General features: G+C 41.9%; 1 protein-coding gene and 1 long non-coding RNA gene across 6 annotated transcripts; one reads left to right on the top strand and one right to left on the bottom strand.

The window, feature by feature from the left end:
• Positions 1-31,101: 31,101 nt before the first annotated feature.
• LOC111953578 (uncharacterized) lies at positions 31,102-85,642 on the bottom strand. 3 transcript variants are annotated; one of them, XR_011474249.1, is made up of 3 exons: positions 85,549-85,642; positions 32,803-32,903; positions 31,102-32,533 (listed from the first exon to the last, which is right to left on the bottom strand). It is a non-coding gene; the product is annotated as an uncharacterized lncRNA (long non-coding RNA). The 3 variants fall into 3 exon arrangements; XR_002875882.2 differs by lacking the exon at positions 85,549-85,642 and adding an exon at positions 36,896-37,143; XR_002875883.2 differs by lacking the exon at positions 85,549-85,642 and adding an exon at positions 37,190-37,264 and having other exon boundaries at positions 31,137-32,533.
• Positions 37,285-201,031, top strand: sugct (succinyl-CoA:glutarate-CoA transferase). 3 transcript variants are annotated; one of them, XM_023972951.2, is made up of 14 exons: positions 37,285-37,420; positions 41,570-41,618; positions 41,792-41,865; positions 43,712-43,797; positions 47,152-47,202; positions 52,961-53,081; positions 57,224-57,315; positions 58,516-58,659; positions 69,560-69,655; positions 85,089-85,160; positions 85,365-85,462; positions 86,679-86,781; positions 164,021-164,084; positions 200,036-201,031. In XM_023972951.2, the coding sequence occupies exons 1-14, from the start codon at positions 37,285-37,287 to the stop codon at positions 200,197-200,199; spliced, it is 1,350 nt and encodes a 449-aa protein (XP_023828719.1). In that variant the 3' UTR covers positions 200,200-201,031. The 3 variants fall into 3 exon arrangements, with proteins under 3 accessions (XP_023828719.1, XP_023828720.1, XP_023828721.1); XM_023972953.2 differs by lacking the exon at positions 41,570-41,618 and having other exon boundaries at positions 37,333-37,420; XM_023972952.2 differs by lacking the exons at positions 43,712-43,797; positions 52,961-53,081.
• Positions 201,032-243,750: the final 42,719 nt, after the last annotated feature.

Raw genomic sequence — 243,750 nt, 5'->3', positions numbered from 1 at the left:
TGTATTGCTCCTGTTGCTGCTTGACACGCTGCTTGGTCCGGTTTTGGTGGGTAATTCTGTCACGATCGTCTTGATAAGAGAGAGAGGACCAAGGCGCAGCGCGTGAAAAATACATCTCCTTTTATTAAAGAGACAAAAATGAACGAAACAAAACAACAAACTGACGAACGTGAAGCTATCTTAACAAATAAGTGCTGACACTAAACACTTAGACATAGACAATTACCCACAAATGCATGATGCCCATGGCTGCCTTAAATATGGCTCCCAACTCAGAGATAAATGAAAGACATCTGTCTCTGATTGAGAACCACTCAGGCAACCATAGACATACCTAGAAACATTCACTCAACCATAGACATACCTAGAAACATTCACTCAACACAAACTCATACACTAAACCCAACACCCCCTTTACCATATAACCACCCAAAACGACAAAACACAAACATTCCCCATGTCACACCCTGACCTAACTAAAATAATAAAGAAAACAAAGAATACTAAGGCCAGGGCGTGACAGCTAATGATGATTAGCATAAGGTTGTAAGTCACAACAACAACAAAAATCCCAGGACATAAACATATCTGATATGGGCAGAAACCTTAAATTCGTGTTAATCTCACTGCACTGTCCAATTTACAGTAGCTATTACAGTGAAATAATACCATGCTATTGTTTGACAAGGGTGCACTATTATGAACTTGAAAATGTATTATTAAACCAATTAGGCACATTTGGGCACTCTTGAAACAACATTTTCAGTCTAGAACTTTGCACATACACTGCTTTGCACAAAATCTAAATTGCGCCTAGGCTGGAATAATACATTATGGCCTTTCTCTTGCATTTCAAAGATGGTACAAAAATAAAATAAAGAAACACATGTTTTTTTCTTTGTATTATCTTTTACCAGATCTAATGTGTTATATTCTCCTACATTCATTTCACATTTCCACAAACTTCAAAGTGTTTCCTTTCAAATGGTAATAAAAATATGCATATCCTTGCTTCAAGTCCTGAGCTACAGGCAGTTCGATTTGGGTATGTTATTTTAGACGGAAGCTGGTTTTGCTCTAGGATTTTGCCTGTGCTTAGCCCTATCCCGTTTCTTTTATCCTGAAAATCTCCCTATTATATGCTGATGTCAAGCATACCCATACTATGATGCAGCCACCACCATGCTTGAAAATAAGGAGGCAGTTACCTGCATTTAGGCCAAAAGGTATATTCCTTTGCCATGTTTCGTTTTTTGTACTACTTTATTACTTTAGTGCCTTGTTGCATACAAGTTGCATGTTTTTGGAATATTTTGTATATGTGTTCTTTTCACTCTGTCATTTAGGTCATTATTATGGAGTCACTACAATGTTCATCCATCCTCAGTTTTCTCCCACACCACAGCCATTGAACTCTGTAGCAGTTTTAAAATCACCAATGGCCTCATGTTAACATTCCTGAGCAGTTTCATTCCTTCCCTGCAACTCAGTTCAGAAGGATGACTTTATCTTTGCGGTGTCTGGTGGTTTAATTTATCATGCACAGTATAATTTTAATTAGACCATGCTTAAAGAGATATTCAGTGTCTGATTTGTTATTATTACCCATCTACCAATCACTGCTCTACCAATCGGTCCCCAGCCCGGGGTCTCCAGCGAGCCCGCAACGAGGGTGCCCTGTCCGGGGCCCGCAGCGAGGGTGCCCAGTCCGGGGCCCGCAACGAGGGTCCCCAGTCCAGGGTCGGCGACGAGGGTCCCCGCACCAGAGGTGCCAAAGTGGGGTGAGCCAGTGGTGGAGCGGGGTCTGCGTCCAGAACCTGAGCCGCCACCGAGGGTAGATGCCCACCCGGACATGCCCATTGAGTAGATGCCCACTCCGCACCTTTGGGGGGGGGGGGGGGGGGGTACTGTCACGCCCTGACCTTAGTTATCTATGTTTTCTTTATTATTTTGGTTAGGTCAGGGTGTGACCAGGGTGGGTATGCTTGTTTTGTTTTGTCTAGGGTTTTGTATATCTAGGGGTTTTCTAGGTCTAGGTTTATGTAAGTCTATGGTGGCCTGAATTGGTTCCCAATCAGAGGCAGCTGTTTATCGTTGTCTCTGATTGGGGTTCATATTTAGGTTGCCATTTTCACTTTTGGTTTTGTGGGTTCTTGTCTATGTGTAGTTGCCTGTCAGCACTCATTTGTATAGCTTCACGGTTCGTTTTGTTATTTTGTTAGTTTTGTTCAGTGTTCATTCGGTTAAATAAATAGAATGTACTCATACCACGCTGCGCCTTGGTCTCCTCCCTACGACGGCCGTGACATTGTCTTTATGTTGGTCATTGTTCGTGATGACTTTGAACCTATCTGAACATAATATCTGGACATTCAGTCAGGCTTATGATTTTATGTAAGCAACTCATGTGGATGAGAGATGAGGACATCTGATTGACAAATGCATGAGGACGTTACATCTTGACATATCCTCTTACCAGACAGAAAGATGATATGGAGAGAGCGAGAGAGATGGAGAGAGGGAGAGGAAAACAACTGTAGACTTGCTGAGTTCCCTGTGAAACCTCTGAAGTAGGCTACACATGAATTTGTGAGGATGCGGGTTGGTTGGTTGTCAGTGCATGATCCAGACTGTACAATAGAACAATAGAACAAATAGAACAGAACAATAGGCAATTAGAAAGCAGTGGAACCAGAAAGAGAGAGAGAGATGAGACAGAAGCTGGTGGATTAACGTCTTTTTGATAGACTCAGAGGTCTGGCTGACTATTTCTAGGGTGGAGAGTTTTAAGATTCAAACGGTATCTGATTCAGTTAAAAAATAACACTGTTTCAATCATTGGAACAGTGTTGTTGTGATGGTGGCTGCTATTGTACATTATGCGATTAAAAAAAAAAGAAAAACAATTAAACAAAGAAAAAGAGATCTACTCCTCCAGTATCGCTACTAGTTTCCAGAAAAGTAAATGTTAATCTTGTAGTCGCATTTCCTCCAATTACGTCTCAGGGTTTGTCCCACTGGCAGCCTAAGGGTCTGAGTCTGTGGTCTTCATTCATCCATGCCTAGATGATGAGAAGAAGAGTCCCTTGTAACTCAGTTGGTAGAGCATGGGGAACACCCATATATAAAATATATGCACGCAAGACTGTAAGTCGCTTAGGATAAAAGCGTCTGCTAAATGGCATATATTATAAAAGGGAAAAAGCCCATCGGCTATCTGTCACTTCCTAGTATCCCCTAGGAAGTGACAGATATGGACTGTAGACGACCTTGGCCCTGGCCTGAGTGACAATGCACACTGACAGACGTCAGCTCCGTGTGGAGACGCAAGCTGCCGCTCACTGATCTTTGTCAGTTCACAGAGAAAATGTACAACACATCAACTGACTTATCACCGTCATCACCCCAACTGACCAGCCTTTTCACCTGCGTCCCAAATGGCACCATCTTCCCTATACTGCGCTTCTTTTGGCCAGGGCCAACAGGGCTCTTTTCAAAAGCAGTGCACTGTAGGAGTAGGGAGCCATTTGGGACACATGTTTCTTCTCACCTGAATCAACCCTCCCCTCTTTCCCCAGTTTGTCCCTTCCAGCATTCCTTTAATAAAAGAGAGTTAATGAAAAGAAAAAGTCTACCCTCCACTCCTTTCCCGCCCCACCCAAACTCCCAATTGAACAAGTCCAATCTCCCCTAGATGAGGCCGAGATAAGATCCAAGGTGACCCTGTTCTGAATCATCCTGCTGGCACAGCTGTATAATTGGTGACGCATTGTGACATGGGCCGCATCCAAAATGGCACATATTCCCTAGATAGGGTATTACTTTTGACCAAAGTCCTCTGGGCCCTGGTCAAAGGTAGTGAACTATGTAGGGAATAGGGTTGGGACTGAACCATGAAGATTGGGTTTATTCCAGGTGAAAATCCCCAGCTCACCTCTGAGTGGTGGTCCGGCAGAGCTCTGCTCTCAAATGGATGTTTGTGAATGAGAGGTAATTGGGTTAAGGAGGGAGCCTTCCCTCAGTTACAGAGCTGAACGGAGAGCCTCAAATCAGGTTACAGGCTATACTAGCCTCTGTGGATGGAAGTTGATGTACTTATCTAGCTATATGGAGGTGCTTCCCAAATGACACCACATCCCCTATATACACTGGGGAAAAAAGTTTCTTAAATGATTCTTCCTCAGCTCTTGCAGGTAGATTTTTTATGTTTGTTTCAATATCTATGTTTTTGCATGTAAATTGATTGATTGATTAATTCATTCATCTTATGCTACTCAGGCCACTGTATTATAATAAAACTAGGCCCTTAAAATAAGGCCTTATGGAAAATCTATTGTATTGAAAAATTACTTTTGATTGACAACATATTCCCTTAGGATCTCACATGATGAAGGCCACAGGACTGCGAACGAATTTATGCAACAACCCTGTCTCTGTCACTAGCAAACACGGTCATGGGTGGTACTGGTAACTGTGCGGCAGGTAGCCTAGCGGTTAAGAGCGTTGGGCCAGTAAACACAAGGTTGCTGGTTTGAATCCTAGAGCTGGCAAGGTGGAAAAATGTTCCTTTCTGCCCCTGAGCAAGGCAGTTAAACCCCAACAACAACTGCTCTGTGGATATTTCACTTCAAAAGGCAGCCTGGGAAATGTGCAAATACAACTTTAAACCCTACAGCAAGGCCACAATTCTGGTCCTATAGGGCCAAAACATTTCTGGTTTTGGAAAAAAACCATCCCATTTATAAACATCAGAGACCCTAAAATGGTTCCCCTATGGCATCGCTCTCAAGAACCTTACAGTATTTGGTTCCAACTTGCACCTTTATTTTTAAGAGTGTATGGAATAGACTGACCAAGTGAATCCAGGTAAAAGCTATGATCCCTTATTGATGTCGCTTACTAAATCTGCTTCAATCAGTGTAGGTGAAGGGGAGGAGACAGGTTAAATAAGGATTTTTAAGCCTTGAGACAATTGAGACATGGATTGTGTGTGTGTGCCATTAAAAAAAATATTTAAGTGCCTTTGAACAGGGTATGGTGGTAGCTGCCAGCGCAGCACTTTGTGTCAAGAACTACAATGCTGCTGGGTTTTTCGCACTGAACAGTTTCCCATGTGTATCAAGAATGGTCCACCACCCTAAGGACATCCAGCCAACTTGACACAACTGTGGGAAGCAGTGGAGCATCTCTGTGGAACACTTGACACCCTGTAGAGTCCATGACCTGATGAATTGAGGCTGTTCTGAGAGCAAAACGGGGGGGGGGGTGCAACTCAATATTAGGAAGGTTTGTTTTAATGTTTTGTACAATCAGTGTAGATATACTGTATTTACGGAAGTAACTTGTACTCACAGGTCCTTTGTTTTCCTCTAGCTACCCCATCCATTGGTCTTTCAATGTTATATAACTGTGATTACATCATTACTCCATCATAACACACACACACACCACCAGCTCCCTACATTAGCCTATCTCATAACATTTTAGGCAATCCACAACAACGATGTTATGTTTCTGCACAAATCGCACTCTGGTACAATACATCTGGTTCAAGTTTCTAGCAATTTACAGGGGAAAAAGGCAGTTTTTATACCTTTTGAAGCCCCTCCATTACATGGGAGTTTGTAATCTCTCCCTTCCTGAATTTGGTAATAATTGACATTCCTCCCTGCTGTGTTTGTTTGGGTACAAAGCCCTGTGCCCTGCATCCCAAATGACACCCTACGTAGCAGAGCCCTATGGGCCCTGGTGAAAAGTAGTGCACTATATAGGGTATAAGGTGCCATTTGGGACGCACACCTAACCATCGGCTTAGCTCAAGCTGGAAAACCTCAGCTAGGCTGATTACCTCTGGGTGGTTTGTGTGTGTGTGTGTGTGTGGTCTCAGGTTTAGACGTAACTTAGTAAACTAAAATCCGGGACACTCAAATTAGTATGGTATTTTACGTATGGTATGTATTCTTTTGTGGATATCCATGATATGTTATGAAGTACAAATGTCATGAAGTACAATTCTTATGATATGTTACGAATTGCAATTCGTACAATATGTTACAAATTGCAATTCATATTATATGTTACAGAGGGGTTAAGTCTCAGGTTTATGTTAGGAGTCAGGGGAAGGGTTAGCTAACATACTAAGTTGTTTCAAAGTAGCTAAAAGTAGGCCTACCCATGTGTCTCCGCTCACTAGGGAAAACATGCTCACTGATGTCAATACCAAAGCTGAAATTGTGACTTGATTGAATTGTAATGATGTAAATAATGATGGTGAGATCCCAGTATAGCCTAACCTTATGGTTACTTTGCGTCTCTAAAATCACAATGTTTCCATTTCTGTAGTCATGTGACCAATAATGTTTTAATTGAAATGTCGGCTTTTTACTAGATTCATTTCCCCCCACATGAAATGTTCTATTTTCATAAACAGATAAAAATCCGGTATGCTATAGCCTATAGCTAATATTCTGCCCATATTAACACATTTATTTTAGGCCAAATAAAGAACAGTTATGCATTAATTAATTAAAAGCAGCATACAGACATTGAGCCTTTTATTAAAGAAATGTGAAACAAAAACCGGCAATAGGCTATAGAGCTGGCTTCACAGTTTCCCCGCCAAATAGGCCTACAAGGAAACTCAACATATCTCGACGAATGCTGACTTAGAATTCCTCACAATCAAATGTCGACCGTATTATCTACCAAGAGAATTATCTTTGATTATAATCACAGCCGCATATGTTACCCCCCAAGCAGACACATCGATGGCCCAGAACAAACTTTATTTGACTCTATGTAAACTGGAAACCACATATCCTGAGGCTGCATTCATTGTAGCTGGGGATTTTAACAAGGCCAATCTGAAAACAAGACTCCCTAAATTCTATCAGCATATCGATTGTATTATATCCTCCTGATTCCTGCTTACAAGCAAAAACTAAAACAGGAAGTACCAGTGACTCGCTCAATACGGAAGTGGTCAGATGACATGGATGCTACACTACAGGACTGTTTTGCTAGCACGGATTGGAATATGTTACAGGATTCATCCAATGGCATTGAGGAATACACCACCTCAGTCATCGGCTTCATATATAAGTGCATCGATGACGTCATCCCCACTGTGACTGTACATACCTATTCCAATCAGATGGCATGGATGACAGGCAACATCCGCATCGAGCTAAAGGCTAGAGCTGCCGCTTTTAAGGAGCGGGAGACTAATCCGGACACTTATCAGAAATCCCGCTATGCCCTCAGACGAACCATGAAACAAGCAAAGTGTCAATACAGGATTAAGATTGAATCCTACTACACCAGGCTCTGACGCTCGTCGGATGTGGCAGGGCTTGAAAACTATTACGGACTACAAAGGGAAACCCAGACGCGAGCTGCCCAGTGACGCGAGCCTACCAGACAAGCTAATTGCCATTTATGCTTGCTTCGAGGCAAGCAACACTGAAGCATGCACGAGAACACCAGCTGTTCTGGATGACTGTTTGATAACACTCTCGGTAGCCAATGTGAACAAATCCTTTTAACAGGTCAACATTCACAAAGCTGCTTGGTCAGACGGATTACCAGTACATATACTCAAAGCATGCGTGGACCAACTGTCAAGTGTCTTCACTGACATGTTCAACCACTCCCTGACCGAGTCTATAATACCTACACGTTTCAAGCAGACCACCATAGTCCCTGTGCCCAAGAAAGTGAAGGTAACCTGCCTAAATGATTACTGCCCCGTGGCATTCACGTCAGTAGCCATTAACTTCTCTAGGATAGGGGGCAGCATTTTCACGTTTGGATGAAAAGCATACCCAAATTCAACTGCCAGCTACTCATCCCCAGAAGATAAGATATGCATATTGTTAGTAGATTTGGATAGAAAACACTCTGAAGTTTCTAAAACTGTTTGAATCATGTCTGTGAATATAACAGAACTTATTTAGCAGGCAAAACCCCGAGGACAAACCATTCAGATTTTTGGTTTTGAGGTCACTCTCTTTTCAATGAGATTTCATTGGGAAACCAGATTTCTAATTGACTTGCTTGCAGTTCCTACCGCTTCCACTGGATGTCAACAGTCTAGAGAAATTGGTTGAGGTTATTCCTTTGTGTAATGAATAAGTACGGCCATCTTGAACGAAAGTCACATTAAGTGTCCTTTTAGATAGAAGCACGTAACCTTTTAGATAGAAGCACGTAGAAGCACGTAACCAGAAAGCTGGCTATAGTTGGTTTTAATCCTGTATTGAACACAGATCATCCCGTCTTCAATTTTATCGATTATTAACGTAAAAAAATACCTAAAGTTGTATTACAAAAGTAGTTTGAATTTTTTGGCAAAGTTTAACCTTTGAGATAGTTTGTAGTCACGTTTGAGCAATTTGGAAGCGGTGTTTTTCTGAATCAAACGCGCCAAATAAATGGACATTTTGGATATATATCGACGAAATTAATCGAACAAAAGGACCATTTGTGATGTTTATGGGACATATTGGAGTGCCAACAACAGAAGCTCGTCAAAGGTAAGGCATGAATTATATTTTTATTTCTGCGTTTTGTGTCGCGCCTGCAGGCTTGAAATATGCTTATCTCTCTTTGTTTACAATGGTGCTAACTCAGATAATAGCATCGTATGCTTTCGCCGAAAAGCCTATTTGAATTCTGACATGTTGGCTGGATTCACAACCAGTGTAGCTTTAATTTGGTAACTTTCATGTGTGATTTAATGAAAGTTAGATTTTTAYWGTAATTTTCAWAGTAATTAATTTGAATTTGGCGCTCTGCATTATCTCTGGCTTTTTGCCAAGTGAGACAGTAGCGTCCCGCCTAAACTCAGATTTTTGGATATAAATATGAACTTTACCGAACAAAACATACATGTATTGTGTAACATGAAGTCCTATGAGTGTCATCTGATGAAGATCATCAAACGTTAGTGATGAATTTGATCTCTATTTCTGCTTTTTGTTACTCCTCTCTTTGGCTGGAAAAATGGCTGTGTTTTTCTGTGGATATGTACTGACCTAACATAATCGTTTGGTGTGCTTTCGCCGTAAATCCTTTTTGAAATCAGACATGTTGGCTGGATTCACAACATGTGTAGCTTTAATTTGGTGTCTTTCATGTGTGATTTCATGAAAGTTCGATTTTTATAGTAATATATTTGAATTTGGCGCTCTGCATTTTTGTCAGGTTTTGGCCAGGACTGTTCAGGTTTTGTTCACTAGATGTCCCCCTTGCACCTTTTTTGTACCTTTTGTTTTTCTTGCCCTAATTATTGTTTGCACCTGTAAGTCATTCCCTTGTTAGTATTTAAACCCTGTGTGTTCCTCAGTTCCTTGCTCAGTGTTTGTATGTTAGCACCCAGCCCCAGCCTTTGTGATCATTTTTCTCTTGTTGGATTTTCCAGAGGTTCTCTGGTTTTGTTCTCGTGTATTTTTGGATTGGTCTTTTGAGGTTTGTTTTTTCCCTTGCTGTTTTTACCACTTTGTGGATTTTCTTTGTATTTTGGAAGATATCTATTTTTTATTAAACCACCATCTCTAGTACTGCTGTGTCTGCCTCATCTTCTGGGTTCTGCCCATTATTAGTGACTGTTTCTCGCACCGGGTCCTGACAATTTTTACTGGCTTTTGGCCAATCCTAGGGAAGTTAAGTGCTTTGAAAGGCTGGTCATGGCTCACATCAACACATCCTCCTGGACACCCTAGACACACTCCAATTCGCATACCGCCCCAACAGATCCACAGATGAGGCAATCTCAATAGCACTCCGCACAGCCCTTTCTCACCTGGACAAAAGGAACACCTATGTGAGAATGCTGTTCATTGACTACAGCTCAGAGTTCAACACCATAGTGCCCACGAAGCTCATCACTAAGCTAAGGACTCTGGGACTAACCACCGCCCTCTGCAACTGGATCCTGGACTTCCTGACGGGCCGCCCCAGGTGGTAAGAGTAGGCAACAACACGTCTGCCATGCTGATCCTTAACACTGAAGCCCCTCAGGGGTGTGTACTTAGTCCCGTCCTGTATTCCCTGTTCACCCACGACTGTGTGACCAAACACGACTCCAACACCATTATTAAGTTTGCCAATGACAACAGTGGTAAGCCTGATCACCGACAACGATGAGACGGCCTATAGGAAGGTCAGAGAACTGGCAGTGTGATGCCAGGACAACAACCTCTCCCTCAACGTGATCAAGACAAATGAGCTGATCGTGTACTACAGGAAAAGGCAGGCCGAACAGGGCCCCGTTACCATCGACAGGGCTGTAGTGGAGCGGTTCGAGATTTTCAAGTTCCTTGGTGTCCACATCACCAACAAACTATCATAGTCCAAACATACCAAGACAGTCGTGAAGAGGGCATGACAAAACATTTTCCCCCTCAGGAGACTGAAAATGGGTCTCCAGATCCTCAAAAGGTTCTACAACTGCACCATCGAGAGCATCCTGACCGTTTGTATCACCGCCTGGTATGGCAAATGCTCGGCATCTGACCGTAAGGTGCTACAGAGGGTAGTGTGAATGGCCCAATACGTCACCGGGGCCAAGCTTCCTGCCATCCAGGACCTATATAATAGGCGGTGTCAGAGGAAAGCCCATAAGATTGTCAAAGACTCCAGTCACCCAAGTTATAGACTGTTCTCTCTGCTACCGCACGGCAAGCGGTACCGGAGCGCCAAGTCTAGGACTAAAAGGCTCCTCAACAGCTTCTACCCCCAAGCCACAAGATTGCTGAACAATTCATAAAATTGTTACCGGACAATTTCCAATCTCCTTTTGTACATTTGCTGTTTTTTTTGTAGTTTTTTATTTATTTATTGAATATTCGAAACATACAATATACTTGCAGTGAAGCCGCTCAACAACTACATCATACCAGTCATCCGACAGATTCCCAATCAGAGCGAAAAAATAAAAATAAAAATACAATTATTCCATTCCCCAAGAACCTCCCCAATGCACCAACAACCAAGAGAATGAACTAAAGAGAAAAAAGGAAAAGACAGAAGAAAACAGCAAACAACAATGCAAAAAAAGAAAAAAGAAATGAAAATAATAATTTGAAAACAAACAACATCAAGGACAACTAAAATAATAACAGCAATGCCAACTCTATATGTTTGTGTGCATGTCTAGCAGTATTACATGTATATGTGTGTTCTTGTATGTGTTTATTTGAATGAGAGTGCGTGTATATGCATGTGTACAAACACCTGCATGGCATCAACCTCAGGCAAACCGGCATTAGTTGTAAAAACACTGCCACTTAGTGTCATTCATATTATGTTTATTTTGACTTTAAAAAATAAAGTTTTACTTTTATCTTTGACCATCATTCTATCTCCCACACAGCAACTCCACTCCCACTTGTCTCCAATTCCACATACCAACCCTCAGCTTCACTCGCTGTTTGTTTTACCTATGCATAGTCATATGTCACATAACAACAATAACAACCTATCCCTCAACGTAACCAAGACTAAAGAGATCATTGTGGACTACAGGAAAAGGAGGACCGAGCACACCCCCATTCTCATCGACGGGGCTGTAGTTGAGCAGGTTGAGAGCTTCAAGTTCCTTGGTGTCCACATCAACAAAAAACTAGAATGGTCCAAACACACCAAGACAGTCGTGAAGAGGGCACGACAAAGCCTAATTTCCAAAGACCCCAGCCACCTCAGTCATAGACTGTTCTCTCTACTGCCGCATGGCAAGCAGTACCGGAATGCCAAGTCTAGGACAAAAAGGCTTCTCAACAGTTTTTACCCCCAGGCCATAAGACTCCTGAACAGGTAATCAAATGGCTACCCGGACTATTTGCATTGTGTGCCCTCCCCCAACCCCTCTTTTTATGCTGCTGCTACTCTCTGTTTATCATATATGTATAGTCACTTTAACTATACATTCATGTACATACTACCTCAATTGGGCCGACCAACCAGTGCTCCCGCACAGTGGCTAACCGGGCTATCTGCATTGTGTCCCACCCACCACCCGCCAACCCCTCTTTTACGCTACTGCTACTCTCTGTTCATCATATATGCATAGTCACTTTAACCATATCTACATATACATACTACCTCAATCAGCCTGATTAACCTGTGTCTGTATGTAGCCTCGCTACTTTTATAGCCTCGCTACTGTATATAGCCTGTCTTTTTACTGTTGTTTTATTTCTTTACCTATCTATTGTTCACCTAATACCTTTTTTGCACTATTGGTTAGAGCCTTTAAGTAAGGTCTACACCTGTTGTATTCAGCGCATGTGACATAAACTTTGATTTGATTTGCCCCCACCTACATGTACAGATTACCTCAACTAGCCTGTACCCCCACACACTGACTCGGTACCAGTGCCCCTTGTATATAGCCTCGTTATTCTTATTGTGTTACTTTTATTATAATTTTTTATTTTAGCCTACTTGGTAAATATTTTCTTCTTCTTGAACTGCACTGTTGGTTAAGGGCTTGTAAGTAAGCATTTCACGGTAAAGTCTACACTTGTTGTATTCGGTGCATGTGACAAATACAATTTAATTTGATTTTGATTTGAATTAAGCATCCGAGCACATCTCCACACTTTAGCATGATATTGCCCGAACAAAAGGGGTCTAACTGCACAATGTTGCCCTGAGGCAACAAACCAAAAAACACAGGTTTAGTATATAAATGAAACCAAAATAAGTATTTAAACAATCAAACATACTTCTTTGCATACTCATGCATATATTTTCTTATATAAAGTGATTTCAATTTAAACATGTTAAAAAGTGATTTTATCTTACCAATTGGTGGCACTGTGACCCATGCGGCTTTGCTTCCTGAAAGGACTGCTCCACCACCAGACAAAAAGCCACACTCACTTCAGCCCCTCATTTCATTGGACACAGACATGTCAGGGGATATTATATATATATATATATATATATATCTTTTTATTTTTTTATTAAAGAGGCGGTGTGAGGTCCAAAAAGGTAGTTTTGGATTAAGCTAAAGTGTACTGTTAGCTAGCTAGCTAGCTAGTTAGCTGGCTGGCTCCCTAGCTGACGTTATTATTCGTATCCCAGAGCCATTTGCTTTTCTAGTTAGAGCCTAATGTTAGCTAGGTAACATTGAACATGGTTGGTTAACTCCCAGCACTGTGGCATTGTTGGCACTGTGTTCATTGTTGTTTAACTAGCTAACGTTAGCTGGCTGACTCGTTAGCTAACGTTACGTGATGTGTGTACAACACCCGTTGAATATGGCGTGTCAGTAAACGTCTGCAAAAAAGCGTAATGAAGTTGTTGCCAGCAGAGCTGGTTAGGCTGTTTTCATGTTATCCAGAGGTAAACAAATCATCGGCCAGTGTCAAGTGTGCGCTCCGAGAGCAAAACGAGATGGGTGGGGCTAAAGCTTAAGAGAGTGTGAACGATGGTGAATGGGTGTAGGCCAAGAAGAGCTCTTCACTAGATACCAAAACATTCAAAGGTCATTTTCTCAAAAGTGAGTTTACAAATTGATCAACTTTCAAAGCAGAATTACTTTTCCATTGTTCCTCAAATGCAGTGTATGATATACCATTTTGTAGCTCTGAGTCTCTACTTTTATCCAATGTAAAAAACACAATTTCAAATTTTGCTACAGAAGACTGAATCCAGGTGGTACAGTATATGTACGTACTGATACATGAATCTCTGTATCCTGTACTGAAAGCAGGTTATACAGTATAACATGATCGGTAGGTCCTCCATACTAAATACTGTGCAGTTCTCAAAATGGATTCTTTTAAATCCCTCTAAAAACCCAGCAGTCTCTCTCGATCCCCCCCTCTATTTCTTTCTCTTTGTCTGTCTGTCTCTCCCGCTTCTCTCCATTACTAACCAATCCTGACTGCCCTATACGTTATATGTCTACAGGTCTGAGAGGAACAGAGGGACACTTCAGACAAACAAGGGTCATTTGTCAAACGAAAGACCGTAAAGTCTAAAAGCCCCAGGTATTAAAGACAGAACAACCGCCAAGCGAGGGAAGGAAGGAAGGACTGAATTATCTGCTATGCGATCACCACAGCACTAGAGAAATGCTCAGCCTGCAGCTATACAGAGTGTGCGTCCAAAATGGCACCCTATTCCCTATATTGTGCACTACTTTGGACAGGGCTCTGGTCAAAAGTAGTACACTATGTAGGGAATAGGGTGCTATTTGGGACGCATGCTCTGTATAGCTGCAGGCTGAGCATTTCTCGAGTGCTTTCTCCACCCCCATTGAGGATTGTACAGCCCTGGCCTGGCTACCCTGCGGGATCGTCTGAGACCAGCCACCAGGACAGCTGATGAAACTGTGGGTTTGCACAACCAAAGAATTTCTGCACAAACTGTCAGAAACCATGTCAGGGAAGCTCATCTGCTTGGCCGAAAAATTACTGAGGATAAAATCGAACGATATTGCCACTCCTATTTGCTATAACTTCAATTTAAGCCTACTAGAAAGTGTGTGCCGTCAGGCCTGGAGGGTAGCAAAAGTCATTCCGCTACCTAAGAATAGTAAAGCCCCCTTTATTGGCTCAAATAGCCGACCAATCAGCCTGTTACCAACCCTTAGGAAAGTTTTGGAAAAAAATGTGTTTGACCAGGTACTGCTGTTTTACAGTAAACAACTTGACCACAGACTTTCAGCACGCTTATAGGGAAGGACCTTAAACAAGCACGTCACTTACACAAATGACGGATGATTGGCTGAGTGAAATTTGTGAGGAAAAGATTGTGGGGGCTGTTTTGTTAGACTTCAGTGCGGCTTTTGACATTATTGATCATAGTCTGCTGATAGGTGTTAAAACTTAGGTGTTATGGCTTTACACCCCCTGCTATATTGTGGATAAAGAGTTACCTGTCTAACAGAACAGAGGGTGTTCTTTAATGGAAGCCTCTCCAACATAATCCAGGTAGAATTAGGAATTCCTTAGGGCAGCTGCCAAGGCCCCTTACTTTTCTAATCTTTACTAATGAAATGCCACTGGCCTTGAGTAAAGCCAGTTTGTCTATGTATGCAGATGACTCAACACTATACACGTCAGCTACTACAGCCAGTGAATTCACCTAAAAGAGATGCAGTTAGTTTCAGAATGGGTGGCAAGGAATAAGTTAGTCCTAAATATTTCAAAATCTAAAAGCATTGTATTTGGAATAAATCATTCACTAAACCCTAAACCTCAACTAAATCTTGTAATGAATAATGTGGAAATTGAACAAGTTGAGGTGACTAAACTGCTTGGAGTAACCCTGGACTGTAAACTGTCATGGTCAAAACATATTGATACAACAGTAGCTCAGATGGGGAGAGGACTGTCCATAATAAAGCGCTGCTCTGCCTTCTTGACAGCACTATCAACAATGTAGGTCCTACAGGCTCTAGTTTTGTTGCACCTGGACTACTGTTCAGTCATGTGGTCAGGTGCCACAAAGGACTTAGGAAAATTGCAATTGGCTCAGAACAGGGCAGCACGGCTGGCCCTTGGATATACACAGAGAGCTGACAATGCATGCCAATCTCTCTTGGCTCAAAGTGGAGGAGAGATTGTCTTAATCACAACTTGTATTTGAAAGGTATTGACATGGTGAATGCACCGAGCTGTCTGTTTGAACTACTGGCACACAGCTCGGACACCCATGCATACCCCACAAGACATGCCACCAGACGTTTCCTCACAGTCCCCAAGTCGAGAACAGACTATGGGAGGCGTGCAGTACTACATAGACCCATGACTACACGGAACTCTATTCCACATCAAGTAACTCATGCAAGCAGTAAAATTAGATGTAAAAAACAGATAAAAATACACTTTATGGAACAGCGGGGACTGTGAAGAGACACACACATGCACGTGCATACACACACACACACACGATAACATATGCACTATACACACACACACACATACACATTGATTTTGTGTTGTAGATATGTGGTAGTAGACTAGTGGCCTGAGGGCACACACTTAATATTTTGTGAATGTATTTTAATGTTAAAAAACATTTATAACTGTGTTAATTTTGCTGGACCCCAGGAAGTGTAGCTGCTGCCTTGGCAATACAAATATAAATCTGTGTGCTCGTCGTCCTCACCCGGGTCTTGACCTGACTGCGGTTCGGCGTCGTTCCAATTTTTGACAATTGCTTACACATGATTTCTGAAACTATGTCTTTTTCTCTAGACTCTACACACAAAACCCCAAAACATCACACATCTCTTGCAAAACCAAACACTTCATTCAAAACTATTTTAACTCTTGTCAAAATGGTGTTTTTGCATCAAAACGCGACACACAAACCATCAAATGATTAGCTCTTATACACGCCAACTACACACGGATGTGACAAATGTAAAACACTACTATCTTGTGTCTTTTGCATGTTCAGTGTGCAGTGGAGTCCACGGCAGTTTGTCATAGCACTCACACGTGCACAAATATATACAGTATGTATGCATATTCAGTATATATTTACACTATAAACAGAAATGTAAGGGTGGAAAAATCAAATGTATTTCTTTCTCAAAACGTATTTTCATCCAGTTTTCAGGATGAACAGTAACAGACGAAACAAATACAGTAGAAGATAAACAAATAGGCTTGTCCTTGTCCTTGTCCTCCTCCTTGTCCTCGTCCCCCTCTAACTCTCACTGCTCTTCCTCTAACTCTCTCTCTTCAAAATTGGCCTCCATTGTTGTCCAAACCAAGAAAGCCAACCTGAAGCCTATTTATAGTGCTCAAGCTCTGATATATAAGTGAAGAAATTAGCTATATGTGTTTTCACACGTCAGCACTGGGTGTAGGTAATCGGTAAATGAGTGAGGCATTTGGAATGGCAGTGTTTTCCAAACGAAACACAAGACCTGTTCGTTTTGAATGATGTGTCTAAAGTAGAGAACTGTGTTTAGTGTTTTGCAAAAAGTGTGTTTTACAATTACAAACTGAGTGTAAAGCAGATAATATGCTTGCAGTTTTGCAGACCTGGTCTGAAAATTAGGTACATGAGTTAATGGTTTCACTGAGTGTGCCTCAAGTACCACTTTTAGTGTGTAAGCGATTGTAAAAAAACTGTAAATGATTTCAGTGGGCAAATGCTCATCTTTGATGGCCACTGGCACGCTGGCGAAGTGTGCTCTTCATGGATGAATCTCGCTTTCAACTGTACCAGCTAGATGGCATTGTGTGGGCGAGTGGTTTGCCGATGTAAACGTTGGGGCCGTGCATTATCATGCTGAAGCACGACGATGATAAAATGCAATTGTGTTCATTGTCCATAGTTCATGCCTGCCCATACCATAATCCCGCCTCCACCATGGGGCACTCTGACGAGATCCTGAGGCCCGTTGTCGTGCCATTCATCTGCCGCCATCCCTTCACATTTCAGCATGATAATGCACAGCCCCATGTCGCAAGGATCTGTACAAAATTCCTGGAAGCTGAAAATGTTCCAGTTCTTCCATGGCCTGCACACCTCACCAGACATGTCACTCATTGAGCATGTTTGGGACAACAACCCTACCTTTTCTTTAAAGGTATCTGTGACCAACATATGCATATCTGTAATACCTGTCATGTGAATTTCATAGATTAGAGACTGATTTCCTGGTTTGAATGTTTTAAAAATAAAAACCTGTTTAAAATTGGGATGATTGTCTCTTTTTCCTTCTTTCTATCTGTTAAACGTGTGAAGACCTTGAGGTTTTCCTGAGGGTGGTAAATCATTGAACGTTTACAGCCTGAAGCTACAGAATAAGTAATTTTTGAATATAAAGCCAAAGTAAGATTCATGTCCTACTGGCTGAGTTACAACCTTAGCATTTCCTGAAGCCTTTCTGGCAGAGGAAGGCCCTTTTGAGTGACTGAATACATGTAGTCATTTATCGCATGGAATGTATGGCTCAAGTTGTCACGCAGACACACACATGCATGTGCGCACACACCTAGTAATTTATCAACATCATACACGAAGTTGTCACATTGCATGTAGTACAAACTGGGTTTCTGAAAGTCACCCTGACTCATCAACCAAGTCCTAACTTGTCAACACACACACAGACACACACAGTCTTGTACAGCTAACCTTGTGGGGACATACAATTCAGTCCCATTCAAAATCCTATTTTCCCTAACCCCTAACCCTAATCCTAACCCGTACTCTTACCCTAACCCTAACCCTAACCTTAACCCTAACCCTAACCCAAAAACCTAAACTTTATCCTAACCCTAAACCTAACCCTAGCTCCTAACCCTAACCCTACAACTAACCCTAGCTCCTAACCTTAATATTTAACTTAATTTTAACCCTAACACTAATTTTAACCTTAACCCTAAACCCCCTAGAAATAGCATTTGACCTTGTGGGGACTAACAAAATGTCCCCAGCTGGTCAACTTTTTGTTCGTTTACTATTCTTGTAGGGACTTCTGGTCCCCACAAGAATAGTTAAACACGTCCACACACACACACACACACACACACTTACCGTTTTTAGCTTTCTAGTGACGTTCGGTACATCCACTCTAAAAAATGCTGGGTTGTTTGGATGACCCAATCCTGGATTGCAGGCATTGGGTTACTTAGTTGGTTTGTTTTCTTTAAAAAAGCAAGGTTGGGTTGTTGAGGCTGGGTTATGGATGCTGGGTTACTGAGATATGACCCAGCAGGTCAGATCAGAAGATTGGAGGTGTGGCTTAGTAGGGGCGTGTTTTTCTGATAATTCTTATTGGCTCCCCTTGAGAGTAAATGTCATTCCAGTTAACTTGTTAAGGTTGAACACTGACATATGTAGCTTTCCTGAGGCTTACACAAGTGTATGAGTTTAAGATCCAATGCAAATACAAATGTTGGGCTAGTTATCGCTGATACAATATGCAAATACTATTTTTAATATTATATTAGAATTTTGTAATGTTATAAAATATTAAAGGAAAATGTCCATTTGCGGTGTACAAAGTTAAAGGTCCTGAACAGTCAATCTGAAAAGGAGTTTTTCTCGTGGCTAACTACCAGGAAGTTTGAAAAGACAGACTGAGTGGGCGGGGAGCTTTTATTCATGAGCTCACATTGACTGACAGCACTTTGAAACATGCCAATTAATGTGGATGCAGTGTTGCAGTAACAAAGCAACTCAAACATTGAAATTGCATCAGTTATATCTTTTTTTATATCTCCCATTTGGATTGTGGTTCACAGCAGCACTGACGAATGTGTTGACTTAACAACTGCGTCGGAGTTTCTGTTCTATGTTGGCTGAAGACCTAGCTAGCCAGTAACCAGCTAACAACAGACACAGATGAAAGGGGAAACGTTATTATATTTGCTGACATGAGTAGAGGAGCTATGTATCGAGCTACATAAACCATGCCCCTCTGCAAACATGCCTTTTCCGATGTTAGTTACAAGGTGGTACTTATTGACATTAGGTAAGAGAATATCATGTTACCATGGGGTGTATTAAAATGAAGGTTAAGGTGATGTCACCTTGTCCCATTATTAATGAATCTAATTGTTTGACCAGGGGGAGGGGAACAGTAACTTTATGATCAAACTTTACCAGCGTAAAAGCAACAGTCATTTTTCATACTTTGATAGATCATCTAATTTCATGAAAAACATGATTGACTGAACAGGAATGACATTTACTCTCACGGATAGCCAAAAATAACTAGCCCATAATAAGCCAAGCCTCCTGAAAATAACCGAAGGATTCCATAAAAAAAAAAAAACAGCTGCTGGGTCAACTCGGCATGAAATCCAACTAATGGTTAAATTAACCCACGTTGGGTTATTCAAGCAACCCAACTGCCTGGGTCAAAATAACCCAGTGTGTGTTCTGTCCAATATTTACCCAGCACTGGGCTACTAAAAAACACTAATTATTTTGTTTTAGTGTGGTACCATAACCAGTGTAACATAGCCAGAGCACTTGCAATTCTCAAAACCCTTTCCTGCAGTCAAATGACCCAGTGGCCTATTGGGTGAAATGTTAATATTGTTCATAATGAATAAAAACACAGAAAATGTGGTGTTTCTATGTCAAACAGTTTTGCTTTATTTCAGTCTTCTGTGATTTTTATCAAGTGTAATATCGCAACGCAAACTCAAAATTGAATACATTTCAACTATATCTGACATGGTACATACAGGTGTCCTTTTTTTTCAGCCCATAACCATGTGTGTGAGATATATATTATTTTGTTTCAAAGTAGATTTAAGACTACCAAGAAACACTGTGACCCTGATTTAGCCCACTACAGTAGAAGGTTAAAGAGAGAGTTCACTCAAATTACAAAATGACATTGTTTCCTTAACCTGTAACCAGTCTATGGACAAGGTGTGACTGCAATCCACTAATGTGTTATTGTGTAATTTTGGTGAACTATCCCTTTAACACAAGCAATCTTCTATTCAGATCCCACTTCGTCATCTCTGAGTGAGGGAGCACGCACGCACACGCACACTCAAACTCACACTCACCACTTTCGTCATCTCCGAACAGCAGGAGTTGATGAGCGTCTAGAAACACTTGAACCGTGTGACACTCCACTCTGCCACTCTTGTGAGAAACGTCCCGACCGACAGCTTGACAGAATCACTCTAAAAATGTATGGATCAAGGATAGCTGTTCTTAAAACTCCTATGGGTTTTACACGCATCACTGCCCACAACACATGCCTGCATAAACATAGAATGGGCCAAATGGCATCCTATTTCCTATTTAGTGCACTAAATTTGACCAGGGTGCATAGGGCTCTATGCTGGGGAATGGGGTGCCATTTTGGATGAAAGCACTGCACACAGTGAAGGGAAATTATTTAAAGCAAGACACTCACCCAAAGGTTCCCAATCAGGGTTGGCACTAGCTGTTTTTTTGGTACCCTGCTATGTGAAATCATGTGTGGCACGCATGCACACATTAGTGTGACCCAAATGGCACCATATTGGCACCATATTCCCCATTTAGTGGACAACTTTTGACCTGAACCCTCCACTATATAGGGGATAGGGAGCCATTTGGGACACAACCAGTACCTCTGTTATACCACCAGGAGCATCAGACAGAAATAGCAATTATTTCTAGCCACCCTTGAGAGCCAAACCCCCTTGAGAGCCAATCATATTCAAATTCACCCATCATGTACACTTCATAAAAATGAGAAAGGTAGCCCGAGTGAGAATGCAGTCCGTCTGTTTGTGAGATATGAGGTTTGAGACCATTGAGGAACTCGATCACTCTCTCCGCCTCTTTTCCCAACATCCCAACTCTGAGGGGAAATCATTCCGTTCCACTGAAGAAGCCCAAACTTCCTCCCTGCCTGCACTGGGTTATGTTGTCAGATTTGTCAAAATAAACTTTCGACTCACCAGTCCCCAGACATAATTTGAAACTTTTTTAAAATATATTTTTTATATAAACGCTTTTTGTCTATGATTCCATTTCAAAGAATGAACACAAGTTGCTCTTTCTTCTGTCTGAAGATGGGACATTGTGTGGCTGTTCTGGGCGGAAGACTCCATAAGGGGGCGATGAAGAGAAAATAAGAATCTGAGACTTGAGAAAAGAAATGAGAAGTTGGACTTTTGCAAATTTGATTCCCTCATTTTAAGAACAGGTGACTCCAGGTGAAAGCTATAATCCCTTATTGATCAATTTTTTTTCAATCCAATTCAATCAGTGTAGATGAAGGGGAGGAGACAGGTTACAGAAGGATTTTTAAACCTTGAGACAATTGAGACATGGATTGTGTGTGTGTACCATTCAGAGGGTGAATGGACAAGACAAAAGACTGAAGTGCACTCTCGAACCTAAAGTGCTATCTAGAACCTAAAACCGTTAAACATGCACCAACCAATAATTAATTCAATTAACTGCAACTCTTCCAGCTATGGACTTTTTTCACAACTGCCACCAAAACATTCACAACAAAGATGAATAAATAAATGTGTAAAAAAATATAAAGGATATTTAAAGCTGAAATCCTCAACTTCTTTGGGGTAGGGGGCAGTATTTTCACGTCCGGATGAAAAGCATGCCCAGAGTAAACGGCCTGCTACAAAACCATAAAAGCTAGAATATGCATATTATTAGTAGATTTGGATAGAAAACACTCTGAAGTTTCTAAAACTGTTTGAATGATGTCTGTGAGTATAACAGAGCTCATATGGGCAGGCAAAAACCTGAGAAATAATCCAACCAGGAAGTGGGAAATCTGAGGTTGGTCGATTTTCAACTCAGCTCCTATTGAAGATACAGTGGGATATTGGTAATGTTGCACATCCTAAGGCTTCCACTAGAAGTCAACAGTCTTTAGAACCTTGTCCGATGCTTCTACTGTGAGGTGGGGGCGAATGAGTCAGAGGTCTGCCAGCAGCCACGAGCTGACCATGCGCGTTCACATGAGAGTTAGCTCCCGTTCCATTTGCTTTTCCGAAGACAAAGGAATTCTCCGGTTGGAACATTATTGAAGAATTATGTTAAAAACAACCTAAAGATTGATTCAATACTTCGTTTGTCATGTTTTTACGGACTGTAATATAACTTTTTTTACTTTTCGTCCTTACTTTCCGCTGGACTTGCCCGCGCGTCGTGAGTTTGGAAAGTGTACTGAACGCTAGAACAACAAGGAGGAATTTGGACATAAATGATGGACATCATCGAACAAAACAAACATTTATTGTGGAACTGGGATTCCTGGGAGTGCATTCTGATGAAGATCATCAAAGATAAGTGAATGTTTATAATGTTTTTTCTGACTTCTGTTGACTGCGCAATATGGCGGATATATTTTTGTCTTGATTGGGCTCTGAGCGCCGACCTCAGATTATTGCATGGTTTGCTTTTTCTGTAAAGCTTTTTTGAAATCTGACACAGCGGTTGCATTAAGGAAAAGTGCAACTAAAATTCCATGCATAACACTTGTATTTTCATCAACATTTATAATGAGTATTTCTGTAAATTGATGTGGCTCTCTGCAAAATCACCAGATGTTTTGGAACTTCTGAATGTAACGCGCCAATGTAAACTCAGATTTCTGGATATAAATATGAACTTTACCGAACAAAACATACCTGTATTGTGTAACATGAAGTCCTATGAGTGTCATCTGATGAAGATCATCAAAGGTTAGTGATGAATTTTATCTCTATTTCTGCTTTTTGTGACTCCTCTCTTTGGCTGGAAAAATGGCTGTGTTATTCTATGAATAGGCACTCACCTAACATAATCGTTTGGTTTACTTTCGTTGTAAAGCCTTTTTGAAATCGGACACTGTGGCTGGATTTACAACAAGTGTATCTTTAAAATGGTGTAAAATACATGTATGTTTGAGGAATTCTAATTATGGGATTTCTGTTGTTTTGAATTTGGCGCCCTGCACTTTCACTGGCTGTTGTCATATAATCCCGTTAACGGGATTGCAGCCATAAGAAGTTTAAGTGACTCAGTCTGTATAAGTGACAGCCAATGTTAAAATAATACCTTCAAGTCATATGGCCAAGGTACGTCTCCATGGCTTTGATGCAGAATGAAATATGGTCGTTTACTGACATCTAGTGCTGGTGATACACAACTGCAGGTAATTTGGGTCAATATTCTGCAGGATTCAGTGCTGTTTAATTTTTTCTGTGGTGCATGCAGTTATTTTAAATCAACAAAATGGTAGTAACTTAAATTCTGGTTATTAAATGGTATTATATCATAGGACATATCATATGCGTCATATACACTCCACAGAGCTAGGACCCTCAAGTGATACAGTTTTGTCAGGGAGGAGTGTGGAAGTGGAGGAAGAGGTGAAAGACAGTGTCGGTAGTATCAATGCAGGTGATGAGGATGGAGAAAATGAGAGAAGGTGCACAGAAAGAGACAGACAAAGTGAGTATTTTGAAAAACAAGCTGATCAGTGACTTTGCTAGCAAGAACGCTCGGTGCTGGGCTCTTGGTGAGTAAGGTTGAGCAAGGGCTAGTGATAACTGTTAAATGGCATGGCTATGGATATTGGATCACTGCACACATGATGCCCACAGGCTGAGAACAAGACTGAGAGCAGACTGAGGACAAGATATATCATATTTTTCCGTCATTGTCTTTTGATGAACGAAAACATGTTATATCATAGTAGCTAAAAATGTACCAGAAATTACTACTCTGCTTTGCTCTTTGCAATTTTGTTTTTTGTTCTTCCTCCTCCTTGTACCCCTATTTTTACAGTACTGTACCCTGCATCTCACAAACTTGTCCTTTGTCTCTGTGATACTGTAATTCTTGTTCTTTGTTGATATGAACCTGCAACCAGTCAAAATCTATTGAGCAGTCAGTACTGTTACTAAATGGAAAGCACAATGTCCAGGGCCATACAATTTGTCCATTGTACAGTATACAGCCTACAATGCACTGTACTACAGTATACAATACTAAAAGGGACAAAAATCAAAGGAGTCTTTGGGCTGGGTCAGGCCAGAGCACTTCGTCGACATCACAAGCAATATTGTCCCTCCTGAGGCAACGGGGGAAGAAGCCTCGTGTGCCGTATCCAGCCCTGACATGATTCCTCACCTATATCACCACAGGCTAAATCCATGGCTTGCAGCAGATTTACTCTGGAGTAGGGTTGTCTATCATACACTTTCCATCTCCAAGAGGAGAAAAACTCCTCAATCGGATTCAGGAAAGGTGAGTATGGAGGGAGGTACAAGTTCATAAACTGCCCATTGATGTTAAACCATTCCCTTACCTGAGCAGCTTGGTGGAAACTGACATTGTCCCACACTATCACATAGGTGGGAATGGGATTCTCATTTAGCTCTTGACCCTGCTGCTCTTGAACCTGCTGCTCAAATAAAATATCTCTTAGATTGGCAATAAATCTTAGAAGGTGCTGGGTGTTATATGGCCCGAGTGTAACATGGTGATGTAGAACACCATGGTTGCTGATAGCAGCACAGATTGTGACATTGCCACCTCGTTGACCGGGGACTTCAACAATGGCCCACTGTCCAATCATGTTTCGGCCTCTCCTTCTCCTCTTTGTTAGATTGAAGCCTGCTTCATCGACAAAGATGAACTCATGGGGTCTGTCCAAGGATTCCAAGTCAAATATTGTCTGTGTAGAAATACAATATACTGTATGTAGGATTTTGTAAGTCGTACAGAGACAGTGCTATAGAGTACAATTAGGCTTCTGATTCACATACATTGTATGTACTGAAGAGTAATGTCATTCACATAGTATGTGTTAGTACTGTAGACAATCTGGATTACAGTAAATGTTTCTGAATGTACACTTACTTGCACATACTGAGCTTGCAGTTCTTTCACCCTTGGTGAGTTGCGCTCAAAAGGTACTCTGTATACTTGTTTCATTCGCATCCTGTTACGATGGAGGACACGGTCAATTGTGAAAATGCTCACACTGTCGATTCCCTGGAAGTGTGTGTTGTCTTGTATCACTCGTTCCTGGATTTCTCTGAGTCGTATTGCATTATCTTGAAGGACCATGCTAACTATAACGGCCTCTTGCTCCCGAGTGAATATAGCTSTCCTTCCACCTGCATGTGGCAGCCYTGCAATTCTACAAAARGTAGTTGTGCAGTTACAAAACATATTCATGCAGTACAATACATACAGTGATTAACTTTACAAATGTCTATTGAAACAGCTGCATATAGTGTAGTACAGTAAATTTGCAATTACAAAAATACAGTAGTATAATGTACCTGTTCTCTTCTCTGAATGTCCTTACTATGGTGGACACAGAAAATCGGCTCAAATTGGGTTGCACTCTAAGTCCTGCTTCCCTCATTGTCAGTCCATGGACAAGAACATGGTCTATAACTGTTGCTCGAATTTCATCAGATATTTCCACTCTTTGTCTACCTCTTCCTCTTTCTTGCCCTCCTCCTCCTCGTCGCCAACGTCGCATACGCACTCGTCCTCGTCCTCGTCCTCTCACATTGTTTCTTCTATCCATTCTCAGACTTTTTCCTTCCCACCTTCAACAACCTGTTTGCTCTCTGAACTGGCTTATATTGGTTGTGTCGCATCATTTGAAACAGGTTAAATCAATTTTGAGTGGTTGTGTTCTATCAATGACATGTGTTCTCTATTTGTATTTTATTGTTGCCACTTGTGTTTACCAGTATGGATTACATGTGCATTAGAGTGCAGAATGTGTTTTGAGAATGAGAATGTGTTTAGAGTTTTGCTAAAACGTCTAAGTGAGATCTGCAAATTGTGTTTTACCATGTGAAATGGTTTAAGGTATTGACAACAGACTACATAATTAGCTAAATGAGTCCAGGCAACTGAGAAATTTGTTCAGCCAATGGGTTTTAGTGTTTTAGCAATTGAGAAAAACTGTAATATTTCAGAGGGAGACACTTTTGTAAAACAAAAATCACTGGGCTAGCCGCCATATCCATCAGAGTACATGCTATTTAAGATATTATTAACATGGACCATCAAGCTATTTGATTATCTGATTCTCTATTTTTGGACACTTGGGGGTATCAGAAACAAACATGTAAAATCATTTGATGAATCTTTAGAATCTGACCTTATAAGCATTATCTCAATAAAAGTTATAGCACAAGATATGTGAAATCAGCTAAGAAACAGAACAGAAACAGACATATATACGTGTTCCTGAGAGTCTTTGCTATTACGGATGGGGTAAAGAAGCGTTTTTTCTAAATGCGACAGAAGCACTAGAAATCGTTTGTCCCAGCCACTTAAAAGGTTACTCACATAACCACAGTTCTATGAACTAAGTGGTTATTCAACTGACTGGGAAAAACACATTCTTTCAGATTATTGCTGCGAGCTGCCAATTAAGTCACTGAGATGCATTGATCTCGCGAGCCTGGCCTAGGTGGTAGTTGTGACGGCCCAGGTGCTAGTTGTGAAAGCCCAGGTGGAAGTTGTGACAACCCAGATGGTAGTTGTGACAGCCAAGGTGACGGCCTAGGTGGTAGTTGCGACGGCCAAGAGGTAGTTGTGATAGCCCAGGTGGTAGTTGTGACGGCTCAGGCCCAGGAGGAAGTTGTGACAGTCAAGGGGACGGTCTAGGGCAGTGGTCGTCAACCAAGGTATTCCTAGTCGATCACCAAATATTTCTGTAGAAAAGCCAACGAACGATAAAGGCTTGCGCTCATTTTTTAAAATCGTGTTGAGCTGTTGCTGTTAGGTGCACTTTATTCAAAAGTCCTGCGCACCGGGTCAGCAAAGTGCTCCCATGAGGCAATCTCCGCCTACCCGGCGGACCAGCAAATCTGTGACTAAATTGAGTGCACCAACTGCGCTGCCCAATCGGATAGCTCAAATCACCGTGGCTACAGAGCTTCCATGACCCTGGCCACAGCCAAGTTTAATAAGCTACTAGCCTACGTAAGATTTAATCACTTTTAAAGCCATGACCACAGAGAGACCGTCAACGAATACACCAAAGAGCTGCTGTTTTTATGAGTGAGATCATGTTTAAGTTTATATTCAGCACTGTCACTGTTTTTATTCAACACTATTACAAAACGCGCTTCTCCATACTTCCGCTCGGGCTGCAGCTGCAATGAATCGTAAAACTGACTATCCTACTGATCCTTGACTTCGGAGATGTCATTTACAAATTAGCCTCCAACACTCTACTCAGCAAATTGGATGTAGTCTATCACCGTGCCATCCATTTAGTCACCAAAGCCCCATATACTACCCACCACTGCAACCTGTATACTCTCGTTGGCTGGACCTTGCTACATATTCGTCGCCAGACCCACTGGCTCCAGGTCATCTATAAGTCTTTGCTAGGTATAGCTCCGCCTTATCTCAGCTCACTGGTCATCATAGCAACACCCACCCGTAGCACATGCTCCAGCAGGTATATTTCACTGGTCATCCCCAAAACCAACACCTCCTTTGGCCGCCTTTCCTTCCAGTTCTATGCTGCCAATGACTGGAACAAATTGTAAGAATCACTGAAGTTGGTAGACTTATATCCTCCATCTCCCTCCCTCATGACTGGAACGGAGCCAATGGAATGGCATCAAACACATGAAAAACCTGTGTTTGATATATTTTATACCATTCAAACTTTTCCACTCCAGCAATTACCACAAGCCCATTCTCCCCAATTAAGGTGCCACCAACTTCCTGTGACATACAGTATGTTTAGGATCATTGTCCTGCTGAAAAGTGAACCTCTTGCCGACTGAAGCAGGTTTTCCTCTAAGATTTCCCTATAATTGGCTCATCCATCTTGCACTCAATCCTGGCAAGTTTCTCAGTTCCTGCCGATGAAAAGCATCCCCATAAGATGATGCTGCCACCACCATGTTTCACCATGATATACAGTGTCGGCTTTGCACCACCCCATATTGTTTTGCATTCAGGCCAAAAAATTATATTTTGGTCTCATCAGACCAGATAACCTTTTGCCACATCTTTGCTGTGTATCCCACATGCCTTTTGGCAAAATCAAAACCGGATTTAATATGTTTTTTTCCCAGCATAGACTTTCTCCTCATCACACTTCCATAAAGCCCAGCTTTATGGAGCTCCTAGGCCCATGGACGGTTTCTCCCATCTAGGCAGTGGAACTCTGTAGCTCCTTCAGAGTTACCATTGGCCTCTTGGTGACTTCTCTGACCAATGCCCTCCTTGCCCGGCCACTTAGTTCCAGTGGTCGGCCTTCTCTAGGCAGAGTCTTCGTGATGTTGTTTGTTTGGATATGCTCTCTAACAAACTCTTGTGCTTTCTTCTTCTTCTTCTTTTGTGGGGTTTTAGGGCCTACAACATCCTGAAAAGTTTAACTGCTGCCCACATTTCCAATAAGGAAATGTGTAAAACTAAAACTAACGCCCGCTAACGTCCGAAAACAACATACAAAACAAAAAAGTATCCTCAATAAATCAACTTTACTCAGAGCCCTACATATATCCGGGGACCTGAGAGGACGCCACTGCTCCCCCCGGTACTTCATGCAGCCCTTATCCCATTATGTCCCTCACTCCCAAGAATCGTTCAACAACAAAGATAGTAATCCTTCCTGAGCTCTGATCCACTCCTGTAGTGCAGTTTATCACTGTAGCAATAAATGCCATAAAAGTCAAATGGCACTCACAGCGCTGGACTGCGATGTTTCCATGGCAGCCGAAACCACTGCTGTTTTCTTTTTTTGCATAAGAGACACACTGAACAGCTCTTATCCTAGCAATCACTGCTTTTGTACCCTCCAAAAGTATTTGAAGTGTCTGTGCTATGTCTAGGAGATACAAGAAAGCTCAGGAAATATTTAAGTTTTTTGGACATGTATTTAACTCCTTTTTTTTGTTGGAACAAAACTACCTCCATAATTCAATATTTTTTTTTAACCAGTACCGAGTTACCTACAGATGAGTCCAGTAACTATTGTGCAAAACTGAGAACACCATAGTGTTCGTGAGAGTCTCCTCTTTCCATAGAGTGCTCATATTAGTTAGCAGACAAAACTGTTCAGACGTTTTCGTGAGAAACCGATTTTCGGGATGTCTCCTGATCTAACAAACAGGCTGTAGCTCTGCCACTTTCCACCGCAGATGAAGATACGGAAGGCTGACATACAGTAGGCGGATGTGGTGGATTGAGACGCAGCCCATGCAAAAAAAAATGCAGATATCTCTAGCTTAAACTGACAGATTTTGATGGGGATATTTGTTATTATGTTAATCTTGTGACAGAAAATGCACAAATGGACTCCGTTCAACCAACTATGTGACGTCTGAAGGCAATTGAGCCTTGTTCGCATTGGCAGTTTGAAGTGACTCAAACCTTATTTTTTGGCATATCCAATTCAAATCTGTTCTTTTTCCTGCAGCGTGAACAACCAAAAAGCACATGGAATCAGATATTTCAAGCCACATTTCAAACCACCTTCGTAGGTGAAAAATTTGAAAAATTTGTCGACATGGAATATTTTGTGTAGATCAGTAACAAAAAAAATATCTAAAATAAGTCCATTTTAATTTCAGTTTGTCTGTCAAGAAAATGTGGAAAAGTGAATAACATCACCATTTTCTACTAAGTGGAGCCATTTCCTTTATGGAAGAATTCAATGCATTAAGTTGTTAAAAATTGTAGCAGTGCAGAGCCTTTAATCTGCAAGTAATCATCACCACATGAACATGCAAATGTATAATTCTTACTTGGAAAAGAAGCCACAGTATTTAGTGACTCAACAGCTGGATCACAGTTAGGGTAATAGGGGGTAACTATCCCCCTGGGGTAGCCCCCATGACGTCACCAAATTATTTCCCCAACACTTTCCCTGCCTGCACAGCTCTTGCTCAACAAAAAATGTCCCGTGTCATACAAACTTTGAGGTATTACAGCAAAACGATTTTGTGGTAAGTTGATAAAAAAATGTAAATGATCAACTTAGATATATTCCAATGAAGTTAGATCAATAATAGTTTTTTAAATAGACAAGTAGGAAAGCCTTAAGATAAATAGTCTCCTGTTTAGAGAGAAAAATGTTGATAATTTTTTAGTAAAGTAGTAATACAGTGCCTTGCACAAGTATTCATATCCCCCTTGGCGTTTTTCCTATTTTAGTGCATTACAACCTGTAATTTAAATGGATTTTTATTTGGATTTAATGTAATGGACATACACAAAATAGTCCAAATTTGTGAAGTGAAATTAAAAAAATAACATTAAAAAAAAAAAAAAAAAGTGGTGCATGCATAAGTATTCACCCCCATTGCTATGAAGCCCCAAAATAAGATCTGGTGCAACCAATTACCTTCAGAAGTCACATAATTTGTTAAATAAAGTCCACCTGTGTGCAAAATAAGTGTCACATGATCTCAGTAAACATTTGAAGTTGGAAGTTTACATACACCTTAGCCAAATACATTTAAACTCAGTTTCACAATTCCAGACATTTAATCCTAGTAAAAATTCCCTGTCTTAGGTCATTTAGGATCACCACTTTATTTTAAGAATGTGAAATGTTAGAATAATAGAGAGGGATTTATTTCAGCTTTTATTTCTTTCATCACAATCCCAGTGGGTCAGAAATTTACATACACTCAATTAGTATTTGGTAGCAAAAAGAAAGGAGGACCAAGGCACTCTTCATATAATTAATTAAAATGCCTTTATTTGTATGGCATGTTCAATAGAAACAAGGTTTTAAAAATCAGACGCGTTTCGGCTGCATGGCCTTTGTCAGGGAGTACAAAGAAATAATACAATATCCTCTTTTGAACAGCTTTTCCAATTAGCCCTAATTTGAAGAGGGAGTGGTTACAAAATTGATTGGACACACCTAGTAAGCAATACTATACACATTAAGAAGTGAAATACTGTAGCTATGTTATCATAAAAATACAACTCCAAGTTAGAAGTATCAGAACACTTAGAAAGGTAGTTCTAACCTTAAATATGACTGGGAGAAGTGTCAAGATTAAGAAAGCAATATATTCCATAGTACACTAGAACACAGCAAAACATGAACAACAGTCTAAACATAGCTGAGGGCAATTGAGCAAAATGTCCACTAGATGACAGCAAATGGACCCATCACGACCCTACAGGAAGGGTGAGAAATCCATATCTTCATTTAAACCAGGGTATTTAGTGGCCTGTAGTTTGTAAATCCAAAAACGTTCCCTTTGGTTTAACTGTTTAAGACCCACATCCTTTGACTTGCAATTAACTACTTCACTAGCTAGCACAAAAAAATCCAATGTGGTGCATCATGTGGTGTTTTCAGAATGAGCCGAATCAGCACATCATGATACCACAGGATGTAGTGTCGTCATCACCAGCACGAGGTGTGTTTTGATTTAGAAAATTACTGTTCTAAGGAAAATCTATTTTTGTAGGCCTAAAAATTTTGTGTGATTAACACCATCCACTTATGTGAGACACCCTTGATAACAGTTGTTTTGAGTTCCTCATAGAGAATGTGGGGAGTTTTAGCTTTAGCTCAAGACAATGTCAGTGAGTGCAAAGATCAACGGAAAGTAAAACTTTTTCGTAACTAGGTATTATGTCTGTCACAAGCCCTGTTAACCTTTGCTCTGATCGAAGTGCAGTGAATGTAAAACAGTCCCAACTGGCTTTTATGAGTGTTTCAACAACGTACATGTGATGACTTGACTTTCTTGGGCTAACATTTATTACCAAACCATCACTTCCGAACATTTTTTTGGACTAAATCTTACAGCAATACAAATACATTGAATATTAGAGGCCTAAATATATTATATAATTGCAAAATTATATCAATCTCTTGCTGCAAAATGACAATAAGTGATTAAAGAAGTGTGGGGCATCAAAGTAATGTAGGCGAGTGTTGTTGCCAAAGCTGCACTGCTGTGGCCCTAGAGGCCACCCGTCACACACCTGTGCCCCTGTCAGAGTGGCCATATCCAGGATGATGTCAGCAGAGGTCCTTGCTGGCATACACCACACCATCAGAGAGCACTAGGCTGCCTTCAGCATCAGTGTTGTTGATCTCCACTGTACTCTGAGAAAGTTAGCAAAACAAGAGAAAAAAACAAATCAGAAAGGCAGCAAAAAGAGAACAAAAGGCAATTGAAACCATAAATTAACCAAACAACAAACTAAATGTAAGCCAATAATGAATCTTTGCTCAAATGCCAGCTAATTGTTTCTTTCCCACACAAAAGCCCATCAGAAGGAAAAACGACTTACCTCCATCAGGTTGCCATCATATTAGCCCAGTTCCCATTACCTTGCCTAACTGGTTTACATGCTCCCCCAACGGCTACTCACTTTCCAGAGTAGAGCTTGTGGATGTCATCTGTCTGTGTGGCAGTGGGTCCAACTGCATTCCCCACCAGGCAGAATATGGCATGGAGATTGTCCTTGAAGCCCTGAAATAAAGACACATTTCAAAAGGTTTGCAGAAAACTTTTCAACAGCTCTAACCAAACTTTCAATACGTGTTCCAATAGGGTGTCTCCTAACAGGACCTTATGTTTCAAATAAGAAGTTGAGTTGAAAGAGTAAGCAGGGCTAGTAGGTACAGTAGGCCTCACTGTTAGTATTTGGTAGCATTGCCTTTAAATTGTTTAACTTGGGTCAAACATTTCGGGTAGCCTTTCACAAGCTTCCCACAATAAGTTGGGTGAATATTGGCCCATTTCTCCAGACAGAGCTGGTGTAACTGAGTCAGGTTTGTAGGCCTCCTTTGCTCGCAAACGCTTTTTCAGTTCTGCCCACACATTTTCTATGGGATTGAGGTCAGGGCTTTGTGATGGCCACTCCAATACCTTGACTTTGTTGTCCTTAAGCCATTTTGACACAACTTTGGAAGTATGTTTGGGGTCATTGTCCATTTGGAAAACCCATTTGTGACCAAGCTTTAACTTCCTGACTGATGTCTTGAGATGTTGCTTCAATATATCCACATACTTTTCCTACCTCATGATGCCATCAATTTTGTGAAGTGCACCAGTCCCTCTTGCAGCAAAGCACCCCCACAACATGATGCTGCCACCCCCATGCTTCGCGGTTGGGATGGTGTTCTTCGGCTTGCAAGCCTGCCGATTTTTCCTCCAAACATAACGATGGTCATTATGGCCAAACAGTTCAATTTTTGTTTCATCAGACCAGAGTACATTTCTCCAAAAAGTACGATCTTTGTCCCCATGTGCAGTTGCAAACCGTAGTCTGGGTTTTTTATGGCGGTTTGGAGCAGTGGTTTCTTCCTTGCTGAGCTGCCTTTCAGGTTATGTCGATATATGACTCGTTTTATCGTGGATATAGATACTTTTGTACCTGTTTCCTCCAGCATCTTCACAAGGTCCTTTGCTGTTGTTCTGGGATTGATTTGCACTTTTTGCACAAAAGTATGTTCATTTCTAGGAGACAGAACGCGTCTCCTTCCTGAACAGAATGATGACTGCGTGGTCCCATGGTGTTTATACTCACGTACTATTGTTTGTACAGATGAAGGTGGAGCAATCAGGCATTTGGAAATTGCTCCCAAGGATGAACCAGAGGTCTACAATTTTTTTCTGAGGTCTTCGTTTCATTTTCCCATGATGTCAAGCAAAGAGGCACTGAGTTTGAAGGTATGCCTCGAAATACATCCATAGGTACACCTCCAATTGAATCAAATTATGTCAATTAGCCTTTCAGAAGCTTCTAAAGCCATGACATAATTTTCTGGAATTTTCCAAGCTGTTTAAAGGCACAGTCAACTTAGTGTATGTAAACTTCTGACCCACAGGAATTGTGATACAGTGAATTATAAGTGAAATAATCTGTCTGTAAACAATTGTTGGAAAAATTACTTGTGTCATGCACAAAGTAGATGTCCTAACCGACTTGCAAAACTATAGCTTGTTAACAAGACATTTGTGGAGTGGTTGAAAAACGAGTTTTAATGACTCCAACCTAAGTGTATGTAAACTTCAGACTTCAACTGTATATACACCTGTTCTGAAAGGACCCAGAGTCTGCAACACCACTAAGCAAGGGGCACCACCAAGCAAGCGACACCATGAAGACCAAGGAGCTCTCCAAACAGGTCAGGGACAAAGTTGTGGATCAGGGTTGGGTTAAAAAAAAGTATCAGAAATGTTGAACATCCCATGGAGCACCATTAAATCATTATAAAAAATTTGAAAGAATGTGGCACAACAAACCTGCCAAGAGAGGGCCGCTCCCCAAAACAGACCAGGCAAGGAGGGCATTAATCAGAGGCAACAAAGAGACAAAAGATAAACCCGAAGGAGCTGCAAAGCTCCGCAGCGGAGATTGGAGTATCTGTTCATAGGACCACTTTAAGCGGTACACTCCACAGAGCTGGGCTTTACGGAAGAGTGGCCAGAAAAAAACATTGCTTAACGAAAAAAATAAGCACACATATTTGGTCTTCGCCAAAGGCATGTGGGAGACTCCCAAAACATATGGAAAAAGCTACTCTGGTCAGATGAGACTTAAATGTAGCATTTGGCCAACAAGGAAAACGCAATGTCTGGCGCAATCCCAACACCTCCCATCACCCCAAGAACACCATCCCCACAGTGAAGCATGGTGGTTTTTCATCGGCAAGGACTGGGAAACTGGTCAGAATTGAAGGAATGATGGATGGCGCTAAATACAGGGACATTCTTGAGGGAAACCTGTTTCAGTCTTCCAGAGATTTGAGACTGGGACGGAGGTTCACCTTCCAGCAGGACAATGACCCTAAGCATACTGATAAAGCAACACTCAAGTGGTTTAAGGGGAAACATTTAAATGTCTTGGAATGGCCTAGTCAAAGCCCAGACCTCAATCTAATTGAGAATCTGTGGTATGACTTAAAGATTGCTGTACACCAGCGGAACCCATCCAACTTGAAGGAGCTGGAGCAGTTTTGCCTTGAAGAATGGGCAAAAATCTCAGTGGTTAGATGTGCCAAGCTTATAGAGACATACCCCAAGAGACTTGCAGCTGTAATTGCTGCAAAAGGTGTCTCTACAAAGTATTGACTTTGGATTGGTGAATAGTTATGCACGCTCAAGTTTTCTGTTTTTTTTGTCTGATTTCTTGTTTGTTTTACAATTTAAAATATTTTGCATCTTCAAAGTGGTAGGCATGTTGTGTAAATCAAATGATACATACCCCCCCCAAAAATCCATTTTAATTCCAGGTTGTAAGGCAACAACACAGGAAAAATGCAAAGGGGGATGAATACTTTTGCAAGCCACTGTTGGATGTTGGATGAGTGTGTTGGGGGCAACTCGCCCCCGCCCCCCTACTACGGGGGCTAGTTATCCCTTTATGGTTATGAATGTGTTTCTACCTGGCATTTAGACAATTTTAAACCCAGCTAGCGCTAGTTTATGCTAGCAAGTTAGCATAACCCGCTTGGAGTGCTAGCTAGCAACCTTACTGCCAGATCATCTGAGGTAAAATACATAAAAAAGATAATGTAACTCAATTGCATTAGTAAATGTTTTCACTAGTGATGGATAGCTTTAATGTTACTTTAAAGCCTTTTAGCTATTTTACACAGCAATTTATGTCATATAGCTAGATAGCTAGCTATGTTTTTAAGAGAGAGCTTTTCAATCGGCATCTCTCCCCCTGTTTTCAGTCACAGGTGGGGACTAGATTAGGTGTGAGCAGTGCAGAAGGTAGGCTCATGAGTTGTGCTCTAATTTTACTGGGGATAGCTTATTGTATTGGTGACCTATGCACAAATTACAATCGTGCAATAGCAGAGCATAAGAGAGTTGCCACATCAATGTTACACTGAATTAATTACTTAAGTTATTGTTATTAAGTGTTATATTCCAATTTTATTTAATGTTATTAGTTATATTCCATTCCAATATTATATTCCAATTCATTTTTTTTTTAATGAATTAAAAACAACTATAGAAAACCTTTTGCTCCTGAATGTAATTTTAAAGACTGCTGGGATTTAAAATCGTGCATTATTGAAATACTATTTAGTGCATTTGTACATAATGGATGGTATGGAAAAGGATCAACAAAGAAAGAACAAAGAGCATGTGAGTTAAAGAGGGACTTTAACATCAAATCTCCTCATAGTGCAGATATTAATGGTGACATGTGCGACACCATTTCCGACAACTATTTTATTTAAATAATTAAAATAAGACAACTATACTTAGCTTTTAAGTATTACTTACTAAATAATTTCTTAATAGAACGGATATAATTGATTTTTAACACACCTGTGTGAAACCCTATGCCATAGTCTTCTACCGGGTACCTGGCACCCCCATACTTAAAATAACCTGCCCCTTTTCTAAAAACAACAGTTCATGAAAAAAAAAAGTGTAAACTGTAGCCATTTATTTCCCTTTATAGTTTATTCGCCTATGCATGACCTTCATCCACCTACCATTTTTTTTCTCCAAACGTTGCTTTTGTGTCAGCAATTAGACATTGTTCTTAGCTGGTTCTGGATACCAGTATTACCCTATCCATGTGGGGGAAGTAGAACCAAGGCGTGGACCCCGACCTTTTCTTGCTGTCTGTGATTGTCTTCTATCTACAGCACTAGACATCACCAAAAATGACTTAATTAAGAAATTAGACAATCATTTTTTAAACTGTCTGTTCACACCACCACTTCAATAATGCAATGGTATTGTGCCGGTAAGAGTAGAATGTGTATAGTGTGTCTTGAACGTACCCAAGAGGAGGCAGGGCTTTTCAATGCCTTCCGATAGGCTAGTGTAGGCCTACCACTCCGACACGGAAATCGCTCTAAATAAAGACTCCAAAAACATGTCGACGATACCAACACGCGTCAAGTGCGGTGCATTTGTTCGACTCTTGGCCAGCGGGATTCAACCCTGTATTTTTCGACAACATCAAAGTATTCGCACTAATCTCAGGCGGCTGCTTTCCAACATACAGCCAGGTATTTGAGCTGAAGTGTCGTTTTCTTGTCCTTTACTTGCCTACAAGTACGATAGCGAATTAATGTATCATTAAACTTCTCGCCGATAGTATGCTGCTATTCAGCAATTATCAAATTGTTGTATATCCTTATCTAAGTAGGGTCTAAACACCATGAACAAATATTTGATATTGTGTAGTGGACAATACTGGTCGACTTTTCACTCATCAACATGTTGATGATCTAGGACTATGCATGGTTTTAATCAACACTACGACGTTTCAACAACCTAGCGTTTCTATTGGACTGGTTTAGTAAATAGGGCGGGATTTACCTGAATCTGTCAAATGGAAAATTGTTTGGAGTAACCATTACACCCCATGCCAAGAAAGTTAGTTACCCACAAAACCGACCATGCTCAACTATGGTTGGATTGCTGATGCTATGTATTGGCCATTGAGAGGCTTTGAAGCCACTGGTCGGACATATTGGCCCACCCTAGTAGGCGCAGTCCTCCATAAGAATGATTGTAATTCTACAGTATTACTATTACATGTTTTAACGACAAAATGTATTAAAGTATTTTGTAGTATTGGGGACAGTAACATTAGTACTCAACAAAAAAAAACTTGAAGGAAAATGTTTTTATATATATTTTTATGTTTAGCTCACATATTATATTTTAGTATACATTAAGATGTCTGTAATATAATACATGTGTCAAATGAATTTAGACATTAATAAATGCATTTCTATAGCTTCCCAAATCTTTTTTACAATTGAGGAGTACCAAGATGGTTGTGTGGTGGCTTCAATACAGAGCTCACTGTCAGTCATTCAGAGTTTATAGACATATGAGTAGGATCTATCTGCAGACCAAGTTTACTACACTACCATTGAGGCTGCTAGCAAGCTACAGTAGGACACAGTGTCCTTCGCCCCAGCCCTCCGAGCACTGCTTTCTCGCAGTTATTTTAATGGTGCTACACAGGGTTTTTGGTTGTAATTTCAGAAAATGTACCTAAATATATATATGGTGCAAACAGTGGAATGATAGTGTTTCACAGTATTACTTACCCGCCAGTGTTGTGGTTGGCTGTGATATTTGCCTAATGATTTCTCCCGCCGGAGCGGCATCTGTTGTCAAACTGTGAAAGCTGTTCGGACTTTCTCTGTGTTATCTAGTGGCTGGGCTGATGAGACAGTGGATTGCACAGTCAGATGGAACAGAGTAAATATTAATTTTAACGTCATCGATTTAGCCGGTGATAACTTGTGGAATAGACACTGGCTGGAACCACCTGTTGTATAAATTTAAAACAAAAATTGATGCAGTCAGTTTCTCCTTAGCTGTGTTTGAATACTCATACTAACAGTACTATTTGTGATGTAAATTGGGTATTTAGTATGCTTATTGGTCATAGTATGGATATAGTTAGTATTCCAAAAGTTCACGGATGTTGTACTACATTTGCCAAAATACGAAGTATGCAAGCAGTGGACACTACTTCCGGGCTTTTAGGGCCCATAATGCAATTCTTCATAAAATGGGCGTGGCTTCATATCATTAGAGCAGTATGTACCGGTATGTTAGCTAGCTACCTAATGTTAGTTGGCTACTCTTACATCGAACTTGCCAGTATATTAACTATATGCTATCTAACTACTCAACGTTTATTGACTTGATTATTCACGTCATTCTTAGCTAAGTGGTATAGTTGTTGTGTGTTCTCAATGGACATTGTTCATTCGGGTGCGTTTGTAAAAATTTGCTCTGGCTATCTACTCCGATTTCAGAGCACTCTTGTCTGAGTGTGCCAAAGCGCAGAATAGCTGTTGAATTTACAAACACACGTTAGCAAAAAAGCATAATTAAATTGTTGCCAGCAGCACAGTCACCAACGCTCTCTGCTAGGGCGAGTAAAATGGTCAGAGTGTGGTGTTCTCTTATGTGTCGTGAAGTAGCTAGCCAACTTTAGCCAATTAGCTTGGGTGCTTGACTGCTGTTGTGAGGGAGGTCAGAAGGCTCGGATCAACCCTACTCCTCGGCCAGAGCGGGCAGTGTGCGCTTTGAACGGTCTGAATTTATGAACACCTATGCACACTCTGGCACTCCAGATTGAATTTACGAACACACCTAAAGTCGTAAAATGTCTAGCTAGTAATTTCTTATGCTAACAAGCTAGCAAAAGGTTGCGTAGCAACAGCATCAACTTCTGGTAGACAGGCAAAGCTCTAGTACGCTCAACTGAAGGGACACCATTTGTTTACAGTATACTAAAATGAACTCAGTATTTACTTTTAGCCAAAAGAGAGACTGGCATGCATAGTATTGAATTTGATATTAGCCCTGTGAGCCTGAAGAGCAAGACAACTGCTCAAACGTCCTGTTTTGAATGGTTAATGCCGAAATAACTTAATCAAATCAATTTGTATTTGTCACATGCTCCAAATACAATTGGTGTAGACTTTACCGTGAAATGCATGCTTACGAGTAATTTCTAACGATTGTTTAACACGAGGTATAAAATACACAAGAAAGGAGCTATGGACTACCATAGAGCCTAGTCCCGATTATCCAACCATTTGGTTCAGTTATGGGTCTATTCTCGACAGTTTACAAGGTCCAGAAAGGTACATTAGCAGGCTACTCATAGGGTGTATTTTGATCTGTCTCTCTCTCAAAATTCAAGGGCTTTATTGGCATGGGAAACATATGTTAACATTGCCAAAGCAAGTGAAGTAGATAATAAACAAAAGTGAAATAAACATTAACAGTAAACATTACACTCACACAAGTTCCAAAAGAATAAAGACATTTATATAGTCATACATTTGGCAGGAGGTTGGGAAGTGCAGTTCAGTTTCCACCTCATTTTGTTGGCAGTGTGCATATAGCCTGTCTTCTCTTGAGAGCCAGGTTTGCCTACGGCAGTCTTTCTCAATAGCAAGGCTATGCTCACTGAGTCTGTACGTGGTCAGATCTTTCCTTAAGTTTGGGTCATTCACAGTGGTCAGGTATTCTGCCACTGTGTACTCTCTGTTTAGGGCCAAATAGCATTCTAGTTTGCTCAGTTTTTTTTGTTAATTCTTTCCAATGTGTGAAGTAATGATCTTTTTGTTTTTTATGATTTGGTGGGGACTAATTGTGTTGCTGTCCTGGGGCTCTGTGGGGTCTGTTTGTGCTTGTGAACAGCGCCCCAGGACCAGCTTGCTTAGGGGACTCTTCTCCAGGTTCATCTCTCTGTAGGTGATGGCTTTGTTATGGAAGGTTTGGGAATTGATTCCTTTTAGGAGGTTGTAGAACTTAACGGCTCTCACACTCCTCCAACATCCGATTTTTAATCCATAAATTTTTTCCCGCATTGAGGAACCATCTCCTTTTGACTCCAATTCCAATGAACTTTTTTCTCTTCAGCGGACAGACTGCAAGAAACTCTTAAATTATTGTGAAGATGACTTTTCACGAGCTGTGGTCCTTGTGTAATTGTTCGACGTTATGACTGTTGTGATAAACTAAGACAACTGTGAACTCGAGGAAAAAAACTAAACAGGTCTGACAGTTCAAAATAAATAAAAATCTCCAGTCGGAGTTCGTTTGATTTCCGAGTTCTTAGTTGTCTTCAATGCACTGAAGTCTTAAGTCTGACATTTCAGAGTTCCCAGCTGTTTTAAATGGCAGTGTTTCTGTTGTGTGCTAGCTTCCTACGTTGAGCGCAAGCTCTCTGTCAGCACTACAGTAACTATTTTATTCGACAGATACTCTACATGCCCATGTTCTGGATATGCCAACCGCTAGGCAGGTAGCCTAGTGGTTAAGAGTGTTGGACCAGTAACCGAAAGGTCGCTGGTTCGAATCCCTGAGCCAACTAGGTGAAAAATCTGTTGACGTGCCCTTGAGCAAGGCACTTAACCTTAATTGCTCCTGTAAGTCGGTCTTGATAAGAGCGTCTACTAAAAAGCACAAAGAGGGACTGATCGAACTGCCAATGGAAAGGCAAATACGTAAATTCCAAAATGCTGACATTTTGAATCCCGGCCTAAGTCTCTGGCCTACTTTGATGTTCTTTATGCTCGTCAAGGCATATAGCCCACCAACAGGCTCTATTGTTGCAAGTTATTATTCACCCGGTGCTGTACTAGTCTAACCATCCTATTTGTCTGACGCAGGAGAGAATGTTCGACCACTGGAGGGTGTTAAAGTCCTAGACCTCACAAGGTATATTCACATAGCCTACTCTTTTTTAATACATTTTTTTCTTCTTTTTTTTCTTCTCATTCAATCATTTTTTGTTCTAAGCTTGTTATCCGTCAGCCTAGAGGTTAGAGAGGTGGGCCAGAAATTGGTTGTCTTTGTGTGTGTGTGCATGATCTATTTGCTTTATTTTTCAGGGTCCTGGCTGGCCCATTTGCCACAATGATACTGGGGGACCTGGGTGCTGAGATTATCAAAGTCGAGAGACCAGGCAAGTGATGAGACAAATTCTGTGTTACATTCTGTAAGGTTTTGGAAAAATATTGATTGTTGTTGGTGGAAAATCTAAACGTGCAGTGCTCACTTGCAACTTTGACACTATACTAGACTAGAGTATTTGTTGACGTTCTGTTGTCAGTGGCTCTGACAATCAGCAGCCACATGGTGTCACTGCTGTGTAAGACTAAGGTGAACCTATTTCATGAAGGTTTGTGAATATTTAAGGCTCTGTTGGATTTCATCCTTCCTCGAAGTAATCACTGCTGTAACATAATTTGATAGGCGTAAGCAAGGCTTCCACTGCGTTGTTTTCACCAATCATGAGTAGCCCTTTAAACTAACTCCACGTAATAAAGCATTTATAATGGATTAGTAAATCGATTATTAAGAATTTCTTAATAATTTCTCTCACATATGTAAATGTTGGTAGCCTAGTTATTCACACATTTATAAACTACTTTTTAAAGTATTTAATAATGATTCATAAGATGTTTAATAACAGTACACAGTTACAGTCGCTCGCCCATCTAGATAACTTGAAACAGACTAACCAGATCTTGTGTCTTGAAGTCGCCTAGGCTAGCTAGTGCTAGCGAACTTCTTTCACCAACTAGCTTCAACCAGCTGGTGTGGAATCAATGCAAAGTTGGTGTGGCATTAGATATCCCTTCTCTGGGGCTAGTTGGGGACCGTCAATTAATTGCACTGTAAATGGGACAATATTTCAATATTACATTTTTTTGTGGTCTCATTAAATGCTTTCAATATTTGTATATGCATTTCTACAATTTATAGTCGGTTTGAGGTTTTTAAGGCATTGACATTTGTAACTATTGAATAATTTTTATTTTTTTTGTCCGATGTACATTGTGTCATTTGCCCCTTAGGGATATCGAATGTCCAACCAAATTGACTGGGCGTTACGATGGTGTCACATGCAGCTGCACTCCGGATTTATGATTACTTGGGTGCTGCCAGATGTGGGATGGATTAAAATAAACCCAACACAAGGAAAACTGTTACAGTACCCTTCATTCTGTAACATACCATTTTTTTCCCTTTCTCACAAATCTCAGTTTTGGACGAGACTGACTTCTGACTTCTATTTACACTTTGTAGTACATTTTGACCATAGAATAAATGTTTCTGACTCATATCGATGCCACATACAGCTGGCCATTTTCAAAACGAGAAGTTGCTTTGTATGGGCAGTCGTTCTAACATCCTATGTTGCGTGCCTATTATTTTACCATTGAGGCTATTTTGAGACATTAAAGGGCATCAGGTACTGCTGGAATGTCTATCAATGGCACGTCCATCTTTTTGTGAGAAATTACACTCAAAACATTTATAAAGTGTAAATGGCCCACACTTTAGACGAGGCCACTTTAGACGCAGAAAGACTTAACACATGATTAGTAAATTGTTTACAAGGACCTATATTAAACATATTATGAATTCAGTAATGATGAATAAATTATGAATAAACGGTTTACTATTAAATCCATGAAATGCTTTATTACTTGGAGTTATTATAAAGTGCTACCCAATCATGTCAGATCAGCGACAACCTAAAAGAATGGTGGAAGGATGCAATTTAAGTTTTAAGAAGGATTTTGAACTTTCCTCAGCACAGGCAAAGGTGACCATTGGCCAATGTTTCACTTGCATCTTATTAATGTTATGAAATGTAATCATAGTGAAATCCATCAGACCTGGGCTCAATTCAGTTTTGAAGCAATTATTATATTGGTTCCATTGCACCAGGAAACCTCGATCAAGCTGAAGTATTTGAAATGATTAGAAAAACAATTCTGATTAGTGATAATTTCTGACAGGTGCTGGGGACGACACCAGATCATGGGGACCTCCGTTTGTTGGTGATGAGAGTGCTTATTTTCTCAGTGTCAACAGAAACAAAAAGGTACATACAGTTGGTATCAACCCTTGAATTTGATCACATTTTGTTGTGTGACAAAGTTGCATTTTAATGGATTTAGTTGTCATTTTATGTAATTGATCTATACACAATACTCCATAATGTCATAGTGAAAAGACAATTCTACAAATGTTAATAAATTAAATAACAAATGTTGTTGCAAAAGTATTCACCACTTTTTTCTTTTTGGCAAGCCTAAATCAGTTCAGGAGTGAAATGGAGGTCCCCCATGATTTGGCATAACAAATCATATTTTATTTATAGCCTTTTATTTGACTAGGCAAGTCAGTTAAGAGCAAATTCGTATTTACAATGACGGCCTACCAAAAGGCCTCCTGCAGGGACGGGATAAAATAAATAAATATATATATAGGACAAAACACACATCAGGACAAGAGAGACAACACTACATAAAGAGAGACCCAAGACAACAAAATAGCAAGGCAGCAACACATGACAACACAACATGGTAGCAGCAAAAAAAATGGTACAAGCATTATTGGGCACAGACAACAGCACAAAGGGCAAGACGGTTGAGACAACAATACATCACGCAAAGCAGACACAACTGTCAGTAAGAGTGTCCATGATTGATCTCTGAATGAAGAGATAAAACTGTCCAGTTTGAGTGTTTGTTACAGCTCGTTCCAGTCGCTAGCTGAAGCGAACTGAAAAGAGGAGTGACCCAGGGATGTGTGTGCTTTGGGGATCTTTAACAGAATGTGTCTGGCAGAACGGGTGTTGTATGTGGAGGATGAGGGCTGCAGTAGATATCTCAGATCAGGGGGAGTGAGGCCTAAGAGGGTTTTATAAATAAGCATCAACCAGTGGGTCTTACGACGGGTATACAGAGATGACCAGTTTACAGAGGAGTATAGAGTGCAGTGTCCTATAAGGTGCATTGGTGGCAAATCTGATGGCCGAATGGTAAAGAACATCTAGCCGCTCAAGAGCATCCTTACCTGCCGATTATATAAATTACTTTGTAATCTAGCATAGGTAGGATGGTCATCTGAATCAGGGTTAGTTTGGCAGCTGGGGTGAAAGAGGAGCGATTACAATAGAGCAAACCAAGTCTAGATTTAACTTTAGCCTGCAGCTTTGATGTGTTGAGAGAAGGACAGTGTACCGTCTAGCCATACTCCCAAGTACTTGTATGAGGTGACTACCTCAAGCTCTAAACCCTCAAAGGTAGTTATCACATCGGTGGGGAGAGGGCCATTCTTCTTACCAAACCACATGACCTTTGTTTTGGAGGTGTTCAGAACAAGGTTAAGGGCAGAGAAAGCTAGTTGGACACTGAGAATGATTTGTTGTAGAGTGTTTAACACAAAATCCAGGGAGGGGCCAGCTGAGTATAAGACTGTATCATCTGCATATAAATGGTTGAGAGAGCTTCCTTCTGCCTGAGCTATGTTGTTGATGTACATTTAGCAGAGCATGGGGCCTAGGACCGAGCCACAATAATGGAATGGTCTACCGTTTTGAAAAGCTTTGGCCAAGTCGATACAAATAGCACCACAACATTGCTTAGAATCAAGGGCAGTGGTGACATCATTTAGGACCTTTCATTTAGGACCAGTCACTTTGTAACTGTCTCCTTATTTTCAAGCATGGTGGTGGCTGCATCATGGTATGGGTATGCTTGACATCAGCAAATCCTAGAGGAAAACCTGCTTCAGTCTGCTTTTACACCAGACACTGGTAAAATAATTCACTATTTAGCAGGACAATAACCTATAACACAATGCCAAATCTACACTGAAGTTGCTTACCAAGAAGTGTGAATGTTCCTGAGTGGCCAAGTTACAGTTTTGACTGAAACCTGCTTGAAAGTCTATGGCAAGAGTTGAAAATTGCTGTCTTGTCATGATCCCCAACACCTTGACAGGGCTTGAATACTTTAGAAAAGAATAATGGAAAAATATTGCACAATCCAGGTGTGCAAAGCTCTTACAGACTTATGCAAGAAGACTCACAACTAATCACTGCCAAAGGTGTTTCTAACATGTACAGTGAGCTCCAAAAGTGTTGGGACAGTTTTGTTGTTTTGGCTCTGTACTCCAGCACTTTGGATTCTAAATTATACAATGACTGTGGTTAAAGTGCAGACTGTCAGCTTTAATTTGAGGGTATTTCCATCCATACTGGGTGAACCATATAGAAATTTGATCACTTTTTGTACATAGTCAAAGAGTGAAATTAACACTCAGTGGTGTAAATAACCACAGTGTTTGTGTTAATAACCAGAGTTATTGTTTTACTCTGTGGAGAGTAAAACATTCCCATCAAAACCACACCCATCATTATCCTATTTCCCAGCATGCTCTACTACAGGAAGATTTTTTTCTCGGCGGGGATTGTTTTTAATATCTGTTTTTATATCTGCATGTACATTGATTGTTTAGTTAATCTTAAAAGCCCAGTGCACAGGAGTTGTAGTAATACTGTGAAAATTATGATAATGCCCTTTTAGTGTAATAGGTGTTTGAAAATACCTGTTTTAGCAAAATTCTTGCCAGTCCTAGCAGAATTCTTGCATGAGAAATGTATCTTTGCTGGGAAGCTATTTTTGTTTATTTTTGACCATTTGTAATTGCAAATAATCACAGTAAGGTACTTAATTGTTACCCAAAAATGATTTGATATTGAGATAAAAACGGCTGCATTGGACCTTTTCTTAAGCTACACAAAGATCAATAACATACCTTTTTCTAAACTAATCCAATCAGTTAGATTTATTGCACCTGTTACTGAAATGGTTGTTCCAGTTTAAATGGTTTATGTAGTCTCCTTTTTCAATTGTCCTAACCTTGACAGTCATTCTGAATGCAGGTTGCAGGTGAATACAATTCCAAATGTTGGATGTCCTAACTCTGAATTCCAATGGAAATCACTTTGCAAGCCAGCTTCATGTGACTTGCAGGCCTAATGTAGCCTGTAAACCAGGAAATTCCTAACACCACTGTGTTAGGGTAAAACTAGTAAGGCCTTATGATGTACTGTATTGTCAAAGTTACATTTTAATGATAGCTTTCGCCTAGGAACTCACTCGGTGAAGGCCACAGGACTTAAAATGGATCAAATTCATCAACCATGTCTCTGTCACTAACAAATACAGTCATGGGTGGTAACTCTACTAACTATACTACTACTAGTGTACACAGCTCACTAGATCACATCAGTTACATGTACAAGTAGCAGTGTCTATCCTGTATTATCACATTGAAAGTTGCTATTGTTTGCTTTACTTCACCATTTGCTTTATCTGATGTATTTGAATTTTGCCTGAAAAAATATTTTATGTTTGTTTTAACAATGTATTGATTTTGTTTGTAGAGCGTTGCTGTAAATCTCAAAGACCCAAGAGGAGCCAAGATAATCTTAGAGGTAGGAAGATGATTGGGAATGTGCTATTTCTCAGAATGGTACATTCCATTTTAATTCCACACACATTGAATGGGCCAGAACAGGCTGCTGTTCTAAAGGTCGTTATCGATAACATTTTACTAAGGTGCAGAGCATTCCATTTGCCTCTTGGGGTGCAAGGAGACCCGGGGTAGCTCCACCACTGCGTGCCGTTTTCAAGGGATTGTTGAATAAATGATTGTAACAGTGTTGTGTTCGAGACCACCTAAAGTGAGACCGATTCAAGACCATTATTGCAATTTTGTCAAGTCACCACAATAATAAGAGTTCAAAATGTCCAGTATTTCTGTGTTCATATTTCAAAACAACATATGGATTCTTTGGACATTCAAAATAGTGAAGAAATGCATGCCGAGGGAAAATAAAGCCAATCTACAAATATTACTAACCCAAACACAGTGGGGAACAATCGGCCTTCTATGCTTTTTAAAAATAAAATAATGATTATAATGATGATGATAATTATATTATGTTCTGATTTAATCTTTAGTTTTTGTTAGAAAGGAAAGGGTTAACACTGAAGAGAAACATTTTCTTCTTTGTTGGTCTCTGGGAGATAAATCTAGCTAAGTCAGCTATTGGCTAGGCCATCAGAAGATATATAAAGGCATCTGTCATTTAACTGTATTAGGGCAACATTTTGGAGTGACAGTGGAATCAACCAATCACATTTTGACTTCATGGGTGGGACCGTTTTTCCTAAATTTATGGAAACGTCTGCCTTCTTGAAGGCCAATAGGTCACTGCGCAATAGCGAGCAGTAGTTTTCTCACAGTCTAGCTAGATAGCTTTTGTTGTTGACTAGTTTGCAGGGGCTTTTTCAGCTAGTTGGCAGTCAAAATTGCACTGTTAAGCAATGGGGAATTGTAGCCTCCTCGTCCTTCTGCAGCTTGCCTGTCAATGCATTCCTCTCCCAACCAAGCACCCAAGCTAAGTAGTTAAAGTTGACTAGCTTGCTAGCGAGCTACTTCCAGACACAAATGAGAGAACACCTCACTCTGACCATTTTACTCACCGTAGCAGAGCTGGTAAGGCTGTTTACATTTTATCTAGAGCGTTCTTGACTAACTTACTTTTTCTGTCTATGTTTACTGACACTTGTCATATTCAGCGGGTGTTACGCGTTCGTAAAATTCACCAGTTGTTCTGCGCCGTGGCATACTCAGACGAGAAGGCTCTGAAATTTGAGTTGATCGCCAGAGTGAATTTGCAAACAAAAGGGATATGCGAACTGGATAAGTCATTCAAGTTCTTGTTAGCTAACCAAATGACACCTGCATCTCTAGTTGTGTATAACCACCGGAAAACGATATGAGGGGAAAAAGGCAGTCACTCACCCACTACTCCAATGGCATGACATCCTCCTAGCAGCTAGCTAGCTAACGTTTTCAGCTTGCTACATTAATAGATACTCCAGCCTATTAGCCACGTTATGACTGACTTTTGATCATTGCCCTTGCTAGTTTGATTGTATTGCCATTCCCAGCCTTAGTTACATTCGTCTGTTTTTTTGTCCAGAATATTGAGTCATTTAAATTGAAACAGTGTATCCCGAATGGAGGCAGCAAACAATGTACCAGGCCAGCTGTGATTTACAACCTGATGGCAATATTTTTTGGGCTACCAAGAAATGTATTGGTGAATTAAATGAATCATGCATTGAAATGCATCTATCTATTCTGCCGAAAATGCCTTAGTGTACGTCACGGAACATTGAGTCAAATACAAACTTATTTTTAAAACCTCTTTATTAAAGTTGTTTTTGTAGCACAAAGTGGGAATTTGATATTTTTTACTAATATTATGATTGTCTGTTTGTTTCATATCTGCAAATTAGTTCAAACGCAGTCAGTTCCACATTAAACTTTAGGTCACCGGTTACTTTGTGTGCTAATCGTGTAATGTTTTTTGGAATGGGAAGTAATAGTTATATATTTCTATTGGGAAATGCTTAATGGCTGTGTTTTTGTATTCTTATGATTGGGACCTACTGGCGTATTATGTCTGAGTTTATGGACTGCTTATCCTTTAACATCATGCTGTGTGTGACTGCTGTCTTTCCATTGGCCCTATGCAGTAGTGTAGTGGTTCCTGGAGAAGTGCGTGTACAAACATTTTGCCAAAAAGTTCCCAAATGGCACGCCCATCAAAGGAAAGGCACCCTTCGAAGGAAAGGAACGCATACGTTTAAAAAAAAATATATAGTTTTCCTATAGATTTGACAGATTTTCACTCTCAAAATCACACAGTACCTTTTTTTTTTACATAGTATTTTTTTCTAAGATTTGATGGTTTAAGACTTAAACCATCAAATCTTAGAAAAAAATACTATGTAAAAAAAAATGTTAAACATTAAGTCCACAACACTACTTAAACCACACAACTGATTTGATCGACCTCAGGACCTGGCTCCCCAGTGGGTGGTCCTCTGACCACCCTGGCCCATGTCTATCCATGTCTATGCCCCTGATGCGAACAGTGCAAGATGACATTTGCGCATCACAAGTAACCTACGAACCAACACTTCAGACTAAACTTTTTCAATACCTGGTTTGCATACCCTTTGTTGCCTGAGTTAGCATTACATTTTACTGGTAGACACTGCTTTCCTACCCTACCGGCTACTGATGTCATTCGTCTGTGAGCTACTTCATGCCAAAACCAGTTGAGAGCTGCACACTTTTGCTGCCTGCAGATGATATTCCGATGAAACTAGGCTATGTGTGCTGCACTCATGTGAATATATTTAACGGGCTTTGCGATTGTAAATCAAATCAAATTTTATTGGTCATATACACATGGTTAGAAGATGTTAATGCAAGCGTAGCGAAATGCTTGTGCTTCTAGTTCCGACCATGCAGTGATATTTAACAAGTAATACAACAATTTCACAACAACTACCTCATACTCACAAGTGTAAAGGAATGAATAAGAATATGCACATATAAATATATGGATGAGCGATGACCGTGCGGCATAGGCAAGATGCAGTAGATGGTATAGAGTACAGTATATACATATAAGATGAGTAATATAGGGTATGTAAACATTATATAAAGTGGCATTGTTTAAAGTGGCTAGTGATACATTTTTCCATACATTTTTCCATTGTTAAAGTGGCTGGAGTTGAGTCAATATGTTGGCAGCAGCCACTCAATGTTAGTGGTGGCTGTTTAACAATCTGACGGCCTTGAGATAGAAGCTGTTTTTCAGTCTCTCGGTCCCAGCTTTGATGAACCGGTCTGACCTGGCCTTCTGGATAGTAGCGGGGTGAACAGGCAGTGGCTCAGGTGGTTGTTGTCCTTGATTATCTTTTTGGCCTTCCTGTGATATCGGGTGGTGTAGGTGTCCTGGAGGGCAGGTAGTTTGCCCCCGGTGATTCCGTTGTGCAGACCTCACTACCATCTGGAGAGCCTTACGGTTGTGGGCGGAGCAGTTGCCGTACCAGGCGGTGATACAGCCCGACAGTATGCTCTCGATTGTGCATCTATAAAAGTTTGTGAGTGTTTTTGGTGACGAGCCAAAAAGCGCCTCCTTCACCATGCTGTCTGTGTGGCTGGACCATTTCAGTTTGTCACTGATGTGTACGCGAGGAACTTAAAACTTTCCACCTTCTCCATTACTGTCCCGTCGATGTGGATAGGGGGGTGCTCCCTCTGCTGTTTCCTGAAGTCCACGATCATCTCCTTTGTTTTGTTGACGTTGAGTGTGAGGTTATTTTCCTGACATCAGGATACTTTGAGCATTATTTCTCTATTGTACTACATAATTAATAAGTCGTATAACTACACTACTTTGATACACATCAGTAGGGATTAAGAAGTGAGTATAGGCAATGCTCACTGGAAAAACAAGTGTGTATACGGTTTATACCTCCGCTACACCACTTGCCCTTTGTGTTTTACAATGTTTTACAGTGCGCTAGTATTACAGTTGCTGTTCTTTCATAATAAGGAACCTGTTACACACTGAAGGCCTATAGGTTCACCATTGCGCGAACATGTCTATAATAGATATAAAGGCTGTTATAATGTATTACTGTTTCAAGAAAGGAGTGTTTTGGCCTGGCGAAGCGGTTTTATGCGCTGACTGAATGGAAGCGGATGATTTAGTTTTTTTTACTCGGCTTGTCTCCAAGAAATAACAAATACTCACTGTCCAAGACCGAGTACAAATGTATCCGACACCGAGACAAGACTGAGACACTCAATGTGGTCTTGAGACCGGACTCCGGTGGTCTCTAGTACTACAACACTGGGTTGTACTATCCTCACCTCCTTGAAGACTATAGTCTGAACAATTGCGCACATTTAGCTCGATCATGAGAGTTACAGTAAGTAACTGCATGCTTTTCAAGACCAGTAAGCATCAATTGTGTCATTTCAGATATGTTGGGGTAGCTACACAATATCTCTCAATATTTGCCACCATTAATTTGATATTTGAGTGATATAAAAGCGAACTATACCTGACAAGTAAGAGTGGTTTAGGTTTGGTTTCCCATCCTTTGTGGGCTCTGCCTGTCGAGCAGAAGGGTGCATTTGCCGATATATTGTTAGCCTATAATGTTTACTTTGTAATCTACCAGTTTAAACTTTGTACAGTTGACTAAACATATAGTGGAAAGTAGACCTAATGTACTTTTTTTCTTCAACCAATGTAGCCCTACCTAGCGAACATCGCCTTTTCAACATGTTTGTTAATGAGTGTTTCACCGTTGCTGCTGACAGACATGATAGGCTACATTGATTGATGGACCATGTCAGTATTGCTAGTTATTAACAAGCTAACAGCCATCTAGTTTATCCCTGAAAATCTAAATATTGTTTGATTTGCTTGCCTATAGTGGTGATGACGGTAGTCCGACTGACTATTTCTACCAGGACGACGTCAAGCTCTTTCGATGCCAATGTAGCTCTTTGAGATACATTGGCATCGAGCATGTTAAGACTCCCAGGAAGTGGGGGAGATACCGATGATCTATAATTGAGAAGAGAATTGTATTGGATTCAGCGTTTGTGTACCATGTCTCCTAGAGGTCTGATATCAGACCATTTCTTACATGAATATGTCAATTTGATTTGTCTTGCCTTTCATGGTTACCCACTTGGTCATTTTGTAAATATATATGTTATTTTCTGGAACTACAACATGTGCCTATCTCATTGTCGTAAAACTATTAGAGATACACAATTTGTTTTTGCACCTGACCATGCGTCATGTCCGCCGCAATGGTCAGGTGAGATGAAACGTGTATATTTTCCAATGTGCATTGGGAGCCTTAACCATGTGCGGGCATTCTTGTTCTATACCAATACATGTTTACGATCATGAAAATGCAGTTACTTGCTGTATGACTCTTATAGTTCAGACTATCACCTTCTTCAAGAGGTGACTATATATAAAACCAGAGTTATAGCGGTCGTTCATTTAACAATCCCTTGAAAACGAAACGTAGTTGTCAATGGTTTAGCGCAGCTGGGGGTGTCCTTGCCCCCCAGCAGCCAAATCGAATGCTCTGCACCGCATTGTGACGTTTTATTGATAACGACCTATTCTCCACATGACGTTCTTATACATGGAATCATAGAATGACCATCGCATTCCATTCCAATCTTTCTCCCGATGATTATATGTGGGTGCGTTGACATTTCGAATGACGATCTGGGTGACAATATACAGCACAGTAGAAACAGACGTAATGGGCTGTGTTCCTCAGCTTGCAGGGATGTGTGATGTCCTTGTGGAAAACTATCTACCTGGGAAGCTTGATCAGATGGGCCTTGGCTACGACGACGTACACAAAGCAGCCCCAAGACTGGTGTATTGCTCTATTTCAGGTACCTGCCTCTGGCTCTGTGCTCACTTCCTCTACACCCAGCTTTCAAATCATTCCAACATTATATTGTACACAACATACACCTTTCTGTAACTCCATTTCTGTGATCAACATGCATGAAATACTTAGCATCAGGAAACCTAATAAAGTCTCTGAATCGTTTTGATTGGAATTCCATTTCCACACCCTGAATGTAATGTATGGAAAGGGAATTGACCCCAATTCTGGGTTTTAGCTAGTCAAAGTGCATGTGTATGGTGTGGGAGAGCTCTAGTTTATGGCTTGCAGATCCTTAATTAAGGAAATGTAATGACTCGGTGACAATTTCTACTCAGTTATGTTGATGCCTCTAAAGAATGCTCTTTTTTTGTTTTGTATGCTGTCAATCTTCACTATCCATGTTTTCAATTCATTTTGGGACCTTGTGAAAAGGCCCATTTCAGTTTACTGTCTGCATTATCCACTCGTAAAGCAAGTTGAGGCTTTTTGCGAAAATTGCTCTGTTGCCACAGTAATCTGTAACTGATGGCGTAATGTCCCCACGCTAGAGATTGGTTTCGCGTGTGGGGAAGCTGTAAATCCTGGAATCTTGTCACACTCTGTTCAAAAGCCCACGTCACCGTCTCCTGTGCAGTGATGCCGTGTCACCTTGGCATACCCTTCTGTGTTGAAGTGGTATTGCTATATGTTATCATGGGCCTTTTGTGTCAAATCAGATCAAAGTAAATCCCTGAAGTTCTCATTAATGGTCACTAGAGGGAGCCTAACACCCTAGTAAACATGTATTCCCCTGGATTTCTAGTTCCTTCAAACACCACAGTGTCAAGATAAAGTGTCGAAATAAAGTGTCAACCATTAGTTCATACCTCCTGTCTTAGTACCCAGATACGTCAGATGTGGCGAGTTGGTTTAAGATTTGCCATTTTATTCCCTGTGGCAAGGAAAGCAATGATTTGCAGATAGTTTTAATTTCCCCAAGTCTTGTTGGAAGATGACTTATGTTGCCAAATTTCCAAGCCCCCTTTCTTGTTAAATGCTGGAGACATTACCCACGAGGCCTTAGTAAATTGTGGATGGTAAACACTACGGTGAAATTGGAAAGATTTACAATGCTCATGTTGAAATGTTTAATTTAGCTGGATTTAGACAAATTCCTTTTGTGAATCTGTAACTAATGTGTTTTGATTAGCTTGATGTGGCCTTTGCCTCATAAACCATTTGAGTTTTTTGATGTCTCCAGATATTTATAGAATAGATTTTTCAAACTTATTTATATCCATACAGTTTTCAATTTCAAAGTTGTTTTAAGTGTTCTGATCTTTAGTTTGAGCAGACCACCTAGCTCTTTTTTCAGTATTAAGCTATTTAAGTTCCAGGATAAGACACACTTTTAGGAAAACATACATTTTATCCACCCCTATTTTTGATTTACCTTAGCTGTATGCTGCGATCAAGTGAAAAGGAAACCATTTATGCCTGTGACAGTTTAAAATAGATTTTAGTTCACTTAATGAGCGTGCTTGCTTTATGTGCAGTGAGCCTCTTGCAATGATGTCATCATTTGATGTATTTTTGCTTATTGGTTGATTGCCTTGGACTTGCGGGCAAATTTTGTGACCTTGTGGCAATTTTGAGTAGCCATATTTTATTAGGATTTTTTTTTTTAACTAAGCAATAATACATGGAGTATAATTGCTTATGTAATCTTTCAGATCCCAGTGATGGCGCATATCGGCAGTCCCACTCATGGAAACGACTTAAGACAGAGTGCCCACTTTGCAAAAGACTCGGCAGTTTTAGTGTCCGAAGTGGTTGAAATCTTCCAATATATTTTGCCTGCTGTTTCTAAAAACGACAAACTGTAGCCTTGCATGTTATGTCCTTGCCAGTGACTTCAATGGCATTGTCAGCCAAAAATATACACTGCATAATAGAATATTGTGTATTTCTTTCTCTGTTTCTTAAAAGGGTTATGCAGACACACATAGTCAAGCTATGTTGTGACCTCTGTACAGGATGCTTAGCTCCTTACAAAACATGGCTTAAACACTTTGTGGCCACACGTCTGCCCAGTTTTTTTTTCCAATAATCTAATTCGAAGACCGTGAAATATGGTTAGATTTTTTTTTTCTCCCCCTGGAGTGCTTATTTTGATTGGGCTGCAGTGGCTATAGCTTAGTACACGTAAACACTCCTAATTTTCTTCTGCAATGTCTGTTTTTTGGGCTCAATCAAACAAGACCAGTATTCCTTTTCCCTGTTTTAGTTAGTTCGTGCTATGCAACATACTGTATGTTTTCAATTTATTCTTTAAAACACATCTATGTCTGCATAAGGTGGGACATTGTAAGCTAAAAGTTACTTGCTATTATTGAATTAATTACGTCTTGAGCTGACACATCTTAGTCCCTGAAATCGGATAGTAGGCTGTTTATAGAACTTGTACTATATAAAACTGTCCGAAATATAAGTATGACATATGGCTGGTTTCAGCGAGCCGCTGTGCTTCAAATGATGTGCATTATACTGCAGTACAGTGGATGTCAGCGATACTACATAACCTAGTTTCATAAGAATCCCTGCTAAATGTCTGAAGCTCATGTGATTTCCACAGTTCTGTGTCAGGTAGAGAGAACTGCAAGATAATGTTCTACTCGTCTGTTCGGGGAGAATACAAAAACATTCATATAGTTTCTGTAGGAATTTATATTTGCCCACCAGACTTCTTGAAGGTAGACTCCACTATATGACGTCTCTACTGTATCCATCTTTTTTTTTTTCTTACAAGGATTTATAATTTCATAATACATTTTAAAGGTATAAGACAAATAATCCGTCATGTCATGAACCCTCTGTTTGAAACCATATTTGTAAAGGATTCAAAGGGTGAAAATACTTTTTCATTCACATGAATAATTCATATAATTTTTTATTTGATTATCAAGATTTGTATAGAAAAAAAATAAAACATTGTATCATGTATTTGAGCCTGTGCTGTGCCAATTCAGTAAGTCTTATACAAATATGGACTACAGCTCCCAAGCTTTCTGTGGATATAAGGGTTTACTCGTCTATTCTTTATGGCCCTCTCTATACTTCCTTATATCCCGGAATAGCAAATATTGGTTAAAATCACTCCAAGGCTGTCAGCTCAAGATTACATTTGCCCAGTGTTGACACGGGACAAGAGTTGCAATTGTGTTTACTTTGTGTAAAGGGGTTAATTATTTAGTGTGACTTTTCATAGGGGTAAATACCATGCTGCTGTTGTATAGTACAGAGGGGTTAGATGGTTTGTGTGTGTTTCACATTGGGGTAAAACATTTCTGCCATGGTATAGAGGGGGATAGGTTTCGTGCTGAGGCTACAGAGTTAATGCTATGATGTGACCTTTTTGGGGGCGACCCAACCAAATTCACATAGACATGTGAGTTATAGATCTGTCCTTATCATTGAAAGCAAGTCTAAGAAGCGGTAGATCTGTTCTATGTGTGCTATTTCTATGCTTTTAGGTCTTAGTGGCAATATGTAACTTTTTGGGAGATGCTGACCAAATGCACATAGAAATGTAAGTTATAGATTTACCACTCTACTTGAAACCAAGTCTAAGAAATGGTAGAGCTGTTCTATATGCACTATTTCTATGCTTCCCATTCTTAAGTTTTGTTTTCGCTTCCTTTTATTTTCGGTTTGGTACACCAGCTTCAAACAACAATATTTTTGGTTATGGAAAATATATATTTCACAGCGGTTTAGATGGTACAATGATTATCTACACTTTACTTGCTTATTTTGTCACAAACTGAAATTAGGTGAACTATTAAAAGTTTTGGCAACCACGAAATGGGAGAGCGATTTCTGCATAGCATACTTTAATAACCCATCACTTGTTCGTGTGGTTCTGGCTTAATCTATGAACATGATCAGTCGGCTCGGGGATTCGAACCAGCGCCCTTTTGGTTACTGGCCCAACGCTCTTAACCGCTAGGCTACCTGCCACCCTAATATTTGTGGAATAAAGCAATAAGGCTTGAGGGGGTATGATTTATTGTAAATATACCATGGCCTAGGGGTGTTCTTAGGCATGAAGCCAAAGTCCTGCTATGGGAAAGTCATAAAGTGTGTGTGTGTGTTGGTTCCAAGGCTATGGACAAACTGGGCCGCTGTCCCAGCGACCAGGGTATGACTCAATCRCCTCTGCTGTCTCTGGCATGATGCACATCACTGGCCCTGAGGTGAGTATGTTTCTCTCCCCAAGATATACACAGTGTACAAAACATTAGGAATACCTTCCTAATATTGAGTTGCTCCCCCTTTTGCCCTTAGAACAGCCTCAATTTGTTGGGGCATGGACTCTACAAGGTGTCAAAAGCGTTCCACAGGGATGCTGGCCCATGTTGACTCCAATGCTTCCCACAGTTGTGTCAAGTTGGCTGGATGTCCTTTGGGTGGTGGACCAATCTTGATACACACGGTAAACTGTTGAGCATTAAAAACACAGTAGCGTTGCCGTTCTTGACACAAACCGGTGCGCCTGGCACCAACTACCATATCCCATTCAAAGGCATATGTGTTGTTTTGACCGTTCACCATCTGAATGGCACACATACACAATCCATGTATGAATTGTTTCAAGGCTTCAAAATTATTCTTTAACCTGTCTCCTCTTCATCTACACTGATTTAAAGTGGATTTAACAAGTGACATCAGTAATACTGACCTGGTCAGTCTATGTCATGGAAAGAACAGGTGTTCTTTTTTTTTCATTACATTTTTTATTTTATTCCCTTTTTCTCACCAATTTCGTGGTATCCAATTGTTAGTAGTTACTATCTTGTCTCATCGCTACAACTCCCGTACGGGCTCGGGAGAGACGAAGGTCGAAAGCCATGCGTCCCCCGAAACACAACCCAACCAAGCCGTACTGCTTCTTAACACAGCGCGCATCCAACCCGGATGCCAGCCGCACCAATGTGTCGGAGGAAACACCGTGCACCTGGCGACCTTGGTTAGCGTGCACTGCGCCCGGCCCGCCACAGGAGTCGCTGGTGCGCGATGAGACAATGATATCCCTACCGGCCAAACCCTCCCTAACCCGGACGACGCTAGGCCAATTGTGCGTTGCCCCACGGTCCTCCCGGTCGCGGCCGGTTGCGACAGAGCCTTGGCGCGAACCCAGAGTCTGGTGGCACAGCTAGAACAGGTGTTCTTAATGTTTTGTATACTCGCTATACATTGTTTTCAACATACATATTTTACTTTTTACTTTGACATACATGAATACATTGTCTAATTATAACTCAGCGTGTCCTCACCTGGGATTTTAACTCACAACTCATCCATACGAGATTTATACATTCACATAAGTTGCTTTGGAAGGAAGTCGGCTTAATGGTTTCTCAATATATATTTTTTTTACTTGCTCTGTTGCGTAGGATGGGGACCCAGTTAGGCCGGGTGTCGCAATGACTGACCTGGCCACAGGACTCTACGCTCACGGAGCCATCATGGCCGCCCTGCTGCAGTGTCACAGGACAGGAAGGGGTGTTCACATTGACTGCAATCTGCTTTCCACCCAGGTAACTCACGTTTACCACCAGTCTGGTTGAATCCAGTCCCTTAATAATATAATACTCTTGAAAGATATGGCAAAATGAAGATTTCTGCCTAAATAGACATACCCAAAAGTAATATCTGGTAATGCTGCATAGTTTTAGAAAGGTCTGGAACTCACCTGTCTGGTAAAAATAGTTATAAATTGCTGAGGTCTACTCACTTTTGAAGACTAGCTCAAGGACATAGTAGAAATATGAAAAAAATATGAAAAATCACATGATTTCCCTCCCCTATTCAGTCAGTTGGGCAATAGAGCTTGAAATGACTGAAATGCTTTCTAAATATAGTAACAATAAAATTATAAATGATTTACTATAATATGTCACCTTTCGTATAACTGTAAAATAAATATGATCATATTTAGTGACAGTACAATATTGGCACTTTCATTTATCTTGACGACAGAGACTGTAATGCCAAACGTCTTCTGAGCGGCACTGAGACGCCATTCAAATGTGTGCAGACTCGTTACAACTTAAGCTTTAAGAACAAAGTGATTTCATCCATCTGTGACCAAGAGACGGATGATGTGCAAGTATCTCTACTTGCACATCACCATCTGCACATCTATCACGCCAGTGTTAATGCTAAATTGTAATTATTTCGCCACTATGGCCTATTTATTGCCTTACCTTCCTAATCTTACTACATTTGCACACACTGTATATATATTTTTCGATTGTGTTATTGACTGTACGATTGTTTATTCTATGTGTAACTCTGTGTTGTTTTTTGTCGCACTGCTTCGCTTTCTTGGCCAGGTCGCAGTTGTAAATGAGAACTTGTTCTCAACTAGCCTACGTGGTTATATAAAGGTGGAATAAAATAACTGAAAGTTACAGAAGCCCTGAAGCCCAATGCAAAAAAAAAAATAAACTTACTCTTGGAATTATCTTTTTTGAACGACTTAGTATCTCGCTTGAACGGCTTAGTATCTGGTTCGAATGACTATCTGGTTCTAATGAAATACTAAGTCATTTGAACAACTTAATTGTTCTTTTGTCTAATTAGGTCTAATTTGTTATTCAGGTGTTTTTTAATTTATTTTTTAATCTGTTCGAATTATGCTCTGCTCCACTTTCCCACTTACAAACTCTGCCATTCAAAGGAGCCTTGCTTTAGGCTATCAAAGAACTGTCGATGAATAATCATATCAGTGTATGGAATATGTTAATTGATGGCTGCAGCAATCATTACATGGTTTGACAAGCTGCATAACAAAATTATTATTAGACAAAACAACAATTAAGTCGTTCAAACGAGATGACTTAGTATCTTTTATATATTATAATTATATATTCTATTTTTAACTAAGTTGTTCAAACGAGATACTAAGTTATTCAAACGAGATACCAAGTCGTTCAAATGAGAATTCCAAGAGTACATTTGTATTTCCTTTTTGGCTTTTGGTTTCAGGGCTTCTGTGGAAGTGATCTTGTTTCAATTCTACAAAATTATTTAGTGTGCTTTCTCTTTGAGAGCTATAAATCTGCCTGAGAACATTCCAGCAAAATGAAACTACTATTGTTACATCCGCTACACTCTTCCGTTTCATATGCATTATTGCAAGCACAGCTGTGAGTTTCGCAGGCATGATCCCTGAAAATAGCACATTTGAATCGTGACAACCAGCGCTTTTAAGGAAAAACACAACAGTAGAGGTAGTATGCATGGAAATAATCAACTGTATTTACAGTGCCTTCAGAAAATATTCACACCCCTTGACATTTTCCAAATTTTGTGTTACAGCCTGAATTTAAAATGGTTTAAATTTAGATTTTTTTTGCATGGACTTACTCTGTGTGCAATAAGTGTTTTTAACATGATTTTTGAATGACTACCTCATCTCTGTACCCCACACATATACAATAATCTTTAAGATTCTCAGTCGAGCAGTGAATTTCAAACACAGATTCTTCCACAAAGACCAGGGAGGTTTTCCAATTCCTCGCAAATAAGGGCACCTATTGGTACTACAAATATACAGGCGTATTTCCTAACTTAGTTGCCGGAGAGGAAGGAAACCACTCAGGGATTTCACCATGAGGCCAATGGTGACTTTAAAACAGTTGCAGAGTGTAATGGCTGTGATAGGAGAAAACTGAGTATCGATCAACAACACTGTAGTTACTCCACAATACTAACCTGATTGACAGAGAATAAAAACAATTCTAAACATCCAACAAGGCACTAAAGTAATACTGCAAACAATTTGGCAAGGCAATTTAACTTAACTCTGCTTGAAAATCTATGTCAAGACCTGAAAAATGGTTGTTTAGCAATGATCAATAACCAATTGGACGGCGCTTGAAGAATTCTTTAAAGAATAATGGGAAAATGTTGCACAATACAGGTGTGGAAAGCTCTTAGACATACCCAGAAAGACTCACAGCTGTATTCGCTGCCAAAGGTGATTCTAACATGTATTGACTCGGGGTTGAATACTTATCTAATTATTATAATTTTTTTGACAGATAGTGCAGATAGTCTCTAAGGTGCAGGTCTCTGCAGGGAGACAGCTAGGATTAGCTGTTCAGCAGTCTGATGGCCTGGTGATAGAAGTTGTCTTGGAGCCTGTTGGTCCGAGACCCAATGCACCGATACAGTCCGTGGCTCGGGAGTCCTTGTCGATCTTTTGGGCCTTCCTCGCCTGGTGTAGATGTCCTGGAAGCCAGACAGCTCACCCTCACTGATGTATTAGGCCGTCCGCACCACCCTCTGTAGAGCCTTCCAGTTGAGGGCGGTGCAGTTGCCGTACCAGGAATTGATGCAGTCGGTCGAGATGATCTCGATTGTGCATCTGTAGAACTTCTTGAGGATCCGAGGGCCCATGCTGAATTTCTTCAGTCTCTGTTGCACCTTCACCACAGAGAAGCATTTATCTTGGCACCACTCTGCCAGGGCTCTAACCTCCTTCGGAGGGCATAGCGGGATGTCTTATAAGCTTCCGGGTTAGAGTCCTGCTCCTTGAAAGCGGCAGCTCTACCCTTTAGCTCAGTGCGGATGTTGCCTGTAATCCATGGCTACTGGTTGAAGTATGTACGTACAGTCACGACGTCATCGATGCACTTAGTGATGAAGCCAATGACTGATGTGGTGTACTCCTCAATGCCATCGGAAGAATCCCGGAACATTTTCCAGTCTGTGCTAGCAAAATAGTCCTGTAGCTTAGCATCTGCTTCATCTGACCACTTTTTTATTGACCGAGTCACTGGTGCTTCCTGCTTGTAAGCAGGAATCAGGAGGATAGAATTATGGTCAGATTTGCCAAATGGATGGCGAGGGAGAGCTTTGTATGCGTCTCTGTGTGTGGAGTAAAGGTGGTTTAGAATTATTTCCCCTCTGGTTGTACATTTAACATGCTGGTAGAAGTTATGTAAAATTGATTTAATTTTCCCTGCATTCAAGTCCCTGGCCACTAGGAGCGCCGCCTCTGGATGAGCGTTTTCCTGTTTGCTTATGGTCATATACAGCCCCTTGAGTGCGGTCTTAGTGCCAGCATCAGTTTGTGGTGGTAAATAGATCGCTATGAAGAATATAGATGAGTACTCTCTAGGTAGATAGTGTGGTCTACAGCTTATTATTCAGCGATTGTACGTTGGCCAATAGTACTGATGGCAACGGCAGATTAGCTACTCATCGCCAGATCCTCACAAGGCACCCCAATCTCCTTCCGCGATACCTTCATCTCTTTCTCCTGCGAATGACGGGGATGAGGGCCTGTTCGGGTGTCTGTTGTAAATCCCTCTTGTCGACTCATTAAAGAAAAATTATTCGTCCAATTCAAGGTGAGTAATTGCTGTTCTGATGTCCAGAAGCTATTTTCGGTCATAAGAGACAGTAGCAGCAACATAATGTACAAAATAAGTTATAAACATTGTGAAAAACCAAACAAAATAGCACGGTTGGTTAAAAGCCCATAAAACGACAGCCATCCCCTCCGGCTTCATCTTCAGTCTGACCTAACACTTTCTATTTTCTGAACTGTGTCGGATGTCCTCAAGGTGCTACACATAGCGATTTTGATGGTACCTACACTATTCAGTGCTTGTTTTCTCACAAACTGAAATTGAGCGAACTGTGCAAATTTTTAACAACCAGGAAATGAGCCATTTCCACTAGATAACACAGCCACAAAGTCGGAATGCTTTCTCAGTTTTACAACCAATGCTGCTCCGGCTGGAGAAATTAATAGGCGAATATCACAGCTAACCACAACACTGGCGGATAAGTAACACTGTGAAACACTGTCATTCCACTGTTAGTGAAATAATGTTATGGACATTTTCTGTAATTACAATGCAAAAAAAAAAAAATGTGTTGGTGCTTTTAACTTTTAGTTTGTTAACTGTTCAGTTAGGAAATGTGCTATGATGTATTTTTTGAAGAAACAAATATTTTGTAGTAAATAAATCCATAATATTTTATGAATATTTTTATACAAAATACATGGTATGTTTCTCCCCACAGCCAGCAGCAACATTAAGCAACATTAAGCTGCTCTTAAGCAGCTACACAATAAGATTTGGCCATGCACAACCTTTGTTCCACCGTATTATTAGTGCCCACAAGCTTTCTGGTCCTATAGTTTCTGAGCAAAACTTTGGTTTTGCTGTTCGGATGACTGTCCATTTGACCCAGTCGCCACAATGCCTGAGATCTGAAAACACTCAGCATACACTAGACCTGATTCAGTGACTATCAATAGAGATTCTGTCTCCTGTTGAGAGCGGAGACCAGACCATTCCGGCGCCAAGAACGTAATTCCATTTAAATCAATGGAGTGTGAAGAACGTCCGCGTTTACATGTCGGCCCAGCGCTTGTGTCTCTCCTGACAGCATGTTGCCGTGTTCTCTCAGACAGGACGAGTTCAAAGCTGGATCATGTTAGGCTCCTTGGCTGCGTATTAATCTGAGGGATGACACTGTTGCTTTAGGAGAATGGTTTATGTCGTGCTCTCGTTTCTCTCACATCGTAACATGGGACCCATGTGACAATTAAGCTCCACTCGGGTACATTGATAAGGCATGCAGAGTAAGCGGTCTAAGAAGCAGGCCTTGTTTAAATAGAACTTGGTGCTTTTTAAAATTTCACTAGATGGATCGATTTAATGTAGGCTTAACTGACAGGCAATCAGTGAACTAATTATTCAACTGTCTTGACATTGCTGCAGGGTATCGGTAGATATTCGTTTTGTAGCAGTCTTTACACATTTTGATGGCTATGGTTACTGTACCCTGGAGGCCCCACTGAAGTTAAAGATCCCCATCCTTCGAATGCCAGTGGTGTCACTTGCACTACGAGGCGAAGAGGACATTTGAGATTTACTGAAGCCTTTACAAATATATGTCCTCCTGTAACAGTACGAGAGCACATCGTATCATCTTTGTGAAAAATGTCTATTTTCCTCCCACCAACACCTGAAACATTCCAGTGTAACCTTTTCTATTGTCTTATCGTGGCAGGTCGAGTGAAAAGTAAAGCTCAACAAATATTTGCGAGGCTGTTTTCTGCAGATTGCGGTTGGATTGAACCAAAATACACAAATTTAAGGGGTCCTTAGGGAACTAACCCAAATTCACCCCTTTCTCACAGCAGATCTGATGTCCTTGTTCTGTACCATACATCACTTGGCCAGGGACTGTTAAGTCATACAATGCCTTCAAAGTATTCACACCCCTTTACTTTTTCTACATTTTGTTGTGTTACAGACTGGAATGGATTAAAAACATATTAAATTGATAGGTTGTCATTGGCCTACATGCAATACCCCATAATGTCAAAGTGGAATTATGCTTTTAGAAATTATTACATATTAATTACAAATGAAACTCTGAAATGTCTTGAGTCAAGCATTCAACCCCTTTGTTATGGCAAGCCTAAATAAGTTCAGCTGTAAACATGTGCTAGTCGCATAATAAGTTGCATGGACTCAATCTCTGTTCAATAATAGTGTTTAACATTATTTTAGAATGACTACTTCATCTCTGTACCACACACATACGATTAACCTAAAGGTCCCTCAGTCAAGCACTGAATTTCAAACACAGATTCAACCATAAAGACCAGGGAGGTTTTCCAATGTTCGCCAATGGGTAAAAATAAAAATACATTAAATATCCCTTTGAGCATGGTGAAGTTATTAATTACACTTTGGATGCTGTATCAATACACCCAGTCACTACAGGCCACCTTCCTAACTCAGTTGCCAGAGAGGAAGGAAACAGCTCATGGATTTCGCCATGAGACCAGTTACAGAGTTGAATGGCTGTTATAAAACTGAGGATGGATCAACATTGTAGTTACTCCACAATACTAACCTAAATGACAGAGTGAAAATGAAGCCTGTACATAATACAAATATTCCAAAACATGGATCCTGTTTTGAAACAAGGCACTAAAGTAAAACTGCAAAAAAATGTGGCAAAGAAATTGACTTTGAGGCCTGAATACAAAGCGTTATGTTTGGGGGAAACACAACACTCTGAGTACCACTCTTAATATTTTCTAGTATGGTGGTGGCTGCATCATGTTATGGGTATGCTTGTCATCAGGAAGCACTAGGGAGTTTTTTGGGGGGTGAAAAGAAACGGAATAGAGCTAAGCACAGGCAAAATCGTAGAGGAAAACCTTGTTGTTTGTTTTCCAATAGACACTGGGAGACATTCACCTTTCAGCAGGACAGTAACCTAAAAAAATCCAAATCTAGACTGGATTCGCTTAGCAAGACGACATTGAATGTTCCTGAGTGGCTTAGTTACAGTTTTGACTTAAATTGGCTTGAAAATCTATGGCAATACTTTAAAATGGCGGTCTACAACAACTTGACAGAGCTTGAAGAATTATTTAAAATAATAATGTGCAAATATTGTACAATCCAGATGTGTACAGCTCTTAGAGACTTACCCAGAAAGACTCACAGCTCTAATCACTGCCAAATGTGATTCTAACATGTATTGACTCAGGGGTGTGATTTACTTATGTAAAATTAGATATTTCTGTATTTCATTTTCAATACATTTGCAAAGAAAATATAAAAACATTCTTTCACTTCGTAATTTATGGGGTATTGTGTGTAGATGGGTGAGAAAAAGTATACATTTAATACATTTTGAATTCAGGCTGTAACAACAATGTGGAATAAGTGAAGGGGTGTGAATACTTTCTGAAGGCCCTGTACATCTCTACATCAACGGTAGGTTTTCCACGTGATACACTTCTGAGGTACAAGATAAGGAGGTACATATACATCAAAGGCAAGTATCAGATTAAGTTCATGTATGTGCGCTAGAGAGGGCAGCTTTCACGCAATCAGATGTCATAGAATCATAAATTGGCTATCTACCCACAGTATAAAAACTGCAATATGCCTCATCTGCATAAAAGGTAATAAAAATGGATGGTATTGTTTTATAAACAGCTTTATATTATTAAAAAAATATTTCGTTTTGAACTATTACATTTCAGCAGTGTACATTTCAACTTTCAAAGCTGCATTTAGATTTAAACAATTTCTTCCTGCTGAAGAACATTTAGATTTTGACTCTGATTGTTGAATCCCGCAATTTGGTTATAGTTCAGTAGGGGCTTTGATTATTTCCAGGAATCTATGTTAGAGAGTTGACTTGTATTGCCAATTCTCACTCGTGAGCCTTTATATTGTATCAGACCATGTTGCAGAAATAACCGATCAGACTCTGTGTCCTTGGATGATACAAATTCACACAAAGGATGTGGTTTTGGGAGGTAGCTCCAATAATACAATTGTTTGTATCCCTATGTTTTGGGTCAGGGAGTTCTTCCTTGGAAGTTTTTTTCCCACCCTTCATACATTTCTAAATGCACCCACTAATCAAACAAGGCAGTCCTCTGATATCTGGAGTGGTGTTGTGTGTATGTGGATTGTGGTCGATGCATAACGTCACATCTGAGGCTTTTAGGTCATGGTTGCTGTGGTCGACCCCTGGGCTGCCAGAGATAGATATATTACCCCTCCCCTCCATGTCCAAGTGTGCATTCCTACTGATGTCTTGTGGCCACAGTAATCTAACCTCTGAGCAATTTGATGGTGGCTGGACACAAACGAGCATAAAGGGATGGCCAATCCAGATGACCTTTTATTCCCAATCCTTTGGCTCAAAGGGTTGCCAGATGCATAATTATCAAACCTATTTGTTGTAACTTTTTTTTAGTCACATTTGAAGTTTGTCTTTTCTGTGGTGATGGGTTGCCTGATGTAGAACATCCAATATGGTCATTAGCTGACAGTGAGTTAAAGGTTATACATGTAACATTTCCACCTGCATGTAGCGCCAATTGTCAATTACATACCAGTAGTAGCAAAGGAATAGAAATCCATGAGAGAACGTTTTAGAACGCATACTGCAAATTACTTTTTTTTTCCTGTGACTAGTCTTTTTCTGTGACTATGATTGGTTCCCATTCTTGATAGCAAAAATGTTAGCAATACAATTTTGGATCATTATGTGAAGGTAAGAAGCAGTACTAAGACATTTCAGGTTGTTCTAAGCAGTGTCTTAAAAAATGATTTAAGTTATGGCTAAAATATTACTTAAAGCTCCTTTTAATATATATGCATTATATAACTTTTGCATTTACATATAGTATATTTCCAAATTGAAATGAGAAACTTCTGCAATTGGCTATCAGAGTTTGGTGCATATTAACCAGCGGGTTAAATTTGGCATATAACATCTTTTAATTATGTGATTTTCTGTTTGTTAACTGATTTTGTGGTTGAGAAGAAGACGTTTTCCTAAAAATAAAAAACAAATAATATGCAACCATTGTTCAACCTGAGCATGACGTCATTGCAACCAGTTTACCACTGTTTGTCACAATATCAAGTGGTTCTTTAAACTCAGAAACACATCCTTTTGAAATAACATCTGTTAATACTCTGGGGTTAATGTAAGGATGAGCCTTTTACAATCATGGTTTGGAATAAAGACACACACATTAAATGTGTAACCATGATTGCAGGATTGGCTTTTGAGTGCAAACAGTTCTCATGATATGGAGATGTCAGTGCCAAGGCAATGCAGCCTACAATCTGTTCACAATATGGATATTTCATTCTAAGAATCATTTGAACACACATCTGAGCATATTCTTAAGGTTACAGAATCGAGACTTATTTGATATTGTTCTCCAACCATGTTTTTTTGATTTCTATAGATGGATGCATCAAATAATCCAACTCCAAGATAAAGTAGGAACATGTCATGCAGGATGCTGAACTATGTGGATGCAATGTGAGCAGAGGGACAGTTGGCTCTGGAAGAGCTCTCGTGCGATCTCCCTGACAGGCCTAAGTGGCGGGGAGAGTGACTGCTGTTCTGGGACCACATTTCTGTTTCACCCAGTGAGGGTGAACTCTTTATGGCTTACACTTTATGGGACAATTACAGGACTCGAACCACACCAGCGGATAGTGGAATCGGCCCAAAATTGGAACCAGTGGAGGACTAAGACTGACCTATCAGAATGGAGCGCAGGCACACAGAGGGACACAAGCTCAGCTTTTTAAAGGCTTGTTTCTGTTGTCCTCATTGCCAGTTTACCTACTTGACTTTAGTAATCCCTTTAGACCATTTTTTAAATTTGGTATCGTCATCATGGCCCGCTTGTGGTTTCTGTCAGGGAAATTCATACCCTTCCAATCTAAATTAGGATAGCTCCTGGCAGGCAAGTAGCTCAAATAAATACGAGTTAGAATGAATGGCTTGGAGAAGTAGAAAATTAACCAAGCCGAAGTCATGGATGTCTGAAAAGCATACAGTAATTTATTCTTCTGCCTAAAAGCAACAGTGTGGAGCAAATGATAGGCATTGGAATTGCTACTTGGTTCTTGTCCTGTGGAGTAGTCTTGCGGTACTTGGCATGAATGACCACCCCCCTCCATCCGAACGAAGTCCCGACACAAGACACAGTATAAAGAATGACTTGAGACATTCTTAAATAGAAGTTGGGATTGAATTGTCATGCAATGCTATTCATATGGCATCCACTATTGTCATCATCAATCTTGCTATTATTACCAATTTACACAGATGTTTACACACTTTCAGGTGTGATTGTTTGACTTTGTTGAGAGTCCGTTAATAAAGAACAAACTATAGAGGTCAAGAAGTTGACCGGTGTTATTTAAACACGAAGAGAGACAGTATGTTCCAAAATTGTGCAAACAGTGGACAATTACCTGAATGTAGAAGCTGTTGGAGATGGATAGGCCCGACGCATGGCTGTGTGCCAGGCCAGGCTTGCTGTGGAAGTTGGAATGGGGCTTAGAGGAAGAATGCAGATGCTGTGTGGAGACCCTCCATCCCATTTCTGATATTAAATCATCACTACAGGGCTTTGATCTTGGCAAACTCGCTGAATGTTCCTTTAAACATTTGCGTCAACAGCTTCTAAAAGCATCAGTGTTTACATAGCTAAATATTGTCTCAGCTAAAGAGCCGCTCATATGAGGTTTCATCTGGGCATTGTCAACTCACCCCGGGAGTCTGCCATTGACACAACAGGAGATGCTGAAATGCTACTCTTAGTGCTTAAAACCTTCAAAACATCTAATATATATCAGCTGGCAATAGACAGTTGCTATTTAGTGAATGATAACTCGATAAGGAAAAATAGAGGTGAAGCATGTTGCAAGACGTGGTGGAGCTGTTGCTTGTTTTCACAACAAAGTGCTGTGAATGTTTAAAGTTAACTTGACTCACTAAGCAGCGGGGTGTAATGAGCTTGCTGACAGGTCATAGATTTAAAGCTTGGCTCTCACTGTCCCCTTCTCTTGCTCTCTCTCTCTCTCTCTCTCGCTCTCGCTCTCTCTCTCTCAGGTGGCTTGTCTCACACACATTGCTGCCAATTACCTCAATGCTGGGAAGGAAGCCAGGAGATGGGGAACAGCCCATGAGAGCATCGTTCCATATCAGGTGCAGTGCAACTAGCGTGCTTTCCACTTAACCAGGTTTCCTTCATTTATTCCCTTCAGTCGGATACAGTAGCTTTACCTGTGTCTTGGAGACCGGTGGCTTGATCGGTTGCAACGGTTTCCAATATGCATAGAAAGTGGATATGCATGGCCTCGTGACACAATGGTCACATGTCAACACAACTGGATACACCCGTCATCTTTGACAGGTTCTATTTGATACGGCAGCGCTACAGTACCAAGCAAAAGAGTGTAGAAACGATTGCTAACTAACTGTAAACAATTTTAGCTAATTGTGAGGCTAAACAATTCACTTATTTAGCATTAATTATCCACTGCAAATATCAGTGCTAGCTAGCGCGACGGTGTCTCCAAAACATACTTTTTTTAACGTTCTATGAGGTCTCCACTTTCCATGCGCATTAGATACTGGAGGACCGGTCTTGGTCTCAGACCAAAATGTTAACAATTCGTTTTCAGAGGTAAAATCAGGTGTGCAGAATATTTGTTTTCACATTTCTACAATTTCAATTGTTTGATATCTGCCGTGGAAGAACGTTTTAATTGCATAATTGTTCAATTTGATAACCGTTCAGTGAAAATTGCTCAGTAGTTCGGCTGGGAGAAAGTGCTTATGAGGAGATTTGAAGAATGAGCTCACCAGCCTTCCAAACAGGACACAACAAAGTATTTACTGTGATTTACAGTAGATTCTGTTATTGAAGTAGATAATGTGGTTAGGAACCCAACTGAAGTTTATGATGTGTCATGCCACTAAACCAGACTGCCCCCAAGCTGGTTTCAACTGTCACTCCCAGTTGGATTCTAACCACCATTACTTTTCAGTAGAGCAGAGGGCCCTGCTCAACCCACATTTTCGTTACTGTGCACTGCAATAATATCCGTTTTGGATTTGTTTGCCACAGTTAACATTGTTTTCAATGTGGCTCAGGGAGTTCAACAACATCACACTTTGAACATTGTACTAACTTATGTTTCTCCTTTCACTTAAGCCAATTCCTTCTTCACCACTTAGTGCATTCATTAATCTGTTCCTGTTTGGACCCTGTTCATGCGACCATCATTCATACCAAATAAAATGTATTGGTCACATACACGTGTTTAGCAGATGTTATTGCAGGTGTAGCGAAATGCTTGTGTTTCGACCTCCAACAATGCAGTAATATCGAACAATTTCACAACAATACACACACGTCTAAAGTAAAGGAATCGAATTAAGAATATATACAGTTGAAGTCGGAAGTTTACATACACTGAAGTTGGAGTCATTAAAACTAGTTTTTCAACCACTCCACACATTTCTTGTTAACAAACTATAGTTTTGGCAAGTCGGTTAGGACATCTACTTTGTGCATGACACAAGTCATTTCTCCAACAATTGTTTACAGACAGATTATTTCACTTATAATTCACTGTATCACAATTCCAGTGGGCAGAAGTTTACATACACTAAGTTGACTGTGCCTTTTAAACAGCTTGGAAAATTCCAGAAAATGATGTCATGGCTTTAGAAGCTTCTGATGGGTTAATTGACATAATGTAAGTCAATTGGAGGTGTACCTGTGGATGTATTTCAAGGCCTACCTTCAAACTCAGTGCCTCTTTGCTTGACATCATGGGAAAATCAAAAGAAATCAGCCAAGACCTCAGAAAAAAATGGTAGACCTCCACAAGTCTGGTTCATCCTTGGGAGTAATGTCCAAACTCCTGAATGTACCATTTTCATCTGTACAAACAATAGTACGCAAGCATAAACACCATGGGACCAGGAAAGAGACTAGTTCTGTCTCCTAGAGATGAACGTCCTTTGGTGGAAATCAATCCCAGAAAAACAGCAAAGGACCTTGAGAAGATGCTGGGGGAAACAGGTACAAAAGTATCTATATCCACAGTAAAACGAGTCCTATATCGACATAACCTGAAAGGCCGCTCAGCAAGGAAGAAGCATCTGCTCCAAAACTGCCATAAAAAAGCCAGACTATGGTTTGCAACTGCACATTGCGACAAAGATCGTACTTTTTGGAGAAATGTCCTCTGGTCTGATGAAACAAAAATAGAATGGTTTGGCCATAATGACCATCGTTATGTTTGGAGGAAAAAGGGGGAGCTTGCAAGCCGAGGAACACCATCCCAACCGTGAAGCACGGGGGTTGCAGCATCATGTTTTGGTGGTGCTTTGCTGCAAGAGGGACTGGTGCACTTCACAAAATAGATGGCATCATGAGGAAAATTATGTGAAGATATTAAAGCAACATCTCAAGACATCATTCAGGAAGTTAAAGCTTGGTCGCAAATGGTTCTTCCAAATGGACAATGACCCCAAGCATACTTCCAAAGTTGTGGCAAAATAGCTCAAGGACAACAAAGTCAAGGTATTGGAGTTGCCATCTCAAAGCCCTGACCTCAATCCTATAGAACATTTGTGGGCAGATCTGAAAAGCGTGTGCAAGCAAGGAGGACTACAAACCTGACTCAGTTACACCAGCTCTGTCTGGAGGAATGGGCCAGAATTCACCCAACTTATTGTGGGAAGCTACCCAAAACGTTTGACCCAAGTTAAACAATTTAAAGGCAATGCTACGAAATAATAATTGAAGTATGTAAACTTCTGACCCCCTGGGAATGTGATGAAAGAAATAAAAGCTGAAATAAATAATTCTCTCTACTATTATTCTGACATTTCACATTCTTAAAATAAAGTGGTGATCCTAACTGACCCAAGACAAGGATTTTTTACTAGGATTAAATGTCAGGAATTGTGAAAAACTGAGTTTAAATGTATTTGGCTAAGGTGTATGTAAACCTCCGACTTCAAATGTAAATATTTGGTTGAGCAATGTCATAGACTAAGATACAGTATATACATATGAGATGGGTAATGCAAAATATGTAAACATTATTAAAGTGACTAGTGTTCCATAGTTAGTGGCCAGTGATTTCAAGTCCATGTATATTGGGCAGCAGCCTCGAATGTGCTAGTGATGGCTATTTAACAGTTGGATGGCCTTGAGATAGAAGCTGTTTTTCAGTCTCTCTGTCCCAGCTTTGATGCACCTGTACTGACCTGGCCTTCTGGATGATAGCTGGGTGAACAGGCAGTGGCTCGGTTGGTTGTTGCCCTTGATGATCTTTTTGGCCTTCTTGTGACTTCGGGTGCTGTATATGTCCAGGAGGGCAGGTAGTTTCCCCATGTGATGCGTTGTGCAGACCGCACCACCTTCTGGAGAGCCCTCCAGTTGCGGGCGGTGCAGTTGCCGTACCAGGCGGTGATACAGCCCGACAGGATGCTCTCGATTGTGCATCTGTAGAAGTTTTAGGTGACAAGTCACATTTCTTCAGCCTCCTGAGGTTGAAGAGGCGCTGTTGCACCTTCTTCACCACCCTGTCTGTGTGGGTGGGTGGACCATTTCAGTTTGTCAGTGATGTGTACACCAAGGAACTTGAATCTTTCCACCTTCTCCACTGCGGTACTGTCTATGTAGATAGGGGGGTGCTCCCTCTGCTGTTTCCTGAAGTCCACGATGAGCTCCTTTGTTTTGTTGACGTTGAGTGAGAGGTTATTTTCCTGGCACCACACTCCCTGGGCCCTCACCTCCTCCCTGTAGGCTGTCTCGTCATTTTTGGTAATCAGGTCTACTACTGTTGAGTCTTTTGCAAACTTGATGATTTGAGTTGGAGGCGTGCATGGCCACGCAGTCATGGGTGAACAGGGAGTACAGGAGGGGGCTCAGCACGCACCCTTGTTTGGTCCCAGTGTTGAGGATCAGCGAAGTGGAGGTGTTATTTCCTACCTTCACCACCTAGGGGTGGCCCGTCAGGATGTCCAGGACCCAGTTGCACAGGGCGTGGTTCAGACCCAGAGCCTCAAGCTGATGAGCTTGGAGGTGTTATGGTGTTGAATGCTGAGCTATAGTCAATGAACAGCATTCTTACATAGGTATTCCTCTTGTCCAGATGGGATAGGGCAGTGTGCAGTGCGATGGCAATTGGATCGTCTGTGGATCTATTGGCGCGGTAAGCAAATTGAAGTGAGTCTAGGGTGGTGGGTAAGGTAGAGATTGTATGATCCTTGACTAGTCTGTCAAAGCACTTCATGATGATAGAAGTAAGTGCTATGTAATTTTGTTCAGTTACCTTAGCTTTCTTGGGTACAGGAACAATGGTGGCCATCTTGAAGCATTTGGGGACAGCAGACTGGGATAGGGTGAGATTGAATATGTCCGTAAACACTCCAGCCAGCTGGTCTGTGCATGCTCAGAGGACACGGCTAGGGATGTCGTATGGGCTGGCAGCCTTACGAGGGTTAACATGCTTAAATTACTTACTCACGTCGGCCACGGAGAAGAAGGCCACGTTGGTGGCAATGTGTGTTAAGCTTGTCCGGAAGCAAGACGTCAGTGTCCACGACGTGGCTGGTTTTCCCTTTATAGTCCGTGATTGACCCTGCCACATACGTCTCGTGTCTGAGCCGTTAAATTGCAACTCCACTTTGTCTCTATACTGTTTTATAGCCTTACGGAGGGAATAACTAATCTTTTTGGATTCTGACATATTCCCAGTCACCTTGCCATGGTTGAATGCGGTGGTTCGCGATTTCCGTTTTATTCTAATGCTGCCATCTATCCACGTTTTCTGTTTAGGGTAGGTTTTAATAATCACAGAGGGTACAACATCTCCTATTCACTTCCAGATAAACTCAGTCACCGTATCAGTGTATTCGTCAATGTTATTCTCGTAGGCTACCCGGAACATATCCCAGTCCGTGTGATCAAAACAATCTTGGAAGCGTGGATTCCGATTGGTCAGGTATAATTTATCTACAGTGAGCTCCAAAAGTATTGGGACAGTGACACATTTGTTGTTGTTTTGGCTCTGTACTCCATGAAGTGACGATCCATTCAGACCAGCCTTACTGCTTGAACTTTCATACCTACATTAAATGGAGACATGTATACCTCTAATAATGCCACTTAGTTTTACATTCCATGCACTTACTTAAATGTTAATATGAAGTTGCAAACGCTTGGCCTTGCAGGCTCAACAGTGGTTTCAAAGTCTGTTGGCAGCATGTGCTGGTTTGCTAACCCACTGAATGCAAAGTTAAGTGCCAAGCAGTGATGCATCGGGTCCCATTTTTACAGTCTTTGGTATGACTTGGCCAGGGATCAAACTCCCAACCTTCTAATCTCATGGCAGACACTAACCACAAGGCCACTGAGTTTGTACTGATAAAGGCCCACTCATTAATTTGAGAACCAACAAAATGGCAGACTCGGCACTTGGTTAGTATTAGTATACTATTAGGCCTACCTCCTACTATCACTTGTTTTGATTCTCATACAAAAATACACCTGAAAGAAGAAGCTTCACCATCCTATTTTGATATTGGCCTTATTTATTTTCTATTCATATTTCACCTTTATTTTAGCAGGGGAAGGCCCATTGAGACCAAAGTCGCACCTAGTCTTTTTGTCTCACTAAATCAAGATGCATTATTTGTTTTGTTGCACTAGAAAACAGCCCCACCACCTCTTGAACCCATTCGAAAAGCATTTGAATGGGTTCAAGAGGGAGCTTGAGTGAGCACAAGTCTCTCATACTGCTCTTTTTAGTAAGCGAAGACACTGGGAGGAACGGCGCACTCCATTTTGATCTCAATAAAGATTTTTTTACACTGCACCTCATAGAGATTTATGCAATCGGCAAAGTCATTTTTTAAAATGTTGTTCCATTTTGATTATAGTGTTTTATGTTAGAGTGCGATTTAGACAATTATCATAAAACCTACGTAATTAGTCAACCAATCAGAGACTACCATTGGATAGATAAATGAGGTAGATGTGTCATGTAAAAAACGGTTGAACATTGAGGATAGATTTCAATCACAAAATATTAGTGTGAATTACTTTTGTCCTTGCATTATTTTTGTGGTAAAAATGGCTATTTTGCTTGAGGTGTAGTTTTTCCCCTGATTTCCTGTACTTAGCCGTTACTGTACTTACAATTTGGATTACATTTAGAATGGGGGCAATAAATAGGTGTTTTGTTCCTCATCCAAATCAATGTTGTCATTTCTATTATACATTGAGCTGAGCGGCGTATTTATATTATTCTGTCCCATCTGCTTTTTGAGCACTCTGGGTTACACTGTGTGTTGTCACTGTGTGAGTGTCCCTGTCAAAAGTTTGGACACACCTACTCATTCAAGGGTTTTAATTTATTTTTACTATTTTCTACATTGTAGAATAATAGTGAAGACATAAAAAAATATGAAATAACACATTTGGAATCATGTAGTAACCAAAAAAGTATATTTGAGATTCTTCAAAGTAGCCACCCTTTGCCTTGATGACAGCTTTGCACACTCTTAGCATTCTCTCAACCAGCGTCACCTGGAATGCTTTTCCAACAGTCTTGAAGGAGTTCCCACATATGCTGAGCACTTGTTGGCTTTGTGTGTGCAAAAAAAAAAAAAAGTGTGCAAAACTGTCATCAAGGCAAAGGGTGGCTACTTTGAAGAATCTCAAATATATTTTGATTTGTTTAATACCTTTTTGGTTACTCCATGATTACATATGTGTTATTTCATAGTTTTGATATCTTCACTATTATTCTACAATGTAGAAAATAGTAAAAATAAAACCCAAACTTTTGACTGATATTGTATAATGTTCTTATAATGACCGATATGTTGGAGATACATCAATGTATTCATATAAATGCCAGCCAGCCAGGCCAGTTCAGCTTTGATTTCTGTTTCTTTTGGTTTCCTTTTTGCTGTTGTGATTACTCTTGGGGAGATTAACTGCAGATAGATGGGCGGAGAGTTTGTCCAAACATTGCCACTTGTCTGGTACATTTTTCTGGATTTTGAGCCTTTAGTGATAATACATGTATACCGGCACTATAGGTCAGGTCTTGCCCAAACACAGCAAATAATCGATGCCTCTTTTTGAAACATATCTCATGTGTTTGACTATGAAGGACTGAAGGAATGATATTTTATCGATGTAGAAAAAAAATGTTTATGCATTTTCAGACTAAAATGAAGTTATTCATTTTTGTGGTGTACATAAACCCACATAGGCATGCAAAATGTGCTAAAAATTACACCATTGCGGTGCATTTTATGAAGTTGTGGTCAGGTGCTGTCTTTCCCCTAATGTCTTCATCTTGTCATGAAAAATACATCTTTACCTGCTTGTAACAGACCAGTTGGTTGTAATATGCTTATATGAGGTCTTCTCAACTAGAACACCCATTTACAAACAGAAAAGGACGTTGTGCCAAATTTAGTCAGCCGTTTTATTATGGCACAAGAGGGATCATACGGTTTGTTTTAATGCTGGTATTGGAGTTAGATTAAGTGCCTGTGCCCACAAAATAATGCATATCTGTGGACAGAAAGATTTTTGGTTTATCAGAAAATGAATCATGTGGGTTTTCCATCTGACATTTACATGTAATTCGATAGCTGCGTTTTACTCGCCGCGAGTAGGCCTATTGTGGGATTGGCCATGATTTATATTTTTCCTATAACCGTTTGGTCTCCGTATTGGAATAGAATAATAAAAGAAGGAAAATCTATATCAATGTGGTGTGTTAGTGTGTGGGAATATGCATGATTGTTGTGATTCTGTATGTTTAAATAAGTAAATGTTATGGATTTGTTTCAGTGTGCGTATTTTCAAATGCTTCTGTGCATGTCTTACATGCGTATATTGCCAAGTTTGAGAATTGAATTGAACTATATTTTTTTCTCTGAATGTCAGTGTTGATATACAGTACATGTTTAGTTTATGTCCCCGCACATCTGTTTTTAGTAGGAGGGAGAATGTACATACATTGGGTTGGGTCTTATTGTGTGAACATGATATTAAGGCCAGTATCTTTGGTCCAATGAGTGGCACTTGTAGCGGCACTCCCTAAGTGTACACTCTACCCACAATGCCATTCTCCCTTGGGCCTGGGATGAAACAGTGGCTTTGGTTTGGGTTATGGTTGGGCTGTGTTATGTGCAGTGCGGCCAGTTCCGGTCCACACATGAGAGGGGATGCGGCCTGCTTAACAGGGTATCCGGTTTTAGGATCAAGGAGACGGGTTCTCCTCTTGTTTTTAACTATTTGCCCCGTAGCTGTGTGTAGCATTGACTAGTGACTTTTATGGAGGAGGAGGAGAGACATTAAACTCGTTCCACAGAAGTGGGAGACTTCAGAAGGGAACGTCATAGGAAACAGTTTCTGCAGCCTTCTCTTTCATCTGGTGCTCTTTGTCTGCACACAGTTCACAATCTGATGTAAAGTGATGACCTCTTCTGCTTTACTTCCGTTTTCAGTCCCATACTGTTATGAATTGGCTTCAAGATTATATCATTAAGATTATATCATCATTATAGTTTGGATTTGCATCTTAACCCAGATAATTAATGCAGTGGATGATTTGACAGTCCATTGTTGTACTAGTGAAAACAGAATATTGTCAAATTCGATTACATGGTAAGTGGCAGGCTGTGGCACATATTGTCCTGGAAAAACCTTGTATCTAAATTGCAGTTATTTTCAATTCATTACAATAATGTGTCATGACTCTAATGCCAATCAAAGTAATTTAGGTCTTACATAGCGGTTTCACATATCGTCAGCATCCTGGAACAACCTATTTTCCCAAAAATGTTCAGGTGTAAAGAAAACGGAAAAACTAATTTCGCCCCAGCCTTTGCCAGAGACTGAGCTTGCCTCAGACTGCTCATGAGTCATTTGAGAAGACCACCTGGAATCAAAGCAAGCAGGGTGATGTTCCCAAGCCATGTGGCCTTCTCGTCCCAGCTCAGCTCCAAACCTTAATGGTTAAGATACTGTTACCTCCATATCTAGTCACAGCTGCAATAGTCTCTCAGTTTCAAATAACCAGACTACTAGACTCACTTAAGCCCTGATGCCCAAGGAATTAAAAAAATAATAAGCATAGACTCTTGAATTACCTCATTTAAAAAAAAAAACGTATCTTGTTGGAACAACTTTGTATCTCAGTCGAACGACTTTGTATCTCAGTCGAACGACTTTGTATCTCAGTCGAACGACTTTGTATCTCAGTCGAACGACTTTGTATCGCAGTCGAACGACTTTGTATCTCGTTTGAATAACTTTTTACTTAGTCCTTCAAAGAAGATACTAAGTTTTTCAAACAAAATACTAAGTTGTTTGAACAACTTATTATCTAATTTGAACGACTTAATTTGTATTTTGTCTAATAGGCCTCATTTGCAGCTTGTCAGACCGTGTAATGGTTGCATCAGCCATTTAATTTGTAGAGCACATTTCCCACACTCAATGCACATGTGAAGCTTGTTGGTGCTTGCTTCTGTGCGCAAATCATTTGACCGCTGCAGTTTGAGTTTATTTATTCCCTTTTATTTATGAAAATAAATTAATACTGGCCTTTTATCATTTACAATTTATTTAAGATGTTTTAGCTTAATTGATTTATATTATGGTGTTAGTATTCCAAGATTTATATATATATATATATATATATATATATATATATATATATATATTACAGTAGCCTATGTATTGCATACCTAAAACCTCTGTTAATACGTTTGAAGTCCTTCAAAATAGAAACTACATATCCTAATGTTAGAAAGTAGAATATAAATTAGATATAGATACTGTGGGTGGGGTAGGCTAAATAATTACAAACGAATAGGCTTAATTAAAATAATGGTGATTAAAGGAAATGAGAAATCCTAGACAAAGCATTCCCAGAGCTTGTTGCTGAGCAGTACCAGAGCACAATTGGAATGGGAGAGAAGGCCAACACCATATTTTAAATCTGCTCGAATTATTCTCAATTACATGCTCTGGCATACAAAATAAGCCCTGCTTTAGGCTATCAAAGAACTGTCACTGAATATTCATATCAATGGATGGAATCAGTAAATTAATGGCTGCAACTATCATTACACGGTTTGACAAGCTGCATAACAAATGAGACCTAATTTGACAAAATAACAATTAAGTCATTCAAACGAGATACTAAGTCATTCGAATGAGATAATACCAAAGTAAAAAAAAAAAATTTGGGGGGGGGGGGGGGGGGGGTGGGGGGGGGGGGGGGCTTGGGCTTCAGGTTACTTAGCAAAATTGACAACATCAAACACTCTGGTAATTAAATGTTTCACCTATTATATATGATGTAGCATGGGGATTATGGGACTGGAGGATTATTTTGTGTTGTCGCCCATTCAGAGGGATAGTACATTTTGTCAAGGAAACTAGTTGTTGGTATGTGAAAGGTTATCCAGGTTTGTAATTGAGTTCATATTCCATATTTTGTCCGTTTTTTTTATTAAATATTTCATGCTTGTTTTTTTAAATAAAATATTTCATAATTCATTATTATCATGAAAACCAAACCATTGCGCTGTTCTGTGAGTGAAGTGAGTTTAGCCTATTGTCCAATGAGCCAACCACGGAAACTGACGACTCCATTTTAACACTGTTGTTCCTCGCTGTCCATTCCCGTTCAGGATTCATGCCAGCATGTGAGGTGCCCTGGTGGGAGGACAATCGAGGGAACTTGCATTAGGTCAGAGAGGCATCAAACTGGGCCTGTCTGTCTACAGAGCTGTCTGAGTCTAAAGTGTTGCAGAGCAGTTTAAAGGGCGATTGTCTGGGCCCAGTGGGAAACTGGTTTTCTCCCCTCTCTTTTCTGCCACAGTCCTCCACCATCGCTCCCCTTCCTTAATTTGAAATAATTTGATCTGATGGCTAAAAGTTTGTCAAAACAAAATCTCATTAACCACTGTCTGTGCACTTTGTTCCCTAGTTCCCTTTGTCCCACTGGCTGGCAAGGAAGATGAGCTGCGAAAATGTGGGGGCTAAAAGGGGATAGCAACATGAATCAAAGCTTTGTTTTAAGGTGTATCACCCCAGACAAACAATGAAGCATGTCTTGATTTACTCCAGAGTGAGGGTGGGTGGAAAAAACTTCAGGGGTAGCCGGGTGGTTGCAAGGTTATGCCTTTTAAATCACTCCCCGTCGAGACAGCACTGTCAACAAATGCAAGCCTGAAAGCGGGAAGTTGATGACTGTTTTGTCTCTTGAAGTAGTGTATGGGAATTGGGAAAGAAACTACTGGATCTCCACCGAACTCTCAAGGAAGTTTCAGTTCAAGGGTCAGAGGTTCCTTGTTGTTTGGTCCTCCATACCTGTTACCATATCATTGAGTGTCTCTGTGATTTAGCAAATCAAGTAATGTCCAGATCAGTAGCCTGATTGGTTCCCCCGAGAACATCTGGATGGTGAACTCATGGTCTCTTGCTCTGGATCTGTATGGAACTTTTAGAGGGGTTACTAAACCTTAAAGGGGTGTTCCACTCAAAATACAACATAACTATATAACTACACGAAACAAAAATATAAATGCAACATGTAAAGTGTTGGCTCCATGTTTCAGTAGTTGAAATTAAAGATACCAGAAATGTTCCATATGCACAAAAGGCATATTTCTCTAAAATGTTGTGCACAAATTTGTTTACAGCTCTGTTAGTGAGCATTTCTTCTTTGCTAAGATAATCCATCCACCTGGCAGGTGTGGCATATCAAGAAGCTGATTTAACAACATGATCATTACACAGGTGCACCTTGTGCTGGGGACAATAAAATGCTGCTCTAGAATGTGCATTTCTGTCACCCAACACAATGCCACAGATGTCTCAAGTTTTGAGGGAGCCTGCAATTGGCTGCTGACTGCAGGAATGTCCACCAGAGCTGTTGCCAGAGAATTGAATGTTATTTTCTCTGCCATAAGCCGCCTCCAACGTCATTTTAGAGAATTTGTCAGTATATTCCAACCAGCCTCACAACCGCCAACCACGTGTATGGTGTCGTTTGGGCGAGCTGTTTGCTGATTTCAACATTGTGAACAGAGTGCCGCATGGTGGGTTATGGTATGGGCAGGCATGAGCTACGGACAATGAACACAATTGCATTTTATCGCTGGCAATTTAAATGCAAAGAGATACCGTGACGAGATCCTGAGGTCCATTGTTATGCCATTCATCCGCCGCCATCACCTAATGTTTCAGCATGATAATGCTCTAGTTAAATAATCATCTCCTTACAACCAACATTGTTGCATAAAATAAATGTTGCCCTTAGTCAATGACTGAACAAACCGGGATTTAAACAGAGCAATAATTTTAAAACAAAATAACCACTCTCTCTGCTTCTCTGCCATCATTTATTTGTCTATTACAGATCAGTCTCTCCAAAGTGTTGCTCCTTAAACTACACTACATGACCAAAAGTATGAGGACACCTGCTCGTCGAACATCTTATTCCAAAATCATGGGCATTAATATGGGTTTGGTCCCCCTTTGCTTCTATAACAGCCTCCAATCTTCTGGGAAGGCTTTTCACTAGATGTTGGAACATTGCAGCGGGGACTTGCTTTTATTCAGCTACAAGCATTATTGAGGTCGGGCACTGATGTTGGGCGATTAGGCCTGGCTCGCAGTCGGCGTTCCAATTCATCCCAAGGGTGTTTGATGGGGTTGAGGTCAGTGCTCTGTGCAGGCCAGTCAAGTTCTTGCACACAGATCTCATCAAACCATTTCTATATGGACCTCGCTTTGTGCATGGGGGCATTGTCATTCTGAAACGGGAAAGGGCCTTCCGCAAACTGTTGCTACAAAGTTGGAAGCACAGGATCGTCTAGAACATCATTGTGTTCGGCAGCATTAAAATGTCCCTTTACTGAAACTAAGGGACCTAGCCCGAACCATGAAAAACAGACCCAGACCATTATTTCTCCTCCACCTAACTTTACAGTTGCGCTGTACATAGGGGTAGGTAGCGTTCTCCTGGCACCCGCCAAACCAAGATTTGTCCGTTGGACTGCCAGATGGTGAAGTGTGATTCATCACTCAAGAGAAGGCTTTTCCACTGCTCCTGACGAACAGTTCTTGTGCTGACGTTGCTTCCAGAGGCACTTTGGAACTGCAACCGAGGACAGGCGATTTGTACGCACTTTCAGCACTCAACGGTCCCATTCTGTGAGCTTGTGTGGCCTACCACTTTGCTGCTGAGCCGTTGTTGCTCCTAGACGTTTCCACTTCACAATAACTGCACTTAAAAAAAAAAAAAAATAATGATATTTTTTTATTTAACCTTTATTTAGCTAGGCAAGTCAGTTAAGAACAAATTCTTATTTACAATGACGGCCTACCGGGGAACAGTGGGTTAATTGCCTTGTTAAGGGGAAGAACGACAGATTTTTACCTTGTCAGCTCAGGGATTCGATCCAGCAACCTTTTGGTTACTGGCCTAACGCTCTAACCACTAGGCTACTTGCCACCCCACTTACAGTTGACTGGGGCAGCTCTAGCAGGGCAGAAATTTGATGAACTGACTTGTTGGAAAGGTGGCATCCAATTAAAATTTTCTGAGCTCTTCATAAGGCCATTCTAATGCCAATGTTTGCATGGCTGTGTGCACGATTTTATACACCTGTCAGCAACAGGTGTGCCGGAAATAGCGAAATTCACTAATTTGAAGGGGTGTCCACATACTTTTGTATATACCGTGATTTCGAAAAGTATTCAGACCCTTGACTTTTTCCACATTTTGTTACGTTACACCCTAATTCTAAAATGGATTAAATAAATAAACATCCTCAGCAATCTACACACAATTCCCCAAAAAGAAAAAGCATCAACAGGGTTTTTAGAATTTTTTGCAAATGTATAAAAATGAAAAACTATGCTATGAGACTTGAAATTGGTGCATCCTGTTTCCATTGATCATCCTTGATGTTTCTACAACTTGGAAGAGTGGCCAGACGGAAGCCACTCCTCAGTAAAAGGCACATGCCAGCCCGCTTGGAGTTTGCCAAAAGGCTCCTTAAACTCTCAGACCATGAGAAACAAGTTTCTCTGGTCGATTGAAACCAAGATTGAACTCTTTGGCCTGAATGCCAAGCGTCACTTCTGGAGGAAACCTGGAACCATCCCTACGGTGAAGCATGGTGGTGGCAGCATCATGCTGTGGGGATGTTTTTCATTGACTGGGACTGAACATCTCTGGAGAGACCTGAAAATAGCAACGCTCCCCGTCCAACCTGACAGAGCTTGTGAGGTTCTGCAGAGAAGAATGGGAGAAACTCCCCATGTACAGCTGTGCCAAGCTTGTAGCATCATACCCAAGAACACTCGATACCAAAGGTGCTTCAACAAAGTACTGAGTAAAGGGTCTGAATACTTATGGAAATTTGATATTTCAGTTTTTATTTATAAATTAGCAAACATGTCAAAAATAGTTTATGGGTTTATGGGTTATTGTGTGTAGATTGATGAGGGGAAAGAAACAATTTAATACGTTTTAGAATAAGGCTTTAACCTAAGAAAATGTGGGAAAAGTCAAGGGGTCTGAATACTTTCTGAAGGCACTGTGTGTGTGATAGATATATACGCTACCGTTCAAAAGTTGGGGGTCACTTAGAAATGTCCTTGTTTTTGTCCATTAAAATAACATCAAATTGATCAGAAATACAGTGTAGACTTTGTTAATGTTGTAAATGACTATTGCAGTTGGAAACGGCAGATTTGTATTTTTTATGGAATATCAGCATTTGTGGGTTCAATTACAGGCCCAAAATGGCCAGAAACAAAGACCTTTCTTCTGAAACTCGTCAGTCTATTCTTGTTCTGAGAAATGAAGGCTATTCCATGCGAGAAATTGTCAAGAAACTGAAGATCTCATACAACGCTGTGTACTCCCTTCACAGAACAGTGCAAACTGGCTCTAACCAGAATAGAAAGAGTGTGAGGCCCGGTGCATAACTGAGCAAGAGGACAAGCACATTAGAGTGTGTAGTTTGAGAAACCGACGCCTCACAAGTTCTCAACTGGTAGCTTCATTAAATAGTACCTGCAAAACACCAGTCTCAACGTCAACAGTGAAGAGGCTTTTTAGGCATGATGGTCTGTCGTTTCTCTTTGCTTATTTGAGCTGTTCTTGCCATAATATAGACTTGGTCTTTTACCAAATAGGGCTATCTTCTGTGTACCCCCCCTATCTTGTCACAACACAACTGATTGGCTCAAACGCATTAAGAAGCAAAGAGAATTCCACAATTTAACTTTTAATTAGGTACACCTGTTAATTGAAATCATTCCAGGTCACTACCTCATGAAGCTGGTTGAGAGAATGCCAAGAGTGTGCAAAGCTGTCATCAAGGCAAAGGGTGGCCGTTTGAAGAATCTTAAATATAAAATACATTTTGGTTTGTTTAACACTTGATTACACACACATGATTACATATATGTGTTATTTCATAGTTTTGTCTTCACTATTCTACAATGTAAAAAATTGTAAAAATAATGAAAAGCCTTGAATCTTGTTTTCAGGGTTTCAGAACCAAAGATGGATACCTGGTTGTGGCTGCGGGCAACGACAAGCAGTTTGTCAAAGTGTGCAAAGTAAGTAGCATGACCCCTCATGCATTATCAAACAGCATAAAATACATCATCTTGCAATTTCATATTGGGCTTAAATGTTACTTTTAGTTCATCTTTCCTGTCAAAGTTTGCTATTAGGGTTAGTATTTCACAGTGCTACTAGTATCACTGAACTGTCACCCAGAATCCCTCCCAAGTGACTTAGTATTGACTTTGTGTTTCCAGATGCTAGGCCTGAATCATCTGTCTGACGAGCCCAAGTACAAAAGCAACACACTCAGAGTGCAGCATCGCCAAGAGCTGCTTCACATCCTCTCCCAGAGGTAAAGCCTCCTCCTTCACAGTAAACAAAGTTTTTAAAATATCGGACTTATGGCAAACATTTAAAAAAAAATAGCTGGAGGCTTACCTCATCTATATTCATGTGTTGTTCGGTAAGTCTGCAAGTTCTCAGTTTGGCCAGAGAGCCTGTAACGGATGTGGCGTAGAGAAAAGGCAACAGGACACGGAGACCACTCACACAGATGTTTTCATCTGCCCTCCCTTCCAGTCGCTTTGTCATGAAAAGCACTCGTTGGGCCCCAGGCCCAGTCGGCTGTTTCCTCTCTAAGGGGTCAAGGGGCGTGATGGGATCGGAGGCATTTAGCAATGAGACGTTATCTAACACCACCGGTGGAGGGTGGCTCGTTACGTGACACTGGCCGTGTCTGAAGTCTGGCTTGTCTACTACTTATTTAAACTGCGTACTGTGTACTCATTTTACTGCATAGTATGTAGAATGTACTGTTAAGTAAAAACAAATGACGTAAGCAACAAATAACATTCTAGTCTCATGCTACTTGGAATGTCAGCTGATGCACAATTGTGTTGATTCCCGCCAATCGTTCATTTTGGTACAGTGCGTCCCCAGAGCTGATTGTCTGCTGTGGTCAGACCCACATGGGTCTCAAAATATGATTCTCTTCCTCAATATGTCCAGCGAACTGTACTAGATCAAAAGCAGAAATTAGTATGACATCCTGGCATTTAAAGCGTACAATTTTTTTTCAATTTCACTTACTATAAAAATAAAAAAAAAGGCGAAAATGACTGCTATTTAGAACGCTAGTACGGGTATTCGGACATGGCCTTATCGGACAGCAGTGTATTGTTTTGGGGTGCATATTTTTCTTTCTGGCTGCACAAAAGGCAAATCAGGCAAGTGTTTCTTTATCCCGAAGTCCATGTGTGTAGGCGAGTATGCACGCCTGTGTGTGTGTGGTGAGTGAAAAGCTGCTGGGGATTGTGGATGAAGAGAGAGCGAGTGCGAGAGAGAGTGCCTCACTCTTGCCATCTTAGGATATTCTGCGATCGAGGGCAAGGAAGGAAGCTGAGTGCAGGGTCTACATATGACCACATACACCTGCTGGAGATGTTGTGTCTCTGGAACAGCTCCAGCTGTGGCCTCCTACTCCTCGTCCCCTGCTGTAATTTTGAAAGCTTCACTTTGCGGTCTCTTCAAACTACAACCCCCCTTTCTTCTTCCTCCCCGGCTCCCAGGTTCTTGGAAGAGGTGACAGGCGAGTGGCTGAGGAGGTTTGAGGGGACAGGCGTGCCCTGTGGCCCCATCAACAACATCCAGCAGGTTTTCTCCGAGCCACAGGTCAGTCCCCACAGTGCTTTGGCTCACACGGCCTCCGAGTCAGTTTCATCTGAAACTCACCCCCTCCACTTTGTTATTTTAATTGTATTAAATGTTAATCAATACAGGTAAGTGAATTAAGAACAGATATATTTTTTTGCAATGATGACCTGTCCGACATTACCCCCGACATCTTTAAATGGATCTCTATGCTAAATAAGGGTGGGAAAGAATATGTGATTGAAAGAGTTTACTACGGACAGTGTTTCTATGATGACAGAAAACATGTATTTGATCTGTCACAGACATTAATTAAAAGCTTGAATGCTTAAAAGAGTGTAGAAAACTAATGACAAACAAGGTATTGTTGTGGATCTTCTGTCCAGGCTGTCATTGTAAATGTAAAATGTGTTCTTAATTGACTTGCCTGGTTAAATAAAGGTCCAAAAAATATATACACACTACCGTTTGGGGTCAAAGTTTGGGGTCACTTAGAATTTATTTTTTTGTCCATTTTAAAATAACATCAAATTGATCAGAAATACAGTGTAGACATTGTTAATGTTATAAATGACTATTGTAGCTGGAAATGGCAGATATATTTTTTTATGGAATATCTACGTAGGCGTACCATTATCAGCAACCATCACTCCTGTGGTCCAATGGCACGTTGTGTTAGCTAATCCAAGTTTATCATTTTAAAAGGCTAATTGATCATTAGAAAAACTTTTTGCAATTATGTTAGCACAGCTGAAAACTTGTGCTGATTTAAATAAGCAATAAAACTGGCCTTCTTTAGACTAGTTGAGTATCTGGAGCATCAGCATTTGTGGGTTCGATTACAGGCTCAAAATAGCCAGAAACAAAGACCTTTCTTCTGAAACTCATCAGTCTATTCTTGTTCTGAGAAATGAAGGCTATTCCATGCGAGAAATTGTCATGAAACTGAAGCTCTCGTACAACGCTGTGTACTACTCCCTTCACAGAACAGCGCAAACTGACTCTAACCAGAATAGAAAGAGTGGGAGGCCCCGGTGCACAACTGAGCAAGAGGACAAGTACATTAGAGTGTCTATTTTGAGAAAGAAGACGCCTCACAAGTCCTCAACTGGCAGCTTCATTAAATAGTACCTGCAAAACACCAGTCTCAACGTCAACAGTGAAGAGGCGACTCCGGGATGCTGGCCTTCTAGGCAGAGTTGCAAAGACAAAGGCATCTCAGACTAGCCAATAAAAATAAAATATAAAGATGGGCAAAAGAACACAGAGATATTTTTCTTTGCAACAGAAGACGCCGCTATGCAAGTAATCATTTCGGTTGTGTTCGTAAATTCAGTCTGGCCATCTACTCTGATTTCAGAGCACTCTTGTCTGAGCATGCCAGAGCTCAGAATAACTGACGAATTTATGAACGCCCAACACCCATTGAATATGGCCGGTGTCAGTAAACGTTGGCAAAAAAGCGTAATTAAATTGTTGCCAGCAGCACAGTTACAGTCACCTACGCTTTGGATAACATGAGAACAGCCTAAGCAGCTCTGCTAGGGCGAACAAAATGGTCAGAGTGGGATGTTCTCTCATTTGTGTCTGGAAATAGCTAGCAAGCTAGCCAATGTTAGCCAGTTAGCTTGGATGCTTGACTGCCGCTGTGAGGTCAGAATGTTCGGATCAACCTTACTCATCGGCCAGAGCGTCCAGTGTGCGCTCTGAACGCGAAATTCTCAGAATTTACGAACTGACAATCTGACAACACAGTCACAGTCACCATTGCTCTGGATAACATAACAGCCTAACCAGCTCTGCTAGGGCGAGTAATGTTCAGCGAGCCTTTCTCTCATTTGTGTCTGGAAGTAGCGAGCAAGTTAGCTTGGGTGCTTGCCTGCTGTTTGTACAGAACGCTCGGATCAACCCTTAAAGAGATGGGTGGGGCTAAAGCTTAAGAGGGTGTGAATGATGCTGAATGGGTGTAGACAAAGAAGGGCTCTCCAGTAGTAGTACCAAAACTGTCAAATAACATTTTCTCAGTAGTGAGTTTACAAGTTTATCAACTTTCAAAGCAGTATTACTTTCAAATTGTTACTCAGTTGTAGTGTGTGAAATACCAATTTGTCTACTTTTATCCAATGTAAAAAATATAATTAATAATTTTGCTACATAACACCGATTTGAGCAGCTCGGTCACACACAGTACCAGTCAAAAGTTTGGACACACCTAGTCATTCAAGGGTTTTTTATTTTTACTATTTTCTACATTGTAGAATAATAATGAAGACGTCAACTTTGAAATAAGACACATGGAATCATGTACTAACCAAAAAAGTGTTAAACAAATCAAAATATATTTTAGATTCTTCAAAGTAGCCACCCTTTGTCTTGATGACTGCTTTGCACACTCTTGGCATTCTCTCAACCAGCTTCATGAGGTAGTCACCTGGAATGCATTTCAATTAACAGGAGTGCCTTCTTAAAGTTTAATAGTTGAATTCAAATTTTATTTTATTTGTCACATGCGCCGAATACAACAGGTGTAGACCTTATAGTGAAATGCTTACTTACAAGCCCTTAACGAACAATACAGTTAAACAGTTAAGAACCCCCCCCCCCCAAAAAAAGTAAGAGATAAGAATAACAAATAATTAAAGAGCAGCAGTAAATAACAATAGCGGGGCTATATACAGAGGGTACCGGTACAGACTCAATGTGCACCGGCGTCGATAATATGTACATGTAGGTAGAGTTATTAAAGTGACTATACATAGATAATAATAGAGAGTAGCAGCAGTGTAAGGGGGGGGGCAATTCAAAAGTATTGGTAGCCATTTGATTAACTGTTCAGGAGTCTTATGACTTGGGGGTAGAAGCTGTTTAGAAGCATCTTGGTGCGGTATGCAAATTGTAGTGGGTCTAGGGTTTCTGGGATAATGGTGTTGATGTGAGCCATGACCAGCCTTACACTAGCGTCGGAGCCGGTGTAGAACGATTCGATCTTAGTCCTGTATTGAAGCTTTGCCTGTTTGACGGTTCGTCGGAGGGCATAGTGGGATTTCTTGTAAGCTTCCGGGTTAGAGTCCTGCTCCTTGAAAGTGGCAGCTCTACCCTTTAGCTCAGTGCGAATTCTGCCTGTAATCCATGGCTTCTGGTTGGGGAATGTGTGTACAGTGACTGTGGGGACGACGTCATCGATGCACTTATTGATGAAGCCAGTGACTGATGTGATGTACTCCTCAATGCTATCGGAAGAATCCCGGAACATATTCCAGTCTGTGCTAGCAATACAGTCCTGTAGTTTTCCATCTGCTTCATCTGACCACTTTTTTATAGACTTAGTCACTGTTGCTTTCTGCTTGAATTTTTGCTTGTGAGCACGAATCAGGAGGATAGATTTTCCGAAAGGATGACGAGGGAGAGCTTTATATGTGTCTCTGTGTGTGGAGTAAAGGTGGTCTAGAATTATTTTCCCTCTGGTTGCACATTTAACATGTTGATAGAAATTTGGTAAAACTGATTTAAGTTTCCCTGCATTCAAGTCCCCGACCACTAAGAGCGCTGCCTCCGGATGAGCGTTTTTCTATTTGCATTTGGCAGTATAATGCTCATTGAGATCGGTTTTAGTGTCAGCATCTGTCTGTGGTGGTATGTGAACAGCTATGTAAAATACAGATGTAAACTTTCTAGGTTGATAGTGTGGTCTACAGCTTATCATGAGATACTCGACCTCAGCCGTGCAAAACCTCGGGACTTCCTTAGATATTGTGCACCAGCTGTTGTTTACATATATGCATAGGCCCCCGCCCCGTGTCTTACCTGAGGCTGCTGTTCTATCCTGCCGATTTATAGTGTGTAACCCGCAAGCTGTATGTTCTTTAAAAAAATAAAAATAAATTATTTCACCACTATTTAACCAGGTAAGCTAGTTGAGAACAAGTTCTCATTTACAACTGTGACCTGGCCAAGATAAAGCAAAGCAGTGCAACAAAAACAACACAGAGTTACACATGGAATAAACAAGCGTACATTCAATAACACAACAGAAAAAAAGAAAGTCTATATACATTGTGTGCAAATGGCATGAGGAGGTAGGCAATAAATAGGCCATGGTAGCGAAGTAATTACAATTTAGCAGATTAACACTGGAGTGATAAATGAGCAGATGATGATGTGCAAGTAGAGATACTGGTGATTGGGTGGGTTATTTTCAGATGGACTATGTACAGCTGCAGCGATCGGTTAGCTGCTCAGATAGCTGATGTTTAAAGTTAGTGAGGGAAATATAAGTCTCCAGCTTCAGCGATTTTTGCAATTCGTTCCAGTCATTGGCAGCGGAGAACTGGAAGGAGAGGCGGCCAAAGGAGGATTTGGCTTTGGGGGTGACCAGAGAGATATACCTGCTGGAGCGCGTGCTACAAGTGGGTGCTGCTATGGTGACTAGCGAGCTGAGATAAGGGGGGACTTTACCTAGCAGGGTCTTGTAGATGACCTGGAGCCAGTGGGTTTGGCGACGAGTATGAAGCGAGGGCCAGCCAACGAGAGCATACAGGTCGCAGTGGTGGATAGTATATGGGGCTTTGGTGACAAACGGATGGCACTGTGATAGACTGCATGAAATTTATTGAGTAGGGTATTGGAAGCTATTTTGTAAATGACATCGCCGAAGTCGAGGATCGGTAGGATGGTTAGTTTTATGTATGTTTGGCAGCATGAGTGAAGGATGCTTTGTTTGCGAAATAGGAAGCCAATTCTAGATTTAACTTTGGATTGGAGATGTTTGATGTGAGTCTGGAAGGAGAGTTTACAGTCTAACCAGACACCTAGGTATTTGTAGTTGTCCACATATTCTAAGTCAGAACTGTCCAGAGTAGTGATGCTGGACGGGCGGGCAGGTGCAGGAAGCGATCGGTTGAAGAGCATGCATTTAGTTGTATTTAAGAGCAGTTGGAGGCCACGGAAGGAGAGTTGTATGGCATTGAAGCTCGTCTGGAGGGTTGTTAACACAGTGTCCAAAGAAGGGCCAGAAGTATACAGAATGGTGTCGTCTGCGTAGAGGTGGATCAGAGACTCACCAGCAGCAAGAGCGACATCATTGATGTWTACAGAGAAGAGAGTCGGYCCAARAATTGAACCCTGTGGCATCCCCATAGAGACTGCCAGAGGCCCGGACAACAGGCCCTCCGATTTGACACACTGAACTCTATCAGAGAAGTAGTTGGTGAACCAGGCGAGGCAATCATTTGGGAAACCAAGGCTATCGAGTCTGCCGATGAGAATGTGGTGATTGACAGAGTCGAAAGCCTTGATCAGGTCAATGAATACGGCTGCACAGTATTGTTTCTTATTGATGGCGGTTAAGATATCGTTTAGGACCTTGAGCGTGGCTGAGGTGCACCCATGCCCAGCTCTGAAACCAGATTGCATAGCGGAGAAGGTGCGGTGGGATTCGAAATGGTCGGTAATCTGTTTGTTGACCTTAGAAAGGCAGGGTAGGATAGATATAGGTCTGTAGCGGTTTGGGTCAAGAGTGTCCCCTCCTTTGAAGAGGGGGATGACCGCAGCTGCTTTCCAATCTTTGGGAATCTCAGACAACACGAAAGAGAGGTTGAACAGGCTAGTAATAGGGGTTGAAACAATTTCGGCAGATAATTTTAGAAAGAAAGGGTCCAGATTGTCTAGCCCAGCTGATTTGTAGGGGTCCAGATTTTGCAGCTCTTTCAGAACATCAGCTGACTGGATTTGGGAGAAGGAGAAATGGGGAAGGCTTAGGCGAGTTGCTGTGGGGGGTGTAGTGCTGTTGACCGGGGTAGGGGTAGCCAGGTGGAAAGCATGGCCAGCCGTAGAAAAATGCTTATTGAAATTCTCAATTATAGTGGATTTATCGGAGGTGACAGAGTTTTGCTATCCTCAGTGCAGTGGGCAGCTGGGAGGAGGTGTTCTTATTCTCCATGGACTTTACAGTGTCCCAGAACTTTTTTGAGTTTGTGTTGCAGGAAGCACATTTCTGCTTGAAAAAGCTAGCCTTGGCTTTTCTAACTGCCTGTGTATATTGGTTTCTAACTTCCCTGAAAAGTTGCATATCACGGGGGCTGTTCGATGCTAATGCAGAACGCCACAGGATGTTTTTGTGTTGGTTAAGGGCAGTCAGGTCTGGAGAGAACCATGGGCTATATCTGTTCCTGGTTCTAAATTTCTTGAATGGGGCATGCTTATTTAAGATGGTGAGGAAGGCATTTAAAAAAAAATAACCAGGCATCCTCTACTGACGGGATGAGGTCAATATCCTTCCAGGATACCCSGGCCAGGTCGATTAGAAAGGCCTGCTCGCTGAAGTGTTTCAGGGAGCGTTTGACAGTGATGAGAGGAGGTTGTTTGACCGCTGACCCATTACGGATGCAGGCAATGAGGCAGTGATCGCTGAGATCTTGGTTGAAAACAGCAGAGGTGTATTTAGAGGGCAAGTTGGTTAGGATGATATCTATGAGGGTGCCCGTGTTACGCGCTTGGGGTCGGTACTGGTAGGTTCATTGATCATTTGTGTGATTGAGGGCATCAAGCTTAGTTGTAGGATGGCTGGGGTGGTTAAGCATGTTCCAGTTTAGGTCACCTAGCAGCACAAGCTCTGAAGATAGATGGGGTTAATCAGTTCACATATGGTGTCCAGAGCACAGCTGGGGGCAGAGGGTGGTCTATAGAGGCGGCAACGGTGAGAGACTTGTTTTTTAGAGAGGTGGATTTTAAAAAGTAGAAGTTCAAATTGTTGGGGTACAGACCTGGATAGTACAGAAACTCTGCAGGCTATCTCTGCAGTAGATTGCAACTACTGGTGAGGACCTGCCTTACAACAGACCTACAAGCCTCAGTCCAGCCTCTCCTCAGCCTATTGCGGACAGTCTGAGCACTGATGGAGGGATTGTGGTTCCTGGTTTAACTCGGAGTTGTTGTTGCCACCTGTACCTGTCTCGCAGGTGTGATGTTGGATTTCCGATTCTGTGCAGGTGTTGTTACACGTGGTCTGCCACTGTGAGGACGATCAGCTGTCCGTCCTGTCTCCCTGTAGTGCTGTCTTAGACGTCTCACAGTACGGACATTGCAATGTATTGCCCTGGCCACATCTGCAGTCCTCATGCCCTCTTGCAGCATGCCTAAGGCACGTTCAGGCCTTAGATGAGGGAACCTTGGGCAACTTTCTTTTGGTGTTTTTCATAGTCAGTAGAAAGGAATCTTTAGTGTCCTAATTCCATAACTGGTGACTTAATTACCTACCGTCTGGAAGCTGTTAGTGTCTTACTTCATTCCACAGGTGCATGTATTAATTGTTTATGGTTCATTGAACAACATGGGAAACAGTGTTTAAACCTTTACAATAAAGATCTGTGAAGTTATTTGGATTTTTACGAATTATCTTTGAAAGACAGGGTCCTGAAAAGGGTACATTATTTTTTTTGCTCTGTGGTGTGTGTGTGTGTGGTGTGGTGTGTGTGTGTGTGTGTGGTGTGTGTGTGTGTGTTGGTTGTGTGTGGTGTGTGTGGTGTGGTGTGTGTGTGTGGTGTGTTTATTATATATATATATATATATATATAGATATATAGAGAGAGAATTTTCATAATAATATATTGGGGATTGGAATTACATTAATGGAAGCTATAATCTATCTGCAATATTAAGGCTGATCTACCCCCCTACACTTTTTCTTTTTTATAATAATAAAAAAATCTAAACAGTATTAATCATTTTGTAATGGCATAAGCAAAGCCTGTTCAATAACATTGTCTCTTCTTTCGAGGACTACATTCCCAATTATGACAAAGCACCAAGACGAAGAGCATTTGTGAGAACTGGATTGAGCAAAACACACATGAAAACATTCACACTGGAACATTGCAATATATCTCTGTCCTCCTACTTCTTCTTTTTCTCAAACAAAAGCAAACACGCCTGATTAACATGGTAACAAACCAGCCTGGCGGAGATGGCAAACCTGCTCCTCATCCAGTTCAGTCAGCTGACATGATAGATTAATCTCCTCACTTTTCCCAGCCTATAACACTGAAGTGGTATGTTTTTCCCCTGCCCTCCAAGTGTAGCGGTTAAGATGTTCCGCGATTCATCTGTTTTCATTTGCTTTCTGTGCCAACTGTTAGATAGATCCAGTTTGGATTGGATCAAAGAGTGACTTAGGGTTTGGGAGCAACAGCTTTTTCACCACCTGGCCCACAATGAAATGTCATATTCAGAAGACGTCCATTATATGACTCATTGACATGTTTCTCAGAGGGCTGTGCGTGCTGTGAACCATCTGAGCAAGTCATATTGCCTTGTGCTTTGAGTCACAATGTTACCTAAGCTGCTCGTTGACCGGCCTGGGTCTCCATCTAGTTGTTCTTTGAAACGTCCATAGAGAGCAAATCGGGCTGTGGCTTTCCCCGGCTGCCGCAACGCCTCTTTGTCGCGGCGCGGAGACCACATCCCCCAGACAATGCCCCAGAACATTCACCACCACAACAAAGACGACTTTGAAATGCTGCTTCGCCGAATTGTCTCTGGAACCGAGCCTCCGGGGGAAAGGCTGCATCGGTTTCACAGACTGTCGTGTAATACCACGCCTTGCGTGTGCCGGAAACCCAGGCTAGAGGCCAAGAGAGAACAATACAGCGTGTGTCTCTGTGGCTAAATGTATAGACACGGAACCACAGCACCATAACAAAGTGGCACACCGCCGTGCATACATCTGCTGATTGACCGTTGACACCAAATAGTGCATCTGGACCATATAACTGCCAGAGAGAGGTACAGTGTATCTCTCTATTACTGTCTCCCCCTGCAGAGAAACCTCCAACATCCTAATTCACTTTTGAGTGAATCAGTGGTAGCCGTCTGCTCAGACTAAGAAAAGACCCGGTCAGAGGGCGAAGCGTGAGGAAGAGTGATTAGCTGACAGGAGAGGGGATTGTTTAAGGGAGAGTGCAATTGAATAAAAGAGACTGCAAAAACATAAGAAAACAGATGGAATGGAAGAGAGGGAATGCAAAGAGAAGACACAGAGAGAGTGGATGGAATGAGTGGGAGAGGTTAGTATGAGGGAAGCAGATTTGGGGCGGGGGCGACCTGATGAAAGTGGTGCAAATCCCTTCAGGTTGATGAATGGACAGACACAAAACAAGTCCTGATCTGTACACAGAAATGTAGGCCAACATAGTGCCTACATAATCAAACAATCAATCAATCCCTCATGGAAAAACCACATGAATTTCACGTGATAACGTGACAACATATGAAGCAAAATGTGATAGCATGTGAAGCAACATGTGATAACATAAAACTACACACGTGACAACATGTGAGAACATGATCTCATGAAATGAATGTGAAATAAATGTGTAAACTCGGGGATTCAACATTTCAACTTGTGATACCGTGAAATTACACGTGACAACAGTTGAGCACATGTGAAAGCCCAGGTGTCAAATGTAATTTCTAATATTTTACTTTAAAAGGCATAATTGACATGAATTCAATTTAAACAGTCATGGTTCCATGCAGGTATTGTCTAGTTCCCTGTTTGTTCCAGGGATGTCCCCAAAGGTGTTTTTAGGATGTTCTCAGAATGTTGTGTCATGGTCCCATGGAGGTTTTTGTCTAGTTGCGTTGAAAATATGGTAAATTTACAACAAGTTACTCTAATTTTACAGCTAAATTAAGGTGTTAATGTGAAAGGACAGTATACTACCATATGCTGATTACCTAGGACTCAACCTCACTTGGAGTTTGAGCTCACAACCTCTGTTGCTAGCTACCTAAAGTTCCTGCAGGACCACCAGGTCTGTGGACATAATGGAGATTGGCTATATATTTATTGACAAAAATACATTTCTGCACTTTGTCTAAAGTTGCAGTAAAAATAAAGTAAACATATACAACTTGGTGTTATTTCTATAAAATGACAGTATGCTGCCTTATTCTGATTTCAATTACTTTAAAATATTGTAGAATTTTGTAGAATTTTGCCACAATTGGGACTCTGCTTTAAATGGGATTTGAACTCATAACCCCTGGGTTGCTAGCAACCTGAAATGTCCTGCTACAGTGCAGCTACACCACCAGAGTGAGAGCATAAATGAGAGATGGCTACAGACTTATTGGCAATAACACATGTCTGCACTTTGCAAAAAAGCAGCCCACGATCGAGTAAATAATTGTCCAATTATCACCACCAACATTACATCAACGTAAAACTAGCAGTGCTCAAGGACACTTGACGTAGAGTATACAATACTGACTCTCTTGCACTGTCTCCATGCACACTCAATATACTCTACCCACACACTCACACATACTACACTGACTCTACAACGCACGCACTACATATGCTCACACACACAAACGTATTGACGCAACACACACACACACACACACACACACACACACACACACACACACACACACACACACACACACAACACACACACACACACACACACACACACACACACACACACACACACACACACACAAGAACATACACATACACATAGACAGACTTTCACACTTCACATATGCTGCTGCTACTCGATTTATTATATATCCTGATTGCCTACTTACTTTTACCCCTTCCTACATGTACAGTGCATTCGGAAACTATTCAGACCCCCTTGACTTTTCCATATTTTGTTACGTTACGCCTTATTCTAAAATGTATGAGTAAAACAACAATTGAATAAATCTACACACACACCCCATAATGACAAAGCAAAAGCTATTTTAAATGTATAAAAAAAAAACAGATGTGACATTTGCGTAAGTATTCAGACCCTTTACTCAGTACTTTGTTTAAGCACCTTAGGCAGCGATTACAGCCTCGAGTCTTCTTGAGTATGACGCTACAAGATTGGCACACCTGTATTTGAGGAGTTTCTCCCATTCTTCTCTGCAGATCCTCTTAAGCTTTGTCACGTTGGATGGGAACAACTATTTTCAGTTCTCTCTGGAGATGTTGATTGGGTTCAAGTTCAGGATCTGGCTGGGCCACTCAAGGACATTGTCCAATCCTGCATTGTCTTGGCTGTGTGCTTAGGTTCATTGTCCTGTTGGAAGGTGAACCTTTGCCCCAGCCTGAGGTCCTGAGCACTCTGGAGTAGGTTTTCATCAAGGATCTCTCTGTACTTTGCTCCGTTCATCTTTCCCTTGATCCTGACTAGTCTTCCTGACCCTGCCACTGAAAATGCTGCCACCACCATGCTTCACTGTAGGGATGGAGCTTGGCATTCAGGCCAAAGAGTTCATTTCTCGTTTCATCAGACCAGAGATCGTGTTTCTCATGGTCTGAGTCATTTAGGTTGCTTTTGGAAAACTCCAAGCGGGCTGTTTATGTGCCTTTTACTGAGGAGTGGCATCCGTCTGGCCACTCTTCCGTAAAGGCATGATTTGGTGGAGTGCTGCAGAGATGGTTGTCCTTCTGGAAGGTTCTCTCATCTCCACAGAGGAAGTCTGTAGCACTGTCAGAATGACCATCGGGTGCTTAGTCACCTCCCTGACAAAGACCCTTCGCCCCCAATTGCTTAGTTTGTCCAGGCAGCCAGCTCTCAGAAGAGTCTTGGTGGTTCCAAACTTCTTCCATTTAAGAATGATGTAGGCCACTGTATTCTTGGGGACCTTAAATGCTGCAGAATTTTTTGGTACCCTTCCCCAGATGTGTGCATCGACACGATCCTGTCTCAGAGCTCTACAGACAATTCCTTTTGAACTCATGGCTTTGTTTTTTCTCTGACATGCACTGTCAACGGTGGGACCTTTTATATAGACAGGTGTGTGCCTTTCCAAATCATGTCCAATGAATTAAATTTACCACAGGTGGACTCCAATCAAGTTGTAGAAACATCTCAAGGATGATCAATGGAAACAGGATCCATCTGAGCTCAATTTCGACTCTAATAGCAAAGGTTCTGAATAGTAATGTAAATAAGGTATTTCTGTTTTATATTTTCAATACATTTGAAAAATATTCTAAACTTGTTTTTGCTTTGTCATTATGGGGTATTGTGTGTGGATTGATGAGGAAAAAAACATCTGTCTATCCATTTGAGAAAAAGGCTGTAATATAACAAAATGTGGATAAAGTGAAGGGGTCTGAATGAATACTTTCTGAATGCTCTGTAGTCCCATGATGCTTGTGGGGGTCATCAATCAAAACGGATTACACCATCTTGTTCGTGAGAGTCATCTTTCCATAGTTTGTTTGCAAAACCATTCGGAATCTACAGACGTTTTTGTGAGAAGACCGATTTTCGGGATGTCTCATGGTTTGACAAACACCGCTCTGCCACCTTTCACCGCAGATGSGGGACGGCGACAATGGCGGATGCAGTGGATTGAGACGCAGCCCATGCAAACAATATCTCTAGCTTAAACTTACAGATTTCAATTATTTAAATTATTACGCTAATTAGATTTATAGAGGCTAAGATAAGTACATGTGATACCAGAGCGCCATACAATATTTAATTTATATCTGTCACCATGTTATTGTAGTACAACTTTTCTTCCTAGACCATCAGTTCAGTGAGTATGACGGATTGGCAACAGTAAGTTACTGTGAATTGTACAATAACCCACCTGCAACTACTTCACAGTAAGCTATTGAAAATTAAACATTTTACTTCCTGTGAACCGGCTACCATTAAGCTACTGGAAAATGCACAGTAACATCTTAACATTGCAGTTCTTACAAAGCGATTGCAGAGCTGACAGTGTCAAAAGAGGTGCTCAACCTTCATCAACATAATGATAAAACAACTTAAATTGGTACAACATTTCCACTGATGGTTGGCACAAATATAACATATTTTAAACCATACTGCAAATACAACATATTCCAGCACATTGCCCCTGACAGCTGTAGAAATACATTCAAAGTTGTTTCTATTTTCATCACTACTCAGTAGCTTGTAGTTTCCTATAAAATTATATGATCTTTTTTTTTTTATCCTAAGACTTTTTATGCAATATCAAGTGAGGCATGCCAAGCTAATTTGCAGACATTACACATACAGCACCAGTCAAAGGTTTGGACACACCTACTCATTCAAGCGTTTTTCTTTATTTGCACTATTTTCTACATTGTAGAATAATAGTGAAGACATCAAAACTGTGAACACATATGGAATCATGTAGTAACCAAAAAAGTGTTAAAGTAGCCACCCTTGCCTTTGACAGCTTTGCACAGACTTGGCATTCTCTCAACCAGCTTCACCTGGAATGCTTTTCCAACAGTCTTGAAGGAATTCCTACATATGTGACCGACCACCTTGATTTGGTCTTATGTAGCAACATTTTAAATTATGTTTTTTACAATTGATAAAAGCAAAGATACAGAGCTACAACATGGTATATCATACACTGTATTTGAGGATCAATGGGAAAGTAATTCTGCTTTGAAAGTTGATAAACTTGTAACCTCACTTTTAAGAAAATGGCCTTTGAATGTTTTGGTACCTACTGGAAAGCTATTCTTTGTCTACACCCATTCAGCATTGTTCACACCCTCTTAAGCTTTAGCCCCACCCATCTGTTTAAGGGTTGATCTGCACGTTCTGTCACAACAACAACAGTAAAGCTCCCAAGCTAACGTTGGCTAGCTTGCTAGCTACTTCCAGACACAAATGAGAGAACAGCTAACTGACCATTTTACTTGCCTTAGCTGAGCTGGTTAGGCTGTTTTTATGGTATCCAGAGCGTTGGTGACTGCAACTGTGCTGCTGGCAACAATTTATTATTTTTTGCCAACGTTTACTGACACCGGCCATATTCAATGTGTGTTGATTATTTGTAAATGTGTCAGTTATTCTGCGCTCTCGCTCACTCAGACGAGAGTGCTCTGAAATCTGAGTAGATAGAGCAAATTTACCAGCTACGTCTATCAACAGCTTTCGCGGTGACATTCTATTGAAATACTTACTTGCATAGTGGAGTCTTTTGTTAAGACATGTAGCTAGCTAGCTAGGTAAACAATGAACCATAATCCCAACTCATGACGTTACCTCCCTGCATGAATCTGCAGGTAGCTAACCAACCAGGCTCGATGTTAGCTATCTAACATTAGGCTATAACTGCAAATGACTCTGAGATAAAAAATAACAACATCATACATGTAACGTTAGCTAGCGAGCCAGACAGCTAACGTTAGCTAGCTAACAGTACACTTTAACTTGAAATTAAAATGACTTTCTGTCAAAATTAGAAATGTGTAATATCTGAAAATGTAGCTAGCTAGAATATCTTTCCCGAATATACCATGGATGGACGCCTTTCCCTGTCATGGATTCCATGGTTGCCCTTAGTTTGAAGATGCAATCTGGAGACCAGTGTTTTCTCCACCTCCTTAGCTGTCATACTCTAATTCCACTGATTTTCAAACCGCGGTTCTCTAGAAAGTGGAGAGGAACACTTATGCAGTTCTACTGCGCTATACATTTTTTTTAAAGACGCGAGAGACAGGATTACCTACACATACTGGCCAGCTCAAATAGACAGAAGCGTGCTATATGGCAGACCAATCCAAACTCATCTCTCGGCATGTCCAGCCCACTCATTATCTTAGCCAGTCATGGCTAGTGGCAAGGTTGCTTTTTCTGTAGCTAAACCAACTAGGCTCGTAATTTAAACAATTGTATTTGTATTTGTGACCGATCACCTTGATTCGGTCTTAATTAGCAAAATTTGAAATTGTGTTTTTTACGTTGGATAAAAGCAGACACACAGAGCTACAAAATGGTATCTCACACATTGCATTTTTGAGGACCAATGGGAGTAATTCTGCTTTGAAAGTTGATAAACTTGTAACCTCAATTTTGATAAAATGTCCTTGTTTTGGTTCTAGTACTGGAGAGCTTTCCTTTGTCTACATCCATTCAGCATCGTTCACACCTTCTTAAGCCAGTCCCACCCATCTCTAAGGATTCACATGTGAGGTCATGTGCTAAACAGTGGGTAGTGTAGTAAAGGTTAAGATTAAAAGTGGTAAAAGTAGTAGCCTGCAATAAGGAAAAATTCCAGGTAAACAAAGTGTCCAGATGAAAATGTTATAAATATTAGTTGACGCTTACCCAGACACACTTGTCTAAATTGATGGGTCATGTGAAAGAAATACTATAACCCCCAGCCACATCTTGCTAAGTGGATGGGTCTCTACAGAAGGTGTATACAATACAGCCAAATGTTTACTTGCATAGTAGCATAATCAGAAATAGATTGTGTCAGTATAAATACAATAATATACAGTATGTACAAGAACAATATCAATAACAATATCAGTAATAGATGAGGTAGTTATATGCATACAATCAGGGGTAAAGTGGCTGAGCATCGGGATAAATAACAAACAATAGTAGCAGCAATGTATGGGGTGTGTGTTACGAGAGAGTCATGTGAATAGAGGCACTGCAGATAGTGCTGATGACTGGTCCGTCCTAACCATGCATGAACAAGGGAATCTATATTTGGAGAGCCTGTTTCTGTCCGGCTCTTGACTTTGGTGCAGGGCATGTGGTGTCCATATCCTCTTCGTTGCAAAACTTCCTGATCTTCTCAAAAATATTAGTTGGTCTGGCTGTGTCCAGTCCAGGTGGTGCTTCCACAGGCAGACCATCTATGGGAGGAAGGATGCCAGCATTGCGTAGCAGATGTAAAAACCTGGTCCCGACTGAGTCCGAATGCTCCTTGGCGACAACAAACACCAAGCTCCAGCGCATCAAAGCTGTAAAATTACCAAATATATTGAGAAGACATTACAACCTTGCACAACATCAATTCACCTCCCAAGTTTAGATAAGAAGAATAACCTCATACAGTGCAATGAAAATTAAATTATATTCACCTGAAGTGATGGTACTGCTTGATCTGTAGCAGTGGCCTGAAGTACGGAGTCAGGTGTTGTTGCCAGCCATAGCTTTCCACCAGCACCGTACCATCCTCCAGTTCAACCAGCTGTGGGATGTTGACCCCCGTCAGTGCTTTCTTTCACAACACCAGCAATCTCAGACAAAGTGCCAATCATGTTGGAGGTCAATTTAAATAATCAAAACCTGTTGTTTATGCTTTACATACCAAGTGTTGTCATCGATTCCTTGTAGAGATGCCACACTGCTGCTTTTGTCACATGGGATGGCAGCAGCTTTCCACAAAGTGTTTGTGTCCTGGGTGGCATCCTGGTAATACTATTGCATTATCCTCTGCGTCGTTGTTGATGAAGTTCACCACTCGCTGCAAGTCCTCATGCTTCAGGTGTAACCTGTGCTGGCTTGGGCCAGCTCTCTTTTTGATGGGAGGCATTAACCATTCTCCTTCTATAACTGGTGGAGGAGAGTCAGGCATGTTCTACTGATGCTGAAAGACAAATTCCAGATACAAATATTTTAGCTTTATTTTTATACAATAGATAGCCGTAATCACCGTCAGACACACCTGGCTAACTTGATGGGTCGTCAACTAGCTAGCTAACAGTAAGCTTTACCTTGGTCTTTTGTTTAGACATGCAGCTAGCTAGCTAAACAATAAACCATAATCCCAATCCATAGAGTACTAGCAATACAAACCGATTGTCATAGCTAGCTAAAGTTGACCAAATAGGTTAAATGTTAGCTAATTAGCTAGCTAACATTAGTCTATAACTAGCAATTTGAAATGGCATTCTCAGAAAATTACTACACACAGATCATAAACATAATGTTAGCCAGTGAGCCATCTAACATCAGCTAGCTAGCTAACAGTAAGCTTTAACTTGCAATGAAAACAAATTTCCGACAAATTTAGAAACGTATAATATCTGAAACTGTAGCTAGACTCTTACCCGTATACATGGATGAACGCTTCACGGCAGACTGCAACCCCTTTCATTAAATAAGACGTCCTGTGTAGTTTCCTTTTTGTTTGTACAGCTTACTTGGCCCGTTGTGTCAAGTCTCTGTGGTTCACACTGACTGTGTACAATGCCATAAGAGTCATCTTCACCTTTAGCCCCCAACCAAACTCTGACAATTGTACTCGCCCTAGCAGAGCTGGTTAGATTGTTTTCATGTTATCCAGAGCGTTGGTGACTGTAACTGTGCACCTGGCAACAATTGAATTGCTCTTTTTTGCCGACGTTTACTGACACCGGCCATATTCAAAGGGTGTTGAGCGTTCGTGAATTCATCAGTTATTCTGCGCTCTGGTACACTCAGACGAGAGTGCTCTGAAACAGTTGTTGCAGTGACATTCTATTGAAATGGATACATGCATAGTGGAGTGTTTTAAGTATTACTTAGCGATACATTTTTTTTAAAGCAGCGTTAGACAGGATAACCTACACATACTAACCAGCTAAAACAGACAGAAGCATGCTATATGGCAGACCAATCCAAACTCATCTCTCGGCATGTCCAGCCCACTCATTATCTCAGCCAATCATGGCTAGCGGGAAGGTTGCAGACTTTTTCTGTGGCTTAACCAATCAGGCTTGTAATTTAACAATTTTATTAGTATTTACAGATGGCATACAAGTTTGTTATTAAGGAACATGAAAGTTCACATGTTCTAGGAGGTATTTCTGCCCCAAAAAAGTTTACGTTCTAACGGCTTTCCTGTGATGTAGTGACCCTCGACATACGCCTAGTTTCCTGAAACAGGTCACATATGCTGAGCACTTATTGGCTGCTTTTCCTTCACTCTGCAGTCCAACTCATCCCAAACCATCTCATTGGGTTGAGGTCGGGTGATTGTGGAGGCCAGGTCATCTGATGCAGCACTCCATCACTCTCATTCTTGGTCAAATAGCCCTTACACAGCTTGGAGGTGTATTGGGTCATTATCCTGTTGAAAATGGTAGTCCCACTAAGCTCAAACCAGATGGGATGGCATATCACTGCAGAACGCTTTGGTAGCCATGCTGGTTAAGTGTGCCTTGAATCCTAAATAAATCACAGACAGTGTCACCAGAAAAGCACCATCACACCACCTCCTCCATGCTTCATGGTGGGAACCACACATGCGGAGATCATCCATTCAACTACTCTGCGTCTCACAAAGACACAGTGGTTGGAAGCCAAAATAAAACATTTGGACTCATCAGACCAAAGGACAGATTTCTACCGGTCTAATGTCGATTGCTTGAGTTTTTCGGCCCAAGTCTCTTATTATTATTTGTGTCCTTTAGTAGTGGTTTCTTTGCAGCAATTCGACCATGAAGGTCTGATTCACGCAGTCTCCTCTGAACAGTTGATGTTGAAGATGTCTGTTACTTGAACTCTGTGAAGCATTTATTTGAGATGCCATTTTTGAGGCTGGTAACTCTACTGAACTTATCCTCTGCAGCAGAGGTAACTCTGGGTCTTCCTTTCCTGTGGTGGTCCTCATGAGAGCCAGTTTCATCATAGAGGTTGATGGTTTTTGCGACTGCATTGAAGAAACTTTAGAAGTTCTTGGAATTTTCCGTTTCGACTGACCTTCGTGTCTTAAAGTAATTATGGACTGTCGTTTCTCTTTGCTTATTTGAGCTGTTCTTGCCATAAGATGGACTTGGTCTTTTACCAAATAGGGCTATCTTCTGTGTGCCACACCAACCTTGTCACAGCACAACTGATTGGCTCAAACACATTAAGGAGGAAAGAAAATTCCACAAATTAACTTTTAACAAGGCACACCTGTTAATTGAAATGCATTCCAGGTGACTGACTTATGAAGCTGGTTGAGAGAATGCAAAGAGTGCAAAGCTGTCATCAAGGCAAATGGTGGCTGCTTTGAAGAATCTGAAATATAAAATATATTTTGATTTGTTGAACACTTTTTTTGGTTACTACATGATTCCAATTGTGTTATTTCATAGTTTTGATATCTTCACCATTATTGCACAGTATAGAAATGAGTAAAAATAAATAAATGTCAAATGTTTTATTACATGTTGCTTTACATGTCACGTTATCACATTAACTTCACAAAATCAAACCATTATAATTGAAGTATTAAAATGGTATGGGGATTTTAAATTAAATGGGACACTGTTCAGCTAAAATATGACCCCGTGTGGGATTTGAACGCTCAACCTCTGGATTTGTGGTATATTGCCCTTTTTGCTGTGGTACAAAGTCTGTAACATTTCCCTGCGTATTCATTACTTATACTTTGGCACTCTTTTGCTATGTGCAGGATGTCCTGCACTGCTAATTTAGTTATCAGTTGTTCTGACTATTCTGTCATCATTTAATTAATTTACTTATTTCAGCAAGCTCGATTATGGTGATATATGTAAACTATGAACAAGTATCTTACGTTCTATAAGAACCAAAGCGGTTTTACCAGTTTTCATGTTTGGGCACCTGTTTGGACAGAGAATATCATATAGCTACTCAAAAGAACTAGCTGGAGACATACCCAAAGCATAAAATGTGAGTTTGGAGTTCTCAGTTTGCTCGTTCCAACCATAATTTTTTTAAATAACAGCCAAACGTTTCACACTTACTTTTTCCTCCCGATGTAGCATGTGTGCGATATCACATTGCTCATGTTCCTTCTCAATAAGTCATACATATGACACTGTTTAGGTATGGAAAAATGCCTGGCTATTGCGAGCTCAGTGGAACGTGGGCTGCTCTTACCTCTTCCACCAAAGTCAGTGTTTCAAAGTGAAGCTGGTTATCGACCGACTCCCCGCCAGGCCCCACACCAGGTTCCGGTCCTGGAAAATATTCGTATTAATATTTGATATTTCCTATGCACTGGCTCCATCGCATCAGGCTGCAGACCTAGATGTTGGACATTCACAAAATGGCTACCAGATGTGCGAATGGATGGAAAATTGGTTATTCTTATGCACGCAAGCGGACAAAAAGGGAAGGCTGACTTTTTTTTTGTTGCTTTTGTTTCACTATGACTTTTTTTTAATGATGCTCAACTCATTTGGGCTGTAAGCCTTGTCTGATTTATCCTCTCAGCATCTCTGTCTGGACTGTGTTACGAGAAGAACAATCCATCAATGCATATTGACGTGTGTAGGCTCGCAGTAAAGGTCCAGACAACGCTGCATTGTAATGTAGTCATATATGTCTTGTATCCAACTGTCTAGAGAGCGGGTTTTTCATATATTCGATTCTACACACACCAGCCCACTGCTAGTTCCCCCTCGCCCCAAGCCGGAAAACATGTTTTCCACCACTTCCCACTTATCGTGTAAGCCCCACCCTCCCCAAACATTCTAAGTTGCTCCCGCCATCTAAGGGCCAGTCATCTTTTTTTGTGGCCGTGCTGCCTGCCAACAGTAATTTTCTGATCGATTGACAGATTCAAAGAGCTATCATCTTGAAGTAACATAGTAGATTCAACGCAATTAATATTTACAGTGCATTCGGAAAGTATTCAGAACCCTTCATTTTTCCCAAATGTTGGTACATTACAGCCTTATTCTAAAATGTATTAAATACTTTTTTATACTCAACCTACAAATAATACCACCATAATTAAAAAGCTAATTTATTAAAAAATAAAACAAATACCTTATTTACGGAAGTATTCAAACCCTTTGCTATGAGACTCGAAATTGAGCTCAGGTGCATCCTGTTTACATTGATCCTCCTTGGTGTCTCTACAACTTGATACCTATGGTAAATTCAATTGATTGGACATGATTTGGAAAGGCATACACCCGTCTAAATAAGGACCCATGGTTGACAGTGCATGTCAGAGAAAAAAACAAGCCATGAGGTCGAAAGGAATGGTCCGTAGAGCTCTGAGACAGGATTATATCGAGGCACAGATCTGGGGAAGGGTATCAAAGATGTCTGCAGCATTGAAGATCCCCAAGAACATAGTGGCCTCCATCATTCTTAAATGGAAGAAGTTTGGAACCACCAAGACTCTTCCTAGAGCTGGCCGCCCAGCCAAACTGAGCAATCAGGGGAGAAGGGCCTTTGTCAGGGAACCCAATGGTCACTCTGACAGAGCTGCAGAGTATTGGACAAGATCACTTGTCCAATACCATCCCAACGGTGAATGTCCTTGAGTGGCCCAGCCAGAGACCAGACTTGAACCTGATAACTGTGCAGCGACAATCCCCATCCAACCTGACAGATCTTGAGAGGATCTGCAGAGAAGAACGGGAGAAACCTCCCAAATGCTGCTGTGCCAAGTTTGTAGCATCATACTCAAGGCTATAATTGCTGCCAAAGGTGCTTCCACAAAGTACCGAGTAAAGGGTCTGAATTCTTATTCACATAAGGTATTTGATTTTTAATACATTTGCAAAAAAATATGGAAACTTTTTTCTTTGTCATTATGGGGTATTGTGTGTAGATTTATGAGGAAAAAACTATTTAATCAATTTTTGAATAAGGCTGTAACGTAACAAAATGTGGAAAAAGTGAAAGGGTCTGAATACGTTCTGAATGCACTGTACCTTGAAATCCATTTTGTAACTTTGTCCAAGAAGCATTTAACTGCAGGTCACTCCCACATCATATGAAGGAATGTGCCTACCTGATTTAGGGGACACAGTGAACAGTTAGAAGTTGGGGCCAATTTCATTGTTAAAGCTTTTTCGGTAAAGCTTTTTGAAATCTGACACAGCGGTTGCATTAAAGAGAAGTTTATCTAAAGTTCCATGCATAACACATGTATTTTCTTCAACATTTATGATGAGTATTTCTGTAAATTGATGTGGCTCTTTAAAATCACCGGATGTTTTGGAAGCAAAACATTACTGAACGTAAAGCGCCAATGTAAACTGAGATTTTTGGATATAAATATGAACTTTATCGAACAAAACATACATGTATTGTGTAACATGAAGTCCTATGAGTGTCATCTGATGAAGATCATCAAAGGTTAGTGATTCATGTTATCTCTATTTCTGCTTTTTGTGACTCCTCTCTTTGGCTGGAAAAATGGCTGTGTTTTTCTGTGGCAATGTACTGACCTAACAGAATCGTTTGGTGTGCTTTCGTCGTAAAGCCTTTTTGAAATCTGACATGTTGGCCGGATTCACAACAAGTGTAGCTTTAACTTGGTGTATTGCATGTGTGATTTCATGAAAGTTACATTTTTATAGTAATTTATTTGAATTTGGTTAGCGTCCCACATATCCCAGAGAGGTTAAACAGGTCAACATTCACAAGGCCGCAGGGCCAGATGGATTACCAGGATGTGTACTCCGAGCATACGCTGACCAACTGGCAAGTGTCTTCAATGACATTTTCAACCTGTCCCTAACCAAGTCTGTAATAGCAACATGTTTCAAGCACACCAACATAGTCCTTGTGCCCAAGAACATCAAGGTAACCTGCCTAAATGACTACTGACCTGAAGCACTCACGTCTGTAGCCGTGAAGTGCTTTGAAAGACTGGTCATGGCTCACATTAACACCATTAACCCAGAAACCCTAGACCCACTCCAATTTGCATACCGCCCCAACAGATCCATAGATTATTATGCAATCTCTATTGCGCTCCACACTGCCCTTTCACATCTGGACAAAAGGAACGTGGGAATTCTATTCATTGACTACGGCTCAGCATTTAACACCATAGTGCCCTCAAAGCTCATCACTAAACTAAGGACCCTTAGACTCAACACCTCCCTCTGCAACTGGATCCTGGACTTCCTGATGGGCCGCCCCCAGGTGGTAAGGGTAGGTAACAACACATCTGCAACGCTGATCCTCAACACGGGGACCCCTCAGGGGTGTGTGCTCAGTCCCCCTCCTGTACTCCCTGTTCACCCATGGCTGCATGGCCAAGCACGACTCCAAAACTATTATTTAAGTTTGCCAACGACACAACAGGGGTAGGCCTGATCACCGACAACAATGGGACAGCCTATAGGGAGGAGGTCAGAGACCTGGCCGTGTGGTGCCAGGATAACAAACTCTCCCTCAATGTGATCAAGACAAAATAAATGATTATGAACTAGAGGAAAAGGAGGGTCGAGCACGCCCCCATTCTCATCGATGGGGCTGTAGTGGGGCAGGTTGAGAGCTTCAAGTTCCATGGTGTCCACATCACCACCGAACTATCAGGGTCCAAACACACCAAGACAGTCAAGAAGAGGTCACGAAAAATGCATATTCCCTCTCAGGAGACTGAAAAGATTTGGCATGGGTCCTCAGATCCTCAAAAAGTTCTACAGCTGCACCATCGAGAGCATCTCTGACTGGTTGCATCTCCGCCTGGTATGGCAACTACTCGGCCTCCGACCGCAAGGCACTACAGAGGGTAGTGCGTACGGCCCAGTACATCACTGGGGCCAAGCTTCCTGCCATCCAGGACCTCTATACCAGGTGGTGTCAGAGGAAGGCCCTAAAAATTGCCAAAGACTCCAGTCACCCTAGCCATTGACTGTTCTCTCTTCTACCACACGGCAAGTGGTACCGGAGCGCCAAGTCTAGGTCCAAAAGGCTTCTTAACAGCTTCTACCCCCAAGCCATAAAACTCCTGAAAAGCTAATCAAATGTCTTCCCGGACTATTTGCATTGTCCCCCCCACCCCCATTTTTACGCTGCTGCTACTCTGTTATTATCTATTCATAGTCACTTTACCTACATGTACATATTACCTCAAATAACTCAACTAACTTGTGCCCTTGCACATTGACTCTGTACCGGTTTACATACACCTTAGCCAAAAACATTTAAACTCAGTTTTTCACAATTCCTGACATTTAATCCTAGTAAAAAATCCCTGTCTTAGGTCAGTTAGGATCACCACTTTATTTTAAGAATGTGAAATATTAGAATAATAGTAGTGGGAATGATTTATTTCAGCTTTTATTTCTTTCATCACATGTCCAGTGGGTCAGAAGTTTACATACACTCAATTATTATTTGGTAGCATTGCCTTTACATTGTTTAACTTTGGTTAAATGTTTCGAGTAGCCTTCCACAAGCTTCCCACAATAATTTGGGTGAACTTTAGCCCATTCCTCTTGACAGAGCCGGTGTAATTGAGTCAGGTTTGTAGACCTTGCTCACACACGCTTTTTCAGTTCTGCCCATAAATTTTCTATAGGATTGAGGTCAGGTCTTTGTGACGGCCTCTCCAATACCTTGACTTTGTTGTCCTTAAGCCATTTTGCCACAACTTTGGAAATATGCTTGGGGACATTGTCCATTTGGAAAACCGGTTTGCGACCTAGCTTTAACTTCCTGACTGATATCTTGAGATGTTGTTTCAATATATCCACATAATTTCCCGACCTCATGATACCATCTATTTTGTGAAGTGCACCAGTCCCTCCTGCAGCAAAGCACCCCCACAACATGATGCTGCCACCCCACCCCTGTGCTTCACGGTTGGGATGGTGTTCTTTGGCTTGCAAGCTTTCCCCTTTTTCCTCCAAACATAATGATGGTCATTATGGCCAAACAGTTCTATTTTTGTTTCATCAGACCAGAGGACATTTCTCCAAAAAGTATGATCTTTGTCCCCATGTGCAGTTCAAACCGTAGTCTGGCCTCTTTATGGCAGTTTTGGAGCAGTGGCTTCTTCCTTGCTGAGTAGCCTTTCAGGTTATGTCGATATAGGACTCATTTTACTTTGGATATCGATACTTTTGTACCTGTTTCCTCCAGCATCTTCACAAGGTCTTTTGCTGTTGTTCTGGGATTGATTTGCACTTTTCGCACCAAAGTACGTTCATCTCTAGGAGACAGAACGCATCTCCTTCCTGAGCGGTATGACGGCTGCGTGGTTCCATGGTGTTTATACTTGTGTACTATTGTTTGTACAGATGAACGTGGTACCTTCAGGCGTTTGGAAATTGCTCCCAAGGATGAACCAGACTTCTGAGGTCTATCATTTTTTTTCTGAGGTCTTGGCTGATTTATTTTGATTTTCCCATGATGTCAAGCAAAGAGGCACTGAGTTTGAAGGTAGGCCTAGAAATACATCCACAGGTACACCTCAAATTGACTCCAATGATGTCTATTAGCCCATCAGCAGCTTGTAAGCCATGACATCCTTTTCTGGAATTTTCTAGGCTGTTTAAAGGCACAGTCAACTGAGTGAATGTAAACTACTGACCCACTGGAATTGTGATACAGTGAATTATAAGTTAAATAATCTGTCTGTCAACAACTGTTGGAAAAATGACTTGTGTCATGCACAAAGTAGATGTCCTAACCGACTTGCCAAAGCTATAGTTTGTTAACAAGAAATTTGTGGAGTGGTTGAAAAACAAGTTTTAATGATTCCATCCTAAATGCATGTAAACTTCTGACTTCAACTGTATATAGCCTCACTACTGTTATTTTATTGTTGCTCTTTAATTATTTGTTTTTCTATTTTTTATTTATTTTTTACTTCAGTTTATTTTAGCAAATACTTTCTTAACACTTATTTTTCTAAACTGCATTGTTGGTTAAGGGCTTGTAAGTAAGCATTTCATTGTATGGTCTACTCCAGTTGTATTCGGTGCATGTGACAAATAGAATGTGATTTGATATGATTTGAGATGGCTCAGGTTCAAGCCTTACCATAGAGTAGCATGGCTGTATGTTGCATGTAGGCGACAAGGCTAACGTTAAGAGATACCGTCGTGCTGCTAGGACTCTATTACCGATTTAATGGAGCTTGTGTAGTGCCTACACAATGTCACCATGAACATTATTTCAAAGTCTCTTTCCTCCTACAGAGAAAGCTGTGAGTGAGTGCAAGTGTCCTTGGCAATAGTACCTTTTTGTCCACAATTTATGTTTTTTTTATTTCTACAGTTTCAGTATGAGTAGCCATTGGGCTGGGAACTTTTGTGTGACCTTTGAACCCTGGTTAGCTATCTCTGAGAAGCAATTTTACTTTTATGAAAGAGATTTATTTAAGGGACATGGTTTACATTGTTAATCTTTCTGTGATGTTAGAATACAATAATTATATTCCTCCAGTACATCCAAATGTACATATTTTCCCCTTGAGTAGGAGGTGGCATCAACTGTATCACTCGTGTATACCATGAGAGTGTCAAGGAATTTACCATCTTAAAGCAGATCTTGGGAAACAGCATTGGTCCTTCATTGAATGGGTTAAAAGCTCCCGTATATCACCTTTCAACTGCAACGTCAGTATTTTCTTGGCATCTGTGGTGCTGTGTTGGCCATAGTTACAGGAGGAAACAGTGATACAGTGATCACAGTGATCCGTTTTGAAGAATGTCTAATTTGAGTAGCACACATGAGTAATGACTTCAGAACTTTTGGGCTTCTGTTCGTATTTGTTTTGAAAAGGAGCTTTGAAAATAAAAGTGTAACTTTGACCATGTAAGTCTGTCTTTTAGCTGTATACACAAGGCTTTGTGCCACTGTTATGGTTCTCATTCTCTGCTATGAAAGGATAACCCGTGTGCTTGGTAACGCAATATGACTGCTCGTTCACCATTATGATATAAGCCCTATGGACTGTCTTGACCTCTTGCTCACATTGCATTTTGCGTGACCTCCTAATGATACAGTGCCTTCAGAAAGTATTCATACCCCTTGACTTATTACACTTTTTGTTGTGTTACAGCCTGAATTCAAAATGGATTAAAAAATTATAATTCTAGACACAATATCCCATATTGACAAAGTGAAAACATTTTTTTTTAAGTTTTAGGGAATTTATTGAAAATTAAAAACATATCTAATTTAAATAAGTATTCACAACTTCACCATAGTCAAAACATGTATTTATTTTTTTATTGTATTTTTTTTTACCCATCTACACTAGGTACCCTTCTTTGCGAGACATTGGAAGACCTCCTTGGTCTTTGTGGTTGAATCTGTGTTTGAAATTAACATTTTGACTGAGGGACCTCACTGATAATTGTATGTGTGGGGTACAGAGATGAGGTAGTCTTTCAAAAAATAATGTTAAACACTATTATTTTACACAGAGTGAGTCCATGGAACTTATGTCAGTTGTTAAGCACATTTTTGCTCCTGAACTTATTTAGACTTGCCATAACAAAGGGGTTGAATACTTATTGACTCAAGACATTTCAGCTTTTCATTTTTAATTAATTATAATTAAAAAAATGTAAACATAATTCCACTTTGCCATTATGGGGTATTGTGTGTAGGCCAGTAATGAAAACAATATCAATTTAATCTATTTTAAATTCAGGCTGTAACACAACAAATTGTGGAGAAAGTCAAGGGGTGTGAATACGTTCCGAAGGCACTGTATGTTTCGGTTCACAAGCATAAAGAACAACACAGGGAGTCATTTGTGTATTATCCAAACAGCTGAAACTGACCCGCTTAATGACACTAATGATGGACATCAATGCGTTGAGTAACAAGCCGCAACCAGTCATTCTTGCTGCCAAGATCAGTGTTGGACCTCACAGGAGTTGTCTTCAAGCTTTGAAAATCAGCCATTCTCTGTTTGTACAAACGGATAACTAAGCTTAGTTTTTTCTCCCTAGCCCTGCAGCAAATGAGGCCAAAATAATGAAACCCAAACGCTAATAATAAAAAGAAAAACACTCCAATTACTTTGAACGTGTTACAGTCAATACATCCCAGGCAAATAACCTGAATGGCACGGCTCCCAGGGTGTTAGCTTTCCACATTCTGTGTTGTTTTAGGACATGGCCACTTGAAGGAATGGAGCACAGACAGGGAGTGATGGGAGTTTTTGGGGAAAGCAGCGAAGCGTCAGGGAAGGGTCTGGTGTGAATTAAACAGGAATTCCCAAGAACTGGATTTTCCAAAAACCAAATCCAAAGTCCTGACACTGATATTGTTGTATCTGGTTGCTTTTGATTAACTTAAAAATATAGATAAGGACCACAATCAATCAGCAAAGGCTTATGGTGATAAGAATAAGGGAATCTGTTGAAGTCATTTGCAATGGAAACGTTATCTCGTCATGTTTTGTTGAACTCTGTAAAAGTAACCCCAGGAACTGACACTATGAATTGGATTTTAAAGGTATAGTTTTTCTTATTGTGTTTGACAAGATGGAGTGCTTGAAATCCTATTTCATTGTTTCACACTCTGTTATTCCTTGAGTCTCTGAGAGTATGTGAATGAGTGCCTCGTCGGTTCCAAATATTTGCTGTGATGGCTTTGAGCTTTAATACCGCTGGCTCCAGTGGCTGAAAGCTGGAGTGAATTAGATTGCAGTCAAGGGACCGTCCACTCGGCCAGCCTTCCATTCTCTTCCTCTCTCTGTGAGTCACCGTGCGGAAGACTCTTACCGGCCCTGAGAAGATAATTTGCCTGACGCCTCGCCGGAATATATATCCTCAGGATTTCCAGGAGAGTAAGAGACGAGCATGAGCAAATGAATGAAAGCATTAGAGAGGGAAAGGGGAAGATTTGACTTGTGTGCAACACAATGGAATCCACCCTGTGGTCATCCTTAATTAGCCCAAGCAGCTGCCTCCAGGATAAAAGAGTGAAACAGTTGTCTAATGGTGTTGTACTGGATTTAAAAAAAGATAACTTCAATGTTCACTGCCGCCTTCTAGTAGTTTACAGGAACTGCAATGCGAAAGACCCTTTGCTTTTCATTCAAAGCACAGAGCAGGCCATTGTTTACAATTTTGGCTGGCCAGACATGGGTGCAGGATTACAAATAAAAAGCATCTGCAAACAATAGTAATGCCATATTAAGGATACTTGGAATTTACACAGTGACCACCTCTCCGATACGGAAATAATTTATAACCACTTTCTTGTGGTGTGACATTTTATATGTCAGAGTAGTCCTGCAACGTCCCAGAATCCCGCTGGGGGAAAGGAGGGAAATGGTAAATTGCGCCCTGGAAGTAGAATTTGTGTGTCTTACCGGTGCTGTAATTGTCAAACCTTGGGGTGGAAGTCACACACATGCAAGCCCTATGAGTGCTTTCACGCCTGCATTGAAAGACACAGGGATGCCCCTCTCTAATGGTTTTGCCCGCCCGTGCCTCCCCCCACAAACACACGCTTGTCTTTCCCCTGTAGTGGAGGAAGGCTTTGCTTTAATGATCAAGGGTCGCTGGCTGTGGCAGGGGCTTGTACAGCTGTGTGGGGTGGCCTTGCCGTGAGCTACAGGTGGAGGCCATTCAGCTGGGTTTCTCCCCTATCTTGGCAGCTTCCCTCCCATTCCTTCCTGTTCTCTCCCTACCTAAACATGGGTTCTCCTCCAGGTCAGCCACAGAGACACTTCCTGATCAATGCTCTGTGTGTGTGGGAAGCGTTTTCATGAGAGATTACGACAGGGAGAGGTCCAAAGGAGGGAAGGCTGTTTCCTTTAGGAGGACATGAACAAGATCAATTTATTGTGTGTGTCCCTGTCCCTTCCCTCTCACAGCTGGGTCACAGCACAGGACAGACGGAAGCCGAGAGCCCTAAGGGAAGGGATTGAGATCAAACACTCATACACGCACGCACGCAAGATAGGATGGTCATGGTCACAGTGGCGGGGGCTTAATGATGCCCTGTGTGAATGCTAAGGGTCAGTTGGCTAACCTCTCTGGCATGGTCAGTGGTGGGAGGGAAACCATTGACGAGGTCTTTAAGGTCTCAAGATCATTAGCGTTGTAGTGCTCATCAGAACTGATTTCAGACTGAAAGGCATGATCATGAAGCTGTAGTAATTCCAAAATGGGAAATGGATGGGACGTCTCTCTGTCTGTTGGTCTGTCCGTTTGCCTCACTCACTCATTCACTCACTCACTCACTCACTCACTCACTCACTCACTCACTCACTCACTCACTCACTCACTCACTCACTCACTCACTCACTCACTCACTCAAAAGGTTCTTATGCTGTCCCCATAGGACACCCTTTTTTTGTTCCAGATAGAGCCCTTTTGGGTCCCATGTAGAACCCTCTGTGGAAAGGGTTCTACACTATATATACAAAGGTTTGTGGATACTCTTTCAAATTTATTGATTTGGCTATTTCAGTCACACCCGTAGCTGACAGGTGTAAAAAAAAATCAAGCACACAGCCATGAAATCTCCATAGACAAACATTGGCAGTAGAATGGCCTTACTGAAGAGCTCAGTGACTTTCAACGTGGCACTGACTTAGGATGCCACCTTTCCAACAAAATCTGTGTTTGGCGGATGCCAGGAGAACGCTACCTGCCCGAATGCATAGTGCCAAATGTAAAGTTTGGTGGAGGAGGAATAATGGTCTGGGGCTGCTTTTCCTGGTTCAGGCTCCTTAGCTTCAGTGAAGGTAAATCTTAATGCTACAGCATACAATGACATTCTAGACGATTCTGTGCTTCCAACTTTGTGGCAACAGTTTGGGGAAGGACCTTTCCTGTTTCAGCATGACAATGCCCCCGTGAACAAAGCGAGAACCATACAGAAATGGTTTGTCGAGATCGGTGTGGAAGAACTTGACTGGCCTGCACAGACCCCTGACCTCAACTCCATCGAATACCTTTGGGATGAATTGAAACGCCGACTGCGAGCCAGGCCTGATCGTCCAACATCAGTGCACAACCTCACTAATGTTCTTGTGACTGAACGGAAGCAAGTCCTCGCAGAGATGTGCTAACATCTAATGGAAAACTTTCCCAGAAGAGTGGAGGCTGTTATAGCAGCAAAGGGAGGACCAACTCAATATTTTTACTATAATTTTGGAATTCGATGTTCAACGAGCAGGTGTACACATACTTTTGGTCATCAACTGTACATGGAACCAAAAAGGGTTAATCAAAAGTTTTTTTTTCTAGGAGTGCAGGCAAATTCAAATCATATCAAATCAAACTTTATTTATCACATGCGCCCAATACAACAAGTGTAGACCTTACCGTGAAATGCTTATTTACAAGCCCTTTACTGACAGTGCAGTTCAAGAAGAAGTTCAATGTGCAAGTAGTTTTTTATGCACTCAAAGATGTTTAGACCATGCATGTGTAAGCAATGGTGAAGTGCCGGTCTATTCTGGACTGTTGCAGAGGGCATTTGTTTATAAATGGGCTTCTCAGCTCTGGTGTTCATGAGAGCTGTCCTTGAACGACCTTCAGACGGAATTTCCTCGCCATCGCTTGTTATTTTTCATGACTGTTGTTCAGTGCACCTGGGAAACATTTGGCAGCTCCAACAAACATCTGTTTGAATTTTTTTGGGGAAAAAACATCCCTCTTTTGGAAGTACTCCTCGGCTTCAGACATCAAAACAGCTAGGGAGTGACGTGGAATTTTATTGACTCGTATCCGAGTTTTCTCCTTCCACTGTGAGACTCTGATGCTAGGCTGTTTTGTTTTCCCACCTGGCTGGCTTTGATATGGTTTTCAGGAAAGTGTGGTGGCTACATTTTAGGGAGACATTTTTGAGGATTCCGAAAGTGTAGCTCATCAAAATATGCTCAATAGTTCACATGACATTTACTGCATTTTGAGACAAGTTTGGAATGCAACAGTGTAGTGGGTTGCTTCAAGAGCATTACATTTCTACAGTACAGCTGCATTCAGCCCACATGAGTTATTGCTGTCTTTGCATGGACGTTTAAATATACAATGCCTTCAGAAAGTGTTCACACCCAAACTGTGTTACAGTTTGAATTTAAAATGGATTAAATTGAGATTTTGTGTCACTGGCAAAGTGGAATTGTTTACATTTATTTATCTTTATTATAAAACATTTATTGTGTCAATATTAAATATTCAACCCCTTTGTTATGGCAAGCCCAAAAAAGTTGAGAGTAATAATGTGCTTAACAAGTCACATAATAAGTTGTATTTAATGTGATTTTTGAATGACTAACTTATCTGTAAGTTCTCTGTCGAGCAGTGAATTTCAAACACAGATTCAACCACAAAGACCAGGGAGGTTTTCCAATGCCTCTCAAAGAAGGGCACCTATTGGTAGATGGGTAGACATTTTGAAAGCAGACATTGAATACAATGCTTTCGGAAAGTATTCACACCCCTTCCCTTTTTCCACATTTTGTTACATTACAGCCATATTCTAAAATGGATTAAATACATTTTTAAAATCCTCATCAATCTACACACAATACCCCATAATGACAAAGCAAAACAGGTTTTTAGACATTTTTGCAAATGTATTAAAAGTAAAAAACATACCTTATTTGCATAAGTATTCAGACCCTTTGCTTCAAAATTGAGCTCAGGTGCATCGTGTTTGCATTGATCATCCTTGAGATGTATCTACAACTTGATTGGTGTCCACCTGTGGTAAATTCAGTTGATTGGACATGATTTGGAAAGGCAATCACCTGTCTATATAAGGTCCCACAGTGGACAGTGCATGTCAGAGCAAAAACCAAGCTTTGAGGTCGAAGGAATTGTCCGTAGATCTCCGAGGCAGGATTGTGTCGAGGCACAGATCTGGGGAAGGGTATCAAAACATTTCTGCAGCATTGAAGATCCACCATCATTCTTAAATGGAAGAAGTTTGGAACCACAAAGACTCTTCCTAACTGGCTTCCCAGCCAAACTGAACAATCTGGGGAGAAGAGCCTTGGTCAGGGAAATGACCAAAAACCCAATGGTCACTCTGACAGAGCTCCAGAGTTCCTCTGGGGAGATAGGAGAACTTTCCATAAGGCCAACCATCTCTGCAGCACTCCAGTAATCAGGCCTTTATGGTAGAGTGGCCAGACAGAAGCCACTCCTCAGTAAAAGGCACATGACAGCCCGCTTGAAGTTTGCCAAAATGCACCTAAAATCTCTGACCATGAGAAAATACATTCTCTGGTCTGATGAAACCAAGATTGAACTTTTTGGCCTGAATGCCAAGCATCACGTCTGGAGGAAACCTGGTACCATCCCTACGGTGAAGCATGGTTTTTCAGCGGCAGAGACTGGGAGACTAGTCGGGATCGTGACAAATATGAACAGAGCAAAGTACAGAGAAATCCTTGATGAAAAACTGCTCCAGAGCACTCAGAACCTCAGACTTGGGCGAAGTTCACCTTCCAGCAGGACAATGACCCTAAGCACACAGCCAAGACAACGCAGGAGTGGCTTCGGGACAAGTCTCAATGTCCTTAAGTTGCCCAGCCAGAGCCCGGTCTTGAACCCAGTCGTTGTCTTGTTGGAAGGTGAATCCACACACATGACGTCATCTGAGCGTGACGTATGTTGTTGAACGCTGAAAGAGAGACCTTGGTTTATTATTTTTGTGAAGTTGTGACAGTGTTTCCTTTTAAAGTTTTTGATTTTATATACTTTTTGATTTTGGATCCTGCGGATCAGTTGCTGTGAACGCTACTATCTGTCCCAGGATCCCATGTAAAAAGAGACACACAGAAACCCAGCTAGCCTATCTGGCTCGGCAGTCTCAAATGGAGGTCGTATTTTAATGTTTTCAATGCTGCAGGAGCTGTGTTTATTTGTATTTATTCTGAGACAATGTGAACCGCCCAGACTTTCAAGTGTTTGCTTGCAGTGGACTACAGGGGTGAAGTGGCTACTGGAGTACGGAGCTAGTAAGATGCTCCTGGATGACTTGGGGGATGTTCATGTTCTCGACCCAACCAAACAGCCATGGAGATATGTCACTCACCGGGGATCCAGAGGTTCCTGCGCCTTCTTCCCTTGGGGCTTCGGATTCGAGATTGGATCCAGAGATTCCTGCTCCTTAATCCTCTGTTCTGTCTCCTTCTCCGGTGGCTTCTAACTCGGATTCAGATCCTAATAGTTCCCACCCTCATCAGACCATGAGGCTGCCTGAGAGACCGGCCCATTCATCATCCACAGTGGATACTGCAGCTTGCATGGGTCCATCGGGCCCCATCGCCCTCCGGTCCTTGAGGGGTTTGCGAAACCACTCGAGGCAAAATAACTGCCGGTCCTCCTTGGGCATTGCACCAGCTGTCATCATCGGCAGCTCTATTGTAAGAAACAACTTGGTTCCTGGGGCAAAAACCCTCTGCTACCCAGGAGCATGAGTACAGGACATTACAAGGCTGCTTTCGACCGCTCGACAACAGATAGAGCGACAACAGTCGGGAGCTGATGCTGTCATAGTTCATGTGGGGTCAAACAACATCAGGACTGCTAGCTCATAACTTCTGAAAATTGATTTTAAAGAACTGATTCTAGAACTGAAAGATTCCAGAAGATGGCCAACCATTTCAGGTCCGGTACCATTGTTGGGTTTGTGATAATGGAATATTTTGTGTAGATGGTGAAAAAAGTAATATATTTAATCAATTTTTAATTAAAATGTGGAATAATTCAAGGGGTATTAATACTTTCTGAAGGCGCTGTGAATGTCAATATTAAACAGTTGTGCTCTAGAATGATAGTATTCAATATTTATATACTGTTGAAGTCAAAAGATTCAAAAAAACTCATTTTTCAACCACTCCACACATTTCTTGTTAACAAACTATAGTTTTGGCAAGTCGGTTAGGACGTCTACTTATTGCATGACACACAATTTTTCCAACAATTGTTGATAGACAGATTCATTCACTGTATCACAATTCCAGTGGGTCAGAAGTTTACATACACTAAGTTGACTGTGCCTTTAAACAGCTTGGACAATTCCAGAAATTAATGTCATGAATTTAGAAGCATCAGCTATGTTAATTGACATCATTTGAGTCAATTGGAGGTGTACCTGTGGATGTATTTCAAGGCCTACCTTCAAACTCAGTGCCTCTTTGCTTGACATCATGGGAAAATCAAATAAATCAGCTAAGACCTCAGAAAAAAATGGTAGACCTCCACAAGTCTGGTTCATCCTTGGGAGCAATTCCAAACGCCTGAAGATACCACGTTCATCTGTACAAAAACAAGTACACAGTATAAACACCATGGTACCACTCAGCCGTCATAGCGCTCAGGAAGGGAGACACATTCTGTCTCCTAGAGATGAACGTACTTTGGTGCAAAAAGTGCAAATCAATCCCAGAACAACAGCAAAGGACTTGTGAAGATGCTGGAGGAAACAGGTACAAACAGTATCTATATCCACAGTAAAACGAGTCCTATATCAACAAAACCTGAAAGGCCGCTCAGCAAGGAAGATGCCACTGCTCCAAAACCGGCATAAAAAAGCCAGACTATGGTTTGCAACTGCACATGGGGACAAAGATTGTACTTTTTGGACAAATGTCCTCTGTTCTGATGAAACAAAAATAGAACTGTTTGGCCATAATGACCATCGTTATGTTTGGAGGAAAAAGGGGGAGGCTTGTAAGCCGAAGAACACCATCCCAACCGTGAAGCACGGGGGTGGCAACATCATGTTGTGGGGGTGCTTTGCTGCAGGAGGGACTGGTCCACTTCACAAAATAGATGGCATCATGAAGAGGGAAAATTATGTGGAGATATTAAAGCAACATCTCAAGACATCAGTCAGGAAGTCAAAACTTGGTCGCAAATGGGTCTTCCAAATAGACATTGACCCCAAGCATACTTCCAAAGTTGTGGCAAAATGGCTTAAGGACAACAAAGTCAAGGTATTGGAGTTGCCATTTCAAAGCCCTGACCTCAATCCAATAGAAAATTTGTGGGCAGAACCGAAGAAGCGCGTGCGAGCAGGGAGGCCTACATACCTGACTCAGTTACACCAGCTCTGTCAGGAGGAATGGGCCAAACTTCTTGTGGAAGCTTGTGGAAGGCTACCTGAAACGTTTGACCCAAGTTAAACAATGTAAAGGCTATGCTACCAAATACTAATTGAGTGTATGTAAACTTCTGACTCACTGGAAATGTGATGAAAGAAATAAAAGCTGAAATAAATCATTTTCTCTACTATTATTCTGACATTTCACATTCTTAAAATAAAGTGGTGATCCTAACTGACCTAAGACAGGGAATTTTTACTTGGATTAAATGTCAGCAATGGTGAAAAACTGAGTTTAAATGTATTTGACTAAGGTGTATGTAAACTTCCAACTTCAACTCTATACATTTTTTTTAACATGATGTATTTGGTGAATGTAGAATCTCCTCTGGGTCACTTTAAAGCATTATTTATTAACAAGTGATTGTAGTTCAGGGAATTATGCCAAATGTTTTTTTTGCTTTGGATATTCCTCCCAAGAGCAATATCAAACACACACTGATTCAATTGTCCAAGTGTGAGCAAACTCTACACTCTTAGTAAAAAAGGTGCCATCTAGAACCTAAAAGGGTTCTTCGGCTGTCCCCATAGGAGAACCCTTTGAAGAACCCCTTTTGGTTCCAGGTTTAACCCTTTCCACAGAGGGTTTTACCTGGAACCCAAAAGGGTTCTACCTGGAACCATGAAGGGTTCTTTTATGGGGACAGCGACAGAACCCTTTTGGAACCCTTTTTCTAAGACTGTAGGCTACAATATGACTGGATAAATGGCTACTCTTCTTGGTAGTCAATACATTATTCAACTTGTTTATCATCCCTCAGGATCAAATACATTCTAAATCAAAGTATCGCTCTCCCATTGTTTTTCTTAGAAAATGTAATTATGCAATTTTAACCACTGCTGGTCCGTGTCCCATATTCTGATCCACTCTGCTGGTAAATGGGAAGTGACTGAACTGGTTGTTTTCTTTCAAACATAGTCAGTATTTAGATGCAATCTGTCTTTCTGTCCATAGAGGTCCCCTGTGCTTTTGCAATGCAGCTTTTTCTCAATGGAGCTGCAATCAGAATGGGTGCAACTGCTCAGTGAAGTGTAAAAGCAAAAGGTTGCAATGCAGAATATTTTTCAGTGGGTCTAGTCATAGAATTACATAGAATCCCAATTAATTTAGAATGATCTCCGTGGGTCTATATGGCCTAGTAAAGATCTGTCATATAACTGTTCTTATGTATTATCTTTTTTTTAATGTGACATAAACACAACCAGTCATGATGTTTTCATCTGACTGACAAATAATCACTTCAAAAGGCGCTCCTGTTGGCTAACTGCGCACATTTGGCCACTAACAAAATAATTCCAGCATCCGAAAAAGCACAATTTGATGAATGTGAAAGGACATCTATAAAAGAGTAATGACATTTGGCGATTGTCATTAGGCCCACTACACTTGTAGCCAGAATTGATGCATCCTTCGCACGTCTCCGTCTCGGCCACTTATCGCCGGCTTGGCAAAAGTTCAACGTCTAGTTTTGATTTACGTTTGGTTGAGTTATCAACTAACGTGAAATCAACCAACAATTTCACCCTGTCATTGGATTTAAGTTAGAAAAATGACATTTCCTCACGTTCATGACTTTTTGCTCATCCAATCAGTTTTCCACATTGATTCAACATGAATCACATTTAATTTTTTGGTTGAAATGACCTCGAAACAATGTTGATTCAACCAGTTTTTACCCAGTGGAATGTTAGGGTTCTCGTTGAAACACAATGCAATTTGGAGGGTAAATGCCACCCATTTTCAAGTCAATTTGCACATTTTCCTGCAGCTGACATATGGCAATTGTAAATAATGGTGTAACTGCCTTTAGTTTTCTGGGCATTTGTTTTAATTACTGTGATAGGCACACATTTTACAAGTACGCCATACCGCCTCTATTTATTTTGCCAGGTGCCGTACCGGACTGTTCCGGTTTACTTTCACCCTTGCACTTACGCAAACTTTCCCAGGGTCATAATTTGGCATGAGCAGCAGGAAAGAATGCAGAGTCCAATTAAGGCTGACACTGGTGGTGGTGCCAGAGACGGTCACAACTTCCAGAGAGCTCTGGACAACATATGTGGCCTGTCTCGGCCCTCTTTGATCGGCCGCCCATCCATGCCCTCGCTTAATCGAATGGTAACCGTAACCTCCGCCAATCACGTTCGGTCCATCTGTCCCGATGAACCTCTGAACAGCCCCTAAAAGGGCTGCCTCCCTACTGTGGCTTATGATGACTAGGGACCACCAAGTCCCTTGCTTTAAGACTACTCCTCAATTATGACGTTGTTTCTGGACACCAAATCATAAAATTGTTAATGATGAGGATCTCAACAGTCATGCACCGATAAAGGAGTCTGAGGAGAAGGGTTGTCTCTGTTTGTCTCTTTTTGTTATGACTAATAGAACACATCAAACAACACAAGTCTACTCATGACAAAAACAAAGTGTGTAGGAAATGGAACTTCCCAGGAGGTTGGTTGAGGGTTGTCAAAGAATAATGGTGTTTTGTCATGTTGTTTGTGTATAACAATGCACCAGAGAGAAATGAGAGAACACTAACCTCACAACACTAATAGATTCAGCAACAAGTCAAGATTCAGTCAAATGGCAAAAAAGTGACGGACGTATTGTGTTGGTACAAACCTACATTTTAGATTTTTCAAATGTTCCTGTGACCCTCCAAAAGAGGGTTGTTAAAACTAAGAATTGACCCAAGAGGAATTGCAGACACACCAGTGGGTCCAGAGCCACCATTTGGAAAACTGAAACAAAACGACAGGAATGAATATGAGAAATCAGAGCCATAAAATTGTCCTATGAAGTTTGTCCATCCAGTGGCAGTGAGAAGACTGGGAGGTGTGGTGGCACGTTCCCACTCCGAATGGCCTGGCTGGCATTCCTCCCTTCATCTGATTGGTTGGTTAATCTGATTGGCTGGAGAAGAGCGGGATGTACGTCTGAGGGAATCCCTCTTCGAGCTGCCTGTGGCACCCTGTGGACCATCCTCAAGACTGGGATAGTTTTTTAAAATCTTTATTTATTAATATAATATCATCCAGACTACAGGAATCACAATACAATAAAATCCCACATTTTAGACAAAATAAAAACGTTTCGGTGGCCACTGGAAATGGTATTGTTTTGTCAAATGATGTTGATCGTGTGCAGTTGTTAGTTTGGTTGTTGCAACATTGCGTTCCGCTTTTTGCAGGGCTGTGTTTTTACAGGTGTAAATCACAAGAGGTATAATCTGAAAAGTTTAAACTTGAAAATTAGGGGTGTTTGACTGAAGGAAAACATCTTGAGATATCATTGAGGCTAGTGTGTTTGTGAAGCTTGGGGGCACTTCAATGCTCTCCTCTAAGTATTGATGTGTAAAGGCGTGGTGTGGCTTCATAGGATTGATGGAAAACTCAAGATCAAAACCATGTAGAGAGCGGGTTGAAATCTGGCCCCCAGTTATAAATAAATAGACTTGTGAAGTGTTGTTGCATTAGAATAGCAATGTAACTGTATCTGGTATCTGTAAAACAGAAATCGACAATAATGCAGTGTTTATTTTTGCCTCGTGACAGTTTCATAATGATTTTTGATTTATTTTGCCTCCGATCCACTGAGCTATATTTCAACAACAAGAACGATAATGCCACAGTGCACCACAGTACATTGTCTTAATGCAATTTTAACCATGTGTAATGGAAGAAAGAGCACAGTTCTGTTGAGATTAATAAATGATATTCAATCAATTATTGAACGATGACAGTGAAGTATTCATAACTAAGTTACAGATCCTAAAAATGAAGTGTTAAATGTGTATGCGATTCTTGGCACATTCCAAACCTATATACTGCAGTTCCCCATCTGTCCTTGTAGTCATCTTCAGACTAAGCCACACTCTCTCTGTCCTTAATGTTTGCGATCTGGGGGGATGAATCTTACACGAGCCACGAGCACTTAGGAGCCCGTCACGTGTGCCTGCCGCATCCCATGGGACCTGATCAGTCTGCTCTGAGAGACTGAGGCCAACTCGCCTACTCACAGGTCCCGTCAAGTCAATGTCCTTTCACTCAGTGGCACCATATAGACAACGTTCTGTGACCAGACGATGCACCACTTCTCCTCGGGTACCTCTGAGTTCAAGCAGACACACCTGCATATTTTGACTGTACAGATGTAGGATTCATTTTCGCCAGCTTGCTGCAGCAGATGTGCATTATTATGTGGATTATAATTAATGGTCATTTTTATAGGGGTAGATTCATTTTTTGTAAGAGGAAATCAAGTCTAAAATTTCAATGTGGTATTACAAACTTCAGAAGCCTTTTTAAACCTCAAATACACCACCCGTTTTAAATGCCCTGCATTGCAGGAAAGTTCTCCTGCCACAGGGTGATCAAATTAAGATCCTACATCTGCACATTATGTTATTGGGGTGGCTGGTGGCATTGGAGGATGCAAATGGAGGGAATGACTTTGAAGAGGTCATTTAAGTATACACTTGATGGCAATGCTTTAGAATAAGTTACTCCATATTGTGTAACTTACTTGGTAGGAGTGGAGTAGCTGGCTAGCTACCTACTACGGAGTCCAGTGGCAACGGAGCTCAAACTTCATCTCTCGAGTCCTACTACAGAGAACCCACAGACGACGGGAACGGTGAATCCACAAGACACTATGCTACCTGCTTGCCCCAAGATTTTATCATAAGCATCTCTCTCTGCGCTGGTTGGTGGAGAGCTTTGCCATGGTGTGGGCACTGAGGCGGACACCCATTGAGAGAGGAACAATCAGAGGCCCCCAGAATGACGGGACAGGACAAGAAAAGAAGTGGAGGGTCTGGATCTATTTTCAGAGCAAGAACAGAGGCTCCCCTGTCACAAGCTCCTCCATGCGGACAGCAACATTGAAACGGGGCCCCGAGCAAACAGTGACAGAAGTGTGGTCAGTCTCCCCGCCAGAGCCATGTATCTCTCTCTCTTGTCAGCCATGGTACTGCTCATAGGACGTAACTTCTGGAAGGCATGAAGAGCTTTTATAAATACCAGAAAGAGAAGTTGGACAAATGAGCCTTTTAACACCAGTTAATGTAATAAATGTAAAATATTAATATGCTATAAATATACAGTACCAGTCAAAAGTTTGGACACACCTACGCATTCATGAGTTGTTCTCTATTTCTACATGGTAGAATACTAGTGAATACATCAACACTTTGAAATAACACTATTAGAATCATGTAGTAACCAAAAAAAGTGTTAAACAAATCAAAATACATTTTATATTCTTCAAAGTAGCCACCCTTTGCCTTTGCACACTCTTGGAATTCTCTTCTTGGAATGCTTTTCCAACAGTCTTGAAGGAGTTCCCACATATGCTGAGCACTTGTTGGCTGCTTTTCCTTCACTCTGCGGTTCAACTCATCCCAAACAATCTCAATTGGGTTGAAGTTGGGTGATTTGTGGAGGCCAGATCATCTAATGCAGCACTGCATCACTCTCCTTCTTGGTCAATTAGCCCTTACACAGTCTGGAGGTGTTTTTGGTCATTGTCCTGTTGAAAAACAAATGATAGTCCCATGAAGCGCAAACCAGATGGGATGGTGTATCACAGCAGAATGTTGTGGTGACCATGCTGGTTAAGTGTGACTTGAATTCTAAATAAATCACCTACAGTGTCACCAGCAATGCACCCACACACCATCACACCTCCTCCTCCATGCTTCACGGTGGGAACCTCATGCGGAGATCATCCATTCACCTACTCTGTGTCTCACAAATACACGCCGGTTGTCAAAGGACAGATTTCCACCGTTCTAATGACCATTGCTCAGGTTTCTTGACCCAAGCAAGTCTCTTCTTCGTATTGGTGTCCTTTAGTAGTGGTTTCTTTTCAGCATTTTGGCCATGAAGGCCTGATTCAAACAGTCTCCTCTGAACATTTGATGTTGAGATGTGTCTGTTACTTGAACTCTGTGGAGCATTTATTTGGGCTGCAATCTGAGGTGCAGATAACTGTAATGAACTTATCCTCTGCAGGAGAGGTAACTCTGGGTCTTCCATTCCTGTGGCGGTCCTCATCAGAGCCAGTTTCATCATAGCGCTTGATGGTTTTTGCGACTGCAGTTGAAGAAACTTTCAAAGTTCTTGATATTTTCCGGATTGACTGACCTTCATGTCTTAAAGTAATGATGGACTGACGTTTCTCTTTGCTTATTTGATGTTCTTGCCATAATATGGACTTGGTCTTTCACCAAATAGGGCTATCTTCTGTATACCTCCCTTCCTTGTCACAACACAACTGATTGGCTCAAACGCATTAAGAAGTAAAGAAATTCCACAAATGAACTTTTAACAAGTCACACCTGTTAATTGAAATGCATTCCAGGTGATTACCTCATGAAGCTGGTTGAGATAATGCTAAGAGTGTGCAAAGCTGTCATCAAGGCAAAGTGTGTCTACTTTGAAGAACTGAAATATCAAATATATTTTGTTGAACACTTTTTTGGTTACTACATGATTCCATATGTGTCATTTCATGTCTTCACTATTATTATACAATTTAGAAAATAGTAAAAATAAAGAAAAATCCTTGAATGATTAGGTGTGACCAAACTTTTGACTGGTACTATAATAACATTTAAATGTTTTATGTAATAAAACCTGTTAATGTAATAACTTGCCGGTTAACGTAATAAAATGTTGAACGGTTAATGCAATACTTTATTACAATAAGCACACATGCACATAATATGTTATTACATTAACCGGTGGTTATTACATTAACTGTTGTTACATTCCCCGCCTCCTCCTGAGAGGCCGGCTGTTTACTTCAAATGGAGTCTGAGGACTTGGGCAAGTTCATGCTCTAATTATCAAATTGCGTTATATGGCTTCATGCTTTGCTGGCCACATGACATTTGTTTCCTGGGCCCTAGTTAGCCTGGGTAGCATGATTGTTCCTCCTTCAGCCATGCCAGCTCTCTTGTTGGTGACCCCTATGGACTCATCAGAATGGCATTGGTATGGCAGCCCTTTGTTCGATATCGGTCATTCCCAAGAATGTCACCTTCTCCTACTTCTGACCATACCCCCTATTTTCTTTGTTTGGGTAGAGAAACACAGAGATTAATAGCCACAATTGCATCGACCACACAGTGAGTCACCAGATATCCTGCGACTGAGGCACGATTTTCACCAGACAACCAGTTTGATATCAGTGGGTGTTCTAGTGTTGCCGTTCTGTTATTCCAAGATATTTCCTCACTCCAAATGGAAGTGGCAGCAGAGCAGTCTTGGCGATATACCAGTAAGCTCGTAAAATTCGAAATGTATTCATGACGTTGAACACTTCTCACATTGTAACTTTTGAGTTCAAGTGAATATGAAACCATAACATAATGCGGTTGGGACAGCCTTTTCCTTTAATCCTTAACCACAAGCACACACTCAATTTCAAAGAGAGAGCCCGGGGAAGCACGTAGCGCAACGCTACAGTTCCCCACACTGGGTTTTCTTGGGGCATTGCCGAAACCGAGGGAGGGCTGTGCGATAAAAGTAAAGGTTTTGGGAGTTGATCCACGGCCTTAAATATTAGGCACTCCTGATATAGCATTTAGCCTTCGCGCTATAGCTGCGGTTCTTTTTCGTCAAACTGTGTGCTGTGCAACAGATGTGGGTCTTGACTCGACTGCCAACATCCGATCTCCCCTCCAGGCCCTCTGGTTGCACTCCTACAGATCCTGGAGATTTCTGAAGTCGTTTTTCATTCATCGTTAACGGCACTTCAAAAGATAATAACAGAAATGTATCTCCACTATATCTGAATCAAAATCAGATCTTACATCTGGTACAATATCCAGCAATTAGTGATGTTTGATTGATCTGTGCACCGGACTTGTCGTATATTGTAACATATTGTGAGGATCAGGAGCAGGATCAGCTGATGCAAATGTGAAACAAAGCGTGAGTGTATCACCCAGAGCCAACTGAGCGAAGCAGGTCTCGACGTGAGGGACCCTTCATTCACAGGGAGTCGGTGACTGACAGTGTGTCCACCTGTGACACAATACTCCCAAAGTCGAGAGTCATTCCAGACCCAGGCTGTCCGCAAACGCCCCTTTGTCCAAAAAGGAATGGTTTATATGAGGATAAACATCTCAGCATACATTCATTCAAAAAGGTCATCCATTCATGGTACATCAAAGCTCTCTCCTGGTGATAGACTTTACTTAACTTTCAACTCTGGGAGCCTCTCTATACAGGGAATGGCAGCGGTGTCCACTTTTTTTTTTTTTTACAGGCATGTGAAATATGAAAGAATTTCAAAACATGGTTATCCTCCGGTGAGGTCAGACAAGGAGGAAGAAACTCCAGGGAGCTACATTGAGCTATAGTTTCAAACAGAGCTCTGAACCGTATCTGGGTCATTTTCATCTCCTGTCCTCACCTCACCTCCACAAACCGCCTCACCATCCCTTGCTCAATCAATCCTTTAAATGGGCTACTGACTTGAGCCAGGATGTGGCAAAAATAATAAGGTCTGTGCGTGTGTTTCTATGTGTGTTTATGGGGCTGGTCGATACTGGTTGTGTGTGCGTGCGTGCAATTGTGTGAGAGAATGCGTGAGTGTGAAACCGTTCTCTCTGAAAGATTGATGCTTTGCTGTGAGTTTGCCAGATATGAAGGGCAGGCTTTCAGGAGGCCTTCTATGTTTATGTGCAGAGACAAAAGAAGAAATACCACTTGGACAGCATTCTGTGCTCACTTAGACTTAATCTGAGTTGACCACAGAGTTTTGCTCTGTCCACAGTCAAGCCACAGGAATTTGAGAAATTATTGTGGATTACGAGCATAACATGATCCATGGGAATTATGTTGCTTGCAGAAATCAAAAGGGTTCTCATGGATATACACTCCCCTCCATATGTATATGGACAGTGAAGCTAAAAAAAAAGATATTTGGCTCATATACTTCCAGTGGCGTATTCATGGTTGCCAATGGAAGCCAGGCTTCGCAAAAAGATTGACCCAGAAAAAAAGAAAAAAACATTGAATAATTTATCTTTCGTCTCTCTGTGTTTCATAAATGTCCTTAAATTCGCAAGACGCTAGAATGTATATCAGCGGAGAAAGCATCTGAGCAAACGAAACAGCACCCTTCTGTCTCTGTATGTGTAGTGTATCTATCTGGTGCTGGCTGGTCAGAAAGACTATGAGATTATTGCCGCCCGTAGCATTGAATGCAAGGGAAGCCAGTGAGCATTTGGAATCCTTTGATAAAATGTTTTTTTTTTAAATAGCCAATCAGCATTTAGCTAAACTGAGTGAGGTCAGCTGTGAATGGTCCTGGCACACCAAAAAAATGTGTCAAGGGAAGCCCGTTTGGATTTGGCTTCAGACCAATCACATCATAAGACAAACATCATTATTGACTGAAAAAAAATTGAATTGTTGCATTGCGTTGTGTTGCTAGCTAAAATTGTCCCTTTGCTAAATTCGCCATGGAAGGAGATAGGGATTTCGACTTGTGGTTTTACTTAATTCTCCTTACTGGCAAATGATTATAATGGTGATTCTGATCCAACCATAAATTCATACACTGTGCCCCTGGTCTGAAAGGATAGAAGTTCAACATGTAGCTAGATGTAGTATGCTTGGCTAGCTGGCCTGGCATATCGTTGCCCATGAAAGGAAGTTAGGCTAGCGAGCAAGTATTTTAGCCAGGTAACCTAGGACAACAAAACTCAAAGTGACAGAGTCATAAACCGTTTAGGCAACATGAAAGAGTGGAGGATGGCATGTTTTTTCTACTTGCAGGCACACACACACACAAACACAGAAATCAGTACAATGGACTGCCACATTATATTTAGTTTACATTGATGGGACTAAATATATTTCGGGGTATCTTTTAGTTGTCACTGTATTAGATTAAGCATAGCTGATTAGATGATGTTGAAGTTGAAATGGAGCTGGAATAGTGGAGGCAGCTCCTGTTGTCTTTGTGACTTGCGGTATCTCTCTGTGCTTCTAAATCAATAGTTGTTTAGTAGTCCAAAAATGTCGGAATCAATACCTTGCTTAACCATGCTGTTGGTTGTGTAGCTGTTTTCGGGCTGACCCCAATTAGTTGACTGGTCAATTGTTTAGTCGTAAGGCTGTTGGTCGACCAATATGGTTTTAGTCAAGCAGTAACAAATATATATATATATATATTTATATACAGTACCAGTCAAAAGTTTGGATACATCTACTCATTCAAGGGTTTTTCTTTATTTTTACTATTTTCTATATTGTAGAATAATAGTGAAGACATCAAAACTATGAAATAACATGTAGTAACGAAAAAAGTGTTAAACAAATCCTAATATATTTTGTATTTCAGATTCTTCAAAGTATCCATCCTTTGCATTGATGACAGCTTTGCACACTCTTGGCATTCTATCAACCAGCTTCATGAGGTAGTTCCCTGGAATACATTTCAATTAACAGGTGTGCCTTGTTAAAATTTCATTTGTGGAATTTTGTTCCTTAATGAGTTTGAGCCAATCAGTTGTGTTGTGACATTGTAGCGGTGGTATACAGAAGAGAGCCCTATTTGGTGAAAGACCCAGTCCATATTATGTCAAGAACTTTGAAAGTTTCTTCAAGTGCAGTCGCAAAAACCATCAAGCGCTATGATGAAACTGGCTCTCATGAGGACCGCCAGAGGAAACGAAGACCAAGAGTTACATCTGCTGCAGAGGATAAGTTCAGTAGAGTTACCAGCCTCAGAAATTGCAGCCCAAATAAATGATTCACAGAGTTCAAGTAACAGACACATCTCAACATCAAGACTGTGTGAATCGGGCCTTCATGGTCGAATTGCTGCAAAGAAACCACAACTAAAGGACACCAATAAGAAGAAGAGACTTGCTTGGGCCAAGAAACACAAGCAATGGACATTAGACTGGTGGAAATCTGTCCTTCGGTCTGATGAGTCGACATTTGAGATTTTTTGTTCCAACCGTTGTGTCTTTGTGATACGCAGAGTAGGTGAACGGATGATCTCCACATATGTGGTTCCCAACGTGAAAAATGGAGGAGGTGTGATGTGTGGGGTGCTTTGCTGGTGACACTGTCAGTGATTTATTTCGAGTTCAAGTCACACTTAACCAGCATGGTCTCCACAGCATTCTGCAGCGATACACCATCCCATCTGGTTTGCCCTTAGTCTTACTATCATTTGTTTTTCAACAGGACAATGACCCAAAACACAACTCCAAGCTGTGTAAGGCTGTCATCAAGGCAAAGCGTGGCTACTTTGAAGAATCTCAAATATAAAATATATTTAGATTTGTTTAGCACTTTTTTGGTGACTACATGATTCCATATGTGTTTTTTCATAGTTTTGATGTCTTCACTATTATTCTACAATGTAGAAAATATAAAAAATAGCTATATATTTTTATCAGGATATTTTCTGCCTGCAGGCTACAATGTTTTTATTTGTTGGCTTTATGTAGGCTATTTTTACATCGTTGGCAATGGCAGTAGAAGTTAGTTTTTAGGTTTGTATCATTTTCTTTTAGATTTGGGTAGAATTTTGATTTATCACATGAAAATGATTTTGAGATATGAAGACGTTATTATAAATTAAATGAAACTGTTTCATGTAAATTTGCATATGAAAACCATAAGTGGTACACAGATCGGTAGAAATTCGAAGATAAATTGGTATTCCGCATGAGAAAGGTTGCAGACTCCTCCTGTAGCCTATTACCGGCAACTTTAGGAGAGTAATGGCAGAATCTGCGAAAGCAAGCAAGAGCAGGAGGAGAATAGTTGGGTCAGGTTAATGTTTTTTTTCTTCTGGTTATCTCGATCTCTGGCCACCTCTTGAGGCATTTGTCTTATTTGATCAAACCGTAAGAGTAAAGCATCAGACCAGCTCAATGCATGTAGTTGATTTTATTAAAACACATAGGGTGTGTCTATATATGGAAAAATATTTCAAAAAGTATTCAGACCCTCTTTTCCATATTTTGTTACCTTACAGCCTTAAATTGATTAAATAGTTCCCCCCCCCCGCATCTATACACACAATACCCAAAAATGACAAAGCAAAAACAGGTTTTTATTAAAAATAAAAACTGAAATGTCACATTTACGTAAGCATTCAGACCCTTTACTAAGTACTTTGTTGAAGCACCTTTGGCGGTGATGATAGCCACAAGTCTTCTTGGGTATGATGCTACAAGCCTGGCACACCTGTATTTGGGGAGTTTCTCCCATTCTTCTCTGCAGATCCTCTCAAGCTCTGCCAGCTTGGATTCGGAGCATCGCTGCACAGGTATTTTCAGGTCTCTCCAGAGATGTTCGATCGAGTTCAAGTCCGGGCTCTGGCTGGGCCACTCAAGGACATTCAGAGACTTGTCCCGAAGCCTGTCCTGCGTTATCTTGGCTATGTGCTTAGGGCCGTTGTCCTATTGGAAGGTCCTGAGTGCTCTGGAGCAGGTTTTCATCAAGGATCTCTCTCTACTTTGCTCCATTCATCTTTCCCTCAATCCTGACTAGTCTCCCAGTCCCTGCCTCTGATAAACATCCCCACAGCATGATGCTGCCAGGTTTCCTCCAGACATGACGCTTGGCATTCAGGCCAAAGAGTTCATTCTTGGTTTCATCAGACCAGAGAAGCTTGTTTATCATGGTCTGAGAGTCTTTTAGTTACCTTTTGGCAAACTCCAAGCGGACTGTCATGTGCCTTTCACTGAGGAGTGGCGTCCGTCTGGCCACTCAACCATAAAAGCCTGATTGGTGGAGTGCTGCAGAGGAACTCTGTATCTCCGTCAAAGTGAGCATTGGGTTCTTGGTCACCTCCCTGACCAAGGCCCTTCTCTCCCGATTGCTCAGTTTGGCCGAGTGGCCAGCTCTAGGAAGAGACTTGGTGGTTTCAAACTTCTTCCATTTAAGAATGATGAAGTCCATTGTGTTCTTGGGGACCTTCAATGCTGCAGAAATGTTTTGGTACCCTTCCCCAGATCTATGCCTCTACTCAATCCTGTCTCTGAGCTCTACGGACAATTATTTCAACCTCATGGCTCGGTTTTTGCTCTGACAATGCCTTTCCAAATCATGTCCAACCAATTGAATGTACCCCAGCTGGGCTCCAATCAAGTTGTAGAAACATATCAAGGATGATCATTGGAAACAGGATGCACCGAAGCTCAATTTCGAGTCTAATAGCAAAGGGTCTGAAAACCTGTTTTCGCTTTTTCATTATGGGGTATTGTGTGTAGATTGCTGTGGATTTATTTATTTTTCATCCATTTCAGAATAAGGCTGTAACGTCACAAAATGTGGAAAAAGTGAAGGGTTCTGAATACTTTCCAAAAGGACTGAATATGTATTTTGCCACACTATGTGGTTGGAATAATACTGTGAAAGTATGCACATAATGATAATGCCCTTTTAGTGTATTAGCTGTTTGAAAAGTCCCTGAATTTTCAGCCAGTTTTGTCAGATGGAGTTTTTGCCTGCCTGATGACATCACCAGGTGGTAAATTAGTTAATAGACCAATAAGAAAGAGAGTTCCAAACCTCTCTGCCAATAACAGCTTGTTTTCCTCTCCTCACTCAGACTACCCCGAGACAGTCCGAGTAAAACTATTGCATGAGACATTTCTCTTTGCTTTTACTTGACATTTTGATCCATTTAGTTTCAATTATGGCTATTAGATGACTTTTTAAATGTGATTTTGCTACAGACTTTGCCCCAGAGGATCGTTTAATTGTACTGCCACAAAACCAACACTAAAATCAAAGCACATCAGCCATGTAAGTGTTATGTGCATGTTTCAATGACAAGCTTAGGATCAGACATAAGGATATAAATATTACAGACTCCTCTGAGCAACATGGCTACCCACCTGCTAATCAGAAACAGTGTTAACCCAAACGCCCTCTCTCTTTGGTGTGGATTCATATACCCAGGTATAAGTACTTCCAAATGCAGGAAGACGCTGACATTACAAATAAAATAAATGGCTTTCATGTGGTGTTTGGAGGTCCGTTAAAAGAGGTTTCTGATTATGAATCCTTAATCTCCAAATTATGTTCATGTGCTCACTTGCATTGAGTGTCTCGGAAAATGTAGTTTGTTTTGACTACAGTAATGACTGATTTTATTGTGCCCTATAAATCTTAATCATTTTGGATGAACCTTTCCACGCAGTTAACTATACAACAACATGCCTCCTTACATGGTAAAGTACAGTAAATGGGAAAACCCAGGTGGATGGAATATACTGTTCTTGTAATGAATGTGTTCTTATCGTCTTATAGTATGTCAAAGCTCTGTTGAAGGACGACAGTGGAAAGTGACCGAGAAGAGAATCTGGTAATTGTTCGTGTGAACGGATCTTTACTTCATATCATTGGAGACCACAATAGCAGCTTGACAAGCTGAATTACAGGCGGGTCCTCTCCTCCGTGGTTCCTTTTCTTGTAGTCTCTCTTTCACACACTCCAATACACGCCGGGGTATTAGTGTCACGTGGTCTTTTGCTCTGAGCCAATGCACATACGCTCACACACAACGATGTGACTGAGGTTATGACAACCAAAATAGCCAGTGTGTTTAGCCTGTCAGAATTTGGTCTCCACCACTAATGTAGATTTATGTTGTCACAATTAAAAAAACATGTATTCCACACAAGCTTAGGTTCAGGCAGTCTAAAAAAACATGTCTTTCATCAAATCAAATGTTATTTGTCACATGCGCCGAATACAACAGGTATAAGGTGACCTTACAGTGAAATGCGTACTTACAAGCCCTTAACCAACAACGCAGTTTTAAGAAATATACCCCCAAAAATAAGTTATAAAAGCAACAAATAATTAAAGAGCAGCAGTAAAATATCAATAGCGAGGCTATATACAGGGGGTACCGGTACAGAGTAAAGGTGCGGGGGCACTGGTTGTCGAGGTAATTGAGGTAATATGTACATGTCGGTAGAGTTATTAAAGTGACTATGCATAGATAATAATAGAGAGTAGCAGCAGCGTAAAGGGGGGTGCAATGCAAAAAGCCTGGGTAGCCATTTGATTAGATGTTGATTAGATGCCTGTTTGATGGTTCGTCAGAGGGCATAGCGGGATTTCTTTTAAGCTTCCAGGTTAGAGTCCCGCTCCTTGAAAGCAGCAGCTCTACCCTTTAGTTCAATGTGGATGTTGCCTGTAATTGATGTCTTCTGGTTGGGGTATGTACGTACAGTCACTTTGGGAACAACATCTTCAATGCACTTATTGATGAAGCCAGTGACTGATGTGGTGTACTCCTCAATGCCATCGGAAGAATCCCGGAACATATTCCAGTCTGTGCTAGCAAAACTGTCTTGTAGCTTAGCATCTGTTTCATCTGACCACTTTTTTATTGACTGAGTCACTGGCTTTATCAATAAGTGCATCGAGGTCGTCGTCCCCACAGTGACTGTACGTACATACCCCAACCAGAAGCCATGGATTACAGGCAACATTCGCACTGAGCTATGTCCGTACTGTGAGACAGGACAGACAGCTGATCGTCCTCGCAGTTTCAGACCACGTGTAACAACACCTGCACAGGATCGGTACATCCGAACATCACACCTGTGGGACAGGTACAGGATGGCAACAACAACTGCCCGAGTTACATCAGAAACACACAATCCCTCCATCAGTGCTCAGACTGTCATCAATAGGCTGAGAGAGGCTGGACTGAGGGCTTGTAGGCCTGTTGTAAGGCAGGTCCTCACCAGACATCACCGGCAACAACGTCGCCTATGGGCACAAACCCACCGTCACTGGACCAGACAGGACTGGCAAAAAGTGCTCTTCACTGACATGTCTTGGTTTTGTCTCAACAGGGGTGATGGTCAGATTTGCGTTTATCGTCGAAGGAATGAGCGTTACACCGAGGCCTGTACTCTGGAGCGGGATCGATTTGGAGGTGGAGGATCCGTCATGGTCTGGAGCGGTGTGTAACAGCATCATCGGACTGAGCTTGTTGTCATTGCAGGCAATCTCAACGGTGTGCGTTACAGGGAAGACATCCTCCTCCCTCATGTGGTACCCTTCCTGCAGGCTCATCCTGACATGACCCTCCAGCTAGACAATGCCACCAGCCATACTGCTCGTTCTGTGCCTGATTTTCTGCAAGACAGGAATGTCAGTGTTCTGCCATGGCCAGCGAAGAGCCCGGATCTCAATCCCATTGAGCACGTTTGGGACCTGTTGGATCGGAGGGTGAGGGCTAGGGCCATTCCCCCCAAAAATGTCTGGGAACCTGCAGGTGCCTTGATGGAAGAGTGGGGTAACATCTCACAGTAAGAACTGGCAAATCTGGTGCAGTCCATGAGGAGGAGATGCACTGCAGCACTTTATACAGCTGGTGGCCACACCAGATACTAACTGTTACTTTTGATTTTGACCCCCCCCCCTTTGTTCAGGGACACAATATTCAATTTCTGTTAGTCACATGTCTGTGGAACTTGTTCAGTTTATGTCTCAGTTGTTGAATCTTATTTTGTTCATACAAATATTTCCACATGTTAAGTTGACAGTGAGAGGACATTTATTTTTTTGCTGAGTTTAGATGCCACCTTTTGTCTTACCAGAGGCTGCTGTTCTATACCGCCGATAGAGTGTGTAACCCGCCAGCTGTATGTTATTCATGTCGTTGTTCAGCCACGACTCGGTGGAAAATAAGACATTACAGTTTTTAATGTCCCATTGGTTTGATATAAATCAAATGAAATTTTATTGGTCACATACACATGGTTAGCAGATGTTATTGCGAGTGTAGCGTAATGCTTGTGCTTCTAGTTCCAACAGTACAGCAATATCTAACATGTAATCTAACAATTCCACAACAACTACCTTATACATACAAATCTAAGTAAATTAATGGAATATGAATATATACATATAAATATATGGATGAGCAATGACAGAGCAGCATAGGCAAGATGCAATAGATGGTATAAAATACAGTAAATCCATATGAGATGAGTATTGCAAGATATGTAAACATTATTCAAGTGGCATTATTTAAGTGACTAGTGATCCATTTATTTAAAGGGGCCAATGATTTCAAGTCTGTATGTAGGCAACAGCCTCTTTGTGTTAGTGATGGCTGTTTAACAGTCTGATGTCCTTGAGATAAAAACAGTTTTTCAGTCTCTCGGTCCCAGCTTTGATGCACCTGTACTGACCTCGCCTTCTGGATGGTAGCGGGGTGAACAGGCAGTGGCTCGGGGGGTTGTTGTCCTTGATAATCTTATTGGCCTTCCTGTGACATCGGGTGCAGTAGGTGTCCTGGGGGCAGGTAGTTTGCCCCCGGTGATGTGTTGTACAGACCGCACCACCCTCTGGAGAGCCATACGGTTGTGGGCTGTGCAGTTGCCATACCAGGCAGTGATGCAGCCCGACAGGATGCTCTCAATTAAGCTTCTGTAAAAGTTTGTGAGGGTTTTAGGTGACAAGCCACATTTCTTCAGCCTCCTTAGATTGACGAGGCGTTGTTGCGCCTTCTACACCACACTGTCTGTGTCGGTGGACCACTTCAGTTTGTCCGTGATGTGTACGCCGAGGAACTTAAAACTTTCCACCTTCTCCACTGCTGTCCCGTCGATGTGGATAGGGGGGTACCCCCTCTGTTGTATCTAGAAGTCCACTATCATCTCCTTTGTTTTATTGACGTGTTTTTAGTTCGTCCAATTTATTATCTAGCGTTTGTACGTTGGCCGGTAGTACCGATGGCAAAGACAGGTTAGCCATTCGTTGCCGGATCTTCACAAGGCACCCCAATCTCCTTCCGCAAAACCGCCGTCTCTTTCTCCTGCGAATGACAGGGATGAGGGTCTGTTCAGGTGTCTGTAGTAAATCCCTCTCGTCCGACTCATTAAAGAAAAATTCTTCGTCCAATTCAAGGTAAATAATCGCTGTTCTGATGTCCAGAAGCTCTTTTCGGTCATAAGAGACGGTAGAAGCAACATTATGTACAAAATAAGTTACAAACAATGCGAAAAATCTAACAAAATCGCACGGTTGGTTAGGAGCCCATAGAACGGCAGCCATCCCCTCCGGCGCCATTATCCTAAAATGAGGACATGTGTTTACTCAGTTGTCAGAAAACTTTTGTTGAGGATAGGGAAGGATTTTAAAAGAACTATCACTAGAGACTGAGGAGGCAGGGCTTTTGTGAATGATGAAAGTGAGGGAAATATCTTGTCTGGCTTGAACAAGTTATGCAATTTCATGCACCTGTTTGCCCTGAGCTCTGCTGTCAAGTGAATCATCTCATGTTGACCAGAGTGCCTTTCCCTCTCGGGGATGAAAAATATGACCAAATGGTAAAGACATTCTGATTCTATCATAGGCAGTTCAGGAAGGAAATTTTAGCTTATCAACCTCAACCCTGATCCATCAGTGTTTTCACAATTTACCCCGAACCTCCGAGAGCCATCAGCTTCTCCCATTTTAGCCTGTGCTATCCATCCCTTTCTCTCATTCCCTCCTCTTTTGACTCTCGTATCATTCTCTTTCCAGACTGAGCTTCCCTCTGCCAGCTGTATGGCTGTATTGTGTACAAGCCCACCTGTATACACAAAAGGTAGACCCTGTCTGTCTGTGCTCGGCGTCTTGGCCATACGGAGCCGTTTTGTTTTCTTGGGCAAGTCGAATCCAGAGGTGCCGCTTGCTGGCTACAGAAAATACAGTAAATTGTTATGTTTGAACCCAACTGAAACATTGAATGACTCGCTTAACCTCTTTATTTCACAAGCGTTTCTCTGTCTGTGAGAATCTGGACCGATTTCCTCTTAAATTACTGCCAGATAGACCTAGGCTGATTTTGAGGATGTGGCGCCCTTCTAGAGAACCCTAACAATGAATAATTTGCCCCTGTCAATCGGATGGCAGGCTTTTACACTCTAATCAGTGAAATGTGCTGCTGTGAGTTCAACTATTTACACAAAATACATTCTACATCCACATGGGTTTCTGGGGATAGAGATTGGGATCCACGATTATGGATTTTTATCCCTTTAATATCCTGGTAAAGAGTTTCTGTACGTGTATGGTGTCAAAGCAGTCACTCCCGTTTAGAATGTTACTCTCACGTTAGATGTCATGTTTTCATCAGCTGTGATCCACATCATAACTTGTTTTATCATCAGGGAGGTAAATGAGTTTGGGTGGTCTTGTAGCTTGTTGGGGGTTTTTTTGGACTGCGAATGTCACTACTCGGCACACTGTGTGAGGAATCAGGGTTTATCAGAGTTAGATACTGTATGTGTTGTAGTTACACTGAATGCGTCAAGTCTCTTTTCTCCAAATGACTTAGGGGTCCATAATAGGGGAGGGTTGTCTAACTTTGTTTTTGCTTTGGAGAGGGTTGTGTTTTTAATTTTTTTTCGGCACAGGGGAGGGAAGTGTGTGTTTTCCATGGTTTACATTCACCATTTTGTAGGTTTTACTATACATTTTCTTCCATTTTAGACACATTCCCTAATCTGCTATCTTACGCCCCCCTATCAATGTGTTTTGGTACTTCCCTTATGCACTACACTTTTCACTTCGCTTATTATACCACAGGACAATATAATCTACCAGTCTAACTGTCTATCCTTCCCTCTATCCACCATGCATAGTGACAATAGTAGTAGATGGATTGTTTGTCCAGATCTGCAATCGAATAACTAGCAATCATACCACACATAAAATCATTCAAACTGCACCAATTTTCTATATACAGTGCCTTACAAAAGTATTCACCCCCCTTTGCGTTTTTCCTATTTTGTTGCATTACAACCTGTAATTTAAATGTATTTTTATTTGGATTTCATGTAATGGTCATACACAAAATAGTTCAAATTGGTGAAGTGAAATGTAAAAAAAAATTACTTAACCACCCCCCCAAAAAAAACTACAAAAAAGTGGTGCGTGCATATGTATTTACCCCCTTTGCCATGAAGCCCCTAAATAAGATCTGGTGCAACCAATTACCTTCAGAAGTCACATAATTACTTAGATTGCACACAGGTGAACTTTTTTTAAGTTTCACATGATCTGTCACATGATCTCAGTATATATACACCTGTTCTGAATGGCCCCAGAGGCTGCAACACCACTAAGCAAGGTGCACCACCAAGCAAGCGGCACCATGAAGACCAAGGAGCTCTCCAAACAGGTCATGGACAAAGTTGTGGAGAAGTACAGATCAGGGTTTGGTTATAAAAAAATATCAGAAACTTTGAACATCCAACGGAGCACCATTAAATTCATTATTAAAAAATGGAAAGAATATGGCACCACAACAAACCTGCCAAGAGAGTGCCGCCCACTAAAACTCACAGACCAGGCAAGGAGGGCATTAATCAGAGAGGCAACAAAGAGACCATAGATAACCCTGAAGGAGCTACAAAGCTTTGTAGACCACCTTAAACCGTACACTTTAAGATAGACCACTTTAAACCGTACCTCCGCAGAGCTGGGCTTTACGGAAGAGTGTCCAGAAAAAAACATTGCTTAAAGAAAAAAATAAACAAACACGTTTGGTGTTCGCCAGAAGGCATGTGGGAGACTCACCAAACATATGGAAGAAGGTTCTCTGGTCAGGTGAGACTAAAATTGAGCTTTTTGGCCATCAAAGAGAACGCTTTGTCTGGCACAAACCCAACACTTCACATCACCCCGAGGCCACCATCCCCACAGTGAAGCATGGTGGTGGCAGCATCATGCTGTGGGGATGTTTTTAATCGGCAGGGACTGGGAAACTGGTCAGAGTTGAAGGAATGATGGATGGCACTAAATACAGGGAAATTCCTAAGGGAAACCTTTTTCAGTCTTCTGCTAAAGTGGTTTAAGGGCAAACATTTAAATGTCTTGGAATGGCCTAGTCAAAGCCCAGACCTCAATCGAATTGAGAATCTGTGGTATGACTTAAAGATTGCTGTACAAAGGTGGTGAATACTTTCGCAAGCCACTGTAAATCCACAAGAACATAGGGGAATAGCTGATAGGCAGCGGAGAGGCCAGGTGCGTCATTGCGTGTGAAAGAACAGTAAATACATGAGACATACAGCTCAACAGCTCACCTATTGATCTTGTTTAGGGACAATACAATTATCCGGTAACGATTTACTTTGACTGCATATCCATAGCACATTTATTACACATCTATAAGCAGGTTAATGAATGTGTTATAACAGGTTATAACATAGCACATTCATGTCATGCTCGTATTTAGGAATCTTAATAGATGCATCCTTACAATGACAGTGTGGTGTCATTATTATGGCTGTTCTCAAAACTGTGCTTTTGTCATACCAATGTTAGTGAATATGCCAAAAGGCCAAACCATGTTTGGAAAATTATGCTGATATATAGCCTGTACTGGCCCCATGTCCCCTACCGGTCGGTATAGACCTGCGACTTACCTTCTTCTCACTGAGGTCAATCAATGGTGCATGCATATCTCCACAGGATTGAATCCTCAGGGTAAATTTGACATATCAGATCGTCTCATTGAGGGTCATATCATATCTCTTTCGTAACTCATTAACAGCCCTCCTCCACATCACAATTAGGCCTAAGTTGGTCATACTAGTCTATAACACACACATGAAGAGTCTATGTATGAAAAGTCAAATCTATTTTCCCATTCATAAAGCATTTATAGCTAAGCCCTTCATGGTAATTAGCTGTGCATGTTGCCATCTGATCTATAACACCAGCATTAAAGGTATATGTATGAATTCTATGCAGTCAATGTGCTGTCATTTCTGTTTTGCATTCATAAAGCATTTACAGTGCGTTCGGAAAGTATTCAGACCCCTTCACTTTTTCCACATTTATGTTACGTTACAGCCTTATTCTAAAATTGAATAGAAAAAATAACAATTTTATCTATCTACACACAATACCCCATAATGGCAATGCAACAACAGGTTTAAATATAGCATCAACATTTTGAAAATCTGATTTCCCCCTAGCTGATCATTGTCTGCAGCCGGCTCTGATCGTAAAGTAATGAGATAAGCAGGTATTCTCCTCCGTGGTAATTAGCGAACCCTTTACTTTCTGGCCCGTAGCACTGCGTGGCATTGACTATGCCACAAAGTCGATATCCACGAACGCACTGTAAATGCTTTATGAATGCAAAATAGAAATGACAGCACATTGACTGCATAGAATTCATACATACTGTTATTGTTATTTGTGGTCGTAATCATACTTTTTTTTGTTAATTCAATGTGGGGGGCGTGATTTCTTTTTTTTCTTTTTTTTACAGTATAATGGGAGGGTTATGTGAAAATATGTTTAAGGTTGGGGAGGATGTGCATTTCATTTTTTTATTACATTGAGTTGGACCACCCCCCACACCCCCAGTAAATTTCAAACTGTCCCTTAAACCACTTCATCACTGTCCACTCTTTTCCAGCTAGATCCGCAACAGTGGTTATGCCGTTAACCCACTTTGTCTCCCAGCTGTCCATATGGTCAGAGTATCGCTACAAAACACACATTCGGTAGCCAGCTCCTGGTGTCAAGGGAGGAAAGCTGTGAGGCACTCGATCCCGTCCTTTGTGGACCGGGAAAGTCGTGAGTCAACAGAAAGGGTCACGACTGAGGTCTCGGAGCAGTTAGCACTGTTGTCATTCTGAAATGAAAAACTCCATAATTTGTCTAGTGTTTAGGATATTGAACCACAGGGGTGAAATTTGAGCGTGGCTAGGGCAGCCCTATTTAGATCTGCACCGTGCAGTACCTGTATCGACTCGCCGCCCAAGACCTAATTGGAGTATTGGTTACGTTGTGAGTGTACTGAAGAAACCAGGCACGACAGTGCATATCCTCTTGCAACGAGGAAACTGGTTTGGCTTCTTTAGCCAGCTCTTATGAAAGAGTAAACCATTTTTCATCATCATTTAGCAAACCATTGAATTTGGCCATCAATACCCAGTTGGCAAAATTTGAAAATACGTCATTCAGACTAACCATGTTGCGGTGAAAAAATGCATTTACATATTTATGAGAACATTGAACAAAACTTTCCCAGCCTCTTTGATGTAGTCATGAAAAGGGCATCTTTACTTGGTTGTAATTTGCTTGTTATATACCAGAGACATCCATACATCAAACAGAGCTGAAGTAAACAATTCTATCAGGCCCCCACACAACCCTGCTTTCCCTAGTGTAGTCATGTACAGGGCCTCTTGATGTGCAGTGATGTTGCGTTATGGGTTGGAAGTGATTGGGCTTGTGCATTGCGCTGCTAGTGGCGGGAAGGGCAGTGCCTCCCCTGTGAGCTGGTTGATAAGGCTAATACCAGTCCTCAGACTTCTTCGCAAAGAGATAGGGAGAGAGACAGGGTAGCAAATGACCACACAGCAGGATGCTGGTGTGACCCCAGCAAATTCTGCGAGGTCGCTGCAAAACGCTCATCTCCCTTTCAGTTTTCATCTACGGCCCGGAGGACTTTTCTGTGACCCCGGCGTAGCCGCAGGTGTCACCAGCTCCTTCCGGAAAGGCGAGTGCGAGAATGCCTGCAATGGGCATCAAAGCCAACTAGCTGAGAGGTTTAGGAGACTTGCTTAAGTTAAAGCACTGAATTTGCGCCTGTCAGATTGATATAACAAGGGGAGGGAGATTGTTGTGAGCCTTTGTTTCACTGTTTACGCAGATCAAATCCAAACGTTAGTGCACACTCTCCCTCCCCAACCTGTTTCGGCGGAGTGTTTGATGTTCTCCTACCACTTGTCAGAGTCCATGCTTAATTTGAACATTCACAGAATAGGAACCAGCTTTTATGTATTTTGGATTCATCTTAAATGCTCTCAGGACCAAAAATTCATTGTTTTATATAAGCTGACTCAAAATAAAGAAAAATTAATACCATCTTGGCACTTACGGAAAGAATTCGGAAAGAATTTAGACCTTCACTTTTTCCACATTTTGTTTTACGTCACAGCCTTGTTCTAAAATGGATTGAATCGTTTTTTCCCCTCATCAATCTACACATAATATCCCATAATGACAAAGCAAAAACAGGTTTCTAGAAATATTTGCAAATGAAAAAAAAAGATAATAATAATGAAATATCACATTTACGTAAGTATTCAGAGCCTTTACTCAGTACTTCGTTGAAGCACCTTTGGCAGCAATTACAGCCTCAAGTCTTCTTGGGTATGATGCTACAAGCTTGGCACACCTGTATTTACGGAGTTTCTCCCATTCTTCTCTGCAGATCCTCTCAAGCTCTGTCAGGTTGGATGGGGAATGTGGCTGCACAGCAATTTTCAGATCTCTCCAGAGATGTTAGATCAGGTTCAAGTCCGGGCTCTGGCTGGGCCACTCACGGACATTCAGAGACTTGTCCCGTGCTGTCTTGGCTGTGCGCTTAAGTCTTGAGTGCTTTGGTGCAGTTTTTTATCAAGAATCTCTCTGTACTTTGATCCGTTCATCTTTCCCTCGATCTTAACTAGTCTCCCCAGTCCCTGCCGCTGATAAACATCCCCACAGCAAGATGCTGCCACCACCATGTTTCACCTTAGGGATGTTGTTAGGGATGTTGCCAGGTTTTCTCCAGATGCGACACTTGGCATTCAGGCCAAAGAGTTCAATCTTGATTTCATCAGACCAGAGATTCTTGTTTTTCATGGTCAGAGAGTCTTTTAGGTGCCTTTTGGCAAACTCCAAGCTGGCTTTCATGAGCCTTTTTACTGAGGAGGGGTTTCCGTATGGCCACTCTACCATAAAGGCCTGATTGGCGAAATGCTGCAGAGATGGTTGTCCTTCTGGAAGGTTCTTCCATCTCCACAGAGGATCTCTGGAGCTTTGTCAGATTGACCATTAGGTTCTTGGTCACCTCCCCGGCCAGCACAAGGAAGAGTTTTGGTGGTTCCAAACTTCTTCCAGTTATGAATGATGGAGGCCACTGTGTTCTTGGGGACCTTCAATGACACAGACACATTCCTTCAACCTCATGGCTTTGGTTTTGCTCTGACATGCACTGTCAGCTGTGGGACCTTATTTATACAGGTGTGTGCCTTTCCAAATCCAATCAATTGAATTTACCACAGGTGGACTCCAATCAAGTTGTAGATACATCTCAAAGGTGATCAATGGAAACAGGATGCATCTGAGCTCAATTTCGAGTCTCATAGCAAAGGTTCTGAATACTTATGTAAATTAGGTATCTTTTTTTTTTATATACATTTGCAAACATTTCTAAAAACCTGTCCGCTTAGTCATTATGGGGTATTGTGTGTAGACAGATGAGGATTTTTGAATAAGGCTGTAACGTACCAAAATCTGGAAAAAGTCACGGGGTCTGAACACTTTCCGAATGCACTGTATGTGGAAATGAAAAATGAAAGCAAGGAAGGGGAAAGAGAGATTGGAAACAGTCAAAGAGACTGAGGAGGAGAGGCTCGTGGCAGAGTAGGCTACAGGAACATATTGTTCTCATCAGCGGGTTATCTTTTGATCAAGCCCTGTGTCGGAAAGAATACTGGTGGTTAGAATACATATCAGGAGGCAATCACAATTGCAAACATTACTGCTTATATTCATTAGAGTGATTAACATTTTGAAGATATACAAAAACAAATTACTAAACAAATCCAAGCATCATGGTGAGCATTTCAAGGAAACATTTTCCTAGAGGTGGTTTGTACAGTTGGTCTTGTCAATCTTCAGGTGAGGGATGCTGTTGTAAGGTTAGTTGGTTGTAAGGCAACGGGCTGCCAACTCCTAATCCTGATTTGTAAAGAAAATGATATACAAACACTTTGTTCCATCCCATCCCTCTGTAGTTGTATCGGTTCACTGACATACATAATTTGTCGACATTGCCCTCGTTAGCTGGGCATTTACAACTCCTGCTGTTCTGTGATTGCCTTGGGCGAAATGAGAAACCAGCAATGTGGCTGTTTAGGCTAATGCTGACTATGCACTTCCATGTTGGATTTTATTGCATTTCAAGTCTTCCATGTCATCAGTAAAACTGTATACTGGGTATTCAAAACAATGTTTTTGCTAAATTCTGACATTCAGAATGGGGCATAGAAGGATGTTTAGGTGAATCAATTTGATAGGTAAACGGAATGAGGTGCAGTAATGGCAAAGTAGGCTCCCTGAATGCATCGTTGGCACATCTGGGTTATATTAGATTTTTATTTATAAGAAGTATGGTCTAGAAACTGCTGTCAGATCAGCTTCACTGGACTTATCACTCCAGCTGTTGGAGATGCTCTGTGACATTTTAGATGTAACCTGCTCCTTTGCATTGGCAGTGTCATCTCATTTCACCCTTGTGGTAACAATAAAGTTATACAATGGGTGGTTAAAACCACATTCCAGCCGGTGTCTATTCCACAAGTTACCACCGGCTAAATCTATGACGTTTAAATGTCTATTTACTCTGTTCCATCTGACTGCACAATCCACGGTCTCATCAGCCCAGCCAGGCAATTTATAAAATTGAACTCCACTATTAAAAGCATCTAGACATTATCTCACATTTCTTTTAGACTAATATTTCCTTTTCAACAGCGGAGATTTGTGTAAACCTTGCTGTCTGTCTCTCCGACATTTGCCACATTGTTTCAATATTCAAATTCGATCTCAAGCTGTCCCATAGTAATAAACATGTCGGGGGTCGGGATGAGACAGACAGGAAAGCAACTTTTCTCATCCAGTTGAAATCATGAATCAGCATAATTTTTATGGATATATACAAAGAACTATCAATAGAAAACAGGTAAAACAAAACAAAGTGCAGCTAGTTTGCTGTCTTTCCAGCTTCAGTTTGAAGTGATTGTGTTAGCTGTGTTGTTGGCTAGCTCCTCTGAACAACAGTGTACTGACGAGGGAGCACATTTTCTACGGCAGGCGAAATTGTGCATCATTTGCTCATTGTTATGGATTCAAATAAATGTCATTTGAAAATAGCTTAAACAAATGCAAATACAGCTACTTTGCTGTTATTCTGGCTGCAATGTTTGACGTGACTGTAAGTTAGCTGTAGTTGGCTAGCAAGCAAGGGATATGGGACATTTAGAATGAACGACTGGGTTGCGTCCATAGATACAGAACGAAAAGACTGAACGACTGGGTCATGTCTCTGGCAACCGAACTGATAGAACGAACGACCAGCCGGCTTGGGTAGCAACCCCAGATTTGTGTCGGGACTATATTTTGTGGAAGGATTAATTACTATGAATATTTTTTTTATGGAAATATGTAAATCGTTATTTTAATATGTTTTTAACCCGTTGTAGATCCCAGAAATGTTCGTATGGAACATATTTCTTTCAAATAATGTGGACAAATTTGTTTAAGTAGATTATGTGTAGATTATGTGTTATTAATTTGTTATGTACTTAAGTTATGATCCCCTCGAAGCCGGTGTTTGGAGGATATATTGGCACGGTTTGACAAACAACACCCGACTATATATCCTTCAAACACCGGCTTCTTGGGCATTATCACTTAAGTACATAATGACTTAATAACACACAATCTACGTAATTGCAAACTCCACTTAAAGCATGTTTTGTGAATTTTTTAATTACCACTATAGTATGTAGGAAATGTGTTGTCAATATTTAATAACTCAACAACCATGGTGACACAAATGTCTGACAATTTGTCTGGAAACAATGTCTGGTGGATAATATTACAGTACATGGATTTAATTATTTAAAAATAATAATTAATATACTGAACATAAATTTTACTGCTACATGCAGCAATTTCAAATGTTTTACTGAATAACAGGTCATATAAGGAAATCAGTCAATTTAAATAAATTCCTTAGGCTCTAGTCTATGGATTTCACATGACTGGGCAGGGGCTTAGCCATGGGTCGGCCTTGGAGGGCATAGGGCCACCCACTGGGGAGCCAGGCCCAGCCAATCAACATGTATTTTTCCCCACAAAAGGGATTTATTACAGACAGAAATACTCCTCAGTTTCATCAGCTGTCTGGGTGGCTGGTCTCAGATGATGTGGGCTGGCGTGGTTACATGTGGTCGGCGGTTGTTAGGCCGGTTGGACATACTGCCAAATTCTCTAAAATGACGTTGGAGGAGACTTGTGGTAGAGAAATTAACAATCAATTCTCTGGCAACAGCTCTAGGTGACATTCCTACATTGAGACATCTGTGACATTGTGTTGTGTGACAAAATTGCACATTTTAGAGTGCCTGTTATTGTCCCCAGCACAAGGTGCACCTGTTTAAGGATCATGCTGTATAATCAGCTTATTGATGTGCCACACCTGTCAGGTTGATGGATTATCTTGGCAATGGAGAAATGCTCACTAACAGGGATTTAAAGGAATTGAGAGAAATAAGCTTTTTGTGCGTATGGAACATTTCTGTGATATTTTATTTCAGCTCATGAAACATGGGACCAACACTTTATATGTTGTGTTTATATTTTTGTTCAGTATAGATAAAACTGTATTAACACAAAGCACTACAGAAGAATTTCCCCCCCAATGACAGGCTTTTACGGGCCTCTAACATTAAGATTACGGGAGCGTACTGCTTGCTAGCCTACCAACCGAGGGAAGTGTGCCATTGTAAGTTCATAAATTTGATCTCCCATTGTAAGGCCAATATCATAAGCAGAGGCCTCCATGGTGACTCTTGTTGCAATGTGATAGGAATGTGCTTAGCAGTGTGGTTTTGTGCCACCCCATATTCATTCCCTTCTTTACCTTTGAGCTTTAGAGAGCGGCATGTTTGCTTTGACATAAATCCTCTCTTATTGCACCCAAAAATTCCAGTCCCACTCTGACTTGATACTCCACACATCTCACAAAGGGATGCCCATGCTAGCCAGATTCCAACCTTTTTGCTCATTTAAATTGTTATCAATAGATGGACTCCCTTACGGAAAAAACCACATTATTTCATGTGGAAAATCTCATGATTTCAGATGTGAAATTTCACATCTGAAATCATGTGAAAATGTGTTTTTGGATCAGTTCATAAGTGACATTTCCCATGTGAAATCGTGTTTTTTAACACTTCGCATGTGACATTTCAATGTTAAAATGTGTTTTTGGAACACATCACGTGTGACATTTCACATGTGAATTAATGTGCAAGTTAAATTTCACATGTGAAATCATGTGCAAAAACGTGTTTTTGGAACACTTTACATGAGAACTGTTTGCCTACATGTTGTAACATGTGCAGTTTCACCAGTGGAGGCTCCTCAGAGATGGAAGGGGAGGATCATTCTCCTCAGTGAATTTCATAAGAATTCTAATTGTAAAACATTTAAAAGTTTTCCTTTTTAGATAAAACTATACTAAATATAATCACGTCACCAAATAATTGATTAAAACATACTATTTTGCAAAGAAGGTCTATAGTAGCCTCAACAGCACTCTGTTTTCTTTTGAGAAAATGGCCTTTGAATGTTTTGGTACTACTACTGGAGAGCCCTTCTTTGTCTACACCCATTCAGCATCATTCACACACTCTTAAGCTTTAGTCCCACCCATCTCTTTAAGGGTTGATCCGAGCGTTCTGAACTAACAACAGCAGTCAAGCAGTCAAGCACCCAAGCTAACTTGCTAGCCACTTCTCGACACAAATGAGAGAACAGCTCACTGAACATTACTTGCCCTAGCAGAGCTGGTTAGACTGTTATGCTATCCAGAGTGTTGGTGACTGCAGCTGTGCTGTCAGATTGTTCGTTCGTAAATTCAGAGCGTTTCACTCTCAGAGCGTTCAGAGCGCACATCGGACACTCTGGTCGATGAATAGCGTTGATCTGAACGTTCTGACCTGACAACGGCAGTCAAACACCCAAGCTAACTGGCTAACATTGGCTAGCTTGCAAGCTACTTCCAGGAACAAATGAAAGAACACCCCACTCTGACCATTTTACTCGCCCTAGCAGAGCTGGTTAGGCTGTTTTCATGTTATCCAGAGTGTTGGTGACTGTAACTGTGCTGCTGGCAACAATTTAATTACGCATTTTTGTCGATGTTTACTGACACTGGCCATATTCAATGAGTGTTGAGCGTTCGTGAAATTCATCAGTTATTCTGCGCTCTGGCACACTCAGACAAGAGTCTTTTAGCTAGCTAGATAAACAATGAACCATAATCCTAACTCATGACATTACTACCCTGCATGAATCTGCTGGTAGCTAACCAACCAGGTTCAATGTTAGCTAGCTAACATTAAGCTATAACTAGTCAAGCAAATGGCTCTGAGATACGAATAATAAGATCGTACACGTGACGTTAGCTAGCGAGCCAGCCAGCTAACTTTAGCTAGCTAACAGTACGCTTTAACCTCACTGGTGTAGGGGGCAGTATTTTCACGTCCAGATAAAAAGCGTGCCCAGAGTAAACTCCCTGCTACTCAGGCCCAGAGGCTAGGATATGCATATAATTAGATTTGGATAGAAACACTCTGAAGTTTCTAAAACTGTTTGAATGATGTCTGTGAGTATAACAGAACTCCTATGGCAGGCGAAAACCTGAGAAAAATCCAACCAGGAAGTGGGAAATCTGAGGTTTGTAGTTTTTCAAGTGAATGCCTATCCAATATACTGTGTCTATGGGGTCAGACACTTCCTAAGGCTTCCACTAGATGGCAACAGTCTTTAGAACATTGTTTCAGTCTTCTACTGTGAAGGGGGAGCGAATAAGAGCTTTTTGAATCAGGGGTCTGGCAGAAAGCCTAGAGTTTAGTCACGCGCGCTGCCGTGAGCACAAGCTCCGTTCCTTTTCATTTCTAAAGACAAAGGAATTGTCCGGTTGGAATATTATTGAAGATTTATGATAAAAACATCCTAAAGATTGATTATATACATCATTTGACATGTTTCTACAAACTGTAATGGAACGTTTTTTTACTTTTCGTCTGGACTTAGTGCCTTGTGCATTTTGGATTACTGGACTAAACGCGCAAACAAATAGGAGGTATTTGGACATAAATAAGAACTTCATCAAACAAACATTTATCGTCTAACATGGAGACCTGAGAGTGCCATCAGATGAAGATCATCAAAGGTAAGTGATTAATTGTAACGCTATTTCTGTCTTTTGTGACACCTCTCCTTCTTTGGAAAATGGCTGTATGGTTTTTTTGTGGCTAGGCGCTGACCTAATATAATCGCAAGGTGTGCTTTCGCCGTAAAGCCTTTTTGAAATCAGACAGTGTGGCTAGATTAACAAGAAGTGTATCTTTAAAATGGTGTGTAATACTTGTATGTTTGAGGAATTGTAATTATGAGATTTCTGTTGTTTTGAATTTGGCGCCCTGCAATTTCACTGGCTGTTGGCGAGGTGGGACGCTAGCGTTACCAGAGAGGTTAACTTGAAATGAAGCCACTTTCTGTCAAATGTGTAGTATCTGAAAATGTAGCTAGCTAGACTATCTTACTCATATGCATCATGGATGGACGCATCTCCTGTCGGATGCCATGGTTGCCCTTAGTTTGAAGATGTAATTCATAGACAGGTGTTTTCCCCATCTTCTTATCTATCATACAAAGTGAACTGTGTTTGAGCGTGATCAGGGGTGTATTCATTCCAACGATTCTGTTAAAGAAATGTTTCTTTAACGGAAGCAAACAGATCAAAATGGGGATAACATACCTGAATTTGGCCAATTGAAACTTTGCAACTGTTAGACTAATGATTACACCCTATACCAGCTAGATGCAGGGAATTTTTTAATTTCATCTTTATTTAACCAGGCATGCTAGTTGAGAACAAGTGCTCATTTACAACTGCGACCTGGCCAAGATAAAGCAAAGCAGTGCGACACAAACAACAACAACAGAGTTACACATGGAATAAACAAACATACAGTCAATAACACAATAGAAAAAAAAGTATATATACAGTGTGTGCAAATTAGGTAAAATAAGGGAGGTAAGGCAATAAATAGGCCATAGTAGCGAAATAATTACAATGTAGCAATTAAATACTGGAGTGATAGATGTGCAGAAGATGAATGTGCAAGTAGAGATACTGGGGTGCAAAGGAGCAAAAAATAATAACAGAATGGGGATGAAGTAGTTGGATGGGCTATTTACAGGTGCAGTGATCTGTGAGCTGCTCTGACAGCTGGTGCTTAAAGTTAGTGAGGGAGATATGAGTCTCCAGCTTCAGTGATTTTTGCAATTCGTTCCAGTCATTGGCAGCAGAGAACTGGAAGGAAAGGCGGCCATTCGAGGAATTGGCTTTGGGGGTGACCAGTGAAATATACCTGCTGGAGCGCGTGCTACGAGTGGTTGCTGCTATGGTGACCAGTGAGCTGAGATAAGGCGGGCCTTTACCTAGCAAAGACTTATAGATGACCTGGAGCCAGTGGGTTTGGCGACGAATATGAAGCGAAGGCCAGCCAACGAGAGCATACAGGTCGCAATGGTGGGTAGTAAATGGGTCTTTGGTGACAAAACGGATGGCACTGTGATAGACTACATCCAATTTGTTGAGTGGAGTGTTGGAGGCTATTTTGAAAATGACATCGCCGAAGTCAAGGATCGGTAGGATAGTCAGTTTTACGAGGGTATGTTTGGCGGTATGAGTGAAGGATGCTTTGTTGCGAAATAGGAAGCTAATTCTAGATTTAATTTGGATTTGGATTTGGATTGGAGATGCTTAATATGAGTCTGGAAGGAGAGTTTACAGTCTAACCAGACACCTAGGTATTTGTAGATGTCTGCATATTCTAAGTCAGAACCGTCCAGAGTAGTGATGCTGGACGGGTGGGAGGGTGCTTTTAGCGATCAGATGAAGAGCATGCATTTAGTTTTACTTGCATTTAAGAGCAGTTGGAGAGGTTGAACAGACTAGTAATAGGGGTTGTAACAATTTCGGCTGATAATTTTAGAAAGAGAGGGTCCAGATTGTCTAGCCCTGCTGATGTGTAGGGGTCCAGATTTTGCAGCTCTTTTAGAACACCATCTATCTGGATTTGGGTGAAGGAGAAATGGGGAGGCTTGGTCAAGTTGCTGTGGGGGGTGCAAGGCTGTTGACCGGGGTAGGAGTGGCCAGGTGGAAAGCCTGGCCAGGCGTAGAAAAATGCTTATTGAAATTCTCAATTATCATGGATTTTTCGGTGGTGAAAGTGTTTCCTAGCCTCAGTGCAGTGGGCAGCTGGGAAGAGGTGCTCTTATTCTCTAGTGTCCCAGAACTTTTTGGAGTTTGTGCTGCAGGATGCAAATTTCTGTTTGAAAAAGCTAGCCGTTGCTTTCTTTGTTTGTGTCTAGACCTGTGTGCACATACCTATGTCGGAAGTTTACATACACTTAGATTGGAGTCATTAATACTCGTTTTTCAACCACCACAAATTTCTTGTTAACAAACTATAGTTTTGTCAAGTCGGTTAGGACATCTACTTTCTGCATGACACAAGTCATTTTTCCAACAATTGTTTACAGACAGATTATTTCACTTATAATTCATTGTACCACAATTCCAGTGGGTCAGAAGTTTACATACACTAAGTTGGCTGTGCCTTTAAACAGCTTGGAAAATTCCAGAAAATGATGTCATGGCTTAGAAGCTTCTGATAGGCTAATTGACATCATTTGAGTCAATTGGAGGTGTACCTGTGGATGTATTTCAAGGCCTACCTTCAAACKCAGTGCCTCTTTGCTTGACATCATGGGAAAATCAAAAGTACTCAGCCAAGACCTCAGAAAAATATTGTAGACCTCCACAAGTCTGGTTCATCCTTGGGAGCAATTTCCAAACGCCTGAAGATGCCACGTTTATCTGTACAAACAATAGTTCACAAGTAAACACCATGGGACCATGCAGCCGTCACACCGCTCAGGAAGGAGACGCATTCTGTTTCCTAGTGATGAACGTACTTTGGTGCGAAAAGTGCAAATCAATCCCAGAACAACAGCAAAGGACCCTGTGAAGATGCTGGAGGAAACGGGTACAAAAGTATCTATATCCACAGTAAAACGAGTCCTATATCGACATAACCTGAAAGGCTGCTAAGCAAGGAAGAAGCCACTGCTCAAAACCCGCCATAAAAAGCCAGACTATGGTTTGCAACTGCACATGGGGACAGAGATCGTACTTTTTGGAGAAATGTCCTCTGGTCTGATGAAACAAAAATAGAACTGTTTGGCCATAATGACCATCCTTATGTTTTGAGGAAAAAGGGGGAGGCTTGCAAGCGGAAGAACACCCTCCCAACTGTGAAGCATGGGGGTGGCAGCATCATGTTGTGGGGGTGCTTTGCTGCAGGAGGGACTGGTTCACTTCACAAAATAGATGGCATCATGAGGAACGAAAATGATGCCTTGATGACAGCTTTGCACACTCTTGGCATTCTTTCAAACAGCTTCACCTGGAATGCTTTTCCAACAGTCTTGAAGGAGTTCCCACATATGCTGAGCACTTGTTGGCTGCTTTTCCTTCACTCTGCAGTCCAGCTCACCCCAAAGCATCTCAATTGGGTTGAGGTTGGGTGATTGTGGAGACCAGGTCATCTGATGCAGCACTCCATTGCGTATCGCTGCAAAATGCTGTGGTAGACATGCTGGTGAATTGTGCCTTGAATTCTAAATAAATCAGACAGTGCCACCAGCAAAGCACCCCCAAACCATTACACCTCCTCCTCCATGCTTCACGGTGGGAACCACACATGCTGTGATCATCCGTTCACCTACTCTGTGTTTCATAAAGGCACGGCGGTTGGAACAAAAAATCAAACAATTTGGACTCATCAAACCAAAGGACAGATTTCCAACGGTCTAATGTCCATTGCTCTTGTTTCTTAGCCCAAGCAAGTCTCTTCTTATTATTTGTGTCTTATTTGTGTCTTATTTGTATTTAGTGGTGGGTTCTTTACAGCAATTCAACCATGAAGGCCCGATTCACGCAGTCTCCTCTGAACAGTTGATGTTGACATGTGTCTGTTACTTGAACTCTTTGAAGCATTTATTTGGGCTGCAATTTCTGAGGCTGGTACCTCTAATGAACTTATCCTCCGCAGCAGAGGCAATTCTGGGTCTTCCTTTCCTGTGGCGGTCCTCATGAGAGCCAGTTTCATCATAGCACTTGATGGTTTTTGGTTCTTGACATTTTCCGAATTGACTGACCTTCGTGTCTTAAAGTAATGATGGACCGTCATTTCTCTTTGCTTGTTTGAGTTGTTCTTGCCAGAATATGGACTTGGTCTTTTAACAAATAGAAGAAGAAGGAAAGAAATTCCACAAATGTACTTTTAACAAGACACACCTGGTAATTGAAATGCCTTCCAGGTGAGTACCTCCTGAAGCTGGTTGAAAGAATGCCAAGAGTGTGCAAAGCTGTCATCAAGGCAAAAGGTGGCTACTTTGAATAATTTCAAATATGAAATATATTTAGATTTTTTTAACACTTTGTTGGTTACTACATGATTCCATATGTGTTATTTCATAGGATTGATGTATTCACTATTATTCTACAATGTTGAAAATAGTAGAAATAAAGAAAAACCCTTGCATGAGTAGGTGTGTCCAAACTTTTGACTGATACTGTATATGTTGGGAAAAAACATATTTGAATGCACAAAACAATCATATATATACTGTATATATATATATATGTAAATATTATGTTTAAATTAAAGCCATCGATCAATGTTGATCCATATAAATGTTTTCCCCTTTCATGCAACCACAGAGCTTCCCAAGCATTTCCTTGTGAAGAGTGTGGCAGTAGAGGAGGCAGTGAGGCCTGGTTCGATGAAAGGAGGCATAGGAGGTAGGCCCCGCAGCTGTTAAAAATGAGAGACACATAAATAAACAGGGCTTTTACTGCCTGCTGACACAGGCGTAAAGGGAACCCTGTTTCAAGTGTGCATCGGGGGAAATGTGAGATGCATGTGGCGCTCATGTACCACCTTTTCATTTCCACTGACTTTGTGGTTTCCATAATTGTGTTTTTGATTATCTGTCAAATCCTTGTAAGGAGGGGCAGCTGTCAAGTTCAATATCAGCATATGGATAAGCTGAGAATTGAAATGTTTATTTTCCTATTGCTCCCTCACTTAATCATCTTATCTTACGTTCTCTAAACAGTTTTCCCATCCATTACTACAACACGCCAAGATGGCGCTGTGTCAAGTGTTTATCCTTTACAATATTGTAGAACATTTCTCAAGAAGTTCAGATCTCTTGGCATAAAGACGAACATGTAGGGTTGACACAGTTGCTGGACCTGGCTTTTGGTCCCAGGCCATGCGACCCCATATTCACTGCAATGTTATGATTCATGTCGTGATTCATACAAACCAATAAAAAGTACCAAACATTTTCATTGAGGTCTTTGGAAGAGCAGTACAAAAGTTCTGTTGAGCATGTGGCCACCTGGCCATTCATATGCAGTTTTCATTTCAGACTGCAAATCTTATTTCCACATTTTTATGATGTTGCTGGATAAGTTTATAAGGTAGAAGTCCAACTCTGGGCTCAATTCAATTGAACAATCAATGTTTCACACTCCTTATATCCTGGGGTCAAATGGGAAGGTTCTGGGCACTGTCAAAATAACAGATGGTCTCCTCTCAAAGTTGGATGCTTAATTTCTTTTAGTTTCCATGTGAGACAGAATTTGTTAACAAAGATGGCAGGTTTTATTGAATCAGTCCCATAGTCAACTCCAGTCTTCTCCAGGTAGCTGTCAACCACAAGGTCAACCATGTTTTTTACTGAATGAAACAAACAAGACTGAGAAATGAGGCAGGACAATATTCCTGGAGAATCTGAACTCTATCAGGTCACCTTGCTCTTATTCAAGGTCAGGGTGGATTAGAGACTGGGAAGGAAAAGCCATCGTCTTTCATGGCTGTCTCATAGACCTGCCATTTGCAGGGAAAAAAGCGAGATGGACAGAGCTACGGTCATGGCTCCCCCTGTTAAAGGAAGTACACACCATTCCACCATTCGTCTTAAGGGAGAGACTCATCATTCTGTCTTTTGAGTAAGTAATTCCCGTCTTTAGTCATTGTCCAACATATTGGGGTTAATGGGTTTATGGGCCTAGAACGAAAATTCAGAGCCAGAATAACTTTTTTTGTGTTGCAGCAGTTGGAAGAGTAAACTGCCTAAAATTAGATATACACTACCATTAAAAAGTTTGGGTTCACTTAGAAATGTCCTTGTTTTTGAAAGAAACGCACATTTTTGGTCCATTAAAATAACATAAAATTGATCAGAAATACAGTGTAGACATTGTTAATGATGTGAATGACTATTGCAGCTGGAAACGGCAGATTTCTTATGGTATATCTACATAGGCGTACAATTTGATGTTATTTTAATGGACCGACAATTTGCTTTTCTTTCAAAAACAAGGACATTTCTAAGTGACCCCAAACTTTTGAACGGTTGTGTACATTTCTAGATCCCAACTGATTCTGCTGTCGAAAGAGCCAGCGGCAATCCGTTTCATATTCATAAGACATACACACAAGCAGGAGAAATTGGAACCAAATGTGGGGAAGTGATCTCCTTTGCAGCGCCTCCGAAAGTGCAACAACGCATGTATAGTATGGTGTGGTGACTTTGCTGTACATTATCCTAAAGTTAGCCTGTCATGACCTCTGTGAGTGGGGACCAGGTTGCTGTTTTTAAGCCTGCTTCACACATCGGCCTCACTTGTTCATAAGGGACTTATTCTTACCTGAAAAGAGAGACAGAGAGATCCATTGTTATACATAAAAATAGCACAAGGCCAGAGATATCTACCAGTTTGTACTCCATAAAAATCTCCTTCAATCTCTCTCTCTCGGTCTCACTCATTTATTGAATGTGCCATAGACTATGACGGTCTGTAAGCATTTGCATTTCAAGAACCAACAAGCGAGTGTATCTTTTTGATCTGTTCGAAAAATGTATAGATAGAGAGTCATCAATGATGCATAAACAGTGCCTGAAGACAAATACATGACACTCTTGTGTAAGAGAACAGTGCGATAATTGGAACCCTGTTCAATCAACCTTGGCGAACAGGTCTTCAGAATAAACTATTGCCCCCCCTTGAGCTTCAATAAAGCATTTGGAGTCGTACTAATCAAACCCATGGTTTCAATGTACAACAAGAAGAGACTGCATATTAAAGGTGCATATGGCAATATTTACAGTAATACCTTGATCATGTTGATCTCGTGGACTGTCAATCCTTGTATCCATAGCTCCAGCTATGCATTTGAGAATGGTTACATTTCTCCAGCCCCATCCTTCAGTGTTATATAGGAAAACAAGTGGTAAAGCTGCCGTTGACTGAAAAAGGAATGAAGGATTGTGGCTATTAAGTCAAATTTATGTTCATTCTCTGTGCAAGGGCTGAGAGTATTTTTTTATTGTAAGTGCAATAAGCTGGCATTCTGTTAACTCCACAACCCTGGCATTCAAAGCATCAGCAAACTTACGCTGAACTATGGCTGGTGGTGAACACACAGAGTTGCTGCAGTGTCAGTTGTGTGTGTGTGACTCTCATGCTGTGCATAAAAACATCCAATCCGCATAACAACCAGTAACAACCAACTGGACAAGAAAGCAAGAAAGATGGTGCCGGCAAAAGCAAGCCAGCATGACTGTATATGTTGCTATGGTGATTTCGGTACAAAAACAATGCTACGGCAGACAGTAAAAGTTAAAGTATTTTAACTTTGGCGGGAAGCCCCGTCTACCGTGGCGGCTGACGTCATTCACAGCGAGCCACAACGGCATTTGTGGCTCGCTGTGAAATTACATCCATTTTGCTGTCTACCTCATACCATGTAAACGCGCCATAAGTGGGCTCTGGTGTGCATGATCTCCCTCGACATGAAGAACGCAGATACCAATGGGAAAGGAGGAGACAGAGACAGAGACTCACCTCTGGGCAGACTGACGCAAACCCACCTCTAGCTCATTACCCATGAGTTTTTTTTATTTCACCTTTATTTAACCAGGTAGGCCAGTTGAGAACAAGTTCTTTACAACTGCGACCTGGCCAAGGTAAAGTGCACCACCACATATCGGCTGTCCCGTAGAGAGAGGAGAGCCTCTAAATATAACATGGTGGAGAGGCGCACTCTCTCGACGCTATCGCCGTGGTAATATGCTCCGAGGGTCAGCGAGTTCATGACGATGAGAGACCGAGAGTGTCACACATGTCTGGTGGTCTGACTCTTCGTCCTTGTGTAACTGCCTGACTTCAGCTTGCCCACACTCTGATGTATAGCGCTAATTATCCTAAGTTAGTTAAACAGGCCGGATAGGGAGCCTTTTGATTAAACCGTGGGCGATGTGGAAGTTTCAAGTGCAGGAGGTTTAGGATATTAAAATGCATAGTGTATAGAACAGACTACATATCCCCCCGGTGAAGGGGGTTCTAGGCTAGAGCACTATCTATCCTTTGAGCACTTTTCTGTCATGGCCCTTTACCTTGAGTCTCCCACTACATTCCCACTGTCCTGTCATAAAAATGAATATAGTATGAAAGGTCAGAATTACGATCGTCTGTTCAAAAAGAGGAAACCAGTGGCATGATAGGCATGTGCATTAGAGTAAAACTGGTTTGAACCACTGTCAATTGATTGTGTCATTGTGAACCGTGACTCTCATGCCCTAGGAACACTCATAAACGAAGATGTGCATCTCGTCCAGATAAAGAAGTACAATAACCATATGGTTATATCAAATACTTTCAAATACATGAGCTGCACACCTCAAATATTTTCAACTTGTAGTTAGTTATATAGTGACCCAGGTCTGATCTTGTCCTTGCTCTTCTTCTCATGGATAGAAGTGTGAATTAGCCACAGCATGCCAGGAAGTGTTGTGATGAGAAAAAGCTACCTTGCCCTGTTCAAACCGACCCCGATGCCATCTCATTTAGCCATGCTTACCGCTGCATTCAACATGACAATTTCATATATACTGAACAGAAATATGAACGCAACATGCAACAATTTCAACGATTTTACTGAGTTACAGTTCATATAAGGAAATCAGTCAATTCAATTAAATTCATTAGGCCCTAATCTATGGACTTCACAACTTGCGAGCCAGGCCCAGCCAATCAGAATGAGTTTTTCCACACAAAAGGGCTTTATTACAGACAGAAATACTCCTCAGTTTCATCAGCTGTCCAGGTGGCTGGTCTCAGACCATCCCGCCGGTGAAGAAGCCGGATGTGGAGGACCTGGGCTGGCGTGGTTACACGTGGTCTGCCGTTGTGAGGATGGTTGGACATACTGCCAAATTCTCTAAAACGACATTGGGGCGGCTTGTGGTAGAGAAATTAACATTACATTCTCTGGCAACAGCTCTGATGGACATTTATGCAGTCACCATGCCAATTGCACACCCCCTCAACACTTGAGACATCCATGGCATTGTTGTGTGAAAAAACTGCACATTTTAGAGTGACCTTTTGTTGTCCCAAAGCACAAGGTGCACCTGTGCTCATCATCAAGAGGTCAAGACCATCTCATCATCAAAAGGAAACTCCGGACTAGGACGGCTAAATGAGTTCACTTCTCTGTTCCACAGCGATGATGTCATCCATGCTGCTCTTGTTTGGTATGGGGGAAATTAAATAATCGATTTTGTTGGTGTAATGGATTGCTGATTTTGGGCGATTAAGCCTGGCTCGAAGTCGGCATTCCAATTAATTCCAAAGGTGTTCATTGAGGTCAGGGCTCTGTGCAGGCCAGTCAAGTTCTTACACACAGATCTCGACAAACCATTTCTGTATGGACTTCGCTTTGTGCACGGTGGCGTTGTCATGCTGAAACAGGAACGGGCCTTCCCCAAACTGTTGCCACAAAATTGGAAAAACTGAATTGTCTAGAATTTCATTGTATGCAGTAGCGTTAAGATTTCCCTTCACTGGAACTAAGGGGCCTAGCCCGAACCATGACAAACAGCCCCAGACCATTATTCCTCCTCCACCAAACTTTACAGTTGGCACTTTGCATTGGGGCAGGTAGCGTTTTTCCTGGCATCCGCCGAACCCAGATTCGTCCGTCGGGCTGCCAGATGGTGAAGCGTGATTCTTCACTCCAGAGAATGCGTTTCCACAGCTACAGTGGAGTCCAATGCGAGTCCAATGGCGGCGATCTTTAATGACTCCAGCTGGCGCTTGGCATTGCTCATGGTGATCTTAGGCATGTGTGCGGCTGCTCGGGCGTAGAAACGCATTTCATGAAGTGCCCAACAAACATTTATTGTGCTGAAGTTGCTTCCAGGTGCAGTTTGGAACTCGGTAATGGGTGTTGCAACTGAGGACAGACAATTTTTATGCGCGCTTCAGCACTTGGCGGTCCTGTTTTGTGAGCTTGTGTGGCCTACCACTTCACAGCTGACCCGTTGTTGCTCCAATTGACTGGGGCAGCGCCAGCAGGGCAGAAATTTGATGAACTGACTTGTTGGAAATGTGGAATGATGGTGCCACGTTGAAAGTCACTGAGCTCTTCAGTAAGGCCATTCTACTGCCAGTGTTTGTCTATGGAGATTGCATGGCTGTGTGCTCGATATTATACTCCTGTCAGCAACAAGTGTGACTGAAATAGCCGAATCCACTCATTTGAAGCGGTTTCCACATACCTTTGTATATACTGTATAGTGTATATCTGTATTATGACAGGGTTTTTTAGCTCTTATGGCCAAGTGTTAATGGAATAAGTTGATAAAGAAGAGTGAATGGTTCTTAATCTTCATCTTTGTATATTTTTGTTCAGGTTGCAAACAATGGCCTTATACTGGAGATGAACCACCCAACAGCTGGAAAGATTGCAGTACCAGGTAAGAGCCTGAGCCCTACAGGGATACTTGTGACAATAGATTGATTCTCCCATTTTAAACTAATTACAACGTATAAAGTCATACCAAAGACTGTAAAAGTGGGACCCGATGCATATCTGCTTGACACTCAGCATTAAGGAGATCGATTGGGGGTAAGGCCCTGCAATAGACTAGCCTCCTGTCCAGAGGGTGTACATCAAGCTGCGTCACGCTACAGAAACAGGATATAGGCTCCTGCTCCTATGAGCCCTTGTGGCTCGCACAGAAAAACAAATCATATTTAGATATATAAAAGTTTTTTGAAAACAAAATAATTATTTTATGACTGCCAAATATTCAATCAAGAACCAAAGATTACAACAGTTTAATTAGTGTAAATATATTACCATTAGCACATGGTTTGGAGGGCTGTCCAATATGAATGTTTATATACAGCCTGTAATTAAATACTTCATGATTTTATAATACATTTAAACATGCTAAACATTAACATTTATCGATCAAAAGAATGTCAAGTAATACAAATGTACAGTTATACAACTTTTTTATACCCCTAACCAAACAGATGTTGCTTTATTTTTTATTTTTTTTGCATTGAGGTATATAGCTGGATACACAACTAATGGCCTGGGACATGGACATTGTTTGGCCTGAAAACATCTGATGAATGTCCCTTTCAGTCATTCCAAGATGGCGTAGCAGTCAGATGTCCTTTGTCCTCGTCCTGTCCCGTGTATATATTTTTTATATATTTTTCTACAACAGAAGCTAGCCAGTAGTTAGCCAGCTCACAAGCTAACGTGAGTAGTTCAGCTAACCACAGCTAGCGCTTATCAGCTATCCTTTAGCTCGGAAAACTATTGCCCAGTTTTGTACAACGCGACTCAGACCAGAGCATACCAGACCTATTTTCTCTCCATATCCCCGGATTTTTACCGCAGCTCTGGACATTTACACCTGGATCTTGCAGCTAACTAGCTGCTATCCGAGTGACTATGGCTAACATCAATTCCGGAGCAAACACCAATTATCCCGGAGCTAGCCAGCTGAAGAGTTCCATCAGCCACTCCTGGGCTACAATCACCTATCCGGACCCGTTTTACTGCCGATGCGGAGGCCCACCGGGCCTTCACGACTGGGATACCGCGTTATCTGCCCGAGGGAGTTATTCATCTAGCCAGAAGTTAGCCAGCTCACAAGCTAACGTGAGTAGTTCAGCTAACCACAGCTAGCGCTTATCAGCTATCCTTTAGCTCGGAAAACTATTGCCAGTTTTGTACAACCGACTCAGACCAGAGCATACCAGACCTATTTTCTCTCCATATCCCCGGATTTTTACCGCAAATCTCTGGACATTTACACCTGGATCTGCAGCTAACTAGCTGCTATCCGAGTGACTATTGGCTAACATCAATTCCGGAGCAAACACCAATTATCCCGGAGCTAGCAGCTGAAGAGTTCCATCAGCCACTCCTGGGCTACAATTACCTATCCGGACCCGTTTTACTGCCGATGCGGAGCCCCACCGGGCCTTCACGACTGGGATACCGACGTTATCTGCCCGAGGGAGTTATTCAACTGGCCCCTCCATCGCGACGTAACCTGAACGCCCATATGCTAACTGCGGCCCGCTAATCGTTAGCTGTCTTGAGCATATCGGCTGCTATCTGAACAGGTCTATCGAACAATCTTACGCCGCGGGCTAGCTTAGTGGAGGCCTCACTGCTCCATCTACGGCTGCCCCTGGACACTATGATCACTTGGCTACATAGCTGATGCTTGCTTGACTGTCCATTAATTCACGGTACTCCATTCCGTTATTTGTGTTTATCTGTCGGCTCTGTGCTTTAACTCAGGATCTGTGTGTAGTTAATCCGACCCTCTCTGCTAGCCGTCGCCATTTTTACCTGCTGCTGCTGTGTTAACTGACTAGCTGCTGTTATCTCACCTGTTGTTTTAGCTAGCTCTCCCAATCAAGACCTGCAATCACTTTATGCCTTATTGTATGTCTCCCTCAAATATCAATATGCCTTGCATACTGTTGTTCAGGCTAGTTATCATTGTTTTGGTTTGCAATGGACCCCGTAGTTCCACTCTCCGTACCTCTGATACCCCCTTCGTCCCACCCCCCACACATGCGGTGACCTCACCCATTGAGACCAGCATGTCCAGAGATACAACCTCTCTTATCATCACCCAGTGCCTGGGCTTGCCTCCGCTGTACCCACGCCCCACCATACCCCTGTCTGCACATTATGCCCAGAATCTATTCTACCACGCCCATAAATCTGCTCCTTTTATTCTTTCCCCAACGCTCTAGCGACCAGTTTTGATAGCCTTTTAGCCGCACCCTCATCCTACTACTCCTCTGTTCCTCGGGTGATGTGGAGGTAAACCCAGGCCCTGCATGTCCCCAGTCACCCTCATTTGTTGACTTCTGTGATCGAAAAAGCCTTGGCCTCATGCATGTCAACATCAGAAGCCTCCTCCCTAAGTTTGCCTTACTCACCGCTTTAGCACACTCTGCCAACCCTGATGTCCTTGCCGTGTCCGAATCCTGGCTTAGGAAGGCCACAAAAATTCTGAGATTTCCATACCCAACTATAACACTTTCCGTCAAGATAGAACTGCCAAAGGGGGAGGAGTTGCAATCTACTGCAGAGATAGCCTGCAAAGTTCTGTCATACTTTCCAGGTCTATGCCCAAACAGTTCGAACTTCTAAATTTAAAAATTAATTCTCCCAGAAATAAGTCTCTCACTGTTGCCGCCTGCTACCGACCCCCCTCAGCTCCCAGCTGTGCCCTGGACACCATCTGTGAATTGATCGCTCCCCATCTAGCTTCAGAGTTTGTTCTGTTAGGTGACCTAAACTGGGATATGCTTAAACACCTCGGCAGTCCTACAATCCAAGCTTGATGCCCTCAATCTCACACAAATCATCAAGGAACCAGGTACAACCCTAAATCCGTAAACATGGGCACCCTAATAGACATTATCCTGACCAACCTGCCCTCCAAATACACCTCTGCTGTCTTCAATCAAGATCTCAGTGATCACTGCCTCATTGCCTGTATCCGCCACGGGTCCGCGGTCAAACGACCACCCCTCATCACTGTCAAACGCTCCCTAAAACACTTCTGCGAGCAGGCCTTTCTAATCGACCTGGCCCGGGTTCCCTGGAAGGATATTGACCTCATCCCGTCAGTTGAGGATGCCTGGTCATCTTTAAATGTTACTTCCTCACCATATTAGACAAGCATGCTCCGTTCAAAAAATGCAGAACCAAGAACAGATATAGCCCTTGGTTCACTCCAGACCTGACTGCCCTCGACCAGCACAAAAACATCCTGTGGCGAACTGCAATAGCATCGAAGAGCCCCCGCGATATGCAACTGTTCAGGGAAGTCAGGAACCAATACACGCAGTCAGTCAGGAAAGCAAAGGCCAGCTTTTTCAAGCAGAAATTTGCATCCTGTAGCTCTAACTCCAAAAAGTTCTGGGATACTGTAAAGTCCATGGAGAACAAGAGCACCTCCTCCCAGCTGCCCACTGCACTGAGGCTAGGTAACACGGTCACCACCGATAAATCCGTGATAATCGAAGACTTCAACAAGCATTTCTCAATGGCTGGCCATGCCTTCCTCCTGGCGACTCCAACCTTGGCCAACAGCCCCGCCCCCTCCGCTGCTACTCGCCCAAGCCTCCCCAGCTTCTCCTTTACCCAAATCCAGATAGCAGATGTTCTGAAAGAGCTGGAAAACCTGGACCCATACAAATCAGCTGGGCTTGACAATCTGGACCCCCTATTTCTGAAACTGTCCGCCGCCATTGTCGCACCCCCTATCACCAGCCTGTTCAACCTCTCCTTCGTATCATCTGAGATCCCCAAGGATTGGAAAGCTGCCGCGGTCATCCCCCTCTTCAAAGGGGGAGACACCCTGGACCCAAACTGTACAGACCTATATCCATCCTGCCCTGCCTATCTAAGGTCTTCGAAAGCCAAGTCAACAAACAGATCACTGACCATCTCGAATCCCACCGTACCTTCTCCGCTGTGCAATCCGGTTTCCGAGCCGGTCATGGTGCAACTCAGCACAGCTCAAGGTACTAAACGATATCATAACCGCCATCGATTAAAGACATTACTGTGCAGCCGTCTTCATCGACCTGGCCAAGGCTTTCGACTCTGTCAATCACCATATTCTTATCGGCAGACTCAGTAGCCTCGGTTTTTCTAATGACTGCCTTGCCTGGTTCACCAACTACCTTGCAGACAGAGTTCAGTGTGTCAAATCGGAGGGCATGTTGTCCGGTCCTCTGGCAGTCTCTATGGGGGTACCACAGGGTTCAATTCTCGGGCCGACTCTTTCTCTGTATACATCAATGATGTTGCTCTTGCTGCGGGCGATTCCCTGATCCACCTCTACGCAGACGACACCATTCTATATACCTCCGGCCCTTCCTTGGACACTGTACTATCTAACCTCCAAACGAGCTTCAATGCCATACAACACTCCTTCCGTGGCCTCCAACTGCTCTTAAACGCTAGTAAAACCAAATGCATGCTTTTCAACCGTTCGCTGCCTGCACCCGCACGCCCGACTAGCATCACCACCCTGGACGGTTCCGACCTAGAATATGTGGACATCTATAAGTACCTAGGTGTCTGGCTAGACTGCAAACTCTCCTTCCAGACTCATATCAAACATCTCCAATCCAAAATCAAAGCAAGAATCGGCTTTCTATTCCGCAACAAAGCCTCCTTCACTCACCGCCCAAACTTACCCTAGTAAAACTGACTATCCTACCGATCCTCGACTTCGGCGATGTCATCTACAAAATAGCTTCCAATACTCTACTCAGCAAACTGGATGCAGTTTATCACAGTGCCATTCGTTTTGTTACTAAAGCACCTTATACGACCCACACTGCGACCTGTATGCCCTAGTCGGCTGGCCCTCGCTACGTGTTCGTCGTCAGACCCACTGGCTCCAGGTCATCTACAAGGCTATGCTAGGTAAAGTGCCGCCTTATCTCAGTTCACTGGTCCGATGGCTACACCCACCTGCAACACGCGCTCCAGCAGGTGTATCTCACTGATCATCCCTAAAGCCAAAACCTCATTTGGACGCCTTTCCTTCCAGTTCTCTGCTGCCTGCACTGGAACGAATTGCAAAAATCTCTGAAGTTGGAGACTTTATCTCCCTCAACAACTTTAAAAATCTGCTACCGAGCAGCTAACCGATCGCTGCAGCTGTACATAGTCCATCTGTAAACTACCCACCCAATTTACCTACCTCACCCCCCATACTGCTTTTATTATTTACTTTTCTGCTCTTTTGCACACCAGTATCTCTTCTTGCACATGATCATCTGATGATTTATCACTTCCAGTGTTAATCTGCTAAATTGTAATTATTCGATTTATTGCCTACCTCATGCCTTTTGCACACATTGTATATAGATTCTCTTTTTTTTTCTTCTACCATGTTATTGACTTGTTTATTGTTTACTCCATGTGTAACTCTGTGTTGTCTGTTCACACTGCTATGCTTTATCTTGGCCAGGTCGCAGTTGCAAATGAGAACTTGTTCTCAACTAGCCTACCTGGTTAAATAAAGGTGAAATAAATAAAAAAATAATTTTTTTTAGCTAGATCTAGGCAACAGTGAGAGACATGGGCTTATCTTAACATTTGAATAGAACACTTTTGCAGTTTCAAAATGACTAAGAAAGAAGTAATTGAGAAAATAAAGGAAGTATCAACATAAAGTGTCTTAATATGAGTTGGGCCAACATTTACCAGAACAGCATCAATGCACCATAGCTATCAGGAATCAAGGTAAGACCCAAGTGCAGACTGTGTGAAGTAACCATGTTTATTGTAACCAAGAGCAGAGGCCAAGGTACAGGACAGCCGGCAGGCGCAGGGTCAGGTCAGGCAGAGGCCGGTAATCCAGAGGTGGAGCAAAGGTAGAGGACGGCCATGCAGGCTCAGAGACAGGCAGTGGTCAGGCCGGCGGGGACAGGGTCAGGACATGCAAAGGTCAAACACCAGGAGGCCGAGAAAAAGAGAGACTAGGGAAACCCAGGAGCTGAGACAAAATGCTGGTAGGCTTGAACAAACAAGACAAACTGGCAACAGACAGACAGAAAACACAGGTGTAAATACACAGGGGATAACGGGGAAGTTGGGCGACACCTGGAGGGGGGTAGAGACGAGCGCTAGGACAGGTGGAACAGATCAGGGCGTGACAATGGCATCGATTTTACACGTGTCTGGAACTCTACTGAAAGGATGCGACGCCATTATTCCACTAGAAATTCCGTCATTTGATGTTTTGCTGATGGTGGTGGAAAGCGCTGTCTCAGGCGTCAAGTGTTCAATTGGGCTGAGATCTGGTGACTGAGACGGCCATGGCATATGGTTTACATCGTGTTCATGCTCACCAAACCATTCAGGGACCACTCAAGCCCTGTGGATGGGGGCATTCACATTCTATGGGGACATAGCTGTGGTAGCCAAAATATTGGCATGCCCAGCATTTTTTAAATATGAGCCTAAGCATGATGGGATGTTAATTAACTCAGGAACCACCTGCTTTCAATGTCCTTTGTATCCCTCATTTACTCTCAAGTGTTTTCATTATTTTGGCAGTTACCTGTACATTTTCATAATCAGTGAGACATAAGGTAATACAGTATCACTTGACATCAAGTTCTTATACATGTTTAGTAACTGATTACTACAATAGCAAAATTATTGTTACATAGGACTTTAGAAATTGCTTCATGTTAAGTGTTACTGAGAATGATAACAGTAACAAAATATGGCTAGTAAGTGTGTAATGTAACTAAATATCCTAGGGTTAGCTGTTCAGCAGTCTGATGGCCTGGTGGTAGTAGCTGTAACTTGATTATCTACACATGGGGCCTGTTCAGGAAAATGGAAATGTCAAATCAAATCAAATTGTATTGGTCACATACACATGGTTAGCAGATGTTATTGCGAGTGTAGCGAAATGTACAGTATGTTCAGATGGAAATGTATTGTGTAGATCAAGTATGATCTACTGTCAGATGGACTGGAATAGTATAGGAAATGGTGTGCTCTATTCATTATATTTCTATCTGCAAAAAGTTCGAAATACAGAATTTTGCCGTTATTTGATGGCAGCCAATCCAATAGTTTCTAAAAAGTAGTCACTTCCTGAGATATGTATTTAAATAGTTGTAAAAAAAAGTAGTTGTTTCTCAGATCTGCATTCAAATAGTTTACAAAGTAGTTGCTTTCTGAGATCTATATTCAAATAGTTTTTAAAAAGTAGTCACTTCTGAGATCTGTATTAAATTGTTTTAAAAAGTAGTTATTTTTGAGGGATCTGTCATCAAACAGTTGTAGTCACCTCCAAAGTAACTATTTGACCCCACACAGCATATATAAAACTATAGTTATCCCAGGTCTGCTACAGTATGTACTGCACCAAGGAAGTCTGATCTGTAGCACACATTTTTTAAACAAATCTTGTATTTTTTATCAACTTGAAATGTGTTGTTCTATTCTGAGCTCACTGCTGGAACAGGTATGTTTAGAAGTTGATTTCTCAATTAATTCTAAATGGGTGATATGTCCTCCCCCCGACAATCAGTGGTGGGCTTTGATGTTTTCAATGTGTTGTTTACCATTGTGTATCCTGAACATTGATGTGCCAATCCAAGCCAAATCAAGGATAATTGTGAAGAATGATCCACAAAGACAGGAAAACCACAACAGACACCTAGTACCATGTCACGGGCCCCTGGCCAAGCATCTTTCCAACATATACATTACATCTCTGAGTACTTCTATTCTCTCTAATCTTCCCCCTGTGATTTGCATAAAACCAAACATCGACTAAAGAAGGGGTTATTTTGGGGGAGTTGAGCAGGGAAGGGTCCTAGTGCATCAGAAGTTCAGACCGATTTAACTTGCAGAAGACAGCCTGCTTTTCTGTCTGTGCACTTGCAAATTCGCCACAGTCATTGTCATTTTTTTGACCGTTTCATGAGTGAGAAAGTCAGAATAGGGCACAATAATTGTGCCTATATGGCCTCACCTGTCTTGGGTGAATGGTGATGAAAACATGCATGGCTAAAGAACACAATGAAGAGCAATTAATGGAATGACAGCAAAATAAAGTGCAAAATTGGCCATTAGCTGAGTTGGAAGGGGGTGTGGCTTTTGGGGCTGAGAGTAGTCCCTTAAAATGGATGTCCAGAACAGTCAAACAAAAGGGGATGATTAACCTCTGAGGGGAAGTAAGTCAGTTCAAGGAACCACTCTTACGAGTCCTGACGAATTCTACATTCCACCATTCTTCAATGATGGTCTTCGTCCGTCTTGCACATATCAGTGATGGAGAATAGGCTTCGAATAGGTTTTTGTGCCTTTGATTGCGAGAAGCTGCCTCATTAGAGATTGTGCAGAACTGTTTATTGTGTGGCATTCCCCATGGGGATCCTTATTAGCTGGACCAGCGGCGTGCCTTTGAAGTTCACAACTAAAATGGACACAGCTGATCCTGGACTGACGGGATGTCCCTTCTTATATTCTTCAACCAAATTAATATTCTTGAAAATTAGCAAACGATTCAGTCATGTAATTAAATTTTGGGGCTGAAATATGCATGTCATTATGCTACAGTTGGTATAATAAATATTCACTCCCTTTGGATTTTTTTTTCAGATTTTGTTGCGTTAAAAAGAGGGATTGAAATAGATTTAATTGTTTTTTTATCATTGATTTAGAAAATGTTTTCATGAATACATTTCTTGATGCTCTTGGACACATCATCAGTGATGTAACCTGGGATCATAGGGTGTTTCGGGACTTACAAGATCAGACACTCTCGCCCAGGCGACCCAGCCAAGGTTGATCAGACCCCGACTTGTATCCAGGTGGCATTACGCTGCTCTCCATGGATCTCCTCTCTTGATCTAGATCCATCTTGAGGCTTTTTCGTCTGCCTTGATGGTGTTGCTGATATCTCTCCTCTTCGCTCCATTGATACAGAGTGTGCTTTAGACTCTGTAGAGGGATTGCCCAGAAAAACTCCTGCAGCCTACCTCAATAGGCATGCACCTAGCTTTTCAACCCTGCTTCCAGCAGGCTATGACTAGTCCCTCGTACTTGGCCCTCTTCCTCTTGTACTCTTCCTCAAGGCAATCTTCCCAAGGGACTGTGAACTTCAGAATAATTATAGTCTTTGTGGACTCTGGGACCAGGGTTATGTCTTTTCTCAGGGTTGTCTTGATAATGTGCTGCGGGAACTTGAGCTGCTTCTCCAGGTCTGCTGTCACCTGCATGTCCTAACCAGTAGCTAGGATCCCTGCTGGTGGTTTGGATTTGGAGCCTGGCTGCTCTCCAGCTCAAGCGAAAGTGATCTTCTGACTGGTGGGCCGAGCTCTCTTGCTCTTGCCAACTCCTGTGCAGGTTGTTTTCTGCGATAGTCTTGAGAACCTGGTCATGGTGCCAGTGATAACGGCCCCCTCCTAGAGCTTTAGGACAGCAGCTTAGGAGCATAGCGGGCATGCAAGAGACTCCACTTTGCCAAAGCAGAACCAGTTCGATGGGCTGGGTAGGACATCATACACCATCCTGGATCATGAACTTGATGCAGTGTGGTCCGCCTTTTTCTCCCCAATTTTGTGATATCTAATTGCGATCCAATTACGATCTTGTCTCATCGCTGCAACTCCCCAACGGGCTCGGGAGAGCGAAGGTTGAGTCGTGCGACCTCCGAAACATGATCCGCCTAACCACGCTTCTTAAAACCCACCCGCTTAACCCAGAAGCCAGCTGCACTAATGTGTTGGAGGAACCACAGTTCAACTGACGACCGAAGTCAGCCTGCAGGCACCCGGCCTGCCACGAGTTGCTACAGCACGATGAGCCAAGTAAAGCCCCCCCGGGCCAAACCCTCCCCTAACCCGGACGACGCTGGGCCACCCTATGGAACTCCCGGTCACGGACGGTTGTGACACAGCCTTTTCTGTCCACTGCTTGCTCCCATGTAACGACCGTCGTATAGAGGAGAAGGAGAAGACCAAGGTGCAGCGTGGTAAGTATTCATAATTCCTTTTAATGAATACGAATACTAGAACAAAACAACAAAAACGATAAACGAAACAGTTCTGCAAGGTGACATACACTAAACAGAAAACAACCACCCACAAACACAGGTGGGAACAGGCTACCTAAGTATGATTCTCAATCAGAGACAACGATAGACAGCTGCCTCTGATTGAGAACCATACCAGGCCAAACACACAGAAATACAAAACAAGGACAACATAGAACACCAGACATAGAATGCCCACCCAAACTCACGCCCTGACCAACCAAAATAGAGACAAAAAAGGATCTCTACGGTCAGGGCGTGACATCCCACCTCATCCAGGCTCCTTGCCCTCTCATTCTCACTGTTCTGCTCGACCTCTCCTCTTCACAGCTGCTCTCACTTCCCCATGAACCAGCCTGCATTTCTCCTTCCCCTTGGCAGTGTCTTATCGGGTAGTTGAGAACATTCCCAGACCAGCTCTTCCCCGAGACTCAGCCTGCAGCCCAGCTTCCTCTGCTCTCCATTTCCGCCCGGTCCTGACCACTGTCCCCCCTTGGACCTCTTTTGGGTCGCTTGACTCCCTGTATTGCATCACTTCCTGTGCCCGAGTCACCTTGAACCCCCTCTTTTAGGGACTTCAGGGGCATCCTCAACTTTTGCTGTTCCCATAGAGGGCAATGCTGTTCAGGCTCCCGGGCAACCCCAGCCACCTTCGAAGATAGCGTCTGACCTTCCTCTCCAAGTTCTGGACAGTGGAGATGGGGACGTTGTAGAGTATCCTCGGGAGGATGCCATGCTGATACATCCACACCTTGAACTTGCTGGGCTGTCCTTACCGGTCAACCGCTCTCAGCCAGCTCTCCAGCTCCTGACAGCTGGCATAGATTGATGTTGTGTCCTTCCGGCTCCTGTTAAAAACCTTGCCAAAGCTCTTCAATGGCTTTTCACCGATGGTTGGGATCAGTGTTGCTGCAATGATGAAGCGGAATCTGTCCACGACCTTTCCCTTCTTCAACACCATCGACCTCAAATTTGTTTGCTTGAAGCTCATTCTCGCCCATCCAATCAGCTTTTCCAGCCCTTGCAGAATCCACCTGCTTCCTGGCACTGACTCTGTGGTGACTGTCAGGTCGTCCATAAAGGCCCCGATTTGTGATTGTCACGCCCCAGATTTGGTACGAGATCCCCGGCACTCATTTTCAGCAGACTTCACTATCATGTTCATTGCCAGGGCAAACAGGATCACAGAGATAGTGCAGCCTGTGATGATTCCCAACTCCAGTCTGTGCCACTCTGCTGTTACTGACCCTGATAAGACTCCCATGCTGAACCTATCGTAGTAGTCCAGGATGAGGTCTGCCACTTTGTCTGTGACATTGTGTTTTGTCATTATAGTCTGCACCAGCTTGTGAGGGATCGAATCATAGGCGTTAGAAGGTCAAACCAGAGAATTGCCAGATCACCATTGTTCTCTCGCGCTTCTCTGATGAGCTGGGTCACCACCGCTGTGTGCCCCAGACACCAGGTACTTTTGGGATGCCTCCCTTTTGGACCAATGTGTTGATGTAGCCGTTTTTAGAGAGGAAGTATGCCAGCCGCCTCGCTACAATGCTGAAGAAAATCTTCCCTTCGACACTTAGCAAGGAGATGATCCTGAACTGGTCAATTCTCTTGGAATCGTCTTCCTTCGAGATCCAAACACTGCTGTGCAACCTTTGCTCTCCTCCAGATGACCTTCAGGATGTTCCAGAGCCACTTGAGTAACAGAGAGCAGTTCTTGTAGACCTTGTATGGGACTCAGCGCTTGGTTTAGGTGCTGAGCAATACCTTGCCAACTTCACAACGTCCTGTATTTCTTTCAGGAGTGGCTCCCTGTAGTCGATCTCTGTGACTGGTGCTGGTAGGTCTATTAAGATGTTGCACTGAGCCAACTCCTACTAATTGTCGGGGTCAATGAACGTGCTCTGGATGTGCTGGTCAATCTCCTCTTTGGAACAAGCCAAGTTCCCACTGCGCTTCTGCCCTAGTAGCTTCTTTGTGAAGCCAAAGTGATTGGCTATAAAGGCAGTTTGCTTCCTGGCTCTTTCTTTCCGCTGTCTTCTGTGCCATTCAGCCCTACATAGAGTCAAGAGCTTCTTTCTCAGGATGCTCCGTAGCTCTGCCAAGGGTGGTTGTTGCCCCTGATCTGTGGATTTTCGCAGCTGTGGTGTACAGCGTTCTGGCAGGCCTCTGCTCCACTGCCCCAAACCTTTCCGCTGCTAGGCTAACTAACATTGTCACCATAGTTTGTAGCCTCCTGTCAGTGTCTTCCTTTGCTGTTGCTTCCAGCACCTTGTCTGCATTCTCGTCAAACACTGTCAACTTGCAGGCTTGCGGCCACTTGATTCAAACATTTGCGACACGTGGTGACTCCGGGCCTGGCTCCTCCTCCTGTGTCTCTGTGCGGGAGCATTGTGTCGCTGTGTTGCGTTGTGTTGCTACTTCCCCCTCCAAACATTTCATCTGGAATTCTTGCAGACCTTTCCACACACACACATTCCATGCTCATAGTCGGTTGTCTGTTTCCATGTGTCGTTAAGCTTTGGTCCGTCAGATTGAGCTTCCCTGGGGGTATGTTTCCATGTGTCGATCTGTAGCTTAGTTTTGGGTCTCCTCTTCACGAAGGATGCGGTTTGGGTTGCCGACCCTCCCCGCCCTGGTTACCTTCTTTCCGAGCTGTCCACTGTCTCTCCAGCTGTGAATCTCTATGCTTGGTTGCCAACCAGTTTGTTCCTGGTGAAAGGTGGCAGAGCTAGAGCGGTGTTTGTCAGACCATGAGACATCCTGAAAATCGGACCTTCTCACGAAAATGTTTGTAGAGTCCAAATGGTTTGACCAACAGTACAAACCATCTGAAGTCGGTACCGCCGATGTGCAAACTTCTGTTTGTAGCGTCCGAACCGTTTGGGCTACAAACTAATGTGACCCCACTGTGGAAAGGGGAGATTATTCTCAAGAACACAATGGCGGTTTTCATTTCGCTCTACGACCCCCACAAGTGTCATGGGACTCGTCTTAAGGAAACCAGTGCCGGATTAAAAAATTTATGGAAGTATGAAGATAGTTGTGTGCCTACCCAAAAAAGGGGTTACATTTCCTGAGCTTTCTTATATCTCCTAGATATAGGACAAGCACTTCATAACTTGAATGTGTTACTCTGGTCTATAGTAGTAAAGGCCAAATTTAGTATTTTATCAAATATATATACAGTATATATATTTTATATACAGTACCAGTCAAATGGTTGGACATCTACTCACTCATTTAAGGGTTTTTCTTTTTTTAAACTATTTTCTACATTGTAAATCTATGAAATAACACATATGGAATCGTAGTAAGCAAAAAAGTAACCAAAATCAAAATGTGCTACCGTTCAAAAGTTTGCAGTCACTTAGAAATGTCTTTGTATTCCATGAAACATACATGAAATTAGTTGCAAAATGAATAGGAAATATAGTCAAGATGTTGACAATATTATGAATAATGATTTTTAATTTAAATAATAATTGTGTCCTTCAAACTTTGCTTTTGTCAAAGAATCCTCCATTTGCAGCAATTACAGCCTTACAGACCTTTGGCATTCTAGTTGTCAAATTATTGAGGTAATCTGGAGATTTCACCCCATGATTCCTAAAGCACCTCCCACAAGTTTGATTGCTGCTCCCACAACAGCTCAATAGGTTTGAGATCCAGTGACTGCTGGCCACTCCATTATAGACAGAATACCAGCTGACTAATTCTTCCCTAAATAGTTATTTCATAGTTTAGAGCTGTGCTTTGGGTCACTGTCCTGTTGTAGGAGGAAATGGGCTCCAATTAAGCGCCGTCCACAGGGTATGGCATAACCTTGCAAAATGGAGTGATAGCCTTCCTTCTTCAAGATCCCTTTTACCCTGTACAAATCTCCCATTTTACCACCACCAAAGCACCCACAGACCATCACATTGCCTCCACCATGCTTGACAGATGACGTCAAGCACTCCTCCAGCATCTTTAAAAAAATGTTGCGCCTCACGAATGTTATTCTTTGTGATCTGAACATCTCAAACTTAGATTTCTGTCCATAACACTTTTTTCCAATCTTCCTCTGTCCAGTGTCTGTGTTATTTTGCCCATTGTCCACAGTTTGCGCTGTTCTGTGAAGGGAGAAGTACACAGCGTTGTACGAGATCTTCAGTTTCTTGACAATTTCTCGCATGGAATAGCCTTCATTTCTCAGAACAATAATAGACTGACGAGTTTCAGAAGAAATTTCTTTGTTTATGGCCATTTTGAGCCTGTAATCGAACCCACAAATGCTGAAGCTTCAGATACTCAACTTGTCTAAAGAAGGCCAGTTTTATTGCTTCTTTAATTAGCACACAGTTTTCAGCTGTGCTAGCATAATTGCAAAAGGGTTTTCTAATGATCAATTAGCCTTCTAAAATTATAAACTTGGATTAGCTAGCACAACGTGCCATTGGAACAGGAGTGATGTTTGCTGATAATGGGCCTCTGTACGCCTATGTACTGTAGATATTCCATAAGAAAATCAGCCGTTTCCAGCTACAATAGTCATTTAGAACATGAACAATGTCTACACTGTATTTCTGATCAATTTGATGTTATTTTAATTTACAAAAAGTATGCTTTCTTTCCAAAACAAGGAAATGTCTAAGTGACCCCAAACTTTTGAACGGTAGTGTATATATTTTATATCTTAAATTCTTCAAAGTAGCCACCCTTTTGCCTTGATGAAGGCATTGCGCACTCTTTGCATTCTCTCAACCAGCTTCACCTGGAATGCTTTTCCAACATTCTTGAAGAATTTCCCACAAATGCTGAGCACTTGTTAGCTACTTTTCCTTCACTCTGTGGTCCAACTCATCCCAGACCATCTCAATTGGGTTGAGGTTGGGTGATTGCGTAGGCCAGGTCATCTGATACAGCAATCCATCACTCTCCTTCTTGGTCAAATAGCCCTTACACAGCCTAGAGATGTGTTGGGTCATTGTCCTGTTGAAAAACAAATTATAGTCCCACTAAGCACAATCCAGATGGGATAGCGTATCGCTGCAGAATGCTGTGGTGCCCATGCTGGTTAAGTGTGCCTTGAATTCTAAATAAATCACTGACAGTGTCACCAGCAAAGCACCATCACACCTCCTCCTCCCTGATTCACAGTGGGAACCACACTTGCGGAGGTCCTCTGTCCACCTACTCTGCGTATCACAAAGACACGTCGGTTGGAACCAAACATCTCAAATTTGGACTCATCACACCAAAGAATAGATTTCCACTGGTCTAATGTCCATTGCTCGTGTTTCTTGACCCAAACAAGTATCTTCTTCTTATTAGTGTCCTTTACTAGTGGTTTCTTTGCAGCAATCGACCATGAATGCCTGATTCATGCAGTCTGAACAGTTGATGTTGAGATGTGTCTGTTACTTGAACTCTGTGAAGCATTTATTTGGGCTTCAATTTCTGAGGCTGGTAACTCAAATGAACTTATCCTCTGCAGCAGAGGTAACTCTGGGTCTTCCTTTCCTGTGGCGGTCCTCATGAGAGGCAGTTTCATCATAGCGCTTGGATGGTTTTTGCGACTGCTGTTGAAGAAACATTCAAGTTCTTGAAATGTTCCATATTGACTGACCTTCATGTCTTAAAGTGATGATTGACTGTTGTTTCTCTTTGCTTATTTGAGCTGTTCTTGCCATAATATGGACTTGGTCTTTTACCAAATAGGGCTATCTTCTATATACCACCCCAACCTTGTCACAACACAACTGATTGGCTCAAAGGCATTAAGAAGGAAAGAAATTCCACAAATTAACTTTTAACAAGGCACACCTGTTAATTGAAATGCATTTCATGTGACTACCTCATAGCTATATAAAAATAAAATAAAAAGTGATGTTACTTGTTATTCAAATCCAGCAGATGATTCAGAATTCATCATGTTTTCTTAATATTAGTTTATATCTAATGTAACTTGTATCAGATGGAATGTCCCATGTATTTAAGGAAAATATCATAGGCCTCATAAATATTGTCAGACATATTCCATTTACTGCAACCTTGACAAGGCTAGGCAGTTTTATGGTAAAGATTGAGAGCCCAAATACTTTTCTCAGTGAAACGGTTGTAGATATAACATTTCTAGACTTACAATGTTTATTGTATCCCTTTTGGGGAAATGTGTTTTCCATCTCATATCAAACAAATACATGGGTAGGTAGGTTCACCCCGATAAATTGGAGATAGACCTTTGGAAATGGGAGGAATAGGATATAGCCTAGAGAATAGTGTGGTTATGCATAGTCTGTTCACAGGGATTTACATATGTGGCTGACTTGTGGTTGTTTCCGTACAACTGTAGTGGTACATCATAACAATTGACATTTGTATTTCATTATCATATAATATACTGAACAAAAATATAAATGCAACTTGCAACTATTTCAATTTTACAGAGTTAAAGTTCATTTAAGTAAATCAGTCAATTGAAATAAATTCATTAGGGCCTAATCTATGGATGTCACGTGACTGGACAGAGGGGCAGGACCTGGGCCTGGGAGGGCATAGGACCACCCACTTGGGAGCCAGGCCCAGCCAATCACAATTTATTTTTCCCCACAAAAGGGCTTTATTACAGACAGAAATACTCTTCAGTTTTATCAGCTGTCTGGGTTTCTGGTCTCAGACGATCCCGCAGGTGAAGAAGCCGGATGTGGAGGTCCTGGGCTGTTGTGGTTCCACCTGGTCTGCGGTTGTGAATCCAGTTGGACGTACTGCCAAATTCGCCAAAATGATGTTGGAGGTGGCTTATGGTAGAGAAATTAACATTAAATGATCTGACAACAGCTCTGGTGGGAATTATTGCAGTCACCATGCCAATTACACGTTCCCTCAAAACTTGAGACATGTGGCAATGTGTTGTGTGACAAAACTACACATTTTAGAGTGGCCTTTTATTGTCCCCAGCACAAGGTGCACCTGTGTAATAAACATGTTAAATCAGCTTCTTGACATGCCACACTTGTCAGGTGGATGGATTATCTTGGCAAAGAAGAAATGTTCATTAAAAGGGATGTAAACAAATTTGTGCACAAAATTTGAGAGAAATAAGCTTTTTGTGTGTATCTTTTATTTCAGCTCATGAAACATGAGACCAACACTTTACATGTTGTGGTTATATTTTTGTTCAGTATATATAAATATTATATGTCTCTAAGTCTCCAATGTTTCTCATGGAATTGTTTCTCCAAGTCAATGTCTCCTAGTGCAGATGCCAAAGTTATTTTATCTTATTTTAAATGCAGGCTTACCTCATCCTAGAAGCACCCTCAACATCTGACAGTTCTGTTAATAAAGCTTTTCAAAGCATTTATGGTGACATTGAAGAATACGAGTCATCACGGGTTGTGAATACATTATTTGATAACTCGCACATTTAATGAACCACGCTTAAACCTCATCGAAGCAAAATTAGAAAGGCTCAAAAAAAAAAAAAAGATTGTCATTAGAAACAGTCATTAATCAGATCATCCATGCAACTGAAGGAGATTGATGGAGATGATGATATACAGTGCATTCGGGAAGTATTTAGACCCCTTGACTTTTTCCACATTTTGTTACATTACAGGCTCATTCTAAAAAATATTTGTTTATAAATGTCCCTCATCAATCTACACACAATACACTATAATGACAAAGCAAAAACAGTTTTTAGAATTTCTTTATGCACATTCTTTATGCACAACTGTAATAATAATAATGAAATATCACATTTACATAAGTATTCAGACCCTTTACTCAGTACATTGTTGAAGCAGCGGTTACAGCCTCGGGTCTTCTTGGCTATGATATTTGGGGAGATTCTCCCATTCTTCTCTGCAGATCCTCTCAATCTCTGTCAGGTTGGTTGGGGAGCATTGCTGCACAGCTATTTTCAGGTCTCTCCAGAGATGATAGACTGGGTTCAAATCCAGGCTCTGGCTGGGCCACTCAAGGACATTCATAAACTTGTCCTGAAGCCTCTCCTGTGTTGTCTTGGCTGTGTGTTTAGGATTGTTGTCCTGATGGAAGGTGAACGTTCGCCCCCAGTGTGTGGTCCTGAGCGCTCTGGAGCGGTTTTCATCAAGGATCTCTCTGTACTTTGTTCCGTTCATCTTTCCCTCGATCCTGACTAGTCTCTCAGTCTCTGCCGCTCAAAAACATCCCGACAGCATGATGTTGCCACCACCATCCTTCACCATAGGGATGGCGCCAGGTTTCCTCCAGATGTGATGCTTGGCATTCAGGCCAAAGTGTTGAATCTTGGTTTCATCAGACCAGAGAATATTGTTTCTCATGGTCTGAAAGTCCTTTAGGGGCCTTTTGGCAAATTCCAAGCGGCCTGTCATGTGCCTTTTACTGAGGGGTAGCTTCCGTCTGGCAACTCGACCATAAAGGTCTGATTGGTGGAGTTCTGCAGAGATGGTTGTCCTTCTGAAAAGTTCTGAAACTCCCATTTCCACAGAGGAACTCTGGAGCTCTGTCAGAGTGACCATCGGGTTCTTGGTCACCTCCCTGACCAAGGAGGGGGTTCTTGGTCACCTCCCCTGATTGCTCAGTTTGTCCGGGCGGCCTGCTCTAAGATGAGTCTTGGTGGTTCCAAACTTCTTCCATTTAAGAACGATAGAGGCCACTGTGTTATTAGGGACTTTCAATGCTGCAGACGTTTTTTGCCTCGACACAATTCTGTCTTGGCTTGGTTTTTGCTCTGACTTGCACTTGTCAACTGTGGGACCTTATATAAACAGGTGTGTGCCTTTCCAAAACATGTCCAAGGAGGCACCTGAGTCTCATACTAAAGGGTCTGAATGCTTTGGTAAATCAGGTATTTACATTTTTTTTATATATACATTTCCAAAATGTAAAAAAACAAAACGGTTTTCACTTTGTCATTATGGGGTATTGTGTGTAGATTGAGGACATTTTTTTATTTCATCCATTTTAGGATAAGGCTGTAACGTAACAACAAGTGGAAAAATTCAAGGGGTCTGAATACTTTCCGAATGCACTGTATACAGTATATTACCGGTGTATTTTATATTATTTTATAACTGATTGGTTTGAACCCTGAATGCTGATTGGCTGTCAGCCACGGTATATCAGACCGTATGCCATGGGTATGACAAAACATTTATTTTTACTGCTCTAAATATGTTAACCATTTTATAATAGCAATAAGGCACCTCAGGGGTTTGTGGTATATGACCAATATACACTACATGGCCAAAAGTATGTGGACACCTGCTCGTCGAACATCTCATTCCAAAATCATGGGCATTAATATGGTGTTGGTCCCTCCTTTGCTGCTATAACAGCCTCCACTCTTCTGGGAAGGCTTACCACTAGACGTTGGAACATTGCTTGCTTCCATTCAGCAACAAGAGCCTTATTGAGGTCAGGCACTGATTTTGGGCGATTAGGCCTGGCCCGCAGTCGGGGTTCCAATTAATCCCAAAGGAGTTCAATGGGGTTAAGGTTAAGGGCTCTGTGCAGGTGTGTCAAGTTCTTCCGCACCAATCAGGACAAACCATTTCTGTATGGACCTCGCTTTGTGCGTGGGGTATTGTCATGCTGAAACAGGAAAGGGCCTTCCCCAAACTTGTGCCAGAAAGTTGGAAGCAGAGAATCGTTGAAAATGTCATTGTATGCTGTAGCATTAACATTCCCCTTCACTGGAACTAACGGGCCTAGCCCGAACCATGAAAAACAGCCCAAGACTATTATTCCTCCTCTACCAAACTTTACAGTTGGCACTATGCATTGGGGCAGGTAGCGTTCTCCTGGCCAAACCCAGATCCGTCCGTCGGACTGCCAGATGGTGAAGCGCGTTTCAGAACCTGTTTCCACTGCTCCAAATACCAATGGCGGCGAGCTTTACACCACTCCAGCCGACGGTTGGCATTTCAGATGATGATCTTAGGCTTCTGTGCGGGCTGCTCGGCCATAGAAACCCATTTCATGAAGATCCCGACGAGCAGTTTTTGTGCTGACGTCGCTTCCAGAGGCAGTTTGGAACTCGGTAGTAATTGTTGCAACCGAGGACAGACGCTATGCGCTTCAGCACTTGTCTGTCCGTTCTGTGAGCTTTCGTGTCCTACCACTTTGCGGCTGAGCCGTTGTTGCTTCCACTTCACAGTAAAATCACTTGACCGGGGCAGCTCTAGCAGGGGAAAAAATGGACTAACTGACTTGTTAGAAAGGTGGCACCCTATGACAGTGCCACGTTGAAAGTCAATGAGCTCTTCAGTACCGGCCATTCTACTGCCAATGTTTGTCTATGGAGATTGCATGGCTGGGTGCTCGCTTTTATACACCAGTCAGCAACGGGTGTGGCTGAAATAGCCGAATCCACTCATTTGAAGGGGTGTCCACATACATACCACATGGCTGTGCTGTATCTAGGCAATCAGCGTTGCGTCGTGCATAAGAATATACCACACCCCCTCGGGGCTTATTGCTTAATTATAATATGTCACAATGGAAAACTCGCTTATTACACCAGCTGTGTACACAAATCCCTGCGTTTTTTTGTTGTTTTCTACTGTGTTTTTAATCCTGAATAGAAATGGCATCTCTTATTCATTCCCGGAGGCAAGAATTTAGCACAGACAGGAAGAGCAGGGTTGCGGTATGGGTTCAACTGATTTAACAATATAGATAAAAAATGTGTCAAACTCAAGCATGTTTTCAGATGAAATGGGCACCTCACTGGCCCCAGGGGGTAGAGGAATGACAGTACAAGGTTCTTGTTATCTACAAACAGTCTGCCATTTGGTACACTAGGGCAGCTATTGACGTTAATGGGAGGGTCCCAGCGTGAGTTGCCCAGGCTGAAATGTCTCAATCTCCTCCCCACTGCAAACTGACCGAAGCACTCGCTCTCAAAGAGCTGCTTGGGTGCTGAGGGAACCACCGGGCCTCTTAACTCTGACATCCAGGTTCTTTAAGCTGCATTTCCTCCTCAGGCTATTTTATCTTACAGAGCATTTAGGTCACTGTCTGCTGGATGTAGATCCCTCAATGAAGCATTCGTTGTGAAATAGACATTTTTGTTTTCTTAAACTCTATTATGGTGGATGACGGAATCGTGATGCAACAAAGTCATGAAACGTGCGTGTGTGTGTGTGTGTGTGTGTGTGTGTGTGTGTGTGTGTGTGTGTGTGCGTGTGTGTGTGCGTGTGCGCGCACATGGCTACATAAAGTGCATGCATGTATACAGTCGGGGTGTGTTTTAAAAATTGTATGGCAATAATCAGGGAGGAAAAAAGTTTTCTGTGAGATCACAAATGTGACTTTTTCATCCAGACCACTCTGTATCCATTTCTCAGAAGAGAAATGCCCATGAAACATGTATTACACCGTTCAAGGGAAGCCAGGGAGGCTGATTAAAGAGACTGAAAAGGGGCGACTTGTTGCGTGGGTTCAAAGCGCAGAGGATGAAGATGTACTTCAACCGACAGCTCTGCTGTGGAGCTTCATGCTGTGAATGAGTCCCCCCCCCATCTCCACTCCTCTCTCCACCATTTTCTTTGAAACTGGAATAAGAGCCAAAGAGAGTAACAATTGCAAGAGAGAGGAGAGAGGGACACAGTGTCCTGTTTTTTTTTTTATATAATGAGCAATACTTTGTCACGATACATCGGAATGTATTCTCTTCTCATAGCCCTACTTCATCTGACTGCTTTAAAGAAGATCTAAATTCTGATCGTCCCTCCCACATATTTTATTTTCCTTGATCAAACAGATTTGAAAGAAAAGTGTTTGATACATGGTAGCGAGGGGCAAAGGTAGAAGAGTGGCTGAGACGTGCCTCAAACTCTGTCGTCAGGGGTTATGTGTGGTCCGGAGCTGGCAGCGCTACCACTAGACCAGATTTTGATGGACTGTTTCAGAGTTTGAACCCCTTTCACTTCATCTTTGTCCCGGATGTGCTCCCACCCCGCGCAACCAGCAGGGACCAAGAACCTCAAGGGCGTATGTCTGCACATGAGCACCGCTCTTTTGTCCCATTCTTGGCCCTATTTGTGCCAACCCACTGGGCAGACAGTCTTTTAAAAATTCTTTATCTCAATCTTCAGTAGTTTCACAGGGTACCGTCAGGAATGGGCCATACAGAGCGCTCGCTCCAGTATGTGTTGACTCACCGCTTATTTAGGTATTTATCGAATTCTCTGTTTTCCACAAATCTCCTGTGGGCCTGTGGGTCTGTTGGCTGACTCATGGGCCACTGAGCACTGAAACCTCAGGCTCGGCGGCATGCTCTTTCCTCCGGAGGGCAGGAAGCCCCGTTGCCCTCTGTCTCACTGGCTTAGTCTCCCTGTCTCTCTCCATCCGTGTCCCCCAAACGGGTTCTTCCTGAATGGGACTGTCTGCATCGGACCGATCCATCCCATTTACAATACTCTGGAGCTGAGCCAAGGCCAGTAATGAGTTGGCACCGACTATGGAACTGCTGGGCACAGAATGTGGGTGGGTGGGTGTGTGTGTGTGTACATGCATATTTCAATAGAGGGATTAATCCTTTTGCTTTGCGATGAGGACTTGAGTGTTTCAACTGATTAATTGATCTCCAATTGAAATGAAAGCAGAGAGGTTGGGATAGACTCTAGATAGAGGGAGAGAGAATCAGTCTGTTGTAAAACCCAACGGAGGACTAGAAAAGGAAGGATGGAAAGACCCGAACAGAACAGAGAGCTTTTTGTGGTGAGACTACGAGGAGCATCTTCCTCCGATAACGGAACAGTGTGGGAAAGCAGATGTGGCCTTGCGGCCGCCCATCGGATCGAAGGAGAGGGGGAGGAAATAGAGGATGTGGTGAGGGCATCGTTCATAACTGCTGAGGCATCGAAAGGCAGAGGGAAACCGCACGTGTCCTCACACACGCACACAGCCATGTTCAGGGTCCTGTTCTCCCCTCCTTTCTTTCCCTCCCATCTTTGCTTTTCATTCTGATCTCACATTTTACGGCCTGGCCTCGTCTTTCATTGAAAACAGCCTCAGTCCTTTCGGTGCGTTCTCTCAGTTTTGTAGTTAACCTTCCGTCTGAAAAGTTGGTACAGAGATTTGGGTGTCATATGGGCCATTGGTTTCAGTCCTGCCCTTGTGGTTTATTTGGAAAAGCATTGTATGGCTCTTATTTTTCAATATTGTCTACATCTAAACTGTCTCTCATAACGCAGTATGTCATGGTTCCAGCAAACAGTCATTAGATCAACGGATTTATTTACTCGCAGTGCCAGAGAGAAAAATCACAAACTGGAATCAAAGCAGTGGGGCAACGACACATTTTATGGCAGCGCCCACCAATTGAAAAATCACTATTTCCAGTCTGTCGAAAACGTATGTCCTCTACAGAAATGCAATCATAGAAAGCATCAGGAAATGGTTATAGAATGTTCAGACCATGATCGGATCCCTCTGAGGACGTGGAGATGTGGCCCTTTATCCTCAAATGGCTTGTTTTTTTTCTGACATCCCCCGTGAGTCTCCAAAGCCCATTGAAAAGTGCAGCTATTGATATGTGGTGTAAATACCAGATGACAGACTTTACTGAATACCAAAACTCTGCTTTCGGGTTTCTTTACCGCAATGTCGGTGTCCTTGTGTTGCATTACCCACAATTGTTTAACTTCTGGGGTTGGATATCGTTCGTCAAACAGCAAGGGACCTTTGTTTGATAGTCAATGAAGAGCTTTTGTATACATGGCATAGATTTTGACCAAGAGGGGGATTGTACAGGATACTCATCAGTTTGTTAAGCGGAGCAGCACAGGAGAACCCAAGAGCAGACTCAGACCAGGAAACGGGGATGAATGAACCAAGATATTTATTGTAACACAGGGAGAGATGAAGTGCATATCCAGGGAAGCTTGGATGAGGTGTAGGAAACCAGATGTGGAGGCTGAGGTTGGGTTGAGCTGGGTTGATACAGGGTAAACCGGTCTAGAGGGGAATCCAAGGGAGTGATAAGTTGAATCCAGAACAGGGTAGCAGGGTGGTGAGATGTGGAACAGGGGACAGGAACCAGAGTCAGAGCGGCAAAACTGCAGTGTGGAGGAGAAACAGTGTCAGGCAAAGAAATAGACATAGCGGGATACAGGATCTTACATAACAAATAGCTAGAAGCATGACTGACTGATCAGTGATTACGATCCGGCAGAGTGGAATTGGCAGGACTGAGTATTTGTAGAGGTCTTGATTATGGAACGGGTTGCAGCTGGTGAGGATCCGCTCTGGCTCCAGCACACCCGTCTCCCCCTCCCTTTCTGTTTGTGTGTGGTTGGAGAGAGAGTGTACTGGAGGAGTGACTGCAGGTTAAGGAGACACCGGATGTCCACTAGGGGGTGTGGCAGGAGCAGATGTGCAAGTACCCCCTCCCTACGGGCGCACTACCTGGCTTGTCAGGGTGTGAGGAATGGAAATCTTGTAGGAGGGATGGGTCCAGAATGTGACAGGGCACCCAGCAGCGCTCCTCAGGCCCGTATCCCTCCCAGTCCACCAAAATACTAGCAACCGTGACCTCGACGGCGTACATCCAAAAGCCGCCGGACGGTATAGGCAGGATGGTCATCGATGAGCCGAGGGGGTGGAGGAGCAGCTGCAGGGGGAGACAGGAGACTGGAGCAATTAAAGATACATGGAAGGTGAGGTGGATTTAGAGAGAGCTTGGGAGTTTTAGATGCACAGCAGAGGGGTTAATGACATGATCAATCTTAAATGGACCAATGAATCGGGGCGCTAGTTTTCTGGAAGCCACTTTCAAGGGCAAGTCCTTAGACGAGAGCCATACCCTTTGGACTTGAGCTGAAGCACGGCGATGGTTAGCTTGAGATTGGGTACTGGTGGAGGCACGAAAAGCAGCCCGGGCCCTCCTCCAGGTGCGATGACAATGGCACATGTGGTCCTGGACTGAGGGCACCTCGACCTCTTGGGCAGGGAACAAGGGGGGTTGGTAACCCAGGGAACACTCAAAGGGTGACATACCTGATGAGGCGTTGATGAGGGTATTGTGGGCATATTCCACCCAGGGTAACTGGGCACTCCAGGAGGAAGGGTTAGCTGAAGTTACAGCGTAGGGCCGTCTCCAACCCCTGATTGGCCCGCTCGGTCTGGCCATTGGTCTGGGGGTGATATCCAGATGAAAGGCTAACCTTAATACCAAGTGCTGTGCAGAAGGCTTTCCATACCTGGGAAGTAAACTGGGGTCCCCTGTCAGAAACGATGTCAATAGGGATGCCATGCAGCCGCAACACATGGGATACCAGTAGGTCCGTAGTCTCCCTGGAGGAAGGAAGCTTGGAGGGGAATGAAGTGAGCCACTTTGGAAAATCGGTCAATAATAGTAAGGATAACAGAGTTACTGTTAGATGGAGGAAGGCCAGTAACGAAGTCCAGAGCTATGTGTGACCAGGGGCGACTGGGTATGGGAAGAGGGCGAAGCAGACCGGACGTAGGTTTGGTGGATGTTTTATTCCGGGCACAGACCGAGCCAGCTGAGATGAATCCCCGAGCGTCTTTTTTTTTGTTTTAACCATGGATGACCCAGAACCAGGGGAGAGTTGGGACTGTTGATTATGTGGAAACTGATCTTTTCCTGGTGATTACCAGAGAGACGTAGGATGACTGGAACGGTTTTCTCACAGACACGGAAGAGAAGCTTACCATTGAGACCGTTGGCATCGAGAGGTGCGTTAAGTGGAATGGTGTCCAGGCCCAACTGGTTAACACCTCGGTCCAGAAAGCGCTCGTCGGCACCTGAATCTATAAGAGCAGATAGAGGAAAAGCCTGGCTCTGCCACACAAGGTTGGCCTCAAACAGGGGTCTGGGGGAAGATGGGCTGGCGATTTGACTCGACAGTATTTCCCCCATAACGGCTGAGCCTCCTCTTACTGGCCGCAGGGAACAAGTGGAGACCAGGTGGCCAACCTGGCCACAGTATAGACACGCCGCTGCCTCTTCTCTGGAGATAGACTGGTCCGGCTGAGCTGCATGGGGCCAGGCTTAGAACATGCCTGGGGTAAGGATGCAGTCGGAGGAGAAGGGCAAGGCACTGAAGCAGATGTTAAGGAACTTGCAACCCTACCTACCCTCCGACGCGCCCGGAGGCAGTTGTCAATGCGGATAGTGAGAGACAGGAGTTCAGCAAGATCAGTCTCCTTCCATGGACACCAACTCACCTTGAGGGTCAGTGAGTGAGTTCCGGATAGCTCCCTGAAGAGCCTCTTCATTTCAGCCGCTCTATGCGGCGAGGGTGCGGAACTCACATGCCATTTCAGCAACACTCTGGGCGCCTTGACGGAGGGACAGGAGTCGTTTAGCGGCGTCCTTTCCGCAGATCGGGTGGTCGAAGACCTTCCTCATCTCCTCCGTGAATCTGCTATAGGAGAAGCCAATGGGTGACAGTCTCTCCCACACAGCAGTGGCCCAGGAAATCGCTGCACCACAGAGGCAACCAATCAAAAACAAAATCTTGGCTCGTTCACTAGCATAAGAGCTGGGCTGTTGCTCAAATACTAGTGAACATTGTACTAGAAAAGCTCTGCAAGCTCCGAGATTTCCATCGTAGTGCTCAGGAGTAGGAACAGGTTGTGAGCTTTGGGCGAAGATTTCACTCTCTAGGACAGACAGGTTCCGTGAAAACTCATTGATAGTCTCCAGAAGGGTTTTTTGGGATTGTCATGTTGATTGAGCAGGGCACCTTGACCATTGAGAATTTGGTAGAGAGTATTCGAGTCTGCTGGGTTCATATCTCAGCCGGATTGTACTGTTAAGCGGAGCAGCACAGGGGAACCCAAGAGCAGACTCAGACTAGGAAGTGGGGATGAATGAACCAAGATACTTATTGTAACACAGGGAGAGATGAAGTGCAGATCCAGGGAAGCTTGGATGAGTTGTAGGAAACCAGATGTGGAGGTGGAGGTTAAAGTGAGCTGGGTTGGGACAGGGTAAACAGGTCCGGAGGGGAATCCAAGGGAGTGATGAGTTGAATCCAGAACAGGGTAGCAAGATGTGGAACAGGAGACAGGAACCAGAGTCAGAGCGGCAAAACTGCAGTGAGAGGAGAAACAGCGCCAGGCAAAGAAATAGGCACAGCAGGAGACAGGATCTTAAATATCAACAAATAGCTAGAAGCATGACTGACTGAACAGAGATTACGATCCAGCAGAGTGGAAGTGGCAGGACTGAGTATTTGTAGAGGTCTTGATTATGGAACGGGTTGCAGCTGGTGAGGATCCGCTCTGGCTCCAGCACACCTGTGTCCAACCACACAAACAGAAAGGGAGGGGGAGAGAGAGAGAGGAAGACACCAGATGCCCACTAGGGGGTGTGGCAGGAGCAGATGTGACAGTTTAATCAAAGAATGCCTATTTGGAGCAAGGTAATGTCATCCATCTCATGCTCTTACGTTGTGATCTGCATTTAGAGTGCCTTCAGAAATTATTCACACCCATTGACTTTTTCCACTTTTTGTTGTGTTACAGCCTTACAGCTTTTTTGTCACTGGCCTACACACAATACCCCAAAATGTCAAAGAGGAATTATGTTATTTTTTTTTTTATGGAAATGTCTTGAGTCAATAAGTATTCAGCCCCTTAGTTATGGCAAGCCTAAATAAGTTCAGGGAGGTTTTCCAATGCCTCGCAAAGAAGGGCCCCTATCAGTAAATAAAAAATAAACAGACATTGAATATCCCTTTGAGCATGGTGAAGTTATTATTACACTTTGGATGGTGTATCAATACACCCAGTCACTAAAAAGATACTACTCAGTTGCTGAAGAGGAAGGAAACTGCTCAGGGATTTTACCATGAGGCCAATTGTCACGTTACTGACCTATTTCTGTTAGTTTGTTGTATGTGTTAGTTGGTCAGGACGTGAGTTTGGGTGGGCATTCTATGTTGTCTGTTTCTATGTTGGTTTAAGGGTTGCCTGGTATGGCTCTCAATTAGAGGCAGGTGTTTGGCGTTCCTCTAATTGAGAGTCATATTTAGGTAGGTTGTTTCACAGTGTTCGTTGTGGGTGGTTGTCTCCTGTGTCAGTGTTTGTCGCACCATACGGGACTGTTCGGTTTGTGTTGTACATCGTCATTTTATGTGTCATTTATGTGTTTTATGTGTCATGCTTTTATGTGTATTTTCCCTGTTCGTGCGTTCTCGTGTTTAATGTAAGTTCGTCGTTCAGGTCTGTCTACTCCGTTTGTTGTTTTGTTAGTTTATAGTGAAGTTCGTGTTTTCGTCTTGTCTTTAATAAATATTATGTGTTCACAACCCGCTGCGCCTTGGTTCCCTCAATACTCCTCCTTTTCGGTTGAAGAGGAGGAGGACCACCGTTACACAAATGGTGACTTTAAAACAGTTACAGAGTTTAATGGCTGTGGTATGAAAAACTGAGGATGGATCAACATCCTTGTAGTTACCCCATAATACTAACCTAATTGAGTGGAAAGAAGGAAGCCTGTACAGAATACAAATATTCCAAAACAAGCATCCGGTTTGCAGCAATGCACTAAAGTAATACTGCAAAAATGTGTCAAAGCAATTAACTTTTTGTCCTGAAAAAAAAGTTTTATGTTTGGGGCAAATACATTACTGAGTACCACTCTCCATATTTTTAAGCATAGTGGTGGCTACATGAGGTTATGGGTATGCTTGTAATCAGTGGCGATTTTAGCATGTCAATCTTGGTGGGGCAAAAAAATTTAATAGTGTAATGCATGCCAGCAAAGCCACTACACAACACAACACTAAACAACACTAAATGCCCACTAACTGTTAGGGCCTACATAAAACTGTCCCAACAGCAGTCCCAACATCTTACCACTGCTACACCTGGCTATCAGCAGAGCCTTGTCTGGTAGCGAAACAGTTAATTCAACCAGTTAACCAGCGAAACAGTTAATTTGAAGAAAAAAAACAGCCGATATGGCTGACTTGCTTAAAGAAATGTGGTTTCTAATGACAGTTGATATGTACAAACTATGGCATAAGGGGACGACAAGCAGATAAGAGACAATACATAATTTCAATTAAGACAGTGAGCGAGCTAGGACGGACGTAACATTAGTTCTAAACTATTTGTTTAGCACTTTTGAAATGTACAGCGACAGTGCTCTCCCTGTACACCAAGTTAAAACCGTAGGATAAATAAAGGGGGCATATAAGCAGACAATGAAAGCTCTTACAATATTCGATGATTACATTTCTCTAAAACAGGTTATAGGCTACAGTAGAAATGTCAGAACAGTAGGTGAGGGGTAAATAGACCAAATTATTAGGGTGAGGCACATGGGCTACTAACATCTTACTACACAACATACACATAGTATTACTTTCTTAGCTACAGTATACATATCTCCCTGGCATATTACATCATTTATGAAGCAGCATACAATAAATTTTTTGGACTCGCATTGTTGTGCTTGGCTCACTTGAACAGGAAGGTGGCGCGGCGGTCCTACGACTTAACATTTGTTTTGAGCGCGGCACAAATCTTGCTTCATTGACAGCATGGCCAATGTTGAATGTATCATTTTTTACTTGGAAAAGAGCCCCTTAATCCCAGATTTGGGACCACACAACCACTGGCACTGATTCCTTCCAAGCCACTCGTTGAATTTGTGATTTCCAACTTGTTGTGTCATTTTTATGTCCAATAGCCGATGAGCACCGATACGTTTTATAGATAATTTCTCTTACTTATTTATCTTCTTATGACAAGGATTAAAAACGATTTGCCAGTAGATTGTTGACTTGATCCATGATGATGACTGCTAGCTAAGATTGTGAAAGTATCAGTCCAATCAAAGCTACTGTACATATAACGTGATTTGATGTCAGTTTATCTGTGGCCAATGACCTTGAGCCTTCTTGGATGGGCACTTCTATGGCAGCAGCCGAAGGGTTAGAATTTTCCATGTCTCCTCTTACGTTTGACAGTGACGTAAAGTCCCCATAAACGACAGAACACTGAGACAATCACAGGTGAAAACTCCATATTTTTTGCTGGCTTGCCTCACCACCACAGAAAGCAATGAGCTAGGCTGAAACACCTGCATTTTCGAGCTGCCTTACTCAAGAAAACAAAAAAGAGACCATGTTTGTATGCGGCTTTATTAACTCAATGATATATTAGTTTTACATATTTTGCTAACTGATATGTGACACAGGCAAACCCCCAAGAAAATGACAGGTCGCCACGGTCTAAAAATGTCTAAAACAATGTTTTCACTTTGTCATTATGGGGCATTGTGTGTAGATCGGTCAGAATTTTTTAAATATTTAATCAATTTTGAAATCTGGCTGTAACACAACAAAATATGGAATAAGATGTGAATACTTACAGTAGGGATGCAAGTGAGCAAAGGAAGTTGGATGAGGAAATTAATGGTATCTTTAGCATCATCTACGCTGGTTTGTTGAAATATAGGAAGTGTCTTAACATATGTGTCTTTACTTCTCTTTCCCTCTTTGTTCCAACACTGCATGAATTTGGTGAAACTATCAGAGCAGTCTCATCTATGTGTTATCTATGTGTCTCTGTCTGTCATGATGAAAGCCTTATCACTGAAACCCCAGGATAATGAATCCAGGTCAATTCTCAACTCCATTAATTCCACATCTTTTAAATTGTACTATTCTCAGGTTTGTTAACCCCAACTTGGGTCCCATTTTTTATTAACTACATCTGGGCTTTATAGAGAATTCATAAATTGTTTATTAGGCATATACAGTGCATTCGGGAAGTATTCAGACCCCTTCACTTTTTCCACAGTTTGTGACATTACAGCCTTATTCTAAAATTGATTAAATAAAAGTTTTTCCTCATCATTCTACACACAATACCCTATAATGACAAAGTGAAAACAGGTTTTTAGGAAATTTTGCAAATGTATATATATATATATTTTTTAATACCTTATTTACGTAAGTATTCAGACCCTTTGCTATGAGACTTGACATTGATCATCCTTGAGGTGTTTCTTCAACTTGATTGGAGTCCACCTGTGGTATATTCAATTGATTGGACATGATTTGGAAAAGCACATACCTGTCTGTACTGCATAAGGTCCCACAGTTGACAGTGCATGTCAGAGCAAAAACCAAGCCATGAGGTAGAGGGAATTGTGTGTAGTGCTCTGAGACAGGATTGTGTCGAGGCACAGATCTGGGGAAGGGTACCAAAAAATGTCTGCAGCATTAAAGGTCCCCAAGAACACTGTGGCCTCCATCATTCTTAAATGGAAGAAGTTTAGAACCACCAAGACTCTTTCTTGAGCTGGCCGCCTGGCCAATCTGAGAAATCGGGGGAGAAGGGCCTTGGTCAGGGAGGTGACCAAGATTCCGATGGTCACTCTGACAGAGCTCCATAGAGGAACTCTGGAGATGAGAGAACCTTCCAGAAAGACAACCATCTCTGCAGCACTCCACCAATCAGGCCTTTGTAGTAGAGTGGCCAGACAGAAGCCACTCCTCAGCAAAAGGCACATGACACCCCACTTGGAGTTTGCCAAAAGGCACCTAAAGGACTCTCAGACCGTGAGAAACAAGATTCTCTGGTCTGATGAATCCAACATTGAACTCTTTGGCCTGAATGCTAAGCGTCATATCTGGATGAAACCTTGCACCATCCCTACGTGAAGCATGGTGGTGGCAGCATCATGCTGTGGGGATGTTTTTCAGTGGCACGGACTCGGAGACTAGTTGGGATCGAGGGAAAGATGAACGGAACAAAGTACAGAGAGATCCTTGATGAAAACCTGCTCCAGAGCACTCAGGACCTCAGACTGGGGCAAAGATTCACCTTCTAACAGGACAACGACCCTAAGCACACATCCAAGACAACGCAGGAGTGGCTTCGGGACAAATCTCTGAATGTCCTTGAGTGGCCCAGCCAGAGCCTGGACTTGAAGCCAATCAAACATCTCTGGACAGACCTGAAAATAGCTGTGCAGCGACGCTCCCCATCCAACCTGACAGAGCTTGAGAGGTTCTGCAGAGAAGAATGGGAGAAACTACCCAAATACAGGTGAGACAAGCTTATAGCGTCATAACCAAGAAGACTTGAGGCTGTAATCACTGCCAAAGGTGATTCAACAAAGTACTGAGTAAAGGGTCTGAATATTTATGTAAATGTGATATTTCCGTAATATCAAGCACAGGTCTCTAGCAGAAGAGGTGTGGTAGTCTTAGGTTGCCCTACTCCAAATCATCATGGTTCTGACACAAACACAAGCTTTGCATGTACATCAACCCATTTAAATACCTTTCACCTTCATAAATGAGCATAACGTTAATAACCAGTTTATTTACACTTCATGTTGTGTCCTGTAATTCTTAGTTTGAAGTGAGAGAACCTTTGGTTTTTCATAAGACATCCATAAAGGCTCTATATCGGCAGGTAGAATAGTGGTTAGAGCATTGGGCCAGTAACCGAAAGGTTGCTGGATCGAATCCCCGAGCTGACAAGGTAAAAATCTGTCATTCTGCCCCTGAAAAGGCAGTTAATACACTGTTCCCTAGTAGGCCATCATTGTAAATAAGGTTAAATAAAGATTACATTTAAAAAATATCCCAAAACACTGTACTTTAAGTCAGACCCCTTTGGTTATTTTATAACACATACAGTACATAAATGGCTTGTATCATATGACGCTGTACTTACTATAAAGTCAGCCACCTATGGTCATTCATAACACATACAATAAATGCCTTATATCATATGACGCTCTACGTACTATAAAGTCAGACACACATTTGGCCATTCATAACACATTCTGTACATAAAGGCTTAATGATGTAAACACAAATGTATAACAGTTAGGGATATATCACTAACACTAAACAAATAAACATTAAAAACATTTTTAAACATACATACATTTCCTTGTATTTGTACATTTTTAAAACAATTCAAATACATGAACTTTCACAAAGTCCAGCAATGCAATTACATTGAACATTGCAAAGGGCTGTGAATAGTGTAGCTTGACCCTGAGCTGGCAGACAAATGGTTCTTGCCTCTCTGCTGCTGGAGGTACTGCATGTTGGTTCCAACTTAAAAGTAACAACAGGCCTCCCGGGTGGTGCAGTGGTCTAGGGCACTGCATCGCAGCGCTAGCTGCGCCACCAGAGTCTCTGGGTTCGCGCCCAGAGACTCAATTGGCCTAGCGTCGTCCGGGTTAGGGAGGGTTTGGCCGGTAGGGATATCCTTGTCTCATCGCGCTCCAGCGACTCCTGTGGCGGGCCGGGCGCAGTGCGCGCTAACCGAGGGGGCCAGGTGCACGGTGTTTCCTCCGACACATTGGTGGCGGCTGGCTTCCCGGGTTGGAGGCGCGCTGTGTTAAGAAGCAGTGCGGCTTGGTTGGGTTGTGCTTCGGAGGACGCATGGCTTTCGACCTTCGTCTGTCCCGAGCCCGTACGGGAGTTGTAGCGATGAGACAAGATAGTAATTACTAGCGATTGGATACCACGAAAATTGGGGAGAAAAGGGGGTAAAATTTTAAAGAAAAAAATAAAATAAAAAATAAAATAACAACAAAGAAAGGTAGCATGTCTGTTAAGAAATGCTTATATCACACCATCTGGATAAGGCATTTCTGTGCTGTGCCAGGAACTCTAAATGGGGAGATGGGGAAACTTCATTTGATTCGTATTATTATATTCCTCTTTAATTTACAAATCTCATGATGTGACCATGAGACGTGGCTGTATCTAGAGGGATTTTTATATAGCTGAGCCTGCTAGCTAGCTACATTTAGGCTAGCTAGCTATCAATTGCTGTGAAGTCACCAAAAGTATTTGAAATAACAATTGAGGTAGCTACAATGTAATCTAAAGGTAATCTAACTCACTCAACTACTACAAACTACACTGAACAAAAATATAAACGCAACATGTAAAGTATTGGTCCCATGTTTCATGAGCTGAAATTAAAAAATCCCAGAAATGTGCCATATGCACAAAAAGCTTATTTCTCTCTAATCTTGTGCACAAATTTGTTTTCATCCCTATTCGTATGTATTTCACCTTTGCCAATATAATCCCTTGTGGAACCACGCCAGCCCAGGAACTTCACATCCGGCTTCTTCACCTGCAGGATCATCTGAGGTGTTTTGTGGGGAAAACGAATTGGCTGGGTCTGTCTCCCCAGTGGATGGGCCTGGCTGCCAAGTGGATGGGCCTATGCCCTCCCAGGCCCACCCATGGCTGCACCACTGCCCAGTCATGTGAAATCCATAGATTAGGGCCTAATACATTTTTTCAGTTGACTGATTTCCTTATATAAACTGTAACTCAGTTAAATCTTTGAACTTGTTCCATGTTGTGTTTATTTTTGTGTTCAGCATTATTTAAATAAACAAAGGGTAAGTCAATTGTTGTTCATTTTCCAATGGCACCACAAGTGTGCATTTGATTTGCGAACTCGCCATATGATCAGCGTCAAGTCAGCAACACTAAAAAGGTACGTCAGAATGTTTCAAATTATCAAAATAAAAGTCCCCCACGTAATAGTAAAAAAGTGTCAATGACCTGTATTTATTCATGATATATATATGAAACAATTTATCTAAACATTAACAAATATTCATATTTGTTCATATTTAGGTGACATTTGCATTAAATGTTGGTTTTAAGATGTTCCAAGGTCAAATAAATGCCCCCATTGCGAATCACTATATGGAATAGATATTGGCTTAGAGCAAGTACTATTCTGGGTGCCGCAGTAAAAGTATTGTAGAGAATACTCCGTAGGGTCTGTAGATTGTAAATATGGTGTCATTTCATGGGGCTCTGAATAATACGAAGTGTTGCTGGCTTTTTACTCCACCCATTCCATAGGGGGCCACAATGCAAATCACTGTATATGGAATAAATAATCATCACATGCAATTACTGCTCTACAGAAAACCTGCTAACCAAACAACATTGCAGGGCATGCTCACTGAATTAAAGGCCAACTACACAAAAAAATTGAAATTTCTTAGATTTTTACCAAACCTCAAAAGTCATCCCCTGATGTGGTTTAAGCATTGTTGTGAAGACAGAAAATGACATTTGGTTGTTTTCTATTAAAAAAAGTGTGAAGAAAATGGGAGAACCTGAAAGAATGGGGGAAATCCAAAACCGAGAGAATCTAATTTCGGAGATAAAAAAAACAACATTTTAAAAGGCCGTACCAACGTTTTTTGATGTGCATGACTGCACTTTAGAGTATGTGTCATCCTGCAGTACACCATTTCGGAGAAGGTTAAGGTCAGGTCCAATATTGACAATGCACCCAAGAGGGAAAGAGGTTAGGCCATCCTATAAATGTTTTAGAGTAATATAATATATATAATTTATCAGACGCTTTTATCCAAAGTGACTTACAGTCATGTGTGAATAAATGATTATGCATGGATGGTCCCGGGAATCAAACCCACTATCCTGGCATTGCAATGCTCTACCAAGATGCATGGCATGGTTATAAATGCTTTGTGAAACCTCAATGTAATATGATTTATAAGGCCTTTATTAAGCGGTGCCAATGCCACCTTTTATAAAGCACAGGCTTATGTCATATTTGACATAGTGGGTTGTCACATTTGACATGGGTGGTTATGTCACACAGTTATGCCACATTTATGAACCGTTTATAAAGCATGACATACGGTTATAGATGTGTAACACATGTAGTGTGTTATGAAGGCTTTATGAAGTATTTATAAGCTGCACTAAAAGTCGGAAGTTGTAGTTTGTTTTTAGTGTAACCAATTTGTATCTACTCTTTTTCCACAGGGCCAGCGGTCCGATTCAGCACCTTTGAGAGCAGGGAGCCGATGCCCCCTCCCGTGATTGGTCAACACACTGTGCAGGTTCTCAGAGAGAGTCTGTCCTATAGTGATGATGTCATCAATCAGCTGCTGGCATCAGGGACAGTTGCCCAGAATGAAGTGCATTGAGAACTGTGCTCTATCTCAATTCTTCTTTCCTGATAACTACATAAGCACCACATAAAGGAGGTGAAGAGAGCGGACGCAAAGAATCTGGAAAATAATAATTGAGAAAGAGCACTGGTGAAATTGTAATATGAGCAATTTGAACACCCTGGATGGAGCACAACTGTTAACCAATGAAAACCTTCATGTTCCACCTAGGGTTGCAAAATGCTGGTAACTTTCCCAAAATTCCTAGGTTTTCCAGAAATGTCAGGGATTTCCACCTAAGCCCTGTTTGGACCACTCTGCAGGATTTTTTGTGTTACTTCCGTGATACAAAGGTTTTGCTTTTGTAAACCATGAATAACCATCAGCGAGCAAAATGAAACCACAAATGTAGCAATAACGACATAATGATGTATGTACACACCCTTTCCATAGCCAGCTAGCATTTTATTTGCATCTCTCCTGGGGCTCAATGGCATCACTTTGTGATTCACACATGATTGATCAATATGACACACTCTACCGTAGGTCTGACATTTCACTCAGGCCAGTGAAATACGGAAAACATTTCAGCCTTTGGAAGGATATCGCGTAATGCTATATTTGTGGTCAGTCATCACTCATTACTGCACTTAAATCCTTTATATCACATCCAGAGTTGATCCATGTTCAGCGAGTGCACATTTGTGCTGGAGATGCATACTTTTAATGAACTTATACATTATTATTGTAATGAAATGTGCTTTACAAATGTAACAAATTATTATTATCAACCAGTGAGATCCAACTAGGTGATTTGTAATTGTTGACCTGACATTCATTAGAAACAAATAAAATGGTTCTGAACATTGTTGTTATTTCACAGGACTATTTGTCTTGTGACCATTTAGCTATGTTTTGCCTCTTAGCTATTGCAATTAAACATTTCTTATGGTTCAAACCACTCAAATGAAAAGATTGATCAGCAAAAAAAATTATTTTAAAAAATCCGTATGATATTTAAAACGAACGTTTCCTTCTAACTAATGTTGCAAAAAGGAATCTGAATCTTAAAAAGGATGAAAAATGTAACTATCTTGTTTGCATTGTCCTGGGTGTGATGGATATATAGTGGATGTTACAGATTACAATGTTCCATGTAATGGGTTAGTTCCACAGTAATGGAATTACTCTTTGAATCCGATTTTTCCCTTAAAAATGTTTGCCAAACAGTAACCATTGATATCAAAGTTTAACGAACCATACAACTCTATGCACAAACTCTATGTTTTAAACAATTTACACAGACAATTTCACAAAAACACATTTACTGGAAGAACTGTAAAGATGCAAAGTTTTGTAACAGAATTACAGTAAATTCTCCCTCAGCTTTTTTTATGTGACCACGTTTACCAAAAAGCTCTGTTAAATATCTGCTCCGAATTAAGATTCCAAGAGTGGCGTGTCAGCTATGACACCTTGAGTTCAAATATATTTTTGTTAGTGAATTACAGTAGGTGAAGAGAATTTACACGCGGTAAAGGAATTACGGTAACAGAATTACATCATGGTGTCAGGTTTTGGCCAAGACTGTTCGGGTTTTGGTCACTAGATGTCCCCATTGCACCTTTTTTGTACCTTTTGTTTTTCTTGCTCTAATTATTGTTTGCACCTGTAGGTCATTCCCTTGTTAGTATTTAAATCCTGTGTGTTCCTTAGTTCCTTGCTCAGTGTTTGTAAGTTAGCACCCAGCCCCAGCCCAAGCCTTGTTTTATTCAGAGATTTCTCTTGTTGGATTTTCCAGAGGTTCTCTGGTTTAGTTCTTGTGTATTATTTGAGTAGTCTTTTGAGGTTTGTTTTTTCCCTGCTGTTTTTTTTACCACTTTGTGGAGTTTCTTTTGTTTTTTGGAGGATTTCCATTTTGTGCCTTTTGGCTTTATTTTTGGACATTGTGGATTTAGTTTCTTTGCCTGAAGATTTTGTTCTTTATTAAACCACCATCTCTAGTACTGCTGTGTCTGCCTCATCTTCTGGGTTCTGACGATTATTAGTGACTGTTTCTCGCACCGGGTCCTGACACATGGGGTCCCTGATCTGTACTATACCGAAATGCATATGAATATCATTCTCTTCATGGTGATGCATCCTGAATAGGTATACAACTGTAGAACTGTCTAACTCCTTCTTTGGCATATTTGGGTATTATTCTACACACGGGCTATAATGGTAATGAACTCTGACCCCAAACAAGATCACATTTGGTTGGTGCGGACCAGACCAAATCTGAACCAATCATAGACGTCTTTGTTTCATACGTTTAGACATCACAGCACAGTAGAGCACAGTACAGTACAGTAAAGTAGATATGTTTAGTACGGTACATTATACTGTACCCTACTTTGCTGTACATTACTGTATTGTACTTTTCTTTAATGTACTGTACTGTGCTGTCCGAACTTGTGAAACATAGACTTCTGAGATTGTTTCCGGCCAGGGGCAGAGAGAGGAAGAGTGAGAGGAGGCGTTGTCCAAACTGACCACCAAATGACAGAAAGAGAAAAAAACATAACAGTGAACATAACAGTGTGGTAGTTGAATGGAGGATAGTAACAAGTGATCAACTGTGGTGTGTGACTACTATGATTTCCCATTGTAGACAATTCAATTGCAATAATTCAATTTCGGGTTTTTCAGTAATACCATTACCGATTTGGTCAGAATTACGAGTTTCATCACTATATAATTCATAAACAAACTTGATATCTGTAAATACACTGTAACTATTGATATTTAAGCCTTTACTTGTTACATCTGTGAACTTTCATTATCCTTCCACCTCATGAGGGAGAAATTAGAAATATCTTAAAGATTTGTTGGTTTTTGGTAACGGAACTACGAGGCACAAGGAAATGTTTCTTAAACTTACACAAGGCAATTAATTTCTCCAAAACGAAATATAAGTGTTGATATTAGTTGGTAGGGGTCTTTACTTCAACATTAATGTGTTTTAATGTATTTCTAATACCTTTTAAGACTTTTTCGGGTATATGTCGTCTGAGACCCCTTTTCCATCTGCTTGACCAGAAATCAAAGCATTTGCTTATTCCTAATTTTAGGATGGAAGATTGTTGAAAAATGTATATATGCCTTAATAAATAAAAAAAGATATATAGAGTCTTATCTTTCATTTGACACCTAATTTGACATGCTCCCAATATGACATGCTCATGGGTCCTTTTAGATGGATATAACCAATGGCTATAGAGTACCACAGTATCAGTCATAATACCCATGAAACCTAGCGGTCATGCAGGGAAATGGTTGCAATCGTTTTTCCACCATTCATTTTTCCCATAGGGGATTTTAGAAACACTTAAAATAATGTCTGTTTCGAATAGGCTTACCCTGGTGTGACATTTTGATAACCGTGTAAATCTCTCTAGGACAAGGTGCCTTTTATCAATATATTCGCTTGTACAATCCATTCGGAAAGTATTCAGACCCCTTGACTTTTTCCACATTACGTTACAGCCTTATTCTAAAACGGATTAAATAGTTTTTTTCCCTCATCAATCTACACACAATATCCAATAATGACAAAGCAAAAACAGGCATTTAGATATTTTTGCAAATGTATTATAAATAAATGTTTGATTTACATAAGTATTCAGACCCTTTACTCAGTGCTTTGTTGAAGCATCTTTGGCAGCGATTACAGCCTTAAATCAAATCAAATTGTATTTGTCACATGCGCCGAAAACAACAGCCTTACAGTGAAATGCTTACTTACAAGCCCTTAACCAACAATGCAGTTTTAAGAAAAATACCACAAAAAATAAATAAATAAAAGTAACAAATACTTAAAAAGCAGCAGTAAAATAACAATAGCGAGGTTATATATAGGGGGTACCGGTACAGCGTCAATGTGGGGAGCACCGGTTAGTCGAAGTAATTGAGGTAATATGTACATGTAGGTAGAGTTATTAAAGTGACTATGCATAGATAATAAACAGAATAGCTGCAGTGTAAAAGAGGGGAGGGGGGGGGGGGGGGGAAAGGAAAATAGTCCAGGTAGCCATTTGATTAGATGTTCAGGAGTCTCATGGCTTGGGGGTAGAAGCTGTTTAGAAGCCTCTTGGAACTAGACTTGGCACTCCAGTACCGCTTGCCATGTGGTAGCAGAGAGAACAGTCTATGAGGCTGGAGTCTTTTGACAATTGTTAGTGCCTTCCTCTGACACCACCTGGTATAGAGGTCCTGGATGGCAGGAAGCTTGGCCCCAGTGATGTACCGGGCCGTACGCACTACCCTCTGTAGTGCCTTGCTGTCTGAGGCCGAGCAGTTGCCATACCAGGCAGTGATGCCACCAGTCAGGATGCTCTCGATGGTGCAGCTGTAAAACATTGAGGATATGAGCACCCATGCCAAATCTTTTCAGTCTCCTGAGGGGGAAAAGGTTTTGTCGTGCCCTCTTCACAACTGTCTTGTGCTTGGACCATGTTAGTGTGTTGGTAATGTGGACACCAAGGAACTTGAAGCTCTCAACCTGCTCCAATACAGGCCAGTCGATGAGCATGGGGGCATGCTCGGTCCTCCTTTTCCTGTAGACCACAATCATCTCCTTAGTCTTAATCATGTTGAGGGAGAGGTTGTTGTCCTGGCACCACATGGGCAGGTCTCTGACCTCCTTTCTATATACTGTCTCGTCGTTGTCGGTGATCAGGCCTACCACTGTTTTGTCATCGGCAAATGTAATGATGGTGTTGGAGTCGTGCCTGGCCATGCAGTCATGAGTGAACAGGGAGTACAGGAGGGGACAGAGCACGCACCCCTGAGGTGCCCCCGTGTTGAGGATCAGCGTGGCGGATGTGTTGTTACCTACCCTTACCCTCTAGGGGCGGCCCGTCAGGAAGTCCAGGATCCATATGCAGAGAGATGTGTTTAGTCCCAGGGTCCTTCGCTTGGTGATGAGCTGAGCTTTGAGGGTACTGTGGTGTTAAATGCTGAACTGTAGTCAATGAATAGCATTCTCACATAGGTGTTCCTTTTGTACAGTTGGGAAAGGGCAGTGTGGAGTGCAATAGAGATTGCATCATCTGTGGATCTGTTAGGGCGGTAAGAAAATTGGGTTGGGTCTAGGGTTTCTGGGATAATGGTGTTGAAGTGAGCCATTTCAAAGCACTTCATGGCTACAGACGTGAGTGCTACGGGTCGGTAGTCATTTAGGCAGGTTACCTTAGTGTCGTTAGGCACAGAGACTTGAAACATGTTGGTATTACAAACTCAGACAGGGAGAGGTTGAAAATGTCAGTGAAGACACTTGCCAGTTGGTCAGCTCATGCTCGGAGTACACTGGCCCTGCGGCCTTGTGAATGTTGACCTGTTTAAAGGTCTTACTCTCGCTGCGGAGAGAGTGATTACACAGTCATCCGGAACAGCTGATTCTCTCATGCATGTTTCAGTGTTTCTTGTTTTGAAGCGAACATAGAAGTAATTTAGCTCGTCTGGTATACTCGTGTCACTGTGCAGCTCTCGGCTGTGCTTCCCTTTGTAGTCTGTAATAATTTGCAAGCCCTGCCACACCCGACGAGTGTCAGAGCCAGTGTAGTACGATTCGATCTAAGTCCTGTATTGATGCTTTGCCTGTTTGATGGTTCGTTAGAGGGCATAGTGGGATTTCTTATAAGCTCCTTGAAATCTGCAGCTCTACACTTTAGCTCAGTGCGGATGTTGCCTGTAATTCATGGCTTCTGGTTGGGGTATGTACGTACAGTTACTTTGGGGAATGACGTCATAAATGCACTTATTGATGAAGCCAGTGACCGATGTGGGCTACTCCTCAATACCATCAGAAGAATCCCAGAACATATTCCAGTCTATGCTAGCAAAATTGTCCTGTAGTTTAGCATCTGCTTCATCAGACCACTTTTTTATTGACAGAGTCACTGGTGCTTCCTGATTTAATTTGAGTTTGTAAGCAGGAATCAGGAGGATAGAATTATGGTCAGATTTGCCAAATGGAGAGTGAGCGAGAGCTTGTTACGTGTCTCTGTGTGTGGAGTAAAGGTGGTCTAGAGTTTATTTCCCCTCTGGTTGCACATTTAAAATGCTTGTAGAAATTTGGTAAAACGGATTTAAGTTTCCCTTGCATTAAAGTCCCTGGCCACTAGGAGTGGCGCCTCTGGATGAGCGTTTTCCTGTTTGCTTATGGTGGTATACAGCTCATTGGGTGCGGTCTTAGTGCCAGCATCGGTCTGTGGTAGTATGTAGACAGCTATGAAAATACAGATGAAAACTCTCTTGGTAGATAGTGTGGTGTGCAGCTTATCATGAGATACAGTACTTACTTGCTTTATTGTCCCCATGGGGAAATGTTGTTGCAGTACTCTACCTCAGGCGAGCGTAACCTCGAGACTTCCTTAGATATCATGCACCAGCTGTTATTTACAAAAATACAAAGACTGACACCCCATGTCTTACCAGAGGCTGCTGTTCTATCCTGCCGATACAGTGTAAAACCCGCCAGCTGTATATTATTAATGTCGTCGTTCAGCCACGACTAGGTGAAAAATAAGATATTACAGTTTTTAATGTCCCGTTGGTAGTTTTCTTGTTCGTAGGTCATCAATTTATTTTCTAATGGCAGTGGAGGTTTACTCACTTGCCTACGAATTCTCAGAAGGCAGGCCGACCTCCGCCCCCTTTTTCTCTGTCTTCTCTTCACTCAAATGACGGTGATTTGGGCATATTCCCGGGAAAGCAGTATATCCTTCACGTCTGACTCATTAAAGGAAAAAGCTTCTCCCAGTTCATGGTGAGTAATCGCTCTTCTGATGTCCAGAAGATATTTTCGGTCATAAGAGACGGTAGCAGCAATATTATGTACAAAATAAGTTACAAAATAAGTTACAAACAACGTAAAAAACGAACAAATTACACAGTTGGTTAGGAGCACGTAAAACATCAGCCATCCTCTCTGGTGCCATTCTTAGGTATGACGTTAGAAGCTTGGCACACCTGTATTTGGGGAGTTTCTCCCATTCTTCTTTGCAGATCCTATCAAGTTCTGTCATGTTGGATGGGGAGCGTCGCTGCACTACTTTCAGGTCTTTCCAGAGATGTTAGATTGGGTTCAAGTCCGGGCTCTGGCTGGGCCACTCAAGGACATTCAGCGACTTGTCCCGAAGCCACTCCTGTGTTTTCTTGGCTGTGTGCATAGGGTCGTTTATCACACCCTGATCCGTCTCCTCCCAAACTGACGGCGTTTCTCGGGCAGTGTTCTATCATCATCGAGCAGCAGGACCGGGAGGGCTCTCACCTGGGATTCGGCCAAGTGAGAACAACAGTTGCACGTATGCTTCAGTCTGGAGGAGTGCGTCGTTTTTGATTCTCCATTGTCCAGGAGAGAGACTGCCTAGAAGTTACTCCAGCTTCGGTAAGACTCCCGCAATGTGGCAGACTATGCTGTGGATTTTCGCACGTTGGCAGCTGAGAGTGCCTGGAACCCGGAATCGCTGTTCGACACGTTCCTGCACAAAGTATCGAGGAGGTTATGGACGAACTAGCAGCCCGGTAACTACAGATGGATCTCGACTCACTCATTGCCTTTACCATCCGGATCTATGGGTGGCTACGGGAACGCGGGAAGGAGAGGGGGTCCGATTCCACTCGCCCGCCAAACAAATCCACCTCGTCTCCAAAGTATCCCGGATGTCCCGACATCTCCATTGCCGAGAGGACTCGAGGCTACCAGAGTTCCCCCGAGAGTCTCCGAAGTCTGCAGAATCACCTCTTCCTCAGCCGATGCAACTAGGCAGAGCTAGACTGTCCCCAGCAGAACATCTACACCGGCTTCACTTGTAGAGGTGCCTGTATTGCGGGACTGCTGGTCATTTTGTGTCCTCCTGTCCACTAGAAGACCAGGCTCACCAGTAGGGGTGAGTACTTTGGTGGGCCATACGGGGAGAACTTTTCCTCTCCCCTTACTCGCACCCCTTTCCATGCCATCCTGCTGTGGGGGAACCAGTCAAAATCTCTCCGGGTACTCATCGACTCTGGGGCAGATGAGAATTTTATGGACGCTACCCTGGCGTCCGAGCTAGCCATCCCCACTCAGCCCCTCTCCATTCCCATAGAAGTTAGAGCGCTGGATGGGCACTCTCTAGGTCGGGTCTCCCACAATACCACTCCCATCAACCATCGAGTGTCAGGGTACCACAGTGAGGCTATCCAATTCATGGTAATTAAGTCTCCTCAGGTTCCTGTGGTATTGGGATTCTCTTGGCTCCAGCGACACCATTCCCTTTTTGACTGGACCGCTGGTGCCATCATGGGCTGGAGCCCATTCTGCCACGCCAATTGTCTTAAGTCAGTTCTGCCACGCCAATTCTGCCACGCCAATTGTCTTAAGTCAACCTCCCTGCCATTCCCGCGGAGTACCAGGACCTCAGGGAGGATTTCAGGCCCGGACCACTTCACTTTTTCCGCACCGACCCTATGACTGCGGGATCGCAGGCTTCTCCCAGGCACCACACAGCCCCGGGTCCGGAGACCAAGGCTATGGAGACCTACATCGAGGACTCCCTAGCTGCAGGGTGTATCTGTTCTTCTGCCTCCCCCGCCAGCGCAGGCTTCTTCTTTGTGGAGAAGAAGAACAAAACCCTGCACTTGTGCATTGACTATCGGGGCCTCAATAACATCACGGTTAAGATCCGCTACCCACTACCACTCATCGCCTCGGCCTTCGAGCCACTCCAGGGGGCCACCTTTTTCTCCAAGTTGGACTTGCGGAATGCCTACAACCTGGTGTGGATACGGGAGGAGGACGAGTGGAAGACTGCCTTCACCATGGCCAGCGGTCACTACGAATATCTGGTCATGCCGTTTAGCCTTACCAACGCCCCAGCAGTGTTCCAGGCCCTGGTCAATGACGTTCTCCACGACATGGTGAACCGGTTCATCTTCGTCTACAACATCCTCGTTTTCTCCCACTCAGCCCAAGAACACGTGCTCCAGATCCAACAGGTCCTCCAGCGCCTCCTGGAGAACTAGCTTTTCATGAAAGCGGAGAAATGTGAATTCCATCGCTCCACCATCCGCTTCCTTGGTTACATCATTGCTGAAGGGTATGTACAGATGGATCCCGGGAAGGAGAGAGCGGTGGTGGATTGGCCCCAGCCTACGTCCAGAGTACAGCTGCAACGTTTCCTGGGATTTTCCAACTTTTATCCCCGCTTTATCTGGGGCTACAGCACCCTGGCTTCCCCCCTGTCTGCACTAACCTCTCCCAAGGTTCCATTCACAGTATACTGAACACAGTATATTCCGTCTTAAATTTGATCAATTATTTACGTATTTACGTTTTAGAATACCTAAGGATGGATTAGGACAGTTGTTTGAAATGTTTGGACAAAGTTTACAGGTAACTTATTAGATCATTTGTAGTCATGTTGGGCGAGTTGAAACCAGTGTTTTTCTGAATCAAACGCGCCAAATAAATGGACATTTTGGGGATATAAAAAAGGAGTTTATCGAACAAAAGGACCATATGTGATGTTTCTGGGACATATTGGACTGCCAACAGAAGAAGATCTTCAAAGGTAAGGCATGAATTATATTGTTATTTCTGACTTTTGTATCGCCACCTGCCTGGTTGAAAATGATTGTTATGCATTTGTATGGTGGGGTGCTGTCCTCAGATAATCGCATGGTTTGCTTTCGCCTTAAAGCCTTTTTAAAATCTGACACCGCGGCTGGATTAACAAGAAGTTAAGCTTTATTTTGACATATTGCATGTGTATTTTCAAGAATCTTAAATATTTACAATTCTGTAGTTTGAATTTGGCGCCCTGCACTTTCACTGGACGCTACCGTCCCACCTAGCCTAGAGAAGTGAACTTCTCCCTCTCCTATCGACCGTGATGCCACATGCCACTATAGCCCCGTGGCTACACTCTCGCACCCCAAGACCATCCTTCCCACCTCGTGCCTGATAATGGCACTCAGCTGGGAAATAGGGAAGCAGGTCCGTGAGGCACTGTGTTCCCAGCCGAACCCCAGGGGGGCCCAGATATCGGATGTTTGTTCCTAACGCTGTCCGCTCCTCGGTCCTGGACTGGGCCCACTCCTCCAGGCATGCCTTCCACCCGGGCTACCGTCAAACCCTGGCCTTTGTGCGGCAATGTTTTTGGTGTCTGACCATGGTCCCGGACGTCTCTGCGTTCATCGCCGCCTGCACGGTCTGTGTGCAGAACAAGACTCATCTGCAAGCTCCGGCTGGTCTCCTTCAACCTCTGCCTGTCCCTCACCGTCCCTGGTCTCACATATCCCTGGACTTCATCAAGGGTCTTCCCCCGTCTGATGGCAACACCGCTATCCTGACAGTGGTGGACCGGTTTTCCAAAGCCGCCCACTTCATTCCCCTCCCCAAGCTACCCTCTGCCAAAGAGACGGCCCAGCTCATGGTACAACACGTCCTCCGGATCCATGGACTCCCGGTGGACATGGTCTCCAACCAGATTCCTCAGTTCTCGTCCCGTTCCTGGAAGGCATTCTGCATGCTCATTGGGTCATCGGCCAGCCTGTCCTCTGGGTTCCACCCTCAGTCCAACGGCCAGTCAGCGAGCCAATCAAGACCTTGAGACGACTCTTCGCTGCCTTGTCTCCACCAACCCCACCACCTGGAGCCAGCAACTCGTGTGGGTTGAATACGCCCGCAACATCCTCCCCTGCTCTGCCACTGGGCTCTCGCCTCTCGAAGAGGTCGGCATACTCTCAGCCCAGATGTTTATCCGCCGCTGTCGCCGTACCTGGAAGAGAGACCGGTCAGCTCTTCTCAAGACCACCTGCAGGTATCGACGACAAGCGGACCATCACCGAACCCCAACTCCCCGGTATCGTCTCAGGCAGCGGGTATGGCTGTCCACTCGAGACCTGCCCCTCCGGGTGGAGTCTCACAAACTTTCCCCTCATTTTATCGGCCCTTTCCGCATCTCCAAGATTATTAGCCCCTCTGCTGTTCGTCTTCTGTTACCCCATACCCTCCGTATGCATCCCACTTTTCATGTGTCTAGGATTAAACCTGTCTCACAGCCCTTTGTCTCCTGTTTCTAGGCCCACCCCTCTTCCCCGTATCATCGACGGCCAACCGGCGTACACGATGATGATGGTTTGACCATGGGGCAGGGGACTCCAGTACTTGGTTGACTGGGAGGGTTGTGGCCCAGAGGAGAGGTGCTGGGTCCCCGCTAGAGACATCCTGGACCCAGGCCTCATCGCTGAGTTCCAACACTGGCACCCTGGTCAGTTTTTTGGGGTATCTGTACATGACTTTATTATTAATATTTTTGACTACTTTTATTTTCACTTCACTAAATTCCTAAAGAAAATAATGTACCTTTTACTCCATACATTTTTCCTGACACCCAAAAGTACTCGTTACATGTTGAATGCTTAGCAAGACAGGAAAATTGTCAAATTCACACACTTATCAAGAGAACATCATTCATTTATAAATGATGTCTGAGTGTTGGAGTGTGCCTCTGGCTATCAGAAAATAAAACATTTTATGGTGCCATCTGACTTGCTTAACAAAAGGAATTTGAAGTAATTTATAGTTTAACTTTTACTTTTGATACATAAGAATATTTAAAACCAAATACCTTTAGACTTTTACTCAAGTATTATTTTACTGGGTGACTTTTACTTGAGTCATTTTCTACTAAGATATTTTTAAATTTACTCAAGTATGACAATTGGGTACTTTTTTCACCACTGGCCCCTGCCACATACGCCTCATATCCGACCCGCTGAATTGCTCCTCCATTTTGTCCCTGTACTTGGGTATCGCCATCTTGATGGATCTGCATAGATTGCATTTGTACTGTTTAACCATAAAATTGTCTCCGGTCAACTTGCCGTGTTATAAGCAGCATCTGTCTCGTTCAGTTGCCCGTCAGGGCTGCCATCAACCCACGGTTTTTGATTTGGGTAAGTTTTGAAAGACACCATCGGTAACACGTCATCTTCAGCCACACTAAGCTACGAACATACATGGTAGGTAAAGGTAAAGTACATCGAAATAACTGGAGATAATATAAACACGAGGGTGACTTGGAAGGTATTTTTTTGGTAATTACGTGGTAATAAATGATAAATTACCATGTATGTTTATTGGTATTTCTTAGGTATTTCTTTGAAAGAGACTGGCATGACTATGTATTCCCATAGGATTAAGCTGGTTCTTACTTGTACTTACCTTTAGGACTAAAATGTGTTAGTATATAATTACATTTTGTGACTGTGTTCCTTGGAGTTTCTTATATATTATATTGAAATAGTGGTGTGACTAGGTATTTACATACTGTAGTTATTAGTTGTTACTTAGTTATACCTACCTTTTTACTTACTTGTATTTACCTATAATAAAACAAATGTACCTATTTATTTACTAATTAAGTATATAGTGCTTGCTTGCTTGATTACTAGTAAGTAAGTTTAAGACTAAATGGTTACTACATATTTTGTTTTTGTTACTATGTATTTACATAGTAATTAACGGGCTTTCCAGTGTTTTTTTTATTTTTATAATTCCCAGCATTATATTGACAGTGCTTACAATTCCTCATTCAAATAGCTCTTAATATCTGTGTGCAATGAAATTATCAATAAAGTGCTGTATACTGCTGTTTTAAACATAATCCCTCTGATCATAACCCAAAATGTGGTGGTCTTGAGCAACTTCAGTCACTCCTGTGCTATTACGTGGCTCTAATTCTCATGAGTTACAGTGATGCTTCTGCAACGGAAACAAACAATTCTTATTGGATAAGCCCAGGTTAGTCCCTCCCAGTTTCGGCCTGTTTGCTTCCATTTGGTTCATGGTGAATACACCTCAGGAATACACAGCCATTGTTCATGTTTGATCCACATAGGACTATGAACAATCCTGAACTAGGCCTTGTTCGAATACACTTCAAGTGCATCCTTCCTTCATCGCCTCTTTAAAGTCACTAATCTGACAAGACATAATTGGTGAAAGCCTTGCAATGGAAAGCTATTTTACCCCAATCTAGTCATGTCAAAACAGTGAATATTCAAGGAAGGGAGGAAGTAAGGAGCTGATTCAATCTGTATCGTGGAAGATCCGTGGTGTAGCGCGATTTAAATGTAAAGGTAATTTCCGAATGAGCCGACATATGCAGTGTTTACCGTGAATGCAGTCTGCGAATGTGGGAGCAATGCCTTTAAATTTCAATCACACTATAACATGCATCTTCCACGATTGCGGATTGAGTCGAACCCTAAAGATGATTAAACATGGGGTAACCAAACAGGGAACTTGAATTGCTATGGGTGTCATGCAAATAGACATGGCATAAGGACCCATGGATATTATTATGTTTCTAAAGCCACCACAGCGGACGGATAGTGTGATGCACATTATAATGTTTTTCTGCTTCTATTTTCAGACTGTCTCCCTCGGGAGTGATTATAGGGATGCCGGTGATTTGGGAAATATATCTGATAAACATTCAGGGTTCAGAATTCGGTTGCAAATAGGTGAATAAAAGAGGACTAATGCACGAAATACCAAAGATAAACAACAAATGGTCCAAAGTTCAAGCAATGTTGTTTTTATGTAATATTTTATATAAGACCTCATCATCTCATTTTGAGCACATTGATATGAAGTCTGAGGAGAGCTGTGGAAAAGACTTCCTGTTTTCCGTATGCGGTCTGCTGACGCTTTAAGGGGACGGACCGATTATCCAGCTGGGGCAGCTGTTCATGACATTACCTTTCCCCCCACGGCCCAAGCTGCACTGCCCTGGCCTCAGCCAATGGGAACTGAACCGCACCACCATCACTTCCAGTTTCGTGTGTGTACCCCATTTCCATAGCAGCAATTGATTCCCACCCCTACCCCATATTTTCAAAAGAAATAACATGCAATGAGATTAAATAACCAGACTAAAGACGAATCTATGGTTTTAACTGAAGTGCTGGGGAAGGACAGGAGGTTGAATGCATAACACATCTGTGTGGCTGCCTGAGGAATATAGAAGTATTTTAGCTTTCTTTATTTCATATGGCGAGCAGTTAAATTCACTGGTACTACGAAAAGAAAATACGTATTATCAAGTATTATCATTGACTGAGCAAGCTAAGTGTAAATGAAAATAAAACAAAGTGTTTCTTATTGGACAGATGGTACCTTCCAGTTTTACTAATTTCCAGAGTGTTTTCTTCTGTTAACTTCCTACCAAATATGACTATAGAAAGGTATGTTGTTTAGCAACAAAACTGATGTGTGTGCAAGCGTGGAGCACAACAGGCGAGGTTGGCTTAGAATCAAAGGATTGTTGACAACATGTCAACTATATTTCCTTTCCAAATCTTTATTGAAAATATAAATACATTTGCACAAAGAGAACTTGCTGTCTCTCAAATACATCGTTACAGTTATTATTTTTTGTTACCCCTTTTTTCCCCCCAATTTCATGGTGTCCAGTTGGTAGTTATAGTCTTGTCTCATCGCTGCAACTCCCGTACGGACTCGGGAGAGGCGAAGGCCGAGAGCCGTGCGTCCTCTGAAACACAACCCAACCAAGCCGCACTGCTTCTTGACACAATGCCCACTTAACCCAGAAGCCAGCCGCACCAATGTGTCAGAGGAAACACCGTACACCTGGCAACCGTGTCAGCGTACACTGCGCCCGGCCCGCCACAGGAGTTGTTAGTGCGTGGTGGGACAAGGACATCCAAGCTGGCAAACCCTCCCCTAACCCAGACGACGCTGGGCCAATTGTGCGCCGCCCCATGGGTCTCCCGGTCGCAGCCGGCTGCGACAGAGCCTGGACTCGAGCCCAGAATCTCTAGTGGCACAGCTAGCACTGCAATGCAATGCCTTAGACCACTGCACCAATCGGGAGGCATACATCGTTACAGTTGTTCCGGCGCCGACAGAGATGGCCGCCTCGCTTCGCGTTCCTAGGAAACTATGCAGTATTTTGTTTTTTTACGTGTTATTTCTTACATTGGTACCCCAGGTAATCTTAGGTTTCATTACATACAGTCGGGAGGAACTACTGAATATAAGAGCAACGTCAACTCACCATCATTACGACCAGGAATATGACTTTCCCGAAGCGGAACTTGTGTTTTGCCTTCCACCCAGGACAATGGATCTGATCCCAGCCGGCAAACCTAAACAACGTTGCCGTAAAAGGGGCAAACGAAGCGGTCTTTTGGTCAGGCTCCGGAGACGGGCACATCACGCACCACTCCCTAGCATACTACACGCCAATGTCCAGTCTCTTGACAACAAGGTTGATGAAATCTGAGCAAGGGTTGCCTTCCAGAGAGACATCAGAGATTGTAACGTTCTTTGCTTCACGGAAACATGGCTCACTCGAGAGACGCTATCGGAGTCGGTGCAGCCAGCTGGTTTCTTCACGCATCTCGCTGACAGAAACAAGCATCTTTCTGGTAAGAAGAGGGGCGGGGGGTATGCCTTATGATTAACGAGACGTGGTGTGATCATAACAACATACAGGAATGTCCTTCTGTTCACCTGACTTAGAATTCCTCACAATCAAATGTCGACCGCATTATCTACCAAGGGAAATCTCTTCGATTATAATCACAGCCGTATATATTCCCCCCCAAGCAGACACATCGATGGCCCTGAACGAACTTTATTTGACTCTATGTAAACTGGAAACCACATATCCTGAGGCTGCATTCATTTTAGCTGGGGATTTTAACAAGGCTAATCTGAAAACAAGACTCCCTAAATTCTATCAGCATATCGATCGCACAACCAGGGCTGGTAAAACCCTAGATCATTGTTATTCTAACTTCCGCGACGCATATAAGGCCCTCCCCCGCCCTCCCTTCGGAAAAGCTGACCACGACTCCATTTTGTTGCTTCCAGCCTACAGACAGAAACTAAAACAAGAAGCTCCCGCGCTCAGGTCTGTTCAACACTGGTCCGACCAATCTGATTCCACGCTTCAAGACTGCTTTGATCACGTGGATTGGGATATGTTCCGCATTGCGTCCAACAACACCATTGACGAAAACGCTGATTCGGTGAGCGAGTTCATTAGAAAGTGCATCGGCGATGTCGTACCCACAGCAACTATAAAAACATTCCCAAACCAGAAACCGTGGATTGATGGCAGCATTCGCGCGAAACTGAAAGCGCGAACGACTGCTTTTAACCAGGGCAAGGTGACCGGAAACATGACCGAATACAAACAGTGTAGCTATTCTCTCCGCAAGGCAATCAAACAAGCTAAGGATCAGTATAGAGACAAAGTAGAGTTGCAATTCAACGGCTCAGACACAAGAAGTATGTGGCAGGGTCTACAGTCAATCACGGATTACAAAAAGAAAACCAGCCGCGTCATGGACCAGGATGTCTTGCTCCCAGACAGACTAAATAACTTCTTTGCTCGCTTTGAGGACAATACAGTGCCACTGACACGGCCCGCTACCAAAACCTGCGGACTCTCCTTCACTGCAGCCGACGTGAGTAAAACATTTAAACGTGTTAACCCTCGCAAGGCTGCAGGCCCAGACGGCATCCCCAGCCGCGTCCTCAGAGCATGCGCAGACCAGCTGGCTGGTGTGTTTACGGACATATTCAATCAATCCTTATACCAGTCTGCTGTTCCCACATGCTTCAAGAGGGCCACCATTGTTCCTGTTCCCAAGAAAGCTAAGGTAACTGAGCTAAACTACTACCGCCCCGTAGCACTCAATTCTGTCATCATGAAGTGCTTTGAGAGACTAGTCAAGAACCATATCACCTCCACCCTACCTGACAAACTAGACCCACTCCAATTTGCTTACCGTCCCAATAGGTCCACAGACGACGCAATCACAACCACACTGCACACTGCCCTAACCCATCTGGACAGGAGGAATACCTATGTGAGAATGCTGTTCATCGACTACAGCTCAGCATTTAACACCATAGTACCCTCCAAACTCGTCATTAAGCTCGAGACCCTGGGTCTCGAACCCGCCCTGTGCAACTGGGTACTGGACTTCCTGACGGGCCGCCCCCAGGTGGTGACGGTAGGTAACAACATCTCCACCCCGCTGATCCTCAACACTGGGGCCCCACAAGGGTGCGTTCTGAGCCCTCTCCTGTACTCCCTGTTCACCCACGACTGCGTGGCAATGCACGCCTCCAACACAATCATCAAGTTTGCGGACGACACTACAGTGGTAGGCTTGATTACCAACAACGACGAGGCGGCCTACAGGGAGGAGGTGAGGGCCCTCAGAGTGTGGTGTCAGGAAAATAACCTCACACTCAACGCCAACAAAACAAAGGAGATGATTGTGGACTTCAGGAAACAGCAGAGGGAGCATCCCCCTATCCACATCGACGGGACAGTAGTGGAGAGGGTAGTAAGTTTTAAGTTCCTCGGCGTACACATCACGGACAAACTGAATTGGTCCACCGACACAGACGGCATTGTGAAGAAGGCGCAGCAGCGCCTCTTCAACCTCAGGAGGCTGAAGAAATTTGGCTAGTCACCAAAAGCACTCACAAACTTCTACAGATGCACAATCGAGAGCATCCTGTCGGGCTGTATCACCGCCTGGTACGGCAACTGCTCCGCCCACAACCATAAGGCTCTCCAGAGGCTAGTGAGGTCTGCACAACGCATCACTGGGGGCAAACTACCTGCCCTCCAGGACACCTACACCACCGGATGTCACAGGAAGGCCATAAAGATTATCAAGGACAACAACCACCCGAGCCACTGCCTGTTCATCCCGCTATCATCCAGAAGGCGAGGTCAGTACAGGTGCATCAAAGCAGGGACCGAGAGACTGAAAAACAGCTTCTATCTCAAGGCCATAAGACTGTTAAACAGCCACCACTAACATCGAGTGGCTGCTGCCAACATACTGACTCAACTCCAGCTCACTTTAATAATGGAAATTGATTGAAATTGATCAAAAATGTATCACTAACCACTTTAAACAATGCCACTTAATATAATGTATATGTACAGTATATACTGTACTCTATATCATCTACTGCATCTTGCCATCTTTATGTAATACATGTATCACTAGCCACTTTAAACTATGCACTTTTATGTTTACATACCCTACATTACTCATCTCATATGTATATACTGTACTCGATACCATCTACTGCATCTTGCCTATGCCGTTCTGTACCATCACTCATTCATATATCTTTATGTACATACTCTTTACCCCGTTACACTTGTGTGTATAAGGTAGTAGTTGTGGAATTGTTAGGTTAGATTACTCGTTGGTTATTACTGCATTGTCGGAACTAGAAGCACAAGCATTTCACTACACTCGCATTAACATCTGCTAACCATGTGTATGTGACAAATACAATTTGATTTGATTTTTTGGTTAGCTAGCTTTTGAATTTTAGCCATATTAGCATAAACATGTCGAATCAAAACATGGTACCAATAACAAGATACAACGAGCTGAAACGAGCCACAAATGATTCCCCACATTGCAGCTTCTTGTCATTGTTGCTAGCTATCTTGAACATCCATTTTCGTGAAGTTGTCAGCTAACCCGTCTATACCATTTGGGACATTATCGTGACAGGCAGTATAGAGTCGATCGATCAGCAAGAACGTGAAGCAAGTCAATTAATTTAAGTTTTCAAAAACCTGGTCTTCTGTTGACAGACAATCCACATTAGAGGTTGACACAGGAGTGAATATTCAAGCCAACTCTGGGTAAGTACAAGGGCTGCCTTCATTGCCAAAATCACCTCTGTTCAGGCAACTGAGCGCTGAGCAGCAGCAAACTGAGAAGTTTCTATGGCTACTCACAAGCAGAGCGGCTGTATTGCAGTAGTGGAATTAGTTCTCAGGGCATATCTGCCGGATATAGCTAGCGGAAGTGGCTTTTCGTAGCAGATAGGATAATTACGAGATTCGGGAAAATTAGCGTGGTAGGTTAGGAGAATTAGGTTAAGGTTAGGAAAAGGGTTAGGGTTAGCTAAAATGCTAAAATTGTCCCTGACGTAACTCAAATATATCTGGGTACAGCAACGTTTGCCCTAAGAACAGTATTGGTTTCCACTAATGCGATTGTGCCGCAGAGTGGGGACAGAAAGATACGCAACTGGGAGGAAGTTGTTTTTGATTTTTGTGTGTAAAAATGAGCACTGGAAGGGACGGGAGTGATTTTTATCAGAATGGGACAGGAAAGTTCTAGGTTATGGAACTGTTCCAGGCTAAGGAACTGTTGCGGGATCAGGCAAGTACGGGAAACAATTTGACAAGACGGGACAGGAATGAATATTCACTCCCGTGTTAACCTCTACTGTCCTGTCTTGTCTCGAACTTGACTCTAGAACTTCACTCCCATTCCTGCTGGAATCCCGCGGGACCCACAAGACCTGCAGGAGTCCTGTCCCGTGTCAACCTCTAATCCACATACCACAGCCTTGAGCAATCTCTCTCATTTGTTCATGTCTTCCATTATCCATCTTTTCGTCCATTTAATATTTTTTTTATTGTGATAACATGCATTGTGTCCTTGTTGTGGTTTCCCCTTCATAGGGTAATGATTTAAGCATGCATTCTCTGAGGAGGACATTGTGCCCTGCCTGTTGCGGCTTGTCCTGGCTTTCCTCTTTCCCCTTCCTCTCCTGTGCTCGTCAAATGGAAATAAAATAAATACCACAATTTCCACCCGAATATAAATAGTTTCATCCGCATGCTGAATCCTTACCCATTCTGGGTGTATTGAACTCTGTTCCCCCAAGGGGTCACAAAGGGTTCATGGTTTGAGGTAGCAGGAAGCGGAACTTAACCTCTAACAATGGCACGCTCTCCATACATACTTACTGGGTTCACATGCCTGCCCAGCCTATGGTTGACTTCTTCTTTGGTGAAAACATAACAAAGAGATATGGTAAAAGGGCCCCTGAGAATTCAATTCAGATGGTTTTGGGCTGGTGGGTTCATTTTCGGGGTGGGAATAACACCAGCCAACAGCAAAATGCTGGTAGATTTTGCCATTGGCTGGTAGAATGTCTTCTCCACTCACTCAACCATCAAAGGCTAAATGGGAAGTGTCAGGGCACACTATACATACCTAAATGATTCTATGTCAAATTAGCTCTGGAACATCATGGAAATATAAATTCATGAGAAAACCCCTTGAAATAGAGAAGGAGCTTTGAATGTTGCATTAGATTGACAAACTATATATAGGCTACATGTACAGAGTACATTAGGTTATGTAGTGTTCCTTGAGCAAAAACAGAGGAGTTCTGTTCTAACGCCTCTTCTCTGAATCTGCTGTTCAGTTTCAGGAGGCGCTGATTTTCAAATGAATCGAGTCTACCCTGGCTCACTTTGCAGTGAAGAACAGTCCAACACAGCTAAAAAGACACTCAAAGGTGGCAGGCAGGCCTGTGTTCAGTTTGTGGGACAGCATTTTGTCTGACACACAGGAAAGGTATCATCCATCTCCCCTGTGTTCTTGTGACCTTTTGGGCGGATTGTCATGGCTAGCCACCATGCATGAAATGCCGTAGGATGAATCTGCAGGTAGCTAAAGCTAGCCAACTAGGTTCAATGTTAGCTAGCTAGCTAACGTTAGAATATAACTAGCAATGCAAATGGCTTTCTGAGATACAAATAATAATACTACACAGATCATACACGTAATGTTAGCAAATGAACCAGCACGCTAAAGTTCGCTAGCTAGCTAACAGTACTCCTTAACTTACAAGGCAAACATCTTTCTGCCAAAATTAGAAACTTGTAATATCAGAAAATATACTGTAGCTAGACTCTTACCCGTATACAGTGCCTTCGGAAAGTATTCAGACCCCTTGATTTTTTCCACATTTTGTTACGTTACAGCCTTATTCTAAAATTGATTAAACTGTTTTTTTCCCTCATCAATCTACATACAATGCCCCATAATGACAAAGCAAAAACAGGTTTGTAGAAAGTTTTCCAAAAATATCACATTTACATAAGTATTCAGACCCTTCACCCAGTACTTTGTTGAAGCACCTTTGGCAGCGATAACAGCCTAGAGTCTTCTTGGGTATGACTCTACAAGCTTGGTGCACCTGAATAGAAACTGATAATTGTGCACAACTTCAGTATTACTTACTAAAACTGTTGTTACACTTAGGTTTTTATTCTAGGATAAACTTAGACTACAATTAGGGTATGGAAATGTTAGGATTAATTTGCTCTTACTTTAGTAGTGTAGCCTACTCCCGACTGGTCACTTTGTACAGCACCTGAGTGGCACCTGCATCGCTGTGTTGCTGCAGATGCTGGTTCAAAACCTGTGCGGTCCTTGACTGTGAGACCCATATGATGACTTTAGGTTTTTGGTTTCTCTCTCTCTAAAAACAGAAAGAAATAATTCTAAATAACAACCTGGCTTTATTTACAAATTAGTAACGATGTCTCACCCCATGTTCAATGGCTTTTTTCTCGCTCATTTTACGGTATTTGAAAACCAAATAATCTCCAAAATATTGTTCATTTTTTTAACAAAGTGATTATTTTTATTATTATTATTCATTTAGAATTATATAAAAGCCCTTTGGATATTCTCACAGATATATTATTAACCGTGTTATTAGCAGGACAATATATATTGGTCATATTGGTCATGGCTCCCTAGTGGGGCACAATGGGATTGCCAGTTCTCCAGCTGTAGCCACTGAAATAGCGGTGGGTGCGCGAGGTTCAAGGCACGAGGGCAGGAGCCGCACACAGAAGACGGACCTAGCCCATGGGGAAGGGAGGAAGGGGAAGGAGGAGTGGACCCCCGCCCCACTGGGTAGCACAGAGCAACACTTTAAGGGGCACTGCACTAATAATGGCGCTGACTAGGGAAATGTACACGCTGTTCTTAGTGCCAGTCTGCACTTTCAAACTAAAACAATGTAACTAATAATGGTATGAAAAATGCCCCTTAGATATCAATTCGTAGGGCAGATATTATTAAATATAAAATGTAATTTACAGTAGTGATGGACAGCTGGTGGCATTTTGAAAACAGTTTTTCAAACACTTGTGGCCCGATTAGCAGCATAATCAAAGTGAGGACAATCGGCGATCTGCTGTATACTTACGGCCTGTTGTAAACTGAAAGTCACACCTTTCCAGTACTCCTCACCCCACCCCAAAATCCACCCTTAACACAGTTACCATTCAAAAACGAGCTGTTTATCAAAAAAAAAAAATGACATTGCGACCAAAGAGAACAGACGAAATGGAAATAGTTTTCATCAAGCCAGCTGCTTTCTATGGTGCTACCCGTTCCAGGGTTAGGACTGTAACCACGAGAGGACTTGAAAATGAGCTGGAACTGAGAGGATCACCAAAACTAAAGGTATTTTGGTTTCAGTGCATTTTCTTTAAAAAAAAATGATATAGCCTATCAATGTGTAGGCATACTGTGCAATAAAATCAACAATTAAATAAAGGTTAAATAAAAATGATTGTGTTCTAAAAACATGAATGTGTTTTTGCAGAGCATACAACAATGCCGACAACCATCAGTGGACAAAGGGCTAGACAATGGGCCGCACCAAAAAAAACGCATGGTTGCCAAGAAAGAGGTTAGTTTTGCTAAATTCTCAATTGATCTACCGTTTCAATCATAGGCCATTGTAATCGATGGGGGCTCAGAGCAGTACCATTCTGCTCATCTGATGAAGGTGCACATGGATCAGATTCACACTTTGAAGACCGAGATTGAAGGCAGACCAGTGTCATGATGTGGCCCTCTGGATATAGCAAGCACTATCTCTCTCTCTCTCACCACTTCTCTCTTCCCCCTACACCCAGGCTCTGTTATCTCAGGTTGTAAATTCCTGAAGGAAACTCTGTTCCCCCTCCCAGCCATGCAGTATAGAGAGAGGGTTCACAGTAGAACAAAGGAACTTATTCTACATCACAGAACTTGAGAACTGAACAATGTCCATGTTTTGGAGAATGTGTAAACGGTCGGTGGAGAATCCAGCTACGACCGGTCCATTTTGTTTAATGTTTGTGACCTCATTGAGAGACAATACAGCCACATTACCATAACTCTGTTTATACAAGAGTCTCCGTTATGAGATTTGCATCTAATTATTGTATAACATTAATGAGTAAAGATTAAACTATTTGTGAAATTATGTAATGTGATTTTAATCTGTTAAATTAAAGAGAATCCAATTCCCTTTAAAGTTAACTAAGTCATTGGCCCGTCCCATGAGCACAGACATTGATCTGGCATCATGGGACAGCCTTGATTGTTCCGAATAAAACCCCCACCTACAGAAATCATCTGCAGATCATGCATACCTCGATTACCGAGAGGGCTAGGGTTTGAGTAGAGACCATGCATTCCTCGGTTGTTGAATTCCTAACCAAACCACGTGGAGCATTGGCTACGTGGGTTAACTCTGAGACTATCGATACCGAAAGAATAAGAGCAAATCTTCGATACTAATTACTAGTCTGCAGCTAGAATTTATGTCGACTGAATGCGAAGACCGACAACCGCCGAAACATCTATTCTATAAGAAAATTTCTGAATGGGACTCTGAATTATCCATTCTAACCACGAAAGACTCCAGGGACGCAAAGAGAAGTTCAGATGAACTTTCCAACAGAAAGACGGACGATTCCAACAGAGATCATGACGACACACTGAGCGTAAATATATGTATTGATTGCAATTATTCCCGAATGAGTGAGCGTTCATGTGCAAAGGATTAGCATTTCAATTATTCTAATTATCAACTGTTTAGTGTCTTTTGTCTTTCGCGCCCTTCTCAGTCTCTTTGTCTACCAAGCCGCCATATCGGTTTAGCCCACTAGGGCACATCCCCTATCATTTTCTTGTAACCGTATCTACTGTTTGTTTGTTATGTATTTCTCTGATTATTTATTTAGTTAGTAAATAAATGATTAAGACAATTGATGTATGGATGATTCATAGCAAAGACTGGGTTCATGTAGATCACCAACAACTTTCGACGTTTGGAATGAGACTAACGTGAGGTAAAGAATGATTCATTATTTGAAGACTAATTGGTCAGATATTAAAATATCTGAAAAGTTATATTAGGAAATGTATAACTTTCTAATCTGAAGATTTTCCTTGGTGCCCCGACTTCCTGGTTAATTACATTTACATGATTAGTTTAATCACGTAATAATAATTACAGAGAATTGATTTGATAAAATAAGTCTTCACTTTAAATGATGACAAAGACACGACACCAGCAGAAAGAGAAACATTATCTGAGGGCAGAGATACGGGCAACAGCTGATGCATTTGTCCAGAGCCAGGCGGCATTGGCAGAGAGTCAGGCGGAGAATGATGCGTTGAAGTCACAATCCATGCCAGGCACACCTGTGAGCTCTGGAACTCCACCTCCGACAGGCAGAGTCAACATACCTGGCGGGTTTGTCAGGTTGTCGGATCACCCTGACATTTCCATTCTTCTGACAACAGAACTTGACCAAGGCAAATGTAGCTTACCAGTGAACTTTTGGGTGTTCATCATTAATACTGTGTCTCAGAAGTTCCTGTCCATGACTGATGCAACCCAAAAAAACATTAAAAACAGAGCTAATGAGTACACCAAGAGAGTCTAGACATGGTCTGCTCTCTCTTATGTAAGGATTTAGGCACTTTCCCATGTTTACTACAGTATGTACTATAAGCTATGTTTACTTGTCAGACTGCACAGTAGCCTAATTTTTATTTAACCAGGCAAGTCAGTTAAGAACAAATTCTTATTTACAATGACAGCCTACCAAGGTTAACTGCCCTGTCCACTGCCCTGTTCAGTGGCAGAATGACAGATTTTTACCTTGTCAGCTCAGGGATTTGATCCAGCAACCTTTTGATTACTGGCCCAATGAACTATCCACTAGGGTACCTGCCGCCTCTTAAGCTAACTGCTGTAATGAACAAATGCAGGTGGCTTGTATCTTCAAAATGCTTTAAATGCTTTATTTTCCAAATGTAAAAGCATATACTGTACAGTGCTGTATTTCTTCATCAGCATCTTTATGCTTTCGTTAATAAAATAATGATAAATAATAATAGCGCCATTATGGCTATTAGCAGGGCTCTATTTTGGCCTTTATTCAGATTACAATTGCTCACTGTCGTTTTTTGGAAAATGAAATAATCTCCAAAATATTGTTATATTTAGCCTACCCGCTGTGGACGACTATTTCAGCACCATTTCGCTCTGCTTTGAGACAAGCATTGAGAGACGAAAGTGTTCAATTATATTCCGTGGTATTCTTAAGATATATGTGTTGACTGAATATAAGCAAGTGATGTCTGCAAAGTCGATGGCACAGTCATATAGCCTCGGCACCTACATAAAGCTGTGTGTGGGCGACCTCATGCACCCGCAAAATGTCGGAAAATTGACAAAGTGTCTTGGACTTGTGATTTCATGATATTTATATGCTAGTATTTACTTGTGGCGCTATGCTAGTCAGCTTTTTTACTGATGAGGATGCTCCCGGATCCGGGATGGTGACCAAGTAGAAGTTAATCCACCAGAAAAGACAAAACAAATAATACAACAAAAAGTGTTATTATTATTATTATTATTATGTATCACATCCGACTGTGATTGGGAGTAACATAGGGACAATTGGCCCAGCGTTTCTCTCCCTCTAAAAACAGAAATAGATGTTTTGGCCTTTACAAATATTATATTGGCCTTTATTCAGATTACAATTGCTCACTTTCGTTTTTTTGAAAATGAAATAACCTCCAAAATATCGTTATATATTATCAGGTTGATGGCACAGCCATATAGACCGGTACATGCATAAAGCTGAGTGACTCACTCATTCATGGCTTTGGATCAAATAAATAAGTTCTGATTCATTCTTTCTGATAGTCTTTAAAAAATACATGTTTTGGTTATCCTGACCTGGACACCATGTACAGTATTATAATAGGCCTCTCGATTGGCGCAGCGGTCTAAGACATTGCATCGTAGTGCAAAATGCGTTGCTACAGATGCAGGTTTGATATCCGTGCTGGCCGCCACAGGGAGACCCATATGTAATTATTTGTTGATATACTGTAGGCCTACTGTAGGCAAAATGAGTCTCACTAGTGTTGAGTAATGTGCTGTTAAAAGGGGTGTAAACTACCAATCAAAAGTTTGGGGTCACTTGGAAATGTCCTTGTTTTTGAAAGAAAATCACATTATTTTCCATTAAAATAACATAAAATTGATCAGAAATACAGTGTAGACATTGTTAATGTTATAAATGACTATTGTAGCTGGAAACTGCAGATTTTTTTATGAAATATCTACATTAGCGTACAGAGTTCCATTATCAGCAACCATCACTTCTATGTTCCAATGGCACGTTGTGTTAGCTAATCCAAGTTTATCATTTTAAAAGGCTAATTGATCATTAGAAAACACTTTTGCAATTATGTTAGCACAGCTGAAAACTGTTGTCCTGATTAAAGAAGCAATAAAACTGACCTTCTTTAGACTAGTTGAGTATCTGGAGCATCAGCATATGTGGATTCGATTACAGGCTCAAAATGGCCAGAAACATAGACTTTCTTCTGAAACTCATCAGTCTATTCTTGTTCTGAGAAACTAAGGCTATTACATGCGAGAAATTGCCAAGAAACTGAACATCTCGTACAACGCTGTGTACTACTCCCTTCACAGAACAGTGCAAACTGTCTCTAACCAGAATAGAAAGAGGAGTGGGAGACCCCGGTGCACAACTGAGTAAGAGGACAAGTACATTAGAGTGTCTAGTTTGATAAACAGACACCTGACAAATCCTCAACTGGCAGCTTCATTAAATAGTACCCGCAAAACACCAGTCTCAACGTCAACAGTGAAGAGGCGACTCCGGGATGCTGGCCTTCTAGGCAGAGTTGCAGAGGAAAAGCCATATCTCAGACAGGCCAATAAAAAGAAAGATAAAAATGGGCAAAAGAACACAGACACTGGACAGAGGAACTCTGCCTAGAAGGCCTCTTCACTGTTGATGTTGAGACTGGTGTTTAACGGGTGTACAATTAGGGTGTGGAAATGTAACACTCTTAGTACTGTAAGCTACTTCTGACCGTCATGTTGTACAGCGCCATATTTTCCGTTCCATCCTAACGGAAATCCTGAGGGTTTTTCGTTTTTAGAAACACCATAATATTAAGCAAATTAATTAAGCAACATTTCTTAAAATCCGTCCCATATACTATGTTTTTACAAAAAAAGGTTTTCAATTATCTTGTACAGCCACTGTTGAAGGCTATCAAATGCTTCTCAAAGATGCCCTCTGGTGGTCAAACTAGCACTAACTCGCTTTAATGGTTACAATGACTGACACATAAATAGCGTGCCATTGAATTCTGCGGCACCATGCAAGTTGTGCTGCAGTACGCTGCAACTTTTAACGGACGAACCACTGTACTCATTCAAGTGTTTTTCTTTAGTTTTACTATTTTCTACATTGTAGAATAATAGTGAAGACATCAAAACTATGAAATAACACAGATGGAATCATGTAGTAACCCAAAAAGCTTTAAACAATTTTTTTTATATTATATTTTTTTATATTTGAGATCCTTCTAAGTAGCCTACCTTTGCCTTGATGACAGCTTTGCACACTCTTGGCATTATCTCAGATGTGTCTTTCTACAATGTAGAAAATAGGAAAAATAAAGAAAAACCCGTGAAGGTGTGGTGTGTAGGTGTGTCTCAACTTTTTACTGGAACTGTATGTATTCACACCCATGAATCAATACTTTGTGAAAGCACCTTTGGCAGTCTTTCCAGGTAAGTCTCTAAGAGCTTTCCACACCTGGATTGTGCAATATTTTCCCATGATTATTTCTGAAATTCTTGAAGCTCTGTCAAATTGGTTGGTGATCATTGCTAGACAACCATTTTCAGGTCCTGCTATAGATTTTCAAGTAGATTTATGTCAAAACTGTAACTCGACCACTCAGGAACATTCACTGTAAGCAACTCCAGTGTATATTTGGCCTGTAACTATTTTAAATTCACCATTGGCCTCATGGTGAAATCCTTGAGCAGTTTTCTTCCTCTCCGCCAACTGAGTTAGGAAGGACACCTGTATGTTTGTAGTGACTGGGTATATTATACACTATCCAAAGTGTTCTGAATAACTTCACCACGCTCAAAGGGATATTCAATATCTGCTTTTTAATTTTTACCCATCTACCAATAGATGCCCTTCTTTGCAAAGCATTGGAAAACTTCCCTGGTCTTTGTTTTTGAATCTGTGTTTGAAATTCACTGTTTGCCTGAGGGACCTTACAGATAATTGTATGTGTGGGGTACAGAGATGAGGTAGCCATTAAAAAATTGTGTTGAACACTATTATTGCACACGTTTTTATATTCAAATGTAGGAACTGGGTTCAGTTTGAACCCCTGCTGTCTCTGGCCCCACTACCGTCTAGATGTGTGAAGGTTAATGTTTTTTTTGTGGGGAAGCTAATTATCAAATCAAATCAAGTTTATTTTATATAGCCCTTCGTACATCAGCTAATATCTCGAAGTGCTGTACAGAAACCCAGCCTAAAACCCCAAACAGCAAGCAATGCAGGTGTAGAAGCACGGCGGCTAGGAAAAACTCCCTAGAAAGGCCAAAACCTAGGAAGAAACCTAGAGAGGAACCAGGCTATGAGGGGTGGCCAGTCCTCTTCTGGCTGTGCCGGGTGGAGATTATAACAGAACATGGCCAAGATGTTCAAATGTTCATAAATGACCAGCATGGTCAAATAATAATCAGGAGTAAATGTCAGTTGGCTTTTCATAGCCGATCATTAAGAGTATCTCTACCGCTCCTGCAGTACACTGCAACTTTTAAAGGACGAACCAATGTAGAATTATCCATCATGTATGACATTCCTGGGAGTATGTAAATTTACAACAATGATATGGTAATACAAAATGTATCTTCTCTATAGTTATGTACTTGAAAATGTATCAATTGACCAATTCGGCACATTTGGGCAGACTTGATAGAAAATATTGTGCAGTATTGCAATGCTTCACTGGATCAGTCTGAATCTTTGCACTGCTGCCATCTGGTGTCCAAAATCTAAACTCCTATATGATATTATGGCCTTTTTCTTGCATTTCAAAGATGATGGAACCCAAACAAAAATAGAAAACATGTTTTTTTGTTTGTAATATATTTTATTTGATCTAATGTGTTATATTCTCCAACATTAATTTCACATTTCCACAAACTTCAAAGTGTTTCCATTCAAATGGTATCAAGAATATATGCATACTGTACTGTATCCCTGCCTCAGGTCCTGAGCTACAGGCAGTTAGATTTGGGTATGTCATTTTAGACGAAAATTGGGGGAAAAGGGTCCGATCCTTAAGTTTCACTCCTGAACTTTTTTAGGCTTGCCATAACAAAGGGGTTCAAAACTTATTGACTGAAGACATTTCAGATTTATTTTCTTTAAAAATAATTATACTTTGACATTTTTGGGTATTGTGTTTAAGCCAGTGACAAAAAATCTGTAATGGTGTAGTAACTCAACAAAATGTGGAAAAAGTAAAGGAGTCAAGACATTTTTTAGCTTTTCATTTTTAATTATACAAAATATAAAATTGTAAAAACACATCATTCCACTTTGACATTATGGGGTTTGGTGTGTAGCCAGTGACCCAAAAATCTAAATTGTGTTCAGTTAAAATTCAGACTGTAACACAACACAATTTCGATGAAGTCAAGGTGTATGAATACTTTCTGAAGGCACTGTATCTGTAATTCTATAGTTTTACCGGATAGCTAACCTACTCCCTGGACCAATAAACCTAGCTAGCCAAGTGGCTACCACTAACTATTGGCAACTGTGGATAATTGGTTCCAAAGTTGTTTCAAGCATAAGACTACCTGTAACAACGCTAGCTAGCTACCATTCATTCAGTGTTTTTTTTTTAGATAAGCTCATTATCTGTAGAGTAAAAGTTAGGTAGCTAGCTACAGTTGAAGTCGGACGTTTACATACACTTATGTTGGAGTCATTCAAACTCGTTTTTCAACCACTCCACAAATGTCTTGTTAACAAACTATAGTTTTGGCAAGTCGGTTGGGACTACTACTTTACTACTACTACTCTACTTTCTGCATGACACAAGGAATTTGTCCAACAATTGTTTACAGACTTATAATTCACTGTATCACAATTCCAGTGGGTCAGAAGTTTACATACAGTAAGTTGACTGTGCCTTTTAACAGCTTGGAAAATTCCAGAAAATGATGTCATGGCTTTAGAAGCTTCTGATAGCCTAATTGAAATCATTTGAGTCAATTGGAGGTGTACCTGTGGATGTATTTCAAGGCCTACCTTCAAACTCAGTGCCTCTTTGCTTGACATCATGGGAAAATAAAAATAAATCAGGCAATACCTCAGAAAAAGAAATGTAGACCTCCACAAGTCTGGTTCATCCTTGGGAGCAATTTCCAAACGCCTGAAGGTACCATGTTAATTTGTACAAACAATAGTACGCAAGTATAAACACCATGGGACCACGCAGCCGTCATACCGCTCAGGAAGGAGATGCGTTCTGTCTCCTAGAGATGAACGTACTTTGGTGCGAAAAGTGCAAATCAATCCCAGAACAACAGCAAAGGACCTTGTGAAGATGCTGGAGGAAACAGGTACAAAAGTACCTATATCCAAAGTAAAATGAGTCGTATAATGATATAACCTGAAAGGCCGCTCAGCAAGGAAGAAGCCACTGCTCCAAAACAGCCATAAAAAAACAGACTACGGTTTGCAACTGCACATGGGGACAAAGATCGTACTTTTTGGAGAAATGTCCTCTGGTCCCATGAAACAAAAATAGAACTGTTTGGCCATAATGACCATCGTTATGTTTGGAGGAATAAGGGGGAGGCTTGCGAACCGAAGAACATCATCCCAACCTTGAAGCATGGGGGTGGCAGCATCATGTTTTGGGGGTGCTTTGCTGCAAGAGGGACTGGTGCACTTCACAAAATAGATGGCATCATGAGGTAGGAAAATGATATGGATATATTGAAGTAACATCTCAAGACATCAGTCAGGAAGTTAAGGCTTGGTGGCAAATGGGTCTTCCAAATAGACAATGACCACAAGCATATTTCCAAAGTTGTGGCAAAATGGCTTAAGGACAACATAGTCAAGGTATTGGAGTGGCCATCACAAAGCCCTGACCTCAATCCTATAGAAAAGTTGTGGGCAGAACTGAAAAAGCATGTGTGAGCAAGGAGGCCTACAAACCTGACTCAGTTACATCAGCTCTGTCAGGAGGAATGGGACAAAATTCACCCAATTTATTGTGGGAAGCTTGTGGAAGGCTACCCGAAATGTTTGACCCAAGTTAAACAATTTAAAGGCAATGCTACCAAATACTAATTGGGTGTATGTAAACCTCTGACCCACTGGGAATGTGATGAAAGAAATAAAAGCTGAAATAAATAATTCTCTCTACCATTATTCTGACATTTCACATTTTTAAAATAAAGTGGTGATCCTAACTGACCTAAGACAGGGAATTTTTACTTGGATTAAATGTCTGGAATTGTGAAAAACTGAGTTTAAATGTATTTGGCTAAGGTGTATGTAAACTTCCGACTTCAACTGTATGTTCACACCTGAAACAGATTTTTCCTGAAACCTAGAGACATAATCATTATACACTACCCTAATTCTATGTAAAAATATAAATACATATATAGGTTATCTAAGCATAACTCTTTACTTGTTCAATTGTAATTTAATGATACATGTTTATTCTTTAAGAATTTTTATTAGTTTAGTACAACTGCCACACTGGGAGATAGTATCATAATTAAAGTATTTTCTAAAGTCTAGCAACCTTGCCAGAAGGCATCCCTGCTAAGATATTTGGACAAGCTACTGTAACTGAATTGAAAGCCTGAAAGGGTTTAGTAGCTAATTATGAGGTCAGGCGATTGGGTTCCTATCTAGCTGGCTAGCTAAAGCCAACTTCATAAAATTGCTAAGTGGCTAGTATTACAGATAAACAACAAAGCATTTTTGTTTTATTTATTTATCAAGAAGGAAGGCTACATAGCTTTATCAAAATAATTGACAAACATTCCTCCTGTAGTTCTTGCCAATCACTGGCAGTTAATATCAAATCAAACGCTGTGTGTATCACTCGAGACTCTCTGTCCTCCTCCAACGACATGGCATATTGTTGAGCAAGCAACCAGGGAAGGTGTCAATACAGGACTAAGATTGAAATCCTACTAAACCAGCTCTGACGCTCGTCGGATGCGGCAATGCTTAATAACTATCACAGATTACAAAGGGAAATCCAGCCCCGTTCTTCCCAGTGACGCAAGCCTACCAGATGAGCTAAATGTCTTCTATGCTCGCTTGGAGGCAAGCAACACTGAACCATGTATGAGAGCACCAGCAGATCCGGACGACTGTGTGATCTTGCTCTCTGTAGCCGATTTGAATAGGCGTTTAAACAGGTTACCATTTACAAGGCCACAAGGCCAAAATAATTATCAGGATGCATACTCACAGCATGCGCTGACCAGCTGGCAAGTGTCTTCAGTGAAGTTTTTAACCTCTCCCTGAGCCAGGCTATAATACCTACATGACGCAATCTCTACGCTGAGACACCCGCCAAACATCTGACCCTCAATACGGGGGCCCCTCATTCTTTAAACTTAGATTTTTGGTTGAGCTGGAGACGTGAATCCAACATATCAATTATACATTTTTAGACAAACTGGAATTAAAGCCAGACACTTGTCATTGGCACAGATGGAACTATCAATGCAGAAGATACATCTCCTTCAAATGTTTATATTCGGTTGAGTTGGCAACCAAACAATTCAATATCGCTTTTGAAATACAATAAATATCCTATTAACTTGTCGACAAGTTAACAAATTATATGTTGGATTCACTTCTCCAACTCAAACAAAAAAGTGAAAGAATGGGATTAAGCCAGTGGCTCAGATATATCTACTGCTTTGGATAGTTCTATCTCTTTTATATGTTGATGTTTGGTTGCGTTGTCAACTAATCCCAATTCAATAGTACTTTTGAAATACAATAAATAGCTTACAGTTAAGGCTATTTTTCAAACTAATATAACATTCAACTTTGAAATGAGAAACATCCATGGTCATATTTTGTGGTAACTGTAAATGTCTTATAATAATTCTAATAATATACACTACATGACCAAAAGTATGTGGACACCTGCTCGTCAAACATTTTTAAATAATGGGCATTAATATGGAGTTGGTCCCCCCTTTGCTGCTATAACAGCCTCCACTCTTCTGGGAAGGCTGTCCACTAGATGTTGGAACATTGCTGCGGGGACTTGCTTCCATTCAGCCACAAGATGATTAGTGAGGTCAGGCACTAATGTTGGGCGATTAGGCCCACAGTCGGCATTCCAATTCATTCCAAAGGTGTTCGATGGGGTTGAGATCAGGGCTCTGTGCAGGCCAGTCAAGTTCTTCCACACCAATCTCGACAAACCATTTCTGTGTGGACCTCGCTTTGTGCAAACTGTTGCCACGAAGTTGGAAGCACAGAATCTTCTAGAATGTCACTGTATTCTGTGGCATTAAGATTTCCCTTCACTGGAACTAAGGTGCCTAGCCCGAACCATGAAAAACAGCCCCAGATCATTATTCCTCCTCCACCTGGTCCGTCGGACTGCTAGATGGTGAAGCGTGATTCATTACTCCACGCTTGAGATTGTGCATGGTGATCTTAGGCGCTCTGCGGTCCCTTTCTGTGAGCTTCTGTGGCCTACCACTTCGCGGCTGAGCCGTTGATGCTCCTAAATGTTACCACTTCACAATATCAGCACTTACAGTTGTCCAGGGCAGCTCTAGCAGGGCAGAAATTTGACAAACTATGGTCTTATGACGATGCCACGTTTAAAGTCGCTGAGTTCTTCAGCAAGGCCATTCTACTGCCAATGTCTATGGAGACTCCATGGATGTGTGATCAATTTTATACACGTGTTAGGAACGGGTGTGGCTGAAATAGCCAAATCCCCTAATTTGAAGGGGTGTCCACATACTTTTGTATATATAGTGTATTTATTAGGTGGGACTTACAAAAGCGAAGGCTTTAAATCTTCATTATACTGCAGACTTTTTATTATTATTATTTAGCACGCTACTCCTCTTACACCGTTCAAACTAGAAATGCCGTTCAAACTTTAAAACATGTAGACTGGTCAGGACCAGTGTGGTTCCGTATATCTTTTTGATATCTTTTATACTATTTCAGTTGTAAATTCTTTTGTCTTTCTTTTTGTCATCCATCCACTTTCATGGCATTTCCTCAACGTTCTAAAGGCCCCGTTGTGACATCATCCCTTCCAACATTCCATTCACAGTAAATGCAACTCTTGACACAAATCATCTACTTTACTACTTGGCCAACAACTTAGACAAAAAGTTAAAGCATATGAAATCATCCTCTACTTCTCTGCTATCATAATTTGTCAACAGAACAAAAATATCCACTATGGATTTAACGACACAGCTGTTTTAGTAACTGATTTTTTTTTTTTTATCCAACTTTTTCCAAACAACTGCCATTTTGACCACTCCCTCAACAAGTCAGACAAAAACAAACCATATGAACAAAAATATCTTATTCCGATAAAAAGTTACAGCTGTTTTAGCAACTGCATCAACAACATTTTCTGCAACTTTTTATAAACAACTCAAACAAGTTAGACAGAAGTTAGAGGGTATGACATCTTTGTCTACTTCTCTGCTATTAAAATCTGACAACGGAACAAAAATATCTAAGGATACAGCTTTTTCATAAACTGCATTAACAATTTTTAAAAACCTTTTTCCAAACAACTTCCGTTTTGACCACTCCCCCAACAACTCAAACAAAAACTTATAGTGAATGAAATCTTTTTCTGATTTTCAAATCTGGTTTACTAACTCATCAACTGCTCTTTTTATAGATGCAGTAAGTCATGTCAGAAGCTAGCAGATTCATTACTTACCAACAACAGCTGCAAATTCATTGCTTTGTCTAACAACACTACCACGAATCTAGCAGTTTTGTGCGTCACAGTGAAATATTTATTTAGTTACAAAGCTTGAATGTTTGTTAGCATGTTTCTCACACTGGCTTTAGCCATGGAGGGAGTAGGCAGAGGTGGGACCAAGTCTCAAGTCGAGTCCCAAGTAGAACGGGTTGAGTCTCGGGGTCAAGTCCAAGTCGTGCATTTTAAGAGCAAGTTGAGTCAAGTCACAAGTTTTTTCAAGTGAAGTCTCAAGTTATGTTAAAAACAATGACTTGTTCAACTACAAATCGTTGTCTATTTATTGAGGCTACCAGACAGCCCTTTTCATTATTTTGTCTTCAACACATTTTGATGATGTAATAATTAATTTGAACAACAAATTCCAAACGCAAGCTTCATCAGTAAATTATAAATTTTAAGTAATTTTGACATACCAAAATACCAGTAGGCCTATGCTAGCAATTGTTGATGATGTCCCATTGCTGGTGAGCTTGGAAGGTAAACAGTTCCTATTCTTGATCACCAACATTTTCTGGAACTGCATATTAATTTATGGCAATCCTCTGTCCCTACAATTTGACGTTTGTGCTGCACCCAATCCTATAGCAGTACAGCAAATCATCAATCTGTTTTCTAGCTCAGTGGTTTTACATTTTTGACCTGCGACCCCCAAAATGGAGTGGTTCAAAGCTTGCAACCCCCGTACATGCACGCGTGCACAGGGCGAACATGCACACACAATCGCTCTGCAAATGTAGCCTGTCATTACAGCCATAAACGGCGATGCATTTTCATATCACAAGATACAGAAATAAACTCTTTTACACCTGCATTTTGAGCTGAAAGTCATTCTTAAAAGTCAATATCAACTAGGGATATCATGTTACAATGTCACTTCTCTGAAATCCAGAGCAAGCAGGATCATATGGCCTACCTGTATGCAGCAGAGGCTGCAGGATCAGATGGAATGCATGATATGTCTATCCTTTTTCTTCCTCACAAATGTCACAATTATTTGGCCAGAATATGTTACATCTTCATGCCATAAGGCACTGAAGGCAGTGAGATGTTACATCTCTTAGAAATATAGTCAATAACACCACTAAGGCATGTCATTATTTGTAAGTCGCTCTGGATAAGAGCGTCTGCTAAATGACTTAAATGTAAATGTAATTATAACCCACCTAAACTAGACCTACTTGAAATCTGAAAATTAGCAATGAAAGGTAGGCTATTGCTGCGGCAAAGACACACCCATAGCAGATTACTAAACTGTACTTTATATGGATAATATTAATGTAGGTAGGCTACTCTGTTTTTGCCAGGCAAAACCAGAGAAAATTAAAGAGGCGCTTTCTGGTCGCTAATCTGGATATGTGCGCCCGTTTTTGTGTGCCAATGCTGATGATTGGTCATTGGTCAACAATCAAGGTGCACCATTTTTTCGTTCTGAAGCATATTAGATGTTTTTGCAAAACTAATTTGGAGCAACCCTCAAGTCTTCTCACTGCGCTAGCTCACCCAACCTGTGATTGACAGTCCAATCAGAGTGCCAAGTTTGCGTTTCACCAGCCAATCAGTTTGGCTGTGTGGAGAGTAATCCACGGAGAATCTGCGCCACAAAATTACTGACAAATCATTACAAGACCTGGCCAGATAATTTCAAGTCATCAGTCTCAAGTCAGTCGAGTCACGAGTCTTGAGGCTCCAAGTTAAGTCTCAAGTCATCAAATTTGTGACTCGAGTCTGAGTCCAAGTCATGCGACTCAAGTCTACACCTCACCTCTGGGAACAGGCCTGCGAGGGCAACTGTTGCATAGCAACAACTGCCTCAACTACAGTTCACTCTCTTCATATTTCACCCGATCACTTCTCATTGCACTTCTTTCAATTTTCACATGAAATAACTGTAGTTTAGACACTGACCACAACCACATAACTGCTGAGCACAACAACACAACTATTGTCCACACAACTACTAACTCTAACTAGGGGTGTGCCGAGTAATTGGACAAAACAAGTATCGTAATGGATGTGGGCAATTTTCTGGATACGATTATGATCCAAGTATTTTTTGTAATTATCCATCTTTCTCATGTCAGTCAGTAACGTGCAAGGTTCTACGTGGTCTAAAGAACTCAGCTGGCTGTCTATAAAAGAGAAGGGCTGACTGTTCGTTGATCTTGCTGCTCTGATTGGATAGAGTAAAGATGTATTACTCCATCCACTCACTTCATAATTTCACTCAATCCGTTTTCCTTGCATGTTTTTGGTATGATAATTTCGATTGCTGCTGCTTGCTACTATGATAAGGATGTTTGCTATCAAGCTATCGATGTGCATAATGTCTAACAAGCGGGGCAAGGGTAGGGAAAAATATGAAACACTGATGTGCATTCTGACTGAGGGACAGCAAATGTGGCTGCCTGCTGCAAGCTGAGGACAAACACATACACAAACACCTCCGTGCGGTGCTCCTAATCTGTAGCTTTTTGCAGTGAGAATGTGCAGGGAGGTATTTTGCCAACATTTACTTAGGCATATTAAAACACTTCCGTTTTTTTCCGATCACGAGTATCATCTGATCCGACTATCAACTGTCAATTTACGGATACGATTACGAATATGAGTATGGACATGTTGGCACACCCCTAACCACAACCACACAACTACTGACCATAACCACATAATTGCTGACCACAACCACATACCTACTGACCACAACCACATAGCTACTGACCACAACTACTGACCACACCTACTGACTATAACCACACAACTACTGAACCAGACAACTAGTCAACACAACCACACAACTGCTGACCACAACTACTGATCAAAACCACACAAATACTGACCACAACTACTTTTTTGTAATTATCCATCTTTCTCATGTCAGTCAGTAATGTGCAAGGTTCTACGTGGTCTAAAGAACTCAGCTGGCTGTCTATAAAAGAGAAGGGCGGGCTGTTCGTTGATCTTGCTGCTCTGATTGGATAGAGTAAAGCTGTATTACAGAAGATTGTTCTGAGAGCGATGATGAGAAAGTTGATCAGAGACAGCACGCACAAGTGTTTTGTAAACAAAAAAGAAGGGATACAGGTCTATAGTTTTTTACATCAGATGAGTCGAGTGTTGGTTTCTTGAGGAGGGGAGCGACTCGGGACATGTTGAAGTCAGAGGGAACGCAGCCAGTGGTCAGGGATGAGTTGATGAATGAAGTGAGGAATGGGAGAAGGTCTCCAGAGATGGTCTGGAGAAGGGAGGAGGGAATGGGGTCGAGCGGGCAGGTTGATGGGCGGCCAGACCTCACTAGTCACAGGATGTCATCTGGAGAGAGAGGGGAGAAAGAGGTCAAGCTGTAGGGTAGTTATGTGTGAGTGAGACCAGTGGACTTATTAGGCCGGATGAGTAGCGGATGTTGTCAACCTTCTTTTCAAAGTGGTTGACAAAGTCATTGGCAGAGAGGGAGGGGGGAGGCTGGAGGATTAAGGAGGGAGGAGTAGGTGGGAAAGAGTTTCCGAGGGAAATTCAGAATGGTAGAAAGTGGCTTTAGCAGTGGATACAGAGGAAGAGAAGGCAGAGAGAAGGAAGTGAAAGGATGATAGGTCCTCCGGAAATTTAGTTTTCCTCCATTTTCGCTCATATGTCTGCGGCCCTGTTCTGCAATGAGTCCCTCAGCCACGGAGCAGGAGGGGAGTGCCAAGCCGGCCGGGAGGAAAGGGGACAGTGCTAGTGATAGGATGCGTAATGGGAGGAGAGTAGGGTGGAAGAGGCAGAATCAGGAGACAGGAAGGAAAAGGATTAGCAGAAGGGAAAGATGATAGCATAGAAGAGGAGAGAGTAGTGGGATAGAGAGAGTGAAGATTGTGACGGCGCATCACCATCTGGGTAGGGGCTGAGTGTTTAGGGTTGGAGGAAAGGGAAAAAGAAAAGGAAACAAAGTAGTGATCAGAGACCTGGCCGCAGTGAGATTAGTAGGCCAGCATCCTCTAGTAAAGAGTAAAGCGTATTGCTTGACCTCTACTGTCCACAACTACTGACCACGTCCATACTGTAGGGCCCAAAGAACCTGCAACTACCGACCACAACTACTGACCAGAAATACTGCTCTTGTCTGCACTAGCTCTGGTCCAGCAGTGGTCTTCACTATACATTATAACTACTTATATAAATAAGCATAAATTAGCATATAATACCCACCAACAGTAATTGTAACTCTTGAACCGTTCAAGCCAAACCAACTTTCAGTTCAACTATAACCAGTTACCACCATTGCTACTGCAGACACTACCACCAACTTTCACATACATGTTCAGGCTATCCTAACTTCAACTTCGGTAAAATGTTTATCAGCTATAGGTATATCAATTTGTATACATTTCAATAAAATAACCCATCAACAGTAACTCTTGAACCGTTCAAGCTAAATACACCAAACCAACTTTCGTATGTTCAGCCTATCCTAACTTTTCATATACCTACATTTTCAACTATAACCAGTATCCATCATAACCACTGCAGATACTACTACTACGATAACGTATTTCTAAACCATACATACTTTAGAACAAGCTAGCAAACACACCACATTTTCTTCAAAAAATTTACTTTTAGCCTAAAGAGTTGATTTATTAGATAGAACTACAGCTAGCTATCAGTAGGTCTACATACAAACCTATTCTACATAGTTCTTCAACTACTGTAGTTTAGACATTTTTGTGATCTAACTGCCCCACAATCCAAATTAATATGGTTGATATAGTAGTCTATAAACGTAATCAGACCAGATATTTTACTACATTTAACTTTGACTATATGTAACTGTTTTGCTTTAAATGGTGAAGGTAAAAAGTATTTTTTACCTTCTACCACAAAAATGCTTTTAAAGAGTTAATTACCATCTAATTTATATAGCTCTTTTCATTACATAGAGAATCTCAAAGACACTGTAAAAACAAACACAAACAAACTTGGGCGATGGTCTTCCACAGCTTGAGATGATAAGGTGTTGTTCAGACAGGCAGTTCAGAAAGGCTAGGCAGTATTTTAAGCGTAGAGAACTTCGATGGCATGGAGTTTTTCCATCAGGCACCTCGTTCATTGTCTTCTCCTCCTCTGTAGGTAGGTTGGATAGTCTTATGTAATCAAATAAAGCGTGCATGTTCAAGATAGCATATATAGGTTGTCGCAGGTCTGTAGAGAACTTCACAATTGCTGTAAAAATCGGTACACAATCGTGAACTGCATTGATCACTTTCAATGTAATCTCAACTGCAATCCAGCTTGGTTCTGCTATTAGATGAAGCACTGTGATAACACTTGAATCTGTTGTATAAATAAACAAAATATCTCTGCTGTGCTTTTAAATGGTGGAAAGCACAATCATAACACATGGGAAATTCAACAAACTTTTGGTTGTCTTTTTGAGTGGGTGAATATAGGTTGCAATCTCATTGATATCTCATTGAATCTCATTGACTTCCGGCGCCAACAGAGATGGCCGCCTCGCTTCGCGATCCTAGGAAACTATGCAGTATTTTGTTACAATGGTACCCCAGGTAATCTTAGGTTTCATTACATACAGTCGGGAGGAACTACTGAATATAAGAGCAACGTCAACTCACCACCGTTACAACCAGGAATATGACTCTCCCGAAGCAGATCCTGTGTTTTGCCTTCCACCCAGTACAATGGATCTGATCCCAGCCGGCGACCCTAAACAACGACGCCGTAAAAGGGGCAAACGAAGCGGTCTTCTGGTCAGGCTTCGGAGACGGGCACATCGCGCTACACTCCCTCCACTCCCACTCCCTAAATCCGAGCAAGGGTAACATTCCAGAGAGACATCAGAAATTGTAACGTTCTTTGCTTCACGGAAACATGGCTCACTCGAGAGACGCTAACGGAGTCGGTGCAGCCAGCGGGTTTCGTCACGCATCGCGCTGACAGAAACAAACATCTTTCTGGTAAGAAGAGGGGCGGGGGTGTATGCCTTATGATTAACGAGACGTGGTGTGATCATAACAACATACAGGAACTCAAGTCATTCTGTTCACCTGATTTAGAATTCCTCACAATCAAATGTCGACCGCATTATCTACCAAGGGAATTTTCTTCGATTATAATCAAAGCCGTATATATTCCCCCCCAAGCAGACACATCGATGGCCCTGAACGAACTTTATCTGACTCTTTGTAAACTGGAAACCACACACGCTGAGGCTGCATTCATCATAGCTGGGGATTTTAACAAGGCTAATCTGAAAACAAAACTCCCTAAATTCTATCAGCATATCGATTGTGCTACCAGGGCTGGTAAAACCTTGGATCATTATTATACTAACTTCCGCGACGCATATAAAGCCCTCCCCCGCCCTCCTTTCGGAAAAGCTGACCACGACTCTATTTTGTTGCTTCCAGCCTACAAACAGAAACTAAAACAGCAAGCTCCCGTGCTCAGGTCTGTTCAACGCTGGTCCGACCAATCTGATTCCACGCTTCAAGACTGCTTCGATCACGTGGATTGGAATATGTTCCGCATTGCGTCCAACAACAACATTGACAAATACGCTGATTCGGTGAGCGAGTTCATTAGAAAGTGCATTGATGATGTCGTACCCACAGCAACGATTAATCCCATTGGGGATTACTGCAAATTTCACACATGGACATTTCCTATGGCAGGATATCGACACATTCAATATCCTGAAAAATGTGACATCCTATTTTCTCTCTTCATGTTGACAAATACTAACTGTATACATCACATCTGCGTTTTCTCAGCACATTCAAGATATGAAGCGATGTAGATTGAACATATACTGCTCTTGGCTGAGGTCCATATCCGGATCTTGATAGGATTTTTGATATGCTGAAAATAAGGACAATTTCTGGTGCATTTCTGAGTTTCCAGCACATGCTCAATAATTTGACAGCATTGAAATCCATATGTTTTTTTTTCATGCACACATAATTGTTGGATTCCCTCCAGATGTCATACATGGTATGGCCAGATATTGACTCGTTATATATTCTGAGATAGGCCTATGTGGACATCATATTTTCTTGATATGATTACAAATAATGACAGTAGGCCTACATATTATATTTTCTCAGCACATAAAATGAATATGCCCTTGACTGAGGTCCATATCAGAATCTTGATATTCATTTTGATATGCTAAATAAGGACTTGATGCTTATTTGAGTTTTGAGGACATGCTTAATAATTTGACAAATTTTAATTACATATCATTCTTTCAGACACCAGCTATAATTGTTGTATTCCGTCAAGGTAAAGTCGTGCGCAAACCGCAAGCTAAAAACACTGTAAATGGTAGCCTAACAACAAGAATCACATATGTTCTGCTGTGGAGTTCCAACTGTCATTTTTTTATTTGGGCGCAACAAATTAGTGTATAAAGGGTTGTGGTCGAACTGACAACTGGATAAACAAGGAAGTGTGAAGCTGTTCAGAAAATACCTCAAAGAAGTAAAAGCTAAAGTGAGTAGCTACTGTATGTAATTTGAGATGTTTTACTTTTCTTAGTAACGTTAACTAGAATCAAGGATGTTAGCTGATTTGGCCAGCACTCAGTAGGTCTAGCTAACTAGCTAGGTTTGATATGGGGGTAACGCTAAAAGCCAGCTGTTAGCCTATCTAGCTAACAAATAATGAAATTAACGTTTTAAAACCTTTAGGCATATTTTGTATTACTGGTTAATATAAGCTTGCTAGCTAATTAACTTAGCTAGCTAGCTAACTAGCAACTTGGCTTGTTCCAATTAGTTTTCTCGTCATGAATGAAGCTGGAACAGGGCTCCGGGCAGCCGAGCGGAAATGGAGGAAAACTCGCCTCCCTGCGGACCTGGCATCCTTTCACTCCCTCCTCTCTACATTTTCCTCYTCTGTCTCTGCTGCCAAAGCCACTTTCTACCACTCTAAATTCCAAGCATCTGCCTCTAACCCTAGGAAGCTCTTTGCCACCTTCTCCTCCCTCCTGAATCCTCCTCCCCCTCCCCCCCCCTCCTCTTTTAAGGGGGGGGGGGGGTCAGAAGGATTACTTATCCTATCCTAGGTATTCCTTAAGAGTGGGGTTTCAGGTGTCTCCGGAAGGTGGTGATTGACTCCGCTGTCCTGGCGTCGTGAGGGAGTTTGTTCCACCATTGGGGGGCCAGAGCAGCGAACAGTTTTGACTGGGCTGCGCGGGAACTGTACTTCTCAGTGGTAGGGAGGCGAGCGGCCAGAGGTGGATGAACGCAGTGCCTAGTTTGGGTGTAGGGCCTGATCAGAGCCTGAAGGTACTGGGTGCCGTTCCCCTCACAGCTCCGTAGGCAAGCACCATGGTCTTGTAGCGGATGCGAGCTTCAACTGGAAGCCAGTGAAGGGAGCGGAGGAGCGGGGTGACGTGAGAGAACTGGAAGGTTGCACCCAGACGGGCTGCGGCGTTCTGGATGAGTTGTAGGGTTTTTACAT

Source organism: Salvelinus sp. IW2-2015, linkage group LG27, assembly GCF_002910315.2.
Source record: "Salvelinus sp. IW2-2015 linkage group LG27, ASM291031v2, whole genome shotgun sequence".
Lineage (NCBI taxonomy): Eukaryota > Metazoa > Chordata > Actinopteri > Salmoniformes > Salmonidae > Salvelinus > Salvelinus sp. IW2-2015.
This window is presented reverse-complemented; position numbering and strand designations above follow the sequence as displayed.